Below are 288,358 nucleotides of genomic sequence, written 5' to 3' on the forward strand. Positions count from 1 at the left end.
ATAATTATTATGTCTTGCAATCTAGAGAGAAAACTTCATTGGTTTTTGCTATGTAGTACGTATCAAAGAGTAATATTTTCTGAAAAATATGTTTCAATGTCTAGGAACTTGCTATGTATTTGAATAAGATTGTGTATTCTTTCTCTTTTCAAGAGTTTGTAAATATTAAGTACATTTTTATTTTTAAGTATGTTGTCTCTTTCTTGAGGTTTGATCTATAGAAATACTTATTATGTCTTGCAATCTATAGAGAATAGTTCATTGATTTAAAAATCCTAACACTTTATAGTTTATTGCGCATTCATGTTGAAGAGTAATGTTTGGGTTTGAGTTATAGGTTGGGGGATCATGCGTCGGTTGTATATAGCTTTTTTTGTGTCTTTGGGTTAGATATATCTAATTGTATAGAATATATAAAAATATATGATGATTCTAATTTTGATTATCGTTGTTCCTTGCACGTAGGAGGATTGTGATGATTTAAATTGTCGTAGTATTTTTTGGATTATGTGATTCTAGATTGATTCTGCTTTTAAGTCTTTTTGAAAATATACTATTCCCAATCAAGTCTCTCCTTGAAATAATGCATGTTTTCTCTTGATGTGCAGGCTCTGTGAGAATCCAAACAATATGGGATTAAATAATCAGAGAACTAGTAGGGATTATGTGTTGCATATTCATAGGCATTGACTCAACTCTACACGATATAGACGACGACAAATTGCTAGGCTTAGGGCTCAGATGGCAAGACATGACCGGAGGGGGTATAAAGAGATGTGTTCTACTATAGTTGAGTGCCGGAACGTTTTGCAAGGAGGGGCTCTAAATCATGATAGCTTGATTCGTGAGAGACTTCACAGCTTGATTGAGCAGCAATTTGCTAATGATTATAATTGTGATGCTGAAAATCACCAAAACTTAGAAAATGCTGTGATTAATGAGTCATGTGTCAATAATGTACCAACCTTTAGTGCTCGAAATGGAGGTTTTTGCTCCATTTTACATGCTTTGCCAGCAATGGATATTCATCCTGCAACTACAATATTGCTATTTCAAGACTCGATTGTGCATTCCATGGGGAGTCTTTCTGAGATGTGTGAGCGATATTCGACTAAATTGTGGAGATGTGAGGCTCAAGTGCAGGGGTCAGTTTTGTTCGGTAAACATTGTTGTCGAAATGGAAAAGTAATGTTGCCACAGTTGCAATATCCAGCACAACTATTGCATGATTTGTTGCATGGTATGCATCCTCAAAGCAGAGTATTTAAAAATAATATACGAGCATATAATAGTACTCTTGCATTTGTATCACTCTAAAAATTCTTATACCTTTAGAGTGCATGGCTCCATTTATCATCGTATAGGCTCTTTGATTCCTAATGTGCAACAGCAGGAAAGGCCAAGATTTGCACAACTTTATATTTATGATACTGAACATGAGTTATCTAATCGGTTGGATGTTATGCCTAATTTATTGTCAAACTTGCTTGGGGAGGTTCAGTCAATGATGCATCAACACAATGCATATGCACAAGCTTTTAGATCCGTGGGTATGCAATTGCAAAACAATCCCTTGCATGATTTGAGAATGACTATTTTTGGGGTTCAACATGCTAATAGACAATACTCAGTTCCAGTGGCAACTGAAGTTGCGGCTATCATGCCAGGACAAGGCGATGAGAATACTCTTGATCGTCGAGACATACATGTTTATAGTTGGGATGGACGATGTATTGCTATTTCAAACTTGCATAGGGCATATATGCCAATGCTATACGTCCTTCTTTTTCCTATGGGTGATGATGGTTGGCATGTAAAGGCACCTTATAGTGGTGTTAATGTTTCAATTAATATACATGGATTATCTAATAAGGACTGTGTTACTCAGATGCAATTTTATGCATTTCTACTACAAGTGCGTGAGGACACTGAGGTGTGCATGTTGCGGGGTGGCCGATTGTTGCAATAATTTATTATTGATGCTTATTGTAGTATAGAGCAATGTAGGTTAGCTTGGTGTCTTCAAAATCAATCAGTTTTATGCTCAGAAGTTTATAAGGGCTTAGCAGATATGGTGGGAGTGATGGATGATGGGCCGATGGGGATTATTGGTGCCTCTATTGATAAAAGGGTGGTTTTGCCGTCTTCTTTTACTGGTAGGCCAAGACACATGTATCAGGATGCCATGGCTATAGTGCGAAGTAAGGGAAAACTTGATCTGTTTATAACGATGACATGCAATCCAAAGTGGTTAGAGATAACTAATGCTTTGTTGCCTGGACAGACTGCTTATGATCGTCCAGATTTGATTGCTCGGGTATTTCATAAAAAACATGCTGATATGATGCATACATTGTTGAAAAGGAATATGTTTGGAAACGTTGCAGGCTATGTTAGTGTGATTGAGTTTCAAAAGCGGGGGCTACCACATTCTCATACTTTGCTAATTTTGGAGCACCCTTTTAAACCCTCTGAAGCATGCCATTATGATAGATTTGTTTGTGCTGAGTTTCCTGATAGAGAAAAGTTTTCAGCTTTGTTTGAAACTATCTCAAAATGCAATGTCCATGGTCCTTGCGGTGTAATGAATCCCAAGAGCCCTTACATGCGCAATGGTCGATGCACTAAAAATTTCCCTCGGAGGTTTGTGAATGTAACAACTGTTGATAGCTCTGGCTATCCTGTTTATAGAAGATGAGATGATGGAAAGACAGTCACAATAAAGGGTAATACTATCGATAATCAATGGATTGTTCCATACAATCCGTACTTGAGTAAAAAATACAATGCACATATAAATGTTGAGGTATGCTCAACGGTGGCAGCTGTCAAGTATTTGTATAAGTATATATACAAGGGACATGATCGTGCAACGATTAAATTTTCTGTTGGAAACTCAAGGTTAAATGGTATGACCTTTCATGAAGTAGATGAGATCGAGAGTTATTTAGATGCACGGTATGTTTCTGCTTCGGAAGCGTGTTGGCAAATATATGACTATGCATTGCACAATGAGAAGCCTGATATACAACGGTTGCAGGTGCACTTGCCTGGTGAGAATTATGTGGTGTTTCAAGATACAGACAATATATCACACATTATGAAGAATGAAGATATCAGGAAAACTACTCTTACGGAATGGTTTGTGTGCAATCGTGTTCATCCAGAGGCTAGAGCTATACGGTATCAAGACTTCCCGATGTATTGGGTGTGGAATGCACAACGAAAGGTATGGACGAAGAGAAAGCGTGTAAATACTTGTGGTTGAATATACTTTGTGCCGCCCACATATGGTGAGCGTTATTACTTGCGAATGCTCTTGACAGTGTCTCGAGGATGTATGTCTTTTGATGATTTGTGTACTGTTGGCAACGTGGTGTACAATACCTTTAAGGAAGCCTGCATTGCAAAGGGCATGTTAGAGGGTGATGATGAGTGTGTTGTGTGCTTGGAAGAGGCTGCATCTGTACAAGTTGGTGCCCAGTTGCGTGCTTTGTTTGCTACAATTTTGGTCTTTTGTGAGCCTGCACAGCCTGGTCAGCTCTGGGATAGGTTTATGTCACCGATGGTGGAGGATATTTTGTATAAGTTATAGCTAGAGCATGTGCATATATCTTCTGCAGTTCTACAACAAGAGGCATCAAAGAGGGCTTTATTGCATCTTCAGGATCTTTTGTGACAGCATGGGTGAAGATTGTCTGACTTTGATGGATTGCCAGAACCTAATCAAACAGATTCTCAGTTGTGTGCTAACCCTCTTTTAGAAGATGAATATGCATATGATATACTGGAGCAACGTAGAGTTTGTGTTTGTATGGAGGCAATGTTGAATGATGGATAGAGGGTTGCATATAATGCAGTTATAGGTGCCATTGGTGGAAACTTTGGGGATGTTTTTTTTTTTGGATGGTCCTGGTGGGTCTGGAAAGACGTTTCTTTACAAGTGTTTGCTTGCTAGGTTGCGCAGTGATGGTCATATAGCATTGGCAACGGCATCATCTAGCATTGCTGCTTTGCTTCTGCAGGGCGGTCGTACTGCTCACTCGAGATTTAAAATTCCATTGAATCTATGTAATCGATCCACTTGTAATATTCCTGTTCAGAGCGATCTTGCTCAACTTTTCAGATAATCGAGCCTTATTTTATGGGATGAGGCTCCCATAATGCACAGGTTTGCATTTGAAGCTGTTGATAGAACTTTAAGAGATATTATGAGCTGTAATAAACCATTTGGTGGAAAGGTTACTTTGCTTGGGGGTGACTTTAGGCAAATCTTGCCCGTCGTGATGAAGGGGTCCCGTGAAGATATTGCTAATGCGGCACTATGTTGCTCTCATTTATGGCAGTATGTTAAGATGCTAAGGTTGTTTGAAAATATGAGGATGTCAACCGTTGGTGGTGTAATGGATAATGGATTTGTTAGTTGGATTCAAGGGATAGGGGATGGAGTGGGTATTATGTAGAATTGTGATAAGTTACATATTCCATCTAGCATGGTATTGAAAGGGTGCTCTATTGAAACCTTGGTTAATAGTGTGTACAGTGAAGTATCCGCGGTGAGAGACTTTGGGGCATATTTTAGTGAGCATGCTATACTTGCAGCACGGAATACAGAGGTGACTTCTTTGAATCATTGTGCATTGCAATCGATGCCAGGAGAAGTTATACAGTACTATAGTGCGGATTCAATTGCAGAGACAGGTGATAGCTCATTTTTATACTCTGTAGAGTATTTAAATACACTGGATCTTGGAGGTAGATTTCCTCTCCATCTATTGTTGCTAAAGATGAATGCATCTATTATTCTACTTAGGAACTTAAATCCAACAAAAGGTTTGTGTAATGGTACACGGTTGATGTGTAAGGCATTCAATAAAAAAGTGATAGATACTGAAATAATAGCAGGGACAAATGTAGGGGAACAAGTTTTTATTCCTAGGATCACTTTTATTCCTAGCACCTTGCAGTTTCCGTTTGCTATGAGGTGGAGGCAATTTTCTATTCGATTAGCCTTTGCTATGACAATCAATAAGTCGCAAGGCCAGACATTGTCTGTTGTTGGTCTTTACTTAAAGACACCAGTATTTACACATGGACAGTTGTATGTTGCATTTTCAAGGGTGAAATCCTCATGTGGTGTGAGGGTGTTATTAGATGAGGATGGAAGCACTGTGAATGTCACAACGAACATTGTGTACAAGGAGGTACTTCAAAAGATACAATGAGGTGCATTGCTTTTTTGCAAAGATGCATACGGAGATGAGTTTTTTGGAGAGTGGAAGATATGCTTGCATTTTTTTAGAGATGTATCTATTGAATTTTGATGGCTTCGTAGTCCTTGCTTGGTGTGTAGATGAGATAGCCTCAAAGTTGTATTCGGTTAGCATATACTCGATGGTAATTGAGTATATATTCCCTGCACTGTATATAAGTATTTGCTTGACTTTTTCAGATGCCTACTCCAAACTGGGGTTATTATCCAGCTTCTGAGTATCAGAAGAAATTGCAGTGTAACTTGCGTGCAGTGACAACGGATGATATTATAAGAAGAACGCTTGCAAGGGTCATTGAGCGTTTGTATGATGATGTCAACATAGAGATTTTACTTCCAGTCTTTATTGAGGTGGTGCATTGTGGGTATACTCAATGCTTTCGAGTGCATATGGGTGAAGCTGAGCTGGACAAGAGGTTTCGGCGATCTCACACTGATAGAATACCAAGGGGGTGGTCGACGTATGAATTTAAGGACCTCAGTTGTTTTGTGACGCTACATCAAGCTGTGACAATGCCTACCAAGGGGTTTGCAAGTGTTAAGCCAGGTATTGTTATTCCAATGTTAAGTGATCTTTGTCAATTGTTAGATATGTTCATATTTACGTTGTGAGCTTTTAAAATTTTAGGTGCAAGAAAGAGAGGAAAGACTATCATGTCCTCTGTACCATCACCGGGCCGAAGAGTGGCAATGGGACTTGCTTCTCCTGAGCATGCTGTGTTGGAGAATGTAAATTTTCCCAATGATTCCTCAAAGAAAAGAAAGCTTCATTTTGGTTAGGCCCGATGAAAAGTTTCAACATCTTTGTAGCGTTTGGATGTAGATATGTATCTATGTCTACTTATCATAGGTGTAATCAAGAAGTGGTACTTCGTGGTTTGTTGATACTTGGATTTATGGTACAAAGTTTTCGGCTCTGAAGCAAGGTTTGGTTTTGGGCTTTGCTTCACCTATCTGTATTTGATGCTTGGATATGCTTACACTTTGTGGTTCATTTCAGCGTAGCAATGCTATTTCCGATTGTAACGTCGAATGATCATGAAGAGCTACTTCTAGCTATTGCGCATAGTAGGTGTTGTTGTTTTAATGTTAAGTGGCGATTGGACTTGCTTCGCCTGGCCATACTATACTGGAGAGCGGAAATACTATTATGTCCCCTGTACCATCAACAAGACGAAGAGTGGCGATCTAACTTGCTTTGCCTGGCCATGCTATGTTGGAGAGTGGAAAATTTTCCAATTATTTCTCAAAGAAAGAAAAGCTTCGTTTTGGTTAGACCTATGGGAACTGTAAATTTTTTTGTAACATTTGGATGTAGATGCATAGGCACAATCAAGGAGTGACACTTTGTGGTTTGTTGATACTTGAAATTGTGGTGCAAGGTTATTGGTGCAGTCTCTAGAAGAAACTTTGGTTTTGGGCTTTGCTTCACCTATGTGGGTTATTAATACTAGGAGTTTGCATGCAATGCTTGGACAAACTTAAATTTGTGGTGTGGCTCATATATCTTTTATTTGTGGTTCGTTTCACCGTAGGAATGTTATTTCTCATTGTAACATCCAAGGATACAAGTTGTTTCTAATTGTTATGCAGAGCAAGTATAGATACAAGTCTATAAGTTTGGTGCATGGTTATTGCATGTATATATGAGTCTATGTACTCCTTGATGCAAATTGCATATTTGGCCTTTTATAAGAGAGAGAGAGAGAGAGAGAGAGAGAGAGAGAGAGAGAGAGAGGTTGGGAGTGATTGAGTGAGTGTGGATAGAGAGGGGAGGTGTAAATGGGATGAGAGATAGAGGGGTTGTGAGTAGAGGAGAGTAAAGCATGCCATGTTTTTGTGATAGCAGCTTCACTTCCCTCGCACCCTGAAGCTGCCGTGAAGCGGGATAGCATTCCTTGTGCGCGAAGCGCGCCAGAGCTTCACTTCCCTCGCACCCTGAAGCTGCCGTGAAGCGGGATAGCGTTCCTTGTGCGCGAAGCGCGCCAGACACGCTAGATGATGGTCTGACAAGCAGTATGGACGATAGCTATGACGACAACGACGATGACAACGACGAAGAAGGGATAGTGTAGATGACGATGAGTCAGCTGCACTTGTATTCGCAGTCGCCGTGATCGCCGTCCCGGCAGCAAATCTGGCCGAATCCGCAGTCGCCATCTGTCTCGCAGGCGTCCGCTTTCATCACCAGCTGTGCCATCAATATAATGATGAGCAGCCACGTGAGAGCTACGATCATAGCAGGGACGAGCTGGTGACGGAGGAAGCTCTTCGTCGACGTCCTGGAGCCCATTGAATGACGCGGATGTATCTCCTCGCTCGCTTGAAGGCGGCAGGCCGGGAGAGAGAGAGAGAGAGAGAGAGCGAGAGCTCAGAGCGCTCCCACAGAAGAAGCGACTGGCTATATTTATATATACCAATTGATACGTTCATGCTGCCGGCCTGCTGGCTAAGCTAATATTCTATGACACAAATATTAGATCCATACGTCGATAATACCTTTAGAAGATCCGCTTTCTAATACACAATAAAATTTCATATTCTTGAAGTGTTGGATATGATCCACATGTTTTTGGAAGATTGTGTTTGTGAATATGGGAGAAACTCTAAATTCAATGTTGTTGGCATGTATTGGAAGCATGTTTTTTCATCCTCTAGATTTGCCCTAGTAAAAGGCTCTGAAAACCAAAGCTTACCACCGCCTTGATAATCTAATAAAGGTTTCACATTCATTTTCTTCTTGTTCACTACAATATCTGGACTCCATAAACCCCAACATAACAAGTTTAAACTTGTTAATGGATTTCCATTGTCTTCATGGTTATTAAGAGAGTTCAATGGTGGGCTTCCCACCTTTGTAAAGAACACAAATTTGCTGAGAGATGTTTGCTTTGGATCATGTACTAGTCCCTTTCGAGGACGTCCATGTGAGCCTATAAGTAATGGCTTAGATTTTTCCACCTCCTTTGAAAATGCCTTTGTGTGTAAAATTGACTTTGTGTGTTCAGTAAAAATAATATATAAATTAGACCTTGGAGGGCATAGATGCAACCATGTATCATCATACTTGCACCTTACACAAGCAAAGCTTTTGTCTTTAAAGTCGTGCAATGTAGCTACAATCACCTCAAAATTCCAACCTTCATAAAAAACAAACTTATATTATGTAACAAGTCTAGTATTATAGAGCGTCATCTAGTCTACAACCCCATTCTTATAAGAGAAAATATTTCACATCTATAAACTCAAAGAAAGAAGATAAATAATATCTTCATGTTCTCCATGTAATCATGTAACTTGTCTATCGAAGCCTCTATCTCTTTCCTATCATCTGAATATTCTTGCTCGATCGTTGTAAATTCCATATTCACCTTTTTAAGCCCTCGAAACATAAGATAGTTTTTTTCATGCCATTTACCATCCAAAATGTGTGTTCTCATGAAGTTAGATAAACAAGTATATGCAACATTCTTCCCTCCTAGTGTGCCCTTTCCATAAAATGAGTTACACTCATTACACCATACATCTTCACAGTGTAATTCAAACCTATCATCCCTTGAGATTGTGGATTGTTTTAATTTTAGCTTTACTCTACTACATTCTTGTTTCCAAGTCTCAAGAATGCTTGGACTTAGCAATTTACTTCCTAGCTTTGATGTGAGTTTTGATGTGAGATGTCTTGGAGTGTCATTTTGTTCATCATCAACATGTTCTAAACATTGTCACTTATTTGAAGAAGGAAGTTCGTTTATGATAGTATTACTCCTCTTGATATGAACTTGATGATGGCCACCAAGAGTCCATCGCTCCTCTTGTCGTTTCTTAACTAGATAGTTATCCTCAAGGAAGTCAAAAGATCCATCTATAAGCTCATCACCCTCAATTTGTTCACGGATTTGAGCAAAGGTAGGTTTAGGTTTGTCTTTTCTTGGCCTCACAAGACCTAGATCTTCTTGACTTTCATCGAGGATCACTTGAATCTTGTGAAAAGACTCCATGAAGCCTAATTACCAAGTCTGTTATTCCTTAAGTAGGAACTGAATTCAACATTCACTGGATATTATAAAAAGAGGAGTTCATTAGATGAGAAAACTTGATATATTACACTAAGCACTCTTAAGTCTATGATGTAATATCATGACATGATTAGTAATGCACTAGGGTTGTCAATAGTGTTTTGAATTAGTAATACGCTTGTATATCATGACATGGAATCTCAAAGTGATTTCTCTTAAAAATTATAAACACACAACTAACTTAACCTTGAAGCACTAAAAGCACACTTGAGTACATAGTCTAATGATACTCAACCAAACAATCCATGATGATCAAAGTGAAATAAGAAATTCAAGATATCTACACAAATTCAAGTAAAGATAGTCCCGCTAAAGAAAAAATTGGTTTATAAGAGACATAATACCATCATTTCAAAATGATACATACAAAATAAAGAGCACACTTTCTAACATATGAAAATTTTCAAAAGGATCTCTATCTCTAGACAATAAAGTAAAACTAGTTACAAGTCATGCTATATGGTATTGATAATGTAAAACTATTATTAGATAAAGCTTGGCTCCATTTCTTCCAAGGGATGCATAGCCAATTCACCATTCATACCATGGCGCTTACAAATATTCTCATTTATGTTGTCAAATGAAACCCTTTTTGATGGATCTACATTCATCATTTTGTCTCCAAAAACATCAGATAAGTGTCTAATCATTATCAAGGATGGAGAGATAACTTTCATTACATCAAAGTAATCAGAAGCATCCTCATAGAAATAACAAAGCTCCCGTAGTATCCAACCAAGAGCATAAACATAAGTCTGTGGGTTATAACAATCCTTCAATGTGGTGTCTTTCAACTCAGGCGCTAACCATTTTCTCCATATATGGTCTGCTTTGCATTGCTCTAGTTTTTTTGCATACACTTTATCATCATTTGCACACCCTCGATGTGGCTTGGAAAATGCATTTCTCTTCTCTGAGAAATCCAAAGCTCTGCCCCAATCTATAATCCCCACACGACAAACATCACTAACAAAATCTAATACAATATTGCCAGGATGTAGATCTGTGTGTAACCACCTTGCTTTGTGCAAAGGACACATTGCCAAAATTAATGCATGCATAATAGATGTGATAAATTTGCAAAATATATTTATTTGCACTATTTTATCACTTTTCAATTGAGTTTCTTCATCACGCCTTCTTTTACCTGTACCCAAGCATGAAATAACCTTGTAAATCGACCACAAGATGTAGGTAGTTGAGTCATGAAACTTGAAATATTTCCACCATTAAAATATGGTGTTATGGTCCATAGAGGTTCTTCTGCAGTCATTGCAATCACATGTACTAACACTGGATGTCTGATCTGCATCACTATCTCTCTTTGTTGCTCTACTTGCCTTATATAGTCTTTTCCTCTATAACACTTTCCTACATAGATCTTGTTGTGATCAAATCTTGCTACTCCTACAACCTTTACTTTGAATACCACACCATAAGCACCCTTTCCTAGGTTTTTCCCTAGAACTATCTTATCTTCACTCAGATATGTCATAGAGTACACATGAGACATATGTGCATAGTTACTTTGAAGGACATGTACTTCAGATATTGCCATTGAAGTGGTAAAATTTTGTTCCATAGCAATATATGCAAACCGCATCTTTTTATCCCATGAAATTGACTTGTTTAAGCTTCGATTAGATTTTGATTCTGCAACTCGTGCTTCTGCATACAATGCATCCCATGCATCCCATGCATGTATTTTTCCAACATCAAAATCTTGTTGAAAGCTAGGCTTACTAGTGTTCCAAATTTCTAAAAGATTTCCAATCATGCTAGAGATCCATCTCGTGGCAACATCATCCAAATCCATACTTTCAACTGAACATGCAATCCTTGGGTTTTCTACATGTTTTTTATTTGTAAAATCACATTACATCTTAGTATGTCTATTTTTCTGATATTCCAACAATCATCTCTCATCTCTTCTTCTTTCATAGAGCATATTTCTCTAAATAGCATGTATCTACATTTTTCCAAAAGTATATTTTTATCTAGTTTACTCATATCACCTTGGACACTTGTTTTTCCCTCAACATCCATACCTAAAAGGTGAAACCAATAGAGCATATTGATAAGATCTCTCTCTCTCTCTCTCTCTCTCTCTCTCTCTCTCTCTCTCTCTCTCTCTCTCTCTCTCTCTCTCTCTCTCTCTCTCTCTCTCTCTCTTTGTGTTCCCATCTTATGTAGTTAAAAAATTACTCTTAAATTTTGAGCTTAAGATAGAAATAATGTGGATTATCAAGTACTTGCTTTGAAACGATTATATGAATAATTATGTAGTGTTAAGAAGCACAAATATAAAATCTACTAGCATTTTTTAACAGTAGTTATATTTTTCCATATATAAATTAACCACACTAGATATGATATCTGTTAGTGCCAAAATCATAAAGACATGGGACATAGATACCATATTTAGTACAAGTCATCACTAGCTATTCTTCCTAAACTCCATAAATTGATCAACCTCATGCTTTATCAATAATCTTTATATCTCTTTAGTAATATTCTCTGTTGGATCTTGCATTAGACTCCTATTAGATTATGAGTAGTTTATGTATAGTTAGTACATTGGGTAACATGTTGCATTGTAAGATTATGTAAAGTTTATGTCTCTTTACATGTGAAAATAATGACACTAAATATAGTATCCTGTAGTGCCAAGCCAAATGGACTTCAGACATGGATACCATGTTTAGTGTAATCCATTTGTAAAAGCCATAGTGTAAAGTACTCTCTAGCTATAGTGTAAAGGATACATTCTCTCTTGAATGAATGCAATTTGAAAGTTCCAAAAAGGTTTTGAACTATATACAAGGTCATGTCATATGTTAAACCTTGGTACTCCAATCAAGGATCATGTATGACTTAGACTATCATGATGGGTTATGTATTGGTTTAATTAACATTCAACAGTCTTATATACAATATTTTCAAAAGTTAAACACCTTCAAAATATAATTGAAGAGAAAGAGTCTCGCTAATGTGTGTGTGTGTGTGTGTGTGTGTGTGTGAGAGAGAGAGAGAGAGAGAGAGAGAGAGAGAGAGAGAGAGAGAGAGAGAGAGAGAGAGAAAGAGAGAGAGAGAGAGAGTTCTTCTAATGCTTGAAACACTCTCCTTATTGTGGATAAATCTACAAGTACACATACAAATCAAGTATACTAGACAATAACTAATGTTTAGATATAGGAAAAATGTGAGCTTTGTATGGGGGATAGAAAAGTACTCCTAAACAGTATGATGACCCATATTAAATGTTTCTAAGGTGTGCATGTGATCATTTGTGCATCGAAATGACGTTAACAATGGCATGCACAAACCAAGTACACTAGGTGAGAACTATAGTCTCTTAACTTGTGCTAAGTGCAATAATATAAACATGTATTAATCATATGAAAATAGTAGATTTACACATGCAATAAATCCTACAATGAAATTATTAACCTTAAAAATTATATTGATCAAACAATTTATTTAACATTACCTAAGCAAACTCTTGTAAAAGATATTATACCCTTGTAAATTTCCCTAGTATCCAGTAGTGCAAGGCTTTTAGTTTTTGTTCCTTTACTTTCACTCAACCATTTCACTTTGTAGGGTAGAGAGGCCAATCATATTACATGTAACTCTTTGTGTCTTGATGTTTATACGTCAAGGAAAATGCCCTAAGAACTTCATAATGTTGTTGATGGTGGGTGTTGTTGATGAAGGAGGTGGATGATTGATAAAATGATCTAGTAAACAAATGAAGCACAAGCACAGTCATTGATGGCAGCCATGAAGCTCAAGCACCACCATTGATGGAAATGCCCACTAGGAAGCCTGAGCGCACCACCACTATTGATGGCACCCAGGAAGCTCAAGCACCGACATTGATGGTAGCGCCTGCCAGGAAGCTCGCCAGCAAAAGACAGGAAGCTCAAGCACCACCGTTGGTGGCAACGCCCGCTAGGAAGCTCAAGCAAAGTCCTTGGCATCACCGAATGATGCCATGCCCACGTCCTTGGCACTGTTGTTGATGGCAGCGCCCGCCATGAAGCTTAAGCCACCTATCATCGTCTCGTGTCTCAGTGCTCACGAGTCAATGCGACATTGATGGTAGCGCCTGCCAGGAAGCTCGCCAGCAAAAGACAGGAAGGTCAAGCACCACCGTTGGTGGCAACGCCCGCTAGGAAGCTCAAGCAAAGTCCTTGGCATCACCGAATGATGCCATGGCCACGTCCTTGGCACTGTTGTTGATGGCAGCGCCCGCCATGAAGCTTAAGCCACCTATCATCGTCTCGTGTCTCAGTGCTCACGAGTCAATGCAACATGACAGATTGTGTAGAACTAGTACTCACCACCTCCTCCCATCAGCGTCTCACGTCTCAGTGCTCACGAGTCAAGGCGACATGGTGGCTTGCATAGAATTAGTACTCACAAGCTCCTCTTAAATTGCAGCACCCTTAGTAGGAAGCTTCAAGGAATCATCCATTCTAAACAGAAACTCCATTCTTAGAAATCTTTGCTCACTGCAGGTAATGGTGCATGGAGATAGCTTGCTCTCAAGAGAGTAACTAGTATTGCAGGCAATACGAAAATGGGAAAGAGAGAGAGAAAGATCTTTATTTTTCAAAATATGTTTTTAATAGGGAGAGGGAGTGTATGGGTCCATCACTCTAGATAGAGGGAGGGAGGGGGGTTTGGATTTGTCATAATGAAGGGGTGTTTTTCATAACGGGCATTAATCCCCTACCACGGCTAGCTAACATCATGCAATATGTTGGTATGTTGCCAATTTTTTAATTCTGTTGATAACTCCTCTCTCCCATGCCTAGACTCTAAAAGAATCTTTGTTAATTACAAACTCTCATAGTATGATACTTAATTTGAATGCAGAAGGCTTTATCAATATAATTGCAAGACAGTGGTCCTAGCATGAGTGATAAGCATGGTGGGTGTGTCACATGCATAATTGAGTTTCAAAGTGCATAGCAATGCAACCATAGCGCTAATAGTTTATGAGTTATTTCCCACTTATCCAAATAAGTTAGGCTTAGCTAGACGATCCAATTTGCTCAGTTGCCTCCAACATCCAGGCTTTGACTCAACTCCACTCCAATATCCCCCTTCTTGAAAGTCGATATCCAAATTTTTAGTGAGGACAATAAAATGATGCTTTTTAAAAAAAAGGTGTCATTGATTTTTTCTTGAAGCCCAATCTTAGGCATCAAATTTAAAGCTTGGAACAAATCCATTAGAACACATTACACTCACTTGCACCGATCACAATTTACACCCAATTGCAATAGCTTAGGAACTTGTCAATAAGTTATGGTCGGCAACATACACAAGTACACAATTCATGCATAGTAGCTACGGTTGAGGTACTCATGTACTTAGTCCTAGGTGATACTCATTCATAGAACTTAGAAACTCAAGCACATTACCCCTCAAGAAGTTGCACACATTAAGCGCTTAATCACATAAGGCACATAGGTGCCCTTGGCACATCTAGAAGCACCCAATCACATTGCCTTGATCCATTTAGGCACACTTAGACCAACTATCCTAGGACACATCTAGTTAGGGGCATTTTCACTTAGAAATCAACATATACTTGGGCACGAATTAGACATCCATCCACTCAAGAGCATTAGACACTTAAAATTAAGATAAACTTGTGCACTTGGTCTAGGGTGTACTATAGGAGTTTGCACTAAAGTGTACACCACCCTAGGTCATTTAGGACATATAGCTTAGGACACATAATTGATAGTCAGCACTTAGTTACACGATAGAAGGTAGAACCTAAGCACATAATATAGGGATATACCCTTGCACTACTTGTGTAGATTTAGGGTGGACACTCAAGCACATGAGTATCTAGGCACACAGCACTTAGTCTTAGGACATATTACCATTCCAAATATAGAACTAAAGCACATACCATCCATATATTGATGTAGGCACATTGCACATAGTCATTCTAGGGCACTCTAAGCATAATAGGGCACCACACACATACTAAACCTTGCACTCTTACATAGGCCTCTTTATCATGCAAAAGTCATGTAAAGCACTTAGGTGATTTGCACCATAGAAGAATACTTTAAGAACTTTATTCTCACAACCACTCCTTCCTAGATGTAGTAAGTCCTTTTTAGGACACATCCCAATTTCCTTGCCTCAGGTGCTTCTTTGATTAAGGCAAGCTGCACACACACCCCCCGTGCCCCCCCCCCCCCCCCCCCTACGTCCCTAAAAAAGTGTGCTTTTGAAATTTTTTGAATAAAAAGACCCTTAATGTTGAGGTTCATCATACCCTTTTGTTAAAGATCCAGGCCAATTTTATGATTTAATAATACCCTTTTGTAAAACCTTTATATGTTCAATATAAATACCCCTTTTGTGAATAGATTTATTGCTTTTAAAATATTTCATTCTGTAAATGCACATCTGTAAGCCTACATATTTTTATATTCCCTTTTTTGGAACTCACGTTACACACATTTTTATATATAGTGACCCCGCGCAGGATGAGTGGACCACCCAAACTTCATGGAGTTCTTAAATAAATACAATAATAACATAAAAGATTGGTACAATCACTATAAAGACAAATGAAGGTTTGCACCATGTGGAGATGTCACTAAGTATAGATGTGGTGTACATGGCATTGGACCTATCAAAATGCCTAGAAAAGGTCAATAGGCAAAAAGTGGATGTGGGCGTAAAGTTTAAACTCTCCAAGAAGAGAATGGAAAATAATAGCATAAAAATTGAGGCAATCCTTGATTTGACCTTGAAAATCTAAGAAAAGTTGGTACACACACTATTTTTCATCACAAAGCATAACTCCACCATGAACATAATCCACTTAGACTTGTTTGAAGATATTATGACTAGAAATATTAAGAAACAGGATTCAACACATACACTAGAGAAACCATATGTGAGATGGCTCCTCCAATAGACTCGGAGGAGTCCTCTTAGTAGTCGACTGAAATTCATATCCATGCAGATCACCATCCTGTCTCCCCATGGGAAACCTCAGACTTAGTTGAGCATGGAAATCTCAGTTCTACTTCAGGAAGCGTGGACAAGTCATCCTTAACAGCAATCTAATGCCCACCTAAGAAAGACCACTTTGTAATCAATCAAAGGTAGGAGTGAGGTTAACACCACACTTGGTTCAAATAGAGTGAGAGACGCGGGAGAGTGTAACTTGATCCCCCTATCCATAAGGTAAGATCTCAAGTTCGGCCCCCTAAAACGGTGTTAAATCTAGTAACTAATCCTATCGATATTGGGAGAGTCATGATTTGATTATCTCTATCTAGGGTCCACCCAATCATAGGTGTCCAATGGTCAGGATCGAATCCTCCCACGTTCTTTGATTAGGTTTGCTTAGTTTTCTAATTAGTAAAGCATACTACCACACTGTTTGGACATATAAAATCATCTTCCTTTTATTACTCCATTAAATTGGGTTCGTTAAACTCAATCTTTAGTACATAACAAACAATTCGGAAATCAGATACCTTATTTCATAGAAACATCCAAAACCATCACTTTACATAGTGGTACAAAACCGTAATTCCGCAGAAAGACACCATCCAGAACCTTGCAATCCCTCGGGATTGGGCAGTATGTGATCACACTCCGTCCACAGTCAATAGGAAATTTACTAGCTTAGAGTCTCTCTAAGCTTCCTTGAGCCGTAGGAGCCATCCTACATAACAAGGGCACTTATCACTGGGCCCTTTGCCCTCTCAGGTGCTCAAGTGATCAAAAACCAAAAACACCTACCTCCCTCAAGAGCGTAGGACCCCCACCCATAGGTGAGTTTTTTCACATTTCATAGAGTGTTAGGGAGAATTGGGTTGGGGACCCCAATGTCCTGAACCACCACAGTCCACAACTTGTCCATCTGTGCAAGCACGAAATCATAAGAGCCATAATTCATCATTCACAAATCCAAAAGTAGTCATAACCATAAGACATTTTCAACACACTTATCAATATATGTGATGCATAGAATCTATCCCTCCATCAATTCCAGTGTTCCTTCCTAAAAAGCAATTGATAATACTAACATGTTTTTGTAAGTTTAAGTGTGTTCTAACTTATTGTAATCTATGTAACGGACTGACTTATCCCTAATTAGGAAATTGTAGAGTTAATAACTTAAAGTAATCCTTTTCTTATGTACTAAACCTGATTATCTCATTTTGGCCATCCATCCTGATTATGATTTATGGCCGTAATCTCGATTTGTTGTGGAATAACTGGTTCTTCAAGTTGAATGGGTTTGGGGTTAATTCCGCTCACACATCAGCAACAACAACTACTTCCTCACGTTGGGGAGCTCTCTGAGCGTGACCTCACTCAGCATCTTGACATCTCTTTTGGGAGCCATGGAAGAAGCTTGATGGATTCAAGCAGTGCTCCCACGTAGGTGTGGAGAGAGAGAGAGAGAGAGAGAGAGAGAAAGAGAGGCTCGAGTGATTGCAGTAGAGCTTCGTCGCGTCAAAAGCAGAGAGACTTTTGCACGATCGTTGTGTGTATTTGATATGATGCTCTACCCTTGTTTATATAGTAATGGGGGGGGGGGGGTGGGTAAAGAAAGGACGCTTGCTTTTTAGCGTTTTTTATGACGTCATTGATGATAAAGAGAGAACACTCTTTTAGCGTCTTTGATGACGTCAGAGAAGGGCTCCAATTTTGTAGCACGAAGTTAAATATTTACGAATATATGGGCGAGCACCACACGTCACATCGTCAGGTGGGCATCACTCCAAGGCTCATGACAAAGCATAGACCTTGGGATCTTGGTCTTGGCATACTTGGCAATGGGCTACGAAGGCTTCGTTGGCACCATTGGCTGTGCATGAGAAGCTCCCACTAGCTTGTAGGAAAATCTTCTCGGGAGGTCACCCATCCCAATAGTGTCATCACCCAAGTGCACTTAACTGCCAAGTGACTATCCACTAGGCTAGTTCTTCTTGTTATTTTATACTACAAACATAGTTTTAATAAGCTAGTCTTGGGAGGGTTTTCCAATGTCTTTCTTCTATGAGCTAGCATATAATACCTCATTAATAATAATAATTTTATTCATATTTAGAGCTAGTTATACAATTTTGTTTTCAACATAAATCAATTTTTGGAATGTATACGCACTAAGTAATGGGAACATTAAATTCTTCCCTCCTTAGAGAAATCGAGATGTCCTCATCTCGAGAGAAACTGGGGGTATTCTTTCATAAGGGTTGCCTCATCAACCCAAGTGGCATCCTTCACGATAATCCTTCTATTGCACTAGGTGTTCTCTTAGGATTCGATTTCTTAGAGGTTTCTCCCTTGTATCTAGAATCTTCTCGAGTTACATTTCTAGAATTCCTTGGGCACACATGACTGTTTGTTCGTTACTAAGCACATGATCGGGGTTTGGTACATAAGGTTTCAGTAGGCTTACATGAAATACATTGTGAATCTTGAGATGGGGTGGCAATTTAAGCTTGTAGGCTTGCCTTCCCATTACTTTGATTACTTCATATGGTCCACAATACCTCGGACTAAGCTTTTTGTATTTCCCCAAGGATAATGAGCTCTTTTTTGGCCTTACACTTAGAAACATTATGTCACCTTCCTTGAATGTTCTTATGGATCTTTCAAGATCTGCATAGGACTTTTGTCGATCTTGAGCAGCTTGAATGTCATGTCCGATCAATTGGATTTGTTGGTCCATCTCTTCAAGCATAGCCTTAGAAGCCTCTACCTTGAGAGAGGGATCTAAGAAGTTTAGAGGTGTACAACATTCTTTCCCATACAAGGCTTGAAATGGCAACATCTTGATTATTTGTTGAAAGGCAGTGTTATAAGCAAACTCCACCAAGGGTAAATGTTCAATCCACCATTTCGGTTATTTGCCACAATAATACCTTAGATTATATTGTGAAAGATGCGGATCTAGGGCATGGTTATGGCGGATGGAAGATGAAGATTAAGTTCATCATGACATAGAAGACTGAAGACTTGACCAATTGTTACTCAAGTGAATTAGGTTCCAAGATGTAAGCTTGGACTCATAAACACAATCTTGATTTGATACTGACAATGACCAAGACACTAACTAAGATGGAAAATCATCATGCTATGGTATTCATCATATATGAAAAAGTGGTAGTTAAGTACAATGCTATATAGTTGTTGGATGGGTAGCAGTTTCCCTCTCTGTGCATATGGGATTCAGTCTTGGGGGGGGGGGGGGGTGGTTACTTATGAATATATGTATATATAATGTGAGTTCAAAATAAGAGATTTTTAAAATAGCATTTTTATACATTTTTTACATACAAAAGGGTGTCATATAAAGGGGTTACTTACAGATTGAATAGAAAAGGGTTGTGTTTTATTCAAGAAAAAATCACAGATTAGGATATTTATAAATAGGCCATGAACGCACATTATATAGAGACTCTATATATAGTGAACCCCCCGAGGATTTAGTTTGCTTGCATGTCCTAAGCCCAAACTACCTCATACAAAGAGGCTACATTAGGTGTGATTGCAAATATCTCAACACCCCTCCTCAATCACAACTACAAAGTACAAAGTGTGTAGAGGCTTTATGAGCGGTGGTTTTTGACTCCGTGAAGTGCTTAAAAATAGCCAAAAAATCAAAATTTCAAGAGAAAATAGACTTCGTCCAAGGCAGCAACTGCAATTAGTACGATTTTAAGTGGCAAGTAGCTGACAGGCTCCAAAAGTGCTTTAAAGACCCACCGAGCGATGGTTGGGAAATTTTAATAATTTCCCAGGATGTCGAATAAGACTTTAGGAAATTCCCAACAGTGTGGGACTTTGAGACAAGTGTGCAAAATTTTTCAGCTTTTGCGAAATGAACATTGGACGTACGAATGGGAGTACCCGAAGTGGAGGGCCAAAGAGGTCTAGTGTAAAAGGATTAGAGGGGGAAGGGGGGTGACCCTTGGGGTCTCCCAATCCCCCAATTTTTGATGAATGGAAGGAGGGGGGGTTTCCCATGATGGCTGAAGAAGGAAAAATGGCACCATTGAGACTGAGCGGCGAATTGCTTTTGGGGGCGGACACCTCCATACACCCCTATGATCTGTTATCACCAGCTTGATGCACTATTTATTTACCTTCCATCGATGTTCTTCATGCGTCTAATGACTGCTTGGATAAAGAGAACCCAATCTAGTCTTTCTCTCTCCTCCCTCTTGCTCCCCTCTATGGGATATTCATGCGCATGATCTTGAAGGAAGAATTGGAAAGGAGATTGAAGCAAATGATGATGGAAATTAATGGAGATGCTGAAGATTGATGTGTAGCATGGAATTGAGAGCAATGGAGGCTCCGTTTTCTAGACACGTAGTCATTTAATGCATCTTGAGTTTCTTAAAAACATGGTATAACTATTTTTCATGAAGGAAATGAGTTCTTTTTGGATATTTTATGATGGAAACGATGTTCTTATGCTATGAAAATTTGTTTGAGTGTTGTTTGCATTATTTTTAATTGTTGTACATTAAAAAATTATGATTTCATAATGATTTACATGTGCTATTTAAATCTCGCAAACCCGAAATGCGGTTTTTAAGGGTAAAATGATGGTTTTGTCATTTCGGGTGGGTGAAATGTATTCCCATGGGGAGAAATGGAAAATAAATCAAATTTTAGTATGCTAAAATGATTGGCATGAAAAAATTAGAAAATAATAGTAATTAATGTCAAATAAATGCTAAAAAATAAGAGAAAATAGAGAAAAAATAAAAATATGCTTCATAAAAATAAGAAAAAATATAATGAGTTTGTGAATGTATGGTAGTGGAAGAGCATGAGGTAGTTTGACCTATCTTTTTGTCAAAGTTTGTGATTTATCACTTTTCATATATCAAAACATGACAAAATGAACCCCTACACCTATGCAACGGAAGCACTACCTAAATGTAGGGGGTGGGGTGTTTGAATCTTGCGATTTTAGTACTGATTTTTACTGATTTTATTGATGCATAGCATGGTATAGGGTTAGCTGTATTTTAACTAAGAGGATAGTAGCATGAGTGTCATCTCGGTGCTATTCTTACATCGCCGCAACGAGATAGTGAATGAGCATTGGAAAGCCTAGTTGTGCACGACGTATTTCTGATTGAAAATTATATTTGAGCACATTAGGTTCATTAACTTTTTCATGTGCATATCAACCATGGTATCGGAATATGAAGAACTAGATACATAGCACCTGCTTTTCATTATGATGACCTACGCTTGAGAGTATGTGAGATAACCTAAGTTGTAGGCTAGTCGATGGGGTTTTTTTTGGGAATTATTTGGTAAGGACACATAGTATCTCCTAGAATACGTTCAAAATGAAAGAGTGGAGTTAATATCGTGTGTACTTTATATTGGAGCGACGCATCTTGGGGCCAACCCCCGAGGTGTAGGAGATTCACAGTGGAGCCACGGAAATCACCCGAGAGGTGCTTCCTTATGTTTGTGCTACGAGGCACTATGCCTATATGTTATGGAGTCTTCCTTTGAGGAGAAGGGAAGGTAAACGTTGGACTACATATAAGCTACAAATGCATAATTAAGTCTATCTACTGTACATCGATGTATTACAGACGCTCCTAGCCTGCGAGGCCGTGTGGTGGGGTTGTCTATTGTGTGCAGTGGAGCCACGGAAATCACCCGAGAGCTGCTTCCTTATGTTTATGCTACGAGGCATTATGCCTATATGTTATGGAGTCTTCCTTTGAGGAGAAGGGAAGGTAAACGTTGGACTACATATAAGCTACAAATGCATAATTAAGTCTATCTACTGTACATCGATGTATTACAGACGCTCCTAGCCCGCGAGGCCGTGTGGTGGGGTTGTCTATTGTGTGCATGAGGTACAGCTAGTGCCATAGCCAGTGGCAACCTATTTTAGGTCCCATCAGTGGTGCGTTTGCCAGGAGGCACCAATAAGTGGTGGTTCCGAATCTAGGGTTCTTAGGGACCCAATAGTTGATTTATGTCCTCTAATAAGAACCGTCAAGCCGAAATACAAAAAGCGGAATGTGCTAAGAGGACTAGATGGCAGTTGGAGATTTTAATGCGTTATTCTCCTCAAAGGAGCAGCCTGTTATACATAAGCGGTAGTGGTTCTAATAACCTAAGTGACATAAGTAGCCCTTTGAGTGTAAGTGGAAGTCTTAGTACTTCCCCACTTCGATCAATCAACCCACTTCAAGTGGGGGTGTAGTTTTACCTATACAAACTCCTGTTGTCAATCCGGTTGTAGCCATGGCACAACCCATTGCAATTCCAGTAGGGACACCGGATTTACCAGCATTAGGAGCACCTTTGCCCATCTTCCATGGGTTAGTAGAAGAAGATGGAGAACTCCATATTAAGGAGTTTTTACACTCATGTTCAACTATCGAATCCAAGATGAGGGACACCTAATGATATTCTTCAATATGATGTTAAAAGGAAGGACAACAGTATGGTATCATGGTCTAGAGGCCGGAACCATAACTAGCACTGACCAATTCTTCATGGCCTTCTGTAGAGAGTTTGCTCCTGAGAGGGGTGGATAGTATTGGTCGCGTGTCTTGAAAGTAACACACCAAGAGCCAAATGAGAATGTCTAGGCCTATGCCAAGAAGCTAAAGCAAGTTCTTCGCAAACTCAATACTTATATCCCCATTCCACTGGTTGCACAGTTGCAATATTTCCTACATGGATTAGATTTCAATATCTAGGTGCAGTTGAGTAGTGTCTCTTTGGCTGACATTGACATTGCTATTGCTATTACCCAAGAAAAAGGAGTAGATTCACACTTGCAAGCAGCTTACGCAGCAAGGGCAAATTGGAATGGTAATAATTTGGCACTGACCAATGGGAGTCAAGGGAACCCCATGTCAAATGCGAATGGTAGAGGGAGTATCATGCCAAATTTGCCTATGTTACTAGCTCCTCCCAGTAGTATGACTATGCCTATGGCTAGTTAGATGGCCCCACCAAATGGTGGAGGCCAAATAATGAATCCTATGTTATCCTAGTAGGTTAGCGGCCAATTCCTAATCAAGTGGCTAGGCTGATGGGATGACAGACAGATGATTGTAGCTATGAGTCGAGTGCTTCTAATGTGCTGGGCGAAGTTAAGGACCTGATGAAGCACTATAGCAATATGATTTTTGAACAATATAGACAAATAGCTGTGGATGTAAATTTTCTTAAGAAGCACCAGAATTTGATAGGGAGTCGATGCCCTGAAGTGGGTGCCCCCTCAAGATTCGACTGTAAGTGGTGTGGTGGTTAACATTTCCCTAGGAATTGTCCGAATGTCAAATGCGATATTTGAAAAAAGTATGGGCACGTAGCTACTACCTGTTGGAGTAAGATCAGTTCTCTCCAACAAGGAAGTAAACTAGATGTCCAGTTGATCATCATGCACAAGAGAATAATCTCCAGCAAGATGAGGGACCAAGAAAAATATTGCAACGAGGAAAGGCTAATTTAGGGCACTTGCCTCATGGCAATGGAGTCAGTCTTATTGAGGCTGTACGTGTCAATGATGCTAAAACTTCTAATCTACGAGCTGTAACAAGAGGTCATAGGATTAAAGAGGGTGATAAAGGAACTGTAAAACCTCTCGAGGGAAACCCTAAGAAAAATGCTAGGGGAAAGCAATTCCTGAATCTTGATATGGAAGGTGGACCTCTAAGGCCTATTGATAGTAAAGTTGATCCCGAGAAGGATAAAGGATTGCCAAGAAAGAAGGCAAAAGTGTAAAAAGAGGCACCAAAGCCAGTCCAGAGACCAAAGGAGAGAATGCTTTGGTACGAGAAGAGAACTTTGGCTAACTACCACAACTTTGACCTAGCAAGTTCTCTTTGCGAAGTCAAACCGGACGTGAATCTCCTGCAATTGATTAAACTGTGTCGAGGAGTATGCAACGAATTCAAGAAAATTCTACGTATTGGGTATATTTTAGAATCTTTGGGCATAGCACGAGTAGGAGAAGATTGGTTCGATCATGCTGAAAAGCATTGCCCTAGGGTTCCAGCGTACATGGATAGAATATTAGTAGAGCACGCTATCATGGACATTGGATCCTCCGTCAATATCATGAGTTCAAACTTAATGGAGAGGCTAGGTCTAGAAATTCAAAAAGGTGGCTCCACACTTCTTAGGATGGCTGATGATAGTCTAAGATAACCAAAAGGTTGCATCACTAAAGTCCATGTTACTGTTGCAAGCGTGGAATGCTATCTGGACTTTAGGGTGATAAGGTTTGCATGATGTCCTAGCTATCGAGTTTTGCTAGGCAGGCCATGGATTTTATGGACAGACTGTCAAGTCGATATACTCATTGGTCGAGTGATTCTAGGTAGAGGTGCCAATCATGTAATAGTGGATGCTTACCCTGAGTCTCCTTAGAGTGAGAGAGCTTCTTTATCCTCTACTGAACTAGAAATAGTAGATGATCCTTCTGGTAGTGAGGCGACATCGAGTGATGGATCTAAAGAAGGGTCCACTATAGAGGACATTTATAAGATAACTTTGAATGAGCCGATAGAGCCTCAAGATCGAATAAGAGATGCGAATGTTATTGAGTTGGACCTTGGTATGCCTAATTATTCGCGGCCAATAAAATTGGGTGTCATGCTTAGTTTGAAAGAGAGAGAGGACTATGTGTTCCTGATTCAGGAGTTTCGTGACATCTTCGCTTGGAGCTATGATGAACTTAGGGGCGTTCCCCCAAGTTTGGCTATGCATACTATTCCTATAAAGGAAGGTATTTGTCCCGTACGTCAAAAAGTAAGGCACATGCCTTTTGAATTAAGGGGCGGGCTGTTTGAGGAGCTTCAGAAGTTGCGAAAATCAAGTTTGATCTTCCCTATTCAGCATACTGAATGGTGTTCACCAATTGTGATTAAAAAGAAGAAGAATAATCAATTCCAGCTTTGTGTAGACTTTAGAGAGTTGAACAAGGAGATTGTTAAAGACTACTACATGTTGCCCTTTATTAACCAAAATTTGGATTAATTAGAGGGTAGGGAAATATATTCGTTCATGAATTTCTTTGTGAGGTATAACCAAATTGAGATTGCTGAGCAAGACAAGCGAAAATGACATTTATTACTGTCTTTGGTACCTTTGCAAACCACGTGATGGCATTTGTTTTATGTAATGCACCTGCTTCATGGCATAGAATAGCCGACAAGACCTTTGGTGACATCTCCCCATAAGAGTTGAAAGTATTCATTGATGACTTGGGGGCAGCCACCACCAGAGAAAGGTAGTTGATTATTTTGCGAAAGTGTTTGGAGCGTTGCAGACAATTTTGCATAGCTCTTAATCCACGGAAGTGCATCTTTGGAGTACCTTATGGGCTATTGTTAGGCCATGTGGCTAGTTCAGTAGTAGGGATCGTGACTAACCTTGAAAAGATCAAGGTCATAGTCACCATGAGTTCGCTGCATACTCCAAAGGAAGTACATAGCTTTTTTTCATCGGTAGGGTATTATTGGAGGTTTATCAATGGCATGGCAGAAAGAACGTTGCCATTGACAAACCTATTCACTACAAGATATAGACCTTATAGCGACGTTTAAAGCGACGAAAATACAAACAACAAAATTTGCCCCCGTCGTCGCAAAAAGCGTCGTTATTAACGACGCCATAGAATCGTCACTATAACCGTTGCTATATGCGTCGCTATATACGTCGCAAATGCGACGTATATAGCGACGCATATAGCGACGGTAACACTAAATTTGCGACGCTGATAGCGACGGCAATAGCGACGCCTGCAGTAAATTTGCGACGCAAATAGCGACGGTAACAGAGAAAAAAAAATTTTGTGGCAGGGCAGCAAACTGCCCTGCCACATATAGCACTGTGTGTTGTATGAGAGCCATACAAAATAGTTTCTGCACTGCTTCATACAAAGCATTTGCAAACAAAAAGAATGTATACTGAAATCATAAAACTGATGGATGAAATAAATACATGATATCGCATAAAATGCGATTGGTACAATCATAAAACAATATCACTAATACATAGAAAATGTCTACATAGATCGGGTGACTAAAAACTAAAGGTATGTGAGCTCTAAGGATCCAAGGGCGAGCTACAAATCGTCGTCCCCCGAAAGCTCTTCCCGCTGTAAAGGAGCATCAAACGGATTCTGCAGAAAAAGAAACAACATATCAATCCACCATACAATAATGCATTCAAATATCTCATGGTAACTACGGACAAGAAAGATGAGTGACTTACTGGGCCGCCGCGTCTATACAATCGGTCGATCAATGATGTGAGACCGTGCCTCTCCGCATATCGAGTCTCAAGGCCTTGCGGATAGCGATTTGTAATGGAGTGCTGCAAAGAAAACAAAATGCTAACTGTTAGAAACATGATTGTCAGTACAAAGAATATCTCAAAAAAACAAATAAGCAAAACAAAAGAGAATCTTACAAAGTCCTCCAAATATGTCCTGTGGCCGCCACTCCCAAGATGATGTACCAATCCGGCCTCGATTCGTGCCCTCGCCGCCTCCCGCTGCTGACTCCAACGTCCTGGCGAATTTGTAGCCTCCTCCCTCAGTCGGTGCCAATCGTCTGCATCTAACCACTCGGGCTTTGGAGCCCCACTCTTGACTGCCTTGCGTGCGTCGGATCGTCTATGTGACATGTATGCACGCATGCAATCCATCATCCAGCCCGTAGAGAATCTATCCACTGCGGCTGGCACCGGGAACTCCTCGTGCAAGGATGCTACTATGTACTCCTTGCTCCCCTCCGGTATGTTCCTCCAATGATCCAGGACGTTGTGCCGAAAAACTTGTTGGTACAACTCCCTCATGCGAGCCATCACCCTCCTCCCCTCATCATTCATGATAATGGCTCCTGACCTGCCATCCACTAGGTATCCATAATCCCTAGGAGTGTGCCGTGTATGGGCCCTCTCCCATCTCCGTCCACGCTCCTGGGCATATCCAGGAGATCCCTGAACATCCGGTGTACCGACGGGGGTATCCTCTCCCGGAGTGCCACACAAAGGGGTGCCGCCAGAGGGTGTGCCACCAAAAGGAGTGCCACCAGAGGGGGTGCCACCAAAAGGAGTGCCACCAAAAGGCGTGACATCTGCTGACGGCTGCGCAAAAGTCGGAGTAACTGGAGTGGACGTCCCCACAGGTGTGACAAATCCTAGCGGTGACCGAGCTCCAGCTGAACGACGAGACGGAGACACCGCGTCCGTGTCTCCACAGCAGCACCCCCCTGATCCTCCTGCAGTCGCAGTCCCTCCCTCTGGCCCAAGTCGCGAGCGTCGAGATCGTCTACTCGAAGCTGAAGCATCTGATCGCGCCGAAGCTGATCTAGCAGAGCGTCCTGATGAAGAATGAGACAGCTCCTGATCTGCTATCTCTCTGAATCTCGCGAGCTGATCTGGAGACATACGTGCCATCATCTCCTGAAACTCCTCATCGCTCATCCCTCGACTCATCTTGAAAATGTCGATACCTGCACAGATAAAAAATAATGTTAGAATAATCAATTTAAACTATACAAAGCACATTAATAAAATCATTTTTGAAAAATCCCTCTTAAAATGCATATCTTATCTACCTTTATGGAAGATCTAAACAACGAATTGAGTAATACAATTCTCCAAGAATGAAGTATTCTATGGTCCCATGTTAATCTCCTGACACAACTCTGCATACACTGGAAGGTCGATAGACATGTCACCACAAAACAACGAGTCTGTCTCGTTCTCAAAAAATTCTACGACTTCTGTATTTCCATCATTGTTAGCCGATGCAGGCTCCAAGCTTGCGGTGGCCTCCACCCCTTGTAATTTCGATCCCTCTATTTGCATATTTTCTTCATCTATGCCTGGAACATCGCTTTGATCGTATACTCTCGCACCTCGAGGAGTTGAAGGTATAACATACCACCATCAAGGTTGTCGGGGATTTGGATAGAAGATTACCTGTTCACAAACACTTACAAACCGTCTTCAAACCATTGTGACATAAACCATGTCGTATTACAATTAGCAAGCAAATGCCTAGTTGCACCTGTTCACAATGGGCCGGCAACACAAAGGTGTCGCGCAAATCCATCCATTTTTTTTCGAAATCTATTTCGAGAAATCCAGATGGACCTCGTCGAACTGTTGCGCCAGCTCCTCCAAGTACCACTTTGAACCACTGCACGTCGAATATTATCATGGAGAAGCTACGGTAATCCACCGTAATAATACTTTGCAAATTCCCAAAATACTCCATCTCATCCACAACCGTGTTCGGATCCGTTGCTCGTCGCCGGCTCTCTTTCTCAAACCTTGCCATGACACCACAGTCCATTGTGGAGCGCATTTTGTCAATACGCTCCACCCGAAAATGCCGTCCGCGCGACCACGCTGCACTATATATTTTGTACTGCACATTGAAACACTCAAATTAGATGTAGCAAGCAAATTTAGATACGACACATTCTAAACCCCTCATTACCTTTGGACTACATCCCCTCGAGAACTCCCACTCCTCCATTGAGACCTCTGTCCCTTCGCTGGATGCTGCGGTCAAGGCTCCATGCAACCATCGTGTTGACATAAACCGCGGCATCTCCTCCATGCCTTCGGGATATCGAATCGGTCAGTGACGCGTACTGCGTCGGAATTCGGCTCGTGCTTCCTCTCGATCTTGCCTTGCAATCTGGTACTTGGCGAGCCACGTCTCCATGGAGGCATGGTGCAACATACAAAAGCGATTCACCTTCTCTTCCATTAAGGCATCCATTCTTTTTTCTACCCCATTTCCAACCACCACATCTCCAGTCAGCCTGTCATCGTCCTTCAGCGTCCATAGCATTTCATTGTCTGGTTCCACCGTTGGTAGCCATTGTGAGATATGCACTAACGCCTCTGACACCAACTAACCTTCCGCCATGCTACCTTCCAAACGAGCTCGTTGTCGCACAAAGCCTTTCAGGGTTTTCATGAAGCGCTCCAGGAAGAACATCCATCGCGTATGGACAGGTCCAGCAATCTCCACTTCATCCACAAGATGCACAAGAAGGTGAACTTGTATCGTGAGCATGCTAGTGGGCAGGTATTTCTCAAAGAGACAGACCGTCTCAACTGCTCCCCGCCTTGCGGATTCAATAGAGGACGTCTTAATCTCTTTCTGTGAGATCCATTGCACCAAAGTCGACAGCTTGTAAATGGCCCTGCGAATTTCTGGAGTTAGGCATCCCGCGATCGTGATCGGTAGGACAAACTGCCAAAAATGAGAAAGCATTAAGAATAATGGTCACTTTTCAAATTTCAAAATGTCCACGCTAATTAAAATCCATTCTGTTCACAAACCTGACATATCTTATGCCAATCATGGGATTTTAGCCCAGAAATCTGGTCATCTTTAGAAAATGCGGACCTGAGAGAACGCATCATACCCGTCGGAGTGCGGATAGACTTGATTACTTGCTTCACAATGCGCTCTTCTTTGGTAGACAAAACCCAGGGAGCGCGAGGAAGCTGCACTCCCCCTTCAGCCCTCGACTGCGGCCAGAGCCCCTCCATCTTACCTACCTCCTTTAAATCCATTCGTGCCCCTATAGTGTCTCTCTTTCCTGTGATGTGGTCCCATAGCAAGCTGCCCACATTTTTGAAAATATGCATGGGATCCAACAAGTGGTTGACCTGTAAGTGGGTCCAATATGGCAACTCGTAGAAAACTGAGAACCGCCGCATTCCATTTGGATGTGAATCCGGGTTTACCATTTTCAGCTCGTACCAGCTTGCAGCGTTCATACGTGCTGGAGGTCGTCCAAGAAAACCTTCCCTGAGTTCATGATCTTCCGGCAAGAAAGCGGCGTGTCCTTGGTATACCATCTTCTTCATGGTTCGTGACCTTCGGGAGTCTAACTGTGGCCCACACAATGGACATGCATGATAACCTGAGGTAACGAGACCTGCAAGGCGATCCACGACCTAGTGAATACTTGATTGAATGAAATAAAATATAGATATTACCGGCGAGAACAAAGGTCTGCTCACCTGAGCACTCTCCCAATCTCGGAAAGTCATGCATTGTCCACATGAGAATGGCTCGAATGTTGGCTGACCGCCGACCATCGCGCCTGCTCATATCTTGCACCGTGATCCCCTCCTCCCACAAAATCTTAAGCTCATCGACTAATGGACGAAGATACACGTCCATATTTTTTACTTTGTAGCGGCCCGGGACGAGCAAGCTAAGGATGAGATGTCCTTTCTTCGTAGAAAGCCATGGAGGAATGTTGTAGTTGACAAGCACTATAGGCCACACACTGTAAGAAGTCGAGCGCAGACCGAATGGGTTCACACCATCCATGGCGAGACCGAGCCGAAGATTTTCCAATGTTATATCTCGGCCTTGTATCATGCTCAACGATTTGTTGGTCCCGGTAGATAATTTTTTGTTATATCTCGGCTTTGAGTATAAGTAATCCATTTTAAAATTAATGCGCGCCATCTATGAAATTTTATAACTATAGTAATAAAATTTATTTCAAACAATTCTACTCATAGTCATAAGACCTGAGAGAAACTATCCTATACTCAATTTAAGGGTTTCTTTTTCTATAACAATAATTTTGGGTTCATTTTGATGAAGTACGTGGCCGTATGCAAAGCACATTGCATACCATTATCAATACGTATATTATCTTAAATTTTCTTCCCTTCCCTCTCCCTTTCTTTCTCTCCCTCTCCCTCTCTTCCTCTCTTTCTCTCACCCTCACCCTCACCCTCTCCCTCTCGTTCTCTTTCTCTCCCTCTCTCATTTCCTCCCTCCCCCTCCCTCTCCCTCCCCCTCCCCCTCCCTCTCCCTCTCCCTCCCTCATTTCCTTCCCCTCCCCCTCCCCCTCCCCCTCCCTCTTCCTCTTCCTCTCCCTCTCTTTCTCTTTTTTTCCCTCTTCCTCTCTATCTCTCTTTCTCTCTCATTTCCTAAACAAGCAAAAAATAAAGTGATTTAAACATCCTCCAAGCAAAAGGGAGAGAGAGAGAGATACAATGCACTCTCCCTCTCTTTCTCTTTCTATCCCTCTCTCATTTCCTTTCCCTTCCTCTCCCTCTCACTCTCTTTCTCTCTCATTTCCTCTCCTAAACAAGTAAAAAATAAAGTGATTCAAACATTAAATAAGCAAAAGGGAGAGGGAGGGAGAGAAAGAATGCACTCTCCCTCCTTCTCCCTCTCTTTCTCTTTCTCTCCCTCTCCTATTTCCTCCCCCTCCCTCTCCCTCTCCCTCTATTTCTCTTTCTCTTTCTTTCCCTCTCCCTCTCCCTCTCTCTTACTCTCTCGTTTCCTCTCCTAAACAAGCAAAGAAGAAAGTAATTTAAACATTAAACAAGCAAAAGGGAGAGAGAGAATGCACTCTCCCTCTCTTTCTCTCCCTCTCTCTCCCTCTCCCTCTCCTTCTCTTTCATTTCCTCTCCTAAACAAACAAAAGAGAATGATTTAAACCTTCAACAAGTAAAAGAAAGAGAGAGGGAGACTCACCAATGAGATATGGCGAGCGTGGGCCGCTTCTCTTTGCAACGAGGGCTCCTCCTCTCCTTCACGAACAACGACGGTGGCGGTGGCGGCGGCGGCAAGTCTCTTCCTCCTCTTCTCCCACAAAGCCTTGGCTCTCTCCCTCGCTCTCTCCCTCGCTCTCGCTCTCAAAAGGCGAAGAAAACAAAATGAAAACGGCGCTCTGGTTTCGGCCGCGCTTTTTTTCCCTGCGGCGTCGCAATTGGCGTCGCTATTTGCGTCGCAAATGCGACGCAAATAGCGACGCATATAGCGACGCATATTGCGACGCATATAGCGACGCCTATAGCGACGCCGACATCCGCCGTCGCTAATCGGCGTCGCTATTGCCCCATTCCCTTGTAGTGATTGTCCTTTAACTGTCAGTTTGCATGGAGTGATGCTTACAAAGTATCTTTTGACGATGTGAAGTAGGAGCTTTCCAAAGTACCTGTTTTAAAAGCACCTAAAAGGGAAAAAATATTCTATATATTTTTAGCAGCCACCATGTATATTATCAACTGTTGACTATCCCAAATTTTGGAGGAAAAGTGGTACCATCTGATAGCCTTTTCTTGGGCTATCAGAAATTAACTATACCTATATGAAGAAGTTATGCATTGTGATGGTATTTGCGACCAAAAAGTTCAGACACTACATTCTCTATGAGAAGGTGGTTTTTTTTACGAAGGCGGAAGGGCTTCAATTGTTGCTGAACAAGTTACATCCACCGGATCATTTAGCAAAGTGGTTAATCACTTTGCAGGAGTTTGATTACGAGATCAAAAGCAAGCCACCAAAGCTATAAAGCATTGTCAAATGTCTTGTGGATTTCAGAGAGCCAAAAGAGGACTTGGTTGAAGGAAGTGACATGGAAACATTGTTTAAGATTGGTATGTCATCTATTCCCTCTTGGTATGCTGCTATAACACGCTATTTATCTATGGGAGAGACTGGAGATACTCTATCCAAATTCTAGAAGAGGAAAATTAAATAGCACGCATTGAAATTTTCATTGATCGCAGGAACACTATATCAACAGGGTGTTGATGATATCTATCGCGCCGATGAGTGATGCCTGATGAGGTTCCATTTATCTTGGAGGAGTGCCATGACTCCACTTGTGGAGGGCACTTTGTTGGGCAGTTGATGGCACAAAAGGATTTAAGAGCAGGATATTGGTGCATGTCCATCTTCCAGGATTCATTTGAGTATGTTAAGAGTTGCAATACATGTCAAAGACATGACAATCGAGAGAATAGAAAGCGACCACTTACACCTATTATGGCTATCCTTGTATTTGAGAAGTGGGGTATCGACTTTGTGGGTCCTATTACCCCGTCATCTACTACTCAAAAGAGATACATTATAGTAGCCAACTGATTACTTTACAAAGTGGTCAAAAGAATGGGTGACGAGGCATGACAATGCAAAAGAGACTACAAGTTTCCTACTTGAGTAGATTATCTGCCGTTTCGGTCCGCCCAAGGAAATAGTATCGGACCGTGGAACCCATTTTTTGAACAAGGTAATTAAAAGCCTGACTGAAGCATGGAAGATCAAGCATAACAAGATTACCCCCTATAATCCGTAAGCCAATGGACAAGTTGAAAGTACCAATAAGTAGCTTGCGGGTATCTTATCCAAGATAGTCTCCCATGATTGGGATAAAAAATTATATGTGGCGGTCTGGGCGTATAACACAATGTTTAAACGAGCCACTGGCCACACCCCATTTAAATTAGTTTATAGGGAGGAGTGTGTCTTACCCTTAGAAATTGAGTTTTCGACCATAAGATTCGCAATCAAGCATTTTTTGGGTGATGAAGATTCCCTATTCGAGCGGTTTACAACGATAACCCACAGATGGGCTTAAATTGAAAAGTTTGTTGCGCCAAGAGGTAGCTAAGTGTCGGATGAAGCGGTTGCATGATCTAAAAGAAATGAAGTATACCTTTAAAAAAGGATGGTTAGTTTTGTATTACGATGCGCGTAGAGAGCTATTTCTAGGGAAGTTGGAACCTAGATGGGATGGCCCTTACAATATAGTTAGGATAGGTAAAAATATGTCCACAACTTTATTAGCTGATCTACAAAGAGTGAAATTTAAAAATAAGGTCAATCTTAATAAGATTAAACATTATTATTTGTGAATATGATACGTGATAAATGCATTGCAGGTCCCTCCTGGGGTTGATCTAAGACCTGCAAGTGAGCTTAAATTGGTTGATGGGGCGGTTAATCCCTTATTTGGAGCACCCATATCTAGAGAAAAGGTATTATCAAGGGAAGCTTATTTGGTGGAGCAAAGGATACAAAGTGATTGAGCATGAAGATGGTATCTTTGTGTGAGAGATCAAAGTTTTTTGCCATCACCCTTTATAAATTTTGACCAGCATCCGTGTTCAGTTCAATGAAGAAGGAGGGTGGAGCCGTCAATTCATCCTCTAAATATGTTGAATTTTGATTATCATAATTACGAATAGGGGTCCTTGATGGCTGGCTGTGTAAACCCATTGTGGACGTACATGTTATACTATGATGGAGTGTCCACAGGCCCTAATAAAAAAGGGAGTGTTGGAGTAGTTATCCGAGATCCCCGACGTAGTGTCACAATGAACTAACAACATGGCAGAGTATAAAGCCTTGATTATGGGACTGAATATTGCCAAGAAAGGTGGTATTCGGTGGTTTTTAGTAAAAGGGGATTCCCAATTGATCTTAAATCAACTCAATGGGACATACACAATTCGGAATCCTATCCTTCGTATATATCATTGAACTACTATGACCCTACTTGATGAATTGGAGAACATATCTCTTCAGCTGATTCCATGTTCTTGGAATCAGTTTGCGGATTCGTTGGCAAATTTTGCTTATGAAGAGGACCTCTTCTTCAACTGTGATCCTAGTTCGGCTGTTGCTATTGATAATGAGACAGGATGTGGTCATTTGTGGGGAATTTTATCAGACCACGCATTATACAGTAGGTGATGGTTGGTATGGGTAATACAAAGAGTGGCTGAGACCCATCTACCACTATTATCTTAGACCCATAGATTGATTCGATGACATGTTATGCGTACCCCTCTTGCTATATATGCAGCAGGGATGGGTCATAGCTTGATGTATTTAGTTTAGGACAGAGATTCCTATTTTTTTCCATTGGAATGGAGCATATTTTTGTATATCTGCCTTCTTCCAAGGAGGGATCTATATGAGCTGGTTTTCTTGATTTCTTTAGGCTAAAAGGGCCAATTACTTTCATGTTTTAATGATTGATTTCTTTAGGCCAAGATGGCAAATTAGTTTGTAGTAAAATGTGCTATTTCTTTAGGCCAAGAGGGCCCTATGTCTGTTTGGTGCAGGTGCGTTTAATGGGTTGCTATTTTAGTAATTGCATCATATAGGTTGACGAAGTCATTGAAGGGAGTCTTTGTTGCGGAGGAGCTTCTTGTGGCCATTCTAGGTGGTTTCGTCCCCTTTTCGAGTCTTTTTCCCTTAAGCAAATAATGATACATGTGTAAGTAAGAGTGCTTTCTTTTTGTTTGTTGGGGACCGGCAAAATCAAGGCATGAAGTCCCAGGTTTAGATTCTATATGTCTGGGGGAGGTTTGAGTAGTCATTGCCTCCTGTACTGGCATTGTCAAGCACTGAAAGACCTATTTTAGACGGGAGTTCTAGTGACCCTGTTTTGCTGACCTACTAGGCGACTATTTTAGGAGGTCTTGTTAGTGTGGGGTAGTTAGAAAAGCCTACTAAAAATAACTAAAAGGAAAAAAACCCTAAATATCTGAAAGAAAATATATGAATATACAGAGGTGTGTAAAAAGGGGTTCTAACCTCTATAAAAATAGAAAAGAAAGAAAAATATTTGAGTAGTTATTTATCGCCTTCCGAAGGCCTGGTAGGTTCTTGGGGATGAGATAAGACCCGGGGCCAGACCCGGGGCTGATGCCTTGTCTTCCTAGGGGTGGCAACTAGCTGAAAAACAAAGCAAATAAAAGAAGGTTGGAGTGAAAATAAAAGTGAGTGTTAGAAAAGGATTAAGTGTCGCCTTGTGAGGGCTTGGTAGGTTCTTGGCTACTGAGATAGGACATGAGGCTGATGCCTTGTTCTCCTTGGGTCACTATGCTCAGCTCCCTCCTTTTTACACGCCCGAGTATGGAAAATAAAGGCCTAAAAGGCCAATGTGCTAAAAGACAACATTTCTTGATCAGGCTATAGGAGTCCTCGCCTCGTAAGAGCTCCTAGTTGTGTTGCCCTTAGTTAGGTAGGTAGTTAAGACCACCACTTAGAATGCCTCTTTGATAGTTCTTTTTAGCTTGATCGTGTTGGAGTAGTCAGTTAGTGACTAGTTTTCGGCTTTCTATCAGATTATGCTAGCCCTGCTCCTCGTGGATTTCCTGCCCTGGTTTTGTCAAGGGGTAGGGTGATAGCTGTGATGTGTTTTATTGTGTATCTATTTTGTATTAGCTTGATGCTCTTTGTGGTTGTGTTTATATGCAGATATGTTTGTGGGATTCGATGGGTTGAGTCGCCCTATCCTGTGGCTCGCCAATGAGCAATGATTTTTGACTCCGTGAAGTGCTTAAAAATAGCCAAAAAATCTGAATTTCAAGAGAAAAATAGACTTCATCGAAGGCGGCAGCTGCAATCAATACGATAAGCAGTAAGCAGCCGACGAGCTCCAAAAGTGCTTTAAAGACCCACCGAGTGATGGTTAGGGAATTTTCATAATTTCCCAATATGTTGGATAAGGCTTTAGGAAATGCCCGCAGTCCGGGACTTTGAGACGAGTGTGCAGAAATTTTCAGCTTTTGTGAAACAGACACCGAATGCGCGAATGGGAGTACCCGAAGTGGAGGGCCAAAGAGGTCTAGTGTAAAAGGATTAGAGGGGGAATGGGGGGGGGTGACCCTTGGGGTCTCCTAACCCCCCAATTTTTGACAAATGGGGGGGGGGGACGTTTTCCATGATGGCATGAAGAAGGCAAAATGGCACCATTGATAGAATGACGAATTTCTTGGAGGGAGGGGGGTTATGGCACCTCCATACACCCCTATGATCTGATATCACTAGCCTAATGCACTATTTCTTTGCCTTCCATCATTGTTCTTTGTGGGTCCAATGGCTGTTTGGATGAAGAGAACCAGACCTAGTCTTTCTCTCTCCTCCCTCTCTCTTTCCCCTCTATGGGCTGTTCATGCGCATGATCTTGAAGGAAGAATTGATTAGAAGGAGATTGAAGCAAATGATGATGGAAATTAATGGAGATGCTGAAGATTGATGTGCAGCATGGAATTGAGAGCAATGGAGGCTCTGTTCGCTGGTCACACAATCATTTAATGCATCTCGAGTTTCATAAAAACACGGTATAACTATTTTTCATGAAGAAAATGAGTTTTTTGGATATTTTATGATGGAAATGATGTTCTTATGCGATGAAACTTTTTTTGAGTGTTGTTTGCATTATGTTTAATTATTGTACATAAAAAAATTCTGATTTTATAATGATTTACATGCGCTATTTAAATCCCGCAAACTCGAAATGCGGTTTTTAAGGGTAAAATGATGGTTTTGTCATTTCAGGTGGGTGAAATGTGTTCCCATGGGAGGAAATGGAAAATAAAATAAATTTTAGTATGCTAGAATGGTTGGCATGAAAAAAATAGAAAAAAATAGTGATTATTGTCAAATAAATGCTAAAAGTAAGGAAAAATAAGGAAAAAATAGAAATACGCTTCATAAGAATAAGAAAAAATATAATGAGTGAATGTATGGTAGTGGAAGAGCATGACTTTTAGCCTCACTTTTTCCTATCTTTTTGTCAAAGTTCGTGATTTATCACTTTTCATACATCAAAACATGACAAAATGAACTCCTACACTTATGCAACGGAAGCACTACCTAAACGTAGGGGGTGGGGTGTTTGAATCTTGCGATTTGAGTGCTGATTATTGTTGATTTTGTTTATGCATAGCATGATATAGGGTTCATTGTATTTTAACTAAGAGGATAGTAGCATGAGTGTTGTCTTAGTGCTATCCTTACATCGTCGCAAAATGAGTTAGTGAATGAGCATTGGAAAGCGTGGTTGTGCACGACACATTTCTAATTAAAATTTATATTTGAGCACATTAGGATCATCCACTTTTGCATGTGCATATTAACCATGGTATCGGAATATGAAGAATTGGATGCATAGCACCTATTTTTTGTTATGATGACCTATGCTTAAGAGTGTGTGAGACAACCTAAGCTGTAGGCTAGTCGATGGGTTTTTTTTTTTGGGAATTATTTGGTAAGGACACATAGTATCTCTTGGAATACGTTCAAAATGGAAGAGTGGAGTTAATATCGTGTGTACTTTATATTGGAGTGACGTATCCTGGGGCCAATCCCCGAGGTGTAGGAGAGTTGCAGTGGAGCCGCGGCAATCAGCCGGGAGGTGCTTCCTTATGTTTGTGCTACAAGGCACTATGCCTATATGTTATGGAGTCTCCCTCTGAGGAGAAGGGAAGGTAAACATTGGACCACATATCAACTACAAACACATAATTAAGTCTATCTAGTATACATCAGTGTATTACAGTCACTCTTGGCCCGCGAGGCCATGCAGTGGGGTTATCTATTGTGTGCATGAAGTCTGGCTAGTGCCATAGCCCGTGGCGGCCCATTTTAGGTCCCATCACTTTAGTGAGAGCAACATCTACAAAGTGTGGGCACACCATAAACATGGCAAAACACTAGAGGCTGTCGCAAAAAAAGGCTAAGTGTGAGTATCACAAACATGATGGTCATCCAGATGCTGTAATAGGGGCCTCACAAAGTGTATAAAGGCTATAGTACAAGGCTACATGAGGAGTTTACAAGCTTATGACTGGAGCATTAGATCTAGGCAATACAAGGCTAAAAATTTCTAGTAAAAAATTGGGTCAAGGATCGGCAAGCCCTTGCAGTTTTCAACATTTCTTTTCGCATAGATCTTCAATTTATTGTAGGTCTTCTTGTTGGTGTTGTCCAGCTTGCTCTTTTTGATCTTGTACTTGTTCTTCACTTTGCTTATAGCTTTAGTGTCCACCGCTTTGATCTTTTGGTCCTCTTTTTCTAGGTTCTCCTAGTCTTCTTCTTTATTGACCAAGGTAGCTAGAGTGTCTTCAAAATCTTTAGATGGAATCATTGATTGCACTTGAGTGTGAGAAGCTCCATTTCCTCCTGTAGGTAGAGTAAAAACATATTCTATGTAATTGAAATGAGGAGCAAGAGTAATGCTACTCTTCATGAGAAGCATCCACTTAAAGACCTTCATGTTTGGCATTAGTATGACCAGGAATTAGCTTCTAATGACTAAGAATAACCAGCAATCTAGATGATCTTGAATGTGTTAAAAAACCATGAGTGCCAACAAGCACTAGACTAGTACTATCAAGAGATATTATGTAAGTCAAGCACTTGATGTTGATTCTTGAGCTTTGATTTCTCACTTCCCAGATTTGAATGAGGCAGCAAGTATATCAGAGTTGCAAATTGTTGGTTGAGCCCAAAGGAATGAGAAATTGAATAGGCTTATGGGATTTGAGCTAAAGGGCTATGGCTGCCCTTTAGGGTTTGTAGGGAGTAGCCTGGTTTTTCAGCTCGTGTAGTTCATGAACGTAACCATTTTGCACAAGACTTGATGGGAAGGAAGCTTGGGTAATGAGCTTCAGTTGCCCTATGGACACGACCAGGTCACAACACGTAGAGGTAGCACAAACTGTACGACTAGAATATGGCACAGAATGGGCAACGACTTTCAATTTGTGCAATACTAGAGCTAGGATTTACCAATTTTGGGCTCTAATGTGACAAGAAGTTGCACCAGAAGTAGAGGAAAGTTTCTCGAGAAGGAAGCGTGGGGAAATATGGGCTATAGGAGTAGATCAAGAAGCTCCAAATGAGTTGGGTACTTTCTGGCTATGGCAGACACGAGGGCAAAGTGAGGATGAAGTTGGAAATGGAGTCATACACCAATCCTGAGCTGTCCAAAGATGAAGAGGAGCTGAAAGAGCAAAGAGAAGACCTAAGACATGCTAAGCCATGCTCAGCTGTGCTCTAATACCATGTGAAAGATGCAAATCTAGAGCATGGCTATGGCGGATGGAAGATGAAGATTAAGTTCATGATGACATAGACTGAAGACTCGACTGTTACTCAAGTGAATTAGGTTCCAAGATGAAAGCTTGGACTCATAAACACAATCTTGAGTTGAGACTGACAATGACCAAGTCACTAACTGAGATGGAAAAGTGTCATGATATTGCATTCATATATGAAAAAGTGGTAGTCAAGTATAATGCTTTATAGTTGTTGGATGGGTAGCAGTTTCCATCTCTATGCATGCGGGATTTAGTCTACCTGCATGTCCTAAGCCCAAATTGCCTCATACAAAGAGGCTACATTAGGTGTGATTGCAAATATCTCAACATATCTTCAATGGTCTGGTTCACCCTCTCAGTTTGGCCATGAGTTTGAGGATGATAAGCAGTACTGAAGCATAGCTACATACCAATTGCTTGGAATAGGCAAGTCCAAAACTTAGAGGTGAACTTGGAGTCTCGGTCATTAATTATGCTCTTTGGCAATCCTTGTAACCTAAATACTTCTTTGATAAAGATTCGAGAAATGTCAAATGACTTATAGGTTTTCTTGATTGGGATCAGTGTGCAAATTTTGTCAATCTATCAACCACTACCATGATGGAATCATATCCAATAGCAGCAACATTATGTAATCAAATAACAAAGTCCATACTTATTGATGGGACCTAACATGGGCCGACACTGGCTATGGCACTAGTCAGACCTCATGCATACAATAGACAACCCCACCACATGGCCTCGCGGGCCAGGAGCATCTAAAAGTCACTTTGCACTAAATGCTTATGACGATTTTTCGTTTGTATCCAATATGTAGTCCAACGTTCACCTTCCCTTCTCCTCAGAAGGAGATCCCATAACATATAGGTATAGTGCCTCGTAATACACACATAGGGAAGCACCTCTCGGCTGATTGCCGTGGCTCCACTGTGACTCTCCTACACCTCGGGGATTGGCCCCAAGATGCGTCGCTCCAACATATAACATTTGCACAAACTCTACTCTTTCATAATTCAACGTTCCAGGAGATCTTGATTTACCTCACAAAACTTTCCCCAACGGAAGCACCTGTCTAAACCTATAGCTTGGTTTTTCTGTCCTCTTAGCGTTGGTCAAAGTTTATCAAACAAGTGCGATGCATTCCAGGAGATACCACATGGCATGCTTGATACAAGGTGTATGACAATCGTGCACAACCATTTTATGATCAAAAAAACCAGCCATGTGAGGTGCGAAAAACAGCCTTTTCATGAATTTTAACTCAGCGTTACGTGCTGTGCTGCTTTAGGGACTAGCATTGAAACTTCCGTGCTACTAGTCACCTATATTTAATTATGACACAATCCCTAAATGCTATGAAAAAAGAGAAAAATCATAATTTGTATCTTTTCAGCAATTGGATCGTCGCACAAACTTTATTCCTCTCTCACCGTTTAGGTGTTACTGCGGTGCATAGGTGTAAATGGTTGTTTTGTATCATTTTTGTATGTAAAAAGCAATAAACACGGGCTATAACACAAAATACGAGGCCAAACTGAGGCTTAACCTCAAGCTTTAACCTTGCCAAACATTCACACACATAAATCTTATTTTTTCATATTTTTTGAGTGCAAAAACCCCAATTTTCTCTATTTTTTGCCATTTTTCTCTATTTATTATTCATGAAAAATAGATATTTTTTTATTTATTTATATTGGCTTATTGTTTTGACTGAAACTTAACATTTTCTTTGATTTTATCCCATTTTCACCCCTTTTCTCCAACTCAAAATCGAAAAAAACCACTAATTTCCATTAAAAATGACATTTTATAGGTTTTAAATAATTAATAACGGTTCTAAATCATTACAGGTTCCACACTTCTGTAGTTATAGCCCTCAATGATGATGCAAATAAGGTTCAAACAAAAATTCATCACATATGAAAACACTTTGGACCATGAAACAACAAAAACAATCAAATTTCTTTGTAAAATTGAAGCATACCGTGTGTCTTGCGTATTGCGGGGTTTTTAATAATTATTCTAAGAAACCCACTGACTGACCAACAACCGTTCTTCAGTGTTGAACGTCTTTTCTCGGCCTCCTCTTCATCTTGAAGCAATCTGATCACAGCCGGATAAGCATTCTTCAGCCCCTCTTCTTCTTGATTTCTTGCACATGAATAGCCTCTATGCACGAGAGAGAGGGAGGAGAGAGGAAGACTGGTTTTTTATCTCCACAACCAAGCAACCAATTGAGGAGCATTTTGGAGCGATGGAGAGCAAAGGTTGAATGTAGATCAAGCATTCGGTCAATTCGTGATGATGGCACCCTCTTTCCTGATCAGTAAAAAAAAAAAACGCAACCCCCCTCCCACGTTTTTCAAAATTTTTGGGCTCCCACAGGGAGCCCCAAAGGGTCACACCCTTTGGGCTCTCCTAAAGTCCATTTCCACCTTTGGCATTTTGGGCTTGGCCTCCAGGGCACTCCCTTTTCCACGTCCGGTGTCTGATTCTTGGTTTGAAAAATCCTGGGCATCCGTTTTGAAGTCTTCCATTGTCAGGCATCTCCTAGGGTCTTGTCTCATATGCCAAAAAATTATGAAAATTCTCCGATCCCCATCTAGTGGCTCTTTTAAGCATATCTGGGGCATTTTTTCTTAAAATCATTCTAACTGCCACTGCCACCTTCGATGAAGTCTATTTTTTCCTAGATATTCGTAATTTTTGGCTATTTTAAGCACTTCACAGCATCAAAAATCATCACTCGACTCATCGCCATGATCGTCAGTCTGTTGTCCCATGGGTATAACCACTTGATTAGGAATTGCAGCCGCTGACCAACTGGGACAACATTAGGATTCATTGTTTGGTTTCCACCACTATTAAGTGAGGTTGCCTGACTAGCCATAGGCATAGTCATGCTAGGAGCAGCTGGTAACATAGGAAAATTTGACATAATACTCCCTCTGCCACTCGTATTTAACATGGGGTCCCCTTGACTCCCATTGGTCAAGGCCAAATTATTACCATTCCAATTTATCCTTGCTACATAAGCCGCTTGCAAGGGTGACTCTACTCCTTTTGCTTGGGTAATGGCAGTGTCGATATCGGCCAAACCAACACTACTCAGCTGCACCTAGATATTAAAATCCAATCCATGTAGGAAATATTACAATTGTGCAGCCGCTGGAATAGGAATATAAGCGTTAAGTTTGCGAAGAACTTGCTTTAGTTTCTTGGCATAGGCCTAGACATTCTCATTTGGCTCTTGGCGTGTTACATTCGTAACACGCCACCAATATTGCCCACCCTTCTTAGGGGCAAACTCTCTACAGAAAGCCGTAAAGAATTGGGCACTACTAGTTATGGTTCTGGCTTCTAGACTGTGATACCACACTGCCGCTCTTTCTTTTAACGTCATGTTGAAGAACATCATTAGGTGTCCTTCGTCTTGGATTCAATAGTTGAGGCTTTATACTTGGCCATGTTGTTAGTAAATCCTACCTTGAGGTAAGTAGCTAATTTCATTGTAGCTCTACGTCCGGGATCTCGGATAACTACTCCAACACTTCCTTTTCTATTAGGGCCCCTGGACGCTCCATTAAAGTAAAATGTATACGTCCATAATGGGTTTACACTGCCAGCCATCAAGAACTCCCCTATTCGTAATTGTGATAGTCAAAGTTCAACATATTTAGAGGATGAACTTATGGCTCCATCGTACCTTCTTCATTAAATTCAACAGGGATGCTTGTCAAGATTTGTAAGCAGTGATGGCAGAAAACTTTAATTTCCCACACAAAGGTACCGTCTTCTTGCTCAATCACTTTATATCCCTTGCTCCACTAGATAAGCCTCCCCTGATGATATCTTTGCTCGAGATATGGGTGCTCCAAATAAGGAATTAACCGCCCTATCAACCAATTTAAGCTCTCTTGCAGGTCTCCAATTAACCCCAACATGAACCTGCAATGCATTTAGCGCGTTAGCATATTTAGAAATAATAACGTTTAATCTTATTAAGATTAACCTTATTCTTAAATTCCACTCCTTGTAGATAAGCTAATAGAATTGTGGACTTATTTTTACCTATCTGAACTATCTTGTAAGGGCCATCCCATCGATGTTCCAACTTTCCTGGAAACAGCTCCCTACGTGCATCGTAATAGAGCACTAATTGTCCCTTTTTAAAAGTATATTTCTTCGCTTTCAGATCATGCAACTGTTTCATCCGACGTTTAGCTACCTCCTGGTGCAACACACTCTGCAATTTGAGCTTGTCTAAGTGGGCTATAGTCATAAACTGCTCAAATAGGGCATCTTCATCACCCAAAGAATGATTGATTGCGAATCTAATGGTTAGCAACTCAATTTCTAAGGGCAAGACACACTCCTCCCCATAAACTAATTTGAATGGGGTGTGGCCAGTGGCTTGTTTAAATGTTGTATTATACGCCCAAACTGCCACATATAATTTTGTATCCCAGTCCTGCTTCTTTTCGGAGACTATCTTGGATAGGATACCCACAAGCTGCTTATTGGTACTTTCGACTTGTCCATTTGCTTGTGGATTATAGGGGATCATCTTGTTATGCTTGATTTTCCAAGCTTCAGTTAGAATTTTAATCACTTTATTTAAAAAATGGGTTCCACGGTCCGATACTATTTCCTTTGGTGGACCAAAACGGCAGATAATTTTCTCAAGTAGGAAACTGGCAATCTCTTTTGCATTGTCCTACTTGTCGCTCGTGCTTCTGACCACTTTGTAAAATAATCAGTTGCTACTATAATGTACCTCTTCTGAGTAGTAGACGATGGGGTGATAGGACCCACAAAGTCAATGCCTCACTTCTCAAATGGAAGGATAGCCATGATAGGCATAAGTAGACGCTTCCTATTTTCTCGACTATCATGTCTTTGACATGTATCACATCTCTTGACATAGTCAAATGAATCTTGGAAGATGGATGGCCACCAATATCCAGCTCTTAAAGCCTTTTGTGCCGTTAATCGCCTAGCAAAGTGCCCTCCACAAGCGGAGTCACGGCACTCTTCCAAAATAAAGGGAACCTCGTCAGGCATCACACATTGGCGATAGATATCATCAACACCTTGCCGATATAATGTGCCTGCGATCAATGAAAATTTCAATGCTTGCTGTTTAATTTTCATCTTCTCCGATTTTGAAAAAGTAGCTCCAGTCTCTCCCGTAGAAAGAGAGTGTGTTATAGTAGCATACCAGGAGGGAATAGATGTCATATCAATCTTGAACAAAGTCTCCATGTCACTTCCTTCAGCCACGACCTCTTTTGGTCCTCCGAAATCCACAAGACACTCTACAATGCCCTGAAGCTTTGGCAGCTTGCTCTTAATCTCATAATCAAATTCCTGCAAAGTGATTAACCACTTTGCTAAGTGGTCAGGCGGCTGTAACTTATTCAACAACAATCGAAGCCCTTCCGCCTTCGTGTAAAAAGCCACCCTCTCATAAAGAATGTAGCGCCTGAACTTTTTGGTCGCAAATACCATCACAAGGCACAACTTCTCCATATAGGTGTGAGAGCGGAATTTTGGTGCCGAGAGGTGCTTAAAAATAGCTAAAAATTATGACTATCAAGGGAAAAATATTCAACGTCGAAGGCGGCGGCTCGATCTAGGACGGTTTTAAGCGCCAAAGTGCTTTAAAGGCACCCGAGCGGCACTTGTTGATTTTTCATAATTTTTCAGACTATCGTGCGGGTTTACAAGAGGTACTGGCCAATGCGGGATGCCGAGCCGGACGCCTAGGATTTTTCAGAGCTCAATTCGGAGTCCGGACGAGGAAATGGCCAAGAAATAGGTCAAGATGCGAAGAGGTGGACAAAATTTGGCCAAAATGGGAAAGTGACCTTTGGGAGCCCAAAAATTTAATGTCACATGAAAGTTTGGAGGAGGGAGCATGAAAAAAAACGTGGAGAGGGCGTGAGCAGGAGGGCGCCGAAATTTGCGCCTCTTGTTGATCATGCCATCTCCTGCCTGCAAACAACCATGTCAATTGATCATGGGGCCTCATTCCCCCCTGGATGCTGACTCTATCGCCATGCTTCGCTCCCCCAATGGCAGTCTCTATGAAGAATTCTGACTTCAGTCTTTCTCTCTCCTCCCTCTCTCTCCCCTAAGGGCAGATTCATGTGGTGAAGAAGAAGAAGAAGAATGGATGACGGATGCTTGTCCAATGAAGACCGGATTGCTCCGTGGTGCAAGAGGAAGGAAGATTGCTAATTGTGGACTGTCATGAGCATTAATGGTGGCTGGAAATTAGTCCCGAGTTATGGCAAATAAAAACTCGCAACCCGCAAAGAACGGTAATCTCATTTTTACAAAGGAAATTGATGTTTTATGCAAGTTGCTTCATGAATATTTGTTCCCATGGGATGATTATGCTTTATAGTGTTTTTTGCAATGTCTTCCAACTGTTTGAAATCAGAAAATCAGAAAATCATAAGTGTTGTGGATGAAATTAATAGTGTAAAACCCGTAAAACACGTGAAATATGGGAAAATTGGGTGTTTTCGAGATATAAATGGAAAATACAATAAGACACACCAACTAAATTTGTGTTTTTTCTACAAATGAACCTAAGGGCCACAACCCACAACTCATTTTTTATTTTCAGTCATTTAATATTGAGAAAAATACAAGAAAAATAGGGAACATGGGAAAAAATAGGAGAAAAATGGATTTTGAGTGTCGAAAATTAAGGAAAAATAAGATTTATATTTGTGGATGTATGGGGGGTCTAAAGTATGAGGTTTAGCCTCAGTTCAGCCCTATCTCTATGTTTTAGTGAGTTTCTATTGCTTTTCATACAATAAAAACATGAAAATGAACCCTAACCCTATGCACCATGCACAATCTAAACGGGTGAGGGGGTAGGGTGTATAAAAAGTGTTTAAATATTGAATGGAATGATGAAAAGCTTGCTGGTTTCTATGCATACCATTTAGGTTGGTCAATAATTAAAAATTAAGGACCTAGTAGCACGAGGGTTTCTCAGTGCTAGGTTCATGCAACGCGGCATACGAGCAATAGTCAAATTCACTGAAAGAAATGTTTTTCACATGTGCACCAATGCTGATTTTCTTAATTGCTTGAGCACGTGGACATTCACAATTTGTATAAATCATAAAGAAATGATAAAAGGTATCAGACAATACCTCCTAGATGCATGGCAATTGCTTTCTAGAGAATCGTGACCAACGTTGAGTGAGTAAGGTTGTTCTAAGTTATAGGCTAGGCGTTGGGTCTAGGGGAAAGAAAGTGAGGTAAGGTACATTCCTGGATACGATCAATTGGTACCTTGAGTGGAAATATGTGCGATATTGTGTTATATATGTTTAGCGACGCATTGAGGGGCCAATCCCCAAGATGTAGGAGAGTCGCAGTGAGGTAGCGGCAGTCAACCGTGGGAGGACCTCCTATGTTTGTACTTCGTGCTATTTGGCAATGTGCTGGGACTCCCTCTCAAGAGTGTTAATTGGGTTAGAGTTGGACTACGAGACGTGATACAAACACAAGATGTTTAGGAAGATGATGTGTGTGTCATCCACGCTCCTGGGCCGCGAGGCCGTGGGGTTGTTGAGCACATGATAGAGGTCCGGCTAGTGCATGAGCCAGTGCCGGCCCGTTTTAGGTCCCATCAAGGTGTAGTCAATTTTCGATATGCCCAACTTTCAACTTGCAAAAGCTATCGAATGGTACCACTTTTCCTCCCAAATTTGAGCCAAACAACAGCTAATGCTATACATGGTTGCTGCTGAAAATATATAGAACATTTCGCCCCTTTTTGGTGCTTTGGAAAGCTCCTGCTTTACATCATCAAAAGATACTTTGCAAGTATCACTCCATGTAAACTGACAATTAAAAGACAATAGGTTCATCAGCGGCAACGTTCTTTCTACCAAGGCATTGATAAACCTCTGATTATACCCTACCGATGACAGAAAGCTATGAACTTCCTTTGGAGTACGTGGTATACTCATGGCGACTATGACCTTGGTCATTTCAAGATTAGTCGCAATCCCTATGGAACTAACCACATGGCCTAACAAGAGCCCATAAGGGACTCCAAAAATGCACTTCTGTGGGTTAAGAGCTATGCAAAATCTTCTGCAATGCTCAAAACACTTCCGCAAAATGATCAATTGTCTATCCCTTACGGTGGCTACCCCCAGATCGTCAATGAATACTTTCATCTCCTCTAGGGAGATGTCACCAAAGATCTTGTCGGCTGCTCTTTGCCATGAACCAGGTACCGAAGACTATAATAAACATCATTTTTAGCTTGTCTTGCTCAGCGATTGCCATTTGGTTATACCCTGCAAAGCAGTCCATGAACGAATATATTTTCCTACCTACTAGTTGATCCAAAATTTGGTCACTAAACGGCAACGGGTAGTAATCTTTAATAGTCTACTTATTCAACTCTCTAAAGTCTACACAAAGCCAGATTTGATTATTATTCTTCTTCCTGATCACTACTAGTGAACACCATTCTGTATGCTGAACAGGGAAGATCAAACCTGCTTTACACAACTTCTGTAGTTCCTCATACAACCCATCCATTAATTCATAAGGCATACACCTTACTTTCTGACGTATAGGGCGGGTACCTTCCTTTACAGGAATAGTATGCACAGCTAGACTGGGAGGAATACCCCAAAGTTTGTCATAGCTCCAAGAAAAAATGTCGCCAAACTCTCGAATTAAGGACACATAATCCTCTCTTTCTTTCGAACTGAGCATGGACCCTAATTTAATTGGCCGTGAATCATTTAGCGTACCAAGATCCAGCTCAATAACATCTGCGTCTCTTATTCGATCATGAGGCTCTATCGGCTCATTCAAGGTTATCTGATAAATATCCTCTGTAGTGGACCCTTCCTTATATCCATTGCTCGATGACGTCTCACTACCAAATGGATCATCTACTATTTCTAGTTCAGTAGAGGATAGTGGAGGTCTCTCACTTTGAGGGACTCAGGGTAAGCATCCACTATTACACGATGGAGGCACCTCGCCCTAGAATTACTCGACCAATGGGTATATCGACTTGACAGTCTGTCCGTAGAATCCATGGCCGGCCTAGCAAAACTCGATAGCTAGGACGTCCTACAAACCTTATCACCCTAAAGTCCAGATAGCATTCCACGCTTGCAACAGTGACATGGACCTTAGTAATGCAACCTTCTGGTTGTCTTAGACTATCATCAGCCATCCTAAGAAGTGTGGAGCCGTCTTTTTGGATCTCTAGACCTAACCTCTCCATCAAGTCTGAACTAATGATATTGACGGAGGATCCAGTGTCCACGATAGCGTGCTCCACTAATATTCCATCCACATATGCTGGAACCCTAGGGCAATGCTTTTCAGCATGATCGAACCAATCTTCCCCCACTCTAGCTATGCCCAAAGGTTCTACTATATACCCTATACGCAATATTTTCTTGAATTCCTTGCGTACTCCTGGAGAAAGTTTAATCAATTACAGGAGATTCACGTCTGGTTTGACTTTGCAAAGGGAACGTGCTAGGTCAAAGTCGTGGTAATTAGCCTCAATAAGGCTGACTCCACTGCCATGAGGTAACTCCTCTACAATAGCCTTTCCTCTTTACAGTATTTGCCTTGGTCCATCGTCTTGTGGGAGATTATTCCCTTGTGTGCAATGGTTAATTGGACTTGGTTGTTTACTCCCTTGTTGGAGAGAACTGATCTTACTCCAATAGGTAGCAGCTAAGTGGCCAGACTTCCTGTAAATATCACATTTGACATTCAGGTAATTCCTAGGGAAATGTTGGCCCCCACACCACTTACAGCTAAATCTTAAGGGGCCACCCTCTTCAGGGCGTCGGCTCCCTATCAAATTATGTTGCTTCTTAAGGAAATTGACATCCATAGCTATTTGTCAATACTGCTCAGAGATCATATCGGTGTAGTGCTTCATCATGTCCTTAACTTCACCAAGGACATTAGAAGCACTCGACTCATAGCCACAATCATCAGTCTCTCCTCCCATGGGCCTAACCACTTGATTAGAAATTGGTCGCTGACCAACTGGGACAACATTAGGATTCATTGTTTGGTTTCCACCACTATTTAGTGAGGCTGCCTGACTAGCCATAGGCATAATCATGCTAGGAGCAGATGGTAACATAGGCAAATTTGACATAATACTCCCTTTGCTACTCGTATTTAACATGGGGTCCCCTTCACTCCCATTGGTCAAGGCCAAATTATTACCATTCCAATTTATCCTTGCTGCATAAGCCGCTTGCAAGTGCGACTCTACTCGTTCTGCTTGGGTAATGCCAGTGTGGATATCGGCCAAAGCAACACTACTCAGCTACATCTAGATATTAAAATCCAATCCATGTAGGAAATATTGCAACTGTGCAACCCCTGGAATAGGAATATAAGCATTAAGTTTGCGAAGAACTTGCTTTAGTTTCTTGGCATATGCCTGGACATTCTCATTTGGATCTTGGCGTGTTACGTTCAGAACACACAACCAATATTTTCCACCCTTCTCAGGGGCAAACTCTCTACGGAAAGCCATAAAGAATTGGGCACTACTAGTTATGGTTCCGGCTTCTAGACCGTGATACCACACTGTCGCTCTTCCTTTTAACGTCATGTTGAAGAACATCATTATAGGTTTCCTTCATCTTGGATTCGATAGTTGAACATGAGCGTTTGAAACTCCTTAATGTGGAGTTCTCCATCTTCTTCTGCTAACCCATGGAAAATGGGCAACGGTACTCCTAATGTCGCTAAATCTAATGTACAACCTTGTGGAATTGCGATAGGTTGTGCCATGGCTACAACCGGATTGACAACATGAGTTTGTGTAGGAAACACTACATCTCCACTTGTTGTGGGTTGATTAACTGGAAATACAGAAGTACCAAGACTTCCACTTTCACTCGAAGAGCTACTCATAACACCTAGGTTACTAGAACCACTGCCACTTATGCGTAATGGGCTGCTCCTTTGAGGAGAATAGCGTCTTACAATCTCCAACCATCGTCTAGCCCTCTCAACACATTCTGCTTTTTGTATTTCCGCTTGAAGGTCCTTGTCAGAGGACATAAACCAATTATTTGGCCCCTAAAAACCCTAGATTCGAGAACCACCACTTGTTGGCGGCTCTCCGCAGATGCACCACTGATGGGACCTAAAATGGGCCGGCACTGGTTATGGCACTAGCCGGACCTCATGCATAGGACAGACAGCCCCACCACACGGCCTCACGAGGAGCTAAGAGCATCTAAAACTTACTTTACACTAAATGCTTATGACAATTTTGCGTTTGTATCCAATATGTAGTCCAACGTTCACCTTCCCTTCTCTTCAGAGGAAGATCCCATAACATATAGACATAATGCCTTGTAATACGCACATAGGGAAGCACCTCTCGGCTGATTGTCGTGGCTCCACTGTGACTCTCCTATACCTCGGGGATTGACCCCAAGATGCGTTGCTCCAACATATAACATTTGCACAAACTCCACTCTTTCATAATTCAACATTCTAGGAGATCTTGATTTGCCTCACAAAACTTTCCCCAACGGAAGCACCCGTCTAAACCTACAGCTTGGGTTTCCTGTCCTCTTAGCTTTGGTCAAAGTTTATCAAACAAGTGCAATACATTCCAAGAGATATCACATGGCATGCTTGATGCAAGGTGTATGACAACTATGCACAACCATTTTATGATAAAAAACCAGCCATATGAGGTGCGAAAAACAGCCCTTTCACGAATTTTAACTAAGCGTTACGTGCTGCGCTGCTTTAGGGACTAGCAGCGGAACTTCCGTGCTACTAGTCACCTATATTTAATTATGACACGATCCCTAAATGCTACGCACAAAGAGGGAAATTAAAATTTGTATCTTTTCAGCAATTAGATTGTCGCACAAACTTTATCCCTCCCTCACCATTTAGGTGTTAGTGCGGTGCATAGGTGTAAATGGTTGTTTTGTATCATTTTTGTATGTAAAAAGCAATAAACACGGATAATAACACAAAAGATGAGGCCAAACTGAGGCTTAACCTCATGCTTTAACCTTGCCAAACATTCACACACATAAATCTTATTTTTCCATATTTTTTGAGTGCGACAACCCCAAATTTCTCTATTTTTTGCTATTTTTCTCTATTTATTATTCATGAAAAATAGGTATTTTATGATTTATCTGTATTGGCTTATTGTTTTACTGAAAATTAATATTTTCTTTGATTTTATCTCATTTTCACCCCTTTTCTCCAACTCAAAATGAGAAAAAACCACTAATTTCCATTAAAAATGACATTTTACGGGTTTTAAAGAATTAATAACGGCTCTAAATCATTATGGGTTTTGCATATTTGTAGTTGCAGCCCTCAATCATGATGCAAACAAGGTTCAAACAAAAATTCATCGCATATGAACAACATTTGGACCATGAAACAACAAAAACAAGAAAATTTCTTTGTAAAATTGAAGCATACCGTGTGTTTTGCGTGTTGCGGGTTTTTTAATAATTATTCTGAGTAGCCCACAAACCAATCAGCAACCATTTTTTAGTTCTAAACCTCTTTCCTTAGCCTCCTCTTCATCTTGAAGCAATCGGATCACAACCGGACAAGCATTCTTTAGCCCCTCTTCTTCTTGATTTCTTGCACATGAATAGCCTCTATGCAGAAGAGAGAGGGAGGAGAGAGAAAGACTGGTTTTTGATCTCCACAACCAGGCAACCAATTGAGGAGCGGTCTGGAGCGATGGAGAGCAAAGGTTGAATGTAGATCAATCATCCAGTCAGTTGGGGGGTTGTTCACAGCCCCCATCCACCATCTCTCCCTCAATTCATGATGATGGCACCCTCTTTCCTAATCAGTGAAAAAAAAATGCAATCCCCCCCCCCCCCCCCCCCCCACGTTTTTCAATCTTTTGGGTTGCCAAGGGGAGCCCCAAAGGGTCACACCCTTTGGGCTCTCCTAAAGTCCATTTCCACCTTTGGCATTTTGGGCTTGGCCTCCCGGGCACTCCTTTTCCACGTCCGGTGTCCGATTCTTGGTCTGAAAAATCCTGGGCATCCATCTTGAAGTCTTCCACTACCAAGCATCTCACAAGGTCTTGTCTCGCATGCCAAAAAATTATGAAAATTCTCCGACTGCCGTCTAGTGGCTCTTTTAAGCATTTTTGGGGCATTCGCTTAAAATTGTACTGATTGCCACCGCCGCCTTCAATGAAGTCTATTTTTCCTCGGATATTCATACTTTTTGGCTATTTTTAAGCACTTCTCAGCATAAAAATCATCTATCACTTATTGAATTTCATTTCATTTGTGGAATGCCCAAGGGTTGTAACTCTCCAGCCATCTTGATCCTTTCTGCCTTGACTCTTTGAGAAGTCAAGCACTGAGTTACATACTTTAATACATCCCTTTTCAATCTTGGCTAGTGATAGCTCTTAAGAATTGAATTGAGTGTCTTGGCATACCTCGAATGTCCTGCAATGGGGCTGTCATGTGCTTGCCATAAGATATTGGCCTTCACTTCTGGTCCTTTTGGGACACAAAGGCGATCATGGTAATATAGACAACCATTGCTAGCACGATAATCCTTAATCTTAGACCCATTCTTTGTCAGAGCTTCCTCCTTGAAGTACCTTAGCCATGAGTCCTTCATATTCCTTATCCTAGGAGATAACTTGGCATACAAGCTCAATTATAGGGTTATCAGATGTGGATACGGTTCTTAAGCTTCGAACTTCTACAATGCTGTTAAGAAAGGATTTTCGGCTTAAGGCATTTGTAACATCATTGTCCTTCCCTAGATGATATTTGATTTCCAAATCAAACTCTTGCAGTATCTCTATCCATCTTCTTTGCCTCATGTTTAGGTCAGCTTGGGTGAAGATCCGCTTAAGACTTTTATGATCTGTCACTAAAGTGAATTTCCTTCCCAATAGATAGTGTCTCCATAGTTTCAAGGCATGGATTACTGTGAGTAATTCAAGGTTATGAGTGGCATAGTTGGACTCATAGGGCTTCAATTTTCTGGAAGTATAGGCCATTGGTCTTCCTTCTTGTATTAGCACCCCATTGATTGCAAGTCCACTTGTATCAGTGATCACCTCAAATGGTTGACTGAAGTCAGGGAGTTATAGTACATGTGTAGTGGTTACATCTTATTTAAGCTTGTCAAGGCTTTCTTGATGCTCAATGGTCCAAATGATTACTATATTTTTCTTCAAAACATTTGTCAATGGTGCAGCAATGACGGAATAATCTTTGATGAAGATTCGGTACCATCTTGTCAGTCCCAAAAATCCTCGGATTTCTTTTACTATCTTAGGAATTGGCTATTTGAGGATATCTTTTACTTTGGTAGGGTCTACTGAGATTCCATTAGCGGAGACAATGTATCCAGGATATTTAATCCTGTCAATGAGAAATACACATTTACTCATCTTGGCATAGAGTTGATTTTCACGGAGTGTTACTAGGGCGATCTTTAAGTGACCTTCATGTTCCTCTATTGATTTAAAGTATACTAGTATATCATCAAAGAAACTAGCACAAAGTCATCTAGATATGGTCAAAAGATATCTTGCATTAGACGGTTGAATGTGGCTGGGGCATTAGTCAATCCGAATGGCATGACAAAAAATTCATAATTTTCATACCTAGTGTTAAAGGTAGTCTTTGGGATATCTTGTTCCTTGATTCAGATTTAATAGTATCTAGACCTTAGATCAATCTTGGAAAAAACCTTGGCTCCATGTAGGCGATCTAAAAGTTCATCTATCTTGGGTATGGGGTACTTATTTTTTACCATAACCTAGTTTAGTCCTCTGAAGTCAATGCAGATTCTAAGTGTTCCATCCTTCTTTTTCTGGAAGAGGATAGGTGCTCCCCAAGGTGAATTACTTGGGCGGATAATGCTAAGTCTTAAAGCTCTTTTATCTTTAGTACGTGTGTAATCGACACTCTGCTGTATTAGCAAGTATGGGACATTAAATAAGTCAGTGACTTTAAGCTATGGGTGAATGGTCTATATTCACTTCAGTTATGTGTTATGGAATAATGAAGGAAATGAGATGAGAGTACATTCCTCATCTCTGTTGCTCCAACCCTTCTCTCTATCTCTCTCAACATGGTATCAGAGCCATGAATGGGCTCTGTGGTGGATAGCATTTTGGAAGAAGACTTGAAGATTGAAGGCCAAGGGTCCTTGTGAATAGCAAGCTTCCTGCCATGTTGTTTTACAAGGTATGTGTTGAAGATATTCCATCTTGCTTGAAGGAGAGGTTGTTTGAGCCTGTTTGGAGCATTGTGGAGGCTTGTTTGAGCACTTTGAAGAAGGCATTGGGCATCATTGGTGTGAAGGATTGCTATTGAACCCCCAAGCTGCATCACATGATTACCCTTACTATCAAAATGGATCTCGATGGCTGCTAATCAAGACAATAATCACTACTCAAGTGATCTACAACTTGCATACATACTTTGGAAGGCATTTTGATGACCTGACATGCGAATGCTTGACTTGGAGATGAGATATGAACTAATCTACAAGTACACAGACCTGAAATAGAGTATGAACTACCGTAAACAATGAATATACAGCATACACTGGATGTTGGTTGAAGCATTAAATCTATCTGACATGCTTGGAAGGTCTCATTAGAGCATAGATATGCTCAGGAAGACATATGTATTGCATCGTATGCATTTGAGTTGCAATTTCTTGAAGAAAATACTCAGATCTGAAAGCATATGACATGCTAAAAACTATTATTAAACTGTCAACAATAAGCATTCATTGATCTTGAAGCATTACATAACATCAGTTAGCTTTTGTCAAATGTATGACATAGCATATGTCTGCTGAATGTCTGGAAGACTGAGATGAGCATTGAATGTTCATGAAAGCTAAAGTTTGGAGCTGAAAATAAATGCATTGACATTGTTTTGGCTGGTTACAAATAGGAAATTCATTCTATGACAATGTTCGTTGAAGACAGAGTGTCTATGGTTGTCTGTATGGTCACGTATTAACCCCTACATTTGATAACACATTTATGAAGTACTTTGAGGACATTTTGGAGCTGGATAAACCTAGTTTGACTGAGTATTGGCTAACTGCAACTTGCAAACAAGGTGTTTAACACTTGTACTTGATGTATATGCATTGAACTATGCCCGCGTGACTCCTACATTACTAGCAGATGTTTGAGAGTTTTTGGAGCATGTATGACTTGTATACATCTCAGTTTTGGCCTTGAAAGAGCTACTAGTCATTAACAATCTACAGATTTTAGACTGCATGTTTGGTTGACTACAATAAGGTTGCATGATATAGAGTCACATAAACTACATGGTCTATGTATTGACTGATGTATCTGCAGGTTATGCCACATGTTTGTGGATGGTTTTGAGATGTTAATGGGCTGAGATACCCTGATTACAACAGACAATTAATTGCAAAAAACTATCATAAATAGTCAAAGACTACATTAGGTCAGATAGACTTGTTGGCTTGTAGGAAGTCATGCATTGACTAGCCATTGTATGTTACAATATGGCAAATGCAGACAGGGCCGACAACATAACCCACATAGTGGGGGAAAATCTTGATAGCAATAATTATGCCATATAGAAGTTCCGCATGGAGAACTTCTTGATAGGTAAAGGATACTGGGACTTGGTGACAGGTGTTGAAGCTAAACCTAAAATCCCAGAGAGGAATCCTACAACTGATCAAAGATGAGTGCACTGAGCTTGGTTGGAAAAAGCTCGCAGGGTGCTACATTGGTTATCTTTGTGTATCTCGGATGCTATGGTAATGCAGATCATAAACTGAAAGTCACAAGCATATACATGTTGAACATATTGATCAAGTATTATGGCACAATTACCAGTGCCAGGAAGATACAGTTAAAGCAGAAATTCAACAACATGGAGAGAAAAGGCAGATCTATATAGGATTATGTCACAGAGATTAAGACTATTGCAGATCAGCTGGCATCCATAGGCACACAAGTTGAGGATGAAGACATGGTTGTAGTGACATTAAATGGCTTGGGATATGAATATAAGTCATTTGATACTTCCATATCCGTGTGGGCTGAAATGCTGGATTTCAATGAGCTAGATGCATTGCTTATTCACGAGGAACTTAAACTTGTCTTGGCTACAGGTTCTAGTAGTTCCAAGAGCAAGGATGTTTTTTATTCGCATCAATGTGGCCGTGGCAGCCATGGTAGATTTTATGGTTCTGGTAGAGGAGGCCAGCAAAATGTATCTCATGGCAATAATAACCAGCAAGGTTCAAATGCAAGAGGAGGTGGAAATTTCAGAGGCAGGGGGCTATGTAGCCCTAGAGGCAGAGACTCCTGGCAGCAACAAAATCCATCTGAAAATCCTAATAAGGATAAGGATTGTCACTACCGTGGAAAGTACGGTCATATTGCCAAGGGCTATTGGAAGAAGCAGGGAAATCAAAAAGGGCAAGTAGCATGGATATTATGCATCGTCCAGTCAGACAGATGATGCTTCAGGGGATAGATTGTTTGCCATGACATATGTTAAAGACAGGGTTGATGAGAAGTCTACTGAGGATGCTATTTGGTATATTGATTCGGGGGCATCAAATCATATGATGCCTCATGGTGAATGGCTTATTGACATGGTGCCTGAGAGGAATGGCTATGTATGCATAGGGGATGAAACACAACATAGCATTGAACATAAAGGCAAAGTTCCTTTGGTGATCCATGATGGCAAGAAGAAGAACTTACATGATGTACTGCATGTCCTATCAATTACTAAAAATCTACTGTCTGTGGGCCAGATGACTAAGCAAAATTTGCAAGTTAGGTTTAATAAGCATGGTGGCTTCATTGAGGAGTTTGGTAATGGCTGCAAATTGATTGCTCACGATCGTAGGAATGGCAATATATTTACTCTTGATGCCATGTTTCCACAGCTAAAATCAACCATGTTTGCCCATGGATCTGGCACTGTTAAAGATTTAGAAATATGGCATAAAAGAGTGGGGCATGTTAATCTTCAGCGGCTACAAATGATGCAAAAAACCCAACTTGTTACAGGTCTACTCAAGTTTGCCTACATGGATATTGGTCATGTTTGCGATGCTTGTCAGTTTGGTAAATAGTCAAGGTTGCCATTTGTCAAGCATGTAAGAAGTAGTAAGCAACCATTGCAGTTTGGTAAATAGTTAAGGACCATTGCAGTTTGTTCACTCTGATGTGTGGGGGCTAGCCCATAATGCATCTATGGGAGGCTCTAAGTATTATGTGACATTCATTGATGACTTTAGTCGCTATACTTGGGTTTATATATTGAAAACAAAGGATGATGTGTTTGTTGTTTTTCAGTAGTTTAAGCAACAAGTTGAAAAGGAATTTGATTGCTATATCTCTTGTTTGAGATCACACAATGGTGGGGAGTATGTGTCAAATGAGTTTGATAGTTTTTTTGGCTAAAAATGGCATACGTAGGCAGCTTACATACAACTACACTCCACAGTAGAATGGGGTAGCTAAACGGAAGAATAGGGTCTTAATGGAAGTTACTCGTGCAATGATGAATGAGAAGAAGATGCCACTCTATTATTGGGATGAGGCTATTATGATAGCCATGTATATTTTGAACATGACTCCCACTGCAAGTATTCATGACATGACACCATTTGAGAAGTTGTATGGCTACAAGCCTGATATTAGTCACATGAAAGTATTTGGATGTCTTGTTTATGTGCACATCCTTGATGAGAAGAGGAAGAAGTTCGATCTGAAAGCATATAAGTGTGTCTTTATTGGTTATTCGCAAGAGAAGAAGGCATATAAATGCTTTAATCCCTCTACTCAAGAGACACTAATCAACAGAACATTATCTTTGATGAGATGGCCTCTTGATATGCATCATCGATGACTACAGTGCCATCGGATATGTCTTCTACACAAGCTTCTATAGTTGATTCGTAGTAGAGTATTGCATTGATAGGCCCTAGTGGTACGATGGTATCTCCATGGACAGGGAGATTGCGGAGCTCTGGATCACCGTCCAACTGACACCAATATGTCAATGAGGGGAAGATATGATGTGGTGGACAGCAAAGGGAAAGAGCAAGCTTTGGATGATACATCTAGTGTGATGACACCTGGCAGGATGACTTTAAGGTATGACTCAATTGATAGTCTAGATAGTGAGCTTGGTATTCCAAATGTGTATACGCCTGGCATTAGGTAGAATAGGTATATTCCGCCTCATGAGAGAGGGGAATCGAGGAGTGCACCACAGCTTAGACACTCACAGAGAATCAAGTACCCTATGGATAGGCTGACTTATAGTGGTAACTCTACGAAGCATTATTCTTGCATGGCAAAAGTGACAGAGATCAAAGAACCTGCTACATATGATGAAGCAGTGATGGATAAAAATTGGTACACAGCTATGGATGAGGAAATATTTGCCTTAGCTGAAAATAGAACATGGGATCTTGTGCCACTGCCAGAAGGAAAGAAGACCATTGACTGCAAATGGGCCTACAAGATTAAATGCAAGTTGAAGGCAGTGTAGAGAGGTACAAAGCCAACAAGCTAGTCACTAAAGGATATACTCACCAATATAGGTTAGACTATGAGGAAACATTTAGCCCTGTTTTTCCAAGATGGAAACATACAAACAATGATCACAATGGCTGCTACTAAAGGCTGGAAATTGCAGCAGATGGATGTTAAGAATGTGTTTCTCAATGGTGATTTAGTAGAGGATGTTTATATGGATAATCCTAAAGGGTATGCACACCAAGCTGAAAAAAGCATTGTATGGGTTGAAGCAGGCTCTGAGAGCTTGGCATACAAGGATCAATAATTACTTGCAGAGTTTGGGATTCACTATTGGAAGGGCTAATCATAGTCTGTTTATGAAAAAGACGTTAAGTAGTGCTAGTTATCTATGTTGATGATTTGATAATCATAGGTGATAATGACTTAGGGATATAACATGTTATGCAGATTCTGAAATTTGAATTCGATATGAAAGACTAAGGTGAACAGAAGTATTTCTTGGGTATTGAGGTGATCAAGGTTGAAAATGGTTAATGGATGATGCAGAAACACTATGCCATGGAAATGCTAAAGAAATATGGCATGACTGAATGTAAACCACTAGATACACCTCTTGACCAGAATGTCAAGTTGGACATTAGCACTGGAGCTGAAATTGATGATGTGACTATGTGCAGGTAGATGGTTGGAAGTCTCATCTACTTGACCATCACGAAGCTTGACTTGAGGTATGTTGTAGGGCTCATAAGTTAGTTCATGCAGAAGCCCAAAAAGCCACACTTGGATGCTGTTAGGTGGATTATGAGATATCTAAAGTCCAGTGCAGATTATGGGCTATTTTATGTGAAAGATAAGCCCGTGACACTGGTTGGATACACGGAAGCAGATTGCGCAGGATGCTCATATGATCGCAGGTCTACAAGTGATTATGACTTCATCTTTGGAAGTGGAATGATCAGCTGGAGTAGCAAGAAGCAACCAACGGTTGGATTGTCTAGCACTAAGACAGAGTACAGGGGTGCTGCATTGGCAGCATGTGAGATTGCATGGCTGCTCAAGCTTATGGCTGATTTGGACATATAGGTGGATGATCCAATGACCTTTTTATACAACAATCTCAGTAGTGGACTACTGGTAACAAATCCAGTTTATCATGCCAAGACTAAACACATTGAGGTGGTACACTACCATTTATTAGAGAGATGGTTATTGTAGGGAGAGTAAATCTTTTGCATGTGAAGATTGATGAACAGGTTGCAGATATCTTTACCAAGTCTTTGGGTAAAGATAAGTTTAGTGTTTTCCAACAGCTACTTGGTGTATAGAGGATGTCTTGAGCTTGAGGGAGAGTGTTAAGACTTCAAGCTCTTTTATCTTTAGCATGTGTGTAACTGACACTCTGTTACCTGTCCAGCTATATTAGGAAGTGTGGGACATTAAATAAGTCGATGACTTTAGGTTGTGGGTGAATGGTCTGTAGACCTTAGAGTGTTGTATTCACTTCAGTTATGTGTTATGGAATAATGAAGGAAATGAGATGAGAGCACTCTACTCCTCTTTGTTGCTCCAACCCTTCTCTTTATCTCTCTCAATAGATAAATCCTTGCTCTATCAATTGCCTCAATTGCTCCTTAAGTTCAATAGCTTCAGGAATAGACATTTTGTAGGGTCGTTTTGATACTCGTTCGGTTTCACAAACCAATTCTATTTTATGATCAACCTCACGATTTGGAGGCAATTGAGTTAGTTCTTCTGGAAAGACATCCTTGAAGTCATTGATTTAGGAAGGTAGGATGCCTTTATTAGTCTTTTGGACCTTATTCAACTATATCATGTAGATTGGTTGACCTTTCTTCAATCCTTTCCTAAGTTGACTTGCCTTGGCTAGTTGGACTCTAGTTCTTCTAGCTTTCCCATATGCCTTTACATTTTCTCCTTCAAAGTCTTGAAAGATTATTTTCTTTTCAGCACAGAGAATCTGGGCTTTGTTCTTCTTGAGCCAATCCATTCGCAGAATGCAATCATAGAATCCGAGTGGTAGGATTCTGAATTCTGCTTCAATTGTATGACTGTCTAACTCAAATTGAAGTTCCCCTACAGTTTCAGTTGAGGCAATTTCCTTCCAAGTAGCCCATTCTACTATCATTTTCCTTGTTCCCTTGGACTCTAGATGCGATCTTTTAATTGTTTTGGGTACAAGAAAGGAATGCATGCTATAAAAAACAATCAAGATTATAAACGATGTACCCTTGTAAGTAGCTGGAGATTGAATTATTGAACATTGGAGGTCTACTCCTTTCCTTTCCATGGCAGCATGAATGGATCTTGTTTCAATTTCTTCACCTAATATGCACTCCTTGAGCTATCCAATCATGGTATTTACCCAGGCACTAGTTGCTCTTCCACATGTCCATGACATGTGTTGTTTTTTATGTTCCCTTGGCCTCTTCCACCAACCTGGTTTGGGCTAGGATTTTGAGGACAGTTAGGATAATTTTCCCTTAGGTGTCCAATCCTTCTGCACTGGTAGCATTGCCTGATTTCTATCCCATTTGGCCCTTGGATGATTGCATTAGCTCTACCATTCCCTCTAGCATTGGCCATGTCGACATCACCATTTGGGAAGCCCCTTCCATAGTTGTTTATTGGATGGTTCCTTTGGCCATTCTGAGCAATTTCCTTGGCCATAGACTTTGCTCGCATAAGAGCATCTTTGAGAGTCATTGGTCTCATTGATTCAAGGTGAGTGTCCAAAGGTGGATTTAATACTTTTGGTAGAACCTTGTAATCTGTTGAGACATTGTCATTGGGGGTGCATATTTGCGTAGACTCACAAACTTATAATAGTATCCTTCCAAGGTTAGGCTTGATTGTCGTAAGTTGTAGAATTCATTCATCTTGATTGATTCAAAACATGGGGGAAGATAACATCCTTTCACAGCTTCTTTGATCTTCTCCCGAGTTTGGGAAGCTTCTGTTACCCCTTTGTCTCAGCAAAACTGTTTCCACCAAATCTTAGCTTTGCTAGTAAGATGAAGACAAGCAATCATGAACTGATTTGCAGCAATAGTTTTAGCGGCTAGGAAATAGTCCTCAAAAGCCTCAATCCAATCTTTTGCATCTTGCTCCACCTTGGGTCCTTCGCCACTAAACCTAGTGTGGTGGTGTCTGCTTGAGAAGAAACTTATTCTCTTGGAGTTCCTTGTATGTTTCATCAATTCGCACTAGTTGGTGATTCTGATTAAAACACAAGATAAATGTTAGATTTGATTTTCCAAGGGTTAAAATACCTACTATCTCTTAGCCAACTTTAGAAAATAAGGTAATCTTTATTTATCAAAAGAAGAAATACAATGGAGATCAGTCATGGACTTCGTGTAATGGTACATTTACAAAGTAAGGGGGCTTCTTATCTATTTCTAAGGCTCTATAAATTGAGGGTAAATGAGGGTATCCTCTAATAGAGTAGCCATTTCAGGCATGTCTCCCGTGGACTAATATACGGTCAAGAGGTATAATTTGGATGACTTGTTCACACACTCAATGATGTAGGGTCACTATCTTCCCATTAATTGTCACAATATCATTAACCTTCTGGCCTTCAAATAAGAAGCATCGAACTAGTTTTAGTTCTTCAAGCCACCTAATTCTCTTGAGATCATTCTTGAGGTTCCTTATATGGTCAGGATTGACCGTGAATTCTCCATGGCATTCCTTGGATTCGAGTTTAATGAGGATCTGTCATATTCTCAAGAATTGTCATCATGGATTCTCAAAACTCAATGTTTGAGGATTGGCAAAAGCAATGGAATACATTATCTCAAAAATCAATCTCATAAAGTGTACTTCATCATTAATCTGTCAAAGCAACTCAACTATCATCATTAGCTCATAACTCACGCTCTTCAAAAATAATAACAAGACTTTATATTTATGAAAAGTATTTACAAAGATGTATTGTTCATACTATGACGGGAACTATTACTCCACTCAAAGTGAACGGACTGACTAGAAGGGAGGAAGCACTAGAACTTCCTCCTCCTAACAGACTATGCGTCAAGCTAGGGTTACTAAGACCCCTCCCTTGTAAGGATATTTTAACACTCCTTTGCAAAGAATATCTTCTAATTATTTTGACCCGCCGTCTAGCCCATTCAGCTCTTTCTTGCTTTTGAAGCTTGGCTCAATGGTCTTTTGAATCTATCTCACTGTCTTTTTACATACACTAATAAACTAGTCCTTATTGACCAAGATTCAAAAACTGCCACTTATTAGTACCTCACAGCAAACACACCACCTGTTGGGACCTAAAACGGGCCCCATAGTGGCTCTAAGGCACTTGCTAAGCATCTACCACTCACCCAAAACCACCCCACATGACCTCGCAGGTTAGGAGTGTCTAAGAACTTTGTGTTTGTTCAATTTTGTAGTCCAACAAATAATTCTCTCCACTCCTCGGAAGGAGTCCCTAAACATGTTAGTAATATACACCACATAGCACACACATAAGAAGCACTCCTCGGTTGATTACCGTGGCTCCACTACATCTCTCCTACACCTCGGGGATTGGCCCTAAGATATACCGTGAACATAAAACACACTTGAAACAAAGCCCACTCTTTCAATTAAACGATCCAGGAGATGATAGATAAACCTCACCAAATAACTCCCAAGGAACCAAATATCTAGCCCTATGGCTTGGGATACCCTACACTCTTAATGTCGGGTCATCACTCATATAAACAGGTGCTATGCATCCAAGATATGATACTATGTGGTGCATCAATGCAAGTGTATATATGACAATCGTGCTCAAATAAATATTCATTGAAAATTAGCAACCTGAAAGTGTGAATACAATTCTTTTCATGATTTTCCTTTCTTACAATAGTGCTTTGTTGCTTAGGGCTAGCACCGAGCTTCCTCATGCTACTAGTCCCTTTTAAAATTTTCAACAAATGCGAACTCTATATGATATGCACCATAAAACATCAACATGTAGTTTTCTTTATTGAAAGCGATAAAAACTTACTCTAACAAAAAGATAGGACTGATTTAAGTCTAAACCTCATGCTTCAGCTCTATTATACGTCCACAAACATAAATCTTATTTTTATGATGCGAAAAACCTAATTTTCTCCATTTTTCTTTATTTTTTCTATTTATTTATAGAAAATTACGAATAATTACTGATTTTCAGGTGTAGATTGTTTACTCTTATAGAAAATGATTTTCTTAGCATGTTTCATTCCATAGGAATGGTAAATGCACACCAAAAACCCAAAAACCACATATTTCCTCTTAAACCGCCTAGTCTCAGGTTTTGCATGTTTTGCATAGAATTATTATACAACTGATTTTTTACGATTCCTCAACATGACTGATCAAACAGAGTATGGGAAATCAAATGCAATCATTATTAACCATTTCAAACAACGATTGATCATAAAACGATAAAATCTACATTTTTCTCATAAAACAGCTCATTAATGACATGCGTTTTTCGACATTGGAGGCTTGCTAACACTCTTCAATGGCCGCTGACGATCTGTCGAACTCTGATTTATGTCTCTTTCCACTTGTGAATCATCATTTGACCAAAAACTTCTATCTTAGCCCATCCCCCTCTCTTTTACATTGATCCATGAGAACAAACCACAAGAGGAGAGAGGTGAGAGAGAGAGAGAGATTAAAATTAGATCTTTTTACTCAATGCATCATTTTCAATCATTTCTGTGGTGATGGAGGGTGAAGAATTGATGGAGCTTTCTGCCAGAGCACTCCTCGCATCATGCTAATCACCAAAAATCATTTTTTAATCATAGAAGGAGGCGTCGAAAAAAATGCCCCTCCTCCCCCCCAAAATGTTTCATAAATTGTGGCTTTTGAGATCTAAGCCACTAAACCAAGCTTAAAGTTTGGTTTTAAAAGAAAATGGTTCAAGTTTTGTGTTTACACTCTGATGAAAGTGGTCTTTTCACTTAACGAGCTCCGATTCAAGATCCATCCGGATGCCTGGATTCGTGACGCCAAAATCTACAAAGCTAGCCACCATCATACACTTTCCGATTTTTGGATCATATAGCTGCTTCATAATGCGAAACCTTGTAGAGATTAAATGAAGGGTCAAACGGACTCTAATCGATAAATCGAGACTTGCATTGGGTCATGGCATCGAACTCCATCTAGGAAAACTCTAGTTCATCGATTCGTAACCATTTCATTTTGCATGAAAATTTGGTCTTTTATATGGTCTTCCATGCTCTTTTTCGCTTCAAAAATAGCCTTTAAAATATGCTTTCACAACATCATCCAAAAGGATGTAAAACTCCCTTGCTCTATGGAAAAGCATTGTGCTAACACTGCAAGACACTTTCCCTTAAAATTTCTAGGCATGGTTATAGTCCAATAGTCCCTTCCCATGTTAAGCTTCATTCCTGGTGCAACAATCATGTCCTCTTTCTTATGAAGCTTCCTTGCTTCAAGAATTGAGTGCTTGAGAAAATCCCCCTTATTTGTTTTGAATTTAATCCATGCAATTCAAGGCTAGCTTCATGCAAATTTGGCCTATGTTACCAAGTAGAGTAGCTATGGCCTGATCCTCTAGATATGTTGCTCCACTTGCCTCACAATAGGTCTTGATTGTAGTAGACCGATGCAACTATGTAGTTGATTTCTCCAATGATCAGCAACCCCCACTATCAAAACATGAGGTGTGCCTTGTTGTTGTAGTGCCATATAGGAAATATTATTGGATAGTAGCACATCCTCTTCTTGAATAGGCCACCCCCCAAACTATTGATCATGCATTATGAATCCCCATTAAAGTAAACCACTAGTAGGCTTTCTTGAAGAAGAAAGTATCATGGCATATTGGGTTGATTTTTGCTTGATATTTTTAGTTCCTTCTTAGGACATGGACTAGAGTTGACAAAATCAATAGTTGTTTGCTCTTTGATTGTAGCAGCCTACCATTGAAACAAGTTGCACCTTGGATTTTGTTATTGCAAGCTCCCTTGAGAGCTCTTTTCAAACAAGATTTTAGTTCCACCATTAGCACAAAAAGCATCCCTTTCATCCAATAGGTCCTCTTCCTTGATGGAGCTCTTACTTTTCCTCAAAGTATTGAGCTTGCCAAAATGCAACTACCCTCTTCAAAACAAAGTTGTTGCAAATATTTGTGTGTCTAGCAAGTAGCATCACTTGTCAAATGTCTTGGCTTGCTGCACAATCATGTGGCTCTGTACTTTGTTTGCTTTAATTATAGGCCAATGCATAAAAGCTAGCCTCCCCTTTAAAGTCTGTCTTGATTCTTCAGATCACTTTGATTTTAAAAGGGTAGCCCTATTGTAGTTCTCCTTATCACCTTGCAAACTAATGGTAGATTTATCTCCCTTTCTCCTCGCATAGATCTTTGCATGCTATCCATAATGCCTTTGAGAAGCTCAGTTCATTAGTATCTTCCACTATTGACTTGTCATGAAACAAACTACTATTTTCCTATATCATGGAGTTGCCAATCTATCCCTGAAATTACCCACTTAGATAATTATAATTGTTTACATTGATTCAGAAAGCCATCATAGTGACTAAATAGAAAAACCCATTGAATTAGAACATTGATGATCTACACGGCTAGCACTTGCTTGTTGGTAAGAGGTTCTAATAAATAGTCAATTTGGTACATACCCCAATCAATGAGCTCCTTTGCTCTAGTTCTCTATTGCAGTTTCCATTTGAATGAGGTAGCGACTTGATTATGGAAGCCTTCCTAAATCTTCAATTTAGGAGTCCTCCATTTCCCTGATGAGACAAGCTCTAGTGATGTCTTCTGAAGCTATCTCAAAGGCATAGCAATCCTTCTCCAAGATTCCCTTGCAACTCAGCCTTGACATCTCGGTAAATCCCCCCTTCCTACATCTTTTTTCTTCTCTCTTTCTTTTATTTCCAAGCTCATTTTTTCACTTGATTTTTTCTTATATTCCTATTTAGGCCTCTTAAGGTCGGCCTTATTTCCCTTGTTCTTACACAATACCTAAAAAACACAATCACAACAAAGAATAACCATATGTATACAAAGAACATGTTTTTACATCTACACATTCCACAATACACTGGACTCTAGTGTAAGTAGAAATCATGTTAGAAAAATATACCCCCAAACCAAGAAAAAAACATTATCATATATCATGAATATAAATAAATCACAATACTTACCCTTTACACAACCAACATTCAAAGAATATCCACTTTACCCATCATAAGTAATAGGCCCAAAATATGCACTTGAGAGAAAATAAAACTTACATATACACTAAGCATGATGGGCCATACGTAAATAAGTATCCACACATACTCTTCTCTTTCTCACCTCTTACATCATTGAGAAGAATATACATTCAATCCAATACTCCTCTCAAGTCTCTCTGTATAATATCATAATAAAATAACCCAATTTTTGCTCCATGGTCCATTGCTAAGACACCTACACAACCCTTGTGCACCTATAAAACATTCTTGTTGATGAACCATGTGCTCCAAAACACATGAAGATGTGTAGAAAGGTTACATTTGAGAGAATGCCATGCATATCAAGTCACTTGATTCTTTCACATGGTGTATGTATGCATACATACACTTCAAGCCTCACCTCTTAGTGAAAAAGATAACTTCATTCCATCTCCCAACCTCACAAACTAGTGTGGATGAAATTGTGTGTCATTCAAAACCCTAATTGATATTGATGTGGTTCTTGATGGCCCTCAACTCACCAACCCACCTTACTTTCTACCCCCCAAGCTCCTATTGAGTGTTGCTGAGTATAACCTCAACAAGACTCATACTGTGCAATGCATAAAAAAGGTGCAATTAGCATGTCATCCCCCCTAGCATGGAAGTATTTTGAGAAGTAGATGTATAGGAAGCCCCAGTGCTGTGCATAAGAACAAGTGCAATGTTGTGTCCATGACCCTTTGTCCAATGATATGCAAGTATCAAAGTTCTAAAAATCTTACCTCTTCTTAGGGTTATTCATTGACTTTGTTGATCAAGCTCCTCCTTTCAACTCCACAACACATCCATTCTTGAATAAAATGTTATATGCATAAGGAAAATCAAATTACAAGTAAGATTCTCCTAGCCTATTGGATATCAAGTTTTACCCCTTACCTACTATAACTCCTAGGTCTTATCACATCTAAGTAGCTCTATTGGAGACCTAAAAACCCTCCCCTATGAAAGTGAAAGGTTTTATTCAAGACCTCTTTTTGTTGAGAGTGAAGCTTATCTACTATTATACTTATCCTAACAAGATAGATGTAGACCTTAGCTATCAATAGTCATGTGTGTGTGATCGAGCAAACTAGGATTAGTGAAATATGGTTAGTAAGGGAGACCTAGCTTCATCTTAGTCTCTTGTAGGAAATGAATGTGTTTAAGAATGACTAAAGAATAATGGAAGAAGAAAATAGTATACTGCTCCTAGTTCTTACTCCATCTCTTCCACTACATCTTTTCTCTTTTATCTTATCATAATATTAGAGCAAGTTTAGATTTTGATTAGTGGAAGGCAAGAGGAATGTGTAATGCCTCTTCTGATTAGCCATTTGGAGATCAGTAAAAGGAAGGAAAGAAATATTTTTGAATGTTGAATACTAATACATGACAGCAGGAACATCCACGTTAAGACATGTAGTGATTGCACCCTATCAACATCCACTTGGAAACCAGCATTAACTACTAGAAATGGTCTACTACTCCAACATCATTGTTTGACAAAGATTCTTCTTCTAACATTGAGCATAGATGGTGGGAAACCAATGCATTGTGCGATGTCTATAATAGCTACAACAAGCATTAAAAAATGATAGCAAGACCAAGTTTGGCTAGCGTGAATTTGCACCTTTTTTTCTTTTGTTTGAAGAGGTCATTTCATTTAGTAGTTGGATGCTTCATGTGGCACACTCAAACAACATGGAACGTTCAGCAATCTTGTGGCAAAATACTTACGTATCTGGGTAGCATTTGGGTGAACTGCTATCACCTATTCCCTGTATGTATCAGACTATATATATTTATACAAGTTGAAATCCTCACAACTCTTGAACTAAATGTTTTTTTAAAGCTCAACATGTTGGTTATTGATGCGGGTATGGTGTTAAGTTATCAATGGTAGGTCCATGGATATTCATGAGCATTGAAGGCTCATTCTTGGCTAATAAAAGGTTGGTTTGATAGGTTGTTGGCTAGCTACAACTTGTTTCAAGGTTGAAGAAGTACAAGTATTGACACATATATGTGTGTGTATTGAGTCTCAGTGGTTGTGGCACATGCTTGAGATGTCATTGAGCTATTTTTGAACTAAGAATGCCTCAGTTATGACAAAGAATTGACTATTGATATCGTTGAGATGGCAATATCAACACATGCGGACATTGATGATGGACTACCTAGTAGCTAGATGAATCCACATGTCTATACTTAGCACATTGCTGGTCATTATGATCCTCACATGGCCACTGAATTATTACTTATTATACTTAGTTTGTTACACCTACCTACAATAGGCATAGTTGTAGTGCCAAATGATTAGTATAGTCAGTTATGCACCATTTGACTTAGTAGGCCACTTTACTTTATGTTGTATCTTATCTATACTTTGTATACATTGTATTGTGTGAGAATAAAAAACCAACAAGAAATTATTTTGGCCTCCATCTCTCTTCTTGTGTTCTTGAGTGAGCTTCCTCTTGTGTGTAAGGTGTTAGAAGATGGGCATAGAAACCCACTGTAAGCATGGGAGTATAAGGGTAGATGGGTGTGAATAGCCCTAAGGGCAGGGGAAACCCTAACCCTAGCTGGCAAAGGGCTATATAAACAGCCTATGGGTCACTATCACTTGTGAGAGAGTGTACCCAAGTTGTACTCTAAGCAACTTAGTAAGCAAGATTTCATTCTTGTACTTTGAGCTCTTCTCTCCCTCTTGTGCACACATTCTACTGCTGCAAACTCTGATTCTCAACATGGTATCAGAGCCATCTCTGATCTCCTCAGCTTCCCTCAGCATCAGTCATCACTAAGTGCACATTAGCTGTCATTTTCTTCACTCTATCCTTCTTTCCTCCATAGCTGCCTGCAACCTACCTCCATTGGAGGACTTGAGGAGGACAAAGGAGGCCATATTAGCCTGAGATTTCTACTGGAGACTTTTTTCCCACATCAGGGCGCAGCTCCCTGTCAGCTCAAACACTGACATTGTCCACGCGTGAGGCCAGCATTGCCAACATTGAAAAAAACAGCGCAGTCTGGACAGGCGCGAATCTCGGGCTGAATCGTGGGCAGCAGACGGTGCAATCCCAGCGACTATCATAGGGGTTTGATAGCCCCCAAGTGGGCTATCCTCAGCCAAGAGGGGTCTGGGAAATTCCTCTTTTGCTGGCTGCTACAAGCCAAACCCTAACTGTGTTTTTTTGGGCAGCCATAGCCAACAAGCTCCAAGCTTGACATTTTGGGATTTTTACACTCTGAGCTTCATTAACAGTGATTCTAATCACTAAAACAGAGTCTCTGAATCCTATTCCAGAGTCTAAAGCTCTTGGGCATGATTAACGGACATCACCAAGCATCGGGAAGCCGACTTCCAACCGGGTTCCATTCAAGCACTTCACTAAGCTTGACAATAGTGTTCTCTTAACACTAATCATAAATCATCAGTTGAATAGCTTGTTGGTCACTAAAACCAGTGAGTTTTTTATTCCTCTTCATATATTGTTGTAAGGTTATGTGTAAAATGAACACATAGACCATTATGCACAAGAAGTGTATTGCATACCGTAAGTGACATTGTCTCAAGTACTTTGGTCAATAAAATCAATAGCATGAGTGTCATCATACTCTCCTCAGAGTCATCAGCAACAAGCATTGAGATCATAGACAAACCGTGTCCAACACAAGCCTCATCCACTAAGCCGTACCACAAGGAGGAGCCTAAAGTCCAGTCTAGGTTTACTTCATTAAAACCTAAAAAGACTATTAAACCACGGAAGAAGTTTGCACATAAGAAAGGACCACCAAAGTCATACCTGGAAATATTACACTTATATGATTTTCAGCCTTTCTCCTCATTACAACTTTGACTTCACTTTGTCTAAATTGCTTCCGCATTTAGTGAAAGGTTTGTAAGGGACTAGATACTGCCCTTGTCCTAACAAGTGGTAAGACCTTCCCAATGACCACAACATATGCTGATGTCCGTCCTCAAATTCGAAAGTTTGATGGTAAGGATTTCCATCCATGGCAGGTACTTATAAAATACAAAATGATGGAGAGAGGGTATTGGCCTCTTATTCAAGGCAATAGAGTTGTAAACTCTGCAAATATGATTGATATAGAGGATGACCAACGGGCTCAAGCAATCATAATGCTACACTTAGATGAATCCCTGATTCATCATGTTGATCAACTAAACACTGCTAAAGAAAAATGGGATGAGCTTGAAAAGCTCTATGCAGCCACTGGGAAGAATACTAAAATCTTTCTTAAAATTGAATTCTTCAGCTTGGAATATTGTTCAGGAGAAGATTTGGGAAAATTCATTTCTCATATGAAGGGACTTATGGCACAGCTTGCTTCTGTACAAGCTCCAATACTTGAAGAAGATGCTATTGCTATTCTCCTAAAAGCTGTAAAACAGGTGTTTCCTACTCTTGTAACCGCTCTCACCAACATTCCAGATCCTACTTTGGCAAGTACCATTCAATCCTATTTGGATGAAGAAAAGAGGAACCACAAAGAAAGCAGCAACAGTCACGCAACTTCAAATTCCCGTGAACAAGTATTGGTTCATATAGTTCTCACTAAATGTTCTTTCTGTAAGAAAAAATGACATCTTGTAAACAACTGCTGGAAGAAGTATCCCGAGAAGATGAAATGTAACAAATGCAAGAAGACAGGGCATATACCAAGTAAATGCCCCAACACTCCTGAAATACCCAAAGAATTGGTGGCCAACTATGTCTCCAATTCATCTGAAGATCAACTGTTTTGACTATTTAAATCATCTACCTAAAACAACCTTGTAAGCCTGATTTATAAAGGCATCCAAAAAGGGGGGGATCTTTTACATGTCTTGTAATCCAATGCCACCCTGGCATTAAGGGGGGGTGTTAGAAGATGGGCATAGAAACCCACTGTAAGCAAGGGAGTATAAGGGTAGATGGGTGTGAATAGCCCTAAGGGCAGGAGAAACCCTAACCCTGGCTGGCAAAGGGCTATATAAATAGCCTATGGGTCACTATCACTTGTGAGAGAGTGTACCCAAGTTGTACTCTAAGCAACTTAGTAAGCAAAATTTCATTCTTGTACTTTGAGCTCTTCTCTCCCTCTTGTGCACACATTCTACTGCTGCAAACTCTGATTCTCAACATAAGGTGTGTATTTGGCATAGCTGCTCAAGCAAGTCCCTCTGCCACACAATTCTTGACATGGTATCAAAGTAGTGCCACTGAGAGAGACTAGTCTTGAAGGCTGAAGTGAAGGAAAACAAGCAAGGATTCAAGGAAGCAAGCAACCGGTAAGAAGCTCTCCCATTCTTCCACTCTCTCTCTTGGGTAGTGGTTGTGGAGGCACTGGAAGCAGGGCAAAGTGAAAATCTCAAATGGTTGTGAGATTTGGTGTGTGAGTAGAGCACTATATATTTTGCAAATTAGCCCTTTAGGACTTGTCTACTGCTTTTTTGGACATTTAAGACCATTTCAGGCCCCATTTTAGAGCTACAAGGTTGAAAAGAGTAGTTTCAAGATATATTGTGATTTTGGTTGAATTGATTGAAAGTGGGTGCATAGGTTGCAGATTTCGAATCTGTAATTTTTAAGGTGTTGCTCAGTGTATTGATGTGCACTTGTTATGGAAGGTTGTAGAAGACTTGCTTGTTATTTTGTATCATTTTTGTGATAATGGAAAAGAATAATGGAAATCCCATTATTGAGAAGCTGGAAAAGAACAACTACCCTTCATGGAAGTTTCATGTGACAATCTTTCTCATTAGAAAGGGCCTTTATGAGTTCATTTTAGGTGAAGAAAAGGAGCCAGAGCTTAGTATCCTTGCGTGACTACAAATGAATTAAAGGTGTAGAAAGAATGGAATATAAAAGACAAAAAGGTGATGTATTGGCTATCTCGAAGCATTGATAATACTATGCTAGGGCATATCAGGAATGCAAAAATGTCACATGCAGCTTGGATTGAGAATATCTTTTCAGTAAATACAACGGCACAAAATATTCAACACAAGCAAGAGTTGAATACCTTGAAGAAAGAGAAAATGTATGCCAATGAGTATGTTTGTGAAGAGCATTGTAGATGCTTCAGCAGCAATTGATGCAATGCCTGATGATGATTTGATTTCATCTACTAATGAGAAGGCTTAAAAATCATTTGTCACTTCTATATATATACGAAAGCCATTTCCATATTTTGATGAGTTGGTCTCTCTCATGATTACCGAATATCAGTATGCATTGGTGACTCATCTGAAAGAAATGGTGAATAGGTCCAAGAATTTTACTGAAGTTCAGGAAGGGGACGTAGTAAATCCTCTTTGAGAGGCCATGGCATGGGATGTATTGATAACCAAAAAAATAGGTTAAATTAGCAATTTGATGAAATGTAGGTTTCACGAGGCTATGGAAACTTTAGAGGTAGGTAAAGGAGGTGAATGGCAAACTAGAGGTTCTAGAAATTATTCTATTGTTTTTCATTATTGTGTTAAAATAGGTCATATTGTAGCCCATAATTATGCTAAGAAGGATGATAGCTGCAACTGTGGTAAATTGTAGTAAGGAAACAATACATCCTCTTCACAACAGAATGAAGACAAAAATGAGTGTATGTTTGTTATGTAGCATACGATGAAGAAAGGGGACACATGATGATGTATTATATGTCGATTCAAGTGTATCTAATAATATGATCAATCATGTTAAATGGTTTGGAGAATGAAAAACTTACAAAATCTAGATTATGTGTAGATGGGTGATGATTCATGCCACCCAATTTCACACATTGAAAAGGTTTCCTTGTCCTTGCATGATGGCCAGACAAAAAGTCTAACAGATGTATTACATATGTCATCAATCACAAAGAATTTAGTGTTTGCTGGCCAAATGATAGGGCAAGGGTTGCACATTCGATTAATGCAAAAGGTTGTTTGGTAGAAGACTTTAATGGTAAGTACAAGTTGGTCACAAAAGGAAGTAGAGTTGGCCATATGTTTACTTTAGATGCTAGAATTCTTACAATGAATATTGTTATGTATGTTAAAGGAAAAGGAGTGGTTGCAAACATTGAAATATGACATAACTCTATTGGATATACAAATGTGCAAAGGCCAAAATCAATGTAGTCCAAAGGATTGGTTACAGGGTTGCCTGGTTTTAGAGTTGCAAAATTTTATAAAGTGTGTGAAGCATGCTAGTTTGGTAAGAAAGCAAGACAACCCTTTTCACATGATAGAGATGTGAGTAGAAATATACTTCATATTGTACACACAGACGTTTGGGGGCCTACACAGAATGTATCCCTTGGTGGCAGCAAATACTTTGTCACGTTTATTGATGATTGTTCAAAGAAGCTATGGGTATACTTTATGAAGGAAAATAGTGATGTATTTGAGCACTTAAAATCTTTTAAGGAGATAGCTGTTGAAATAGAAACAGGCTTGAAAGTTAAGTGCTTGAGATTAGATGATGGGGGAGAGTATCTCTTTGATGAGTTTAGTGACTTCTTGAGGTCTTATGGGATAAAGAGACAAATTACTTACATGTATACCCCACAACAAAATGGGGTTGCACAAAGAAAAAATAGGCATATTGCTGAAGTTGCATGGGCATTGATTGGCTGAAAAGAATATGCCAAAATCTTCTCATATTGCTGTCTATATTATGAATAGAACTCCCATAACTACAGTTTATGGGATGACCCTTGAAGAATGCTTTACAAGCAAGAAGCCTGATATGTCACACTTGAAAGTGTTTGGCTCTGTTGCATATGTTCATGTGCCAAATGAGTTGCAAAAGAAGTTTGATCTAAAGGATGAAAATGCATTTTTATTGGATACTCTTTAGAGAAAAAAGGGCATCGTTGTTATACCCCTGTCACAAGTGAGTTCATCGTTGGTATGCATCTAATGCTTATATATTAGATGATGATAATGATCATGATAGCAATGTGTAGAAAGAAAAGCAAGAATTAGGAAGCCTTAGTGGACCAGTGATGGGACCTAAAATGGGCTGGCATTGGCTATGGCACTAGCCAAACCTCATGCACAAAATAGACAACCCCACCACATGGTCTCGTGGGCCAGGAGTGTCTATAATACACCGATGAACACTAGATGGACTTAATTATGCATTTGTAGCTTATATGTAGTCCAACGTTTACCTTCCCTTCTCCTCAGAGGGAGATCCCATAATATATAGTCATAGTGCCTCATCACACAAACATGAGGAAGCTCCCCTCAGGGGCTGGTTGCCGCGGCTCCACTATGACTCTCCTACACCTCGGGGATTGGCCCCAAGATGCGTCGCTCCAGCATTTAAGACATAACACACAGACTCCACTCTTTTCTTGTTTTATATTATCCAAGAAGATGTAAATCCTTACCAAACAGTCCCAAGGAAAGCGTACAATTGACCTACAGCAAAGACTCCTTTCCACTCAGCATATAAGCCATGTCCTAGGAAGACAATTGCTATGCAATCCAGGACTGATAACATGTTATGTGTCATGAATAGTACATATGATCCTAGTGCACAAATAATATTTATCCCATCAACATTTCGTGATGTGGAAAAAACAACCCTTTCATGATTTTCACTAGACATATGCTTCCATGTATGGAGACTAGCATCGATTTCTTGTGCTACTAGCCCCTTAGACTCAATTATCACAATTCTAAATGGAATGCACAATCAAATGTTGCAGAAATTCAAACCCTCTCAGCCCTCTTTATCTCTTAACCTCACCCTTTCCCTCTAACTAACATTTAGGTTATGATGTGTTGCATAGGTGTAGGGTTTTGTTTTGTATGTATTTTCTCATAAAATGGAAAAAAAACATGAACTATGGCACATAAACAATGCCAAAATAAAGCCAAACTTCATGCCTCGGCTTTGTTATACAGCCACAACCACGAATCATATTTTTCTAAATTTTTATAACACAAAAATCCTATTTTTTCCTATTATTAACTATTTTTCTCTATTTATTTATGCATAAAAATAGATTATTTTCTAATTTATGACTACTGACCGATTATGACAGTTGAAAGATGTTTTTTCTCATAATTTTATCCCATGTGCATCTCTTTTCCCCACCCAAAACCAATAAAACCTTCATTTTTACTCTAAAAATACACTTTTCGAACAATAATTTAATTATTACTACTATTTATCATTACGAGTCTACAATTTTTTAATGCACAGCCCTCAATCATAATGCAAACAAGCTCTAAAATTTTTTTAATTCCATATGAATTCCATTTCAACCATCAAACATCAACAAGAAGCAAAATTCCTTTAAAAAAATGGCGCATATCGTCTACTTGCATGTTGTGGGTTTTTTCATTATTTTTCCGGGTTGCCAACGAACCGACCAGCAACAAATCTTTAATGTTGAACATCTCCCCTCAGCCTCCTCTTGATCTTGGAGCAATCCGATTCATGATGGGCAAGCACCCTTCAATCGGTATTCATTCTTCTTCATGTGCATGAATTGCCCCTTAAGGGGGGAGAGAGGGAGAAGAGACAAAGACTAAAAAATGAAAATTTTAAATCCTCATTAAAACGGGCAAGCTTGCAGCCATCTTGTTCATCTCTCTGCCCTGATCAAGAATCTTCCTCTCTCTCTCCAAATGGGTTTGAATCAAAGAGACATCGAGCAATAAATGAGGAGGTGCATTGACGCTTCCCTTTGTTTGATAGTTTTTGCATTAGTTTTAAGGCTTTTATTAAGCCAAAGGTTTAAAACACTAAAATAACCGGTTCATCTTTTTGTGCTCACACTGTCTTGCAAGTGGAATTTTCAAATTTGAAGGCCCAAACAAACTCCGATTTGCAATCCGACTGAATAGGCGGCTTCGTGGCGTTGAACTGCATCAAGTTGGCCTCTCCCACGCACTTTACGGCTTCCCAATCCGGTAGCTGCTTTGTAATGCCGAACCTTGCGGGGATTAAATGGGGGGTCAAACGACCTTTGGTTAACGAACCGAGACTTGTGTTCGATTCCTGATGTCAAAATGCATCTAGGAAAACTCTAGCTCGGCCATCTACCACCATTTGATTTTTCATGAAAATTGGCTCTTTAACCTCTCAAGCACTTTTCAGCTCCAAAACGGGCTCCAACGCTCCAAGAACGGGTCCAAATTGGGTCCTAAAACGGGTTCCAACGCTCCAAGAACGGGTCCAAAAATCTAACTCTCATTGGCGACCATGGGATAGGGCGACTCAGCCCATTGAATCCCACGAATAGATCTACACATAAACACAACCACAAAGAGTATCAAGTTGATACAAAATAGATACACAACAAAACACATCACAGCTCTCACCCTACCCCTTGACAAAACCAAGGCATGAAATCCACAAGGAGTAGGCCTAGCACAATCTGATAATAGGCCACAGTTAGTCACTAACCTACTGCTCCAACACGGCCAAGCTACAAAGAACTATCAAATAGCTCCTCCTAGGCGAGGACTCCTATAGCCTGAGCAAGAAATATTGTCTTTTAGCACATTGTCCTTTTAGGCTTTTATATTCCATACTCGGGCATGTAAAAAGGAGGGAGCTGAGTGTAATGACCCAAGGAGAACAAGGCATTGGCCTCAGGTCCTATCTCAGTATCCAAGAACCTACCAAGCCCTCAAGAGGCGACACTTAATCTGTTTCTAACGCTCACTTTTATTTTCACTCCAACCTTCTTTTATTTCCTTTGCTTTTCAGCTAGTTGCCACCCTTAGGAAGACAAGGCATCAGCACTGGGTCTTGTCTCGTCCCTAAGAACCTACCAGGCCTTCGCAAGGTGACGAACAATTGCTCAAGGATTTTTCTTTCTTTCCTCTTCTATTTTTATAGGGGTTAGAACCCCTTTTTACACACCTCTGTATATTTTTATTATCCAGATATTCAGGATTTTTCTTCTTTGCATCATCGTTTTTTCTAGTAGGCTTTTCTAACTGCCTCACACTAACAGGACCTCCTAGAATGGCCGTCTAGTAAGTCAGTAGAACAGGGTCACTAGGATTGCCTTCTAAAACAGGTCTTATAGTGCTTGACAATGCCTTTGCAGGAGGCAATGACTACTCAGACCTCCCTTAGACATTATGGCCTAAACCTAGGACTTCATGCCTTGATTGTTGATCCCCAACAAATGAAAAGAAAGTAACCCCTTACATACACATATATCATTAATGGCTTAAGAAAAAAGACTTAGGAAGGGGACGAAACCACCTGGAATGGCCATAAGAAGCTCCTCCACAGCAAAGGCTCCCTCCAGTGACTTCATCAACTTGTATGATGCAATCACTAAAATAGAAAACCATTAAACATACTTGCACCAAACAGACATATGATCCTCTTGGCCTAAAGAGTTCCAGCATTTTGATAGCAACCTAACTGGCCCCCTTGGCCTAACGTAGTCTGATCATAATATCCAAAGCAAATAGCCTTCCTAGCCTAAAATAGATAGGTCATTCTAATCCATGCAATACATGGTCTCCTTGGTATATACATCACATCCTATCAAACTAACCAGGATACCAAGGATAGCATACAATAGGATCGCTAGCCTCATGCTACTCACACCATACAGCTCAAGGCTTGATCTTGGGGCTTTTATAAATCCATTAGCCCAAGCCTTTCTACTGATATAACCTCGATATGGCCTATCCTTCCTTGGGTACCATTGGCTAGGTGAATGACATCATGGGACTCGCATGTCCCACATTTATTGTCATCCAAATGAACTGGTCATTCAAGCGGCTTAGAGGCTCCTTCAACAGAAAGAATCACAGCTTGGTGCTCATTCAAAACTTCCCTATTTGGGTTTTGACATAAGTCAGTGTTGCAACCCAAACTAGGTAGGGTTTCAATCCAAGATGCATCACATAACTGTCTCCTAGAGCGGTGTATAATGTCAGATGTATCATTATGGCCTTTTATCACACCTACATGGGAATTGATCACAATATATTTGCATGGTGTTATTGACCTTGTATCTAACGCACGAGCCACATTTTGAGAGATATTGGGTTTCCAAACCCATCTCATATCCCTTCTTACATTCTTAGGTTGCCTCAACTGCCCACATTGGTCCAATGGACTCACTATGGATTTGTCACCATTACCAGATGGCCTCACTGCCTTATGGCTTCTATTTAGTATAGGTGGATCTTTGGCATGCCGCGTCTTCTCTACACGAGATGTCTTTACTTGCCTTTGTCCACTCCGCAACTACCTATTTATAGGAACCATGCTCTTACTAATAGAAACAACATCTACTCGAAAGGATGACTCATTTAAAGATGGCAAAGGTCTCTTTAGAGCCTTTCCACTGGCAAAACGAAAACCACCCATAAGATACTTATCCACACTCACAAGCCCAATGGTTCTATCAATGTTACTATCACAACTACCTCTCATGGGAGCATTGCAAGCCTTGATGGGACTTACTGGGCTTGGAATCTTTTTATCCCTAGGGGGTATATTATCCCTACTATTGCCATTTTCTGCTCAGAGATTTTGGCTACCAAGGTTCCCCTCATAGGTTACCTTGGTATCAACAAGTGAACTTTCTCCTTGTAGAAATGGTTGGAAGCTAGGGTGCACTTGTACTGAGCGGGGAAAACTCCTAAAGTTTTCCCAACATCTCTGAATATGTCCCTCATAATCAATGCCACGTATCTTTGCTTCTCTTACCGACTTAGGATTCCGCATTCCCACTTGGATTTGCATGTTAATCTCTAAGCCACTCAAAAAGAGCTCACATAGCACATCACCTGGCAATGCAGTAGCTCTTCTTAGCCAAAGCCTCAGAATATCATCAAAGGCTCTAGTGTATTCTTTAACAGAAGGATAGGATTCTTACCTAATTTGCATCAGCTACCCTAAAACTTGGGTCATAGACACCTTCTTCTCATATTCATCTAAAAATCAATCACTCAACTCCTCAAATTATTTAATAGACCCCCTTGGGAGGCTCCAGTACCATTTTCTAGCCTCTTCCTTTAGGGTACTTGAGAATACGAGCATCGAATGAATATTATTAAACCCACTTGCAAAGCAGGTTAGGCCGTATTCTCGTAAATGCACCATCGGATCCTCATTAACTATCCCATGAAACACTGGGAGATCCCTATAAGGAGGAGGGCATTTAGTCCTTTCCTTTGGGATCATCAGTTGGTCATTAAAATTCTCATATTCCTCTTGATCTAGTACCAGCATGTTAGGGTCTTTAATTTCTTCCACTTCCACCTTTACTGGTGTTGAAAAGTCATTGGCTCCATGAACTTCCCTTTTCGCCAACTCATAAAGTGGTTTAGGGAGGCCAACACTATGCAATATGAAATCTACCCCATCATTTGCTAGTGGTGTTTTAGTGAGCCTATTCTCATCTGCCTCCACTTTGCTCAAACTTAGGATAGAACTTAGGATAGATCCTAAAAAAGTCTTCCGTGCTAACAGTGGTGTTCCACACACATAGACATTATCTAATGCTTTATGGATCTTAGCAATCACACTATGATACTCAACTGCGTCGGGCACTAACATCAGATGTTTCTTGAGATCATAGTCAGCCTATCCTCCTATGTGCATATTGACCATTTTTCTCACAGTCTTTTCTTCTATGACATTAGCATCATGAATTATCATAGATGATTGTGCCATCTTAGCATTACTTTCACTTTCGCGTTTCTCTAATCCCCATGGGCTATTAATCTTAGAGGTAGCTCCATGGATATTTTCCCATAGTGACCCAAACTCAAGCATGGTGTCACTTTCGTGGAAAAGGCTAAAATAGTCAATCACATGACACGTCCAAGATCCCACTAGACCATTCGGGATAGAAAAAGTATATTTTGGGTTCTAGGGATTTCTTGTATTAATCGTCATAATGGTGTCCAAAGTTTTAACCAATCTAACTTGACATCCACCACTTCAAGGCAGCTCTCAATTAAAGCATAAGGCTAACAGGTCCCGTATATGACCAAGATTCAAAAACCACCACTTTTAGGTAGCTCCGAGAAGACACACCATTGATGGGACCTAAAATGGGCCAGCATTGGCTATGGCACTAGCAGGACATCTGTTGGTTTAATTTTATTATTTTCTAGGAATTGTGAATGCTTTAGTTTGATGTGTAGAGCAGGCAAAGGTGGCGTTGGGAAGCACTGGGCGATGGCGTATATTCAAATTACCTAGAAAAAATTATTGTTTTTTATGGGTGCGCGCCTTATCATTAAAGGCGTGGCACAAATATTTTTTAGGCACGCTTATTTGTTAAAGTACTTGACAAACATTTATTATTTTGTATGCATATAGGCACTCGGTTTAAATATTTTATTATTGGACATTGTATTTGGACACAAGTCGACTTTTGGGGCGCCCAATTGCTTTATTTTTTATTTGGACAAAAGAAAACACAAAAGCCAAAGCATGCTAATTGTAAAATTGGGCTATTTTTGAGCTTGGAGTTTAATAAATTTATAAATACATGCCTTGTGGAGCACTCACACAAGGCATGGGGGAAGATTGTTCTCAATTTGTCTTTTTGCTTAATGTCATGCAAAACCTTCTTCTTACTTTATGAGTTTTAGTAGAATTCTTTGTTCTTGGGGACCTTTCAGTGTTCATTAAACGTGCATCCAGCATCCGTCTCTGGCGACGGAGGACCACTTTTCAAGCTCCTTTATCAACACGTTTTTTCTCAAAGAAGCACAGAAGAAGAAGATTAAGCTTGGAGCTTTAAAAAAAACCTTTATAAGCTTAAAAAGACTTAAGAGCTTTGAATTTCAATTGTCAGCAGTGGCAAAAGGACGTATTGACAGGCGGCGAATTCGGCATCAACATACCGTCATCCTACAAGTTGACTTGATGATTTGATTAAGCTTTTTATTAAAAAGCTTAAGCTTAAGGTTTTAAGATTAGACTAAAGCTTAAGGATTTTACTCTTAAATCTCTTGCATAGTGGAAGTTCACACAGAACCAACCCTGAACTCGTTTTGCACCTTCAGCAAGCCTCTATTCACACCTATATCGTGATAGAGTCGATTTCCAGCAAGCAAACTATCATACATAGTCTATTTCTCTCTTGGGTGACATCAATTATCGTAACTGCAAAAAAAAGCAAGATCGCAAAAAGCCATATTTTTTTAAAAAAGCAAGCCTTGTAAACCCAAACTTGAGCTACACTCATCCCTCTAACAAGATCTCGAGTGTGTGGGGTTGTTTGAGATTTTGCAAGATGTTTGATCAAACTATGTAAAATTTTATGATCAAAGGTGATTTACTGGGACCACCGATGGAGCAAAAATTGGACCTAATCATGATGCAACTTCAAGAGGAGTGAAGAGCATGTCAAACTTTGCAAGCACAACTTGCAACACTTCAACGATCCACTGTCGATCTAGATGGAGCGCAACTCAAAGATGTTATTTGATGTATGATCGATGCGACACTCAAAGCACAATCTCTTAGGAAAGAAGCCAAGATAAGTAAAAGAAATTTCAAATTCTGTACTTTTAATGGGCAACGTGACGAAAAAATTGTTCTCTCTTTTATCAATCAGTTTGATGATTATTTCCATGAAGAGCAGTATGCTGAAAAAGATAAACTCAAATATGTCACAAGCCATTTGGTGGATAGAGCATCATTATGATGGACAGTTGTCCACAAAAGTATTGATTGTCCTACTACCTGGGAGGCCTTTCAAAAGAAGTTTTTGCAGACTTTTTTCCCACCTCAATTCCATGAAAAAGCAATCAAACAGTGGGATCTTCTGCAACAAAGAGATCATGAATCCATACCGCAATACACTGAGCATTTTTGGAGTCCCTTACTGCAACTTTGAATGCTTGAAGATGTTCTTGAGGCGATCCACAAGTGCAAGTATATGTTTGGTTTACTTGGTCACTTCTATGCAGAAGTGAACATGTTCAAGCCAAAGACTTTGGAAGATGCGATTTCTTCAGCCCACGATGCTGAAGATAAAATTCGTGGACGAGAAAAGCAACCGCAACAATTTTCAACTAATGGTAACTTCAGTACAAAGCAATTCAATTCTAACTTTCAAAGATTCAATCAAAATCACTTTGTTCCTTCTTCTTTCTGTAAACCCTAGACACAACCTTGTCCTTTACCATCAAACACAAATTCAAACCCTAAGCCTTCTCTCCAACCAAATCCCAACATACCCAAAATTTTAACCATTACCAATAATATTTCCAAAGCAAAGTCTATAGTTTGCTACAAGTGTCAAAAACCTGGACACTTAGCAGAAAATTGTCAATCCAGGAAGCCAACTGTTTAAATCAACTACTTGGGAGTGAGACTGAAGATGAAGACCATGAAGAAATGTCAAATTTCATGGAAGATGATGATGATATCAGTACTACTTTCAGATATTTTGCCAACTGCATTCTTAGGTACTAGATACAATGATACATAAGAAATTCAAGATTTAGAAATTAAATTGGACATTATGTTGAGTGCATAAATTTCTTGGTTGTGCCTTTGCAAACTATTGATATTATTTTAGGAATGCCTTGGCATCACAAATATAATCCCGATATAGATTATTCCACACATTCCATGAAAATTCACTCTAACGGAAAACAAATCACATTACATGGAACACACACCTTTGATCATTTTACATTTCTTAGTCACACACAGGCTAAATGTGCATTGAGAAAATGTACCAAATCATACTTAGTATGGGTGAATGAAATTGAAGCCAAGGAAAATCAGATGCATCCTAGGCACACACAAAATTTTTCACAATTTAAATATTGTTTTGCTGCTGATTTACCCCCTAGTTTACCACCTACATGACCCGAAGATCATAAAATAGATTTAATCCCAGGTTCTCAACCACCATGTAAAGCACCTTATAGACACAATCAAATTGAACAAAAAGAAATCCAGGCCCAAGTTGAAGAATTGTTAACCCAAGGACTTATTAGGCCCAGTATTTTCCTTTTGGTGCACCTGTCCTATTAGTTAAGAAGAAAAATAAAACCTATAGGATGTGCATTGACATCGTTCCCTAAACAAGTTCACTGTTTAAGAATAGATATCCAATACCTAGGGTAGATGACCTCATGGATAAACTACAAGGAGCCACTATTTTTAGCAAGATAGATCTCAAATCTAGATATCATCAAGTACAATTGGATACACCTGATATTTTCAAAACTGCATTTAGAACTCAATTTGGTCATTATGAATTCCTTGTTATGCCTTTTGGTTTGACTAATGCACCAGCTACATTCAGTCGTATGATGAATCGTATATTTTTGAAGTATCAGCATTGTGTAATTGTTTTCTTTGATGACATATTGGTTTTTAGTAAAAATGAGAATGAATATTATGAACATTTATATTTGGTATTCAAATTATTGAAAGAGAATCAATTGTATGCTAACCTTGAAAAAAGTGAAATTTTCCAAACCCACATTGAATACTTAGGACATATTGTTTCTTTTGATGGTATTCAAGTTGATCCTAAAAAGATAGAAGCAATTTTGAAGGGTTTCCATGTTAGGCTCTAACATCAACAAGTTTGTGGTTTCCATGTTTGTCTACTGTATAAGTTCCAAAGTATGTGATTCCATAAGAGTACTAGGTTTCAAAGTATCAAGTTTCAAAGCACCTCTTTCATTGGCACCAAGATAATGATGTTAGATACTTGGGTCGAGACATCACAAAATGTCTCTCTTGCGTTGAAGTTTCTACTTGTCTTATTTTGTTGGTACCAAGCTAGTGAAGTTGGACATTTGGGTTGAGGCCTCACAAAATCCCTCTCTTGGGTTGAAGTTTGGCCAATCTCTAAAAATGTGCATGAGTTACGTTCTTTCTTAGGTCTTGCTAGCTTCTACATAAAATTTTTGAGAAATTTTTCATTGCTTGCATTGCCTTTGACGAAATTCTTAAAGAAAGGTATTGTATATCATTGGTATGATAATCAGCAAAAGTCTTTTGATTTATTAAAATGCTTTAACACATGCACGTGTTTTGCAATTACCTGATTTTAATCAACCATTCTTTCTAGTAGAGTCACTGATGCTAGCGGATCAGGAATAGCAATGTCCTTATGCAAGATTCACACCCCATAGCCTATTCTAGTTGTAAACTTAAACCCTCTGAACTGAAGTATTCTACCTATAATAAGAAATTGTTAGATGTAGTACAAGCCTTATGTCAATGGAAACACTATTTAATGGGATCTGAATTCATGATCAAAACTGACCAACAAAGTATCAAACATCTCCTTAGTCAACCATAAATCTCTAACCATCATATTAAATGGGCTGCTTTTATTCAAAGTTTTCATGCACTTATCCAATATCAACTTGGAAAAGAGAATGTTGTTGTCGATGCCTTAAGTAGAAGACCAAGCATCCATAATATCTCCATTATATTTTTTGATTCCCTTATCCCTATGAAGGATACCTATGACCAAGACCCCAGTTTTCAAGCTAATTGGAATAAATTGGTTGCTAATAACTGGATTCAAATTGATTCTTTGTCTTGTTTTGATGGATTTATGTTTTATGAGAAAAGATTGTGTGTCATTGTTCCATTTAGATCGTTTGTGTTGCACGAAATTCATTGTCCCCCATATCAAGGCCATAGAGGTATTATTTCTACTTTAAGAACATTGGTTGAAGATTTTTAGTGGCCACAAATGGAATCTGATGTTTCTAGCTTTGTTTCTGAGTGTTTAATTTATCAACAAGTCAAGTGACTCCATGGTAAGCAATATAGTTTCTTAATGCCTTTACCAATTCTTGAGCGACCATGGGAACATATTTCAATGGATTTTATAACTGGTTTGCCTAGCACCCAAGCTCATCATGATATGATTTGGACTATTGTAGATTGATTTAGCAAACATGCATATTCCCTACCATGCATGAAAACATTAACTGCATCTCAAGCTGCACAATTATTTTTGAAGACTGTTTTCACTAACCATGGTTTGCCAAAAGTTATTATTTTTTATCGTGATTCTAGATTTTTCAATAATTTTTGGACTACTTTGTTTGCTAATTTAGGTACTAAGATTGATTTCTCATCTGCATTTCATCTTGAAAACAATGGGCAAACAGAAGCTACTAACAGTACACTTCTAGATCTTTTGTGTGCATACACAATTTCAAAACCATAAACATGGGATACACACTTGTATTTACTTCAATTTGGATACAATAATACACCGCACATAGCTTCACAAAAAGCACCTTTTAAAATCATTTATGGACATAGATTGCCTACACCTGTTACATCATTGTCAAACAAAGTTAAAGCTACTGATGATATTGCCAATACTCATGCTACTATTTTTGCTGAAGTTAAAGATATAATTGTGAAAGCCTAGCAATCATATACTAAACAAGCTAATAAGAAAAGAAAAGCCACGAGTTTCAAAGTTGATGATTATGTTTGGTTACATATTGAAAAGAGAAGATTGCAAAGTGTTGAGAAACACCATGTTGTTAAATCAACACCTAGATTTTGTGGACCTTTCAAAATCATTCACAAAATCAATGACAATACATTTAAATTAGAACTACCTCCACACTGGAAAATCCATAATACTTTTCATATCAATTTGTTACGACCTTTTCGAGGTCAATTACTTGTTCACCCTATCTATGAAAACCCTCATTTGTTAGAAGAAGAAACTGAAATCCTTGAACTTGAAACTATTTTAGATACTGACTTTATGACCACCAGAACTAGCCGTAGATATTCTAGATATTTGGTTAAATTTAAAAATCATCTTGTTGAAGAGGCCCAATGGATGCACACCCGTGACCTAAGTGCTTACCCCTCACTACTCTCTCCACATTGAGCTAATAGCAATTAAGGACAATTGCTATTCTACCCCGAGGGTATGATGCTAGGAGGCATATTCCATGGTGGATTCCGTGAGACCACTGTGAATTCCGTGAGGTTTTGCGATGGATTTTGTAAAAATATATTTATTTTTCGGGGCTCATACATAAGGTGGATTCCTTGTGTGAGAAGTTGACGGGGACGCCTGTCCTTTTCGGGTGTCAAATTAATTTAATGTGCACGTGGGTGGTTCCATAACAGGTGATTCCGTAAAATACATATTTAAATTAATGGACGTTTATGAGTTTAGAAAGCACTCATACTAAATTAAGGTTAGGTCAGAGTTTCAACCTATTTATTTATTTTGTAGCTGAAGACTGCTAGTTATTCACTTTTGTCAGTTTAATTTTATTATTTTCTAAAGATTGTGAATACTTTAGTTGATGTGTAGAGCAGGGAGCAGTGGTGTTGGGAAGTACTAGGTGATGGCATGTATTCAAATTACCTAGAAGAAATTATCATTTTTGATGGGCGTGCGCCTTATCATTAAAGGCATGGCACTAATATTTACTTAGGCACGCTTATTTGTTAAAGCGCTTGATAGACATTTATTATTTTGTATGCGTATAGGTGCTCAATTTAAATATTTTATTATTGGACATTGTATTTGGGCACAACCCAACTTTTGGGGCACCCAACCGCTTTATTCTTTATTTGGACAAAAGAAAACACAAAAGCCAAAGTATGCTAATTGTAAAATTGGGCTATTTTTTAGCTTGGAGTTTAATAAATTTATAAATACATGCCTTGTGGAGTGCTCACACAAGGCATGGGGGAGGTTGTACCCAATTTGTCTTTTTGCTTCATGTCATGCAAAACCTTCTTCTTACTTTATGAGTTTTAGTAGAGTTCTTTGTTCTTGGGGACTTTCTGGCGTTCACTAAGCGTGCATCCAGCATCCGATTTGCGCACCAACTAGCTAGGCCTTGATGACCTCTTCCATGACTACATCTTGCTCCATTGGGAAGGCCACCCTTTGTAGCACTCCAGATAGAGTCTGATGATACTATGGCTACAAAAAGTAAGATGCTTCCAGCGATTCATCAAAAGATGCTCCAAAAATTCTCTTATACATAAAAGAGCCAACATTTCATCATACTAGGTCCAAGATGGATCAACACGAGTAGATTCATAGCTTTTTGCCACCACCACAAAGAGATGAGCATCCAAGAAGTCATCATGGACTCCAAAAGAACCTTCCCCAAAGTTAGGCAAGACAAGAGCACATGTTAAACAATGGGCCTATGAACCACTATAAAGTCAAATTCTTGAAGGAGCAAGATCCATCATGCCAACTGACCCAACAACATTCCTCCTTTGACTGTGAACATACATTTCATGGGATTCAGACTAAAATGAACATCTCAATAGTGCTAGAAATGCAACCTAAGGTGATGGAGATGAAAATCATCCAAGAAAACCCTCATGAAATCCATCAAATAGTGGCCAAATATCTCCTACACATCCTATTGGAAGGAGGTAGGAGCATTCTTTAAGAAAAACCACATCACTATAAATACTCCACAAGTTGTTACAAAAGTGGTCAAATAAGGGCCAAATATCTCCTCCATATCTTACTGAAAGGAGATAGGAGCATTCTTTAAGCCAAACTACACCAAATTATAAGGGAGTTGAGTGCTTCCTGGAACATGCAAGGTACTATCAATGCTTCTTTGTCTTGAACTATGCATTGATTGTTAGACCACCTTACAAGTTGTTGACCATATTCGAGTGGACCAAGGAGTGCCAATGTGCTTATGAGGAATTGAAAAGGGATCTCACTATCGCACCAATTCTACGAGCCCCAGATTGGAGCATAACATTCCACGTGCATATTTATGCATCAGAGTTTGCTATGTGAGTTGTTTTATGCCAACCTGGTGAACACAATCTTGACTATCTGGTGAGCTTTGCTAGCAGACAACTCACGGATATGGAGATGAACTACTCCACGACGGAGATGGAAGGCCTCTAGACATGGTATTTGCTATAAAGAAGTTTCGGCATTATCTTTTGGCTATGCCTTTCACCTTCTTTGTGGACCATCAAGCTTTGCTTTATCTTGTAAATAAACCATGTGCTACTAGAGGACGCACATCTAGATGGTTGCTTCTACTTTTATAGTTTGACTTCTCTATGGTTGTATGCAAGTGCAAGCAACATTACATGGCTGGATCACATGTCCCGCATACCCACAAGAGAAGTCGCTGGACAAGGGATTGTGGACTACCTACCCGATGCACACTTGTTTAGCATGTCCAACAAAAAAGACTTGTTTAGGGCAAACTTAATGCCATATTGGGAAGATGACATAGTCTAGATCTTAGAGCATGAATTACTTGAGGCCAGGCTAAAGCGCCTTACTCTTAAGATTCGATCCTATGAGCTAATTGTTGGTGAGCTCTATAGATTCAGACAGGATGGCTTATTGCGACGATGCGTATGTGAACATGAAATGCATGATGTGCTAATTGAAGCGCATGCTGGAATCACTGGAGGGCACTTCAGTGGAGATACCATGGCACCCAGTCAGGTGCTACAATCTCAGCTGTGGTGGCCTACCCTATTCTTTGATGCTATCAAATTTGTAAAGCATTGTGACAAGTGCCAAAGGACTAAGGTCCTTATTGATAAAGATAAGATGGAGTTGACCCAATCATAGCATGACAACCCTTTGAAAAATGGAAAATTGACTTCATTAGGATGATCAGTCCCGCGGCACAGTACTCCCAAGACAAGTACATCATAGTAGCCACTAACTATCTCACAAAATGGGCCGAAGCTCGAGCCACAAGGAAGAATGACACTAGGACTACTACTAAGATTCTTTAGGAGCAAGTGATCTCACGGTTCAGCTGCCCCATCAAGCTAGTTTAGCGATCAAGGCATGCATTTCATTAATGAAGTGATTGCTCATTTGCTATCTACATTTTTGAACATCCATAGGAAATCATCACCTTACTACCCTCAAGCCAACAGTTAGGAGGAATCCATGAACAAAATCCTAGTGAATGTCCTGACTAAAGTGGTCTGTGCCTCGCATAGTGACTAGGATAGCAAGCTCATTTGGCAATGCTATAAAAGATGGCAGTGGGGAAAACATCCTTCAAGCTAACCTACGGGAATGAAGCGATCCTACTAGTAGAGTTTTTCGTTCCAAGCTTGAGAGTAGCAGTACAAGAGAGATGGGATGGAAAGGGAGCATGGATAGAATGTCCACTAGAGCTAGAACATCTTTCTGAGACCCGGATCTTAGCTACCCATAAGCTAATCTGTTGTTGTACTCTGTGAAGGGCCATAAGTAGAAAATGAAGTTCAGGGGATTAGGACCTTTCAAATTCTGCAACATTAGTTGAACTAGCAATGTCGAGCTCAAGACCTTAGAGGGCTATGGCATAGGCTTCTTCAATGGTAGTCACCTCAAGAAGTACTACCCTCCAACCCATCCATTGCATGAACCACCAATGCTGCAACAACTGCCTGTTAATGTGAAAGTGGCCACTATCATAGAGATCGAGGACACAGTTGAGGAAGCAACAGAATCTACTTGCTTGTGAATAACAGTCACTACTAAAAAAATACACACCTTCGATGCACTTATCAATGTGAGGGAGCTAATTTCAACATCCTTGTCCATGAGCATTGGACTCTCATTGGTCAGCCCCAATTGCAGCCCATGAATGCTAAGCTCAACCTGTTTGGGGGGTAGTCCTACCCATTGCTGGAAAAGTGCAAAGTAGCAGTCTCCATCGAGACTAAAGGCCTCCCTATGATCTTCTATGTGTTACCTAACACTAAGGCCACTAGTAGGGAATCACTGCTAGGTCGCACATTCAAGAAGCAAGCCCATTGCAATGTTGGCTACGACTCACAGTGCATTCACCTTGCTATTGGAAGTGTTTTTATAGTTATGGCTTTTGGCAGCGTGCCTCCATCTAAGCCCACACAGACACTGGTAGGGGAACCTAGTGCAAAGTCTAAGGAGGGGGGTCGTGACTCCTCCCACCCCACTAGGACAAACCGACCACAACCCAAAGAAGACAGGGCCCAAAAACCATTGAGCCATAGCTCAAATGGGTATCCAAACGACAATCATGGCCACCTAGAACCCAACCTACTCGAACATCATGCCCTATGTCTAGGAGACAAAGCCAGTGTTATAGGACCAAACGAATGGCCAAGCCACGAAGGATGCCTAAAGCCCTGTTGCGTGCTCAAGGCTATTATGAAGGCAACAACTAGATTTTGTTACCTAAGATCATGAGTGACATGCACGTCCCTCAGCCGCCGTCAATTCCTAGCCCGTCTCCAAAACCTTCTAAGCTGCCTAGAACTGAGAAGCTACCTGAGCTAAAAGCCATCAAACCCATAGAGCCTCAACGGGTCTGTGGACCAAAATTGCAGCCTGCCCCTAAACCAGTGCAGCCTGACACTCCTAAGGTCCTTGCTATTCCACAAGCAAGAAGCAGTGCAACCTCAAAGCCCCAAGACAAGCCCCTCACACAGGTCATTGATGAGCACTCTACTAACCAATCCATGCACCATGCATCAATTGCTAAGTTATCTAGACTAGTCAAATCCTAACCTCCCATAGGCCTTGGACCTCTTTTGAGCGTCGATCTATTCTCACTTTGGCCTCAGATTTAACCAAGAAAATGGGGGATGACTTGGTCACTTACTTTACATGCTCATTACACGTTTGGATGCCACCTTCACTATGCTTGCTAAAAGTTGGACTTAGGTCTTCTAGAAGAGCCTTTAGCAATTGATGTACGCATGCTGCTATGCACTTGGGAAGATTTTGAATTCATGTTTATCAAAGTATCTGTGGTAGCCGAGAAAGTGATCACCAATGAGATTTCTCGAGAGCAAGCTCATAAATGGAGGCTAATCACCTCCTATAGCAAGAGCAAAGTCTTTGCCACAAGCCAAGAGCTAGAAGAACTTAAAAAGTTGGCCGACATTGACTCTTCCTTTCTACGCAAATGGTATACTCTTCATCTCCAATTCTTCATCTCCAATGGGAACAAGAGGGCTGCCCAATTATGACCAATGTCGAGCAGAGACGTGCCATCAAAACCTCTAAGTATGACCCCACTTATGTAACTCCTACCTCCTTAAAAATATTGGCCATCACTTGCAATAGACCCTTAGCAGATCATGTCATGTCCCACCCCTATTTAGATTGAATCCTTACTGAGGAAGAGCTACACATTGCCAATTGGATCAACTCTGATGACTTCCTAATTGATGCCCTGACCTACGTTGCACACGTAGGTATTCGACCTCACGACATGGACCCATATGCTCACTTGGAGTATAACCCATACTTCTATGCTTGACTCATGCAATTACAACATATGCTTAATGCCCTTAACCCTTCATCCTCCAATCCTAGGAAGGATTCACATCATTCCCGGGGGGAAAGGTGTAAGGTGGTAAAGAAGGCATGTCTTAAAATCTCAACCAAATTTTAACATCTAAAAATATAGATGAAGATCAACTTATGATCAAGGAAAAATTCAAGAATTTTTGTTGGAATGTGTGGACTGCTTGAAGCAAAAGTTTTCATTCTAGACTTAAGCATTTTACCTTTCCATAGATTGCATTCATTATCTACTTATCTTGTCGCAAAGAGTTGTCTTAAGAAAACTAATGGTGAAAACTAATGTGGTTAAGTTTTAGAAGGCTTTTCTAGCTTTCTTTATAAAAGCAACAAGATCGCATGCAAAATAGGAGAACAGGGTGAAAACTGAGTTTTTTTCATTTGTCCCTCGTCCGAGCTTCAAGAGTCGTTTTGGGGATTTTGGCACGCTCCGGACGTGATGGTGATGTCAAAACGTCAAGATTCAGAGCCAACAACTGGAGTATGTTACAAGATACCTCTTGACTCTTAAAACTCTGTATTTCAATTGATATTTGTAGTTTCTTTGTAATTATATGTAAGATATGAATGCAAATATCCATGTAAAGCTATAATATATAATTAAGGATGGAAAACCATGGCTTTTGCCATGGGGGAGATTGGGCCCAATCGTGTGTTTTTCTCTTGTCTTTCTCAATCTATTGAGTTATTCAAATCCTCTTATGTATTAGAATGTTGTTTGTATTTAATAGTTGAGATGTTTGATTTGGTAGATTTGCCACGTGTTCCGCTTTGTAACATCCACAACCTCAACCATTTTGATATGCTTCTTTTCCATGTCCAATCCCTGCAAGGTTCAATCATCGACCTCCATGACAACCCTTCAACCACGTGAGCCCTCATCAACAAAGCCCACAAGTGCCATGGGACTTGCACTCGACTAGGGGGGGGATAATGTTAACCCCAATGCAAGAAAGGAAAAAAAAGTTTTTAAAAAAAAGAAAATGAGGCTGAAGATTTTATGTAAGCCAATATGAGAGGATGCTTATGGTGATAGCCATGCATATCTCTTACAACTTCTAAGGTATGTAGAGCCTAGGTTGATGATCATGTTGAAGAGAGTAAAGTAGTTGATTCTAAATGATGAAATATTTTTTATGTTGATTTGGCTCCATGCTTTGCATTTTTTACAATATCTAAATGATAACGAAATCCTATGCTTTAAAAATTACTAGTTATTGTAGGTTAATTGGTAATTGATCATGAAATGACAGGCTAATAAGTTGAACTTGTTGAACTTGAACTTTTTTCCTTGATAGAGCATCAGTAATTGTGTTTGTTTTCCCTTTGTAGTATTTAAAGACGAAGTTATACTCTTGTAAAGCAAGAATCCAATGAATCAATCTTTGTAGTGGATGTGCCTTCTTAAAAGGTGGTATTAGAGGATTATGACTGGTCTCCGACAGAGCATAGGGAGGCACCTAGCACTCTAGTGCAAGGGTCCTGGACTCTCACTAGCTAAAACCACTAGTCTGGTTGGTTACTCATAGAGGGAGGCCATATCCCAAGGACGGGCATGGATCCAAGTTCTCCCGTAATTCAACTAATGTAAGAGACCGCTAAGAATGACATGTGGCTAGGTCATGTGGTATTCTCACAATACGATTGATATGGTTGGATTATTAAAAATTTTGAATGTAGCTCACTTGGAAACGAAAAGGATACAATGGGGGATCATTAGAGGACGGCTTTACCCTACGCTTTGCTGTACTGGGAAACGAAAAAGCCACAGTGCGGGATCATTAGACGACCCCTTCACCCTACACGCTGCCGAGAGGTGAAGAAGGGGACAAGCCCCACGCCTTGTATGAATCAATCTGGTTTCGATCCCTCACAGCCAAAGGTACATGAGCATCTCAGATTAACCCGAGCAAGTCTCAGCAGTCGGCAATCTGCTTCGGATGTCTCTTACAGGTGGAGCGCCCATGCTGGCAGTCACGACATCAAATTCTTCAACACACACACAGACACACATGTAAACTATATGGCAGAGGACTTTCCCACTATTATTCGAAGCTGGATCTTTACAATGCATTTGCATGAACGGCACAGAATACTACATAAACAGTATATAATGTCATAAACAATCCAATCTAAACTTCTAAGCTATTTGGATGTATGGTGAAGGGGCCCCTTTCCAACCCTCAATGCATTTGAGTAGTGGCTTGACAACCTTGCCTCTGACAATGGTGTCATAAACCTTGTCAATGTCTTGTCCAGGGGATCGCGGATTTGTTCCTGATAACAGTCCAGTGCCTAATTCTGATCTCACTAGCTCATACAATGGGTAGGTCCTGCAACCCAGTATCCTGTTAGGCACATTCACACCCTCCCCTTTATCATACTGCTGCCTTGCCACTGGCACCTCCATCTTCAGCTGAGCCTTCAGTTCATCTTCAAAAGTGGCCATTCTCTGCAACAATAAGGAGGAGCCATTCATGTCCTGATCTCCATCAATGCTGTGGTCACTCATTGCCCTCTCTACCACGACCTGCCGTAGCTTTTGAATCAGAGGATAGGATGTGTTTGTTGGGTCATCTATGTAAGAGAATACTGGCAGAACCTCTGCGACTTGTATGAGCTCCCTCTCACAAAATCTCGAAGCTAATAGCTCTCCATGACTGCCCAAGACAAGAGTCCTCTTAGCAGCTTGGCTTATGGCCTTCTTTACAACATCGAGAAATTGCTCCTCCAAATGCCTTAAATCCACAGCTTGGCAAAGGGCCACCAAATAAGTGGAGCTCATCAATCTGAGTATCTCAACTGCCTCCACAGTCTTCCTGGCTGATATCAATCCCAATGAATTCACATCCTGGTTATGTTGTTCTGCACTTTGCACATGATTCGTGACAGGATTAGCGAGGTATTGGAGCTCGGATGTGTAAGATGCCATCGCAATTTCTGCACCCTTGAAGCCATAATCCAAGCTAGGAATAGGACCCCCACTCAGATTGGATGGCAATCCATTGTTGTAGAAGTCATTGACTAGCTCAGAAAACTGAGCAAACATGAGCTTACCGACTGCAGCCAATGCTAGCCTCATGTTGTCCATGGATACTCCTATAGGAGTCCCTTGGAAATTTCCACCATGCAGAGCCTTGTCTCTGGCCACATCTATGAGAGGATTGTCGTTAACAGAGTTGATCTCTCTTTGAATGGAATGGGTAGATGATCTAATCACTTCGATTTGGGGCCCTAACCACTGCGGTGAAGTTCTCAGGGCATACCTGTCCTGTTTAGGTTTGGTCATAGGGTTCCTTTTGTGAAGCTCTGCAGCTGCTTGCATGTACGAGCTTCCATTGAGGATATGTTCCATGATGGCTGCTGCTTCTATCTGTCCAGGATGGTGCTTCAAGTGATGTGTTAACCCATCCGTGAACTCAGGCTTGCCATGCATCACCTCACAAAACAGAGCTGACAAGACTTCTGCCAGGAGAGCCAGAATGTTGGCATCATAGCATGCCATGCATGCCATGCCAGCACCCACTGCTGTCCCATTAACCAATGCCAGTCCCTCCTTTGGTTGAAGCTCGAATGGCTGGCTGACACCCACCATCTTAAGGGCCTCCTCTGCAGCAATTTCCTCCCCCTTGGCTGTCTGGACACGCGCATTCGGGCGGCCAGTAAGCATGCCTGCGATGTATGACAGTGGAACAAGGTCTCCAGAGGCAGTGATGGTGCCTCTGAGGGGCAATTTTGGGGTCAGGTTGGCATTCAAGAGCTTCTGCAGGGTCTCAAGGATCTCCCAACGGATGCCGGAATATCCCTGAAGGAGGGTGTTGGTCCTGACCACCATGGCTGCTCTAGTGGCAAAAGTGGGCAATGTGTTGTGGGTGAGGCTCTCTGTGTCAAACCCAAAGACACCTGCATTGAGGAACCGGATGAGCTCCTTTTGGAGCTCGATGCCTTGCGTGGTGCGGCGATGCGAGGTGGCTCCAAACCCGGTGGTAACCCCATAGGTGTCAGTGCCTTTCATCACATTGTGGAGAACCCATTGGGAGGAGGAATCCACCCGGGGTTTGGCAATGGCCTGGTGGAGCTCCACTCTCACAGAGGAGGGCCTCCTGGCCACATTGGCCACTTGGGCCACAGTGAGGTTGGCCCCTTCGATGGTGACCACCCCCTTCTCGAACTCCTCCACCATCTCCCTCACCTCCTGGACATGGCTCTTTGTGAGCTTGTGGGCAGCGTTGGCCCAATTCAAAGGATCTGCAGCCTCAGAGATTATGAAGCAGAGGCTGCTGGCCTCTCCTTCACGTACGTCCGGTCTGGCAGGGGTACTAATCAGCGATGGCGGATTGGTTTTAATGACACTGTCTTTCTGGTCTCCAAACGGCGCCATGTTCTGCATGCAAGCAAGCTATGTAATGAAAGGAAGAGAATGGCAAGCCACTGCACTCATGACGGTACTGATGCAACTTATGATTGATTACCTTAGAGATAGCGTGCATTATACAATAATATTAGGCCACAAGAATGCAGGAGACCCCCAATCAATAGACATTTTCTTACCCAAGTTTCTTTAAAAACACACGCACACGCACACTCTCTCTCTCCCCCTCCCTTTCTTCTTCTTCTCTCTCTCTCTCTCTGAGTATATTTTCTTACCTTCTATGCTAGGCTTGCTAGCTAGCTGAACAACAACAACAACAACAACAACAACTCCTCCTCCTCCTCCTCCTCCTCCTCCTCCTCCTCTCTCTCTCTCTCTCTCTCTCTCTCTCTCTCTCTCTCTGTCTGTGTCTTTGTGCTTCAAACCAATATCACTTGGAATACTGAAACGCAATGATTCGTGTCGGGCGAGAGAAGAGAGAAGAGAGGTTGGTGCGAGAGACGCTTGCCGTTTATTTGACAGCCAAAGCCTCCCTTATAAAGAGATCCTCTGTCGCATCTCAACCGTCCAACCCTTTCCACGACCGCACGGTCAGATTTCGTCATGGGTCCCGACAGGTCAACTACTTACTGGGTGACCGGTAACTCACAGCCTAGTTGGCAAGGCTCACAAAGTCCAAAATAAACCAAAAGCTTTCCCCATCTCTACACTAAACCTGGGGTTCTTATGGGAGCTAAATGCTACCACATCATAGTCTACAATTATTTGTAATTCAATGTTAATAGCAAATAGTTGCTTCCTCTAGGAGGTTTACTCCATCATGGACTGATCATAACACATACTCCCTTTGAGAACTTTGTGTTGTTCAAGTACTAGTAAAGAGCTAGAGCTTCTAGATATCATTTTTTAGTATAAGATAGAACGGATATGCCAATGACGATAGACACCAATGTCTCTTTTCGACTGATACTCTCCTACTTCGTGGTTCCCAATGTGATTTAATGTGACAAACTACATACAAGATGCTTTAATCAACCCCTTATTTATGTTTCTTTTGGGTTCTATGGGGATCTGAGAGCCATTCCACAAGCATCAACTTGCTTTGATTTAACAATGTCATTGCTCTTATGCACATGGTTAAGGGTTGTTGTGTGCCCCTATATGTTTGATAAGGAGAGACCTAATAGGAGCAAAATGTGTGCCATCTTCAAGAGTCCAAGCTAGTCAAGTTTGGTAGTCTTTTTTGCCATATAAGGACACACTACCCCTTCACATGCTTTGTTTGGATTCTTGGAGAATGGCTCCAAAACAAGCCTATCACCATCTAATTTTTCTATATGTGACAAATTTGATAGTTTAAACAAAGTGGATGTCCATTTGCCATGATCTACAAGTGATAATTTGTAGTATAAATAGAATGGAGATCCATTTATTATTTCTTAATAGCCATTCGCTTGTGTGAAAGTGTAAGAAATTGGCCAAGGGGACATACTTAAGGTGTTGCCATAAATATACGTCCATGTTAAAACTTTTATCTTACGTAAAGTACAACAATGCATATACTACTTAGATGCAAATAACAATTAACATTAAAAAAGGCGTTGGTATGAAACCCTTGTTATAAAGAAGGAATAACGTAGATGATGCAATGCCTACATATGCAACATGTCACAAGAGTGCCAATTTAACCACTTTGGTTTGCATACTAATGTGAAACCAACTTGTAAACCTACTCCTAATGGTGCCTTTTTGAAACTTACTTTTTGGCTTTGGAGACAAGCCATTATCTCTACCCACCCCAACCTGAGCCCATTCTCTTTTACTTCCCAATTTATAATCCACTTCTTACAATGTTGTCCTCTCATCATACCTTGGTCCTCTCATTACACCTTTATCTACATAAAATTTGCATTCCAAAAATGAAACTAAACCTATTTGACTTATGTTGTGTTTGGTAGAATATGACTTGAAGAGAACCAAAAAGAGAGATGAGTAGACAATTGATGCTTTCCACAACCTCACAACAAGAACACACATGTATATGCCCTTGAGAAGATGCACACATACATTTGTGTGTGTGTGTGTGTGGGGGGCATGGGGGGTTCGGTATTAAAGAACAGTTGTGATACAATGGTCACTTACATAATTTGGTATTTAAATGCCATAGATTGTTGGTGATCTCTATGTCATGAAACATAGATGTATGAAAATGTTGTTATTGCAATGAAGATGTGACACTACTTCATAGCAAGTAGCTATAATTGAGAAATAAAACTTTTGACATAGTGTATGCTCTTCAAAATCTTACATGTTGATGCTATCTCTCTCTTTGTTATATAAATTTTCCATAATTTTAATATTCATATTTTAAATAAATTTAACTAATGTTTGGTACCAAATGAATCATCATATTTTGGCATGTCAATTGCACTACTCATTTTTATACTTTTCCTAGCTCTTTCATGTTTATAATCACAAGATGGATTTTATACCTTTTCCAAATATCAAGAAAATTATAAGTTTAGCATGCTTGTGTGCAGCCATACACATTTTACATTCTACAAAGCACATAAGTACATATATGCACATGTGCACATATTCTCTCTCTCTCTCTCTCTCTCTCTCTCTCTCTCTCTCTCTCTCTCTCTCTCTCTCTCTCTCTCTCTCTCTCTCTCTCTCTCTCACTCCATGCACATCACTTATGAATCTAGATAGTTCTAACTATAGCTTTTGTACTCATTATGCAAATCTATACAAGTTTCAAAATGCATTCCACATTATTATGGCCTTAAGAATGTGTATGTCTTGTCATCTAAAAGCTCAATTAAAGGTTGATGCTTTAGCAATGTCAGTTATTCAACATATACATTCTTTTTTGTTATGCAACTTTAAAGAACATATGCTTTAGGTCCAACTTAGTAAATAAGTGATGGTAGATACAAATCATTATCATGACTATAAGAGTTTGCAAACGTTACACCAAGAAATGCTAAGGGAAACAAATCTTAATTCACTAGCTAGAGATAAACAAAAAATTCATCATTCATAATGCAAGAGAAAACCAAATATCTAGAAAGTGATGTGTTTCAAACAACTCAAAAATGTTTCCTTTAAGCAATGGATCTAATTGGAACAATGAAGGATTAGTAGCAATGCTCTTAATAGCAATTTTTCATAAGGACACCTAGTGCACAATATTGGAATATTTAGAAGAGATTGTATATATATAGGTCTAAAACTTGCTTTCAATACCCATAAAAGTTTACTACAAAAGCATAGTTCAAGCATTTGAGCATGTAAACCTTAGCATATAGTATTGATAGAACTATAGCAAGGAAAAAGGACTCAAGGCATTCCTAACATATTCTTTTCACTTGAATAGCCCAACTTCATGGCCTTATCTAAATGAACTAGCTCTAGAATAAGGTAGCCTAACAACCATTTGAAAAAGCTCTAACATAAACTTCACCTTTAGGCGATAGATAGTAGAGAAGGCCTAAGCCTAAGTATACCCCCCAAATGGATCCTTGGGAGTCATTACTACATATAGCTCCACATTTAGGTGTTCTATGTTAATGTGTCACATCCATCTTGTAGACCTTAGATCTTCTGACTCCTTCAAGGAATTAAGATGTTTTCATTCAAGTCTATGGAGGGTTTATGTAGGAGTTGGCTCACATCCCTAGTAGAATTGGCTATCCACCCCATGATAATCAATTACCATTTCATTCTATTTACTAATCCACCTATAATTTGGTTCTTTATAGTTGTTATCTAGTGCTTGGATGTTGAGCACTCCGATTTGACCGATTCTATATTGTTGGTCTATAGAGGAATTTTCTAAGCCTTCACAGAACTCTATTAACAATTTGCATTATCTAGCAAGTAAAATGGAACTTGTATGATGTTCTTGCATTATTTGTCTTGGGTTTGGGAATCTACTTGTCATCATCTAGCAGGTAAAATCGAAGTCTAATGAACCAGAGAATGAAGATGACTAAATCTCAAACTATTTGATGATTCTAGGAGGCTAGACACACTTGCCCAAAACAATCAAGTCTACTCAATGATTATTTCTCCATTTACCTTCTTGCTCTTCTACTATCTTACTCAACGAGGAGTGATTTTGCAAGCTTAAGTCTTCTAGTGCTACAATTTTGGAAGATCAAGCTATCCCTTAAAACTTAGAAGCTTACTCCCATCCAATTCATGCATTAGTATATGTCATGAGATGGGGATAATTTTTTCTCATAGGCAATCAAGCAACTATTTGCACGGCAAATCTCATAATGAAATTATTAATTAAAGGAATATGTTTGTTTGAATGACTTATGCCCCTCATGTGAGTCCACATTTATTGGGCCAAACTTGAATTGTAAGGAAACATCTTGCTACTCTTGATCTGTAGTGGCCCTTGTACATTTAGAACATTGCATCTACCTTTCTAGTATGGATTTGAACTTTAATTTTTGTCCTCCTAGTCTTTAGACACATTGTGTATTGCCCAAAGTCTTCTTGGCTTGTTTTGGTCCAAGCAAATTGGGAGTGGTGAAGGCATCTATAGTTCCTATCAATGAACATGATTTCTAGGTGCCATCTTTAATCTTATAGAGTACCTCAAAAGAGCCTTGTTTCTCAAAGGTGTGATCTAGCCAACTAGTGATGCTAAGCGCAATATCACCTTCAACAATATCCTTTACTTGCTCACTGTACTTTTCATGCTACTTAAAATATTGATTATAATACCACATGCATGTGTCTTATTGGCACAGTGTTTTGTGAAGCGATAGTTCATGTAAGTACCAAAACCTTTGTTAGAACCATAATCGTATACATCTTTAGTTATTCATTTAGCATTTTAATAGGTAGATTTTCACCTCAATTAAGCTTCTTTTCCAAACACAAGACAAAATGAAGAGAGCTTAGTTTTCTCTCTTTTGGAAATCCTAATAACTTGCATAAGAAAGAAATAATATATTAAACAAAAGAAATCAAAGAGATTACAATACAAGTTTGGTTATGATATCCCCCCAATGAGAGGTGCACACTACATATTGCTTGTATTTACATTGAAGAACTTCTACATAGAAGATAGTATATAAAGTCATCCCTTGTGTACCTATAGGTCACATACAGTAAAACTTTCACTAGCTAGCTTACATGATAGGATGTATTTACAAATTTTTATTATTATTTTGGGGTAATGCCAAACAAAATTACTTTAAAATGTAGAAATGAGTCATGTAAAATATTAGGAATAAATAAGATCTAACATGTCATCCAATGGCTGCCAAAACAAGAAGAAAGAAAGCATTAAAAAAATCCCTCAAAATTTTCCTATTTAATTATACAACATATGGCCTTATAAAATACCAACCCCGAGGGTGCACCTTATAGAACATGTAAGATACCATGTGAGTTCAAAAGAAAGGGTATTTTATTAGTAAAATTTACAAGATTATATTTATAAAAGGGTGTAGCAATCCTACCATGATTTGTTCACCTTGAATAGATGTAGGAGAAAAATGGAATTGAGTGCTTCTATCAAAAGGACAAATGTATCTAAATCTAGTGTTGTCTTGCAACCATGTAGAATTGGCAATTATGGCAATTAGCACTCTAATTTGTTTTCATCAGGCATGTATATGACAAAGAGGTTCCCATCCACAGCCAATGTGATAATCACTAAGGCCATTATGAGCTTAGAGGCCAACAAAAGATGGGATGACTTGTAGCATGTGTGTGAATCTACGATGGCACAAAGGGGTCACCATAACCAAACTAAATCATAGGCACATTTTGATGATCTGTCGGGGCAAGCTTCAGACTTTAGGGATACCCTTAGAATACGTTTATGCAAACACAGCTTGATGTGACAGGGGTTGCATTAGCTTGTGTGTTAGGCAATCCTCTCATAAATCAAATCATTCAGAGTAGGAGAAGCCTAAAGTTTAATCATGTAGCACCCCAACCAAATAAAAACCAATTGCCATGGCACAACCTCCTAACATACAAAGTTTCATGGCATAAAGAAGCAGGATCTTGATTGGCATGAAGACAAATTTGAAACCTGGTGGGTAGCTAGTGGTCATTTGTCATTGTATAATGATCAAATCAAGAAAGCTCTTTGCAAATACCTTGCATCACAAGGCAATGGATTGGTTTAGTGCATATGGGTTTGCCCAAATCGCCCCTTATGATGATTTGAAAAGGTAGCCTTTTTGTTTAGATTTCAAAAAGATAAAACCTCCAGAGATGTGTTGGGTAAATTTAAAAATGTAAAGTAGAAGGAGATGCTAGTGGAAGACTATGTTGAACAATTCTAAAATGTATTAAATAGGCTCGACCAAAAAAATCAATTATATTTGGACAAAAGAAAACTTAAGATGCTTGGTGCAACAACAAATGTGGACCTCACAACATAGCAAAAATTGGATACTTTAATTGAAGTAGTTGTATGGGTGGAAAAATAGCTTAATTTTTTCCTCAAAAGAGTAGAGATGTAGGATCAAGTTCCAACAATGACACCAAGAATGATTCTAAAAGACTATTCAAATGAAGAAAGTGATATTTCATATCCTCTTCTAAGAAGAAATATTCTAGTAACTTAGATTACAAGATACTGCATATGTTGAAAGGTTTAGGAGTTTTGGTGTTAGAAAGGCAAGAAAAGATGTGCTAGAGTTGTGATAATATTGGTCATGAAGCAATGACCCGGTCCATATAATCCAAATGTTAAGGATCCCTTACCACTTGTAAGAATACAACTAACAATGGTTCATCAAGTAGTTATAGATAATCAAATGCAAATAGGTTTTAGAGAACCTAGATAGTTTCCAAACATGTCAACATGGAATAGACCCCAAGAACAAATGGAGAGGCAGAAAGCAACTTGTCACTACTACCGAGGCCATGGACATTTCATGGGACCGCAATGTGAACTATGGACTAGGTATTGAGCTAATTGAGGAACATTGATAGCAAGGAATCACAATCAAATATGGCCCCGCAAAAGCACAACATCTACACTCACTAGCCCCAAGCATTGTTGTTATCACATATTTTCCCGAGGAGTAGGTGCACATACCATGCCTTACCTATTATGATTGTACTAAGTTATGGGAAGAGTTACTTGAAGTACATGTGGGTTAGCACCAAGTCAACAAGTGGATGGTATTCTAGAGTTATATGCTAGATGTGATTGTTCCAATTGCATGGTTGTGGAAGAGTCCAAGAGGATGCAAAAGCAATGACTATTACAAGAGCTCAAAGGAAGGGATTAGATTGGAAAACATAAAAGGAAATAAGAAATCAAGCATTACATCAAGTGTGACATTTTCAAGGTAGGACAAACCTATCCTAATAGAGGATTGTGATCAACAAGAGGGTTTTCATGAGAATCCTAAAGAAATGTAGTTCAAGAAAGCTATTATTTTAAAACTAACAAGTGGTGATGCAAGTGGATTTGAAGCCCTATTTTAGGCATTAGAGTCACTTCATCTCAGCAGCTAGCACTAGAGTAGGTACTAGATCTAATTCTAGGTTTTAAGAATATTCTATTGTAAAATATTAAATAACAATGCAAGGGATTGATTAGTTAAATGCAGTGTCTAGAACCCATTGTCGAGGGCCTTAATCACAAGGATTTGAAGAGAAGAGGTGCAAAGAATAGGGATATGGAAGATTAAGAAGAAAGAAAAGAGACTTAATTTTAGAACCAAGAATCACAACAAGAATTTGTAGAGAAACTTTAGGTTGAATCCTTAGTAAGTAAATGTGAATCAATACATACACTTGAGATAGTAGCTCAAACCCTATGTTTTGGGACAATAGTCCAATCTATTTGAGACAATGGCTCAAAAAAAACCCTGATGATGACAAAATCTCTATAATATATAATCTTTAATCCAATCCATAAGCTTCATGTGTCATGATAAAACCCAAGATGCATGTAACAACTATCAAATACTATCAATTGGGAAGGCTTCCCTACTAGTAGAATGCATAGGAATCAAGGAAAACCCTCTAATATCTTCAATATTTGATTTCAGCTATATTCTTTGTGTATTTATAGTAGTAAAAAAGAGTCTTATACTACTCAATATGCATTCAAAATCAATCATGTCCATGCCCTAAGCATATGCCCAAAGTATACATCGATATGGTTCTTATAAGTGGTTCAATACCTTACAGTAGAGATTGAGGGAAAATGATTAGAGCAATAATACGTTGTTTATAACACTATAAAACTCTATCTTAGACTAGTCCAAATTAGTCCTAGATTCACTTTGTTACTCCATTTGATAATCACAAAGCTTCTACCAAGTATATGCAAGAAGAGGCTTCATGTATCTGCCTCGATAGCACTCATAAAAAGCGAGCTAAAATTTATTATAGAAATTTTTCATTACTGTGGATAGTGCCCTATTCTCTCCTATTAAGATCAGACCATAAACTCTTCAAAAACCCTTTCTCTAATCTCCTCTTCCCATGTTCTCAATCTCCCTTGTGATTAGCTCCTCTCCTTCCCTTCTCCAAGCATATGACTTGCATGCATAAGCTTCCCTCTTTCCCTTCCAGTTTTGCATTGTCCTCCCCTTTGCCCCTTCATGTTTCTTTCCTCATGCCAACATCCCCCTTTACTTGGCAAAAGAAATTCACCCATAAGGCTCTTCCAAGCTTACTACAAGTTAGATACCAATTCTCCAACTCTAGGTCATAAGTAGGCTACACTTTCTCCAAGCTCTAGCATGACTTACCACTTTCCCTCTTCATGAGAAGCCAAACACTATCCATGCACATGTAAGTCACTATAGTAGGTAAACTTCTCATAAAAAATCCCATCATATGTGCCCATAGGCATGCCATTGAAGTGTTTGAGATACAATCTTTATTATGCTTTTATATTTTGGACATAGGGTCGTATGACATCCACCCCCTCTAAACTTACACATCCTCCAACATGTGCCACACTATGACTCTTCACAGCAGGTTCAAAACCCTCTTCATCATCCTCAATATCATCATCATCATCCTCAACATTGTCTTAGATAGTATCTGTAACAAGCTTCTCTTCCTCATATGCATCAAACTCTCTCCTTTTTAAGTCTTTGACCCATTTCCCTACAAGTGTGCCAACGAACTCACTAAGGGAATATGTAGCATTATCATGCATATGCTTAACCACATATGGACTAATGTACCAACATTTATAGTAGTTGTTAATGCATTTTCAGCAACTATATATGTATTGTTTGTTGTAAATTCACCCTTATCATCACTATAAATTCATCCTCATCATCTTTATCCATCATCTCATCTTCATCCTCAATGTTAACCCCAATGCAAGATGGGAAAAATAAAATTAAAGCATATAGAATAATGCAAAAAAAGGCAGCTAGGTAAAAGAATAAAGGAGGAAATGCCAAAAGCACAAGGGTGACTGCAAAGGTCAAGTTGAAGGCAAAGGCACATTTTATAATGCAAAGGTGCCACTAAAATTTTGTAAAAGAGCGCCAAGCTCCCTCCTATGTGAATTGTAAAACATAGATGACGGGCATATGTGAAGGGATAAGGTAACTAGGAGGGAATAGGCAAAGAGGACCTTGACAAGATGCCCGGTCATGTAAAAAAGGGGATGGATGCCCAAGGGATTTAGGGCTTGGATAAAAACTCAAAAAGTGAATGAGAAACTCATTCTTTGGTGTGCGGCTAAAGTGGTCTTCTTCTTCTTCTCTTCCTCTCTCCCTCTTGCTTGCTTGTGTGTGCCACCTGAGAGAGAGGGAGTGTGAGAGTGTGAGGGTGAGGGACCACGATGGAGAAGCTCTCTATCATCTCCTCTCTTCCTCTTCTCTTCTCTTCTCCTCTTATCTTGCGCATGGCTATGGAGGATGGAACTCAAAGGGCTTGAGGTTGCTTGAGCTCACATCTTGAATCGTGGAGCTATTCGCTTGCTTGAGGGAGGAGGCTACTCATTCGGGCATCAAGGTAAGCTCACTACACCCCTATGGAATCGAAAGCATATTGCCTAGGTAAGAGATAGCCATTTGTGCTCGCTTGAAATGCTTGAAGCAATAAGCAGTCCGTGGGTCTTGGTGGTTGAGCATGAGCTCCCACTATATTTTGGTTCTGTTGTTGGGACAATGGATTTAAGCTTGAGCACTTTCACGCTTCAAATCGAGTGTTGAAGTAGGGTTTCATCCCCAAACCGATGCTTGATATAGGTAGGAGATTTCAGAGTTTAATATTCAATGCAAGTAAGTATTTTGGGGTTTTGATGATCAGGAAAGTAGGATAAATCAATTAAGTACTTAAGTTGTGATTTTTGTTGCATTTAGAGTAGGATAGGATCGAGAGATCGAAGTGAATCGCTTTAGCGTTTCTGTTGTAAATAGGGAAAAAACAGGCTAAAACGGGGTTGAAATCCATTGACAAGGCATGAGTACTAATGGGGCAATGATCAAACATTAGAACAAAGGTTTAAGACCCAAGCAAGGGGGTGGAAGGCTCATTTTTAACTTCTATATATATATATATATATATATATATATATATATATATATATAAGAGAGAGAGAGAGAGAGAGAGAGAGAGCCCAGGGCCAAAGCACGAATTGATCGTCGCGTAGCACGGGTGTTTTCCAGCCGCACCAGGTATATGCAAACCTTGCCCCTTGTATATTCTTGCTTTCTGGAACTTGGTGTGGCCTAGCATCCCCAAAACTGTTTGCCATCATCAAGTCGATTTTTGTATTTGGTGGAGCCGCAACCATCGGGACCAGATGATGCGACTGATAGAGTCCAATTCCCAGAATCTAACTTGGACCATCGGATTCCAGATAATTGAACGATCTAATTTTGGAAATCCGACCACCCAAATACCACCCAACCCTCCGTGGCTCATTTAGTTTGGACAATCAGACAGTCGGGGACTCACGAGAATCAGATGCCCAAAATCGGAAGCCCAGAAGTCGGACACGTCGAAATCAAACATGGACACGTCTGGTCCTAGGAATTGAACACTGAGAATCGGCCCCTATCAAATTAGACCAAAGCTGGTTGGTGATAATTGACGGATCTAGTGCATCCCAAGTAACATAGAGCTCCTTTTGTAGCATGAAAACCTCTTGGTAATTTTCTAGACACATCGGATGGCTCGTGGAGCCCCCTAACTATGCGTAGTGAGACCTACAAACTTAGAAGCAACACTAATGGACTCACCAGCCTGCTTAGAGCCTCAAATAGACTCGTAGACCCTAACTAACATTTGACTGAGCTGAAAGATGTAGTACAGACCCTAGAGACCCCTAAGAGCAGCTAGTAAAGTTGAGCCTGGTAGAAGGATACATGGTTGAGAATGTACAAGGAAGTTCGCATCCCACAACTGTTTTCGACGCTTGTAGTGCAGTTAACAAATCTAAAAGCCTGATTTTGCGCAATGCACGAAAAGAAAACCATGCACACTCAAGGTGAACATATGTTTAGGGTTGTTTGTGACAAAGATAGGAGCACACCCAAAAATAATAAGCAGAATGAACCCACCAGCAGGAGACGACTCTCGGACCCAAACGGGCCATCAAGAATCCCGATTTGTAAGACCAAGAGAGAGACTCAACACAAAAAGGTAGACACATAGAAGGATTGACTCCATTGGAGGCACGACACTCCTCAGACCTAACCAACCATGACAACAATCCGATGGAGCAAGACGCCGCAGATATGGTAAGAACCAATGCAACTCACGGAAGTGATGAGCTCAACTTGGGAGATTTCCCAATGGAAATACAACAAATGGTGAGTGAATACAATCTCTAAACCCAGACGGACCACCATGGTAGACCATCAGAGGAAATCATTGCGGACCTCAAGGAGGAGAGGAAACTAGTGTGGAAAACCTTGCAAAGCATAGCGGCGTACAACTAGGAGCAGCAAGGTAGGAAATTGTGCTAGGACACATAGAGATGTGAGAAGTAGCCCTAGAAAATAGGAATGGAGCCCCAAGAGAGACACCATGCTTCATACAAAAGACAAGCAGAACAAAATAGAAGTTAAATAGAACCAATCAAAACCTCAATAGAACCTATCAAAACATCACAAAGCCTCATATCTCTACTGAAAATCATCATGATCTTCCAAAACATGATCAATCTCATCCAAAACACTCTCAAACACTTCCAAAAAAACTAGTCATCACTCAAAATCCATCAAAAATCAACCATTCAGGCCTTAGAAACAACAAAAAAAAAACAAGTCATTTCAGCATTCAACATATCCCCACACTTAATAAGGGAGCATTCTTGCGACCTAAGAACAAGGGAATATAATTCCATTAAAGAGCTCAACTCGATCTTCATTAGGATCTTCAATAATCCATCCAACCACGACCTCAACTTATAACCTGTAGTTAATAAAGGATACATCAAAAGGGAAACACCTTTATCTATTTAACATTGCTTATAAACAATAGCAAATTATAACAAATTCTTAAAGGATATAAAAGTTTGCTTCCATCCTTCAATGAAATAGAATCACAAACCACCATCCATCAACTTCTCAATCAGGTCCATCTTCATCTTCAACTCTACATAAGAGGATAATACACCACACCACATACAACACAGAATTTACACAACTCACACAGATACAATACTAGGTAGTCTGAATGGCACATGCCCCAAAAACTGGAGAGCACATAAAAAATTTTCATTAAGAAAAGAGGATACAACAAGGAAAAGGATTCACTTCGAAGTAGGACAAAGAGATTTCTTTTTAAACAGCATCCTAAGCTTGAGACGCTCGAGAGCTTTACTCTCATCTACAAAATATTGAGGTACATTCTGTAGAAACTCTAAAAAACACATGCTTTCCATCAAAATAAGGAACCTAGTAGGGAAAGCCTGTGCAAAGTAATATAAGACATCCATCTGAGCAACAGTCATGTCCACATTTGGATTTATGATCAGCGCGATGGGATACTCTTTCGAGTGTTCAGATGAGACTGATGTTGCATGAAAGCAAGATACCAACAAAAGTGAGCAGCAAGACGTGCAGAAGTATCCTCTGATTGAACATGCACCCGAGCACAATGAAGATAAGAAGTCGAACATGTAGCAGATGTCTCCCAGGACCTTGCAATAAGAGGCCAGTTAAACACCAGTCCTGTCAAAGAATCATGCAACGTCCATTACCTTCTACAAAGAATATCACTATCATATCTAGGTGCATTTAGCACTGATTGGGGACGAAGGGCAATAGAGTCATATGGGGATGGCAATGGAATGAGAGGGGAACATTGCAAAGGTGGATAAGACAAATCACGAAATGAAGGTAAGTGAAGGGATAAAGAAGATGGAAAAGATGGAGAATTCAACAAAAATATTTGAAGGGATTCTGCTAAGAAAATAGAAGGAATAGGAGGAACTATAGGAGGAAGTTCAGAAGGAATAGGAGATGATGTAGGATCAGCAAATAAAAGGACAGAGAGTGAAAATAGGAATATGAGGGAATCCAAAAGGAGTAAAGGATAAAAGAGGAATAGTATCAAGACTAGAAGAAAGAAGGGAAACATATAAAGGAAAACGATAGGACATGAGAGAATAGGAAAGAAGATCAGTAGGATCCAATGAATAAATGGAACAATGAAAATTAAGAGCCTAGAAAAAGGAATCAATAAACAATGGATGATTAGCAATATAGCTTAACAATTGAGTTTGCAATGACTGGATATCAGACTTATAAAAGACACTTTGTAAACGGCAAGGTTCGAAAGCATCATCCTCCAAAGGTAGATGCCAAGCATGCCCTCTACACCAAGACGTTTGCTGATGATAAGTCTTTAAGCTTTCCGCTAATAAGAGCTCCATTGAATGAACATACATGACTGCTTGCAAAATGGCATCCCCCACATAAGCATTCAGATCCTTCTCATCAAGAATTTGTAGATGTCCTATGAGATACATAAATGATAATAATTGGGCTTCATGTGAAACTAACTCATCCACAAATCTATCAAAGACAGCTCTCAGCAAATCTACAATCCATAGAGTTGACCACCCATCCTCTGGAGGTTCCAAATCCACATTCCTTCGAGAAATATATAAGGAAAACCTTTGTTGATTGTACTTAATCCATAAAGGGGGGGAGGTAACACCAATTCAGCATAGTGAGAAAAGTCATCCTGCACACAATTCATTCGTTGTTGAAGGCGTTCTACCTTAGCAGAAAACCCATCACACAGCTTAGCCTTCTGCTACAACTGATCAAGCTCCTCCGTAGAAGATAGACAGAAAAAACCATCGGGGCTAGAGAAGGACTAGAGAGAACAACAATTTGCTAGTTAGGCTCCTCAATAAGCTTCTTCTAGGATTCAATAGTGTCTTGGGAATGCAACAATTCACCCTCACAAGTACCCAACTTACGAGTTGATTCTATCATATCTTCAAGAGCTGCATTCTTTTCGTGAGTTAAAGTCACATTCACAGCCTCCAAAGTAGCTACTTTATTTTGTAACTCATTGATTTGGACTTGCTGGGAACCCATGAAAGCAATAGCATCAGTCATCTGTTTATGAATATCACTAAGAGTAGCTTTTTCAGATGCCAAGTCTTCCAAAGCTTTGATCAACTGATTATTCAGGGAGTCAACTTTGTCTTGCAATGAATTATAAACTCTTGTGTAGATATATTGAAGACATGAAGTAAGGGAAGTCTCTAATGTAGACTGGACACCAGAAATCAACTGGGAAAATAAAGATCCAGTCACCATCATCTCTAAAGCAGAGGGAATATGGTGATCTAGCTTTCCATCCCTTTGGGCAGCAAATAAGTTAGGACAAGACAGGAATGAAGGGAGGGAACTACTGGAAACAAGAGGAGTAGTGTCTTGCATAGGAGGATTGGCAATTGAAGTTGAAGAGGGACTACACAACCATGTGGTACATCTACGTTTAGTTCGAAAGAACCTAGGAGGGGGTTGTAATGGAGAAAGAGATGGAATAGCAGGTGGAGGCTGCTTTGGAAGAGGAGTAGGATTAGCCATTGGCACACCACCAGGAGGAGGGGCAAAGGTAATAATCTTTTGAAGGAAGACACCATAAGAGACGTTACTACCTTGACCTTTTTTGACTCTCTGAAAATGTTGATCCATCTTGGCCAACATGAATGCAAACCAATTAAAATTGGCTCCCTCAAGGATCCGAATAGACGCGGTAAAAAGCTCCTTGGAAAGACACTTGGAAGCAAGCTTTTCGGATATGAATCTGTCTTGTAGGAATTGGTAGAGTTGCTTCCACATAGGAGAGGAGATATGAGCAAAAGAAACCCCAGAACTAGTAATAATTTTGTTGGACACTAAAGGGGTAGATGACTCCTTCTGGAGAAGTGAAAGGATCTCCTTGACGGTCAATAATTGATTGCCACTAGGTACAAAGGAAGCAGAAAGAGGCAGACATAATGGTTCACTGATATTGGCAATGGAGAGATAGAAGCGTCGGTCATAGACCAAACCAGAATGTTTTTTGTATGATGCCAAGAAAGAGTAGCAAAGCTTGTTATCCACTGGCAGAAACTTAAGTACGACAAATGAACGGAGACCAGCACGACGAATACAATCCACTTCCAAGAGAAGGGAATAGTCATGCACCGGCAATGGCACATGCTGGATCACATTTGGGGAAGTAGAGGAAGATGCCATTCAGACTACATATGATATCCACACACACACCCAAGAATGGAAAAATTCTTACAAAACCCCAAACAGACCAACACTAAGAAAAATATTGAGACAAAGAATAGAAGAACAACCATGCCTCCCCAAGCAATCCGCAACCTACAAAAAAAATTCAACATGACCTACGCACTCATGCGACCAAAAGCTTCATGAAATGCAAATAGTCAGGTACCCGAAAACCCTGTAATCAAGCATTCCAAAACAACAAAAAGTCAAACACACCGCATCCCTGACATTGACAAGACACAAAAAAGAATCAAAGATTCGGACCATCAAAATAACTCAAACCTATACGACTGACACCTTTGAGTAAGAAATCCCAATCCCCATAAACGTTGGCATATACCTAAGGTGCGGTGAAGTGAGCATGTGATCGCTATCGAATTCATTGGTTAGATGATCAATTAAGCTCAGTTGATTATTAAATTAATCCGTTAATGCAAGGTGAGTCATTTGCATAGCCCATTCCCCACTCATTTTGACTTGATTGGATAAGAGTCTCTACTAATGCAATTCATTTTTAGAAATTACATGATCTTTGGTGCAAAGCGCATACATGCGTGACTTTGGGGGGGTTCATTTTTTATTACAAATATTAATGGTGTCTGAATAGTGCATGTGCGCATGCACTATGGATGAATGTTAAAAATTAGGTGGGTTATTGTGCTAAAGTGTGTGTGCAACGGTGGGGGTTCCTTTTATAATTAACGATCAGGTTCATTTTAACAACAAATTTAGGGAAGTGCATTGTGCTAATTGTGTGGGTGCAATGGTTGGATGAGTTTTATTTACAATTACTTGTGTGTTGATGTGCATGTGAAGGAGGGAAAGAGGAGAAGAAAAAAAAACGTGGCGGTGTGTGGGCACTTGCAAGGTCTGATACATAAAATCCTTCGTCCACTCAATGCCAAGAAACAGAAAGATCCACACATGACAATAGCAAGGCAACTACCAAATAGTCAACCTCCTGCCAAATACAAAAGAAACCAATACTAACACCACAGGGGAGAATAGAAAAATCGAACAAACAAGGAAATGGAAAAAAGAAAATTTGGTCTTAGAGATAAATCATATGTTTTTTAATTTTTTGTTTTATATTCATTGGTTTGTTTTTTTTGTTTTTTTTTTCATTGTTTTTAAATATGTTGGTGAGAAATTATTTTTTGGAGTTTGTGGATGTATTTAAATATTTATTGTTGAATTTTTATGTTGTTTTGATTTTGGTTTTTTTTTGTATTTGCTGTTATGTTTTTAAAAATTGGTCAATTTGTGATTGAAATAGCTTTAAAGATGGAAAATGTTAAAAAGAAGTTTGCTAGATTTTTTTTTGGAATTTGCCAGTCATTTTTCAAAATTTTTTGTAAATTTTTAAGCATTTTGGTATTTGAAAATGATTTTCAATAAACAAAAAAAAAACATTAAGTGATGAATTAAGGAATTGAATATCCATTTATCATTCACTAGCATGAGAAAAGGGTCAAAATTTTTCCAATATTTTTTTGAATTAATTATGGATTTTCAAATGAATTTTTTTTATTTTTTAATATATTTGAAATGAATTTTTGAGTTTTTGAATTTTTAGGAATTGGTTACCAGTGTTTCATTCTGGAAAAAGATTTCATAAAATTCTCAACGTGACAGAGAATTATGTTACTTTTTTAATGTAAAATTTTTAGATTTTTTCTAAATTTTAGGGATTTTTATAATGGGTTTTATGCATTTTTTAGGGTTTTGGATAGTTTTCTAATAAAAATGGGGATACTCGATTGCATGTGAACATCTGTGTGTGAACGGACGGTGGGCATGCACCACTACACAAATAAGATTGGATGAGTGTCCTCGCGCGTGAACACTCACGAGCAACTTTCAGACAGGACATGACAACTCCTGCTAGTGTGTACGAACACACGAACACCATCGTGGGCGGGAAATTGTCATAAGGGGGGTCAACTTTGAGGTGGGTGTGGATTGGGGGGGATGATAGGAAAGGGGGCTAGGGAAGAGGGGTGGTTTCTGCAGGGTCACAGGGGAAGGGTGGGAAAGGGGGTTTGAGTGGTGGGTGGGAAGGGAGACTTGGGGGGGGGGGGGGGGGGGGGGGTGGGAGGAATGATGGGCTTAAGGAGGGGGTGGGGTTAAGGGGTAAGGGGTAGTGGGGTTGGTGGGGGTGGCGTGGAGAGGAGGGGCGGTGTGGAGAGGAGGGGTGGGAAGGCAGTGCGAGCAACATAGGTGGCATCATAGACGGCGTAGGTGGCATACATGGGACTTGGCGAGCGGGAGAGCACCTGGCAGTGGTTGCGCATCCAAGCTCATTGAGCTCTTCATTCATCTCATGAATTTCACATCCTTTGATCGGTACATCATCAAGGAAAGGAAGAGTTAGTTGGGGAATATAATCTCTCAATACTTTATGCATGGCATTCATCATGTGAGCCACTGAATTTGTAGCTCCTTGAGATAGAGTACACATGCGGACTAAACCAAGAGGCATCTTCATTGTGGTAATGTCTCGGCTCTCCAAAGTAAGCTGAAATTGGTCATAGCCTGAATAAAAATCACCCATGGAATAAATTTATCTACCTGCAAAAGCCTCAACAAATTCATCAACAATTGGCCCTGAACCAACATTTCTAATAGTGACTTTATTGACAGGCTGTAAATCTTGAATGAATCGCAAAGATCCATTCTTCTTAGGCACAGTAAACCATCGGTTAGAATACGGAGTTGAAGATGACTCCAATATTCGCATCTTTATCTTTTCATTTAAAAGCTCCAGTAACTTAGGCAAATGAGCCCTTGGTACCGGAATTGGTTTAAGATTCCAAGGGATGTGTGGGACCGTGAAAATCACCATTGGTGCCACAACACTTGGATCTACACAGCCAATTTCATGAGGCTGAAATGAAAAAGCTTTTCCATGTTTCTTTAATATCTGCATAAAGGCTTGCTTTTCAGCTGGCAAGAGAAAAGAGTCTTCACCATTTTTTAGCTCCTGTAAGCTTTCAGCTGTAAATTGGTGACCAATATCTTTGGGGTCATGAAGACTTGGTTGTTTGGATGCCCTTTCAGTCAATCCCTCACTTTCGGGAGGTAGTGGAGTTGCCACCGGCTTGACCTTCTTGTCAACTATCTTGTACTTCGTTTCTACTCTTGCCTCATCCATGTTTGGCTATCCAAAAGCTTCATGATCAGCAAATTCTTGAATTATGCCATAAATATCAAATGTGCATACCTGTATGAACCGATTTTCAGCCTGATTTTTTGTATGAATAGCTGCATGTATTTCAGCCAATGTATCATTATAAATCAGCCCATAAAATAGTCCTAAAATTTCTTCATTTTTAGCCAAAACATCAACTTGCTTCAGCTCCCGTTCCACATGACATAAATGCTTTCTTTCAGCCCTATTCATGGCTGAAAACTGTTTATAACAGCCCACACTGTGGGCCATAAATACCTGCAAGTCAGCTTTTGGCATAGCCCCCTTTACATGTGGAGGCAAATTTTTATGACATGAAGCACAACCATAGCCTCCACTTACAGCAATGCAACCCGAAAACCCTTAAATTCTCAGGCATGAGGAGGCATAGGATGTCGATCTCCATTCCGGTGATGATTTACACATATAGTCAGAAATTGGATAGCTTTGTCATTATCCTTACTTCTTATTCGAGCATATGATGAACCATCATCAAGGGCCTTTGTCTCCAAACAAGACTCAGAAATAAAAGGTTGACCAAGAATGATAGGATAGCTACAGGAATCTTGAACAAAGAAATGAAATTTATCTTTTACATTATCAATAGTGACACGTACATAAGGACATGCCACATAGAGATCGCCAGAAGAATTATTGGCTGCTTTCATGCGCCATCCCAGGTCCACATCTATGGGCCATTCGCCATTTTCATAGAGACTTCTTGACATGACGTTGATCTCTGAGCCATGGTCTATAAGGGCAATGCATGGAGTCTTTCTTTCTCCAATCTTGACAACGGTTTCGGTGGTCACCCTTGCCCAATGGGTACGGGAGTAGTGACTACTTGGAATAAAATGAGCATCAATCTCTTCTTGCATGTTGTGAAGACGAGCTTCTTTCTTATGCATGGGCTACTCTTTGGATTGAGAAGACCCCACCATAACATTCTCTGCAATAGCTTCTTCAATTTCTGCTTCATAGATGTCTTCATCTTTGGCTTCTATGGCTACAATCAATTCTTTGATTGCCTCCAATCGAATCCCTCGAGTATTCAGCTTCTCTTCATCGTGCAAATACACATGAAGAGCTTGCAAAAAAGCATACACAGATTCTTCACTTTCTTCACCAACATATTGTCTTTTCCATTTAATTACATCAATTATTACTACCATCTGACCGCGACTGACACCAAGTTCTTTGTAATAGATGGCACATGTAATACATCTGAAAGACTCTTTGTCTTACCATCATGCAAGGACAAGGGAACTTTTCCAATGTGTGAGATTGGGTGGCATGAATCATCACCCATCTGCACATAACCTGTATTTTGCAACTCTTGCATCTCTCCAAACCATTCTGCATGGCTGGTCATATGATTGAATGCACTTGAATCAACGTACCAAACATCATCATGTGTTCCCTTTCCTATAACAACATTCAACATATACTGCATAACAAACATATGTTTATTTTTGTCTTCATTTTGTCATGAAGATGATGCATAGTTTCCTTACTGCAACTTACCAGTGCGAATATCATCTTTCTTAGCATAACATTGGGCTACAATATGACATGTTTTGCCACAGTAGTGATACACAATACCAGAGTTGTTAGAACCTCTGTTCTGCCATCCATCTCTTCCTCTAAAGCTCCCCATGCCTCTAAAGTTACCACGACCTCCTGAAACCTGCATATCGCCAAATTGCTAATTCAGTCTGTTTTGCTAGTTGTCACTACCACGTCCTATACCACGGCCTCTCTAAGAGGACTTGCCATGTCCCCTTCCTAAACTGGAGTAGAAAGCTTGTACCTGTTCACCACTTTTTTCGGATGTCTCACTCTGCATGTTGATCTCTTCAGTGATCATAAGGGAGATCAACTCATCGAAATCTGGAAATGGCTTTCTGACATATACGGAAGTTACAAAAGACTTCCAAGCCTTTTCATTGTTAAGTCCACCCAAGGTAGACGACACCAAATTATCATCATCGGGCATTGGATCAATCGCTGCCAAGGCATTTGCAACGCTCCTTACCTTCAGTGCATACTCATTGATAGACATCTTCCATTTCTTCAATGTATTCAACTCTTGCTTGAGTTGAATCTTCGTGCCCTTGTATTTACAGAAAACATACTTTCAAGTATGGTCCAAGGTGCATATGAATTCTTTGCATTTCTAATATGTCTCAGCATATTATTGTCAATTATTGCAGACAACCAATACGTGACCCTTTTGTCTTTTGCATTCCATTCCTTCCGTGCCTTTGTCTCTTCTGCAGTTGGAGGGTCACTCACCTCCAGCTCCTTTTCTTCACTTGAAACAAACTCGTAGAGGCCTTTTCCAATAAGGAAGTTCGTGACACGGAACTTCCATGAAGGGTAGTTGTTCTTGTCGATCTTCTTAATGATGGCATTTCCATGGTTCTCTACCATTATCACAAAACTAATACCAAACAACAAGCAAATCTTCTGCAACTCTCGACTTGTAGTGCCCAGCAATACACCAGACAGTCTTTTTCATTGTCTGCTCAACAATACATGCAATCTGTAACCAGTTTACAGATAAACCTTGTGTTTATTTGCTGGTAAACACCTTTGAACTTATAGATCTGAAATCTATAACCTGTGCACCTGTATACGGCAAACAGTTGAAATTATAGGATACCTCGAACTGCTGTACGCAACCTTGCGAGTCTAAAATGGGGCCTGAAATGACCTCGAATGGCCAAAATAGCAGCGAGAAAGTCCTAAAGGCCTTATCTGTGGAATACACAACGCTCTTCGTGCACACCAAATCTCACTGCAATCTGAGATTTTTGCTCTGCCCTACTTCCGGTGCCTCCACAAGCATTGTCCAAGAGAAGAAGTAGAGAATGGAAGAGCTTCTTACCAATTGCTTGCTTGCTCGAATCCTTGGCTCCTCTCCTTCACTTTAGCCTTCAAAACTAGCCTCAATCAGTGGTGCAGCTCTGATACCATGCTAAGAATCATGTGGTGGGGGGACTTGCTCAAGATACTGCGCCGAAAACACACAGAATGCACAAGGAGAAGCTCACTCAAGAGATAAGAAAAGAGATGGAGACCAAAACGTTTTCTTGCTGGTTTCTTATTCTTCTTCCACACACTTTACAATATACACAAAGTATAGATAAGATACAACATAAAGGAAAGTGGCTTACTAAGTCAAACAATGCATAACTGACTACACTAGTCGACTGGCGCTATAACTATGCCAGCTGTAAATAGATGTAACAACTTGAATATAATAAGTAATGAGTCAGTGGCCATTTGAGAGTCATAATGACCATGGACATGCTAAGTGTAGATGTGTGAACCCATCTAACCAGGCGGTCCATCATTAATGTCCGCATGTGTTAAGCTTGTCATCTCAACATATGGGGCTGTTTTGGACTGCTAAAACTTGTCATACATAGGGCAGCCCACTATTCTTGTCTTCTTGAAGAGAAATCAAGTTATCTATGTGGTTGCAAGTGATGGTATTGACCTCTAAATATCAGGGCTTCATTTGAGTGTGATTCGAGTGGCTTATTCTTGAGATTATGTGGTGCGCAGATCGGTCGCAGATAGCTCACGTGGTGAATCCCGGAAGGTCCCCAAGAACAAAGTACTCTACCTTTTTGCACAAAAACCCATGTAAAAGCATGCACGACAAGAGGCAAGAGACAAATTGGGTTCAATCTCCCCCATGCCTTGTGTGAGGCTTCACAAAGCATGTATTTTATGTATATTTCCAATCTTCATGCTCAATAATAGCCCAATTACAAAAATATGACAAGCTTTTTAGCTTTTGAGTTTGCTTTCTACAAAAATAGGAAAATAAAGCTAATGGACGGTGCCCATAGAGTCTGGCACGCCCAATCTCAATGTCCAAATAGAAATAACATATCCGGGCGCATAAGCGCATACAAAATAATAATCGATAATCAATGTCTCAATAGACATAACAAAATATAGGCGTGGCGCCTATCAAAATATAGTCCAAATGTCGAATACCCGCTAGACTCCAATGCTTTCCTCCGCCACTGCTGCTATCTCTACACATCAACTGAAGCATTCACAATCGTTAGTAAAATAATACAATTAAACCGACAAAAGTGAATACCTAGCAGTCTTTAGCTACATAAATAAATCAACTGGTTAGAAATAAATCCTAACCTTAATTTATTACGAGTGCGCACTCTAAACTCATAAACGTTTATTAATTTAATATGCATTTTGCAGAATCACCCGCTATGGAATCACCCATGTACACACTAAATTAATGAAATGCCCGAAAAGGACAGGCGTCCCCATCAACTTCTCGCACAAAGAATCCTCTTTTGTGTATGAGCCCCGGACATCTAAGTTTACGGAATCCACCTTAAAACCTCACGGAATCCACCGTGGAATATGCCTCCTGGCATCATACCCCCGGGGTGGGATAGCAATTGACCTCAATTGCTATTAGCTCAATGTGGAGCTAACGGAGTGGGGAAAGCATTTAAGTCTCTAGCGTGCATCCATTGTGCTTCCTCTATAGGATGGTTCTTAAATTTCACTAGATATCTAGAATACCTTCGGCCAGTTCTAGTGGTCATGTAGTTAGTGTCTATGATGGCTTCGGGTTCAAGTATTTCAGTCTCTTCTTCTAGTAAAGGTGGGTTTTCATAGACAGGGTGGATAGGTAATTGGCCTCTAAATGGTCTCAATAAACTAATATGAAATGTATTATGAATTTTCCAATGAGATGGCAGTTCTAACTTGAAAGCATTGTCATTAATCTTATGAATGATTCTAAATGGTCCGTAGAATCTAGGAGCTAATTTGACAACTGGATGTCTATCTACACTTTGCAGTCTACGCTTTTCTATTCTAAGCCAAACATAATCATCAACTTTGAAATTCATGGCTTGTCTTTTCTTGTTGGCTTGTTTGGTGTATGATTGTTGGGCTTTAGCAATCATATCCTTGACCTCATCAAAAATACTATTATGCATAACAGCAATATCATCGGCACTTTGTATTCTATTAGACAAAGATGCAACAGGTGTAGATAATCTATATCCATAAATAACTTCAAAAGGTGCTTTCTTTGTAGATGTGTGCGGTGTATTGTTATATGCAAACTGTAATAAATGTAAATGAGTATCCCATGTCTGAGGTTTAGAGATAGTGTATGCACGTAAAAGATCTAAAATAGTGCTATTTGTGGCTTCTGTTTGTCCATTTGTTTCTGGATGAAATGCAGATGAGAAATCAATCTTTGTGCCTAGATTTGCAAACAGTGTAATCCAAAAATTATTACAAAATCTAGAATCTCTATTTGAAATAATCACTTTCGGCAATCCATGGTTAGTAAAAACAGTTTTCAAAAATAACTGTGCTGCTTGTGATGCTGTTAAAGTTTTCTTACATGCAATGAAATATGCTTGCTTACTAAATCTATCTACAATTGTCCAAATCATGTCATGGTTAGATTTAGTATTTGGTAAGCCAGTAATGAAATCCATAGATATATGTTCCCAAGGTTTAGATGGAATAGATAAAGGCATTAATAACCCATACTGTTTACCATGATGTCTCTTTATTCTTTGACAAATCAGACATTCAGAAACGAAATTAGATACATCTGCATCCATATGCGGCCAATAAAAATCTTTAGTTAACATGCGTAATGTAGAAATGATACCTCTATGACCTTGATATGGGGGACAATGAATTTCATTCAAAACAAAAGATCGGAATGGAATAGTAACACACAGTCTCTTTTCAAAGAACATGAATCCATTATTATATGACAATGAATCAACAGGAATGAAATTATTTTGAACTAATTTTTGCCAATCAGAATGAAAAGTAATATCCTAGTGATATGTGTCTTTCATAGCAATCAAAGAATCAAAAGATATGATAGAAATGTTATGAATTGCAGGTCTTCTACTCAATGCATCGGCAACTACATTTTCTTTTCCAGGTTGGTATTGAATGATAGGATGGAAACTTTGAATGAATGAAGCCCATTTGATATGACGGTCAGAAATTTGGGGTTGGCTAAGTAGATGTCTAATGCTTTGCTGGTCGGTCTTTATCATGAATTCTGAACCCATTAAATAATGCTTCCATTGTTTTAATGCTTGTACAACTGCTAAGAGTTCCTTGTCATAAGTGGAATATTTAAGCTCAGAGGGTTTCAGCTTAGAACTAGAATATGCTATTGGATGGTTGTCTTGTATTAGCACGGCTCCTATTCCTGATCCGCTAGCATCGGTCACAACTAAAAAGAATGGTCTGTTAAAGTCAGGCAATTGTAGAACAGGGGCATTGGTTAATGCACGTTTGAGTAAGTCAAAGGATTTCTGCTGATTTTCAGTCCATTGATAAACAATGCCTTTCTTAAGAAGTTTGGTCAATGGTAAAGCAAGTAATGAGAAATTACGTACAAACTTCCTATAGAAACTAGCAAGACCAAGGAATGAGCGTAGTTCATGTACATTTTTAGGAACAGGCCAATGCAATATTGCGTCAATTTTCTTAGGATCAACTTTAATTCCTTCTTTTGATACAATATGACCTAGATATTCTATTTCTGTCTTAAAGAATTCACTCTTGTCAGGATTTGCAAACAATTGATTTTCTTTCAGTAACTGAAAAACTAATGATAAATGCTCATAATGCTCTTTTTCACTTTGACTGAACACTAAAATATCATCAAAGAAAACAATCACACAATACTGATATTTTAGAAAAATACGGTTCATCATTCTACTGAAAGTAGCAGGTGCATTAGTTAATCCGAATGGCATGACTAAGAATTCGTAATGGCCAAACTGTGTCCTGAATGCAGTCTTAAATATGTCGGATCTATCTAGCCTCACCTGATGATATCCAGACTTAAGGTCAATTTTACTAAATATAGAAGATCCTTGCAGTTTGTCCATAAGGTCATCAACTCTAGGTATAGGATACCTATTCTTTACAGTGATCTTATTTAATGCTCGGTAGTCAATACACATCCGATAAGTATTATTCTTTTTCTTGACTAAGAGCACAGGTGCACCGAATGGAGAACTGCTAGGTCGAATTAAGCCTCTATTTAGTAATTCTTCAACTTGACTCTGGATTTCTTTTTGCTCTATTTGATTGTGCCTATATGGGGCTTTGCAAGGTGGTTGTGTGCCAGGTATTAGGTCAATCTTATGGTCTTCAGGACATGATGGAGGTAAACCTGGTGGTAGGTCTTCTACAAAAGTACAGTCCTTAAAATATGCGAGAAATTCCTTATGCCTAGGGTGCATATGATTTTCCTTTGCATGCAATTCATTCACCCAAATGAGATATGATTTAGTATTCTTGCGTAGTGCACGTTTTGCTTGAGTATGCGAAAGCAGTGGAAAAATATGAGGTGCATGCATACCAAATAATGTAATAGATTTTCCTTGAAAATCAATATTCATTGTGTGTGTGGAATAATCTATATTGGGATTATGTTGGTGTCTCCATGGCATTCCTAGAATAATGTCGCTTGACTGTAATGGGACAACTAAGAAATTTCTTCTTTCAATATATGGACCAATTTGAATTTCTAAATCTTGATCTTCTTGTGTGCCATTGTACCTAGTGCCTAAAAATGCAGCTTTTATGCGATAGTGCGTAGGTACAGTATGCAATTTTAATTCCTTTACCAATTTTGCTGAAATAAAGTCATGGGTACTACCGTCATCATGCAATATAGTTCTTTCTTTTCCATGCACCATACATTTCATAGTCAACAATGAATGTGAAGTAGGCATACCTGGTAAAGTGTCGGAAGTAGTAGTAATATCATCCTCATCTTCAGTGAAATCTGGCATATCCTCATGCTCTTCTTCGTCCATGGCTCCAAGGTAGTTGATATGTGCTGATGGCTTCTTTGAATGACAATTTGCTGCGAGATGCCTGGCTGGTGACACTTGTAGCATACTATTGGCTTAGCTTTGGTCACATTATTTGCAATGGCTGGGAGTCTGGGTATATTTGGATTTGCTTGTGGAATAGGCTTAGAATTTGAATTGACAGTGGATGGTAATGCAGGTGGTTTAGGCCAATTCTTGCGGAAAGATGGTGATGAAAAACGACCTGGATTAAACCTTCTGAAATTGGAATTGAATTGTTTAGATCCATAATTACCGTTTGCTTGGAATGGTTGTGGTCGTCGATCGCTTCCGCGTAACTTATCTTCAGTGTCGTGAGCTAAGGAGATGGCATCTTCAAGGGTAGCAGGCTTGAACATGTTCACTTCAGCGTAGTAATGTCCAAGAAGTCCAGACATGTACTTTCGCTTATGTGTCGTCTCTGGTACGTCTTCAAGCATGCGTAGCTGTAGGAGTGCATTCCAAAAACGCTCTGTATACTGTGGAATAGGCTCACGATCTCGCTGTTGAAGTAAATCCCATTGCTTGATAGCCTTCTCATGAAATTGCGGTGGAAGGAAATTTTGCATGAACTTCTTCTTAAAATCTTCCCATGTAGCAGGACATTCTATGCTCTTGCGGACTACAGTCCACCAAAGTGATGCTCTGTCTATCAGATGATTAGTAACACACTTGATTTTATCTTTTTCGGGATAAGTTTCCTCATGGAAATAGTCATCAAACTGGCTAATGAATGATAAAACAGTCTTTCCTTCTCTTATGCCATTGAAAGTGCGAAACTTGAAACTTAGTTTACTTATCTTGGATTCCTTGCGAATGGTTTGTGCTTCAAGGGTGGCGTTGATGGTACGGCGAATCAAATCTTCAGCTTGAGGTTCTTCTTTATCGGTGGACGCTCTTTGTAGCTTTGTCAATTGCGCTTGCAAGGCTTGCCTAGCTCTTCGCTCTTCTTCCAATTGCAGCATGATAAGATCCAGCTTTTGTTCCATGGTAGGCTCGGGTAGATCGTCTTCAGCCATAGGATCATCCATATGTGGGGTAGTCATCCTGTAAAACTCCACAAACCTTTCTCACTCAAAATCAGTTAGCGGGATGAGCGTAGCTCAAATTTGGGGTTACAAGGCTATGTATTTTTGGGTATTTTCTTCTTCAATTTTCAGAAATTCTGCAATATTTCTGTCTCCGTTTGCTGAAAGTACTTCAACGAACTTGTAGATAGGTAGAACAGCTTGCTGCGAACAACTTTCCAGTTCAGAGTTTTTGCATACGAACAAGTCTTCTATGAGTTTTAAGCACTAGTCAGTTCTGATTTAGTCTGACTTGTAGAGTTGCAGACTTAGCAGACTTGCAGAGTTGTTGACTTGCTGGACTTAGGCCGACTTGCAGAACTTGCAGAACTTGATTAGAGTCGACTTATGGAACTTGACTTCAGAAGTGCGAGACCCAGAGTTGCGAACTTGTCAGATCTGTGTAACTTGCAGAGAGTTGTGTGACTTAGCTTAATTTGACTTGATAATTAAGCTTAGTAGCTTAATGGTGGACTAGCAGGCCGCCATTTTTTTTCGTGGGGGGGGCGTTTTTTTTTGGCCGCGCGTGAAATTCGGAGGGCCCTTCTTGCAGATCGACGTGAAATTTTGAAGCTTGATAAGCTTGTTAAGCTTTGTCTTAAGCTTAATTGAAAGAAATAATGATAAAAACAATGGAGCTTATCTCTGTAACTCCACGACTTGATGATGGAAGTGTATGAGTGGTCCTCTGCCTGCAGAGCTTGGTTCTTCGCGATCTGACAGTGGAAATAGGGGTTCTTGATCGCCAGAAGTCTGCCTGTATCGACGGTTCGCGACGAGATTGACTGTAGAGGCCGTTTGTTCCTAGAGCTCCGCCTTCGCCCGAGATTGGTAGCGATTGGAAGCTCTTGATCTCTGCTCCGCTCTGATACCACTGGTGCGCAGATCGGTCGCAGATAGCTCACGTGGTGAATCCCGGAAGGTCCCCAAGAACAAAGTACTCTACCTTTTTGCACAAAAACCCATGTAAAAGCATGCACGACAAGAGGCAAGAGACAAATTGGGTTCAATCTCCCCCATGCCTTGTGTGAGTGCTTCACAAAGCATGTATTTTATGTATATTTCCAATCTTCATGCTCAATAATAGCCCAATTACAAAAATATGACAAACTTTTAGCTTTTGAGTTTGCTTTCTACAAAAATAGGAAAATAAAGCTAATGGACGGTGCCCATAGAGTCTGGCACGCCCAATCTCAATGTCCAAATAGAAATAACATATCCGGGCGCATAAGCGCATACAAAATAATAATCGATAATCAATGTCTCAATAGACATAACAAAATATAGGCGTGGCGCCTATCAAAATATAGTCCAAATGTCGAATACCCGCTAGACTCCAATGCTTTCCTCCGCCACTGCTGCTATCTCTACACATCAACTGAAGCATTCACAATCGTTAGTAAAATAATACAATTAAACCGACAAAAGTGAATACCTAGCAGTCTTCAGCTACATAAATAAATCAACTGGTTAGAAATAAATCCTGACCTTAATTTATTACGAGTGCGCACTCTAAACTCATAAACGTTTATTAATTTAATATGCATTTTGCAGAATCACCCGCTATGGAATCACCCATGTACACACTAAATTAATGAAACGCCCGAAAAGGACAGACGTCCCCATCAACTTCTCGCACAAAGAATCCTCTTTGTGTATGAGCCCCGGACATCTAAGTTTACGGAATCCACCGTAAAACCTCACAGAATCCACCGTGGAATATGCCTCCTGGCATCATTATGTGCATTTCTGGAGCTTGTTTATGGGCTGGAAATTACTGATATAAAACATGACTGAAGTGAATTAAAAGCTTTGTCAGTGCATTTCAATAGTTTTTGGTCTATGTCTTGGAAGTAGTGGAGTCCACTCAATTACTTGTATCTTGGAGTTGTTGTCCATTGGCATTCATGAAATTGAAACCATTTGGGCTTGCATTTGAAATATGTATTTGGATTAAATCTAAGATAAAATCTCAAGATATATTGGTCTATTAACCTCATACGCATTTGATGTAATTGAGTCAAAGTCTTTAATTCCATTCATGTATGCTAAGTATATGAAAAAGCTTGAGGTCTTCTTCTCCAACTGAATCATCTCTAAAACCCAAGACTTATCAAACCCCATTCTTTTCTCCCTCTCCTAACCTTGAATTTCTCACTCCTCTTCTACTCTAAACCCCGGTGGTGGACCTTCGACCCCCAACACGACGACAACGTCCAGCGTGGTAGAGACCACGTAGAAGGACCCAAGGAGGAAACTTTATTGAGAAAATTGTGGAAAATTGCCAATGGCTAAGGATATTGCACTTAGCTCTCATAGTCACTAAAATGGAATGAAAGAATAGTCACTCGTCCCATTACGGATATCACTCGATTTGAATAATGAGGGAAACCCAATCTCACAACTAGTTTAGAAATCACAATGGAAATGGTTCAAGGGGAGTATCCCAATGCGCACAATTGATGGTGCATCAGTGGTCCAATCCCATCTGGCATAGGTGCAAGCAGGAAGGCTAGGGAGCCTTGTTCTACATTGTACAAAACAGGGTGATGTGTGTTGTGGTGATGGCAGAAACCCCTCCTATGTGTGCATAGGAAAACGGGAACATACCTGACTACAAGTGTCATAACATCCCTCAATCCTCACCTCTCAATAGTTGATTGAGGAAACACCAATCATGCTCAGCCCCCCCTTTGTCTCGAGCTTTGTTAATAGATACAAGAGGGTAGCCCATTCCTGAAACCCATTGATGTAATCATCATTGTCTCTTGTGCAGACGATGTATGCCTTATGTGCAATTGATGGTGCACTATGCATCTTGCCATGTGCTGGCATACAGTGCAAGAAGGAAGGCCCATCCTGTGCATGGAATGCTCCATTCACACATTTCACCTCTCTGTTGAATATCAAGGGCAAGGACTTGTCACTCACCCCACCCTCTGTCTCACACTCTGTTGATGAATACAGAGGGCAACCCATACTCACATCCCCATCCAGTTAGGATGAAAGCTCATGACACTCTAAGTTTGTCGCGATGAAGATCAACTTCGTCTAGTTGACAGTATCAATGTGGATTGGTTGATGAAGGGGCCTACCCACAGATGTAGCCAACAAGTTTGGTATTGGAATTGCATGTTGGAAACTTGGTCTATTGTAGGAACCATAAGCATTGGAGAGGTTATAGGATTTAATGCACCAAGGCAGGTGGCTCAAAAACTTTGTCTACAAAAGTTCAATCAGTGACTCAATGATCTAGAATTGTGGGGTGTTACCACCTTTTCCACATCCAGCTTCCCGTCCAAGGGTGTGTGCCACCTTGTCTTGGAATGAGGCCTGTTATGACAAGGAGTTGCTTCCTTTTCTCCCATAATAGTTTTATTTTATTTTATTATTTTTCTTCTTCTTTTTTCTTTTACCCTACTCTTGAGGGTGTTTCCACCTTTTCTCAAAGAATAGGTTGGCATGATAGGGGCCGAAGTCCTTTTCTCCCATGATCGATATATTTTTATTTTGTGTTTCTTTTTCTTTGTTTTTCTTTCTTTTTTTTTTCTCTCTTTTAGATTGTTGTTGCTGAAGAGTAGAATGGCAAGAATGCCATGTATTAGAACCATCCTCGCCAACTTTGTTGCATCAGATGGAAAGGAAGCCAAGGGGGAGGGAAAGGTGGCTACCAGGGGCTATCAAGACAAAACCATATCATCAGGATTAGCAAGAGGGTTATCAAGAGCATTAGGTAAAGCCGTCTTGACCATTGTGCAAAGAATCAGGAAGCTATTGATGGTGAATATGAGGATCCTCGGGGGGGGGGGGGGGGGGGAGGGAAGGTAATACTTCTTGAGGCAATAGCCATTAATAAGGAAGGGATCATCTAAAGCATCGATTGTCTGGACTTGGACTAAGCCATTTAGACTGACAGCAAGTACCTTATAAGCGAGGACCAAGATTGCTTAGAAACTTGCCTGAAACTTGCCAAATTGGGAATCATAAGCGAGGACCAAGTCGCCTTCCTTAAACTCTTTCTACTTGATGAAGTTGTCATGATAGACCTTTTTGCGAGCTTGTGTGGCTTCCATGCACTATAGGGCCATCCTACAGATCTCATCAAGACACTCCAAGTGCAAGAGATGGCATTGCAGGGACTCAACATCTCCCAAGCATTCATTAATGACCATGTGTAGAGAGGGTAGCTTGAGTTCAACAGGAAAGATACGGCTTCTGTTCCATACACCAACTAGAAAGGAGTTTTCTTGTAGCTTCCTTATCGGAGGTCTTGTATTCCCAGAGGGCCTCTATAAGTCGATCATCCCAATTATGACAATGTGCAGCTATCGTTCTTGTCAAAATCGAGTAGAGGATGCGATTGGTAACTTCGACTTGGCCATTGGCTTTGGGGTAATAGGGTGTGGACTTACAATGATGAATCTTGTACATTTATGTCAACTCTTCCATGATCTTGTTAGGAAAGTGGATACCTTGGTCGCTGATGAGCTCTAGGGGGACTACCAAAATGGGTGATGATGTTTTTGTATAGGAACAAGGCCACGCTATTACTATCGTCCTGCTTCAGAGCTAAATGGGGCCCACAAAATAATTCCCCACTTCTCGAATGGATTTAGGGGAAGAATAGGTTGAAGGGGCATGGCACTGGATTTGGTAGGCTTTCCCACAGCATTTAAAGTAATTGTAGGCATCCTTGTGGAGGGTTGGCCACCAATATCTTGCAAGTAAGGCCTTTCTGGCTATCGCTTCTCCTGCGAAGTGTTCGCCACAGGGCTCGTCATGGCATGATTTAAGAATAATTCCAATCTCTTCTCTTGCAACACACCTTCACAAGACTTCATCCTTGCCTTTCTTGTACAAAGCACCTCCTAATAGGGTGTAGGGGGATGATTCCAACACAATCTTCTTCTTCTCATAGCTCAAGATGCCAAGGGGATACTGTTGGTTTGTCGGGAGGTTGGCTATGTCTGTGTACCATGGGGTAACTGTTTCGACTAGAAACAAGGAAGCATCAGGAAGGTGTGGATCATCTTGCTCTTCTTTATCATCACTTTGAGGGATTTGCGATAGATAATCAGCCGAAACATGAGAGTGATTGGGTTTGGTAACCACTTCAAAGTCGAACTCTTGAAACAAAAGGAGCCATCTCATCATTCTTCCCTTCACATCAGCCTTGTTCATCAGGAAGGACAGGGCTTCATGGTCCATGTAGAATTTAAAATGCATCGACAATAGGTATTGTCGAAACTTCTCCAAAGCAAACACCATTGCTAGACACATTTAAAATGCATCGACAATAGGTATTGTCGAAACTTCTCCAAAGCAAACACCATAGACACTCAAGCTTCGTCACTATGTAGTTTCACTCTCTGTCGGTTACTTTCCAGCTTGAATAATAGATTGGTTGATCTAACTTAGAGGGGCCCTTTTGGCATAGGACTGCACCTAGGCCTTCAACTGACGAATCAGTGTGCACATGGAACTCCTTCATCCAATTAGGAGGTTGTAGGTGTCAAGATTTTGGGAGAGAAGGAAGGAGTCTCACTTGTAGCTTTCTTGCTTGCACAATGGGGGAATACACACACAGGTGGAGGCTAAAAAATAGTTTTCCTCTTCTTAGTTGTGTAAGCCAAAAAGAAGTCAAGTACAAAGAAATAGATGAACCCTATATATGGGTCTCAAACCAAACTCAACTAACTAAGGTGGCATACTAAACTGAGCCACGAACTAGAGTAGATAAGGATAGCTGTCATCTAGCTATTATTCATGGGTGGTGTACCAACCGCATCTGCAGCTAATAAGTCGGTGACATAAATGCACAATGGTCACCCTGGCATATCACGAGTGGAGCTCGATATCTCAACACTCCCCCTTGAGCTCAATCCCAATTCCTGCACACCAAGCAGGTTTCTGAACTTGCGCAGCTTCTCTATGCTCAATGCCTTCATAAATATGTCAGCTACCTGATCCTCTGTGTTGATATAAACTAGATCAATAAGACCTAGTAAAACCCTCTCTCGCACATAGTGATAATGCACCTCAATGTGCTTTGTTCTAGCATGATAGACTGGGTTATTTGCCAAGTGTATACTACTCATGTTGTCACAATAAATGACAACTGGCCCATCTGTAGGCTGATGCATATCATAAAGTAGCTTATGCAACCAAGCTACCTCACATGCTGCGCCCCTGTACTCAGCCTCTGTGCTGGATAAGGCAACTGCAGGCTGTTTCTTGCTGCTCCAAGTGACTGCAGCACTCCCAAAAGAGAACACATATCCACTGGTAGATCGTCTATCAGAAATGCTACCAGCCCAATCAGCATCAGTGTATCCATGCAACTGTATCTGAACCCGAGTCTCATAAAATAGTCCATACTGCAATGTGGACTTCACATACCTGAGTATGTGTCTAGCCGCATCCAAATGCGGTTTCCTTGGAGCCTGCATAAACTGACTTACCAATCCAACAGCATAGCTCAAATCTGGCCTGGTAATAGTCATATAAATCAAACTTCCTACTATGCGTCTGTACATAGTAGGGTCTTCCAGAAGCTCACCTACATTTGTGCTCAGCTTCACATTCTGCTCCAAAGGAACTGAAATAGGCTTACAGCCTGTCATCCCATATTTGGACAGCATGTCCAATCCATACTGCCTCTGCAGGAGTTGTATCCCACTTGGTGATCTAATCACCTCAATGCCCAAGAAATAACGCAGCTCTCCCAAATCCTTCATCTCAAACTTTTGCTTCAATAGCATTTTCACATGAAGGATATCTTCATCACTGTCACCTGTCATAATCAAATCATCAACATAAATGACAAATAGTATAATACATTTCTCTGTTTTTCTCACATAAAGTGAGAAATCTGCCTTGGAAATCTGAAAGCCAATAGTGACAAGATACTATCCTATCTTGTCAGACCATGCTCTAGGTGCTTGCTTCAAGCCATACAAGGCTTTCTTCAACCTGCAAACAAACTCAGGATGAACAGCATGCACATAACCTGGTGGCTGCTCCATATAGACCTCTTCTTGCAAATCACCATGCAAGAAGGCATTCTTTACATCCATCTGATGTAAAGACCATCCCTTTGATGTAGCCATAGCAATGACTGCTCTTACGGTTGCCATCCTTGCAACCGGACTGAATGTTTCTTCATAATCAATGCCATATGTTTGTGCATACCCCTTGACTACTAATCTTGCCTTGTATCTATTCACAGAACCATCTGCATTGTGTTTCACCTTATAAACCCACTTACAACCAATTGCATTCTTATCTTTAGGCAAAGGTACCAATTCCCATGTAGCATTTGCTCCCAAGGCATCCATTTCTTCATCCATGGCTTTCTCCATTTTTTCTTTTCCCATGGCTTGCTCAAAAGAAGTGGGTTCTGGTTCCTGTATCACTTTGACCATATAGGCATAGTGAATGGCTATAAATCCATCATATTTCAGCCTATCCACAGGATACCTAGCTCTGGTAGACCTGCCAAAGTAGGTTCACTCCCAGGTGCTCTCAAAACATCCGTGGTCTTCCTTACTCCAGGTGTAACAATAGAAGGAATACCCAACTCATCATCAATGCTCTGTTCTGAGCCACTGGATTCACCATCCACATAAGAGTGACCTGCATTCACATCAAACATGGGCTGATCTACCTTCTCTTTTCCTTTTCGTGAAACCTACATACCACTATCTGCATTGTTTTGAGCAGATTCTCTTGTTCTCAATCTACCTATCCATGGCGAAGAGATGCACTTCTCAGCTTTTGGATCCAACTTGGATCTCAACTCATCTGGCACATGATAATCACTTTTATTGATGACTATACCAATCACATTTATTGATGATCACATTGATGACTATACCAATAAAGATACACTTCTCAGCTTTTGGATCCAACTTGGATCTCAACTCATCTGGCACATGAACATAGGCAATGCAACCAAAAATCTTCAAATGAGAAATATCTGGTTTTCTACCAGTATACCTCTCCTCTGGAGTCATCCCATGTATTGCTGCAGTGGGAGTCCTGTTCATTATGTAGACTACTGTAGCAATTGCTTCAGTCTATTAAAAATCTGGCAAGTCTTTTTCATTGAGCATGGCACGAGATACCTCTCCAATATGCCTGTTTTTCCTTTCTACAATTCCATTTTTTTGTGGGGTATGACTGGATGAATATTGCTGCTTTATGCCATGCTCCTGCAAAAACCTTGCAAACTCATTTGAGAGGTACTCTCCCCCTCCATCTGACCTTAGGCATTTTATTTGCAGGCCTGTTTCTTTTTCAACCATAGCTTTAAGAGTTTTAAAATGCCCAAAAACTTCACTTTTCTTTTTCATAAAATACACCCAAACTTTTCTGCTATAGTCATCAATAAAAGTGACAAAACAATGACAGCCTCCAAGAGATGCAGCTTTAGTTGTCCACCCATCAGAGTGGATTAATTCCAATGGCTTCTTACTCTCTTGAACATGTCTAGGAAATGATTTCCTTGCCTGTTTTCCAAACTGACAGGCTTCACATACCTTATGTATTTCTGCAACCTTGAATTTAGGCAATCCTGCAACAATATTTTGGGCTTGCATTGATTTAAGTCACTGTACATTAACATGACCAATGCGTTTATGCCAAATATCAATATCTGCAAACTACACCGATCCCATGTGCAAACATTGCTGCACTCAATTTAGGCATGTCTGCATCCAACGTAAACATTCTGCCATTCTTCTTTCCTTTTGCTATCAAGTGACCTTTATTTTTTATATCCTCAACAAAATATCCATGAGAATTAAATCTGACATGCAAGCCCTACTCAACCATTTGACCAACAGAAACCAGGTTCTTGGTGATATTCGGGACATGAAATACATCCGACAGGTATTTCTTTTTCCCATCCTGCATAGACAAAGGAAAATTTCCAATCTGCACAATAGGATGTGCAGTATCATCACCAATCTCCACAAATCCTGGTTTTTCCATTTTCCTTGCATCCTGCATCCATTCTGCATGGCCTGTCATGTGGTTTGATGCACCTGAGTCAACATACCACACATCGTTGCTTTCTTCTGCACTTGTCACAGAATTGGTCATGTGCTGCACCATAAACAAATGCTCATTTCTGTTCATCACCCTATCTACTAGAAGATGCATAATTCCCTTGTTGCAATTTTCCATTCATGATGTCATTTTGCTTTTTATAGCAGTCTTTAGCCATATGACCCATTTTACCACAGTAGTAGCATTCAACATTGCTGTTTGCATTTTGGCCTCTTTGCCATCCGCCACGACCTCTTTGGCTCCCCCTGCCTCTAGAGTTACCACGTCCTCCTCCATAGGAATGGTTTTCTTGAGTTTGCTGCATATTTTGATTTCTACCACAGCCTCCAGATCGGCCTCCTCTACCTCTGCCTCTACCTCTTCCAGCATTTGAGTAGAAGACAGTTTCTTTTGAAGTTTCTCCTGAAGAAGATGCACCACCATTTCTCTGCTCCTCAAAAATTAAAAGAGAAATCAACTCCTCAAAATCAGGAAATCTTTCACGGACGGAAATGGATGTTCGGAACTATGCATAATCCTTTCCTAGACCATTCAAGGTCACAGAAACTAAGTCATCATCTTCCAGTGGCGACCCAATGGAAGCAACTACATCTGCAATCTTCTTCACCTTCATGTGGTAGTCATTGATGCTCATACTTTCTCTTTGCACATTGTGCAACTCTTGCTTGAGTTGCATTTTCCTGGCTTGCGTATTTGTGCTATACATTTTTGACAAAGTATCCCATGCCTCGTTTGGCGTACTTGCATCCTAAATATGCACAATCATAGAGTCTGAAATACTAATAGAGAGCCAGTACATAACTTTTCTGGCTCTCTCATGCCATCCTTTAAATGCCTGCATTTGCTGTTGATTAGAAACATCAGGAAGAACTAGTTCTTTTTCATTTCCTGCAACGAATTCCCAATATCCTTTTTCCATAAGGAAATTCGTCATTCTAAACTTCCATGCTTGGAAGTTGTTCTTGTCAAGCTTTTCAGTGACGATCTGTGAAAGAGAATCAGATGCCATTACAAAACACTGCAAAAAATTCTGTCACTACAAAAAACACAGCTTTAGCCTCACAAAGGCAAATCTGCAAAACTAATGAAAGTGGTATTTGACCACACAATCACTTCCTAGTGACAATTTTGCATCAATAGGCAACAAGGATGATTCTGTAACTCCCAATGTCTCTGTGCACAGGCATACGATGCAATTTATACAGCAACTTTTCACCGACCTGTAGAACAGTGGTCGCACATCATAAAATAGGGCCTTTTCCTGAGTGCGTGCGAAAAACTTATGCCTCCAAAACAGGCCCCGAAATGGCCTCCAATAAAAAAAACAGGGCAACCAAGGGCTAAAGGCCTTCCTCGCAGCATATACTGCCCTCTTGCTATACCACGAAGGGCGTCTCAATCTGAGACAATGCACTCTTGCACTTTTCGGCTGTGCTACCTGCAGAGACTTGCTCCCAAACTCGAAAAATGAAAGCAACACTGGTCCTCTTACCAGAACACCGCGAACTTGGTTTGCTTTCTTGAGCTCCTTACCACGAACAAGGCTCTGATACCATGTCAAGATTTTGGGAGAGAAGGAAGGAGTCTCACTTGTAGCTTTCTTGCTTACACAATGGGGGAATACACACATAGGTGGAGGCTGAAAAATAGTTTTCCTCTTCTTAGTTGTGTAAGCCAAAAAGAACTCAAGTACAAAGAAATAGAAGAATCCTATATATGGGTCTCAAACCAAACTCAACTAACTAAGGTAGCATACTAACTGAGCCACAAACTAGAGTAGATAAGGATAGCTGTCATCTAGCTATTATTCATGGGCGGTGTACCAACCGCATCTGCAGCTAACAAGTCGGTGACATAAATGCACAACGGTCACCCTGGCATATCACGAGTGGAGCTCGATATCTCAATAGCAGGATGGGTGCCTCAATCAAACACTGCTTCAAGGTGTTGAATGCTTCATCACAATAAGTGGTCCATGTAAACTCGGCATCTTTTCTCAAGAGTTTATGCAAAGGGACTGCCTTCATCACAAAGTGTGCAATGAATCTTCTGTAATAGCCAACATGGCCAAGGAATCCCCTCAATTGCTTAAGGTTAGTTAGGGCTGTTAAGGCAACAATCTTCTCAATCTTAGCAGGATTTTTTGCTATCCCTTGTACAGAGACAATATGGCCTATAAGTACTCCTGATGAGATGCGAAAAACACATTTATCAGGGTTAAGAGAGATCCCATACTCTCGACATCTGTCAAAGCACTGCCATAGGTGTCCCCAATGCTCACAGATTAGGCTATAGACACAAAATTCATTGAGATACACCTCAATGAAATCGCGTAAATGGTTCTGGAAGGCAGCCATCATCACTCATTGGAAGGTAGCAGAAGCGTTACAGAGCCCAAATGGCATCACTCTATAAGCATAGGTTCCTCATTCAGTTGTGAAGGTCGTTTTGGATTGGTCCTCTTCTGCAATTTGGACTTGATTGTATCTACTGAATCCATCCAAGAGGGAATAAAGCTCATGGCCTGCCATTGTGTCCAACAATTGGTATGTGAAAGAAGGGATAGGGAAATGATCCTTCTTTGTCTTGGAATTCAGCTTTTATCCACTAGATAAATGAACTCAGCTTCGAGAAGATTCAATAATTTGGCCTTCACCAAAGCAAAATAATTGAGATTCATGTGCCTCTATCTTTGCCTCACAAGTTTGGCATCAGGCTCTAGACCGATGTGGTGTTGGCATACTATGGGATCAATCCCCTTTTAGATCTTTACACGACCATGCAAACACGTCTAAGTTCTCTATTAGTAGGTCTTGCAAGACCACTAATTCCTCTTCTAGAAGATTTAGACCCACCTTCAGGTGACATTCAGTACCATCAGCATCCACAAACGTCAATTGCCTTTCACCTTTCACTTCACGAATAAATGTCCCATGGACTGCTTTTGGACAAAGATCCGACTCCTTCAAGGGAGTGGTCTCATCTTCTGATGATGCACTAGAACTACTCTTGTCTTTTAATGAAGGCTTAGCTCGCTCTTTGAGAGGCTGAAAGGGTATCATTGAGATTTTGGGTTTGGGTTGGGGATGAATTAATTCTTGGCTCGAGGATTCATCTTCTAAGGATGCATTCATGAATGTCACATAACAGGAGCTTTCTATGTTTAGTTTGAGCTGCAGGGCTGGGGGTTGTTGGAAAGGTGCATCGTCATCATCTTCTCTTAAGAATTGTAACTTTGGGTGACAAGAGCCACTACTGAAGGAAAGTCTATTCTTCTTAATCCATTTCTGATAAAGGTTTTTCCCATGACGTGACTCATTAATCAATCCAAAAGGTACCATAATCATTATGTCGATCAGAAAGGGATCTTTTGCTTTTGAGGCTTCATGAACTTCTTCCTCATCTCCTCGCCTTCTGTGAGTAGGATAGATCCTTCTAGCTTGCTTTCATAATCTTCTTCGGCATTATCACCTTCATCCACTTGAGGTTTTGTTTCTACATCAATGAGTGCTCTGTAAGAGAAGAACACTGTTTGGTATGTCCTCTACTTCTATCTCTGTCTTTGCTCATGTCCCTGTCTCTGGCTCTGTCTCTGCAACTGTCATGTAACAGGGAGAACAATACATCCATGCTTCTATCTCGCTGTCAAATGTGATATCAAAAGTCAATTCAGGTTCAGGAATGAGGTATTCTCCCATGGACAAGGACTTTTCTTATTTCGATAGTTGGCTTACAATGCCCATTGTTAGGGACTCTGCCTCTATTTTGTTGGGAAATATTTGTTTGATAGCCTCTTCGTCTCCTAATGTACCATATGTTCTTCATTCGAGGACTTTGATGGACATGGATCCATTGCCTTTTTGCAATCCATACAACTTCAACACCATTTTGTTGAGTCCTCTGCCTAGGGTTGGGGTTCCTTTGAACCAATCCGTCCTTGCCCTTGCTTCGAAAAGCCAAGCCAAGGACTTTCCAATAGCAGAGGGTATGAGGTCCTGTAGGAATTTGGTTTGACCACCAAATATGTCAACCAATAGTCTCTTTCAACAAGGGTTGTCTTTACAAATGGTAGAATGCCCAACGGTTTGATTCTGCTTTGATCTGCCAATCCGATAAGCCATTGTGTAGGTTGCATTCCTTGTTTGCAAGCCTAGATCCTTCATTGTCACGTCTATCATTATATTTATTGACGAGCCTCCATCAATCAATGCATCTTAAATAAAGCACCCTTCAATCCATATGTCAATCCATGGGGTTCCAGGATCTAGGAAGGCGTTAGCCACATCTACTTCCTTTACGGGTTCTGAGGCTCTGTTGGACTTGATTGCCACGGAGGGAACAATTCTTAGGCCTCTTCTTCTAGCCAATATGCTTTTGAATTTCTTTCCACAGCTGGGAGACAACATCAATAACTATCAGAATTTTAAGTTTGGTTTAAAAGTGTCTGGGTCTTTGACCAAATCATACTCTTTGATAGGATCCACATGCTTTTCCAATCGGCTGGGAAATGGGGCTATGCCCACTTTTATCTTACCTTTTTCTTCTAGGAGTGGCAACATTTGCACTTCTTCTTCATAAGGTACTTTCACATCCCCTATTTCCTGGACCTTTGGTCTTATCTCTGCAACTCTCTCTGTGGATCTGTAGTGCTCCGTACTTCATTGTTTTGGATTGCGTTTTTTTGCTTTTCCGGAGGAAGGTTGAACTTCATAGTCTTGATAGAGGGAACATTCTCTTTTGCAACTATGGGTTCCCCTTTCTTTGCATGCATTATTGTGGCCACTTCTAGTTTTGCTGGCCACCCCTAAGAGTGGCTAGCAAAATTGAGCTTGGTAGAAGCATACATGGCCGAGAATGTACAAGGGAGTGAGAGACTTGCATTTGTCATCCTATATCCGCACCCCACAATTGTTTTTGACACTTGTAGTGCACTTAACAAATTTGAAATTCTAATTTTTCACAATGCACGAAAAGAAAACCACACGCATTCAGAGTGAACATAAGTTGAGGGTTGTTTGTGATAAAGAAAGGAACACACCTGAAAATAATAAGCAGAATGAACTCACCAATACGAGACAACTCTCAAATCCAAACGAGCCATTAAGAATCTCGATCTATAAGACTAAGAGAGAGACTCGACAAAAAAATCCAGACACATAGAAGGATTGACTCCATTGGAGGCCGACCTAACTAACCATAGAAGGATTGACTCCATTGGAGGCCAACCTAACCAACCATAGCAACAATTCGGTGGAGCAAGAGGCCACAGATATGGCAAGAACCAGTGCAACTCTTGCAAGCGATGAGCTCGACTTGGGAGATTTCCAAGTGGAAATCCAACAAATGGTGAGTGAATACAATCTCCAAACCTGCATGAGACCACCATGGTAGGCCATAAGAGGAAATCATTGTTGTCCTCAAGGAGGAGAGGAAAATAATGTGGAAAGCCTTGCAAAGTATAGCGGTGTACAATTAGGAGCAGCAAACTAGGAAATTGTGCTAGGATACATAGAGATGTGGGAAGCCCTAGCAAATAGGAATGGAGCCCCAAGAGAGACACCAAGGAAAAGGGGTTTCTACTGCAAGAAAATCTATCTTGTAATATCAATAAGATTTTGTTTCATTCTTTAGAGAACCACAATAAGGAAAAGAACACCACTAGCAAGAAATCTTCATGCAGCATCATAGAAACAATTCTCCCACGATTTTATCTTCACCAAAATTCATCATTCTCTTCATATTCTTCATAGAATTCATCAATCAACAAAGATAACACAAAATAAACACCACTTTAAATGGAAAAATATCATATAGTATTCATCTTCATTGTCCTCATAGTTTTCTCTCACAGTCGCTCATAGATAGATACATTGTTTGGCATAGAATTGGTTCTCTCTGACTCTCTCTTTCTCTCTCTATCAATGGTACATTATCTCCTCACTACAATAATCAATAATCACTCATAATAATCCCTCTTTGGTCTCGTGGATGGCCCTTCCAAAAGGTATGTCTGATATGAAAGGTCACCAGAGCCATTACAGTGACTTCTCACAGGTCATCACTGTCACTTCACTTCAGATTTCTCTTGAGTCTTCATCAGCTGCTTTTTCCACTTCATTGAGCTCTTTTGAAATTACATTCACATGTTTCCAAGGCTAGAAAATTTTCCCAAAGTTGCACTCCACAGAATACTTACAGAAGCATACAAAACAGAACAGAACAGAAACATAGGCTTTACAAAAGCTCAACAATAGAAGGTCAACAAAAAGCATTAGAACCACATAACTCATACTAAAATCATCCCAAACTATCAAAAACCATTCAATGAGCTTTCAAAAGACCTCAACCTTCATCAATCATCAATCCATGCTTCATACAGAAGAAAAATAGAACAAAACCGAAGTTAAATAGAACCAATTAGAACCTCAACAGAACCTATCAAAACATCACAGAGCCTCATATCTCTACTAAAAATCATCATGAGCTTCCAAAATATAATCAATCTCATCCAAAACACTCTCAAACACTTCCAAAACAACTATTCATCACTCAAAATCTATTAAAAATCAACCATTCGGGCCTCAAAAATAACAAAAATCAACAAAAAAAAAGGTCATTTAAGCATTTAACAAGGAACCAAACAAGACCAAACACAGAGAGAGAGTGTGTGTGTGCTAGAGGCAGACCTAACACTGAGTAAGCTTCTCAGGAAGTAGTTCATAGACAATACGTCGGCAGAACAAAGTGCAACAGCACTAGCAACCTCATTTCTTGCAAGATTAGGAGTTACCCAGGGATCCAAGAGCCAATAAAAAATCCATGTAGTTGCAAAGCAATTAGATAAATACTTGTCAAACAACAACCCTTATAGCTTTGTAGAGCAAGTCAAGCAGGTTTGTGAGGCCAATGGCCTCACCAATGTCACTCAATGCTCACAAGCTTTTGGTCTATGCCTAGGCAATAAGGGTAGGACATGGTACACAAGCCTAGACGCTATGGAGCGCAACAACTTCAACAAACTCAAGAGTCTATTCATTAAGAGATTCTCAGAGGCTGGGTGCTCTGATAATCTCATAGTGTGACTGATGAACATTAAGCAAAAGGAAAAAGAAGACATCAGGGACTTCGTTACCCACATGCAGAGTCTCTTTAAGAGAATTTTGACTAACGAACAACCCACTGAGAGAGTGGTATCCCACAATCTTCATCAATGGAATTTGTAGCAAGGAACTCTACAAGGCCTTGGCTGGCAACTCAAGCCTGCAGAGAGATGCACTAACTAGGGTCTTCAAAGAGGCCATATGATTGGACAACTAGCTCAAGGAGAGGAGCTCTAGGAGCTCAAATTGAGACAAGGCCAACTCTAGAACCTCAGAGAGGGAAACTACATCTAGTGAATGATCACTTCCAAGCACTCAAGACAAGGAAAAAAGCATTGACCAAAGTCAAGAGCTAGCAAAGATGAAAATGGAGCTAGCTAGACTACAAGAGATGATGAGAAGACCTACACACCCATATGTCCAATGTGTGTATTGTGGCAAAAACAACCTTTCAGCTAAGTTCAGGACCCTAGGTCTCAACCTTGCACCAAAATTATGGTAGATTTGGTCATGATGTTGTGCATTGTAGACTACCAAGGAGACTTCCATACTCATAGCATTATAACTAGGCATACCTAAGGAATAGGCCTTCAAATTTCTTGGGGAGATCATGACAATGATGATGATTGTGGATGTGGCGATGATCGCGAAGCTTACAAGGGAGGATCATCACGTGTCAACGGCGGTGCCCCAATGGCTCTTCTAGCAAAGCTTACAAGGGAGGATCATCACGTGTCAACCGGTGCCCCAATGGCTCTTCTAGCACCAAATGATGATCAAATTTCTTGGAGAGATCATGACAATGATGATGATTGTGGACATGGCGATGATCACAAAGCTTACAAGGGAGGATCATCACCTGTCAACGGCGGCACCCCAATGGCTCTTCTAGCACCAAATGATGTGAAACTAGCCATTCCTAGGATGGAGATCAATCCCATAAGCATACCTAGGCCACCTGGACCTTTCTAACCCATCCACTAAGTGATACTTTGATCCGCTATACGTGGAGGAGCAGAATGATGAGGAGCCTTATTGTTAAGAATCGCGTGGTGGGGGGACTTGCTCAAGATGCTGCGCTGAACACACACAAAATGCACAAGGAGAAGCTCACTCAAGAGACAAGAAGAGAGATGGAGGCCAAAACGTTTTCTTGCTGGTTTTTTCTTCTTCTTCCACACACTTTACAATGTACACAAAGTATAGATAAGATACAATGTAAAGGAAAGTGGCCTACCAAGTCAAACAATGCATAACCGATTACACTAGTCGACTGGCGCTATAACTATGCCAGTTGTAAATAGGTGTAACAACCTGAATATAATAAGTAATGAGTCAGTGGCCATGTGAGAGTCATAATGACCACCGACATGCTAAGTGTAGACGTGTGGACCCATCTAACCAGGCGGTCCATCATCAATGTCCGCATGTGTTGAGCTTGTCATCTCAACACTCCCCCTCAAGCTCAACTGCATCTCTGCAACTCCAAGTAGGCTTCGAAACTTTTGAAGCTTCTCTGTACCCAATGCCTTCATGAAGATGTCAGTTATTTGATCCTGTGTGCTGACATACACCAAGTCAATCTCACTTGCTAGTACCTTCTCTCTCACAAAGTGGTAGTGTACCTCAATATGTTTTGTCCTGGCATGGAACACAGGGTTCCTAGCCAACTGTATACGGCTCATGTTGTCACAATAAATGACAATTGGACCTTCCACCTGCACATCTAAATCAGCCAATAACTTTTGTAGCCATACTATCTCACATGCTGCAACAACAGCACCTCTATACTCAGTCTCTGTACTTGACAAAGCAACTGTAGGTTGCTTTTTGCTACTCCAAGTAACTGTTGCACTACCAAGAGAGAACATGTATCCGCTGGTAGATCTTCTATCAGACATACTACCAGCCCAATCTGCATCTGTGTATCCAAACACCTGTACATTTATACTTGCCTCATAGAAAAGTCCATAATGTAATGTGGACTTCACATATCTCAATATGCGTCTTACTGCATCCAAATGTGGCTTTCTAGGTACTTGCATAAATTGACTCACAAGACCAACATCGTAGCTCAAGTCTAGCCTTGTAATGGTCATGTAGATCAAACTCCCCACTATCCTCCTGAACATAGTAGGGCCTTCTATCTCATCCCCAACATTAGCACTCAACTTTACATTCTGCTCCAAGGGGACTGTAAGTGGTTTGTATACTGTCGTACCATACTTGGACAACATATCCAAGCCATACTGTCTTTGGGACAACCATATACCATCATCACATCTGATCACCTCAATGCCAAGGAAGTACCTTATATCACCTAAATCCTTCATCTCAAACTTCTTCTTCAAAAAATCCTTGACTTCAGCAATCCACTATCACTATCACCTGTAATAATCAAGTCATCCACATAGATGACTATGATGACCAAACATGCATCTCCCTTTCTCACATAAAGTGAGTGATCAACATCAGAAACATAAAAGCCAATATTGACAAGATACTCTCTGATCTTGTCAGACCATGCTCTATGTGCTTGCTTGAGTCCATAGAGCGCCTTCTTCAACCTGCACACATACATGGGATGCTCTAAATCTTCATAACCTGCTGGCTGATCCATATACACTTCTTCCTGCAAATCACCATGCAAGAATGCATTCTTCACATCCATTTGCTGCAACCTCCAACCTTTGGCTGCTGCCAAAGGCATCACACATCTGACAGTTGCCATCCTAACAACTGGACTGAAGGTTTCATCATAATCTATGCCATATGTTTGGGCATAGCCTTTTGCAACAACCAACCTAGCTTTGTACCTACTAATAGAACCATGTGCATTGTGCTTAATCTTATAAACACACTTACATACAATAGCTTTCTTGCCCTTCGGCAATGATACTAGATCCCAAGTCTTATTGGCCTCTAATGCAGCCATCTCCTCATCCATTGCTGCATCCCAATGAGTATGATCAACAGCATCCTCAAAACAAGTGGGCTCAACATCCTCAACTAGTTTCACCATATAAGCATAATGGTGAGTTGCATAACCTTCAAAACCAAATCTTTTAATAGGGTATCTGACCCTACTAGATCTGTGTACCACCGGATCACTCAATGGAGCCTTTACATTACTATGAGCTCTCTGTACACTTGGTGTCCTGACAAAAGGAATGCCAAGCTCATCATCCAAGCTCTCTGAACTACTGGAGTCTCCATCAAGAACTGCACCAATGCCATCTGACACTTTATTCTTTCCTTTGTCTTTACCTGTATAGTGCTACTAGATGCACCTGAAGATGTAGAGCTACTCCTTAGTCTCCCAGACCAAGAACTACCAGATGATGTCTCTGGTCCACTAAGAGTCCGTGATTCTTGCTTTTCATCCTACGCATGAGTGTCATGATCATCATCATCATCATCCAATGCATCACCACTAGATGCATACCAACTACTCATTTCATCAAAGATGACATCCCTGCTCACTCTGAACTTACATGTGACAGGGTTATAACAGCGATACCCTTTTTGCTCTAAAGAGTATCCAATAAAGACACATTTTTTTTCATTTGGATCAAGCTTCTTCCATAGATCATCTGGCACATGAACATATGCAACACAACCAAATACCTTCAAGTGTGATACATCAGGCTTCTTGCCAGTAAAGCATTCTTCAGGAGTCATCCCATGAACTGGAGCTGTGGGAGTTCTGTTCATAATATAAACAGCAATATGAACAGCCTCAGACCAAAAATGCTTAGGCATATTCTTTTCAGCCACCATCAAGGCGCATGCAACTTCTTCAATATGCCTGTTTTTCCTTTCTGCAACCCCATTTTGCTGTGGGGTATACCTGCATGTGTATTGTCTCTTTATCCCATGAGACCTCAGAAAATCAATGAACTCATTCTAGAGGTACTCTCCCCCTCCATCTGACCTCAAGCACTTTACTTTCAAGCCTCTTTCTCTTTCAACTGCAACCTTGAAAGTTCTAAAGTGCTCAAACGCTTCACTCTTTTCCTTCCTAAAATATACCCACAACTTTCTAGATTAATCATCAATGAATGTGACAAAGTATGAACTGCCTCCAAGAGATACATTTTGTGTAGGCCCCCAAATATCTGTATGCACAACATCAAGGATATTTCTGCTTACATCTCTGTCATGTGAAAAGGGTTATCTTGCCTGCTTACCAAACTGACATGCTTCGCATACCTTATGAAATTCTGCAACTCTAAATGTAGGCAAACCTGTAACCAACCCTTTGGACTGCATTAATTTCAGCCTTTGTACATTTGCATGTCCAATGCGTTTGTGCCAAATTTCAATATCTGCAACAACACCTTTTCCTTTAGCATACATAACAGCATTCATAGTAGGAATTCTAGCATCCAGATAAACATACGTCCAACTCTACTTCCCTTTGTAACCAACCTGCACTTGTCATTGAAGTCTTCTACAAAGCAGACCTTTGCATTAAATCTGACTTGCAGCCGGTGCTCTACCATCTGGCCGACTGACACCAAGTTCTTTGTAATAGATGGCACATGTAATACATCTGAAAGACTCTTTGTCTTACCATCATGCAAGGATAAGGGAACTTTTTCAATGTGTGAAATTGGGTGGCATGAATCATCACCCGTTTGCACATAACCTGCATTTTGCAAATCCTGCATCTCTCCAAACCATTCTGGATGGCTGGTCATATGATTGGATGCACCTGAATCAACATACCAAACATCATCATGTGTTCCCTTTCCTGTAACAGCATTCAGCATCTGCTGCATAACAAACAGACGTTCATTTTTGTCTTCATTATGTCATGAAGATGATGCATAGTTTCCTTGCTGCAACTTACCACTGCGAATATAATCTTTCTTAACATAACATTGGGCTGCAATATGACCTGTTTTGCCACAGTAGTGACACACAATACCATAGTTGTTAGAACCTCTATTTTTCCATCCACCTCTTCCTCTAAAGCTTCCCCTGCCTCTCAAGTTACCAGGACCTCCTGAAACCTGCATATCGCCAAATTGCTGATTCAATCTGTTTTGCTGGTTGTCACTACAATGTTCTATACCATGACCTCTTGAAGAGAACCTGCCACATCCCCTTCTTGAACTAGAGTAGAAAGCTTGGACATGTTTACCACTTCTTTCAGATGTCTCACTTTGCATGTTGATCTCTTAAGTGATCATAAGGGAGACCAACTCATCGAAATCTGGAAATGGCTTTCTGACATATACGGAAGTTACAAAAGACTTCCAAGCCTTTTCATTGTTAAGTCCACCCAAGGTAGACGACACCAAATCATCATCATCGGGCATTGCATCGATCGATGCCAAGGCATGTGCAATGCTCCTTACCTTCAGTGCATACTCATTGATAGACATCTTCCCTTTCTTCAATGTATTCAACTCTTGCTTGAGTTGAATCTTTCGTGCCCTTGTATTTATAGAAAACATACTTTCAAGTATGGTCCAAGGTGCATATGAATTCTGTGCATTTCTAATATGTCCCAGCATATTATTGTCAATTACTGTAGACAACCAATACATGACATTTTTGTCTTTTGCATTCCATTCCTTCCGTGCCTTTGTCTCTTCTGCAGTTGGAGGATCACTCACCTCCGGCTCCTTTTCTTCACCTGAAACAAACTCGTAGAGGCCTTTTCCAATAAGGAAGTTCGTGACATGGAACTTCCATGAAGGGTAGTTGTTCTTGTCAAGCTTCTTAATGATGGCATTTTCACTATTCTCTACCATTATCACAAAACTAATACCAAACAATAAGCAAATCTTCTGCAACCCTCGACTTGTAGTGCACATCAATACACCAGATAGTCTTTTTCACTGTGTGCTCAACAATACATGCAATCTGTAACCAGTTTGCAGATAAACCTTGTGTTTATTTACTGGTAAACACCTTTGAACTTATAGATCTGAAATCTATAACTTGTGCACCTGTATACGGTAGATAGTTGAAATTGTAGGATACCTCGAACTGCTGTCCGCAACCTTGCGAGTCTAAAACAGGGCCCAAAATGACCTCGGATGGCCAAAATAGCAGTGAGAAAGTCCTAAAGGACCTATTTGCGGAATACACAACGCTCTTTGCGCACACCAAATCTCACTGCAATCTAAGATTTTTGCTCTGCCCTGCTTCGGGTGCCTCCACAGCATTGTCCAAGAGAAGAAGTAGAGAATGGAAGAGCTTCTTACCCGTTGCTTGATTGCTCGAATCCTTGGCTCCTCTCCTTCGCTTTAGTCTTCAAAACCAGCCTCAATCAGTGGTGCGGCTTTGATACCATGTCAAGAATCGCGTGGTGGGGGGACTTGCTCAAGATTGTGCACAAGCGAACACACACAGAATGCACAAGGAGAAGCTCACTCAAGAGACAAGAAGAGAGATGGAGGCCAAAACTTTTTCTTGCTGGTTTTTTCTTCTTCTTCCACACACTTTACAATGTACAAAAGTATAGATAAGATACAATATAAAGGAAAGTGGGCTACTAAGTCAAACAATGCATAATTGACTACACTAGTCGACTAGCGCTATAACTATGCCAGCTGTAAATAGGTGTAACAACCTGAATATAATAAGTAATGAGTCAATGGCCATGTGAGAGTCATAATGACCACCAACGTGCTAAGTGTAGACATGTGGATCCATCTAACCGGGCAGTCCATCATCAATGTCTGCATGTGTTGAGCTTGTCATCTCAACACTTATGTGAACCCTTACATCTCATGTATGATGAAGAGGGAAATTCAGTCCTCATGGACGATTGCTAGTACAAATGATGGTGTTAGGCAGAGGAAGAGGCAAAGCCTTAGGAGGGCTGACCTAAGAGTCAATTTGCGGTCAACTAGGACACATCTCTTTGTGCTGCCCCAAGAGGGAGCAAGCCAACCTGACCTCAGATGTGCAAAGTGTGGAACCCCTCACCTTTCTGTTGATTGCCCTAGACAGACACCACCTCTCTGTTGATTGCCCTAGACAAACACCTCTCTGTGCAAAGTGTGGAACCACTCACCTCTTTGTTGATTCCCCCAGACAGACACCACCCTCTAGTTTGACAATTGTACCTTCAGTACCATTGGGGTTGTTCTGATTCTAGACACTCGACAGAGAGGCCATGCCCATCCCATTGCATGTTATGACCCGAGCACAGACAAAGCGGACTGACATATCACTACTGCCAGGGCCCAATAACCTAGGTGTACCCTCAACAAGGAAGAAGAGCCATAAGAAAAGGAAGAAGAAAAGCAATGCAAAGGTCAGACTTAAAACTGAGAGCGCAATGACACTACCTATTGGAAAGAATCTTATCCAAAGATTACTAAGAAAGAGAGTGCTAAGGTAGGGAAGTATCCCAATTCGAAGCTCCAACTCAAAGCCCTAAAAAAGGTCAAGGAGTGGGTGAGAAAATCCCTGGAACACCTAAAGGATGCTAAGCCCATCTTGGAGGACGAGATCGGTGATCTCTCTAGCATAAGCATGCCAATCTCTCGTACACAACCGAGAGACGTATCTGCACCTCAAGTAGTGCCGCTAGATAGAGCTTGAATGCTACGGGCTAGAAAACTAGTCAAGGCCATTGGCCAAGAAGCATAGAATTAGGAGAGAAGCAAGCAACCAACATGACACACTAGTGGCCACCCCTGTAACTCTAAGCTTAGGAGACTTTCTTAGGCAGTATTTGATGATATGGAAAGAGTTAAAGCAGTGGGTAGAAGGGTTGCTAGAGCAAATGGAAATTGACTTGCAAGACCACAATGCGGTAAGACAAATATTGAGCCCAACACTGCACTCAATGCCCAAGTTCTTGCACATTAATGCTTTTTGGGGAGGCATAGAGATGTACACAGTCTTGCAGCTCTAGGTGATACCACGAGGAAAGGGATTGTAGACACGGGGGCAAGATTTAGTGTGCTTATCCATGCATTACTCTAGGCTTGGGGTAACCCACCTATTGAGAATACTAGGTTCAACGTCACAATGGCTAACAGAATGAAAGTAAAGCCATTCGGAGTGTTGAAAAATTGGCCATTAAAGATTACAGGAGTCCAGTTCTTTGTAGACTTCATAGTCATAAAATAAGTGGACTACAACATCCTGTTAGGCCGACCATGGATGCGCAATGCACGAGTCATAGAAGATTGGGGCAACGGTCCAATCTTCCTAGGCAATCGAATAGAAGCGGTGAGAGTGGAGATGGATACTTGGAAGACTACACCAGTCAACCTATACACCATCTTAACCATGTTGAAGGGCGACACTCAGATTAGAAAATCTTATGGGCCGTTGATCAAGTATATCCCTTGCCTTGAGGATGAGCGAGATTGGATGCATGAGTTAGTCACAATCGATTTGCCATTCTCAGACAATGAGGACTATGAACAAGCTGCCAAGGGAGTTGGTGAGCCCAAGAACAAACCCTCAATACCAATTTTTATGATGGCTAGAAGCTCTCATAGACGACCCACCCCCATTAACAAACAAGAGCTCCACGAGATCTTAGAGGACTTAATAGACAAATTAGTTGGTAACCTAGCCGCAAATCTTATGCAACTTAAGGATCTCTTGGACAAACCTATGGCAACACCAAGGTGCACGATCTAAACTTGATGTACAATTGGGCATTAGTCACCAATGACAAGAAAACGCAGTATCAAGACCTAAAGGATGGTGAGCAGTCAGATAATGATAACTCAGATGATGAGTACGAGGACTTTGTTCCTTCAGTAGTAAGATGGGAGTGAAGGAGAGATCAACACAATAGAGAATGACACTAAGGGATGTGTGATTGAACAAATATAGGCAAACTCCAAACCATAGAAGAAGAAGATCTTTAGAATCAAGAAAGGAGTCATGCGTAGGGATTGCGATCACACATGGCTGGAGCACATGGGAGCAATCAATTACAAACAAGCAGGCCTTTCCCAACCAAGTACCGCACCATTATTAAGAACAGAGTCACCATTTGAGCTATGACCAGTAGGAGAGACTCCCTCTTCTAGCCAAAGACAGAGAGTTTGATTCTGAGTCAGAAGTAAGCTTGGATAGGGATCCTGAGTCAGAAGTAAGCTTGGACAGTGATCCTGAGATACTCTGACCACCTAAGACCAAACGCACCAAGGGAGACCTACCAATCCACCTAAGGTGATGAAGGTTGAAGGAGGAAAGAGAAAGACAACCTAGAAACTGCAAGCTGAGGAAGAGTAGAGAAAGCTGCAAGACCTACTGAAATGATTCACAAAATTTAAGAAAGGTGATAGGGTAGTGATCTTGCTAGAAGCCAAACAACAAGGGCTAGCAAGTGAGCTGATAGAAGGACCTGCCAAAGTGAAGGAGGTCAATCTGGCTAAGGAAGGGGAAACGCCCCAATCTGTGCTTATAGCCAATGACTTGAGTGAGTAAGAAGAACTGAGTCTCATTTCTCTCTTATGAGAGTATATAGACGTATTCGCTTGGTCCCTCGATAAGTTGGTAGATCTGAGTGCAGTGACTCATAACATCCCCATGTCATCGATGCGACGCTGATCAAGTAGCGAGCATATCCTATGAATCCCAAACATGCTCGCACTATCAAAGAGAAAATCAACAAGCTGTTGAGAGTAGGATTCATTTATGAAATTGAGCACATGGACTAGGTTTTTCCCATCGTGATCATACTAAAGAATAATGGAAAGATCAGAGTGTGAGTCAATTATAAGAAAGTCAACACTACTACCAAGAGAGACAATTATCCGCTACCGAACACTGAGCATATGCTCAAGAGAGTAGCTAGTAGAGAGGCCTACAGTTCCTTGGATGGATTCTCATGGTACAATCAAGTGCAAGTACATCCTGATGATAGGTATAAGACCGCATTCGCTACTGAGTGGGATGTCTTTGCCTACATAGTCATGCCCTTTGGGCTAACAAATGCACCAATCATGTTTCAACAACTCATGTATGCTATATTCAAGGAAATGCTTAGATGAGAGTTAGAAGTGTTCATTGATGACCTGTGTGCTCACTCAAGTTGGAAAGAACACCTAGACAAACTTCGAGCAGTCTTTGAACAGTGCAGATTATATCATCTCTCATTAAACCCCTTGAAGTGTCAATTCTAGGTGAAGCATGGATGTATCCTATGACACATGGCATCCAAGAATGACATTGCCACATCAACTTCTCAAAAGTTAGGGTTATAGTCGACTTGCCACCACCAACCAATTACAAGGGAGTTCAGTGCTTCCTAGGCCATACAGGATACTATCGACGATTCGTGTTGAACTATGCATTAATTGCTAGATCTCTATACAAACTATTGATAATATTCAAATGGACAGAGGAATGCCAATGTGATATGAAGAATTGAAGAAGACTCTAACCACTGCACCAATCCTAACAGCCCTAGACTGGACCATAATCTTTCACGTTCACATTGAAGCCTCAAAGTTTGCTATGGGAGCTATGTTATGCTACCTCAAAGTTTGCTATGGGAGCTATGTTATGCTCCTGGTGAACACAATCTAGACTATCTAGTGAGTTTTGCTAGCAAACAACTCACGGATACGGAGATGAACTACTCTACGACAGAGAGAGAGGGTTTAATCATGGTGTTTGTTGTAAAGAAATTTTGGCACTATCTTTTAGCTACGCCTTTTACCACATCAAGCCTTGCTTTATCTCATTAACAAACCCTATACAATGGATGCATTGCTGGATGGTTACTTCTACTATTAGAATTTAACTTCTCTCTGGTTGTACGCAAAGAGAAGGAGCACTACATGGCTTATCATATGTGTCTTGCATACCCATAGGAGAAGCCATTGGACAGGGCATCATGAACGATATGCCCTATTTAACTTGTCTAGCGAGAGGGATTTTTTAGAGCCAATTTGATACCATATTGTGCAGATGACATAGTCCAAGTGCTGGAACACTGACTATACTTGAAAGACCTATCGAGAAGGCTTGACTAAGGAGGTGGCTCGTCCTCAAGATACAACCTTATCAATTGATAGCATGCCAGCTCTATAGGCTAGGGCAAGACAAATGTTTTTGTAGATGCATGTACGAACATTAGATGAATGATGTACTTGCAGAAGCACATGACGGAATTGCTAGAGGACACTTCAAAGGAGACACTACAACCCGCAAGGTGCTGTAGTCTCAACTATGGTGGCCTACACTTTTTCAAGATCCTGCATGATTCGTAAAGCACTGTGATGAGAGCCAATAGGCTAGGGTACCTATTTGCAAAGGCCAGATGGAGCTAAATCCAATCATTGCAAGACAACCTTTCAAAACATGGGGAATTGACTTCATTGGGCCAATCAATCCTATAGCACAATACTCACAGGCTAAGTACATTATAGTTGCCATGGATTATCTCACAAAATGGGCAAAAGTACAAGCCACCAGAAGAAACGATGCTAGAACCACTACTAAGTTCCTTTGGAAGCAGGTGATCTCATGATTCGGCTACCCCATTGAACTAGTTAGTGATCAAGGCACACACTTCATTAATGAAGTGATTGCTCATCTCCTATCAACCTTTTTGATCATCCATTGAAAATCCTCACCCTACTACCCTCAAGAAAATGGACAGGCTAAGTCTACTAATAAGATCTTAGTGAACGTCCTGACCAAAGTAGTCTCTACCTTGTGCGGTGACTAGGACAACAAATTGATGGCAACCTTATGGGCCTATCAAATAGCCTATAAAATGACTGTGGGGATAGACTCCCTTCAAGTTAACCTATGGGACTAAAGCTATTTTACATGTAGAGTTCTTCGTCCTGAGCTTGAAAGTAGCCATCCAAGAGAGATGGGATGGAAAGGAGGCATGGACAGAGTGCCTAATCAAGCTAGAACTCTTGTCAAAGACTCAACTCCTAGCCACCCATGTGCTGATTTGTGAAAAGGTGCGACACAAGAGCTAGTTTGACAAGCATGTCAAGAAGCAAGAATTCGAGTAGGGTTAGTTAATGTTGTTGTACTCAGTAAAAAAAGGCCATGAATAGAAGATGAAGTTTAGGGGATTAGGGTCTTTCCGAGTCCACACTATCAACCAAACTGGTAATGCAAAGCTCGAGACCCTAGATGGAGAGGGGACAGGCTTCTTCAATAGTAGCCACATAAAGAAGTACTACCCTTCCACACATCCAATGCACAAGGCTCCCATGCTGGAGTCCCTTCTGAAGGTCCAAGATGCCACAATAATGGAAATTAATGAGGAGGATGAAGAGGTAGTAGCACTTGCTTACCTGTGCATAATGGTCACTACCCAACAACCACATGCCTTTGATGCATTGATCATGATGAGGGAGTTAATTTTAATATCTTAATTCATGATCATTTGACTCAAATTGGCCAACCACAGCTACAACCCACCAATGCCAAACTTAGCCCATTTGGGGGTTGATCATATACTGTTTCAAGAAAGTGCAAGGTCGTAGTCTCTATCGAGTCTGAAAGCATACTTGCAATTTTTTATGTGTTGCTAAATACAAAAGATGCTTGTAAGAATTGCTATTAGGATGCTCATTTAAAGCACATTGTAATGTCAATTACGAGTCTCGGTGTATTCACCTTACTATTGGCAAGGTACAAATAGTCACAACTTTCAAAAAGGGTAGCACAACTCCATCAAAGCCTGCAAGGCCACCGATAGAGAAACCCACCACCAAGCCTAAGGAGGGGGATTGTGACTTGTCACAACCCGCCAAGCCTCACCACATGCAAACTGGTGAGATCAAAACTAAGGCCCCTAAACCATAGTTCAACTGGGTGCCTAAACATCAAGGACTATTGCTGCCTAGAAGCATATAAACATGACCTCTCAAACCTACAAACTCATACTCAAAACCTAGGAGGCAAGGATGAAACTATAGGCACTGACGACAAATGGTCAAAAGTTGCGATGGGTCCCCAAGACCTTATTGCAAGAACAAGGCTATTATGAGGGAAATGCTTGGATATGGGTGCCTAAAGCCACGATGGCTAGTGCCACTATTCACAGCCACCCTCAAACTTGACCATACATAGCCCCATGACAAATCAGGTAGCATTAAAGCCGCAAAAGACTCAAGCTGCAAAGCCCATAGAGCCCAACACCGTTAATCCTGCAAAGCCCCAATGAATCTACCCACCAAATCTACAGCTTGTCGACCCCAAACCGACTCAACCTAGCATTGCTAGTGCCCCTAAAGCCTCATAAACATCTGGCAGCACAATGTCATAATCAAAAACCACGCTTAGCGCACAAGATGCTAGACCACATGCTCAAGAGAGAAGTTGCAACCGCAGACATCAGCTACTACTACTGAGCTGTCGAATCACCTCCGGCCATGCCACCCTCCTACGAATGATGATAGATTCTTACCTTAGCCTCCAACTTAGCTAAAAGTATGGGGGATGACTTGTTTGTTTGCCTATGGTGCTTGGATGCAACATTGACTACACTTGCTAAAAGCTATGACCGATTAGACCTAGGTCTGTTAGACAAGCCTTTGGCAACAAAGGTATACAAACTGTCTTGCTCATGGGAAGAATCAAAACTTGTATTTGTTAAGGCTCCCCAGGAAACTAAGGAACTAATTGTTGTCGAGATTTCCCGCAAACAAGCACGCAAGCAATGCCTCATTATGCCTTATGATAAGGGCACGGTCAATGCCCACCAACCAAGAGATTGAGGAATTGAAATAGCTTGTTGACAATGACTCCTCTTTCTTGCAACAGTGGTATGATCTCCAACTTCAATGGGAACTCCAACCTCAAAATACAAACCAATCTACATAGCAACAACCTCCTATAGGGTGTTGACCACCATTCGCAACTGTTCCCTAGAAGAGGACATCATGAATCACCCCTACTTAGATAGCATTTTTGACATAGGAGGAGTTACACATTGCCAGCAAAATAGACTCCGATGATTTCCTAATGGATGTCCTCACCTACCTCACTCATATAAGCATCCAACCTTTCGACATGGACCACTATGCTAAATGGAGTACAACCCAAACTTCTACGCTTGGCTCATGCAAAAGTGAAGCACCATGAGCATGCACTAAATGCCCTTAACCCTTCAAATCCTAGGAAGGATTCTTCTCATCTCCCAAGGGGAAGGGGGTAAGTCTAGAACATAAAAATAGACTAGCAAAAAAGAATGCATAAAAAACAACTTGGGATTATGGAAAAGTGTCATAAATTTTTTTGGAATGCATGGATTGCCTGAAGGAAAAGTCTCTTTCTGTACTTAAGTATTTCAAAAACCATTTTCTACGTGTCTTTACACAAGAAATTGTTTCAAAGAACACTAATGGTGAGTTGTGGCTCCATGGCAGGCACCTACAATGGCCTGACAAGAAAAAACCAACAAGTTATCATTCTCGGAGGAAGAGCAAGAAAAGTATAACCACTTAGTGGAGACGAGAGCCTACAACCAATTCAAGTTAAGGCACATCTTGAATTGGGAGGATGTGGTCATGGAGAAGCATTCCATAAGGAAAATTGTGAGCCAATGTAAGTTGCAAAAGTACATGGAAAAGGTTGGCCAAGCTGTTGATTACGAAAAGTGTGCAGAGTTCCTCCAAACCTTAAATAGGAACTGCGGCACTGTAACACTGCACCAATGACAAGACACCCACCATGTGGAAGTTGAGCTAACCCCAGAGTTGGCGAAGAGGGTTTTGGGCCTAGCCAAAAAGGTGGAAAGGTGGCCAAAAAGGATGTATATAGCATGTTGGAATTTTGGTCCACACTAATGATGGCATCAACTTGGCAGATATCCTTAATATAGAGGTCCAGCTACAAGCGAAAATGGTGCATACACTATCTTCCAGCCAAAGGTACAATGCATTGATGAGTAGGATTAGTGTGCCAATGTTGGAAAGCATTACAGCTAAGGCTCTAGATGAAGTAAAAGTGAATGGCTTCGTGCAGGAGACCATTGAGACTTCAGCAAAGGCACTGGCCACATGAGGAAGACCTGCAGGTGGAGACTCCCCAACCTCCAGGATAAGAAATATGTCATCCTCCACCAAGGCCTCAACAATAGGATTCGGTGGGGTCTTATGATGGCCATCATCAGGGAGGCATTGGGGGAAGCCCAAGGTGGAGAAGAAGTTGATGAAATATCAAGACAGGTCACCACCTCACTATTAGCAAGAGTAATCTAGTGATGAGAACAGTGAGTGACAAAGAAGAAGAGTAGGAAGCACAATCTAGTCGTGGAGAGGCCAAGAAGTCAAGGAAAAAGACTCCACACGAGAAGGCCAAAGAAGAGAGTAGGAAGAAAGAGAGAGCAAGCCTACAAAGAGCCCAAAGAGAGTCCAAAAACATTGAAGAAAAAAGAAAGAGAAAAGAAAAGGAGGAGCCAAAGAGGATAAAAAAAGGAATCCAAGAGGGTTGAAGAGGAGAGAAAGAGAAAAGCAGATGAAGAAGTTTAAGAGCTTAGGAGGAGAGAAGAAGAAGACATAGCCATGGACATCCCCCTATCAGTGGAGCAACCCTCTAGAGAAGAGGAGCTAGCTATCATGAGTCCTCATGAAGAAGAACACCCGAGGACAAGCTCCCAGGTACCCAAAATCATGCCACCCCTACTAGCAGTGGGCAAGGGCAAGGGTTTAATTGACCCCATTTCACCCATCCTAGTGCCTACCACCCTAGTCTCTGCACCCACCCAAGGCACTTCTACCACAGTAGATGCTAGTAACCTTATGGTCTAGGTTTAGTTTTTGGTCAATAAAGAGATAACTCAAGCTGAAAGTGGAGGGACCCGAGTGAGACTGAGCAAAAAGATCGGCAAACAAGATCCCAAGAGATAGAAGATTGAAGCATCCACAACAACTACTCCTACAACATTGCCGTCATTTTCCAACTATGATGATTACGTCAAAGAACTCCTTTCACAACTGGAAAGAGTGGAGGAAAAGAAGTGGCCGTTTTGCTAAGCTAGAAGCTTAAAAGGATACGTTACTGGTCTTCTAGCTCGAGAAGAACCCGCCAAGTGGCCTTGTGTCCAAAAGAGTAAGTGAGCTTAAAGTCGAGCTCAAGGCCAAGGAAGGAGAAGAAGATAGATGGCAAGCAAGGCTCACCGAAGAGACACATAACCTCATGAGCCTATAGAATGACATTATGAAAATCTAGTAGCACTCCATAAAGACTTGCAAAAGGGGAGATTGAAAAAGTCCAAGATACCATGGTGGAGGAGTTAGCAAAGAATCAAAAGAAGAGAGGGTTAGAAGGTATCAAAAGTACATAGAAGATTTGGAGAAGAGGGTACTTATAGCTAGAAGAGCAGAAAATATTAGATAGAGAAATGGAGGAACGAGAGTAGAGACTAATGATCCTAGCTCAAAGGCAGGGTGAAGGCTTGGAAGATATGAACAAGAGGGCAGATGAATGGGTGGGCAGAAGTGAAAGAAGTGTCAAAGACCTAGCATGCCATCTAGCTCGTGCATAGAAGAAGGTGACAAGCTATTGGTGAGAGCATGTCAGAGGCCACACAAGTAAGCTTAGAATCCCAACAATGCACCTTCCTCAACACTTTCAAGGATGTCACCCAACCAAAGGAAGAGGAGGCCGTTGAGTCATTAAAAAGAAAGATGGGAGTTGCCTGCAAGGCTCTGAGAGACAGGGGTTGCATATGCCACTACAAGTAGCAGGAGTCAACCTAAGCCTATAGGATTAAAGGAGTTATTTGCTAGGGTCAGGCTTAATTGTACAAGAAGTGGATGCCCTAGGATTCACAAAAGGAGTACCACGGGAATACAAAGAAGATGAAGGAACAAGACCGAGCTATGAGATGGGACAACAAGATGATGAGCTAGTCCCACCGCCTCCCTCTCCACAGCCCGAAGTACAATAAAAGGTAGACACCTATGCTAAGAGGAAAGCAGAGCTAAAAAATAAGTGAATGAGAATGCTAGAACAAGCACAAAAAAGGTTGCAAGCTCAATCGGAAATGGTTCCAACAATGCTAATCCCGCCAAGAGAAGACTGCTTCCCAATGAACTGGAATGTAGAAATCATAGTCTGGGAGCAGTAGGAGAATGGCCGCGAACCATTTTACTTTAATTTCTGATTTCCTACCACATTGAGCAGAGTGTTATCAATCAAGGTGGTGGAAGAGGTGATTAATGTTGGAAGGAGGTTGGGAGACAGATGGACCTCTAAAAGAGAAAAGAATCCTACCCTATGGGGAGGAGAAGCTCTTGACTACTAGGAGAACAAGGTCCTAGAAGTGCCTAGAATAGTAAAAGGCTATGAGTGCCAAGATGAAGGAGGAGGATATGGGATGGCAACATGGACACCTGGAAGTCATTTTGCAACACCCTTACCTTCGAGAGAAATAACCCTACCTACATGCCATATCCTAGAAGGGTTGGGGATCGAGACATCCATGGTAGATATGATTTCCCAGAAATATACAACATGAATGCCACCAAGCCTGAGGACACCCTGACCTTCAACAAGAATGACTTATATGCTTCTATTGATCATTTCCCTAGCGAGTTTTCCTCTTGCGGAGACCTTGCATTCCTCACTACTTGTAATTATCTTAGACTCCTTAGGGTACTGCTAAAGCAAGATCCTGCCCTACCAGAGTACCACCTCCAGCCGCACTTTTTTAATCTTAATGCCAGCATAGATAGTTGTGCCATGTATAGATTGATGATGCGAGTTGCTCTCTTACCATCCTTTTGCATGGCCCTCTTAGAGGATATGAATGATAGCTAGTTCACTCAATGTAACCACCCATTCCTATCCACCATTCCTCTTAGCATTTGAATGGGCCTAAAAGGATACATCCAAAGTAGACAATTACTTAGCAAATCCATTAAGCCTCCAACTTCTCCCTTGCATGGCCATGATGACAAAGATTAGTTCTTTGTTATAATCCCAAAAAAATAATAAAAGAAAATAAAAGAAAAGACAAAGGAAAAAGAAATGAGAAAATAGAAGAAAAGGATAAGAGAACAAGAGAAGAAAATAACAAGAAAAATCAAATGACTCACCTTCCTACATGTAGGCCACAGTCACTGCACCTAGGGTCCCCAACTTAGGTGTGTTTATTAGTGGCCTCAATCAGCAAGATTTGCCCCTAACCCCCTAGCCCATTTTGATTTCCCACTTCACACCACTTAGGGCACATCAAGGGCAAGATACACCTAGGGAGGTCACCCTCACCTATGGTTAGACCTGACTCCATAAGCTACACCCACCGCACCTCCCTTATGCACAAAATGGGTCCTCAAGTGTGGGACAACACCCAAGAAGCTCCTAGTTCGACTAGCATGAGCATAATGCACCACACCATAAGGTAGCCACACTACCCAGTACACCTTCTTTCCTTTTCAGGTAAATACAAATGCTGTGAAAAACCACCAACTTTTGAGGCCCCGGCATCCATGCTATTGGCTCTCGGCCTCCACTGCCTCAATAATTTGAATAGCTTCTCCCCAAGACTAATCTGCACAAGGCCCCATCATCATCAATTCCCATGACCACCCTTTAGATCATGGAACCCTTATCAACCCAGACCCACAAGTGCCATGGGAGACTGGCACTCATCTAGGAGGGGGGTAATGTCAACCCCAATGCAAGATGGGAAAAAGAGAATTCAAAAAATAGAATAATGTGAAAAAGGCGGCGAGGCAAAGGAATAAAAGAGGAAATTCCAAAAGTGCAAGGGCAACTGCAAAGGTCAAGTTGAAGGAAAAGGCATATTTTATAATGCAAAGGTGCCACTAAAATTTTGTAAAAGAATGCTAGGCTCCCTCCTGGGTGAATTGTAAAACATAGATGGCGAGCATAGGTGAAGGGATAAGGTAACTAGGAGGGAATAGGCAAAGACGACCTTAGCAAGATGCCCGGTCATGTAAAAAAGGGGATGGGTGCCCAAGGGATTTAGGACTTGTATATAAAATCAAAAAGTGAATGAGAAGCTCATTCTTTGGTGTGTGGCTAAAGTGGTCTTCTTCTTCATCTCTTCTTCTCTCCCTCTTGCTTGCTTGCGTGTGCCTAAGAGAGGGACTGTGAGACTGTGAGAGAGTGAGTGTGTGAGGGTGAAGGGCCGTGGTGCAGAAGCTCTCCATCATCTCCTCTCTTCCTCTTCTCTTCTCTTGTCTCGTGTACGGTTATGGAGGATAGAGCTCAAAGGAGGGGGCTTGAGGTTGCTTGATCTTGCATCTCGAATCATGGAGCTATCAGCTTGCTTGAGGGAGGACGCTACTCATTTAGACATCAAGGTAAGCTCACTACACCCCCATGGGATCGAAAGTGCATCAGCTAGGTGAGAGATAGCCATTTGTACTTGCTTGAAATGCTTGAAGCAATAAGTGGTATGTGGGTCTTGGTGGTTGAGCATGAGCTCCCACTACACTCAAACCCTACCCTAGATAACATATCAACCATTAGATTTTTCTTCCTATAATATGCCGAAACTCAAGATTCAAATACTTTATGTATGCAATCCATCTCAACATGGCAATATCTAGAGTAGCACAACTTGCAGTCATCTTTAGGAATGGTAAACAATCTGTAACAATTACATGTGCACCAATTGAATACTCTTTGTCACATCTAAGGGGTGTAACATCACCCCATAACTCCCTCTTCACTTGGGGCATCTCCTATGTCTTTTATTTGAAACCTTTGCACTGAATCTGACCACTTATCTATTCCCTTCATTACCATCTTGCCTAATTGCTCATCCCATAGTAATCAAGCTAGTATCCATTTTAATGAGAATGGGCTTTCCCTTTGAATAGTTAGCATGTCTTAACATTGGTAAAGCCTTTAGCAACCTCTTTAGTTTCTTCATGGTCTTTGTGTGCTTTCTTTACCACTAGAATAACTGTCCTTTATGCTATTGTGAGGTAATAAGTAAATGGCCTTAACTACCACATCTAAGAGAGAAGGATACCAAGAGTAGGTTTAGGAAAGAATAAGAAAAACAAATATTAAATCACTTCAAGAATAGAGATGCATTGATTGAAGTTGTTACAAAGCCCTTTGATTCACATGGTGCTTAACAAAGTAAGTCCAATATCTTCACTCACTATATGAGCACAACACCCTATGTTGGGAAGATTACCCAAAAGCTCTGAGACAAGACCTTAGAGATAACGTTGATGTAGAACTACACCTTACTATACATATGCTTTATGCAACCACAAAAGCTTTAAAACTTATCTCTAATCCAAGAAAACATGTAGCAAATAGTTGGTACCAACAAGCAGACATGTTATCAAGCAACAATAACCCTCGAATCCTATTAAATTCCTATATGGATCTAATTACACAAATTTAGTCCTATTTATTGTTATATAAAATAGTGAAAAGCCTCTTTTATTCTATCCCAAAATCGTCCTAAAGAGGGTTCTTCATTTACTTCAAACATACACTTATTGTAGACAAGCATATGCATCCAATCTTGATCCCTTGTTCAAAGATTTATGGCAAAAATTCACGATAACAATTTGTAGCCTAAATACCCTATTTTTCGCTATCCCCCACAATTCAGACAAGCCACAAAATCACTCATTTTGTAGCGCCAAAAATTCCTTGAAGGTTAAGGAGTGTTTATCCATGTTCCTTAATTCCAAAAGGTTCAACTTTGCATGAGTTTTGCCATCCTTTCTCTCTCGATTTAGGCCAGTCTTGGACCATTTGCATCCCAAAAAATGGGCCAATTTGCTATCCTAATCTCCCACACTTTACTCTCATTTCCCTTGTCCATAGTAGTTCCTTTAAGCTCCCACTTATTCCTTACATGAAGTCACATGCATACAAACTCTTGGTCATTTACTTATTTGACTTCCCCTTCTCCTCTTGAGTTCAACATCAATGCTTGTGACTAAACCACTAAATAAAAACACCTCAATGTCTTCCAATATCCTAAAACTTGTCCTACCATGTCATATATACATACCCTTGAATGTATGAAGTTATGGGATTTCAACTATCTTCATAGTATGGACATAAAATCGTATGGCATCCACCCCCTCCAAACTTACACATCCTCCAACATGTGGCAAACTATCATTCTTTTTCAGAATCAAAGCCTTCTTCATCCACCCCCTCCAAACTTACACATCCTCCAACATGCGCCAAACTATCATTCTTTTTCAGAATCAAAGCCTTCTTCATCCACAATTTCATCCTCATCATCTTTTGCATCACTTTCTTGGGAAGTACTTGTATCCAACTCTTCTACTTCACATGGATCAGACTCCTATCTTTTGAAGATTTTGATTCACTTCCCTACAATTGGAATTCTCAATGTTGTCCCATTCAACTCATTGAGAGAATAAGTAGCATTATCATACACATGTCTCACCATGATTGGGCCAAACCATCATTTTAAGACCTTTCAAATAGTGCTATTCTGGTTACCTAATTTGTTGTCATAAATTAGCACCCGATCTCGTTCATATATCATCCTTAGCTTGAATTTGTGCTTCTTGTCAAATATTTTCTTGTTGTGAAGCCTTGATGCCCTCAATCTTGTAATTGCTATCTCAATGTCTCCTCTCTAATTCTTGAATACATTGTTTAGCAAGCAATGATCAAAGACAAGACTCACTCATAACCTGAAAACAAGATGTTAAGGAGTGCCGATTAGGGAGCTGACTTTGTTGAAGGATGACTCGCAACGAGAATTTTCAATGTTTCACAGACATAAAACAACCAACACATGAAACAAAACAACCAAATATGCCTCTTGTAGTCTCAAGTACTTCTAAAATAAAACTCAAGATAGAGCATCAATAAACATTAAAATAAGAAATCTTGAGTTCAGAAAAAAATAGTTACTTCATATATCTTTTGATATTTGATACATAATTGTGGCCCTTTAGCTTCAAAGTTTCCAAAGCTTTCGATCCACTCAACATCAAGCATCCACACTATTGAGTGTGACCCTCCTCTCACCTCTCACAAGACAAAAATTTTCATCCAAGGAGAAGGGCAGAGCCCCTTAGTCTTCTCATCACCCCTTTATATAGTATCTCTCCCAAACACACATTGTGTTTACAAAATCTTTAGGCTTTTTGATTGTATAATAAAGCTTAAGAGCTTTAAATGTTTTGCTTTACTATAAGGCATTTTACTTTGAGAATAACAAAAAGTTTAATAACCTCTTAAACTTGTCAGCTTTCCAAAACCTTGTTTTTTTTTAATCTTTTCATTTTTTCAATCATCACCCTTCGTCTATGTTTCTTCAAACATAATCTGATGTCACCATCTACTTTGGTCTTCTTCCCACCTTGATGTTGACTTCATGGTATCATAGTGCTCAATCTTCTTATCCTCTCTTTTCATTTCAATCATCGTTGTATCTCGGTTTCTTGTTGACTCTTCAATTGATTATTGTGGCCCGAGAGGATTGAAACCCACAACTTCACACATACATATTCTTCTTTTTTCTTTATTTGGAACATCAATCCTTTCATTCTCATTTAATTCTCTCTCCAAGCTTGTAATCCTATAGACCATAGTATCAATTACCAATGCCACTTCTTTTGCAAAGCCATACCGATGCATTGTGAACTAGGGATGCATGCAAAGTTGGGGAAGCTATCTTGCATTACTAAGCTTCAATGAAGTATCACATACAAAATCAAGCCTTTGTTGATGAACCATCATCCTGGGCTTGTCCTGCTCATAGCTAAGCTGGACACCAATAGCCAAAGATAAAACCATCTCCTCTATGTGTGGGGCTTTTGTTTCAGATAATCTTCCAAATTTTGCATAAGAAATACCCTAGAAGAGTAATCAAGGGAGTTCCTTTTGAGGTCCATTTTCCTTCTAAAATGCTCTTGTTGGCGAGCGAGTTTCCTTATTTGCTTGCATGTATGCTCACCCCTACTCCTTGGGACAAAATTCCCTCTAACTTTGTGCCACAACAAGAGATACCCACTTCCTGGTTTGCTAATCCCAAGCACCATAAGAAGGTTCTATTTCTTCTTCTATGGAAATGATCAAATACATGTGTTCCATGATTTTGATATTCATTCCAAAAAATAGATTTTCTAGCATGAAGAGCCTTTCCCATCATTACATATCACAACAATGCCAATCCTCTTGTCCTTCAAGGCAAGATATGTGATGAGACTAATAACGATACAAACTCCTGTGGTATTGATAGAATGTCCAAGAGATACTTCTCCACCACTAAGAAGACTTCATTTTCCAAAAAAACAGTGGCTAACCCATTGATTGTTGTTAGGATGTGAACACAATCTTAATTCTTTGCAAATTGTTTTCCACTCCTAGTTAATTGATTGCATTTACTTGTTGATGCAACTAGATTTCCATAATGCTCTCTTTCTCTTTCCACTTCTTGGTCATCACTTCCTGCTTTTGATTCATGCAATGTGACCTAGTAGAATTATGCTATTGAAAATGTACGCCATGCTCAACCATTGATGATTGGAGAAAAGATGCAATGTTGGATCCATGTTATGCAATCAAACAAGTGATGCTCCACATGAAAAGATGGATGCACTGGAAAAGAGAGTGCCTAGCCTATCTATATGTGCCTATGCATCATGAAAAATTCAAACACAATTACTTGATTAGATTAAATCCTTTACACCTCTCATCACTCAGCATGAAAAAAATATTCTACTCTGGTCCACCCACCCAAAATCTTACAGCTGCTCAAGAAAAGAACCCATCTCACAACTAGCAGCTCCCTACACGACCCTCAAACTCACCCAACCACCTTTCCCACTCAACCAGAGATTCCTAACTTGGTGATGAATATCCCAACTCTCATGCATGCAAGAAATAGTGCGTGCACAATGAAGGTGCTGTCTCTTGTGCGTGTGCAACTAAGATTTACTACATATAGTTGTAACAAGCCTCATGCCATGCTAGTGCTCAAGAATGGTGCAAAACATGCATTTATCCAACCCATGGCATGGAAGTAATTGATCAGATCAGTAGAAAATCCCCAAGTGTAGTGTAATCGACAAGTGCAACATGAAGTGTTCGTGAACCCACAATCCCTGTGATGTGCAAGAGTCTAGGCAAGAAAATATACATGTTTCAAAATTTTTGGCAACTATCAACAACAGACTCCAGCTCCAACCTGTCCAAAAAAACTCCAATCTCAACCAAAGCTATCAAGTTCCACACTCAAAAATCCAAAAAAAAAGAGAAAAAAAAATTCTAAGCTAGACAAACTCAAAAAATCTAGCTACAAAATACAAAACAATCTATCACACAAACAACTAACCTAACAAAAATCCTACCAAACTAAATTTTTACTAGGGATTTTCAATTTTTGAAAAAATGATTGATAACATAGAGCAAGTAGTTTTTCTCTGCTCAATCCTTCCTCCCAAGATAATTTTTGTCTCAATGTCTTCTAGTCTCCTCTCTAATTGTCAAATATGTAGAGCAAGCAATTCTTCTCTAGTTAGCCCTTTCCCCTCAGGTAACACACTCCATGTGGTAGCCACATCTTCAATAGGCATAATAGGGTTTTGTCCATACATCAATTCAGTAGGCACATATGCAATCATTGTACAATGTATTTTTAATCAACCCATAATGCATATGGTAATAACCATGGCCACTCTTTTACTTTGCCTTTACATGACTTTGCCAATGTCTTGATGATAGGTGGATGGCCCCTCTCATTCTTCCCATAACTCTATGTATTATATGTTGAAGTTAATGAGACCTTAATTCCCAACTAAGAGAAGAACATACGAGCCTCATCTACATCTAGTTTCCCTCTATCAATTGTAATCTTGCTTGCACAACCATAGTAGCAAAAGACCTCTTCCAATAGAAATTTACATATAGATTGCATTGTCTTAGTGCATAGAGCTCTCCCTTCTATTTTATTAGTTGAATCCTCACATGCAAGCAAGCACTAGATATCTCACCTACCAAAGTCCTATAGGCATGATGACCAAATCTACCACCCATTTATAATGAAGGGACAAAGGATAGGTTCATCTCTATGTTCCACACTTGAATGCATTTGATAGGTATTGCATGATTCCACAAAGTGTGAAACATCCATATACATTCCTTGCCACCAATACCTTTTCTTAATCTTCCCAAATGTTCTTCAAACACCTTTATGGCCAACCCACAAACTCACAGGAACTCCTTCATTACATGTAAATTGGGTAGCTCTATCAATGATGACTCGTAATAAAGCTCCTTTCTTCTTCTTCACATATTTGCAAATATATACATCTTTCAAAAAAAAAACCCATATGCCTTTCTTTTAATTCTTTTTTATTCCTCTTCAAACCAATCATCTCTCTTGGATAGTGTGTTGAGATACTGCCCTACTTTTAGCCATTCACCTGCATATAAGTCTTCCAAGAACACTTCTAAAGCTGAAACATAATACCTAAAGTTATTTTTTTTTCCAAGCTTTATCCATCATTGCACAAAATTTATGTAGTGATGTATTTGCAATAGTTATCCCTATCAATTCATATATTTTACTTGTTGTATTTAATGTTGTCCCTACATTACTGAGTATGGTACCTATAATTATAGCATCTACAAATACAGCCCCAATAGTATTCATGTGTTGTACTTGTATCTAATATTATCCATGTATTAATGAGTATTTTACCTACAATTACTGAAGCTACCAATGGAGCCCCATCAATAGTGCATATATTTTCAACAGTAAATTCACCATTTTCTTCATCATCCATCATCAACACAATATTAGTGAGTTTGGGAATCTCCCAATTTCCATTTTTTGAATACTAAAAAGGTGGCACTTGGATAACATGCCCATATGTTTCTCAAAACCATATGATGTGACCTATCATTGGAAAGTGCTTGAAAAATAGAATCTATTGAGCTATAGATTGCTCGATTTGGAGTTCTAGTGTTCAAGTTATGACAAATCCAAATATTTGACCACATGTCCCAAACTTGTGGGAAATTCCCATATTCCCCAATATAGTGTTCATCCCATCTTCATCTTCAAAGCATGCTCTAGATACGATGTCTACAACTGAATTTTTTCTCTCTGCATTACATTGAAATTGAGGATCTAATGACTTTATATATGCAATCCACCTCACCATGGTGATATCCGACAAGTGTTGAGATATCGAGCTCCACTCGTGATATGCCAGGGTGACCGTTGTGCATTTATGTCACCGACTTGTCAGTTGTTGCAGATGTGGTTGGTACATCGCCCATGAATAATAGCTAGATGATAGCTATCCTTATCTATTCTAGTTCGTGGCTCAGTTAGTATGCCACCTTAGTTAGTTGAGTTTGTTTTGAGACCCATATATAGGGTTCTTCTATTTCTATGTACTTGAGTTCTTTTTGGCTTACACAACTAAGAAGAGGAAAACTATTTTCAGCCTCCACCTTTGTGTGTATTCCCCCATTGTGCAAGCAAGAAAGCTACAAGTGAGACTCCTTCCTTCTCTCCCACAATCTTGACATGGTATCAGAGCCTTGTTCGTGGTAAGGAGCTCAAGAAAGCAAGCCAAGCTTGCGGTGTTCTGGTAATAGGAGCAGTGTTGCTTTCATTTTCTATTTTGGGAGCAGATCTCTGCAGGTAGCATAGCTGGAAATTGCAAGAGTGCATTGTCTCAGGTTGAGATGCCCTTCGCAGTGAAGCAAGAGGGCAATATATGCTGCGGGAAAGGCCTTTAGCCCTTGGTGACCCTGTTTTTTTGATTTGAGGCCATTTCAGGGCCTGTTTTGGAGGCAGAAGTTTTTTGCACGCACTCAAGAAAAAGCCCTGTTTTATGCTATGCGACCACTGTTCTACAGGTCGGTGAAAAGTTACCACAGAAATTGCATCGTATGCTTGTGTGCAGAGACATTGGGAGTTACAGAATCATCCTTGGTTCCTGTATATGCAAAATCGTCACTAGGAAGTGACTGTGTGGTCAAATACCACTTTCGCCAATTTTGTAGATTTGCCCTTGTGAGGGTGAAGCTGTGTTTTTTGCAGTGACAGAATTTTTTGCAGTGCTCTACAATGGCGTCTGATTCTCTTTCACAGATTGTAACTGAAAAGCTTGACAAGAACAACTTCCAAGCATGGAAGTTTAGAATGACGAATTTCCTTATGGGAAAAGGATATTGGGAATTTGTTGCAGGAAATGAAGAAGAACCAGTTCTTCCTGATGTTCCCAATCAACAGCAAATGCAGGCATTTAAAGCATGGCATGAGAGAGCCAGGAAAGTTATATATTGGCTGTCTATCAGCATTTCAGACTCTATGATTGTGCATATTCAGGATGCAAGTACGCCAAAGGAGGCATGGGATACTTTGTCAAAAATGTATAGCACAAATACGCAAGCCAGGAAAATGCAACTCAAGCAAGAGTTGCATAATGTGCAAAGAGAAAATATGAGCATTAATGACTACCACATGAAGGTGAAGAAGATTGCAAATGCACTTGCTTCCATTGGGTCACCAGTGGAAGATGATGATTTAGTTTCTGTGACCTTGAATGGTCTAGGAAAGGATTATGCACGGTTTCGGACATCCATTTCAGTTTGTGAAAGATTTCTTGATTTTGAGGAGTTGATTGCTCTTCTAATTTCTGAGGAGCAGAGAAATGGTGGTGCATCTTCTTCAGGAGGAACTTCAAAGAAAGCTGTCTTTTTCTCAAATGCTGGAAGAGGTAGAGGCAGAGGTAGAGGAGGCCGTGATAGAAATCAGAATATGTAGCAAACTCAAGAAAACCAGTCCTATGGAGGAGGACATGGTAAGTCTAGAGGCAGGGGGAGCCAAAGAGGTCGTGGTGGATGTCAAAGAGGCCAAAATGCAAACAGTAATGTTGAATGCTACTACTGTGGTAAAATGGGTCATATGGCTAAAGACTGCTATAAAAAGCAGAATGACATCATGAATGGAAAATTGCAACAAGGGAAATATGCATCTTCTAGTAGACAGGGTGATGACAGAAATGAGCATTTGTTTATGGTGCAGCACATGAACAATTCTGTGACAAGTGCAGAAGAAAGCAATGATGTATGGTATGTTGACTCAGGTGCATCAAACCACATGACAGGTCATGCAGAATGGATGGAGGATGCAAGGAAAATGGAAAAACCAGGATTTGTGGAGACTGGTGATGATACTGCACATCCTATTGTGCAGATTGGAAAAAATCATTTGTCTATGTAGGATGGGAAAAAGAAATACATGTTCGATGTATTTCATGTCCCGAATATCACCAAGAATCTGGTTTCTGTTGGTCAAATGGTTGAGCAGGGCTTGCAGGTCAGATTTAATCCTCATGGATGCTTTGTTGAGAATATGAAAAATAAAGGTCGCTTGATAGCAAAAGGAAAGAAGAAGGGCAGAATGTTTACGTTGGATGCAAACATGCCTGAATTGAGTGCAGCAATGTTTGTTGAGATATCGAGCTCCACTCGTGATACGCCAGGGTGACCGTTGTGTATTTATGTCATCGACTTGTCAGTTGCAGACGCGGTTGGTACACCGCCCATGAATAATAGCTACATGATAGCTATCCTTATCTACTCTAGTTCGTGGCTCAGTTAGTATGCCACCTTAGTTAGTTGAGTTTGGTTTGAGACCCATATAGAGGGTTCTTCTATTTCTTTGTACTTGAGTTCTTTTGGCTTACACAACTAAGAAGAGGAAAACTGTTTTCAGCCTCCACCCTTGTGTGTCTTCCCCCATTGTGCAAGCAAGAAAGCTTCAAGCGAGACTCCTTCCTTCTCTCCCACAATCTTGACATGGTATCAGAGCCTTGTTCGTGGTAAGGAGCTCAAGAAAGCAAGTGAAGCTCGCGGTGTTCTGGTAAGAGGAGCAGTGTTGCTTTCATTTTCTGTTTTGGGAGCAGATCTATGCAGGTAGCACAGTCAGAAAGTGCAGGAGTGCATTGTCTCAGGTTGAGACTCCCTTCGCGGTGAAGCAAGACCATGTTTTTTTAATTTGAGGCCATTTCGGGGCCTATTTTGGAGGCGGAAGTTTTCTGCACGCACTCAGAAAAAGGCCCAGTTTTATGCTGTGCAGCCACTATTCTACAGGTCGGTGAATAGTTACTGCAAAAATTGCATTGTATGCTTGTGCGCAGAGACATTGGGAGTTACAGAATCATCCCTGTTGCCTGTTGATGCAAAATCGTCACTAGGAAGTGACTGTGTGGTCAAATTCCACTTTCGCCAGTTTTGCAGATTTTCCCTTGTGAGGGTGAAGCTGTGGTTTTTGCAGTGACAGAATTTTTTGCGGTCTTCTGTAATGGCATCTAATTCTCTTTCACAGATTGTCACTGAAAAGCTTGACAAGAACAACTTCCAAGCATGGAAGTTTAGAATGACGAATTTCCTTATGGGAAAAGGATATTGGGAATTTGTTGCAGGAAATGAAGAAGAACCAGTTCTTCCTGATATTCCCAATTAACAGCAAATGCAGGCATTTAAAGCATGGCATGAGAGAGCCAGGAAAGTTATGTATTGGCTGTCTATCAGCATTTCAGACTCTATGATTGTGCATATTCAGGATGCAAGTACGCCAAAGGAGGCATGGGATACTTTGTCAAAAATGTATAGCACAAATACGCAAGCCAGGAAAATGCAGCTCAAGCAAGAGTTGCACAATGTGCAAAGAGAAAATATGAGCATCAACGACTACCACATGAAGGTGAAGAAGATTGCAGATGCACTTGCTTCCATTGGGTCACCAGTGGAAGATGATGATTTAGTTTCTGTGACCTTGAATGGTCTAGGAAAGGATTATGCACAGTTTCGGACATCCATTTCAGTTCGTGAAAGATTTCCTCATTTTGAGGAGCTGATTGCTCTTCTAATTTCTGAGGAGCAAAGAAATGGTGGTGCATCTTCTTCAGGAGGAACTTCAAAGGAAGCTGTCTTTTTCTCAAATGCTGGAAGAGGTAGAGGCAGAGGTAGAGGAGGCCGATCTGGAGGCCGTGATAGAAATCAGAATATGTAGCAAACTCAAGAAAACCAGTCCTATGGAGGAGGACATGGTAATTCTAGAGGCAGGGGGAGCCAAAGAGGTCGTGGTGGATGTCAAAGAGGCCAAAATGCAAACAGTAATGTTGAATGCTACTACTGTGGTAAAATGGGTCATATGGCTAAAGACTGCTATAAAAAGCAGAATGACATCATGAATGGAAAATTGCAACAAGGGAAATATGCATCTTCTAGTAGACAGGGTGATGACAGAAATGAGCATTTGTTTATGGTGCAGCACATGAACAATTCTGTGACAAGTGCAGAAGAAAGCAATGATGTATGGTATGTTGACTCAGGTGCATCAAACCACATGACAGGTCATGCAGAATGGATGGAGGATGCAAGGAAAATGGAAAAACCAGGATTTGTGGAGACTGGTGATGATACTGCACATCCTATTGTGCAGATTGGAAAAAATCATTTGTCTATGTAGGATGGGAAAAAGAAATACATGTTCGATGTATTTCATGTCCCGAATATCACCAAGAATCTGGTTTCTGTTGGTCAAATGGTTGAGCAGGGCTTGCAGGTCAGATTTAATCCTCATGGATGCTTTGTTGAGAATATGAAAAATAAAGGTCGCTTGATAGCAAAAGGAAAGAAGAAGGGCAGAATGTTTACGTTGGATGCAAACATGCCTGAATTGAGTGCAGCAATGTTTGTTGAGATATCGAGCTCCACTCGTGATACGCCAGGGTGACCGTTGTGTATTTATGTCATCGACTTGTCAGTTGCAGACGCGGTTGGTACACCACCCATGAATAATAGCTACATGATAGCTATCCTTATCTACTCTAGTTCGTGGCTCAGTTAGTATGCCACCTTAGTTAGTTGAGTTTGGTTTGAGACCCATATAGAGGGTTCTTCTATTTCTTTGTACTTGAGTTCTTTTGGCTTACACAACTAAGAAGAGGAAAACTGTTTTCAGCCTCCACCCTTGTGTGTCTTCCCCCATTGTGCAAGCAAGAAAGCTTCAAGCGAGACTCCTTCCTTCTCTCCCACAATCTTGACATGGTATCAGAGCCTTGTTCGTGGTAAGGAGCTCAAGAAAGCAAGTGAAGCTCGCGGTGTTCTGGTAAGAGGAGCAGTGTTGCTTTCATTTTCTGTTTTGGGAGCAGATCTCTGCAGGTAGCACAGTCGGAAAGTGCAGGAGTGCATTGTCTCAGGTTGAGACTCCCTTCGCGGTGAAGCAAGACCATGTTTTTTTAATTTGAGGCCATTTCGGGGCCTATTTTGGAGGCGGAAGTTTTCTGCACGCACTCAGAAAAAGGCCCAGTTTTATGCTGTGCAGCCACTGTTCTACAGGTCGGTGAATAGTTACTGTAAAAATTGCATTGTATGCTTGTGCGCAGAGACATTGGGAGTTACAGAATCATCCCTGTTGCCTGTTGATGCAAAATCGTCACTAGGAAGTGACTGTGTGGTCAAATTCCACTTTCGCCAGTTTTGCAGATTTTCCCTTGTGAGGGTGAAGCTGTGGTTTTTGCAGTGACAGAATTTTTTGCGGTCTTCTGTAATGGCATCTAATTCTCTTTCACAGATTGTCACTGAAAAGCTTGACAAGAACAACTTCCAAGCATGGAAGTTTAGAATGACGAATTTCCTTATGGGAAAAGGATATTGGGAATTTGTTGCAGGAAATGAAGAAGAACCAGTTCTTCCTGATATTCCCAATTAACAGCAAATGCAGGCATTTAAAGCATGGCATGAGAGAGCCAGGAAAGTTATGTATTGGCTGTCTATCAGCATTTCAGACTCTATGATTGTGCATATTCAGGATGTAAGTACGCCAAAGGAGGCATGGGATACTTTGTCAAAAATGTATAGCACAAATACGCAAGCCAGGAAAATGCAGCTCAAGCAAGAGTTGCACAATGTGCAAAGAGAAAATATGAGCATCAATGACTACCACATGAAGGTGAAGAAGATTGCAGATGCACTTGCTTCCATTGGGTCACCAGTGGAAGATGATGATTTAGTTTCTGTGACCTTGAATGGTCTAGGAAAGGATTATGCACAGTTTCGGACATCCATTTCAGTTCGTGAAAGATTTCCTCATTTTGAGGAGCTGATTGCTCTTCTAATTTCTGAGGAGCAAAGAAATGGTGGTGCATCTTCTTCAGGAGGAACTTCAAAAGAAGCTGTCTTCTACTCAAATGTTGGAAGAGGTAGAGGCAGAGGTAGAGGAGGCCGATTTGGAGGCCGTGGCAAAAATCAGAATATGCAGCAAACTCAAGAAAACCAGTCCTATGGAGGAGGACGTGGTAACTCTAGAGGCAGGGGGAGCGAAAGAGGTCGTGGTGGATGGCAAAGAGGTCAAAATGCAAACAGTAATGCTGAATGCTACTACTGTGGTAAAATGGGTCATATGGCTAAAGACTGCTATAAAAAGCAGAATGACATCATGAATGGAAAACTGCAACAAGGGAATTATGCAACTTCTAGCAGACAGGTGTTCAGATTCAAAGAGGCAGATAGATGACAGACAGAGTGAAGCAACTTGCTTCCTCTCTCACACTCTATTATTTATACCACACTCAATAGTGAAAGATACAACCTACGGTCATAAGACCATTCACACCAAAGGCACCGACTTATTTAATGTATCTAACTACTATGGCTAGACTAGCTGTGTCCAGCTCATGTCGGTCAACACACACTAAATGAGCTTGATATTCTAACACTCCCCCTCAAGCTCAAGACATCATATGTACTCCAAGTAGCTGTCTAAAACCACAGAACTTATATTTACCCAGAGACTTGGTAAAGATATCTGCTACCTGCTCATCAGTCCTCACATGCATAAGATCAACCTTTCCTACAAGGACCATCTCACGAATAAAGTGGTAGTGTACCTCTATGTGTTTTGTCCTAGCATGGTAAAATGGATTCATGGCCAGGAGTACACTACTCAGATTATCACATAACAGTTTCACTGGAGCATCAACCTGAATATCCAAGTCAGCCATAAGCTTGAGCAGCCAAGCAATCTCACATGCTGCCAATGCAGCCCCCCTGTACTCTGCCTCAGTACTAGATAAAGCAACCGTAGGCTGCTTCTTGCTGCTCCAACTGATCATGCCGCTACCAAAGCCAAAGGCATAGCCACTCGTAGATTGTCTGTCAGTTGAGCATTCTGCCCAATCTGCATCTGTGTATCCAATCAGTATCAAGGGCTTATCTCTGACATAGAACAGCCCATAGTCTACAGTGGACTTAACATACCTCATGATGCGTCTAACTGCATCCAAGTGCGGCTTTCTCGGCTTTTGCATAAACTGGCTTATCAGCCCTACTGCATAGCTCAAGTCAGGCCTAGTGATGGTCAAGTAAATCAGACTGCCGACCATCTGCCTGTACATAGTCACATCTTCTACTTCAGCCCCAGTGTTCATATCTAGCTTTACATTCTAGTCCAGAGGTGTATCCAGTGGTTTGCATTCAGCCATGCCATACTTCTTAAGCATTTCCATGGCATAGTGCTTCTGCATCAGCCATAAGCCATTTTCAGCTGGTACGACCTCAATACCCAAGAAATACTTCAGATCTCCCAGATCTTTCATGTCAAATTCAGATTTCAGCATCTTCATAGCATGCTGAATTCCCATGTCATCATTTCCAGTGATTATCAAGTCATCAACATATATGACCAGCACTACCAAGCCACTGTCAGTCTTCTTTGTAACCAGGCTGTGATCAGCCCTGCCAACAACAAATCCAAGACTCTGCAAGTAACTGCTGATCCTAGCATGCCAGGCTCTCGGAGCCTGCTTCAGCCCATACAGTGCCTTTTTCAGCCTGCACACATAATGCTAAAAATCAGGGTGCTCATACCCTTCCGGCTGAACCATGTATACATCCTCTGTTAAATCACCATTGAGGAATGCATTCTTAACATCCATCTGCTGCAATTTCCAGCCTTTTGCAGCAGCCAAGGCAATAACAGTTCGTATGGTTGCCATTTTTGCAACCGGGCTGAATGTTTCATCATAATCCAAGCCATACTGCTGAGCATATCCTTTAGCGACCAGCCTTGCTTTGTACCTTTCTACACTGCCATCAGACTTACATTTGATTTTATACACCCATTTGTAGCCAACAGGCTTTTTCCCTTCAGGCAGTGGTACCAAATCCCAAGTCTGATTTTCAGCCAAGGCTTTCATCTCTTCGTCCATAGCCATGCACCAGTTTTCATCCTTTGCAGCTTCAGCATAAGTACCTGGTTCTTTGATCTCCATCACTTTTGTCATGTATGCATAATGCTTTGTAGAATAACCAGAGTACGTCAACCTGTCAACAGGGTATCTGACCCTCTGCGATGGTCTAGGCTGTGGTGCACTACTCGATTCACCTCTCTCATGAGGCGGAATGTACCTGTTCTGCCTCGTGCCAGGCGTATAGACAGTCGGAATACCAAGTTCGCTGTCTAAAGTATCACTAGACTCATAGCCCGAAGTCATTCTGCCAGGTGTCATCATACCATCCTCACTAACTTTCTCTTTTCCTTTGCTGTCCAAGACATCATGTCTCCCCCTCACTGACATACCCGTGTCAGTGGACGGTGAGCTCCTCAATCTCCCTGTCCATGGGGATACTGTCTGACTGATAGGGCCTGTCATAGCAGTGCTCTGCTGCATATCAACTGTAGAGACATGAGTGGAAGACAGATCGGATAGCACTGCAACTGGTGAGACATACCAAGAGCCCAGCTCATCAAAGATGACATCCCTGCTTACCAAAGTCTCCCTGGTAGAGGGATCATAACATTTGTATGCCTTCTTCTCCTGCGAGTATCCAATGAACACACTATTATGCGCTTTGGGATCCAGCTTTTTCCTCTTCTCATCTGGAATGTGCACATAAGCAAGACAGCCAAAGACCTTCATGCGTCTTACATCCGGCTTATAGCCATAGAGCCTCTCAAACGGTGTCATGTCATGAATGCCTGCAGTGGGAGTCCTGTTCAGAATATATGCGGCTGTCACAACAGCCTCTGCCCAATAGTAAAGCGGCATATGCTTCTCATTCATCATGGCCCTGGCAGCTTCCATTAGAACCATGTTCTTCCTTTCAGCTACTCCGTTTTGCTGCGGAGTGTAGCTGCAGGTTAGCTGCCTACGAATGCCATTTTCAGCCAAAAAATCAGCAAATTCATTGGAGACATACTCCCCACCGCTATCAGATCTCAAGCAAGAGATGTAACACTCAAATTCCTTCTCCACATGTGCCTTAAATTTCTGAAAAACAGCAAAGACCTCATCTTTTGTTTTCAATATGTAAAGCCAGGTATATCGACTGTAGTCATCAATGAAGGATACATAGTATCTGGAACCCCCCATAGATGCATTATGAGCTGGTCCCCAAACATCAGAGTGCACTAACTGCAGTGGTCGTGTACTCTGTCTTACATGCCTGACAAACGGCAATCGTGACTGCTTACCAAACTGGCAAGCCTCGCAGACATGACCAATATCTGAATATTGAAATCTAGGTAGCCCTGTTACCAGCTGCTTCTTCTGCATGGTCTGCAGCCTCTGCAAATTGACATGCCCCACTCTCTTGTGCCAAATCTCTAAGTCCCTGATAGTGCCAGAACCCTGAGCAAACATAGCGGAATTCAGCTCTGGCAGTGTAGCATCAAGCGTGAACATTCTTCCATTTCTGTGGCCTTTCACGATCAACTTGCATCCATTGCCAAACTCTTCAATAAAGCAGCCATGCTTATTGAAGCGAACCTGCAAGTTCTGCTCTGTCATTTGACCCACAGACAATAGGTTCTTCGTAATCGAAGGAACATGCAAAACATCATGAAGATTCTTCTTCCTGCCATCATGTACAACCAGAGGCACTTTGCCTTTATGCTCAATGCTATGTTGCGTGTCATCACCTGTGCATACATAGCCATGCTTTTCAGCCACCATATCCGTGAACCAATCACCATGAGGGGTCATGTGATTCGACGCCCCCGAGTCAATGTACCACACTGCATCATCAGATGATTTTTCAGCAGCCTTATCTTTGACATATTGCATGGCAAACAGTCTATCACCAGAGTCATCTGTCTGACTGGACGTAGCATAATGTCCATGCTGCTTGCCCTTCTGATTTCCCTGCTTCTTCCAGCAATCCTTTGCAATATGCCCATACTTTCCACAGTAGTGACAATCCTTATCTTTATTTGGATTGTCTGACTGACGCTGCTGCTGCCATGAGCCTCTGCCACGGGAGTTAGATCTCCCCCTTCCTCGAAAGTTGCCACTACCTCTTGCATGTGATGACTGCTGATTGCTATTACTATAGGATGCATTCTGCTGGCCTCCTCTGCCAGATCCATAGCCTCTACCACGGCTACCACGACCACGCTGATTCGAATAAAAAACTGCATCCTTATTCTTAGAGCTGCTTGACCCTGTAGCTAAGCCAAGCTTCACCTCTTCATGAATCAATAATGCAACCAGCTCATTAAAATCAGGCATCTCAGCCCGCACAGATACTGAAGTGTCAAAAGACTTATACTCCGGACCCAAGCCATTTAAGGTCACTGCAACCATATCCTCATCTTCTACCTGTGAGCCAACAGATGCGAGCTGATCTACTAAGGTTTTAATCTCCGTGACATAGTCCTGTATGGATCTGTTCTTCCTCTCTATGTTGTTGAATTTTTGCTTCAGTTGTATCTTCCTGGCACTTGTAGTTGTGCCATAGTACCTGACCAATATGTTCCATGCATCTGCTGGGGATTTACAGTTCATGATCTGCATCACCATAGCATCCGATATACATAATGACAGCCAATGTAAAACTCTGCGAGCTCTTTCCGTCCAAGCTCGATGTGCTCGTCTTTGATCAGTTGTAGGATTCCTATCTGGAACTTCAGGTTCAGCCTCAACACCTGTCACTAAGTCCCAGTATCCTTTGCCTATCAGAAAGTTCTCCATGCGGAACTTCCATATTTCATAGTTGTTGCTATCAAGCTTTTCTCCCACAATCTGGGTTACATTATCAGGCTTATCAGCATTTGCCATGTTGCAGACCTTGCCTGACTACCTGCAAACCAAGATTTTCTTAACAGTTCAACTTCAGCCCGGAACTGTTTATGACAGTTTTCTGCAATTAATTGCAGTAAAAAAACCAGAGTATTTCAGCCCACTGACACCCCAAAACAACCCACAAACAAGTGGTCTCAACTGTAGATATAACTGTCAATACATAAGCTATGTGTTTGCTTCAGCTTAAGCTTATGTAACCTCACTGCCAGGGTACATACATGCAGTCTGAAAACTGTAAACTGTGAGTAACCAGCAGCAATTTCAAGTCCAAAACTGAGTATGTCAACAAATTCAGTTTCAGGTTGCAGTCAACCAGAATTCAGCATACCAAGCTCGAAGCAGCTCCAAAATTGTAATTAGCCAGGACAGTGTAACTGCATTTACTTCAGCTTCAAAATTCAGTTTTCAATGATGCTCATTGCTTGCTTCAATTCTCCATGCATTAGCATGTATAGGCCAGTTCATATAGATGATGGAACCCCCAAGATGACCTGTATTGCTTCAGTAATGCACAGTACTTGTCATTGACTGTGTATGACAGTTTTCAGCTTGTCATTGATTTTCAAATCTGAGTATTCTGTCATTGACTGTGTATGACAGTTTTCAGCCTATCATTGATTTTCAGATCTGAGTATTCTGTCATTGACTGTGTATGACAGTTTTCAGATTTTCAGATCTGAGTATTCTGTCATTGACTGTGTATGACAGTTTTCAGATTTTCAGATCTGAGTATTCTGAGCAAGAGATCTCAGCTCCAAGACATTTGATCCAATGTATACATGCTTTGACACATTCTTGTGCTCCAAAGATGCTTTCTGAGTGTAGTACAAGGCTCCTGTGTGTCAGTAATGACTGAATGCATGCTGTCCATTCATGTTTATAGCAGTTCAGAAATGATTACAGGTCTGTGTCTGTCACTCCAGCTCATAACAGAGCTCCCACACAAGCATTTACTCCTTGCACACTTCAAATACCTTCAATAGTGAGCATACATGCTCTATGAACCTTGTCCAGGTGCCCCACTGAAGATTGACAGGTTGCTATTCACTCAGATCAGCAAGCGCAGATTTTCAGATACAGGTTGCTATCCATTCAGATCAGCAGGTGCAGATTTTTAGATACAGGTTGCTGTCCATTCAGGAGGCAGTCCACGATTTTCAAACACAGGTTTCAGGAGTCAGTCCACGATTTTTCCTGATTCCTTACTTCCATCTCCTTTGCACTACAAGTTGTCATGCCCATTCTCCCACAGCCTCATGGATGAAGCTCTGATACCATGTTCAGATTCAAAGAGGCAGATAGATGACAGACAGAGTGAAGCAACTTGCTTCCTCTCTCACACTCTATTATTTATACCACACTCAATAGTGAAAGATACAACCTACGGTCATAAGACCATTCACACCAAAGGCGCCGACTTATTTAATGTATCTAACTACTATGGCTAGACTTGCTGTGTCCAGCTCATGTCGGTCAACACACACTAAATGAGCTTGATATTCTAACAACAGGGTGATGACAGAAATGAGCATCTGTTTATGGTGCAGCACATGAACAATTCTGTGACAAGTGCAGAAGAAAGCAATGATGTATGGTATGTTGACTCAGGTGCATCAAACCACATGACAGGTCATGCAGAATGGATGGAGGATGCAAGGAAAATGGAAAAACCAGGATTTGTGGAGACTGGTGATGATACTGCACATCCTATTGTGCAGATTGGAAAAATTCCCTTGTCTATGCAGGATGGGAAAAAGAAATACATGTCCGATGTATTTCATGTCCCGAATATCACCAAGAATCTGGTTTCTGTCGGTCAAATGGTTGAGCATGGCTTGTAGGTCAGATTTAATCCTCATGGATGCTTTGTTGAGGATATGAAAAATAAAGGTCGCCTGATAGCAAAAGGAAAGAAGAAGGGAAGAATGTTTACGTTGGATGCAGACATGTCTGAATTGAGTGCAGCAATGTTTGCACATGGGACCGATGAAGTTGCAGATATTGATATCTGGCATAAACACATTGGTCATGTTAATGTACAGCGACTTAAATCAATGCAGGCCCAAAATATTGTTGCAGGTTTGCCTAAATTCAAGGTTGCAGAAATGCATAAGGTATGTGAAGCCTGTCAGTTTGGAAAACAGGCAAGGAAACCATTTCCTAGACATGTTCAAGAGAGTGAGAAGCCATTGGAATTAATCCACTCTGATGTGTGGACAACTAAAGCTGCATCTCTTGGAGGCTGTCATTATTTTGTCAGTTTTATTGATGACTATAGCAGAAAAGTTTGGGTGTATTTTATGATAAAGAAAAGTGAAGTTTTTGGGCATTTCAAAACTCTTAAAGCGATGGTTGAAAAAGAAACAGGCCTGCAGATAAAATGCCTAAGGTCAGATGGAGGGGGAGAGTACCTCTCAAATGAGTTTGCAAGGTTTCTACAGGAGCATGGCATAAAGCAGCAATATTCATGCAGTCATACCCCACAACAAAATGGAATTGCAGAAAGGAAAAACAGGCATATTGGAGAGGTATCTCGTGCCATGCTCAATGAAAAAGACTTGCCAGATTTTTACTGGGCTGAAGTAGTTGCTACAGCAGTCTACATAATGAACAGGACTCCCACTGCAGCAATACATGGGATGACTCCAGAGGAGAGGTATACTAGTAGGAAACCAGATATTTCTCATTTGAAGATTTTTGGTTGCATTGCCTATGTTCATGTGCCAGATGAGTTGAGATCCAAGTTGGATCCAAAAGCTGAGAAGTGCATCTTTATTTGTTACTCTCTGCAGAGCAGAAAGGGTATAGATGCTATAACCCCTCTACTCGTAAGTTTACAGTGAGCAGAGATTTTTTTTTAATGAGATGAGTAGCTTGTATAAACTAGTAAATGTGATTGATAATGTAGATGCACAAAATGGTAATGCTGCACAGAATTCACAGCAGCAGTCACAAGATATTAGTGGACCTGGAGAGTCCTCTAGTAGTGGTTCACATTCTTCGCCATGGACAGGCAGATTGAGATCAGGAGAATCTTCTCAAAGCAATGCAGATAGTGGTATTCAGGTATCATGAAAAGGAAAAGAGAAGGTAGATCAGCCCATGTTTGATGTGAATGCAGGTCACTCTTATGTGGATAGTGAATCTAGTGGCTCAGAACAGAGCATTGATGATGAGTTGGGTATTCCTTCTAATGTTACACCTGGAGTAAGGAAGAGCAGGGATGTTTTGAGAGCACCTGGGAGTGAACCTACTTTACGCAGGTCTATCAGAGCTAGGTATCCTGTGGATAGGTTGAAATATGATGGATTTACAGCCATTCACTATGCATATATGGTCAAAGTGATACAGGAACCAGAACCCACTTCTTTTGAGCAAGCCATGGGAAAAGAAAAATGGGAGAAAGTCATGGATGAAGAAATGGATGCCTTGGAAGAAAATGCTACATGGGAATTGGTACCTTTGCCTAAAGGTAAGAATGCAATTGGCTATAAGTGGGTTTATAAGGTGAAGCACAATGCAGATGGTTGTGTGAACAGATACAAGGCAAGATTGGTAGTCAAGGTGTATGCACAAACATATGGCATTGATTATGAAGAAACATTCAGTCCGGTTGCAAGGATGGCAACCATAAGAGCAGTCATTGCTATGGCTGCATCAAAGGAATTGTCTTTACATCAGATGGATGTAAAGAATGCCTTCTTGCATGGTGATTTGCAAGAAGAGGTCTATATGGAGCAGCCACCAGGTTATGTGCATACTGTTCATCCTGAGTTTGTTTGCAGGTTGAAGAAAGCCTTGTATGGCTTGAAGCAAGCACCTAGAGCATGGTCTGACAAGATAGGACAGTATCTTGTCACTATTGGCTTTCAGATTTCCAAGGTAGATTTCTCACTTTATGTGAGAAAAATAGAGAAATGTATTATGCTACTTGTCATTTATGTTGATGATTTGATTATGACAAGTGACAGTGATGAAGATATCCTTCATGTGAAAATGCTATTGAAGCAGAAGTTTGAGATGAAGGATTTGGGAGAGCTGCATTATTTCTTGGGCATTGAGGTGATTAGATCACCAAGTGGGATACGGCTCTTGCAGAGGCAGTATGGATTGGACATGCTGTCCAAATATGGGATGATAGGCTGTAAGCCTATTTCAGTTCCTTTGGAGCAAAATGTAAAGCTGAGCGCGCAGATGGAGGTGAGCTTCTGGAAGACCCTACTATGTATAGACGCATAGTAGGAAGTTTGATTTATATGACTATTACCAGGCCAGATTTGAGCTATGCTGTTGGATTGGTAAGTCAGTTTATGCAGGCTCCAAGGAAACCGCATTTGGATGCGGCTAGACGCATACTCAGGTATGTGAAGTCCACATTCCAGTATGGAGTACTTTATGAGACTGGGGTTCAGATACAGTTGCATGGATACACTGATGTTGATTGGGCTGGTAGTATTTTTGATAGATGATCTACCAATGGATATGTGTTCTCTTTTGGGAGTGCTGCAGTCACTTGGAGCAGCAAGAAACAGCCTACAGTTGCCTTGTCGAGCACAGAGGCTGAGTATAGGGGTGCAGCAATGGTTGCATGTGAGGTAGCTTGGTTGCATAAGCTACTTTATGATATGCATCAGTCTATAGATGGGCCAATTGTCATTTATTGTGTCAACATGAGTAGTATACACTTGGCAAATAACCCAGTCTATCATGCTAGAACAAAGCACATTGAGGTGCATTATCACTATGTGCGGGAGAGGGTTTTACTAGATCTTATTGATCTAGTTTATGTCAGCACAGAGGATCAGGTAGCTGACATATTTACGAAGGCATTGGGCACAGAGAAGCTGCGCAAGTTCGGAGACCAGCTTGGTGTGCAGGAATTGGAATTGATCTCGAGGGGGAGTGTTGAGATATCGAGCTCCACTCGTGATATGCCAGGGTGACCGTTGTGCGTTTATGTCACCGACTTGTCAGTTGCAGATGCGGTTGGTACACCACCCATGAATAATAGCTAGATGATAGCTATCCTTATCTATTCTAGTTCGTGGCTCAGTTAGTATGCCACCTTAGTTAGTTGAGTTTGTTTTGAGACCCATATATAGGGTTCTTCTATTTCTATGTACTTGAGTTCTTTTTGGCTTACATAACTAAGAAGAGGAAAATTGTTTTCAACCTCCACCTTTGTGTGTATTCCCCCATTGTGCAAGCAAGAAAGCTACAAGTGAGACTCCTTCCTTCTCTCCCACAATCTTGACAACAAGTGGCACAGCTAGCAATCATCCCCAATAAGGGTAAACAATCTATTCAACAATCATATGTGCACCAATGAAATACTCTTTGTCACATTAAATGGCTATCACAGCTCCCCATAGCTCCCTCTTCATGTGGATACCTCCTATGCCTTTCATTTAACACTTTTGCTCCAAATTTGATTGCATATCTAGTTGCATCATCTTTCCCAATTGCCCATCCAAAACCAATCGGGCCAATATCCACTATAATGATAATAGGTTTTTCTTTTGAATAATTAGCCTTTCTCAATATCATTGCAAACGTCAACAATGTCTTTAGTTTCCTCATGGGTTTGATGCGATTTTTTCCTCATTGAAATTTCTATCTCTTCCATTATAACCAATACAAATCATCAACCACATGTGCAAAATAGTATTCATATGAGGTAAAAAACACATGCCCCTAAAAAGTGTCTAGCCTCTAAAATCTTGAAATAGGTATCCTACATCTTGTTAATTGCATCTGCCTTTGCTAATGAGGGCTTCATATCATAGGGCTCTCACATATGACCCACAATCAATACTTCTTCAACTCTAAACAAAGACCTTTGGCTCAAAAGAGTCAAATGCACTTCGTCTAAATGAACCAAAATATTTTCACAATCAACTATATGGCTGGCAACAAACTCTCTACAACCATGCTTACTAAGCTCTTCACTCTTATCATTCTTTGCACAACCCTTTATTGGCACATCATGTAAGAATGGCATAGTTAACTATGTATGTAATCCCTTAAGACCTTGTTCATCACATTCATAATTTGTGTCATAGAATTTTTTGCACCATGAGGAAGAGTACACATACTTACCAATCCCAATGATATCTTCATGTTAGTGGTATCCCAATGGTGCCTTCATGGTAGTGATATCCCTGCTCTTCAACTGCCAATTGGAACTAGTCATAGCCAGAGTATAAATCCCCCAAAGAATCAATCACTCTACTAGAGAAAATACCCCAACTGGAACTGGTCAATACTTTGAGTATAAACCCCCAAATAATAAATCACTCTACCAATGAATGCCTCAACAAACTCATCAACTATAGGACCTGCACCAACATTTCTAATCATCACTTTTTTGAGTGGCTGTATGTCTTGGATAAATCTCAATGCACCATTCTTCTTGGGCATATTAACCCATCTATTTGAGTATGGTACTGATGATGGCTCCAAAATCTTCATCCATATCTTATTATTTAGCAACTTCATTAGTTAAAGCAAATAAGCCCATGGCACAAGCAACGGCCTCAATTCCATGAAACATTTGAAATGGTAAATATCACCATTAGAGCCACTACATTTGAATCCACACAACCTATTTCAACTGGCTAAAATGCAAAAGTATTCCCATGTCTGGATAACATCTACTCAAAAAATTTCCTTTTTGGAGGCAAAAGAAATGCATTATAGCCAATTTTCAGCTGTTTTAGTGTTTCAACATAATTAACTTATGCAAAATATCCTTTGGATCTCCAAAACTTGGCTATTTAGACTCCAACCCATACATCCCATCAGTGTGAGGTTGTAGTAGCATGGGAATCTGCTTGACCCTTTTATCTACAATCTTGTATTTTGTTTCCATAATCACATCAACCAATTCTTTTAGCCATAGACCTTTTGGCTAAGCAAACTCTTCTATGACTTGGAATATATCCAAAGAACAAACCTATAGCGCATTGTTTTTAGCCATATTTTTAGAATTTATCACTATGGAAATTTCACCCAGTGTCCACAAAAACTAGCCCTTCATACAAGCCTAAGATGCCCTCATCTATAGCCAATAAACCATACTTTTTCAGATTTTTTTCAACTTTACATATGCACACTCTTTTAGCCTTGCACATGGAATCCATCCTCCTAAAACATCTAAACCTATTTGTTGTAAACTCAGTAAAACTAGCAAACAATACATATTTTTTAGATCTACATGGCAAGAGCTTTATCCATGCTACATTACTATAGTCCCACATTACATTAGTGCCTACTAAAAACCCAATTCGTTACATTCCTCTCCATTTGGAGGCAATGGATAATCCCTTAATATGTCTCTATTCCTTGGGTGATGGGTACATACAGTGAGAAATTGGACAACCCTTTTTCCATCTTTGCTTATGACTCTAGCATAGCCAATTCATCATCCAATGCTTTTGTCTCCACATAAAAACAACTGTCATATATGGCTATCCCAAAATCATTGGATAAGAAGGATTGTTCTTTTGTACAAAAAATTTTGGATCCTCTTGTACATCACCAATGGTTATTTTAACATTTGGACATGATTCACAAAGATCTCTCGATATGTTTTTTGTTGCCCGTATTTACCAACCATGATCAACATTAACCATTCATGCACCATTTTTATATAAATTCTTGAAAATTACTTTAATCTCTGATCCATATTCAAGCAATGCAATGCACAGAGCTCAAGCTTCCCAACCTTAACCATGGTTTCTCTTGTCTCTTGAGCCCAATGATGACTTCTAGTGATAAATCCTATAGTTGTATCATAAATATGTTGCATCTATCTAATTTTTGTATGTGTAATACTGCAAATAATTGAATTTTCTACCAATATATCATATTTCTACCCTCACCAACTCATTTATAGCATTATACATTTCCAAAATAGCACATATATTTTTCCCATAATCAATATGTATGCCTTGTAAACCATGCTCTTCTTCCATTTGCACCATAGCATTTGTTGGATCACTAAGACACTGTCATTTTCTCTTATAATGTCAATAATTTCATTATGAAATTCACATTTTGCAATACTGAGCACCTCCCCAAGAGTGCATTCTACCCTACTATTGGCAATATGTTCTTCAAGTACTTTCTTTATATCCATCATAGTCTTAATGTTAGACTATAGTTTGTAATCTGGTTGTTTGCCCTTTTTCTTACCATCTTGTCTCCCATTCTCTTTCTTTTCTTCAAATACATCCTCCATTACATGCCTAGGAGTAGGCTAAAACTGTAGCCTTATAGTGCTCAATATTTCTATATGTCACCCTTTTTGAAGCCCCTACAATATCTTCATCCTCTTTCATAATTACATATGTGTGTTTTTTAACTTAGCTAGATAAGGATACACTAAGAAGGAATCAATTGGTGCATCCCATACTCTCATGTCGCATGTAACATGCCCGCCCGAGCTACTTCTCGGTAGTACGCTCTTAGTAGCCCATCAAGAGATGTCCTAGAAAACGTTGTCTAGAATTTGATGAAAACCCTCGGGGTTTACTGACTAGGCTCGCTTGAGTCTACCCCACAGTAGAAGTTCCGACTGTTCTCACGAGGATCAACCTGAGTCTTTTTTGTCAAATCACTACTAACAATTGATTAGTGTTAGCAGTTCAAGTATCCACCCCTTATAGAATTTGTTGCCTGAAATGGGCTTACATTGTGCTAGATTAAAAGTGAATGGGAGACGAAGGGAAGTGTTGCACTCTTATCCCTTCTGCCCATGGTTCTAAAGTGATGCAAGTTAGGCTTTCTGATCTCTAATGGTCTATCAAAAAATGTGATCTTTATTCCTTCTTAGGAAAGCTATTGACTCATCGAGACCTTCCAACCATAGGTCTGGATCTGTCAGGGGTTCATCCTCCCCCTTCCCTCAAGAGAGTATTTTTAATTACCTAATTACCTACCACCTTAGATTCAACATATAAAAACAGCTTCTTTGATTATATCTTGATACAAATTCATTACATGCCTTTATTTCACGACAAAAAAACAGAGTAAAGCAATCCCTTCTCAATAGTTCCTTTAAGAAAATAAATTTTACAATGTTTTTTGTTCTAGCTAGAAATGATGTCAACCCAAAGGTATTATTCTCTCCAAGTTCAGTTCATAAACTAGTATTGGAACTTCTAGGATACTATCCAAAATTCAAAGGGTAGTTGGTAGTTTGTAAGAGCCTAAGGAGTTTATGACCAAAGCCCCTTGGTATCCTCACCTCCTCCTGCCGACTAGAGTTCCCTACAATGAGACCTTTCACATTATGATTATTCTATACTCTTTAACGCGAAAACAAAAAAATAAAACCCCTTGGAGTAGGTTTTATTCACACTAGTCTTCAAGAGGTCTAGCACCATCAAGAACACTACCTCGATTGGTGTTTTGTGCTCATTGAAATACTGCCTCAGTCGGCAATCTATACCCGATCATCCATCTTTTAGCCTGATGATTTTAGGAAAGATTAGTACCTAACTTACAACCACAAATGTCTTATGTCAAATTCATTATACATAAACTTTTAACAAATTTATTTCCAAGACAAATATTTTATTTCTAAAAATAATAATACCAAGGCAAAACTTAGCGTAAGTGGCAATACCTTCCAATAATCTTCTCAGATTTTTCCTTCCTCAAGATTTAGTTCGATTTGAATCTAAACAAGAATCCTATTTTTGAGAATAACTCCCGTGATGGACTTTTTGTCAATGGAGTTTTGTGGGTCCTTGATTGCGGTAAAAAAAAGATCTTGGTTGGTTTTATTATGAAAAGTATTCTTTTGACAATTTCATCTCAAGGTCTTTTATATACCAAGAATTAGCGTCCGTGCTTATGCATCAGAGGTTTCATTAGATCAATACAAATAAAAAGTATTAAGTCTTTTAGGAACATAGTACCTTCCTTCTACTCTCCTTAGTACATCTCGTACAAACCCAAATTACCCCTTGGAATTTGCGGTTAAGAATTCATTTAAAGATTATATGCAAGAAATAAATAAAATCCCATTTTACGAATGCAACTTTTTGTTGCCAATTCATGGGATGATGACATGATAGTTGCCTTTATTATCAAAATATAGTATATGGGGATCCATGACGAGTGATTGGTTGATGGTATTCGCAGCTTCATTTGTAATCCCAATACTCTTCATTCCATTTTTAGTGGTTGTGTCTACACCATTATTGGCAACTCCTACCTCCGCAACCTTCATAACTTTCTTCTTCAAGGCCATGGTCTTTAATCGTGAGATTGTAGAGGGATTTTTTGGCAAGAGAGCTTGGGGGTTTTATGCAATTGGATTGATGGGAATTTGATTGATGGGGGATGGCGACCACTAGGAATTTAGAAAAAAGAATCGAGTACAGTCTTGATTCCACAAGGAAGTGGAGGTAGAAGGGATAGGGGATTTGATTCCAAGAGCCTGCAGAGTATCCTCCTCCTCTTTGTGATGAGAATTCTCGCCCTTGCGCTTCTCTTCCCCATTCCAGGTCTTGCTCTATACTCTTGAGAAGAGCCTATCCTCTCTTGCTCAAGTGCCCTCCAATGGGTCCCTACCCTGTATTCATAGTTAAATTGAAGAAGAAGGGTTGTGGCCAAGAAGAGGAGCTCTTTGTGGAGGGTATCTTAGCAATCCAACAATCTAGAAGCTTTCAAGATGCAATCTGATGCTGGTGATCTGATCTTTGAGGTCTAGAGAGGCTGCTAGAGATGCCATGACTGATTTGCCTACTCTCGAATGATCTTGCTTCAATCTAAGCCTCTCGTCAAACTAAGAAGAGGGGGAGATTGTTGGAGTCTTCTACTGAGGAGGAGAATTCAAGCTTTTGCTCGTTCTTTCAAGATCTCCAAATTTAGGAGAAATTGTGTGCCGTTTTTTTTGACGAAAAAAAAGGAGGGGGAGGGAGGGCAACGACCTATTCGTCATCATCTTCCTCTTAATCTTCTTCTTTTTTCATAAATCTTTAAGCTTTAAAGCTTAAAGCTTCTAAAATTCCCTTACTTGCTAAGTTTTAAATGGGTTTAGTCAATTGTGACTTACAATCCATGACTTGCGTTTGTATGGTGACTTTCATGAAGGATGGCTCTACAGACCCTATCAATCCTAGAAAGTGTCGGGTTACGAACTTAGGACAATTTTATTTGAGACTTACTCTATTTAATGGTCTAGAATTCTCCAAATCTAATTGTGAGAAGTTGAGAAGATTGAAAATAAAGTCAGAATATCACATCCTCTTCCCCTTAGAGGAATTGAGATGTCCTCATGTTAGCATTCAGACAAACAAGGTGGAAAATCTAGACAATCTAAAGCAGAAGACAAGGCTAAGGCAAAAGTGGAACGAAAGACGAAGGCACACCAATAAAAATTGGGAAACACAAGAAGTGTAAAAAAGTCCTAAATCTAGGAGAGAGGTGCACAAGAAAAATCACAAGTCAATACTTTTGTAAAAGAGCACCGGGCTCACCCATGCAAATTGTAAGATAGATGGGCGGTAGGAAGGAAGCTAGGAAGACATGAGGACAATGGGAAAAAGGGTTTGGTAAGGCCACAATCGGCCATGTAAAAAAAAGGGATAAGGGGATGATCGCCCAAAAGGGATTTAGGGTTTTGTATATAAAGTTCAAAAAGTGAATGAGAGCTCATTCTTTGGTGTGTGTGGCAAAGTGGACTCTTCTTCTTCTCTTTCTTGCTTGTGAGTGCTTGAGGGAGGGAGTGTGAGTGAGTGAGGGATTGAGTGTGTGAGGGTGAGGGATCTTGGAGGTGAAGCCCTCCTCCTCCTCCTCCTTTCTTCTTCTTCTCTTCTCTTCTCTCGTATCACGCATGGCTATGGAGGATGGAGCTTGAAGGAAGAGGCTTGAGGATTCTTTAGCATGCATCATGAATTGTGGAGCTGTTGGAGTGCTTGAGAGAGGAAGCAACTCAATCGGTCATTAGGGTAAGCTCACTACACTTGTAGAGAGGGATAGCGTGTTGGCTATGTGAGAGGTAGCCATTAGTGCTCGCTTAAAACACTTGAACAATAAACAATCCGTGGGTCTTTGCGGTTGAGCGTGAGCTCGCCTCTACATTTTGGTTCCATTGTTGCCGGGACAACAAATTCAAGCTTGAGCTCTTGCGCACTTCAAATCGAGCATCCAAGTAAGGGTTTCATCCCCAAATTGGAGCTTGAAATATATAGGAGGTTTTGGGTTTTAATCTGTGCTACAAGTATTTTTGGTTTTTGATAATTGGTTGAGTAGGAGAAATCAATTTAGTACCTTACTTTTGATTTTTGTTGCATTTAGAGTAGGATAGGAAGGAGAAATCAGAGTGGGAAGCTTACAGTTCACTACTATAAAACAGTCCTACACATGGCAAAATGGGAAAAAGGGAGGGCTGAGATGTCTTGAAGTCATAGGTGGAGTGATTGGGAAGGCTGAGGTGCTGGGCAACAAGGGTTTAAGCAATAGAAAACTCTCCTCTGCTAAGAAAAAATATTCTATCACTGAATGAAAATACCTTAGAATATTTATTTCGTTAAGAAGGTCTTGGGTGACGAGGGAAAACCTCATTTGCAGTCATGGCCTTCTGTGTGTGTGTGTGTGTGATCTTGTAAGGCACAAGACTATGTCAAATTGATCGAAGCAAGTTGGAGCTTTCGATGAGATTCAGGTATAGAATGCCCTTGGCCTACACTCCTCCTTGATTTTTGGAAGTCCTGGTAGCTACTAGAAACATTCAATTGAAGATTTTTGGCAAAAATGTGATCGACACATACTTCAAACAGTGGAATCAGATGCTTTTCACAGTGTCTGATTCCCAAAATCAGACCCAGTGACCAATCGGACTTGTACAAGCCCATTTTGTCCAATCAGACGTACCCATCCAATTTGGAAAATCAAACCAACTCCAAATCGAACCAACTCTAGAATCGGACACACAACCACATCCTCCGATCGCCACAATCAAACACACTACTTCCGTCTGATTCCAAGAATTGGACAAGAAGGAATCAAGCACACCACTTCCATCCAATCTCGACATTCGGACCATAGAATCGGACCAAGTGACCTGTCCAATCAAACATACCTTTGAATTGGACCCGAACTTAATCAGACATATCCCAATTGGACCAACTCAGGATGTCCGATCGGATACACCTTGTCTTATTGTGACAAACCTAGTAAATTGAACACAACTTGAGGAAGAAAAAAATTAGAAACTTGACAAACCTCAGCTAACCAAAAGCATGAACCCCTCTAGAAGAACCCACCAAATGCCTCATAGGTGGTTATAAAACTAGAAATCGTGGCCGAACAATTTGGAATCGTGACTGGTGTTATGGGCTGATTGCAAGACCCCAACTTGACTCTGAACGAGTCGAACTAGAGATAGCACAGCAAACTATTAAGATTCAAAGACAGAGACAAGAGTGAAGATCTGAGTGCTCTATCCTTCTTCCATTATCTCATAGACCACACACATAACATAAAGTGTATACAATAGTACTAAGGTCCATAGGACCATTCACACTGGGTCTAAGACCATCGACTTATTTAATGTCCCACACTTGCTGATACAGCTAGACACAGCTAATGTCGGTCATACATACTGACATGAGAATAATGAGAGCTTGATATTCTAACACTCCCCCTCAAGCTCAAATCATCTGATGAACTCCAAGTAGCTATCCGAAACTTCTAAACTTATCTTTGCCCAAAGACTTGGTAAAGATATCTGCAACCTGTTCATCAGTCTTCACATGCATAAGATCTACTCTCCTTGCAAAAACCATCTCTCAGATAAAATGATAGTGTACCTCTACGTGTTTTGTCCTGGCATGGTATACTAGATTCATTGCTAGGAGTACACTACTGAGATTGTCGCATAATAAGGTCACTGGAGCATCCACTTGAATATCCAAATCAGCCATAAGCTTGAGCAGCCATGAAATTTCGCATGCTGCCAATGCAGGACCCCTGTACTCTGCCTCAATACTAGACAATGCAACTGTTCGTTGCTCTTTGCTGCTCCAGCTGATCATGCCACTTCCAAAGCCAAAAGCATAACCACTCTCGTAGATCTGCGATCATATGAGCATCCTGCCCAATGTTGAGATATCGAGCTCCACTCGTGATATGCCAGGGTGACCGTTGTGCATTTATGTCACCGACTTGTTAACTGCAGATGCGGTTGGTACACCACCTATGAATAATAGCTAGATGACAGCTATCCTTATCTACTCTAGTTCGTGGCTCAATTAGTATGCCACCTTAGTTAGTTGAGTTTGGTTTGAGACCCATATATAGGGTTCTTTTTGGCTTACACAACTAAGAAGAGAAAAACGGTTTTCAGCCTCCACCTTTGTGTGTATTCCCCCATTGTGTAAAAGAGAAAGCTACAAGTGAGACTCCTTCCTTCTCTCCCACAATCTTGACATGGTATTAGAGCGTGGTTCGTGGTAAGGAGCTCAAGAAAGAAAACCAAGTTCACGGTTTTCTTGTAAGAGGACTAGTGTTGGATTCATTTTTCGAGTTTGGGAGCAAGTCTCTGCAGGTAGCACAGCCGAAAAGTGCAAGAGTGCATTGTCTCAGATTGAGACACCTTTTGCGGTGTAGCAAGAGGGCAATATATGCTGCGGGAGGGGTTTTGCTCTCGGTTGCCTTGTTTTTTTTATTCGAGGCCATTTTAGGGCCTGTTTTGGAGGTGGAATTTTTTCGCACGCACTCAGGAAAAGGCCTTGTCTTTTGCTGTGCGATCATTGTTCTACAAGTCGGTGAAAAGTTACCACAGAAATTGCATCGTATGCTTGTGCGCAGAGACATTGGGAGTTACAGAATCATCATTGTTGCCTGTTGATGCAAAATCGTCACTAGGAAGTGACTGTGTGGTCAAATACCACTTTCATCAATTTTGCAGATTTGCCTTTGTGAGGCTGAAGTTGTGTTTTTTTGCAGTGATAGAATATTTTGCAGTGTACTCTAATGGCGTTTGATTCTCTTTCACAGATTGTCACTGAAAATCTTGACAAGAACAACTTCCAAGCATGGAAGTTTAGAATGACGAATTTCCTTATGGGAAAAGGATATTGGGAATTTGTTGCAGGAAATGAAGAAGAACCAGTTCTTCCTAATGTTCCCAATCAACAGCAAATGCAGGCATTTAAAGCATGGCATGAGAGAGCCAGGAAAGTTATGTATTGGCTGTCTATCAGCATTTCAGACTCTATGATTGTGCATATTCAGGATGCAAGTACGCCAAAGGAGGCATGGGATACTTTGTCAAAAATGTATAGCACAAATACGCAAGCCAGGAAAATGCAACTCAAGCAAGAGTTGCACAATGTGCAAAGAGAAAGTATGAGCATCAATGACTACAACATGAAGGTGAAGAAGATTGCAGATGCACTTGCTTCCATTGGGTCGCCAATGGAGGATGATGATTTAGTGTCTGTGACCTTGAATGGTCTAGGAAAGGATTATGTACAGTTCCGGACATCCATTTCCGTCCATGTGAAAGTTTTCCTAATTTTGAGGAGTTGATTGCTCTTCTAATTTTGGAGGAGCAGAGAAATGGTGGTGCATCTTCTTTAGGAGGAACTTCAAAAGAAAATGTCTTCTACTCAAATGCTGGAAGAGGTAGAGGCAGAGGTAGAGGAGGCCGATCTGGAGGCCGTGGTAGAAATCAGAATATGCAACAAACTCAAGAAAACCAGTCCTATGGAGGAGGACGTGGTAACTCTAGAGGCAAGGGAGCCAAAGAGGTCGTGGTGGATGGCAAAGAGGCCAAAATGCAAATAGCAATGTTGAATGCTACTACTGTGGTAAAATGGGTCATATGGCTAAAGACTGCTATAAAAAGCAAAATAACATCATGAATGAAAAATTGCAACAAGGGAATTATGCATCTTCTAGTAGACAAGGTGATGACAAAAATGAGCATTTGTTTATGGTGCAGCACATGAACAATTCTATGATGACAAGTGCAGAAGAAAGCAATGAAGTGTGGTATGTTGACTCAGGTGCGTCAAACCACATGATAGGTCATGCAGAATGGATGCAGGATGTAAGGAAAATGGAAAAACTAGGATTTGTGGATACTGGTAATGATACTGCACATCCTATTGTGCACATTGAAAAACTTCATTTGTCTATGCAGGATGGGAAAAAGAAATACCTGTCAAATGTATTTCATATCTCGAATATCACCAAGAATCTAGTTTATGTTGGTCAAATGGTTGAGCAAGGCTTGCAGGTCAGATTTAATCCTCATGGATGTTTTGTTGAGTATATGAAAAATAAAGGCTGCTTGATAGCAAAAGGAAAGAAGAAGGACAGAATGTTTACGTTGGATGCAGACATGCTTGAATTGAGTGCAGCAATGTTTGCACATGGGACCGGTGTAGTGCAAATATTGATATCTGGCATAAACGCATTCGTCATGTTAATGTACAGCGACTTAAATCAATGCAGGCCCAAAATATTGTTGCAGGATTGCCTAAATTCAAGGTTGCAGAAATGCATAAGGTATGTGAAGCCTCTCAATTTGGAAATCAGGCAAGGAAACCATTTCCTAGATATGGTCAAGAGAGTAAGAAGCCATTGGAATTAATCCACTCTGATGTGTGGACTACTAAAGCTGCATCTATTGGAGGCTATCATTATTTTGTCACTTTTATTGATGACTATAGTAGAAAAGTTTGGGTATATTTTATGAAAAAGAAAAGTGAAGTGTTTGGGCATTTCAAAACTCTTAAAGTTGTGGTTGAAAAAGAAACAGGCCTACAAATAAAATGCCTAAGGTCAGATGGAGGAGGAGAGTACCTCTCAAATGAGTTTGCAAGGTTCCTGTAGGAGCATGGCATAAAGCAGCAATATTCATGCAGTCATACCCCACAAAAAAATGGAATTGCAGAAAGGAAAAATAGGCATATTGGAGAGGTATCTTGTGCCATGCTCAACGAAAAAGACTTGCCAGATTTTTACTGGGCTGAAGCAGTTGCTATATTAGTCTACATAATGAACAGGACTCCCACTGCAGCAATACATGGGATGACTCCAGAGGAGAGGTATACTAGTAGGAAACTAGATATTTCTCATTTGAAAAATTTTGGTTGCATTGCCTATGTTCATGTGCCAGATGAGTTGAGATCCAAGTTGGATCCAAAAGCTGAGAAGTGCATCTTTATTGGTTGCTCTCTGCACAGCAGAAAGGGTATAGATGCTATAACCCTTCTACTCGTAAGTTTACAGTGAGCAGAGATGTTGTTTTTGATGAGATGAGTAGCTGGTATAAACCGATAAATGTGATTGATGATGTAGATGCACAAAATGGTAATGCTACACAGAATTCACAGCAACAGTCACAAAATATTAGTGGACATGTAGTGTCCTCTAGCAGTGGTTCACATTCTTCGCCATGGACAAGCAGATTGAGATCAGGAGAATCTCCTCAAAGCAATGCAGATAGTGGTATGCAGGTTTCACGAAAAGGAAAAGATAAGGTAGATCAGCCCATTTTTTATGTGAATGCATGTCACTCTTATGTGGATGGTGATTCCAGTGGCTTAGAACAGAGCATTGATGATGAGTTGGGTATTCCTTCTATTGTTACACCTGGAGTAAGGAAGACCAGGGATGTTTTGAGAGCAGCTGGGAGTGAACCTACTTTGCGCAAGTCTACCAGAGCTAGGTATCCTATGGATAGGCTAAAATATGATGGATTTACAGCCATTCACTATGCCTATATGGTCAAAGTGATACAAGAACCAGAACACACTTCTTTTGAGCAAGCCATGGGAAAAGAAAAATGGGAGAAAGCCATGGATGAAGAAATGGATGCCTTGGAAGAAAATTCTACATGGGAATTGGTACCTTTGCCTAAAGATAAGAATGCAATTGGTTGTAAGTGGGTTTATAAGGTGAAGCACAATGCAGATGGTTCTGTGAACAGATACAAGGCAAGATTAGTAGTCAAGGGGTATGCACAAACATATGGCATTGATTATGAAGAAACATTCATTTCGGTTGCAAGGATGGCAACCATAAGAGCAGTCATTGCTATGGCTACATCAAAGGGATGGTCTTTACATCAGATGGATGTAAAGAATGCCTTCTTGCATGGTAATTTGCAAGAAGAGGTCTATATGGAGCAGCCACCAGGTTATGTGCATGCTATTCATCCTGAGTTTGTTTGCAGGTTGAAGAAAGCCTTGTATGGCTTGAAGCAAGCACCTAGAGCATGGTCTGACAAGATAGGAAAGTATCTTGCACTATTGGCTTTCGGATTTCCAAGGCATATTTCTCACTTTATGTGAGAAAAACAGAGAAAGGTATTATGCTACTTGTCATTTATGTTGATGATTTGACTATGACAGGTGATAGTGGTGAAGATATCCTTCATGTGAAAATGCTATTAAAGCAAAAGTTTGAGATGAAGGATTTGGGAGAGCTGCGTTATTTCTTGGGCATTGAGGTGATTAGATCACCAAGTGGGATACGGCTCTTGCAGAGGCAGTATGGATTGGACATGCTGTCCAAATATGGGATGACAGGCTATAAGCCTATTTCAGTTCCTTTGGAGCAGAATGTGAAGTTGAGCGCAGATGCAAGTGAGCTTCTGGAAGACCCTACTATGTACAAATGTATAGTAGAAAGTTTGATTTATTTGACTATTACCAAGCCATATTTGAGCTATGGTGTTGGAATGGTAAGTCAGTTTATACAGGCTCCAAGGAAACCGCATTTGGATGCGGCTAGATGCATACTCAGGTATGTGAAGTCCACATTGCAGTATAGACTATTTTATGAGACTGGGGTTCAGATACAGTTGCATGGATACACTAATGCTGATTGGGCTGGTAGTATTTCTGATAGACGATCTACTAGTGGATATGTGTTCTCTTTTGGGAGTGCTGCAGTCACTTGGAGCAGCAAGAAACAGCCTACAGTTGCCTTTGTCGAGCACAGAGGCTGAGTACAGGGGTGCAGCAATGGCTACATGTGAGGTAGCTTGGTTGCATAAGCTACTTTATGATATGCATTAGCCTACAGATGGGCCAATTGTCATTTATTGTGACAACATGAGTAGTATACAGTTGACAAATAACTTAGTCTATCATGCTAGAACAAAGCACATTGAGGTGCATTATCACTATGTGCGGGAGAGGGTTTTGCTAGGTCTTATTGATCTAGTTTATGTTAGCACAGAGGATCAAATAGCTGACATATTTACGAAGGCATTGGACGCAAAGAAGCTGCGCAAGTTCAGAGACCTGCTTGGTGTGTAGGAATTGGGATTGAGCTCGAGGGGAAGTGTTGAGATATCGAGCTCCACTCGTGATATGCTAGGGTGATCGTTGTGCATTTATGTCACCAACTTGTTAGCTGCAGATGCGGTTGGTACACCACCCATGAATAATAGCTAGATGACAGCTATCCTTATCTACTCTAGTTCATGGCTCAGCTCTAGTATGCCACCTTAGTTAGTTGAGTTTGGTTTGAGACCCATATATAGGGTTCTTCTATTTCTCTGTACTAGAGTTCTTTTTGGCTTACACAACTAAGAAGAGGAAAACTATTTTCAACCTCCACCTTTGTGTGTATTCCCCCATTGTGTAAGTGAGAAAGCTACAAGTGAGACTCCTTCCTTCTCTCCCACAATCTTGACACCCAATCCGCATCTGTGTATCCAACCAGTTTCAAGGGCTTATCTCTCATATAGAACAACCCATAATCTACAGTGGACTTAACATATCTCATAATCCGCCTAACAACATCCAAATGTAGCTTCCTGGGCTTCTACATAAACTGACTTATGAGCCCAACTGCATAACTCAAATCTGGCCTAGTGATGGTCAAGTAGATCAGACTTCCAACCATCTATTGTACATAGTCACATCCTGAATTTCAACTCCAGGGCTAATGTCCAGCTTGATATTCTGATCAAGGGATGTATCCAATGGTTTGCATTCAGCCATGCCATACTTTTTCAGCATTTTCATGGCATAATGTTTCTGCATCAGCCATAAACCATTTTCAGTCTTGATTACCTCAATACCCAAAAATTACTTCAATTCACTAAGATATTTCATGTCAAATTCAGATTTCAGCATCTTCATTACATGTTGTATGCCCAAGTCATTATCACTAGTGATTATCAAATCATCAACATATATGACCAGCACTACCAGTCTTCTTTGTAAATAGGCTGTGATAAGCCCTACCAACATTAAATCCCAACCTCTGCAAGTAGTTACTGATCCTAGCATGCCAAGCTCTCGAAGCCTGCTTCAGCCCGTACAATGCCTTTTTAGCTTGCATACATAATGCTGAAAATCAGGGTGAACATACCCTTCTGGCTAAACCATATAGACATCCTTTGCTAAGTCACCATTAAGAAATGCATTCTTCACGTCCATCTGTTGTAATTTCCAGCCTCTAGCAATAGCCAAAGCAATCACAGTACATATGGTTGCCATTTTGGCAACAGGGCTGAATATTTCCTCATAATCAAGTCCATACTATTGAGCATACCCCTTAGTAACCAGCCTAGCTTTGTACGTTTCCACACTGCCATCTGACTTGCATTTGATTTTGTAGACCCATTTGCAGCCAATGGTTTTTTTTCCTTCAGGCAGTAGCACAAGATCCCACGTCTTATTTTCAGCCAAGGCATTCATTTCTTCATCCATAGCTACACACCAGTTCTCATCTTCCACTGCTTCAGCATATGTACCTGGTTCTTTGATCTCCATCACTTTTGTCATGTAGGCATAATGCTTTGCAGTATAGCCACTATATGTCAACCTGTCAATAGGGTATCTGACCCTCTGTGAGCGTCTAGGCTGTGGTGCACTGCTCGATTCCCCTCTCTCATGAGGCGGAATGTACCTGCTCTACCTTGCACCAGGCGTATAGACAGTCGGAATACCAAGTTCACTGTCTAAAGTGTCAGCAGACTCATATCCAGAAGTCATTCTACCAGGTGTCATCATACAGATGCATCCTTAGTAACTTTCTCTTTTCCTTTGCTGTCCAAGATATCATATCTCCCCCTCACTGACATACCGGTTTCAGTGGACGGTGAGCTTCTCAATCTCCTTGTCCAAGGGGACTCTGTCTGACTACTAGGTCCTATCATAGCAGTGCTCTACTGCAAATCAACTACAGATACATGAGTGGAAGGCATATCTGATGGCACTGTAGCCGGTGATACATACCAAGAACCCCTCTCATCAAAAATAACATCCTGCTGACCAAGGTCTCCCTAGTAGAGGGATCATAGCATTTGTATGCCTTCTTCTCCTGCGAATATCCAATGAAAACACACTTATGCACTTTTGGATCTAGCTTCTTCATTTTTTCATCTGGAATATGCACATAAGCAAGATAGCCAAAGACTTTCATGTGACTTACATCCGGCTTATAGCCATACAGCTTCTCAAATGGTGTCATCTCATGAATACCTGCAGTGGGAGTCCGATTCAAGATATACATGGCTGTCATAACAACCTCAGCCCAATAATAGAGCGGCATCTTCTTCTCATTCATCATGGCATGAGAAGCTTCCATCAAGACCCTATTCTTTCTTTCAGCTACCCCATTCTTTTGAGGAGTGTAGTTGCAAGTAAGCTGCATGCGTATGCTATTTTCAGCCAAAAAGTTGTCAAACTCATTTGACACATACTCCCCACTGCTATCTGATCTCAAGCAAGAGATATAGCAGTCAAATTCCTTTTCAACCTACTTTTTAAACTGCTGAAAAATAGCAAACACCTCATTCTTTGTCTTCAAAATGTAAACCCAATTATAGCGACTGTAATCATCAATGAATGTCACATAATACTTCGAGCCTCCCATGGATGCATTATGGGCTGGCCCCCAAACATCAGAGTGCACTAACTGCAATGGACGTGTACGCTACCTTACATGCCTGACAAATGGCAACCTTGATTGGTTACCAAACTGGCAAGCATCGCATACATGACCAATATCTGAATATTGGAACTTGGGTAAACCTATAACAAGCTACTTTTTCTGCATAATTTGCAGCCTTTGCAAGTTCATATGCCCCACTCTCTTGTGCCAAATTTCCAAATCTCTGATAGTGCCAGAACCATGGGCAAACATAGCTGAATTCAGCTCTAGCAATGTAGCATCAAGAGTAAACATTCTGCCATTCCTATGACCGCGAGCTATCAACTTGCATCCATTGCCAAACTCTTCAATAAAACAACCATGCTTATTGAATCTAACCTGGAAGTTCTGCTCCATCATCTGATCGACAGACAGTAAGTTTTTCATAATCGAAGGAACATGCAATACATCATGCAAATTTTTCTTTCTGCCATCATGAACCACAAGAGGCACTTTGCCTTTATGTTCAATGCTATGATGCGTGTCATCACCTATACAGACATAGCCATGTTTTTCAGCCACCATATTAGTGAACCAATCACCATGAGGGGTCATGTGGTTCGATGCCCCTGAATCAATGTACCAAACTACATTATCAGTGCATTTTTCAGCAACTCTGTCTTTTACATACTGCATGGCAAACAATCTATCTCCCAAAGCATCATCTGCCTGACTAGACGTAGCAAAATGTCCATGTTGTTTGCCTTTCTGATTGCCCTACTTCTTCCAGCAGTCCTTGGCAATATGCCCATACTTCTTGCAGTAATGACAATCCTTATCCTTGTTCGGATTGTCAGATGGACGCTGTTGTTTCCAGGAGCCTCTACCTCTAGGGCTACATCTCCCCTTGCCTCTAAAGTTTCCACCACCTCTTGCATTCGATACCTGCTGGTTGTTATTGCCATAGGATGCATTCTACTGGCCTCCTCTACCAGATCCATAGCCTCTACCATGGTTGCCATGGCCGCGCTGATTGGAATAGAAAAATTCATTCTTGTTTTTTGAACTGCTAAATCCTGTAGCCAAGCCAAGCTTAACCTCTTCATGGATAAGCAATGCAACCAGTTCATTAAAATCAGGCATTTCAGCCCTCACAGACACAGAAGTGTCAAAAGACTTGTACTCAGGCCCTAAGCCATTCAAAGTCATAGCAACCATGTCTTCATCTTCAACCTATGAACCAATAGATGCCAGTTGATCTGCAATGGTCTTAACCTCCGTGACATAATCCTATATAGATCTGCTCTTTCTCTCCATGTTGTTGAACTTCTCTTCAACTGTATCTTCCTGGCACTTGTAGTTGTGCCATAGTACTTGACCAAAATGTCCCATGCATTCTTAGGAGACCTGCAGTTCATTATTTGCATTACCATAGCATCTAAGATACATAAAGAGAGCTAGTGCAAGACTCTACGAACTCTTTCTATCCAAGCTTGGTGTAATCGTCTTTGATCAATCTAAGAGCTCAGGTTTAGCTTCCGCTCCAGTCACCAACTCCTAGTAGCCTTTCCCTATTAAGAAGTTCTCCATGCGAAACTTCCATATGGCATAATTGTTAATGTCAAGCTTTTCCCCCACTATCTGGGTTATGTTGTCAGTTCTCTATGCATTAGCCATATTGTACCAGACAATATTTTGTCACTGCTTGACTTCCGGCAACTTCTGGCAAGCCAACAAGTATGACTGACCAAGTTCAATCCTCAACTATTTATGATAGTTTTTTCAAGGCCAAAATCAATGTGTATACATGTCATACATGTTCCAAACCCTCCAAAATATCTGCTGGTACATGTGGCAGTCCAGTCATAAGCATACAGGTACAAAATAGTGCATATCCAGCAAGTACAAGTGACATAAATCTACTCACAGATTGTATACAGCCAATAAACTATCAAACCAAGACGTGTTTTAGCCCAAGAGATCCTCAAACCACTTCGTACATATGCCACTGTGTGTACATGTCAATACATGACCAAACAAGCATCCGCAGACACTCTATCTGTAAGAGGCAATGTCATATAATGCATTCACTGTTTATGACTAGCCAATACCCTGTGAATACATTTGTTTCCAAATTTAGAATTTAGTTTTTAAGAGCTTTCATTTCTCATATCAATGCTTATAGCATTCAATAGTCATATCCTGTACCATACAACTCCCTATAGGTAACGAAAGGCATGTACTTCTTCAAGGCAATGACTATATGATGATGACAGTTTTCAGCCTATCATAAAATTTCAGATCTGAATATTTTATCAGTAAAATGCAACCCAAATGCATCAACCTCGGTACATATGCTTTCTAAATGAACCCTCACTTCAGTAGAGCTCAAAATACTCATCAAGTGGCTTCAAATCTTCAGGAGGACTCTAGTGTATGTTGCCCTATTCAATGACAGTTTCCAACCAAGTAAATACTCCCAAATCTGTGTATTTTTGTAAACAACTTTCAGTTTTCAAGCATAATATACAATACATATATTTACATAGCATGTATGTGCTCCAATAGGTCCTTTTGAGCATGCCAAGGAGCTCAAAGCTCTTGCCAATGTGTTGCATATGCTATGTATACTCTGTATACAATAGTTCAGGCTTCTGTTCTAGGTTTGTAATTAGTTCTTAGAACTCCTAGATGAGCTCATGCTCATGTACCAGCATGCCATGGTGATGAAGTGCCTTCCAAAGAGTACAACCAAGTTGTAGATGCCTTTAGTATTGATCATTGCCTTCACAGGAAGCCATGGGGATCCATTATGTCAGCTGGCGCAATCACGCAGACTGCCCAGGAGTATACAACAGCAGTATTTGATTTTCATACTGATTAATGCCCTCTCTAATGTGATCAATGGCACCTCCGAATGCTCCAAACAAGAGCCAGACAATCCTCAACCAATACTTGAGCCAAATGGAGACCTGATAAAACAATGCATATCTTCAGAAAGACAGTGGTGGCAGACAACTCTATTTCTCTTTTCAACCTTGGCAGGTCAATCTTTAGGTCTTCTTCCCGCATGCACTCCATAGAGCCCAGTCATGGGTGCTCTGATACCATGTTAAGATTCAAAGACAGAGAGAGAGTGAAGAGATGAGTGCTCTCTCCTTCTTCCATTATCTCATAGACCACACACATAACATAAGTGTATACAATAGTACTAAGGTCCGTAGGACCATTCACACTGGGTCTAAGACCACCGACTTATTTAATGTCCCACACTTGTTGATATAGCTGGACACAGCTAATGTCGGTCATACATACTGATAGGAGAATAATCGGAGCTTGATATTCTAACACAAACAAACCCGAGAAGCCAGTGAGAACAGCTAGGAACCAAACACACGACCCTATCAAGCCAACCCATAGACAAGAGAGCCAAAGCTGCACACAGTTTATTTTCTCACTCACTCTGGTTTCCATCACTTGAAGCACACTTGAAAATAGCTAAAAGCCTAATTTCGCACATTGCATGGAAAGGAACACACACACGCATACACTCAAGAGTGAGGGTAAGTTGAGATTTGGTTGCAATTAACAAAAAACTCACTCAGACATAAAAATTTGAAGGAACCCACCAGTAAAGAGAAGAATCCCCAAAGGTAGGCCCAAGTGAAGAATACAGCCAAAAGGACACAACAAGGATAGGCACTATCATGGAAGTGGATCTACCCAACCTTATCGACTTGATCCACAACTTGGCAGAGCAAGAAGATTTGGACGTGGAAGAAGGCAGCTCAGGCCGTAGAAGCAACAAAGAGATGGACCTAGGCAATTTTTCAAAGGCCATCCAACAATGCACAAATACGATGTTCAAACCCGGCTAGAACACTGCAGTAGACCTATAGAGGATGTCATAGCAGACCTCAAGGAAGAGAGGAAGTTGTCTCACAAGGCTCTGCAAGGCCTAGCTATGTACAACAAGACCAACAAACTAGGAGCTTGTGTGTGCCAGAGTTTGAAAATGTGAGAGATCTAGAGACTGCTCGCCCTAGCAAGCAAAAATCAATCGGATAGCAAGAGGGCACTAGAGGGAGACCTCACACTGAGCGAGATTTTGAAGAAAGCGACTACTAGATAACATGGCAGCAAAGCAAAGAATTGTAGCATTAGAAACATCACTGCTAGTAGGGTTAGGGTTAACCAAGGCTGTAAGAGCCAATGGAAAATCCCTGTGGTGGTGAAGCATCTAGACAAATACCAAGAAAACAACGATTCGTATAGCTTTGTGAAATAGTTCGAGTAGGTCTGCAAGGCCAATAGCCTTACTGATCCTGCTCAATGCTTTCAAGCTTTCGGACTGTGCTTAGGTGACAAGGGCCGAACTTGGTACATGAGTTTGGATGCTGCAGAGCGTGCCAATTTCAATAGCTTGAAAAATCTCTTCATCAAGAGATTTTCCAAACCTGGGTACTCTGACAACCTACTAGTGTGACTCGTGAATGTCAAGCAGAGAGAGAAAGAGGATATTCGAGATTACGTGGCCTAGGTGAGGAGCCTCTTCAAGAGAATCCCAATGGGTGAGAGACCAACCGAAAGAGCGGTATGCACAATATTCATTAATGAAATACAAATTGAAGAGCTCTACAAATCCTTGGCAACAACTAGAGCCTGCAGGGAAATGCACTACCAAGGGTCTTTGAGGAAGCTATTAGAGTGGATGACTAGTTTAAGGAAAGAAGCTCCAGGTGCTCAAATCGAGAAGAGCCCAGTACCAGGAGTTTTGAGAGGGCCTCAATGCCGAGTGAGAGAGCAGGCCTAAGCATGAAAGATAAAGGAAAGAGCACTAACTTGGGACAAGAGCTAGCAAAGATTAGGATGGACATAACCATACTACACGAGATGATGAGATGACCAAGCCCACATGTCCAATGCATGCATTGTGGCGAGAACCACTTGCCAATCGAGTGCCAAGACCCTAGGTCACAACCTTATGCTAATTGTGGTAGGTTTGGCCATGACGCCATGCATTGTAGACTACCTCGGAGACTCCCATACCCACAGCCTTACGGTCAACCCTACCTTGCGAACAGGCCATCAAATTTCTTTGGAAGGGGTGCCCCATTGGCTCTCTCAGCACCTAATGATTCTAAGCCACCCAACCCTGGGATGGAAATAAATCCTACAGGTATCCCTAGGCCACTTGGACCCTACATGACCCACCCACCAAGTGATACTCTAGTCCACTATATGTGGACTAGCCTAGCAATGACAAAACCCATATGTATCATAAATGAGGAAGGAAACATAGTCCTTATGGACTACCGACCGGTGTCTGTGATGGCATTAGGTAGGGGGAGAGGCAAAGGCCTAGGAGCACAAATCCAAGAGCCAATCGTGTGTTGGACTTACGATCACCCAGGACACTTTTCTTCGTGTTGCCCCAAGAGGAAGCAAACAAATAGAGATAAGGCTGACCTAAGATGCGCTGAGCGTGGAATCACTCACCTCTTTGACAATTTCCCTGAGCGGAGGCCATCCTCTAGTTTGGCAAACAAGCCATCGGTTCCATTGGGGTTATTCAGTATCGAGACACTTGATGGGGAGGCCACACCTATCCCATTCCATGTCATGACCCATGCGCAGATCAAGCAGGCCGGCATATCATTGCTAAGGCCTAGCAACCTTGACGCAACCTCAGTTCGAAAGAAGAGCCGGAGATGAAGGAAGAAAAGATGAGATGCTAAGGTCACCCTCAAAATTAAAAGTGCCACAACACTACCGGTTGGAGGGAAAGTCATTGACGTAGAGGAAGAAACGTCGGCCCCACGAACGACTAAAAAGGGAAGTGCTAAGGTCAGGGAGTACCCCAACCCGAAGCTCCAACTCGAAGCCATCAAGAAGGTAAAAGAGTGGGTGAAAGAGGCCCAAGAGCACCTAAAGGATGCTGAGCCTATACTAGAAGGCAAGATTGATGATCTCTCAAGCATAAGCACGCCAATCTCTCTCCCACAACCAAGATGAGGGGAGGCGATGGCACCACAAGCTGGGCCACCTAGACAAAGGCTAAATGCTTCGAGCCAGCAAAACAATCAAGGACAATGGCCAAGAACTGTAGACTTAGGAGAGAGGCAAGTGACTAGTGTGAAAGATCAAAGTTGCAGCAAGAAAAGTGTGCACAAGAGGGAGATAGGAGCTCAAAGTATAAGAACAAAATCGTGTTTACTAAGTTGCTCAAGGTAAAACTTGAGCACACTCTATCTCACACTTGATAGTGACCCATAGGATATTTATATAGCCTCTACCTAGCTAGGGTTAGGGTTTTCCCTATCCCTTAAGGCCATTTATATCCATCAGCCCTCATACAAACTTGCTTAAGGTGAATTCCCATGCCCATATTGTAACACGCCCCCTCAATGCTAGGGTGGAATTGCATCACAAGAATATTAAAGTTCCCCCCAATCAAGTGGGATGCCTTTATAAATCTGGCTACAAGGATATTCAGAGGTAGAGGATGTTACAATACTCAAACGAGTCAATCATCTGTGGATTGGGAGGCAAAGTTGGCCTCCAATTCCTTAAATATCGGTGGAACATTGGGACACTTACTGGTGATATGCCCTATCTTTTTGCATTTGTTGCACTTCATTTTGTTAGGGTATTTCTTCTGGTATTTCTTCTAGAAATTGCTTATAATATGCCCTTTTTTGTGACAAAAGGAGCACTTCATAGAAGTGGTATGGACTAATACTTGCTCATGGGAAGTGACCCACTGATGTTCCTTCAGTATGGTTTATCTTCTCTTCATCCATGCAAGACTGCATGGTACTTGCCAAAGTCGGGTTCATGATATTAGTTAGGGTAGTCACAAGAAAGTGTCAGCTATCTCATCTTGTATGCTGACATATACCAAGTCAATCTCTCCTGCAAGTACCTTCTCTCTCACAAGGTGGTAGTGCACCTAAATGTGTTTTGTCCTAGCATGGAACATTGGATTCCTAGCTAATTGTATGCTAGTCATGCTCTCACAATGAATGACAACTGGACCATCTCCTTGCATATCCAAATCACCTGAAAACTTTTACAACCATACCACCTCACATGTTTCCATAGCAGCACCTCTATACTCAGCCTCTATACTCGATAGAGCAACTATAGGTTGCTTTTTGCTGCTCCATCTAACTGCTGCACTACCAAGGAAAAACATGAATCCACTAGTAGATCTTCTTTCTGACATGCTACCAGCCCAATCTGCATCTGTGTATCCAAAGACCTGTACATTCTTACCTGCCTCATAAAAAATTCCATAATGTAAAGTGGATTTCACATACCTCAATATATGTCTAACTACATCCAAATGAGGCTTTCTAGGCATCTGCATAAACCGACTGACAAGGTCAATAGCATAGCTCAAGTATGGCCTTGTGATAGTCATGTAAATCAAACTCCCTACTATCCTCCTAAACATAGTAGGGTCTTCTATCTCATCCCCAACATCAGCACTCAACTTCACATTTTGCTCCAATGGTACCGAAAGAGGCTTACATGCTATCATACCATACTTGGATAACATATCCAAGCCATACTACCTTTGTGATAGCCATATGCCATTATCACATCTGATCACCTCAATACCAAGAAAGTATCTCAGATCACCCAAATCCTTCATCTCAAACTTCTTCTTCAAGAAGTCCTTAACTTTAGCAATCCCATTGTCACTGTCACCTGCAATAATCAAGTCATCCACATAAATGACTATGATGACCAAGCCTACATCTCTCTTTCTCACATAAAGTGAGTGATCAACATCAAAAATACAAAATCCAACATTGATAAGATACTCTCCAATCTTGTCAGACCATGCTCTAGGTGCTTGCTTCAGCCCATAGAGAGTCTTCTTTAACTTGCACACATATGTGGGATACTCTAAATCTTCATAACCTGCTGGTTGCTCCATATACACTTCTTCTTGCAATTCACCATGCAAGAAGGTATTCTTAATGTCCATTTGCTGCAAACTCCAACCTTTGGTTTGCTGCCAAGGCCATCACACACCTAAAAATTGCCACTCTAGCAACTCGATTGAATGTCTCTTCATAATCTATACCATATGTTTGAGCATAGCCTTTTGCAACCAACCTAGCCTTATACCTACTAACTGAACCATCTACATTATGCTTGACTTTGTAAACCCACTTACAGCCAATAGTTTTCTTACCCTTAGGCAAGGGTACCAAATCCCAAGTCTTATTGGCTTCTAATGCAGCCATCTCCTCATCCATTGCTACATCCCAATGAGCATGACCAGCAGCATCCTCAAAACAAGTGGGCTCAACATGCTCAACTAGTTTTACCATATAAGCATAATGGTGAGCTGCATAACCTTCAAAGCCAAACCTTTTAACATGGTATCTAACCTTACTAGACTTGCGTACCACTGGATCACTCAATGGAGTCTATACATTACTATGAGCTCTCTGTACACCTGGTGTCCTAACTAAAGGAATACCAAGCTCATCATTCAAACTCTCTGAACTACTAGAATCTCCACCAAATCCCAAATGACTAGTAGATCCATCATTACCATACAACACTTTCTTCTTTCCTTTGTCTTTGCCTACAACACTTATAGATATACCTGAAGATGTAGGGCTACTCCTTGGTCTCCCAGACCAAGGGCTCACTATAGGTGTAGTACTAGATGATATTTTTGGTCCACTAAGACTCCATGATTCTTTCTTTTCTTTCTGCACATAGCTATCATGATCATTATCATCATCTAATACATCATGAGCAGGTGCATACCAACTATTCATCTCATAAAAAATAGCATCAACGCTCACTCTGAACTCACCTGTGATATAGGGTTATAACAACAATACCCTTTCTGCTCTAAAGAGTATCCAATAAAGATACATTTTTCAGCCTTTGGATCAAGCTTCTTCTGTAGCTCATCTAGCACATGAACATATCCAACACATCCAAACACCTTCAAGTGTGATACATCAGGCTTCTTGCCAGTAAAGAATTCTTCAGTCATCCCATGAACTGCAGCTATGGGGGTTCTATTCATAATATAGACAATAGTATGGATAGCTTTGGACCAAAAATGTTTTGGCATATTCTTTTCAACCATTAATACCCGTGTGCAACTTCTGCAATATGCCTATTTTTTCTTTCTGCAACCCCATTTTGTTGTGGGGTATACCCACAAGTAAATTGTCTTTTTATCCCATGAGTCCTCAAGAAGCCACTAAACTCATTAGAGAGGTACTCTCCCCCTCCATATGATCTCAAGCACTTCACTTTCAAACCTATTTCTGTTTCAACAGCTGCCTTGAAAGATTTGAAGTGCTCAAATACATCACTCTTTTTCTTCATAAAATATACCCATAGCTTCCTTGAACAGTCATCAATAAATGTGACAAAGTATTTACTTCCACCAAAAGATACATTCTGTGTAGGCCCCCAAACATCTCTATGCACTACATCAAGTATATTTCTGCTCACTTCTCTGTCATGCAAGAAGGGTTGTCTGGCCTGCTTACCAAACTGGCATGCTTCACAGACTTTATGAAATTCTGCAACTTTAAAAGAAGGCAAACCTGTAACCAATCCTCTGGACTGCATTGATTTTAGCCTTTGCACATTTGAATGTCGAATATATTTATGCCATATTTCAATGTCTGCAACCACTTATTTTCCTTTAGCATACATAGCAGCATCCATTGCAGGAATTCCAACATCTAAAGTGAACATACAGCCAACTCTATTTTCTTTTGTGACCAACCTACACTTATCATTAAAGTCTTCTACAAAACAACCTTATGCTTTGAATTGGACCTACAACCCTTGCTCTGCCATTTGGCCAATAGACACTAGGTTCTTTGTGAATGATGGCACATGTAATACATGTGTTAGACTCTTTGTCTAGCCATCATGCAAGGACAAGGGAACCTTTCCAATATGTAAAATTGGGTGGCATGAATCATCACCTCTGTACACATAACCTGGATTTTGTAAGTCCTGCATCTCTCCAAACCATTCAACATGACTGGTCATATGATTAGATGCATCTAAATTGACATATCATACATCATCATGTGTCCCCTTTCCTGTAACTGCATTCGTCATATGCTGCATATTAAACAAGCTCTCATTTTTTTTTTAATTCTGTTGTGAAGACAATGTATAGTTTCCTTGCTGCAATTTACCACTGCAAATATCATCCTTCTTAGCATAGCAATGAGCTGTAATATCACATGTTTTGCCACAATAATGGCAAACAATAATAGAATTTCCAGAATCTCTATTCAGCCATCCACCTCTTCCTTTAGAGCTCCCCCTACCTCTAAAGTTTCCTTAGTGTAATAAAGCATAAATGCCTAGCATAAATGCCTTAGTCTAGGGTAAGTATAAAAGGTGGAGGTGTAACATGTGTGGCATCTTTTTGCCATTTTACAAACATGACTTGTTTGAGGTCTCAACCTCCCACCATCTAAGAGGGTGAATACTCTTGGCCACCATAGCTTGGGGTGCATACCTTGCTGCAGCCTCTCATCATTTGATTCTCAACCAATATTGGTAATACCATTTCTTGCCAAGCCACCTTGGCTATGGCTTCCTGGCATTTTATGTCTATTTCTTGTATTTTCAATTTAAAAAATTATAGTGGAATTTAGCTTTATTATATTGGTATCAGAGCATGGATTTTGATCCATGGGAAGAGTCATTTTCATGGTAAATTTGGTTACAGTTTAGGCACAAAGTAATTGGTGGACAAGAATTAGTTACAGGATTTGATTCAATTAAAACCATGACTAGTCAAGGTCTCGGTAGTAAACCGTGACTAAATTTGATGATCTTGAAGAAAGTCTAAAGAAACAATGGCAGATTCATGGTCATTTTGGTGGTACGTGGTCAATTTTGGGCCATTTTCAAGGATCACGGACTTAACTAAAGCCTAAAGAGGGTTTGGAGAGGTTAAACCGTGGTCACTTTTTGGAACAAGCTTCTCTTTCCTCTTTCCAAGCTTCTTACTGAAAACTGTCATGGAGATCTTTGCTCATTTCTCTTTGCCATGATCATCTCTCTTCAAGCCACCTACTGGAGTCCATTTTTGAGGCCCTGAGAAACAAATGGACTACCTATTTTTAGGGATCTTGAGCAAGATAATGATCACATGGAGAAGAAGAGGCTCCTGGATAGTTTGCGTCATTTTTTTAGTGCTCCTTCTTGGTTGGTTATTCAGGAATCTCCTTCATCACTGAGCTTCTCCTTCATTTGATGGATCATTGGCATCACTGACATGAAGTACCTACACTCTATTTCTTGATCTTTCACTCTCCTTCAGCCCTGAAGCTTTCTTCACAACCCTAGCTATGGCAGATTTCAGGATAGCAGTGACTTTCTTGGAATTTCTTCAAAGAATCAAAGGGCTTTTACTCTAACAAGTATCCTTGAGCTTCCTCAACACTTAAGAGACTGACATTGAAGCCTTCTTGGACGTGAAGCTTCAAAATATGGTGGCTATGGAGTCAAAATAGGGCAGCAAGCTTCAAGAATCTAATTCTTGGATTATCTTCTTCAATTTCATGGGGCTTTTGTTGTCTACAACACTGGGAAGGTTCAATTGAAGGTATTCTTCAATGATTTGGTTTACATTGAAGGAATTCTTAAAGTTTGAAAGCATTTTCAGCCCTTGTACATGGCAATGTTTGAAAATTCATGGAATCCATGAATTTAATGAGAAATTACATGTATCAAAGCTCAAAGGATCTTCTCCAACAAGCTATTGTGGATTTCTATCAAGTCATTGACTTCTTTTGATTGCATTGGAGCAATCTTATTGATCGGGAGCTGAAGATTACTTGGGAGAAATCATATTGGACAAATCCTTCTTGAAGATTGGTCTTATTGATTTAAATCTTGGTCTATTGATGGGATCTTATAAGGTTGATTGATTGGATTCATCCACTACTTTCCATCAGCATTAAAGAGGTAATTCTATTAATTCTAGCTTAATCTCTCTTTTATCCAATTGTTGAACTAGTCCTATTGTTCATAAGAGAGATTAAGTGTAGTAGAATCTCTTAATTCCTATTGAAGGCATGTAGAATTCAGCCCCAGACTGATTATGATTGTTTGATGAGTTCTTTTCTACCCGTTCAAATGTTGAAGCTCAATTGATTGTATAAATGCTACTCACTGCCTACTTGACTTGGATTTTTTGTTGGATGGTTAAGCATTGATGCTATAGGACTGAAATAATGATGAAAATGGTAAGGGGGAACATTGTAAAAGCAGTGAGTCACCGCAAAAGGGTAATGCCCTATCCATAGCCTTTTCAATTCACCAATACCCACTTGCATTTCATTAAATGTTCAAAGGCTTTTTCAATCAATACATAACATCCTTGTTTGATTAGCCATTAGAATGTACTTGCCATGTTGGTTTCTGCGAGGAAAAGTGGATGTGAGGCTAGTCGGGAAGACAAAGGAGAGATGACCCTCCTTTCCCGATTAAGACCCTGAAGGGGTGCACAACCCGGCTTGAGGTGGAACTTTGCACACCTCTCTTGTCTTGGAGCCCATGCTGTTTTCAAATTTAGGTGAATATACATTTCCATTATCAGATTTTGGTCCAAGTACAGCATTGATCAGCAATAATCAGGGTTCCATAAGTGGTTGGTGAACCATTTGGAAGAAGGGCATAGTATTTTCTATTTTTTAGGACACCTACATGTGTTTGACAGATAAAAGAATAGGTAAATACCCATTTACAGGTTGTTCTTGAGCCCTACAGGTGCTTCATAACCCTCTCCTGGTTTCTATAGTGGTTTACAAGGGTTTCCTTCACTCAAGGTATTCCTACAGGGTCAAACAGGGTTTCCACAAGGTGTTAACAGGTTGCAGGAATTCTCTGGACATGTACACAGTTCCTATTACAGAAACTTCTCTTGTGATTTGATTTGGGATCTTTATAGCTTGATTTGAAGAGGGGATTCTAAGCTCCAATTTGAATCAAAATTTGTGTAAATCCGACATTGGGAGAAAAAGTTATGGCCAATTTACTGACAGGGGGTCTAGTGGACTGCACCTAAACAAGTTGTTTGGAATACACTGTTTGAGTTCGTTCTACCCATATACCTTATTGCAAGCTAAGATATTATTAAATCTCATATATCCCCATATAATAAGCTTTCCATAGAGCTATTAATCATTGGGATTGGTGCCATATTCAAAGAGAAACAAGGGGTTTAGTGAAAAACTATCTACTATTATAGCACTGTTTCCTAATGGCCAGGAATAAGAAGAAAGACCCTATTACTGAGGTATTGAATGATGGTGTTAGAGACTTCCAAGAGGATCAAAATTACACAACTGAAGCCTATAATGTTGATCAAGTAGATAAATATTTAAGTATTGGGATTGCTCATAGCACACATCAAGGACAGTAGTACATACATGAAGAGCATGCAAGGAATGATTATCTCCTGCTGTCAAAAGAGCTGGGACATGTCAATGAAGGACTTTCTAAGGATTTGAAGGCTTTGAATGAAGGTTTAACCCATATGAATCAATGTTTGTTGCAAGGAATGGCACAACTAAACTAAGGAATCTCTGAATTGCAGCAAATCAATAAATTCTTATTCCAAGAGCTCATCTAAGCCCATAAAGGAAATCGGAAGCAAACCACAAAGTGGACCTCAAAATATTGAAGACTCCCATGCGATTCATCCTTCCCATCCAAACAAAGAAAATTCTTAGCTAGTATTGCACACCTTTGAAAGGGCAGAGCCATCTAGAGTCAGGGGCAACCATCATCCTTTACAAATTCATGGTATTCATACCCCAAGGCCTCAATTTAGCATTCCAAAGGATAATCATAGACATAAAGGGGAATGAGAGAACACTTGATGGGATAGTGATTATCATGGATGTGACCCCTTCTCAATAATTTCTATCATAAGCCCTCAAATACACAAAAAGAAAATGCATTCAACAATCAAGTTCATGAAGGTGGAAGGTATGATGAGTGAAGATCAGCCCATGACATCCCAAACCAAGAGCGTGTTTCAAATGGACAACCCTCATCTCATGGTTTTGGGCCACCTATTTTTAGACAAAATTCATGGAATAAAGATTCATGGAGACAACAATCTCATGGGCAGCCATCTTACAATGAAAAAGAATATAAAGAGAATATCAATATCACTAATTTCAAAGGAGATAATGCACCACCTTCAAAATGGGAGGAGTAGATCAATAAGCTTGAATTGTACTTCACCCTTTACCCTAGAAGTGAAGAGGCCAAAATTTATTTTACGGCCCTTCATCTTAAAGGTTATTCCCATACTTGGTAGCGTTACATGCAAAAGATTGGGCAAAGTTTTGACTCTTGGGAGGAGTTCAAGCAAGCGATGATTGATGTCTTTGTATCTCCTTTGGAAAAAGAAAGGCTTCAAAGAAGATGGTATGTGTGCGCTCAAAGAGGAATGTCCATTAGAGACTATTCCAATTCCTACTTAAATCTTTCCATGTATGTTGAAGGTATTTCAGATTTTGCTAAGCTGAACAAATACATTTTTTGTCTTGACCCTGCCTTATCATCGGAGGTAGGAGCCCAACAACCAAAAACATTACGTGAGGCCATACAATTGGTTGAAAGGTACTCTTTGAAGTACAAAAGATATGTAGGAAATTTTCAGCAAAGAAGTATGGGCAATAATGTTTCCAATCAACCTACAAAGTATGGGCAAGTTTTCAGCCAATCAAGAGACTCTTTTAGATCAGAAAATATAGGTTATAACAGTCCAAATAATTATAACTACAAAGAGCCAACATTTCCCACTATCTATGCCTCTAAACAGAGTGGAAGTTTTGTACCAAAATAGGGGCAAATTTTCAAAAATGTGGCTAAACCAAGAAATACTTTTTCAAGAGTTGAAAATGCTCCTAAACTTCCCCAATATAGTTCTAACAGCAACTTCCTTCCTCACGACAAACTTTGGGAAATGTATGCAAAAGGATTATGCTTCAAGTGTGGGGAGAAGTGGTCACAAGATCTTAAGCTGAAGTGTAAAGCTAAGAACTCAAAAATCAACATGGTGATCACTCAGGAAGTGGAAGTTGAAGAAGAAGAAGATCAAGAGGGAAATTTACTGCATGTTGATGCATACCCAATGGTTGAAGAGATTCATGAAGAAGAGCATGCCACCAATGAAGAATTCTATGATCCCATGGACGGATTTCCTTTTGATCCAGGTGGTAATCATGATTCTCATGTTTCCTTGTATATCAACTCACATGATGCATGGACCGGTTGCAAAGGGAAAAATACACTTAGACTCAAAGGTCTCATTAATGACAATGTGCACATATTCTAGTGGATACGGGCAGCACTCATAGCTTCATCAACACCAAATCTTTGAATGGGCTGAAGTTGCTACCCATTGATATGTATTCTTCCTTGCAAATACAAGTTGCCAACGGTGCATATGAGTCTAGTAAAGAAGTGTGTCCATGTACCTCAATTGAGTTATCAACCTCTTGCACAATAAAAGTGGATTTGATCACTTTGGATATGGGGCCTATTGACATTGTCATTGGTTGTAATTGACTAAAAACACTTGACAATTTTACCTTGGACTTGGAGCAAATGCTAATGGAATTTAATTGGCAAGGACACCACATAGAGTTGAAAGGCATAGACCACAAACAAATAGAACTTATCTCCATGAAGAAATTGTGAAAAGAAATCAATGCAAAGTCATGCATCTTCACTCTTTTTCTTGCGAATGTAGATGAAGGACTTTCGATAGTATCACTCTTTTTCTTGCGAATGTAGATGAAGGACTTTCAATCGGGTTATCACTTCTTGTTTATGCCTTTTGGACTTTCGAATACACTTACTACTTTTCAAGCCCTCATGAGTAAAATATTGCAGCCCTTCTTGTTCAAAACAGTTCTTGTTTTCTTTGATGATATCCTAATCTATAGTAAATCCAAGGATGAAAATTTGAACCATATGAGAGAGGTCTTTGACACTTTATAAAGACACACACTCTTTGCCAAGATGACGAAGTGTTCTTTCATGGAAGATAAAGTTGAATACTTAGGTCATGTTGTGGGAGAACAAGGGATTAGAGTGGACCCCAATAAGGTAAAATGTGTCAAAGAATGGCCTACTCCTACAAATGCAACCTCTTTGAGAGGATTCCTTGGGTTGTCATCCTTCTATAGAAGGTTCATCAAGAATTATGCTCATGTGATGGCTCCATTGATGAATAAGCTCAAAAAGGAAGCTTTCTTTTGGGACTCCATCGCCGATCAAAGTTTCAATGAGCTGAAATCTCTTCTAATTTCAGCACCCATCCTTTTATGTCCCGATTTCTCTAAGGAGTTTATCATATGTGCGGATGCTAGTGGAAGAGGAATTGGGATTGTTTTATGTCAAGATCATGGAGTCATAGCTTATGAGAGCCGAAAGCTTGATGACAAGGAGCATCAATTACATGTTTATGAGCAAGAGATGTTAGCAATATCGCATGCTATCAAAAAGTGGCATCATTACATTTATGGTAGTCATTCAAGGCCAAAAGCGATCATCGTGTGCTGAAATATTTTCTTTCACAACCAAATTTATCTCCCAAGCAACGAAGATGGTTAGCTACTCTTCAAGTATATCACTTCGAAGTATCTTATATGGCTGGAAAAGACAATGTGGTAGCAGATGCCTTATCAAGAATGTGGGCATGTTCCATTTCTACCATTTCAACCGTGCATAAGGATTGGATCCATGATATCCAAGAGGAGTATTTTCTTGATAAGCAAGCATCAAAGATGATGAAGGAATTTCAGCAAGGCAAAGGAAAAGATTATCCAAATTTCAAATGGTACAACGGTCTTTTATGGTATCATGGTAAAGTATTCTTGACACCACAATCTTCTTTCAAAGACCATATCTTGCATGAGATGTACTCTTCACCCTTAGCGGGACACCATGGGTTGTTTAAAACATTTGACAATATCCATAATAATTTCTATTAGAAGGGCATTTGGAGGGATGTTAAGTATTATGTTATGCAATGTCTTCCATGTCAACAAAATAAAGATTCCTCTCTTCTACCTGGTGGTTTACTTCAGCCACTTCTTATTCCTCAAGGCAAGTGGACTAATATTACAATGGATTAGCCTATTTTGGAGAGTTTCCAACAGTATATTCAAATTTCATACCTATACTTCATTGATATATGATATCTTCTTCAGCTTGGAGTTTCATTCAACATGGACTCATCACTTACAAGCTATTCTTGTAATCTTTCTTCATCAATAGTCCCAAATCTAGCTTTGAGGACAAAGCTCTTTTAGGTCGGGATGGCTTGTAATAAAGCATAAATGACTTAGTCTAGGGTAAGTATAAAAGGTGGAGGTGTAACATGTGTAGCATCTTTTTGCCATTTTACAAACATTACTTGTTTGAGGTCTCAACCTCCCACCATCTAAGAGGGTTAATACTCTTGGCCACCATAGCTTGGGGTGCAGACCTTGCTGTAGCCTCTCATCATTTGATTCTCAACCAATATTGGTAATACCATTTCTTGCCAGGCCACCTTGGCTATGGCTTCTTGGCATTTTATGTCTATTTCTTGTATTTTCAGTTTAAAAGCTTGATGTGGAATTTAGTTTTATCACACTCGGCCTCCTGAAACCTGCATTTCACCAAATTGTTGATTGGACTTGTTTTGCTGGTTATCGCCAGCACGTCCCATACCACGGCCTCTCGAAGAGGATCTACCATGTCCCCTTCCTGAACTTGTAAAATGCTTGGACATATTCACCATTTCTTTCAAATGAGTCACCTTGCATATTGATCTCTTTCGTAATTATGAGAGAGACCAACTCATCAAAATCTGGAAATGGCTTCCATACATATACTAAAGTAACAAATGATTTCCATGCCTTCTCGTTATTGAGTCCACTCAAAGTGGATGAAACCAAATCATCATCATCAAGCATTGTATCAATCGCTACTAAAGCATCTGCAATGCTCCTCACCTTCAATACATACTCATTGACTGACATTTTCCATTTCTTCAATGTATTCAACTCTTGCTTGAGTTGAATCTTTCGTGCCTTTGTATTTACTGAAAACATGTTCTCAAAAATTGTCCAAGCTGCATGTGAAGTTTCTGCATTCCTGATATGTCCCTACATCGTATTATCAATGACTATAAATAACCAGTATATCACATTTTTGTCTTTTGCATTCCATTCTTTCCATGCTTTTAACTCATCTGTAGTCGGAGGAGTACCCAACTCTGGCTTCTTTCCTTCACCTGAAATAAACTCATAAATGCCATTTTCAATGAGGAAGTTCATCACATGGAACTTCCATGAAGGGTAGTTTTTCTTGTCGAGCTTCTCAATAATGGGATATCACAAAAAAGGATACAACACAACAAGCTAGTCTTTTGCAGCCTTTCACAACAAGTGCACAGCAATACACCAAGCAACCTTTTTCACTAATTGGTCAATAATACATGTAATCTGTAACATGTTTGCAGATAAACCTTATGTTTGCTTCTTGGAAAATACCTCAAGAATTACAGATTCAAAATATGTAACCTCTACACCCATTTTTGGTCAATACAGTCGAAATCAAAGTGTACCCTGAAACTGCTATCCGCAACTTTGCGGCTCTAAAAATGGGGCCTGAAACAGCCTCAGATGCTGAAAAAGATTGCGAAAAAGCCCTAAAGGATCTATTTGTAGAATATATATTGCTTTTCTCGCACACCAAATCTCACAGCAATCTGATATTTTCACTCTACCCTGCTTCCGGTGCCTCCACAAGCACTATCCAAGAGAGAGAGCGAAAGAATGGGAGAGCTTCTTACCCATTGCTTGCTTGCTCAATCCTTGCTTCTTCTCCTTCACTTCAACCTTCAAAATCAGCCTCTCTCAGTGGCGCGGCTCTAATACCATGTCAAGAATCATGTGCTGGGAGTACTTGCTTGAGCTGCTGCAACAAACACACACTATATACACAAGAGGAAACTCACTCAATAACAAAAGAAAAGAGATGTAGGCCAAAACTTTTTCTTGCTAATTTCTTATTTTTCTTCCACACACTATACAATGTATACAAAGTATAGATAAGATACTGTTAGAATATCAAGCTCTTGTTACTCTTTAGTCAGTGTATCTTTATGTGTGTGACCGACATTAGCTGAATATAATTGTATATGTGTGTCACATTCAATAAGTTGGTATAGTCAGTGACTTAATCACATTTATTCTTGGTTAGTCATACCTATGTGTGTAAGTCTCTTTCAGTTAGTATGATGGAAGAATAATGGAAGAAGAAAAACAATGAGCTGAGGCTCATCTTCGGCTCCACTCTGTCTCTCTCCCTCTCTTCCAACATGGTATCAAAGCTTGAATGCCTGAAGACTGAAGGCTTGGCAGTGGCCATTTGACATCAAGACGTCATCAAAGGAGACTGTGCCTGCAGCTCGTTTTTTTGCAAAAGCTATATCTTGCTACAGAAATGGTTTTTGGAGAAACGGCTTGCGCTTCCCGACCATTTCAATGTGGTCTACAACTTTGCAGGAAAAAAAAATTCAAATTCCTTACATATTTTGAGATATTCAGCACAGACTTGTACAAACTAGTTGTTTACTGTAGTAAATAGTAAGGTGATTCCAGGGCACCGATGACTTTCATCCTAACAATGTATATGCCCTTATTATCATGCATTTGAGCATGATATTGAAGTGTTAAGTGCTAAATTTTGGAGCTTATTTGCAGGCTGGAAACAATGAACTTATTGCTATCCTAAAATTGGAAACAATATACCTACAGGGTTGAAGTATCTGTGATGCTTATTTGCTAGTGACAAATGCTTGGATCATACCACTTGAGTGGTAGATGATTTTTGAGATATTGTGAGTGTTGAAAGTCCAAAGTTTGGACTAGTTTTTTGTTGCTTATACCATGGTATTGACTAGTTATTGTTTGCAAGAAGGATACATATCATCTTCACTTGACATACATGCAATATATTCTGACCAATTGGACATGTATCAACTCTTGCATAGAGTGGCAATTGAATGAGGTGTTTTGGGGCTGTTTTGAGGTCTAAATACTTTTTTTTAAACAGAGAAAATGTTGCTGGTTATAGTAGTGGGCTGGCTGTATTTGGTACTGCTACTTGCATACAATACAAACATTGATACTTGTATGGACATAGTTTGTTGCTCGGATGTTTTGCCACTACCATAGAATATTTTGAATTGATTTGAGCTTGGTTTATGCTCAGTTGACTGTGTTTTTTCATTGTTGAAATACAGTTTACAGCAAGCAAGTTGTCAGGAAAATTGTCCTAAATTGCAAGAAACTATTCTGCGTAGTAGGAAACTGTCCTGAATAGTAGGAAACTGGTCCTGAACTGTAGGAAAATGAGTCAGATACTTACAAGTTGTATACATCATTGAATACCTAAGCTGCAACTATGGCAAATGCTCAAGGCACTGACAATATCACTCAAATTATGGGAGAAAATCTAAACAACAAAAATTTTGCTTTATGGAAGTTCCGTATGAAGAATTTTTTGGTTGGCAAAGGTTACTACGACTTATGTACAAGTGATGAGGATGAACTTGAAATACATAAAAGGAATCCGACAAATGATCAGAAAAGGGCTCATAAGCTATGGACTGAGAGAGCATGCAAGGTATTACATTGATTTTCCTTATGTATACCAGATGCTATGGTTATACAGATTACTGGATGCAATTCCCCAAAGGATGTATGAGACATGCTCATGAAGAATTATGGAAATGTAACACATGCAAGAAAGATTCAACTAAAGCAACAGTTCAATAACATGTCTAGGAATGGCAGAAGCATTCAAATCTACACTACAAAGATCAAGAACATAGCGGATCAGCTTGCCACCCTTGGATCTTCAGTGTCTAAGGATGATATGATTGCAGTGACATTGAATGGACTTAACACCATATTGAGGAATATGGGAATTTTCCATAAGTTTGGGACACGTGGTCAAATCTTTGGATTTGTCATAACTTGAACACTATAACTCCAAATCGAGCGTTCTATAGCTCAATAGATTCCATTTTTCAAGTGCTTTCCAATGATAGGTCACATCATATGGTTTTGAGAAACTTATGGGTATGTTATTCGGGTGCCACCTTTTTAGTATTCAAAATTTGGGAATTGGGAGATTCCCAAACTCACTAATATTGTGTTACTTGGCAAAGAGTATACATCATTTGATACGTCTATTTCTATGAAAGCTAAATCCCCTGATAGGGATGAGCTGATTACTTTGCTACTGCATCAGGAAGTTAAGCTTGGCCTGAGTACAAGTTCTAGTACATCTCAAAGCAGAGACATTATTCTTTACTTTAGCCAGCGTAATAGAGGCGGCAGAGGCCGTGGCTCTTTTTGAGGTCATGGGGACACTCAAAACACTTATGGACAGCATCAATAGAATGCCTCGCATGGCACAAATACACAAAGCCAGCATGGATCTTGTGGCTTTAGAGGCAAGGGGAGATCACCCCATGGCAGAGGTGGTGGATCTGGTTAATGGCAGTCAAATGATCAGTCAAATAGAGATAAGGACTGTCATTACTACAGCAGATATGGACACATTGCAAAGGATTGTTACAAGAAGTAGGGAGATATGAAGGCAAAGGGAAAATAGCATGGGCACTATGCATCTTCTAGTGGTGCTCGTGATGAGCAGGTTGACAGATTGTTTGCCATGCAGTGGCTAAGAATGCATCTAGGTAGAACAAAGATGAGAGATGGTACATTGATTCAGGGGCTTCGAATCATATGACACCCCATGGAGAATGGTTTGATGAGATGGTTGCAGGTTCACATGGTTGTGTGTGTACTGGGGATGACACCCAACATGAGATTCACCAAACAAGAATTGTTCTGTTATTGATGCTTGATGGCAAGAAAAAGAGCTTGCATGATGTATTACATGTACCTACAATTGTCAAAATTGTGGGAGAGAAGGAAGGAGTCTCACTTGTAGCTTTCTTGATTGCACAATGGGGGAATACACACAAAGGTGGAGGCTGAAAACAGTTTTCCTCTTCTTAGTTGTGTAAGCCAAAAAAAAAACTATGGTACAAGGAAATAGAAGAACCCTATATATGGGTCTCAAACCAAACTCAACTAACTAGGGTGGCATACTAACTGAGCCACGAACTAGAGTAGATAAGGATAGCTATTATTCATGGGCGGTGTACTAACCGCATCTGCAACTGACACGTCGGTGACATAAATGCACAATGGTCACATAAAATAGTCCATACTACAATGTGGACTTCAGTGTATCCATGCAGCTATATCTGAACCCCAGTCTCATAAAATAGTCCATACTACAATGTGGACTTCACATACCTGAGTATGAGTCTAGCCGCATCCAAATGCGGTTTCCTTAGAGCCTGCATAAACTGACTTACCAATCCAATAGCATAGCTCAAATCTAGCATGGTAATAGTCATATAAATCAAACTTCCTACTATGCATCTGTACATAGTAGGGTCTTCTAGAAGCTCACCTGCATCTGCGCTCAGCTTCACATTCTGCTCCAAAGGAACTGAAATAGGCTTATAGCCTGTCATCCCATATTTGGACAGCATGTCCAATCCATACTGCCTTTGCAAGAGCTGTATCCCACTTGGTGATCTAATCACCTCAATGCCCAAGAAATAACGCAGCTCTCCCAAATCCTTCATCTCAAACTTCTGCTTCAATAGCATTTTCACATGAAGGATATCTTCATCACTGTCACCTGTCATAATCAAATCATCAACATAAATGACAAGTAGCATAATACCTTTCTCTGTTTTTCTCACATAAAGTGAGAAATCTGCCTTGGAAATCTGAAAGCCAATAGTGACAAGATACTGTCCTATCTTGTCAGACCATGCTCTAGGTGATTGCTTCAAGCCATACAAAGCTTTCTTCAACCTTCAAACAAACTCAGGATGAACAGCATGCACATAACCTGGTGGCTGCTCCATATAAACCTCTTCTTGCAAATCACCATGCAAGAAGGCATTCTTTACATCCATCTGATGTAAAGACCATTCCTTTGATGCAGCCATAGCAATGACTGCTCTTATGGTTGCCATCCTTGCAACCGAACTGAATGTTTCTTCATAGTCAATGCCATATGTTTGTGCATACCCCTTGACTACTAATCTTACCTTGTATCTGTTCACAGAACCATTTGTGTTGTGCTTCACCTTATAAATCCACTTACAGCCAATTGCATTTTTACGTTTAGGCAAAGGTACCAATTCCCATGTAGCATTTGCTTCCAAGGCATCCATTTCTTCATCCATGGCTTTCTCCCATTTTTCTTTTCCCATGGCTTGCTCAAAAGAAGTGGGTTCTGGTTCTTGTATCACTTTGACCATATATGCATAGTGGATGGCTGTAAATCCATCATATTTTAGCCTATCCACAGGATACCTAGCTCTCATAGACCTGCGCAAAGTAGGTTCACTCCCAGGTGCTCTCAAAACATCCGTGGTCTTCCTTACTCCAAGTGTAACAATAGAAGGAATACCCAACTCATCATCAATGCTCTGTTCTGAGCCACTGGATTCACCATCCACATAAGAGTGACCTGCATTCACATCAAACATGGGCTGATCAACCTTCTCTTTTCCTTTTCGTGATACCTCCATACCACTATCTGCATTGCTTTGAGAAGATTCTCCTGATCTCAATCTGCCTGTCCATGGCGAAGAATGTGAACCACTGCTAGAGGACGCTCCAGGTCCACTAATATTTTGTGATTGCTACTGTGAATTCTGTGCAGCATTACCATTTTGTGCATCTACATCATCAATCACATTTACTGGTTTATACCAGCTACTCATCTCATCAAAAACAACATCTTTGCTCACTGTAAACTTACGAGTAGAAGGGTTATAGCATCTATACCCTTTTTGCTGCAGAGAGTAACCAATAAAGATACACTTCTCAGCTTTTGGATCCAACTTGGATCTCAACTCATCTGGCACATGTACATAGGCAATGCAACCAAAAATTTTCAAATGAGAAATATCTGGTTTCCTACTAGTATACCTCTCCTCTGGAGTCATCCCATGTATTGCTGCAGTGGGAGTCTTGTTCATTATGTAGACTGCTGTAGCAACTGCCTCAGCCCAATAAAAATCTGGTAGGTCTTTTTCATTGAGCATGGCACGAGATACCTCTCCAATATGCCTATTTTTCCTTTCTGCAATTCCATTTTGTTGTGGGGTATGACTGCATGAATATTGTTGCTTTATGCCATGCTCCTGCAGGAACCTTACAAACTCATTTGAGAGGTACTCTCCCCCTCCATCTGACCTTAGGCATTTTATTTCCAGTCCTGTTTCTTTTTCAACCATAGCTTTAAGAGTTTTGAAATGCCCAAAAACTTCACTTTTCTTTTTCATAAAATACACCCAAACTTTTCTGCTATAGTCATCAAACACAATATTAGTGAGTTTGGGAATCTCCCAATTCCCATTTTTTGAATACTAAAAAGGTGGCACCTGGATAACATGCCCATAAGTTTCTCAAAACCATATGATGTGACCTATCATTGGAAAGCGCTTGAAAAATGGAATCTATTGAGCTATAGAGCGCTTGATTTGGAGTTATATTGTTCAAGTTATGACAAATCCAAAGATTTGACCACGTGTCCCAAACTTATGGGAAATTCCCATATTCCCCAATATAGTGTTATCAATAAAAGTGACAAAATAATGACAGCCTCCAAGAGATGCAGCTTTAGTAGTCCACACATCAGAGTGGATTAATTCTAGTGGCTTCTTACTCTCTTGAACATGTCTAGGAAATGGTTTCCTTGCCTATTTTCCAAACTGACTAGCTTCACATACCTTATGCATTTCTGCAACCTTGAATTTAGGCAATCCTGCAACAATATTTTGGGCCTGCATTGATTTAAGTCGCTGTACATTAACATGACTAATGCGTTTATGCCAGATATCAATATCTGCAACTACACCAGTCCCATGTGCAAACATTGCTGCACTCAATTCAGACATGTCTGCATCCAACGTAAACATTCTGCCCTTCTTCTTTCCTTTTGCTATCAAGCGACCTTTATTTTTCATATCCTCAACAAAGCATCCATGAAGATTAAATCTGACCTGCAAGCCCTGCTCAACCATTTGACCAATAGAAACCAGATTCTTGGTGATATTCGGGACATGAAATACATCGGACAAGTATTTCTTTTTCCCATCCTGCATAGACAAAGGAATTTTTCCAATCTGCACAATAGGATGTGCAGTATCATCACCAGTCTCCACAAATCCTGGTTTTTCCATTTTTCTTGCATCCTCCATCCATTCTGCATGACCTATCATGTGGTTTGATGCACCTGAGTCAACATACCATACATCATTGCTTTCTTGTGCACTTGTCACAGAATTGTTCATGTGCTGCACCATAAACAAATGCTCATTTCTGTCATCACCCTGTCTACTAGAAGATGCATAGTTCCCTTGTTGCAATTTTCCATTCATGATGTCATTCTGCTTTTTATAGCAGTCTTTAGCTATATGACCCATTTTACCATAGTAGTAGCATTCAACATTACTGTTTGCATTTTGGCCTCTTTGCCATCCACCACGACCTCTTTGGCTCCCCCTGCCTCTAGAGTTACCACGTCCTCCTCCATAGGATTGGTTTTCTTGAGCTTGTTGCATATTCTCATTTCTACCACGGCCTCCACATGGGCCTCCTCTACCTCTGCCTCTACCTCTTCCAGCATTTGAGTAGAAGACAGCTTCCTTTGAAGTTCCTCCTGAAGAAGATGCACCACCATTTCTCTGCTCCTCAGAAATTAGAAGAGTAATCAACTCCTCAAAATCAGGAAATCTTTCACGAACTGAAATGGATGTCCGAAACTATACATAATCCTTTCCTAGACCATTCAAGGTCACAGAAACTAAATCATCATCTTCCACTGGCGATCCAATGAAAGCAAGTGCATCTGCAATCTTCTTCACCTTCATGTGGTAGCCATTGATGCTCATATTTTCTATTTGCACATTATGCAACTCTTGCTTGAGCTGCATTTTCCTGCCTTGCGTATTTGTGCTATACATTTTTGACAAAGTATCCCATGCCTCCTTTGGCGTACTTGCATCCTGAATATGCACAATCATAGAGTCTGAAATGCTGATAGACAGTCAATACATAACTTTCCTGGCTCTCTCATGCCATGCTTTAAATGCCTGCATTTGCTGTTGATTGGGAACATCAGGAAGAACTGGTTCTTCTTCATTTCCTGCAACAAATTCCCAATATCCTTTTCCCATAAGGAAATTCGTCATTCTAAACTTCCATGCTTGGAAGTTGTTCTTGTCAAGCTTTTCAGTTACAATCTGTGAAAGAGAATCAGATGCCATTATAGAACACTGCAAAAACCACAGCTTCACCCTCACAAGGGCAAATCTGCAAAACTGGCGAAAGTGGTATTTGACCACACAGTCACTTCCTAGTGACGATTTTGCATATACAGGAACCAAGGATGATTCTGTAACTCCCAATGTCTCTGCACACCAGCATACGATGCAATTTCTGTGGTAACTTTTCACCGACCTGTAGAACAGTGGTCGCACAGCATAAAATAGGGCTTTTTCCTGTGTGCGTGCAGAAAACTTCCGCCTCCAAAACAGGCCCCGAAATGGCCTCAAATAAAAAAAACAGGGTCGCCAAGGGCTAAAGCCCTTTCCCCGCAGCATATACTTCCCTCTTGCTTCACCGCGAAGGGCGTCTCAACCTGAGACAATGCACTCTTGCAATTTCCGGTTGTGCTATGGGGGAATACACACAAAGGTGGAGGCTAAAAACAGTTTTCCTCTTCTTAGTTGTGTAAGCCAAAAAAAGAACTCTGGTACAAGGAAATAGAAGAACCCTATATATGGGTCTCAAACCAAACTCAACTAACTAGGGTGGCATACTAACTGGGCCACGAACTAGAGTAGATAAGGATAGCTATCATGTAGCTATTATTCATGGGCGGTGTACCAATCGCATCTGCAACTAACACGTCGGTGACATAAATGCACAACGGTCACCCTGGCATATCACGAGTGGAGCTCGATATCTCAACAACAATAACCAAGAATATTTTGTCAGTTGGATAGATGGCATAGCAAAATCTGTAGATGAGATTTAATAGAGATGGATGCTTTGTCGAAGAATATGGTAATGGCTACAAATTGATTGCTAGAGGTTGAAGAGATGGTAGAATGTTTACTCTTGATGCTCAGTTCTAGAATTGAAAGAAACCATGTTTGCACATGATGATGGTGCTATATGGGATGTTGAATATGGCATAAGTGGATTGGCCATGTAAATGTACAAAAGCTGAAATCTATACAACAGAAGGAGATTGTGCTTGGATTGCCTAAGTTCAAGTATCATGACTTTGGACATGCATGTGATGCATGTCAATTTGGAAAGCAGACAAGGTTTCCATTTATGAGACATGTATGGAATAGCTCATAACCCTTGCAGTTGGTACATTCAAATATATGGGGTCCGTCTCATAATGCTTCTTTTGGTGGCGCTCGTTACTATGTATCCTTCATTGATGATTTCAGCAGCAGGTATACTTGGCTTTACATACTGAAATATAAGGATGATGTGTTTGATGCATTCAAGGATTTCAAGAAGAACGCTGAAAATGAGTTGAGCTGTAAAATTTCATGTCTTAAATCAAATGGAGGTGGAGAATATGTCTCTAATTACTTTGACAGGTACCTTGCTAAACATGGGATCAGAAGACAGTTAACTTGCAGCTACACACCGCAGCAAAATGATGTAGCAGAAAGGAAAAATAGGGTACTAATAGAATCGGAAAGAGCTATGCTGAATGAGAAGAGTTTGCCAAATGGTTATTGGGTTGAAGGAGTAGTGATTGCTATCTATGTGCTGAATAGAACCCCTACAGCAAGGATTCATGATGTAACTCCATATGAGAGGTTGTATGGTCATAAGCCTGACATTTCACACTTGAATGCATTTGGCAGCATTGCATATGTACATGTTCCTAATGAAAAGAGGAAGAAATTGGATCCTAAAGCTATCAAGAGTGTGTTCCTTGGTTATGCACAAGGTTATGCATAAGACCGGAAATCTTACAAGTGTTATGTACCGTCTACGCATGAGACATTGATTAGTAGAGATGTTGTTTTTGATGAGCTAGCATCGTGGTATGGTAATCCTATTGCAGTGGCTACTAATGGATTAGCCAACACTAGTAACACTAAAAATACACCTACAGTGAGTACATCTATGAGTGGTCCTACAAGTGATGGGTCACCTACAATAAGTCCTTGGTCAGGACACTTGCCGAGTCGTACTCCTATGTCCACTAACATGGATATGTTAGTAAGGGGGAGATTGGATAAGGGAAAAGAAAAGATGCTTAAGGATGTGACAGGTTCACTTACAACAGGTTATGAGTCATCTAACAGCGATAGTTTGGATAGTGAGTTGGGCATTTCGTCTATTATGACGCCTAGAGCAGGCAAAGTCGTTATGTACCGCCTCATGAGAGGCAAGCTCAGAGTGAGCCAGAGTTACAGAGATCTGAGAGAGTCAGAAAACCAATTGATAAGTTTACATACACTGGTTATTCATCCCGCCATTATGCATATATGGCTTGTGTGACAGGTTACAAAGAACCTACAAAGTTTGATGATGCAGTTACAGATGATAATTGGTGTGCTGCCATGGATGAGGAGTATGTAGCCCTTGCTGAAAATGAGACATGGGAATTGGTTGAGTTGCCTGAAGGCAAAGTCCCCATTGACTGCAAATGGGTGTACAAGGTTAAGTGCAAGTCAGATGGTTTGTTAGAACACTATAAGGCTAGGCTGGTTGCAAAAGGGTATGCACAGCAATATGGCCTTGACTATGAGGAGACTTTCAATCCACTGGCTAAAATGGCAATAGTCAAAACTGTCATTGCTTTGGCAGCATGTAAAGGTTGAAAATTATGGCAAATGGACATCAAGAATGCTTTCTTGAATAGTGATTTGGTTGAGGAAGTATATATGGAGCAGCGTGAAGGCTATGTTCACCCGGACTTTAATACACATGTATGTAAGCTAAAAAAGGCTTTATATGGACTGAAATAGGCACATAGAGCATGGAGTACTTGGATCAGTAGTTATTTATAGCAACATGGATTTAGATTGGGTGATGCAGATCACAGTCTGTTCACGAAGAAGACAGATCATGGATATGTCTTTCTAGTGGTTTATGTAGATAATCTTATCATCATTAGAGATGATGAAGAGGTCATTGCTGAAATTAAATCATGTTTATAGACTGAGTTTAGAGTCAATGACCTTGGTGAACTAAATTATTTTCTTGGGATTGAGGTAGAGTCTACTCCTCAAGGTATATGGCTGCTACAGAAGCACTATGCTCATGACATGTTACAGAAGTATGGTATGGCTGAATCCAAGCCTATGGAGACACCTCTTGATCAAAATGTCAAGCTCCAAATTGACGTTGGAAATAACATAGAGAATGTGATGGACAGATGGTGGGAAGCTTGATATACTTGACTATTGTCAAGAATCACATGGTGGGGGGACTTGCTTGAGGTGATGCACCGAACACACACTGTATATACAAGAGGAAGCCCACTCAAGAACACAAGAAGAGATATGGAGGCCAAAACGTTTTCTTGCTGATTTCTTCTTCTTCTTCTACACACTATAAAATGCACACAAAGTATAGATAACATACAACATAAAGGAAAGTGGCCTTCTAAGTCAAACAGTGCATAACCGACTACACTAATTGACTGGCATTATATCTTTGCCAGCTGTAGGTAGGTGTAACAAACTAAATATAATAAGTGATAAGTCAGTGGCCATGTTAGTATCATAATGACCACCAACGTGCTAAGTGTAGACATGTGGACTCATCTAGCTAGGCGGTCCATCATCAATGTCCGCACATGTTGAGCTTGCCATCTTAACAACTATTACCCATCCTGACTTATGTTATGCAGTGGGGCTGATTAGTTAGTTCATGAAGAAGCCTTGCAAACCACATTTAGATGCAGTCAAGAGGATCATGAGATATGTAAAGGGTACTACAGGTTATGTGTTGTTTTATGCATATGGAAAATCTCTTGACTTGGCATGGTTTACTATTGTTGATTGGGCTAGTTGTGCCTATGACAGGAGGTCAACCAGTGGTTATCCATTTGGATTGGGTAGTAGTATAATCAGTTGGTAGAGTAAGAAACAGCCTACTATTGCATTGTCTAGTATAGAAGCTGAGTACAAAGGAGCTGCCTTAGCGGCTTGCGAAGCAGTTTTGTTGATGAAATTGTTGAAAGACTTGGGAATACAGCTGGAAAGCAAAGTGAGATTGCATTGTGATAACCTCAGTAATGTTATGTTGGCTAGCAATCCTGTCTACCATGCTAGGTCCAAACATATTGAGTTTCACTACCATTTCATCAAAGAAATGGTTCTTACATGGCAGATTGACTTGATTCATGTGAAGACTGAAGAACACGTAGTAGACATATTTACCAAGTCTCTTGGTAAAGAAAAGTTCATATACTTCAGACAGCTACTTGGAGTTTATCAGATGGTTTGAGCTTGAGGGGGAGTGTTAGAATATCAAGCTCCCATTACTCTTTAGTCAGTCTATCTTTATGTCTATGACCAACATTAGCTGGATACAGCTGTACATGTGTGTGGCATTCAATAAGTCGGTATAGTCAATGACTTAACCACAGTTAGTCTTGGTTAGTCATATCTATGTGTGTAAGTCTCTTTCTGTTAGTATGATGGAAGAATAATGGAAGATGAACAACAATGATCTAAGGCTTATCTTTCACTCTACTCTATCTCTCTCCCTCTCTTCCAACAGATACAACATAAAGGAAAGTGGCCTACTAAGTCAAACAGTGCATAACAGACTACACTAATTGACTAGCGCTATATCTTTGCCAGCTATAGATAGCTGTAACAAACTAAATGTAATAAGTGATGAGTCAATGTCCATGTGAGTATTATAATGACCACCAACGTGCTAAGTGTAGACGTGCAGACCCATCTAGCCAGGCAGTCCATCATCAATGTTCGCACGTGTTGAGCTTGCCATCTCAACATACAAGTCCCCCAAAGAGTAATCACTCTACCAACAAATGCTTCTGCAAATTCATCAACCATAAGCCATGCACCAATATTTCTAATTGCCACTTTGTTAACTGGCTACATGTTTTGGATAAATCTCAATGTTTTGTCCTTCTTTGGAATAGTAACCATCCATTTAAGTACAGGGATGATGAAGAATCCAAAGTATTTATTCATATCTTCTCATTAAGAAAATCCATAAGCTTAGGCCAGTAAGCTCTTGGCATAAGTATTAGTCATAGATTCAATGGTATATGCAAATTTGTAAAAGTCACCATAGGCATCACTACCTTTGGATCTGTGCAACCTATTTTGGGTTGGATCCCTTTGTACCTCCACTTTCTTGGGAGGTCACCCATCCTAGTATTATTCACATGAGTGTGTACTTAATCACAAGTTTCCCATAACTAAGTAGTCAACTAGCCCCCAAACTTTAAGGTAATGGATGTCCTTTGGTCTATTCAATTATGCAAACATTCCTCCATTTGGCCCAAGATTCAAACCTAGTCTTAACACATCATTGTTGTGCTGATAGTGAGCTAGTTTTCTCTAACAAATGTGGATTGCATTTCCAACACCCCCCCCCCTCAATCCACACCTTTGTTGAGGTCTTAGTGCCACTCAATCTTAGAAACTTGAGCTTTGATACCAAGTTAGAGACTAGGTTGGGGCCCTTTGTACCTCCCCTTCTCTCGAGAGGTCACCCATCCCAATATTGTTCACACCAATGTGTGCTTAATTGAAAGTTTCCCATAATTGGACTAGCCATCTAGGCCCCAAAGCCTTAAGGTGATGGATGTCTATTAACCTTCAAACAAACAAGGTGGAAAATTGGGAAAATCTAAAGTAGAAGACAGAGCCAAGGCAAAAATGGAATGGAAGATAAAGGTGCACCAAGAAGAATCTGGAAACACAAGAAGTGCACAAAAGTCCTAAATCAAGAAGAAATGTACACAAGAAAAAGTGCATGTCAACACTTTTGTAAAAGAGCGCAAGGTGCACTATGAGTTGTTTTAAGAGCATCGGGCTCTCACCCATGCAAATTGTAAAAGTAGATGGGCGGTGAAAGCTAAGAAGATAGGAGGACGATGGGAAAAAGGGCCTAGGCTATGACTGCCCATGTAAAAAAGGGAATAAGGGGATGACTGCCCAAATGGGATTCAGGGCTTTGTATATAAAGTTGAAAAGTGAATGAGAAGCTCATTCTTGTGTGTGGCCAAAAGTAGCTCTCTTCTTCTTCTTCTTCTTCTTCTTCTCATTCTTCTTCTTCTTCTTCTTCTTCTTCTTCTTCTTCTTCTTGCTTGCTTGAGTTTTTGCTTGAGAGAGGAAGTGTGAGAGTGTGAGGGAGTGAGTGTGTGAGGGTGAGGGACCGTGGTGGAGAAGCTCTCCATCTTCTCTTCTCTTGCTGGTGGCCATGGAGCTTGGAGCATAGAGCTTGAGGATGGAGCTTGCTTAAAGCTTGCACTTGGATCATGGAGCTACCGAAGTGCTCAAAAGACAGGAGGTAACTTGATTGGGCATGGAGGTAAGCTTACTACACCCATAGAGATGGATAGTGTGTCGGCTATGTGAGAGGTAGCCATGAGTGCTTGGCTATGTGAGAGGTAGCCATGAGTGCTCAGTTTGGAACACTTGAAGCAATAAGCGGTCCGTGGGTTTTCTCTTTTCTTTTCTTTTCTTCTCTTGCTCGTGGCCATGAAGCTTGGAGCATAGAGCTTGAGTATGGAGCTTTCTTGAAGCTTGCACTTGGATCATGGAGCTACCGAAGTGCTCAACAGACAGGAGGTAACTCGATCGGGCATGGAGGTAAGCTTACTACACCCATAGAGATGGATAGTGTGTCAGCTATGTGAGAGGTAGCCATGAGTACTCGGCTATGTGAGAGGTAGCCATGAGTGCTCGGCTTGGAATACTTGAAGCAATAAGTGGTCCGTGGGTCTTGGTGGTTGATCACCTCTACATTTTGGTTCCATTATTGGGACCAATGGATTCAAGCCTTAAGCGCTTGTGCGCTTCAAATCAAGCATTGAAGTAGGGTTCTCCTCAAATCGGTGCCTGAGGTAGATATGTAGGAAGGGAGGGAGTTTGAAGAGATATTTGATCTCCTTAGAAAGTAGGTTTTTGGTTTTTTGGATTTGGAAAAGTAGGTTGGAGTAGTGTAGGTATTTTCCTTATGATTTGTTACATTTAGGTAAGGTAAGAGCAAAACAATGTGAGCACATAGCAGGGATATTGTTGCTGTATAATAGGCAGAAATAGGAAAAAGAAGGGAAAAAAATGAAAATTTGGGTTAAATTTTGGTAACGGGAGCAAGACTAAGGTGAATGCATGCCTGGGCAAGTTAAGAAGAGGCCAGGAGTGGCAGGAGAGACCTCAGTTTGCATTTTAGGGATTTAGGAAGTTGGAGAGAGAGGGAGAGTTTCATTGCATGGACCTGCTTCGATTTTGCCATCGAGGAGTTCTTTACCCATTACAGGTAATCCCACATCTTCTCCTACACAAGTAGCTAGGATTTTGAGGTACTCGACTAGTAGGAAGGCCTCGATTGTTCGGTGCAACAAATTCTGTGCAAGTCCAATGAAAAACGCATTGCGTTCGGCTCTAACGACGATTCTGGGCTGAGTCCCAGAATCGGCCCTCGGCCCACCTGATTTGGACCACCTGACCACTTGGCTCAATTGATATTCGGCCCAACCATTTGGACCAACCCGATATTCGGTCCTTTACCTTGCTGACTCAGGCCTACACCACTCGGGCAAGCTAATATTCAGCCTATTCAAATTCATCATTCGGACCAACCGTTCGAACCAACTATCCAATCGGACAACCTTCTCCGACCAGACCACCCATCCAATCAGACACCTGTTTGTCCAGTCGGACACGCACAACTATCGGATCACCCTATAGTTGGACCCAACCAACTCCAATCAAACACAAACCATCCGATCGGATGACTCGAACCATCTGAGCACGACAATCGACCCTCATAATCTAACCACTTGGTGCAGTCAGTCCATCCGACTCTCAGAGTCAAACCACCCAAAATCAGACAGCCTAATTCTGGGAATCGGACCAACAAGCCAGAGTAAGAATACACAAACCCAAGACTAGTTCCACGGCTCAGAGCCAGCTAAGATCGAAACCAAAACACCCCTGGAAATACACCCTAGCTTGCCAAAGCTAATAACTAGAAGAAACCATGACTATGCAGCCTAGAGGCAAACTCTAGGAGTTTGGTCACATAGTCGACTTGACGTGTAGCCTAAAGGTTGGTCTCTATATTGTAACCCAGCCTTGATGGAATGTAGAGGGAGTAGCACCAATCCTTAGGAGCGACCCACACTTAGAGTCATATTAGGTTGTAGATAGGAAGGGGGGATGGCTATAATTGCATAATCACTTTGTAGGTGCACCCCACACAGTGATTTCTTTCACATAAATGCACTAGAAAATGACAAAAAGGTTTGATTGTGCACCATGCACAACAAATCACCCATCACTGAATGTACGTAAGTTGAGGAGTGTTTTCGATAATAAGGAACACATGCAAACTTAATAACTCGAAGGAACCCACCAGTAGTAGGAGGAGACCCCAAAACAAAGTCAGGTGCCTCAGAGCCCTATTAATAGGACACGCAAAGATGGCAGGGGGACTGAAAGGACAATAAGATTGAGGGCAGAGCGCTACCAAAGCTGCTCAGATTGGTTGACAACCTCATGGAGCAGGAAGCAAGAATGATGTTTGTCAGGAGCAAATGTCGACCTAGAAGATGACCAGCTGGACGTGGGTGAATTCCCAGCCACGGTCCAAGACATGGTCAATGAATATGACCTGCTAACGAGAACAGTAATCCATGGTAGACCAGTAGATGAGGTAGTGGCAAGCCTAGAGGAAGAGAGGAGAGCAGTTAGGAAAGCGATGTAGGGCGTAGGGACCTACAACCGCAAGCAGAGAGCTAGGAAGCCGCAACAGGACGTGGACATGCACAAAACTCAACGAGTGCTAGCCTTGGCTAATAAAAGAAAGGCAGGACCAAACGTGGAGAGAGAGAGCATGGCAGAGGCAGACCTCACATTGAACGAGCTTGTGACCACCCCAATGACCCTAAGTTTAGGGGACCCACTCAAACAGCACCCCATGCTATGGCAAGAATTGAAACGCTGGATAATAGAAGAACTGATGGAGCATACTTTTGCTGACTTGCAGGATCATGATGCAGTCACACAAATACCCAGCTCAACACTGCACTTAGTGCCAAAGTCACTACATGTTAATGCCTTCTGGGAAGGCACTGAGATGAAGTAATTTTTCCTATCCTAGCCCTAGGAGATGCCACACGAAAAGGAGTCATGGATATCGAGGCGGGAGTATGTGTGTTAAGCCACACTAGGCTCCAATCTTGGGAAAACCTACCCATTGAAACCACTAGGGTCAGTGGAACTTTAGCTAATTGAATGAAAGTAAGGCCATTTGGAGTCTCAAAAAATTGGCCAGTGAAGATTGTGGGTGTCCAATTCTATGTAAACTTGATTGTCATGAAGGGAGTGGACTACAACATTCTACTAAGGGACGACCTTGGATGAGGAACGCTCGAGTCATGGAAGACTAGGGCAATGGTCTAATGTTCCTAGAGAACCGAAGGAAAGCGGTAAAGGTTGACATGGACACTTGGGAGACAACCCCTATCAACTTGGGTGGCGTCCCTACCTTGCTCAAGGGTGACATACCAATATGGGAGTCTCACGGACCCCTAACCAAATGCATTCATTGCCCTTCGATGAGCGAGATCGAATGCATGCATTAGCAACCACCGATCTTCCATTCTTTGACAAAGAGGAGACATGAAAACACGCTACAAAACCACAAGTGTCTCAAGGAGGGAGCCTGTAGTGACCCTCTATACGATGGCCAGGAGCTCAAGCAGCTAACCTAGACCTATCCCTTCCCATGTTCCTAGCAAAAAGCTGGAACTGCATGAGACCCTTGAGTATCTGGCAAGCAAGTTGATTGGCAATCCAGCAGCTAATCTTAAGCCCCTCAGAAACCTCCTGAATGCTCCTAAGTGGAAATGGACTAAGGTGCATATCATGAACCTCATGTACAATTGGGTCTTAGTTACCGACTAAGGACATGCCAGAGATGAGATTCCAAGGGATAACGAGCCAAAAGGAGAAGCTAACTCTGATGATGAGTATGAGGACTACTACTCCAGTAATGAGGAGACTAAGGAGGAGGTAGACATTGTAGAATCTGACACTGAAGGTGAGGGCATAGGCTTCTTTAATGGCAATCGCATAAAGAAGTACTATCCTCCCACACACCCACAACATAAGCCCCCTATGCTGGAATCCCCTATCAATGTTTGAGTAGCCACTGTCACCAAACTAGAGGATGAGGATGAAGAGGTCGTAGCACCAACATACCTATGCATCACGGCCATCGCTCAGCACATGCATGCTTTTGATGTCTTTGATTGACGAGGGAGCTAACTTCAATCTCTTGACCTATGCTCATTGGACCCTCATTGGTCAACCACAGTTACAACCCACCAATGCTAAACTCAACCCATTTGGGGGCAAGACATATGCACTCCTAGGGAAGTGCAAGATTGCAGTCTCTATCGAGTCTAAGAGCCTAGTAGTCATCTTCTATGTATTGCCAAATACGAAGGATGCAGGTCAAGAAACTCTATTAGGATGCACTTTCAAGAAGCAAGCGCACTGCAACGTGGACTACAATTTGCATCGGATTCACTTTTCTATTGGCAACATTCAAATCATGATAGCTTCTAGTAAGGGTAGCAAGGCTCCACCAAAGCCTGCTATGCCGTAGATAGAGCCACATGGGACCAAGCCTAAGGGGGGGTCATGAGTTATCACAACCCACCCAGACCACAAAACCACCGCCAACTAAGGCCATTCCCAAGGCCATAGAGCCCACACTTAAATGGGTGCCAAGGCACCAAAAATGACCTATGCACAGCACAAGCAAACATTGCCCCATAGGGCCAACATCTATCATTCAAAACCTAAGTGACCAAGTTGATGCTATCGTCATAGATACACAATTAAGCCACGATGGATTCCCAAAGATATGTTGCGAGCCCAAGGATACTAGCAAGGCAAAGCCTAGATATGGGTACCCAAGATGAGAGATCCTAGAAGCATAGCCCAATCATGACCATCAACTGCCACCCCATCTCCAAGAAGCCCTGCTCTTGCTAAGGCAAGGAACACCCAGGAAACCTGAGCTGCAAAGCCCACAGAACCCATGACGGGTGCAGTCAAAAAGAACAAACCAATATATCAACCAAAACAGCAACTCAATATCCCAAAATCATCCAAGTCCAGAAAACTTGGCACCCCAGTGGCTGCACAAGAGGGAAGCAATGCATCGTCCATGCCATAAGAGCCACCCTCAATACCCCAAAGCATCACTGGACATGCGGATCAGACTACAGAGTTATCTTTAGATCCAGCACTGTGTAGTTCGCCAGCCCTCAAACCATTGTTGTCGAGCTCAATTCCACCCCAACCACCAACATGTCTGAGGTCTTTCTACGAGCGATGCTCAATTCTATCGGTCGCCAAGGACCTTTGTTCAGATTCAAAGAGGCAGATAGATGACAGACAGAGTGAAGCAACCTGCTTCCTCTCTCACACTCTATTATTTATACCACACTCAATAGTGAAAGATACAACCTACGGTCATAAGACCATTCACACCAAAGGCACCGACTTATTTAATGTATCTAACTACTATGGCTAGACTAGCTGTGTCCAGCTCATGTCGGTCAACACACACTAAATGAGCTTGATATTCTAACACTCCCCCTCAAGCTCAAGACAGCATATGTACTCCAAGTAGCTGTCTAAAACCACAGAACTTATCTTTACCCAGAGACTTGGTAAAGATATCTGCTACCTGCTCATCAGTCCTCACATGCATAAGATCAACCTTTCCTACAAGGACCATCTCACGAATAAAGTGGTAGTGTACCTCTATGTGTTTTGTCCTAGCATGGTAAACTGGATTCATGGCCAGGAGTACACTACTCAGATTATCACATAACAGTTTCACTGGAGCATCAACCTGAATATCCAAGTCAGCCATAAGCTTGAGCAGCCAAGCAATCTCACATGCTGCCAATGCAGCCCCCCTGTACTCTGCCTCAGTACTAGATAAAGCAACCGTAGGCTGCTTCTTGCTACTCCAACTGATCATGCCGCTACCAAAGCCAAAGGCATAGCCACTCGTAGATCGTCTGTCAGTTGAGCATCCTGCCCAATCTGCATCTGTGTATCCAATCAGTATCAAGGGCTTATCTCTGACATAGAACAGCCCATAGTCTACAGTGGACTTAACATACCTCATGATGCGTCTAACTGCATCCAAGTGCGGCTTTCTCGGCTTTTGCATAAACTGGCTTATCAGCCCTACTGCATAGCTCAAGTCAGGCCTAGTGATGGTCAAGTAAATCAGACTGCCGACCATCTGCCTGTACATAGTCAGATCTTCTACTTCAGCCCCAATGTTCATATCTAGCTTTACATTCTGGTCCAGAGGTGTATCCAGTGGTTTGCATTCAGCCATGCCATACTTCTTAAGCATTTCCATGGCATAGTGCTTCTGCATCAGCCATAAGCCATTTTCAGCTGGTACAACCTCAATACCCAAGAAATACTTCAGATCTCCCAGATCTTTCATGTCAAATTCAGATTTCAGCATCTTCATAGCATGCTGAATTCCCATGTCATCATTTCCAGTGATTATCAAGTCATCAACATATATGACCAGCACTACCAAGCCACTGTCAGTCTTCTTTGTAACCAGGCTGTGATCAGCCCTGCCAACAACAAATCCAAGACTCTGCAAGTAACTGCTGATCCTAGCATGCCAGGCTCTCGGAGCCTGCTTCAGCCCATACAGTGCCTTTTTCAGCCTGCACACATAATGCTGAAAATCAGGGTGCTCATACCCTTCCGGCTGAACCATGTATACATCCTCTGTTAAATCACCATTGAGGAATGCATTCTTAACATCCATCTGCTGCAATTTCCAGCCTTTTGCAGCAGCCAAGGCAATAACAGTTCGTATGGTTGCCATTTTTGCAACCGGGCTGAATGTTTCATCATAATCCAAGCCATACTGCTGAGCATATCCTTTAGCGACCAGCCTTGCTTTGTACCTTTCTACACTGCCATCAAACTTACATTTGATTTTATACACCCATTTGCAGCCAACAGGCTTTTTCCCTTCAGGCAGTGGTACCAAATCCCAAGTCTGATTTTCAGCCAAGGCTTTCATCTCTTCGTCCATAGCCATGCACCAGTTTTCATCCTTTGCAGCTTCAGCATAAGTACCTGGTTCTTTGATCTCCATCACTTTTGTCATGTATGCATAATGCTTTGCAGAATAACCAGAGTACGTCAACCTGTCAACAGGGTATCTGACCCTCTGCGATCGTCTAGGCTGTGGTGCACTACTCGATTCACCTCTCTCATGAGGCGGAATGTACCTGTTCTGCCTCGTGCCAGGCGTATAGACAGTTGGAATACCAAGTTCGATGTCTAAAGTATCACTAGACTCATAGCCCGAAGTCATTTTGCCAGGTGTCATCATACCATCCTCACTAACTTTCTCTTTTCCTTTGCTGTCCAAGACATCATGTCTCCCCCTCACTGACATACCCGTGTCAGTGGACGGTGAGCTCCTCAATCTCCCTGTCCATGGGGATACTGTCTGACTGATAGGGCCTGTCATAGCAGTGCTCTGCTGCATATCAACTGTAGAGACATGAGTGGAAGACAAATCGGATAGCACTGCAACTGGTGAGACATACCAAGAGCCCAGCTCATCAAAGATGACATCCCTGCTTACCAAAGCCTCCCTGGTAGAGGGATCATAACATTTGTATGCCTTCTTCTCCTGCGAGTATCCAATGAACACACTCTTATGCGCTTTGGGATCCAGCTTTTTCCTCTTCTCATCTGGAATGTGCACATAAGCAAGACAGCCAAAGACCTTCATGTGTCTTACATCCGGCTTATAGCCATAGAGCCTCTCAAACGGTGTCATGTCATGAATGCCTGCAGTGGGAGTCCTGTTCAGAATATATGCGGCTGTCACAACAGCCTCTGCCCAATAGTAAAGCGGCATATGCTTCTCATTCATCATGGCCCTGGCAGCTTCCATTAGAACCCTGTTCTTCCTTTCAGCTACTCCGTTTTGCTGCGGAGTGTAGCTGCAGGTTAGCTGCCTACGAATGCCATTTTCAGCCAAAAAATCAACAAATTCATTGGAGACATACTCCCCACCGCTATCAGATCTCAAGCAAGAGATGTAACACTCAAATTCCTTCTCAACCTGTGCCTTAAATTTCTGAAAAACAGCAAAGACCTCATCTTTTGTTTTCAATATGTAAAGCCAGGTATATCGACTGTAGTCATCAATGAAGGATACATAGTATCTGGAACCCCCCATAGATGCATTATGAGCTGGTCCCCAAACATCAGAGTGCACTAACTGCAGTGGTCGTGTACTCTGTCTTACATGCCTGACAAACGGCAATCGTGACTGCTTACCAAACTAGCAAGCCTCGCAGACATGACCAATATCTGAATATTGAAATCTAGGTAGCCCTGTTACCAGCTGCTTCTTCTGCATGGTCTGCAGCCTCTGCAAATTGACATGCCCCACTCTCTTGTGCCAAATCTCTAAGTCCCTGATAGTGCCAGAACCCTGAGCAAACATAGCGGAATTCAGCTTTGGCAGTGTAGCATCAAGAGTGAACATTCTTCCATTTCTGTGGCCTTTCGCGATCAACTTGCATCCATTGCCAAACTCTTCAATAAAGCAGCCATGCTTATTGAAGCGAACCTGCAAGTTCTGCTCTGTCATTTGACCCACAGACAATAGGTTCTTCGTAATCGAAGGAACATGCAAAACATCATGAAGATTCTTCTTCCTGCCATCATGTACAACCAGAGGCACTTTGCCTTTATGCTCAATGCTATGTTGCGTGTCATCACCTGTGCATACATAGCCATGCTTTTCAGCCACCATATCCGTGAACCAATCACCATGAGGGGTCATGTGATTCGACGCCCCCGAGTCAATGTACCACACTGCATCATCAGATGATTTTTCAGCAGCCTTATCTTTGACATATTGCATGGCAAACAGTCTATCACCAGAGTCATCTGTCTGACTGGACGTAGCATAATGTCCATGCTGCTTGCCCTTCTGATTTCCCTGCTTCTTCCAGCAATCCTTTGCAATATGCCCATACTTTCCACAGTAGTGACAATCCTTATCTTTATTTGGATTGTCTGACTGACGCTGCTGCTGCCATGAGCCTCTGCCAGGGGAGTTAGATCTCCCCCTTCCTCGAAAGTTGCCACTACCTCTTGCATGTGATGACTGCTGATTGCTATTACTATAGGATGCATTCTGCTGGCCTCCTCTGCCAGATCCATAGCCTCTACCACGGCTACCACGACCACGCTGATTCGAATAAAAAACTGCATCCTTATTCTTAGAGCTGCTTGACCCTGTAGCTAAGCCAAGCTTCACCTCTTCATGAATCAATAATGCAACCAGCTCATTAAAATCAGGCATCTCAGCCCGCATAGATACTGAAGTGTCAAAAGACTTATACTCCGGACCCAAGCCATTTAAGGTCACTGCAACCATATCCTCATCTTCTACCTGTGAGCCAACAGATGCGAGCTGATCAGCTAAGGTTTTAATCTCCGTGACATAGTCCTGTATGGATCTGTTCTTCCTCTCTATGTTGTTGAATTTTTGCTTCAGTTGTATCTTCCTGGCACTTGTAGTTGTACCATAGTACCTGACCAATATGTTCCATGCATCTGCTAGGGATTTACAGTTCATGATCTGCATCACCATAGCATCCGATATACATAATGACAGCCAATGTAAAACTCTGCAAGCTCTTTCCGTCCAAGCTCGATGTGCTCGTCTTTGATCAGCTGTAGGATTCCTATCTGGAACTTCAGGTTCAGCCTCAACACCTGTCACTAAGTCCCAGTATCCTTTGCCTATCAGAAAGTTCTCCATGCGGAACTTCCATATTGCATAGTTGTTGCTATCAAGCTTTTCTCCCACAATCTGGGTTACATTATCAGTTCTATCAGCATTTGCCATGTTGCAGACCTTGCCTGACTACCTGCAAACCAAGATTTTCTTAACAGTTCAACTTCAGCCCGGAACTGTTTATGACAGTTTTCTGCAATTAATTGCAGCAAAAAAACCAGAGTATTTCAGCCCACTGACACCCCAAAACAACCCACAAACAAGTGGTCTCAACTGTAGATATAACTGTCAATACATAAGCTATGTGTTTGCTTCAGCTTAAGCTTATGTAACCTCACTGCCAGGGTACATACATGCAGTCTGAAAACTGTAAACTGTGAGTAACCAGCAGCAATTTCAAGTCCAAAACTGAGTGTGTCAACAAATTCAGTTTCAGGTTGCAGTCAACCAGAATTCAGCATACCAAGCTCCAAGCAGCTCCAAAATTGTAATTAGCCAGGACAGCGTAACTGCATTTACTTCAGCTTCAAAATTCAGTTTTCAATGATGCTCATTGCTTGCTTCAATTCTCCATGCATTAGCATGTATAGGCCAGTTCATATAGATGATGGAACCCCCAAGATGACCTGTATTGCTTCAGTAATGCACAGTACTTGTCATTGACTGTGTATGACAGTTTTCAGCTTGTCATTGATTTTCAGATCTGAGTATTCTGTCATTGACTGTGTATGACAGTTTTCAGCCTATCATTGATTTTCAGATCTGAGTATTCTGTCATTGACTGTGTATGACAGTTTTCAGATTTTCAGATCTGAGTATTCTGTCATTGACTGTGTATGACAGTTTTCAGATTTTTAGATCTGAGTATTCTGAGCAAGAGATCTCAGCTCCAAGACATTTGATCCAATGTATACATGCTTTGACACATTCTTGTGCTCCAAAGATGCTTTCTGAGTGTAGTACAAGGCTCCTGTGTGTCAGTAATGACTGAATGCATGCTGTCCATTCATGTTTATAGCAGTTCAGAAATGATTACAGGTCTGTGTCTGTCACTCCAGCTCATAACAGAGCTCCCACACAAGCATTTACTCCTTGCACACTTCAAATACCTTCAATAGTGAGCATACATGCTCTATGAACCTTGTCCAGGTGCCCCACTGAAGATTGACAGGTTGCTATTCACTCAGATCAGCAAGCGCAGATTTTCAGATACAGGTTGCTATCCATTCAGATCAGCAGGCGCAGATTTTTAGATACAGGTTGCTGTCCATTCAGGAGGCAGTCCACGATTTTCAAACACAGGTTTCAGGAGGCAGTCCACGATTTTTCCTGATTCCTTACTTCCATCTCCTTTGCACTGCAAGTTGTCATGCCCATTCTCCCACAGCCTCATGGATGAAGCTCTGATACCATGTTCAGATTCAAAGAGGCAGATAGATGACAGACAGAGTGAAGCAACTTGCTTCCTCTCTCACACTCTATTATTTATACCACACTCAATAGTGAAAGATACAACCTACGGTCATAAGACCATTCACACCAAAGGCACCGACTTATTTAATGTATCTAACTACTATGGCTAGACTAGCTGTGTCCAGCTCATGTCGGTCAACACACACTAAATGAGCTTGATATTCTAACAACCTTGCTGAGAATACGGGAGATGACTTGGTGACTTGCATCAAGCTCTTAGATGACACCTTTACTAAGTTCTCTAGGAGCTACGAAAGACTTGACCTCAGCTTGCTTAATAAACCCCTTGCCTCTAAGGTTTGTTCCTTGTCCTGCACTTGGGAAGAATACGAGTTCATAAGCATAACATCCCCCAAAATCTCAAAGGAGTTTATCAATAATTGTGAAATCTCAAAAGAGCACGCATTCATCAGATGATTGATAACATCCTACCACAAGACCCAAAGGCCTGCAGCAATTGTTGAGATTGAGAAACTTACTTGCATCGCTGACTCTAACTCCTCATTCCTACAAAAATGGGGTAACCTACGTCTCCAATGGGAGAAGCAGGGTTGCCAAATAATGACTAATGTTGAGTAGCAACGCGCCATCAAGACAACTGAGTATGGCAACCTGACTTACATAGCACCAACCTCGTTTAGGTTATTGGCCACCACTCATGCCAAACACTAGACAACTAGGTCCTGGCCCATCCTTACATTGATCGTATCCTTATGGAATAAAAGCTACATGTGGCTAGCCGCATCAACTCGGGTGACTTTCTAACTGATGTCCTAGCTGACCTACATTACCCAAGTATGCATTATCCCTTGTAATCTCGATCATCATGCCCAATTGGAATACAAACCCAATTTTTATAATTGGTTAATGCCCAAGTAAATGGCACCCTACGATGCTCAAATGTCTTGGCTCTCCCATGTCCAATCTAGGAGGGTCCTTCTCAAGGGGGGAAGGGGTAAACATGATGAGAGGTGAAATCAAGGAAAAGTGTCATAAGATCTTGGAAATGAATAGAAATAATTAAGGGGAAATTCCTTTTTTTGCTTAAAGAATGTTCTTCTTGCCATAAAAGCATGATCTATTCCTCTTTATTTTCCAAGAGAATGTCTTAGGGATACTAATGGTAAACTATGATATGTGGCAGGAACCTAAAATGGCAAGGCAAGATAAAGGCAGCAAGCTTCCATTTATGGAGGAAGAGCAAGCTAAGTATGGCTTGACGATAGAAACGGGCCTATAGACAGTTCACATTCAAGCATGTCATGAACTTGGAATACGTCATCATAGAAGAGCCGCCCATAAAATGACTCTTGGACCAGTGCAGCCTGCAGAAGTATGTAGAAAAGTTTGGGCAGGTGGTCAACTATGAAAAATGTGCAGAGTTTGTGAGGAGCTTCAATGCTGAAAGGAATTGTGGCATGATGACAATTAGGAAAGGGGAAGAAGCCCACCAAGTGGAGGTGGAATTGACCCCTGAGGTGGTGGAGAGGGCTCTAGGCTTAACTAGCAGGACCAAGCGACACCCAAAAAGGGACGTGTACAGCATGCTAGGGATGAACATGGCTACCGTATGCACATTGGATGGGGTAAGTTTAGCAGATATTCCAGATCTTGAGATCAAGCTACAGGAAAAGATGGTCCATACTCTATTTCGAGTCAAAGGTACAATGCCCTTAGGAATAGAATCGGGATGCCATTGTTGGAGAGCATCGCAACAGGATCCCCAAAAAAAAAAGATTGGAATGCCTTCGTGCGTAAAACTATTGAAAGCTCAATGAAAGTTTTGACCACTAGTAGAAAGCTAGCATGAGGAGAATCCCAAACCTCCACAACAAGATCAGTTCAAAAGAAGTCCTCCTCCAAAGCATCCACCATCAGGTTTGGTGGGATCTTAATGGCCATCATCCAGCAGGCCTTAAAGGACACAGAGGAAGGTGGAGAGGGAGTAGGGGAAACCCCTAACTAGCTGCCTCACCATGAACAAGTGTAGTCAAGCGAAAGGACTATAAGTGATAAGGAAGAGCAGAAGACGTAGTCATGCCATGGAGAGCCGAAGGCATAGACGAAGGAAACCCCATCAAAGTGGAAGAAGGAGACAAAAGAAACGATGACAAGGGAAGAATGGGTAGAGTTGAGGAAGGCCCAAAAAGAGTCCAAGAGGGCCAAAGATGAGAGAAAGAGAAGAGCCGAGAGAGAGGCAAAAGAGCTAAAAAGGAAGGAAGATGAAGACATGGAAAAGGCCATGCACAGGTCTGTAGAGGAGGCCTATGATTCCAGAGAAATGGCCACCTTGAGTCCACAGCACAAAGGCGAACCAAGTGGCAGCGCTGAAGTAGCTCCAATCATCATGGAAAAGGGCATGGCCCCATTGCACCCCATCCGTCGAATCTCACGCCTGAAACTTCCACCACCACCTCCACCACATAGGAGCTAGCATCTGCCATGGATACCACTCAGCTCATGTCCATGATGCAGTTCCTGGTCGCAAAAGTACACGAGATGGCACCAAGGACAGGAGCCAAAAGGTTGCCTATGGCGAATGCCAAATCCAGGCACGCAAAGTGGCAAAAGCTGGAAGCATCCACCACACCACTACCAACAATGCCCCCGGTCGTGGACTATGACGCCTATGTGGCAGAGCTCCTAGCCCAACTAGAGAGGGCCAAGGAAGAGAAGAAGGTCATTGTTATGGAGCTAGAGGCCAAAAGAGAGGTTGCCGCAGCCCTACGACGACTAGTGATGACACTATAAGCCTCTAAGCATCAGAAAGAAATTCAGAGCCTAAAGGAGAAACTCAATGCCCAAGAAAATAAAACTCAAGAAAATGAAGATCTCCTAAGACGAAAACTAGAAGATGAGGCCCAAGATCTAGCGGGGTAGTAGCGAAACCACAAGTGGCTCATCCAACAATATGCTAAGCTCTAGCAATGGATGGCATGGGTGGAAGCTATGCATGCAAAACTACAAGGAAGCCTGCAAGGAGACCACGCACCAAAATAATGATGCCAAGAACAAGAGGATGCTCTAGTACTCCAACTGTGGATGGCAATGGAAGAGCAAGGATAGCTGGAGAGAGAAATAGAAGATGCATGTCAGAAATGAGGGATGAGGTCATCAACAAAGCCACAAAAGCCTACAGGGCGACCTGAAGAATGCCCGAGAGGAGGCGGAGGGACTAATGGCCATGGCCATAATGACTGAAAGGAAGCTGCATCGAGTAGAGCTTGAAACTTGTGCAAAAACCACTGAAGATCTATCAGAGCGGATTGCAGAAGCCTACCAACAATGCTTTGTGGGCTAAGCAAGGTAGAAGGATAGCCGAAGAGCAGCTAAACTGCCGAGATGAAGAGAAGACCCATATGTTGGAAATCTGGAGCGAGTAGTAACAAGTGGTAATGATGTTATCTTAGGAGATGGAGAGGGGTAAGGAAAACATGGAAGAAAATGCATAGAACGCAACATTGAAAGAGTGGGAGGACTGACAGAGCACTTGGCAGTATCAGAATATGAGAGGGTGCTTGAAAATCTAAAGCTGAGGCCACTGAAGCATGCTCCAACACACAATATCAAGATTTTTTTAGCACTGTGCTTCATCTCACACAAGTTGAAGGCAAGGACTCGGTGGAGAGAATGAGAACTGACAACAACTAGAGCTTTAAGATATGGTCTGCAAGAGTGCATGCTTCCAACCGGCATGGGAATAACCAAGGAGCAGCAACGTAGTTATTTGCAACAATTCGGCATCTCCACTGACAAGCTCAGGGAACTTGGATTCAAGGAACAAGAACAGCCCCACCCATCCCCAATCCATCTCTCTATGGAGCAAGACACCAAGGAAGGGCCTGACCTTGAGCAAGCATTCGAAGAAGAACTCCAAATGAGGGAGGCCAGTCCACCCTTATCTATCCTAGCACCAAAAGAGCCAGAGGGCACCCAAGTTCCAGAGCACATTATTGCTGCAAGAAGAAGAAGGCAGAAACTTGTGGAACAAGCCCAACAGAGGGTGCATGCACAACCACAGCAGCTTCCTGACAAGCCCATGCCACCACGCGAGGATCACCACCCCATCAACTGGCTGTAAGAGCTAACTATATGGCAACAACAAGAGCTCCAATCCCGACCCTTCAAGTTCTCCTTCCTCTATCCACAGCCCTTAAAACCGAGTCTTACCATTGGAAGTAGTGGAAGGAATCATTCGCTTGGGCAATACTCTAATGAACCGATGGGTCGAGGAGCAGAGCATCATCATCACCACACAATGGAGGCAAGAGCCCACGGACTACTGGTAGGACAAGGTCCATCAGGTTCCCAAAACTATCCAAGGCTACAAGGCACATCCAAAGTGGTGGAGGAGGATTTGGGACACCAATTTTGATGTGTGGATGGCTTTCTGGGGCACTCTATAGGAAGAACGGATTGATTCCGCCTACATGCCCTACCCTCACAGACTACGATAGGGGAGGTACATGGTAGGTATGAATTTTTGAATATCTACAATGTCAATGCGGAAACTCCCAAGGAATGCATGAATTTCAAAGTAGGGGACTTGTACCCTTTTACTAACCACATCCTCAAGGATTTCTCTTCCTACCCAAACCCACTAGCCTTCATAACCACTTGTAATTACCTGAGGATCATTAGGTTTCTGCTAAAACAAAAGCCAATGGATGAGGAAGCCCACCTTCCCCCACTCTTTTTTGACATTAACCTAGGAATAGATAGTTGTGCTATGGCTAGGCTCATGATGAGGGAAACCCTGCTTTCCTCATTTTGTGTGAGGATCCTTGAAGACATGAACGATAGCCACTTTACGAGGTGCAGCCACCTTTTTTTGTCAACCACACCTCTCAATGCGAGGGCTAACATCAAGGAATACCTGCAAAGCCACGCCTTCTTAACTAAATCCCTAAGACCACCTTGCAACTCGTCCGAGTAGGAACAGGGTATAGTCTACAAGCATCCCTATGGCAAAAAATAATAATAAATTGCCCATGCAAGTTGCACATCCACTACAGCCACCACACCTAGGGGTCCTCAAGATAAGCGCGTCCGGTGGCCTCGGTCAGTGTGGCTGACTCCATTCCTAACCCCCTAGCCTCATTTCGATCCCCCACTTCTTGCTTAGGGCACATCAAGGGCAGGACACACCCAAGAAGGTAGCAATCGCTTGTGGTTAGACCTGTCACCCTAAGCCCCATCCCACTAGTACCCGTGGAATCCACCACACAACAATGGACACACCCACACATAGTGCAGCTTTCTTTTCTTTTCAAGTACAACCAAAGGGCCCACTACCAGCTTCAATGACCCCATCATCCATGCAATGTGCTCCCCATCTTATGAAACATCCTACCATGCTGGCCCACCAAACTAAGGGGCAGTGCAACAATCCCAATTGACCAATGAATGAGGAAGCTCATTTTGACCAGTGCATAAGAAGGTCACCACAGAGGGCCAGGCGCCGGATCCATCCAACACAATCTTCAATTTCAATGCCAGATCTGCCTACCAGCCTCTCTCATGACCACAAGCTCAAGGGCCCTTCTCAGGTCCATAATTCCCTCCAAGACAAGGGATCATCTTCAACTCCAAGGCCTCGCAGTTCCATAAATCCCTCCAACACACCTTCCAACAACCTGACTCGTACACAAACCCAAAGAGCTACTTGGCAACTCTAGCAATCGAGTCCAACTCATCCCCCAACTAGTGCCATGGGACTCACACTCAACTAGGAGGGGGTAATGTTAACCCTCAAACAAACAAGGTGGAAAATCGGGAAAATCTAAAGCAAAAGATAGAGCCAATGCAAAAGTGGAACGGAAGATGAAGGCACGCCAAGAAGAATTTGGAAACACAAGAAGTGCAAAAAAGTCCTAAATCAAGGAGAAAGGTGCACAAGAAAAAGTCCATGTCAACACTTTTGTAAAAGAGCGCAAGGTGCACCATGATTTGTTTTAAGAGCACCGTTGTGCAAATTGTAAAAGTAGATGGGCGGTGGAAAGGAAGCTAAGAAGATAGGAGGACAATGGGAAAAAGGGCCTAGGCTATGGGTGGCCATGTAAAAAAGGGGATAAGGGGATGACCGTCCAAATGGGATTCAGGGCTTTGTATATAAAGTTAAAAAGTGAATGAGAAGCTCATTCTTGTGTGTGGCCAAAAGTAGCTCTCTTCTTCTTCTTCTTCTTCTTCTTCTTCTTGCTTGAGCTTGTTCTTGAGAGAGGGAGTGTGAGAGTGTGAGGGAATGTGTGTGAGGGTGAAGGACTGTGGTGGAAAAGCTCTCCATCTTCTCCTCTCTTATTCTCTTCTCTTGTCTTGCTCACGGCCATGGATCTTGGAGCATGGATCTTGAGGATGGAGCTTTCTTGAATCTTGCACTTGGATCATGGAGCTACCGGAGTGCTCGGGAGAGGAGGTGACTTGATCGGGCATGGAGGTAAGGTCACTACACCCATAGAGATGGATAGCGCATCAACTATGTGGGAGGTAGCCATTAGTGCTTGGCTTGAAATGCTTGAAGCAATAAGTGGTCCGTGGGTCTTGGTGGTTGATCGCCTCTACAATGACCTTCTGTCTATTTAATTATGGAAATCTTTCTTCATTTCGCTTAGGATTCAAACCTACTCTCAACACATTGTCGTTACATTAATACTGAGCTAGTTTTCTCTAGCAAGTGTAGACTGCATTTCCAATATTTTCATATATGGATAACATCTTCTTAAAGCATTCCCTTTCTACATGAAAAAGGTGTGCACTACAACCAATTTTTATCTCTTTCAATTGTTCTTTTGTAAATCTATGGCCAATGCCCTTTGGATCTCTTGAGCTTGACTATCTAGACACCAACTCATACATTTCATCAGTATCTGGTGGTACTGGCATAGCAAATGGCTTCACTTTCTTATCTACTACTTTGTACTTTATTTCCATGATAGCTTTTGTCTTTTTGTTTAGCCATAAGCCTTCCTTCTTAACAAACTCCTCTATTACTTAGTACTTTTTTTTCCATCCAAGTAGCAACGATATAAGACTATCCCAAAATAACTAGATAAGAAGAACTATCTTATATAAAAATTTGTTGAGCTTCTTGTACATCTCCAATTGTAATATCTCCCCCGACCACCGTACTTTCCCCCCCATGAGAACCCCCCCTTTTAATTGTATTAACTTTAATTCAAATTTTTTTATCCCTCCCTCTCTCCCCGCCAACAACACATTGGGGAGAGAGAGAGGGAGTGAAGTGTGTGTGATGGGGGGGCATGCAGTCCCCCCAGATGGCGGGGAGCCCTGACTCCTCCCCCCCTTACCACCTCCCCCTCCGCCATATAAGGTGACCCTCCCCCCCCCTTTGTGACACACTGCCCCCTCCAGCTCATCCGCAGGCAGGTTCTCCCACCCCCCCTCGTGCTTCGCCACCCCCTCAAACTCGCGGCGGCCAGCAGCGCCCCCCCTGGGCCTTCCATCAGGGATTCTCCCCCCCCCCCCCCCACCCCCTTGTGCGCAACAAAGGAGAAGAAGAAGAAGAAGAAGAAGAAGAAGAAGAAGAAGAAGAAGAAGAAGAAGAAGAAGAAGAAGAAGAAGAAGAAGAAGAAGAAGAAGAAGAGGGAGAGAGAGGAGAAGAGGGAGAAGGAGAAGAGGGAGAGAGAGAAGGAGAAGAAGAAGGAGAAGAAGAGGGAGAGGGAGGAGAAGAAGAAGAAGGAGAAGAAGAGGGAGAAGAAGAAGAAGAAGAAGAAGAAGAAGAAGAAGAAGAAGAAGAAGAAGAAGAAGAAGAAGAATAAGAAGAAGAAGAAGAAGAAGAAGAAGAAGAGAGAGAAGAGAAGAAGAAGGAGAAGAAGAGGGATAGAGAGGAGAAGAAGAAGAAGGAGAAGAAGAGGGAGAGAGAGGAGAAGAAGAAGAAGGAGAGAGAGAAGGAGAAGAAGAAGGAGAAGAAGAGGGAGAGGGAGAGGGAGAAGAAGAAGAAGGAGGAGAAGAAGAAGAAGGAGAAGAAGAGGGAGAGAGAGGAGAAGAAGGAGAACGAGAAGAAGAGAAGAAGAGAAGAAGAGAGAGAGAGAAGAAGAGAAGAAGGAGAAGAAGAAGAAGAGGAAGAGGGAGAGAGAGGAGAAGAAGAAGAAGGAGAAGAGGTAGAGAGAGAAGGAGAAGAAGAGTAGAGAGAAGAGAAGAAGAAGAAGAAGAGGAAGAGGAAGGGAGAGAAATAAGGAAAACAAATTGGGGAGAGGGTGAAAGAAGAAGAAGAGTTATGCATGTTGAAGTCACATTGTTTGGCCTTAGATTCCTTGTGAACCCGCGTACTACTTCCTTCCGCCAGGGCAAGAGCAATCGATTTACCTCAAGGGTTGCAAGACTAGGAACGCACAAGGATGGCACCCAAGAGAAAAGTTACAAGGAGCACAAGTGTTGAAGTTGCAAACGGGGCTAGGAACATATCCAATGCAAGCGGAGACATGAATACCACCAACCCTCCAGCAACTATAGCTCATATCCAGTTGTACCAAGATTTAGATTCTTCTCACGCATCTTGAATTCTTAAATAGAGGTAGAATTGCATGTATTTGCCATTAAAGGGCTTAGAATGGGTTGATCTTCTACTCTAAATAGGTAGCCATGATTAATAAAGGTCAAGGTGAAATCGCTTAGTTCATTTAAAGGATCTAGAAGGAATTTGTTAAATCGACCTTGCGAAGCCCTAACCCAAGGGGGAGAGCGAACTTTAGGGTAGTTGATTTATGATACACATGTTGCTTGGAACTTTTGAAATGGTTTTAACGAAGGTTGATCTTGTTAAAGATGGATTGTTGACCCAAGTTATGCTTGGTTGTTTGAAAAGGGTAACTCCAAGGTTAAAGATGGATTGTTGACCCAAGTTATGCTTGGTTGTTTGAAAAGGGTAACTCCAAGTGAATGTCGACTGGTTGTGTTGGTAAGAGGAGAGAATCTTACTAAGGATAGGTGGATCATAAGCAAGGTGATTGCTTGATGTGATTTTGGATGCTAATCCAAGTTATTTGTGATTGCTGATTGCATGGCTGGGTCTGAGATGACTGATTGCCATGGAAACAAAAGGGATGTTTTCCCTAGTAAATGTTATTAAGCTGGTTGCTTCAGCAGTGGTTGATTTCCTAAAGGGATAATTAAGGAAGGATGGCACTAGCTACCCCCCGCGAACCGCCAAACCCTAACCAAGGGGGTTATGAATCTATGCCGGGAATGTGGACTGAACCCGCCGCAAGAGGTCTCTCTGCGGAAATTACTTGGCGTAGGAGGACGCTTGGGTGCCAGGGGGGCTCTGGCCATAAATCCCAATGCCTCTGGACCCTACACAAGTGTTCTACGTGACTCGAGATGGGATCTCAAGGCCTTGATACTAGTTATAAGGCAGAATCTTGGTAGGATAAACCTTCGGGTTTTTATTTCCAGGATATGGAAGGATTATTTTTGTAGAGGCAGAAAGGGACACTTAATTCTCCTGTATGGGCGGGAGATAAACATTAATCTAAAGATAAGTTAAGGAAGTGTTTGATCTTGTTATCTTGTCTTCGTGTCTGTGCCCTAAATTACATAAGGGAACCTGTGATTAACGAGTTAATAAAGAAAGCTACTTTTATGTGTCAAACATAATGTGGTAGGTAATTAGATAACTAAAACAACCCCCGAGGGAAGCGTGGTGGATGTGACCGTCGGGTCCATCCTATGGCAGGGTGGTCTCGGTTAGTCGAGAGCTTTCCTCAATGGAATTTATTTGACACGAACGTTAGATAGACAAGGACCTCAGAACTTGTAAGTTAAAAACTTGATTCATATCGTTTTAGGGGACCGGAATGGGACTATGCCCTACGGGCAGAGAGGTCGAGCGATGCATCCCTCTCATTTCCCATTCTCTTTGAACCAAGTGCGGTATGAGCCTGCTTTGGTCTAGCTGCATCTACACAAAGTGGAACAGTTGTAGAACGATGCTAGAAGACTGTTAGGAAGACTCTACTATGAGGAACCGGGACTTCAAGTCAATCCTAGTGGGAACGGCCGGATAAGTTCCGTTGCGAGGCAAACTTGAGAGACCCTAGTTGGCAAACCCCCCTGTCATTCCTTGGGAGTGTCAAGTGGCATCTTCTAGATATATCTCTCGATGGACTGCTAAGACGTGTCCCACGATTTGAGGAGCAGTTACGTTACAGTTGGTATCAGAGCAAAAAATGTAAAAGGATTGAGTGCTGCATGATTAGAGTTGCGTAGTGGATGCATGATGGGTTCTAACCCATAGGTCGTAAGCCCATTAATGCTTGTCTTCTCTAGTTCTCTCAAGATGAGGACATCTCAATTCCTCTAAGAGGGAGATGATGTAATATCTCCCCCGACCCCCGTACTTTCCCCCCATGAGAACCCCCCCTTTTAATTTTATTAACTTTAATTCAAAAAATTTTATCCCTCCCTCTCTCCCCGCTAACGGCACATCAGGGAGAGAGAGAGGGAGTGAAGTGTGTGTGATGGGGGCATGCAGCCCCCCAGATGGCGGGGAGCACCAACTCCTTCCCCCCTTAGCCTCCCCCTCCGCCATATAAGGTGACCCTCCCCCCCTCGTGACACAGTGCCCCCTCTAGCTCTTCCACAAGCAGGTTCTCCAACCCCACCTCGTGCTTCGCCACCCCTTCCAATAGCTCGCGGCGGACAACAACGCCCCCCCTGGGCCTTCCGTCAGGGATTCTTCCCCCGCCCCCCTCGAACCGTGATCTGAGAAACCCACCCCCCCTCGTGCTTAGCAAAGGAAAAGACAGAGAGAGAGGAGAAGAAGAAGAAGGAGAAGAAGTGAGAGAGAGGAGGAGAAGAAGGAGAAGAAGAGGAAGAGAGATGAGAAGAGGAAGAAGGAGAAGAGGGAGACATAGAAGGAGAAGAAGAAGGAGAAGAAGAGGGAGAGGGAGGAGAAAAAGAAAAAGGAGAAGAAGAGGGAGAGAGAGGAGAAGAAGAAGAAGAAGAAGGAGAAGAAGAGAGAGAGAAGAGAAGAAGAAGGAGAAGAAGAGGGAGAGGGAGGAGAAGAAGAAGGAGAAGAAGAAGAGGGAGAGAGAGGAGAAGAAGAAAGAGAAGAAGAGAAGAAGAGAGAGAGAGAAGAAGAGAAGAAGGAGAAGAAGAAGAAGAGGAAGAGGGAGAGAGAGGAGAAGAAGAAGAAGGAGAAGAGGGAGAGAGAGAAGGAGAAGAAGAAGAAGAAGAAGAAGAAGAAGAAGAAGAAGAAGAAGAAGAAGAAGAAGAGGAAGGGAGAGAAAGAAGGAAAACAAATTGGGGAGAGGGTGAAAGAACAAGAAGAGTTATGCATGTTGAAGTCAAATTGTTTGGCCTTAGATTCCTTGTGAACCCACGTACCACTTCGTTCCGCCAGGGCAAGAGCGGTTGATTTACCTCAAGGGTTGCAAGACCAAGAACGCACAAGGATGGCACCCAAGAGACAAGTTACAAGGAGCACAATTGCTGAAGTTGCAAACGGAGCTAGGAACATTTCCAATGCAAGCGGAGACATGAATACCACCAACCCTCTAGCAACTATAGCTCATGAAGGTTGATCTTGTTAAAGATGGATTGTTGACCCAAGTTATGCTTGGTTGTTTGAAAAGGGTAACTCCAAGTGAATGCTGACTGGTTGTGTTGGTAAGAGGAGAGAATCTTACTAAGAATAGGTGGATCATAAGCAAGGTGATTGCTTGATGTGGTTTTGAATGCTAATCCAAGTTGTTTGTGATTGATGATTGCATGGCCGGGTCTGAGATGACTGATTGCCATGGAAACAAAAGGGATGTTTTCCATAGTAAATGTTATTAAGCTAGTTGCTTCAGCTGTGGTTGATTTCCTAAAGGGATAATTAAGGAAGGATGGCACTAGCTACCCCCCGCGAACCTCCAAACCCTAACCAAGTGCCAGGAATGTGGACCGAACCCTCCACGAGAGGTCTCTCCATGGAAATTCCTTGGCGTAGAAGGACGCTTGGGTGCTAGGGAGGCTTTGGCCGTAAATCCCAATGCCTCCAAACCCTACACAAGTGTTCTACGTGACTCAGATGGGATCTCGAGGCCTTGATGCTAGTTACAAGGTAGAACCTTGGTAGGATAAACCTTTGGGTTTTTATTTTTGAGATATGGAAGGATTATTTCTACGGAGGTTAAAAGGGACACTTAATTCTCCTATATGGGCGGGAGACAAACATTAATCTAAAGATAAGTTAAGCAAGTGTTTAACGTTGTTATCTTGTCTTTGTGTCTGTGCCCTAAATTATGTAAAGGAACTTGTGATTAACGGGTTAATTAAGGAAGCTGCTTTTGTGTGTCAAACATAATGTGGTAGGTAATTAGATGACTAAAACAACCCCCGAGGGAAGTGTGGTGGATGTGACCGTCGGGTCCATCCTACGGTAGGGTGGTCTTGGTTAGCCAAGGGCTTTCCTCAATGGAATTTATTTGATGCGAACGTTAGATAGACAAGGACCTTAGAACTTGTAAGTTAAAACCTGATTCATACCATTTTAGGGAACCAGAATGGGACTATGCCCTATGGGCAGAGAGGTGGAGCGATGCATCCCTCTCGTTTCCCATTCTCTTTGAACCAAGTGTGGTATGAGTCTGCTTTGGTCCACTTGCATCTGTGCAAAGTGGAACAGTTGTAGAACGATGCTAGAAGACTGTCAGGAAGACCTGACTAGGAGGAACCCGGACTTCAGGTCGATCATAGTGGGAACGGTTGGATAAGTTCCGTTGCAAGGTAGACTCGAGAGACCCTAGTTGGCAAACCCCCTATCATTCCTTGGGAGTGTCGGGTGGCGTCTTCTAGATATATCTCTCATTGGACTGCTAAGACGTATCCCGTGATTTGAGGAGCGGTTACGTTACAGTTGGTATCAGAGCGAAATACGTTAAAGGATTGACTGTTGTGATTAGAGGTGCAGCGGATGCATGGTGGGTCCTAACCCACATTTTGTAAGCCCATTAGTGCTTATCTTCCCCAGTTCTCTCGAGATGAGGACATCTCGATTCCTCTAAGGGGGAGAGGATGTAATATCTCCCCCGACCCCCATACTTTCCCCCCCATGAGAACCCCCCTTTTAATTTTATTAACTTTAATTCAAAATTTTTATCCCTCCCTCTCTCCCCACCAACAGCACATTGGGGAGAGAGAGAGGAAGTGAAGTGTGTGTGATGGGGGGGCATGCAGCCCCCCAGATGGCAGGGGGTGTTGACTCCTCCCCCCCTTACCACCTCCCCCTCTACCATATAAGGCGAACCTCCCCCCTCATGACACAACACCCCCTCCACTTCATCCGCACGCAGGTTCTCCCACCCCCCTCATGCTTCGCCACCCCCTCTAGCTTGTGGCGGCCAGCAACGCCCCCCCTGGGCCTTTCGTCAGGGATTCTTTTGCCCCCCTCCCCTCGGACCGTGATCTAAGATACCCACCCCCCCTCATGCTTAGCAAAGGAGAAGAGGGAGAGAGAGGAGAAGAAGAAGTAGGAGAAGAAGAGAGAGAGAGGAGAAGAAGAAGGAGAAGAAGAGGGAGAGAGAGGAGAAGAGGAAGAAGGAGAAGAGGGACAGAGAGAAGGAGAAGGAGAAGGAGAAGGAGAAGAAGAGGAAGAGGTGGGAGAAGAAGAAAAAGGAGAAGAAGAGGGAGAGAGAGGAGAGAGAGGAGAAGAAGAAGAAGGAGAAGAAGAGAGAGAGAAGTGAAGAAGAAGGAGAAGAAGAGGGAGAGAGAGGAGAAGAAGAAGGAGGAGAAGAAGGAGAGAGAGAGAAGGAGAAGAAGAAAGAGAAGAAGAGGGAGAGGGAGGAGAAGAAGAAGGAGAAGAAGAAGAGGGAGAGACAGGAGAAGAAGAAGAAGGAGAAGAAGAGAAGAAGAGAGAGAGAGAAGAAGAGAAGAAGGAGGAGAAGAAGAAGAGGAAGAGGGAGAGAGAGGAGAAGAAGAAGAAGGAGAAGAGGGAGAGAGAGAAGGAGAAGAAGAGTAGAGAGAAGAGAAGAAGAAGAAGAGGAGGAAGGGAGAGAAAGAAGGAAAACAAATTGGGGAGAGGGTGAAAGAAGAAGAAGAGTTATACATGTTGGTCACATTGTTTGGCCTTAGATTCCTTGTGAACCCACGTACCACTTCCTTCTGCCAGGGCAAGAGCAGTCGATTTACCTCAAGGGTTGCAAGACCACGAACGCACAAGGATGGCACCCGGGAGATGAGTTACAAGGAGCACAAGTGCTGAAGTTGCAAACGAGGCTAGGAACATATCCAATGCAAGCGGAGACATGAATACCACCAACCCTCTAGCAACTATAGCTAATATCCAGGTTGTACCAAGATTTAGATTCTTCTCACGCATCTTGAATTCTTAAATAGAGGTAGAATTGCATGTATTCACCATGAAAGGGCTTAGGATGGGTTGATCTTCTACCCTAAATAGGTAGCCATGATTAATAAAGGTCAATGTGAAATCATTTAGTTCATTTAAAGGATCTAGAAGGAATTTGTTAAATTGACCTTGCGAAGCCCTAACCCAAGGGGCAAAGTGAACTTTAGGGGTAGTTGATTTATGCTACGCATGTTGCTTGGAACTGTTGAAATGGTTTTAACGAAGGCTGATCTTGTTAAAGATGGATTGTTGACCCAAGTTATGCTTGGTTGTTTGAAAAGGGTAACTCCAAGTGAATGTCAACTAGTTGTGTTAGTAAGAGGAGAGAATCTTACTAAGGATAGGTGGATCATAAGCAAGGTGATTGCTTGATGTGGTTTTGGATGCTAATCCAAGTTGTTTGTGATTGATGATTGCATGGCCAGGTCTGAGATGACTGATTGCCGTGGAAACAAAAGGGATGTTTTCCCTAGTAAATGTTATTAAGCTGGTTGCTTCGGCTTGGTTGATTTCCTAAAGGGATAATTAAGGAAGGATGGCGCTAGCTATCCTCCGCGAACCACCAAACCCTAACAAAGGGGTAATTAAGGAAGGATGGTGCTAGCTACCCCTCGCGAACCACCAAACCCTAACCAAGGGGGTTATGAATCCGCACTGGGAATGTGGACTGAACCCGCCGCGAGAGGTCTCTCCATGGAAATTACTTGGCGTAGGAGGACGCTCGGGTGCCAGGGGGGCTCTGGCCGTAAATCCCAATGCCTCCGGACCCTACACGAGTATTCTATGTGACTCGAGATGGGATCTCGAGGCCTTGATACTAGTTACAAGGCAGAATCTTGGTAGGATAAACCTTCGGGTTTTAATTTTCGGGATACGGAAGGATTATTTCTGCGAAGGCTGAAAGGGATACTTAATTCTCATGTATGGGCGGGAGACAAACATTAATCTAAAGATAAGTTAAGGAAGTGTTTGATCTTGTTATCTTGTCTTCGTGTCTGTGCCCTAAAATATGTAAAGGAACCTGTGATTAACGGGTTAATAAAGAAAGCTACTTTTATGTGTCAAACATAATGTGGTAGGTAATTAGATAACTAAAACAACCCCCGAGGGAAGCGTGGTGGATGTGACCGTCAGGTCCATCCTATGGCAGGGTGGTCTCGGTTAGCCGAGAGCTTTCCTCAATGGAATTTATTTGATGTGAATGTTAGATAGACAAGGACCTTAGAACTTGTAAGTTAAAAACCTGATTCATACCGTTTTAGGGGACCGGAATGGGACAATGCCCTAAGGGGAGAGAGGTTGAGCGATGCATCTCTCTCGTTTCCCATTCTCTTTGAACCAAGTGCGGTATGAGTCTAATTTGGTCCAGCTGCATCTGTGCAAAGTGGTACAGTTGTAGAATGACGCTAGAAGACTGTTAGGAAGGCCCGACTATGAGGAACCTCCTAGTGGGAACAGTTGGATAAGTTCCGTTGCGAGGCAGACTCGAGAGACCCTAGTTGGCAAACCCACTATCATTCCTTGGGAGTGCCGAGTCGCGTCTTCTAGATATATCTCTCGATGGATTGCTAAGACGTGTCCCGCGATTTGAGGAGCGATTACATTACAGTTGGTATCAGAGCAAAAAATGTTAAAGGATTGAGTGCTGCATGATTAGAGTTGTGCAGCGGATGCATGGTTGGTCCTAACCCATAGGTCATAAGCCCATTAGTGTTTGTCTTCCCCAGTTCTCTCGAGATGAGGACATCTCAATTCTTCTAAGGGGGACACGATGTAATATCTCCCTCAACCCCCGTACTTTCCCTCCCATGAGAACCCCCCTTTTAATTTTATTAACTTTAATTCAAAACTTTTTATCCCTCCCTCTCTCCCCGCTGATAGCACGTCAGGGAGAGAGAGAGGGAGTGAAGTGTGTGTAATGGGGCATGCACCCCCCAGATGGCGGAGAGCGCCGACTGCTCCCCTCAAGCTCAAAAACAAAACTCAAATCATCTGCATCACTCCAAGTAGCTGTCTAAAGTGAATGAACTTATCTTTACCAAGTGATTTGGTAAAGATGTCTGCTACCTGGTCTTCAGTCTTCACATGCTCCAAGTCAATCTGATATGCTAAAACCATTTCCCTGATGAAATGGTAGTGAACCTCAATGTGTTTTGATCTTGTATGATAAACAGGATTGCTTTCTAACATAACACTGCTCAAATTGTCACAGTATAGCTTGACTTTGCTGTCCAAGTGTACTCCCAAGTCATTCAGTAACTTCTGTAACCACTTAGCTTCACATGCCGCTAAGGCCGCACCATGATACTCTGCTTCCGTACTGGACAATGCAACTATAGGCTGTTTCTTACTCTGCCAACTGATCATGCTACTACCCAATCCAAATGCATAGCCACTGGTTGACCTCCTGTCATATGTGCAACCAGCCCAGTCAGCATCAGTGTACACCATCAAGTCAAGGGTTTTCCCATATGCATAAAACAGCCCATGATCTATGGTACCCTTTACATATCTCAGAATTCTTCTGACTGCATCCAAGTGTGGTTTGCGAGGCTTCTGCATGAACTGACTGATCAGCCCCACAGCATAACTTAAGTCAGGTCTAGTGATCATGAGATAGATCAAGCTGCCTACCATCTATCTGTACATAGTAACATTCTCAATCTCTGTCCCAACATCAATCTGCAGCTTGACATTCTGCTCCAAAGGCGTATCCATAGGCTTTCAATCAGCCATACCATATTTCTGTAACATGTCATGAGCATACTGCTTCTGTAGCAGCCATATGCCTCGAGGTGTAGAGACAACCTCAATCCCCAAAAAATATTTCAGCTCTCCAAGATCCTTGACCTTAAACTCAGCTTGCAAACATGTCTTTATTTCTGCAATCCCATTTTCATCATCTCATGTAATGATTAAGTCATCAACATAGACAACTAGAAAAACATAGCCACTATCTGTCTTCTTCGCAAACAAACTATGATCAGCATCTCCCAATCGGAAACCATGTTGCTATAAATAACTGCTGATGCAAGCATTCCATGCTCTGGGTGCCTATTTCAACCCATATAATGCCTTTTTCAGCCGACATACATGTGCTAGAAATTCTGGATGTACATAGCCTTCAGGTTGTTCCATGTAAACCTCTTCCTGTAATTCTCCATTGAGAAATGCATTCTTTACATCCATCTGCCATGGTTTCCAGCCTCTAGCTGCTGCCAAAGCAATCACAGTTCTAACTGTAGCCATCTTTGCTACAGGGCTGAAAGTCTCCTCATAATCAAGACCATACTGATGCGCATACCCTTTTGCAACCAGCCTGGCCTTATATCTTTCCAATGATCCATCTGATTTACATTTTACCTTATACACCCACTTGCATCCAATAGGTGTTTTGCCCTCAGGCAACTATACCAAATCCCATGTACAATTTTCAGCCAAAGCTGAATATTCCTCATCCATAGCAGTACGCCAATTCTCATCTGAAACTGCCTCATCAAACTTACTTGGTTCTCTAAAACCTGTTACTTTCGTCATATAAGCATAATAACGGGCTGAATATCCAGTGTAAGTATACCTGTCAACAGGTCGTCTGACCCTCTCTGATCTCCTGAGCTGTGTCTCACTGTGAGCTTGCCTCTCATGAGGCAGCACATAACGGCTCTTGTCTAGCACCTGGCGTCATAACAGACGGAATCCCCAATTCACTATCTAAGCTGTCACTGCTAGATGAATCATAACCTACAGTGAGTGGACCTGTTACATCTTCAAAAACCTTTTCTTTTCCCTTATCTATTCTCCCCCTCACTGACATATCCGTGTCAGTGGATGCACTAGTGCGACTCCGTAATCGTCCTGTCCAAGGACTCACTGTAGATGATACATCACCTGTATGACCAGTCATGGAAGTACTCTCTGCAGGAGTATTTTCAGCATGACTCATACTGGGTGAGTCATCAGTAGGCACTATAACAGGATTCCCATACCAAGATGCTAACTCATCAAATACCACATCTCTGCTTATGAGTGTCTCATGCGTAGAAGGTACATAACACTTATAAGCTTTCCGTTCCTGTGCATATCCAATAAACACACTTTTCACTGCCTTAGGATCCAATTTCTTCCTCTTCTCATCCGGTATATGCACATATGCAATGCTGCCAAATACCTTCAAGTGTGAAATATCAGGTTTATGACCATACAGCCGTTCATACGGAGTGACATCATGAATCCCTGCTGTAGGGGTTCGATTCAGCACATATACAGCAGTCACCACTGCTTTAGCCCAATAACCATTTGGCAGACATTTTTCATTCAGCATAGCTCTAGCTGACTCCATCAAAACCCTGTTTTTCCTCTCTGCAACACCGTTTTGCTGCGGTGTATAACTGCATGTGAGCTGTCTTCTGATCCCATGTTTAGCAAGATACCTGTCAAAGTAGTTTGAGACATATTCACCTCCTCCATCTGATCTCAAACATGATATGTAACATCCCAATTCATTTTCAGCATGTTTCTTGAAGTCTTTGAATGCATCAAACACATCATCCTTATGTTTCAAGATATAAAGCCAAGTGTATCTGCTGAAATCATCAATAAATGAGACATAATATCGTGCACCGCCAAAGGAAGCATTATGTGAAGGACCCCAGACATCAGACTGTACCAACTGTAAAGGCCTAGTGCTGTTTTTTACATGTCTCATGAAAGGAAACCGTGCCTGCTTCCCAAACTGACATGCAAGGCATACATGACCAAAATCATTATACTTGAATTTAGGTAATCCAAGTACTACTTCTTTCTGCTGCATAGATTTCAGCTTTTGTACATTGACATGTCCGATTCTCTTGTGCTAGATCTTTACATCTCTGATGACACTCTCATCATGAGCAAACATAGCTGCTTTAAGTTCAGGAATGGTTGCTTCCAAAGTAAACATCCTGCCATCCCTTCTGCCCTTGGCAATTAGCTTGCAGCCATTTCCATACTCCTCAATGAAACATCCATCCTTGTTAAACCTCACTTGCAGATTCTGTTCTGCCATTTGACCCACAGACAAATTCTTTGTTATGGTCGATACATGTAAGACATCATGCAGGCCTTTCTTCTTGCCATCAGGCATCATCAATGGAACAATCCCTTTATGCTTTATGTCATGTTGGGTGTCATCCCCAGTACATACATGACCATGTGTACTTGCAACCATCTCATCAAACCACTCTCCATGCGGGGTCATGTGGTTTGACGCTCTAGAGTCAATGTACCATCTGTCATCTCTATCATGTCTCGATGCATTTTTAGATACATGCTGCATGGCAAAGAGTCTATCAACTGACTCATCATGAGCACCACTGGAAGATGCATAGTGCCCATGCTGTCTGCCCTTTTCCTTCATATCTCCTTGCTTCTTGTAACAATCCTTTGCAATATGTCCATACCGGCCACAATAATGGCAGACCTTGTCCCTATTGGACTGATCAGACGACTGCCATGAACCAGAACCACCACCTCTACCTCGGGGTGATCTCCCCCTACCTCTAAACCCACCAGATCCACACTGGCCTTGTGTATTTGCACCATTTGCACCATGCCAATTACTCTGCTACTGCTGCTGTCCATAAGTATTACGAGTGTCACCATGACCTCGAAATGAACCACGACTCTAGATCCTCTGCCACGCTGGCTAGAGTACAACATAGTGTCTCTACTCTGAGATGCACTAGAACCTATATTCAAACCAAGTTTGACTTCCTCATGCAGCAACAAAGCAACTAGCTCTTCCCAGCTAGGGGGCTCTTCTCTGACAGAAATGGAAGTGTCAAAAGCTTTGTACTCTTTGCCTAAGCCATTCAAAGCAACAGCAATCATATCATCTTCTGATACACTTGAGCCAATAGTAGCAAGTTGATCATCTATGGTCTTAATCTCCGTGGTATATGTCTGGATGCTCTTGCCATTCCTAGACATGTTGTTGAACTACTGTTTCAACTGGATCTTTCTTGCATGTGTCATGGTTCCATAATTTTTCATCAGTATGTCCCAAGCATCCTTCGAAGTCTCACATCCAGTGATTTGAATTACCATAGCATCAGATATACATAAGGAAAACCAATGCAACACCTTGCATGCTCTTTCATTCCATAGCATGTAGGCTCTTTTCTGTTCATTTGTTGAATTGTGTGTAGGCAACTCAAGAGCAACTTCATTTCCTGTACATAAATCCCAATAACCTCTGCCAACCAGAAAGTTTTTCATTCTGAATTTCCATAATGTAAAGTTCTTATTATCCAACTTCTCTCCAACTATCTGAGTGATATTGTCAGTCCCATGTGCATTAGCCATGATGCAATAGACTGTCTATCAAGTGCATGACTCCCTGCAGTCCAATAAGTATGGCTGACTAAGTTCAGTCCGTAACAGTTTATGACAATTTTCTGCACTAAATTGCAGAAAAAAACCAGGGTATTTCAGCCCATTGACACCCCAAAACAACCCTAAAACAAGTGGTCTCAACTGTAGATATAATTGTCAATACATAAGCTATGTGTTTGCTTCAGCTTAAGCTTATGTAACCTCACTGCCAGGGTACATGCATGCAGTCTGAAAACTGTAAACTGTGAGTAACCAGCAGCAATTTCAAGTCCAAAACTGAGTGTGTCAACAAATTCAGTTTCAGGTTGCAGTCAACCAGAATTCAGCATACCAAGCTCCAAGTAGCTCCAAAATGTCTTTTGACCATGTCATACATTTACTTTGTAGTGGCAAGTTCAATACATGAGCATCTGAGTAGGCATAGACAACCTGTCTTCATTGACCAATGGCATAAACCTCATGAGCTATTTGTAATTAACCAGGACAGTGTAACTGCATTTATTTCAGCTTCAAAATTCAGTTTTCAATGATGCTCATTGCTTGCTTCAAGTCTCCATGCATTCAGCATGTATAGGCCAGTTCATATAGATGATGGAACCCCCAAGATAACCTGTATTGCTTCAGTAATGCACAGTACTTGTCATTGACTGTGTATGACAGTTTTCAGCCTGTCATTGATTTTCAGATCTGAGTATTCTGTCATTGACTGTGTATGACAATTTTCAGCCTGTCATTGATTTTCAGATCTGAGTATTCTGTGCAAGAGATCTCAGCTCCAAGACATTTGATCCAATGTATACATGCTTTGACACATTCTTGTGCTCCAAAGATACTTTCTGAGTGTAGTACAAGGCTCCTGTGTGTCAGTAATGACTGAATGCATGCTGTCCATTCATGTTTACAGCAGTTCAGAAATGATTACAGGTCTGTGTCTGTCACTCCAGCTCATAACAGAGCTCCCTCACAAGCATTTACTTCTTGCACACTTCAAATGCCTTCAATAGTGAGCATACATGCTCTATGAACCTTGTCCAGGTGCCCCACTGAAGATTGACAGGTTCCTGTCCACTCAAATCACCAGGCACAGATTTTCAGATACTGGTTGCTATCCATTCAAATCAGCAGGCGCAGATTTTCAGATACAGGTTGTTGTCCATTCAGATCAGCAGCCGCAGATTTTCAGATACAGGCTGCTGATTTTCAGGAGGCAGTTCACGCTGATTTTCAGGAGGCAGTCCACGCTGATTCCTCATTCCTTACTTCCATCTCCTTTGCACTGCAGGTTGTCATGCCCATTCTCCCACAGCCTCATGGATGAAGCTCTGATACCATGTTCAAAGAGTAGAGAGAGAGAAAGGGAAAGACTCCATATCCATGAGCCTTCAATCTTTCAAGCTCATTCCTTCATTTCCACACACTAAAACTAAAAAGCACACACACTACAAGATAAAGTGACCTAGTGTAAATGTAGACTAAACTGACTAACTCTAGTCAGGTCACTGACTGACTACTAACTCGACTTATTTAATGTAGTCACATGTAGACAATTGTACACACTAGCTGTCATAGATGTCGGTCATAGATGAAGACACACTGACGGTGAGCTTGATTTCTAACACCCCCCCTTGCCTGCGCCTTCCGTCAAGGATCCCCCCCCCCCCACAGACCATGATTTGAGAAACCCACCCCTCCCCCCCCACGTGCTCAGCAAAGGAGAAGAGGGAGAGAGAGGAGAAGAAGAAGAAGAAGGAGAAGAAGAGAGAGAGAGGAGAAGGAGGAGAAGAAGAGGGAGAGAGAGGAGAAGAGGGAGAAGGGCAAGAGGGAGAGAGAGAAGGAGAAGAAGAAGGAGAAGAAGAGGGAGAGGGAGGAGAAGAAGATGGAGAGAGAGGAGAAGAAGAAGAAGGAGAAGAAGAGAGAGAGAGAGAAGAGAAGGATAAGGAGAAGAAGAGGGAGAGAGAGGAGAAGGAGAAGAAGGGGAAGAGAGAGGAGAAGAAGAAGAAGGAGAAGAAGGAGAGAGAGAGAAGGAGAAGAAGAAGGAGAAGAAGAAGAGGGAGAGAGAGGAGAAGAAGAAGAAGGAGAAGAAGAGAGAGAGAGAAGAAGAGAAGAAGGAGGAGAAGAAGAAGAGGGAGAGGGAGAGAGAGGAGAAGAAGAAGAAGAAGGAGAAGAGGGAGAGAGAGAAGGAGAAGAAGAGGAAGAGAGAAGAGAAGAAGAAGAAGAAGAAGAAAGAGAAAGAAGGAAAACAAATTGGGTAGAGGGTGAAAGAAGAAGAAGAGTTATGCATGTTGAAGTCACATTGTTTGGCCTTAGATTCCTTGTGAACCCGCGTACTACTTCCTTCCGCCAGGGCAAGAGCAATCGATTTACCTCAAGGGTTGCAAGACCAAGAACGCACAAGGATGGCACCCAAGAGACAAGTTACAAGGAGCACAAGTATTGAAGTTGCAAACGAGGCTAGGAACATATCCAATGCAAGCGGAGACATGAATACCACCAACCCTCAGCAACTATAGCTCATATCCAGGTTGTACCAAGATTTAGATTCTTCTCACGCATCTTGAATTCTTAAATAGAGGTAGAATTGCATGTATTTGCCATTAAAGGGCTTAAAATGGGTTGATCTTCTACTCCAAATAGGTAGCCATGATTAATAAAGGTCAAGGTGAAATCGCTTAGTTCATTTAAAGGATCTAGAAGGAATTTGTTAAATCGACCTTGCGAAGCCCTAACCCAAGGGGGAGAGCGAACTTTAGGGTAGTTGATTTATCCTACACATGTTGCTTGGAACTATTGAAATGGTTTTAACGAAGGTTGATCTTGTTAAAGATGGATTGTTGACCCAAGTTATGCTTGGTTGTTTGAAAAGGGTAACTCCAAGTGAATGTCGACTGGTTGTATTGGTAAGAGGAGAGAATCTTACTAAGGATAGGCGGATCATAAGCAAGGTGATTGCTTGATGTGGTTTTGGATGCTAATCCAAGTTGTTTGTGATTGATGATTGCATGGCTGGGTCTGAGATGACTGATTGCCATGGAAACAAAAGGGATGTTTTCCCTAGTAAATATTATTAAGCTGGTTGCTTCAGCAGTGGTTGATTTCCTAAAGGAATAATTAAGGAAGGATGGCGCTAGCTATCCCCCGCGAACTGCCAAACCAACCAAGGGGGTTATGAATCCGCGCCGGGAATGTGGACTGAACCTGGCGCGAGAGGTCCCTCCATGGAAATTACTTAGCTTAGGAGGACGCTTGGGTGTCAGGGGGGTCTAGCCGTAAATCCCAATGCCTTTGGACCCTACACAAGTGTTCTATGTGACTCGAGATGGGATCTCAAGGCCTTGATACTAGTTACAAGGCAGAATCTTGGTAGGATAAACTTTCTGATTTTTATTTCAGGGATACGGAAGGATTATTTCTGCGGAGGCAGAAAGGGACACTTGATTATCCTATATGGGCGGGAGACAAACATTAATCTAAAGATAAGTTAAGGAAGTGTTTGATCTTGTTATCTTGTCTTCGTGTCTGTGCCCTAAATTACGTAAAGGAACCTGTGATTAATGGGTTAATTAAGGAAGCTACTTTTATGTGTCAAACATAATGTGGTAGGTAATTAGATAACTAAAACAACCCCCGAGGGAAGCGTGGTGGATGTGATCCTCGGTCCATCCTACGGCAGGGTGGTCTCGATTAGCCGAGAGCTTTTCTCAATGGAATTTATTTGATGAAAACGTTAAATAGACAAGGACCTTAGAACTTGTAAGTTAAAAACTTGATTCATACCGTTTTAGGGGACTGGAATGGGACTATGCCCTACGGGCAGAGAGGTCGAGCGATGCATCCCTCTTGTTTCCCATTCTCTTTGAACCAAGTGCGGTATGAGTCTACTTTGGTCCAGTTGCATCTGCGCAAAGTGGAATAGTTGTAGATTGACGCTAGAAGACTGTTAGGAAGACTTGACTACGAGGAACCCGGACTTCAAGTCGATCCTAGTGGGAATGGCCAGATAACTTCCGTTGCAAGGTAGACTCGAGAGACCCTAGTTGGCAAACCTCGTGTCATTCCTTAGGAGTGCCGTGTAGCATCTTCTAGATATATCTCTTGATGGACTACTAAGACGTGTCCCGTGATTTGAGGAGTGGGCACATTATACCAATAGTTACCCTCACATTCATACAAGCTACATAAAGATCCCTTGAAGAGTTGTTTGCTACATGCATTCTCCATCCATGATCACAATCAACTAGCCATGCACCCTTTTCATATAAACTTTTGACTATCACATTAATCTCTAAACTATGGTCAATAAGCACAATACTTGGAATCTCAAGCTCTCCTATTTTCACAAATTGTTTCTATCATTGCTTAATCCCCATTGATTATGGGTGTAACAAATTTTAGGAATCAATCCTAATGTCCATCATTATAGCATATTGCATTTGGCTTACTCCCCTTTGTGTATTACTATAATTTACTACTTTTGAAGCCACACTATATCAACCTTAACACCATCAATAACTTTTTAAGAACCAAAAATTTCCAAAAAGAGCATGTGTATCATTCTCATAATCAACCTATATGCCTTGCAAACCACACTCTTCTTTCTTCTCCACCATAGCATCTATTGATTCACCAAGAAACTATCATTTTCTCTTTATAATATGGACAATTTCATGATGAAATACTCTTTTTGCAATGCCAAGTACATTCCCAAGAGTAAATTCAACCTTGCTATTTAGGATGCTCTTCAAGCGCTTTCTTCAAGTTGGTCGCGCTCTCAATATTATCTAATTGTAGTTTATGCCCTATTTATTTTTCCTTTTTGTTTCCCCTACTTTTTCTCTTAAGATATATCTTCCATCACATGTTCTGGGGTAGGCCTAGGAAGAGCCTTAGCATAATTTGTATTTCCTAAACTCACTCGCTTAGAAGTACCTACATATCCGCAACTTTGAGCCTCTAAAACGGGGCGTGAAAGGGCCTCAAATGCCAAAAAGAACTGCGGGAAAGTCCTAAAGGGCATATTTGCAGAATATACATTGCTCTGATCACATAGCAAATCTCACAGCAATCTAAGATTTTCATTCTACCCTGCTTCCGGTGCCTCCACAATTACTATACAAGAGAGAGAGTGGAAGCATGAGAGAGAGTGGAAGCATGAGAGAACTTCTTACCCGTTTCTTTCTTGCTCGAACCTTGCTTCTTCTCCTTCACTTCAGTCTTCAAAATCAGCCTTTCTTAGTGGCCCAAATTTGATTCCATGTCAAGAATTGTATGGTGGGAGGACTTGCTTGAGTTATTGCGCCAAACACACACTGTATACACAGGAGGAAGCTCACTTAAAAACACAAGAAGAGAGATGGAGGCCAAAACGTTTTCTTGCTGATTTCTTCTTCTTCTTCCACACACTATACAATGTGCACAAAGTATAGATAAGATACAACATAAAGGAAAGTGGCCTACTAAGTCAAACAATGCATAACAAACTACACCAATCGATTGGCGCTATATCTTTTGCGAGCTGTAGGTAGGTGTAACAAACTAAATATAATAAGTGATAAGTCAGTGGCCATGTGAGTATCATAATAACCACCAACATGCTGAGTGTAGACATGCGGACTCATCTAGCCAGGCGGTCCATCATCAATGTCCGCAACTGTTGAGCTTGCCATCTCAACATCTCAGAAGGTTGAGATGTTTTTGTAGCATGTAGATCCTACCTTGCGAGAGAGAGCTTGGAAGATCTTTTGGAAGATCAAATGACAAAATTGAAGTTAATATTAGATTGGAAAAATGTGAAAGAGGCTATTATAGGGCTTGTAAATAGGTACAAAAGAAGGCTAGATTGTGTGTTGATTCTATGTCCACTACCTGTAACAAGGTGTCAGAGCTTGTAGTTAAACAACCTATGTCTACAATTGTACCACCAGTGAGGGGTTGCTTCACCTCTTTCTATTTTGACTAGAGAGGGGCAAGATTGCTTCACCGATGCATATCGTACACCAACCATTTGCATGAACGGCGAGAGTGTGATTTGTATTTATATGCATTGAAAAGAAATCTCTCTTTTTTGGAAAGAGGGAAAAATTCAATCAAGGGAGACAGATCTTCCACTTAACCTAACATTTGGGAAAGGTGGGATGTAGAAAATACTTGAGGATATGGCTCGCAGGAATGCATGTGCAGTTATGGAAGCTACCACTTTTGGATTGCAAATTAAAAAGGCTCTTAGAAATGGTATTTCTTAATGCAAAGTAGAGATTTAGGCTCATGAAATGCACACAATTAAAAAGAATAAAGTATTTAAGCTTGAATTAAATGGTACAAGACAAAGCATTTGTGAAATGATAGGATGGGCCTCACAGTTGAATCCTTTTCAACATATGCTTATTTGGCTAAGGTGCAAAACACATATATGATTATGGAGGAGAAAAGGACTTTGTCACTTTTATTGATGACTGTTCAAGGAAGCTATGGGTATATTTCATGAAGGAAAAGAGTGATATATTTGAGCACTTCAAATCTTTCAAGGCAATTGTTGAAACAGAAACAAGCTTGAAAGTGAAGTGCTTGAGATCAGATGGAGGGGGAGAGTACCTCTCTAATGAGTTTACTGGATTCTTGAGGACTCATGGGATAAAGAGGCAATTTACTTACATGTATATCCCACAGCAAAATGGGGTTGCAGAAAGAAAAAATAGGCATATTGCAAAAGTTGCATGGGCATTAATGATTGAAAATAATATGCCAAACGTTTTTTTTCTGAAGCTATCCATACTATTACCTATATTATGAACAGAACCCCCACAGCTGCAGTTCATGGGATGACTCCTGAAGAAGGCTTTACTGGCAAGAAGCCTGATGTATCACATTGAAGGTATTTGGCTACGTTGCATATGTTCATGTGCCAAATGAGCTACAAAAGAAGCTTGATCCAAAGGCTGAAAATTTTATTTTTATTGGATACTCTTTATATCAGAAAGGGTATCATTGTTATAACTCTATCACAAGTGAGTTCAGAGTGAGTGGGGATGTTATTTTTTATGAGATGAATAGTTGGTATGCACATGCTAGTGATGTATTAGATGATGATAATGATCATGATAGCTATGTGCAGAAAGAAAAGCAAGAATCACGGAGTCTTAGTGGACCAGAAACATCATCTGGTACTACACCTATAGTGAGCCCTTGGTCTAGGAGACTAAGGAGTAGCCCCACATCTTTAGGTATATCTATAAGTGTTGCAGACAAAGACAAAGAAAAGAAGAAAGTGTTGGATGGTAATGATGCATCTACTAGTCATTTGGGATTTGATGGAGATTCTGGTGGTCAGAGAGTTTGGATGATGAGCTTGTTGTTCCTTCATACAGGACACCATGTGTACAGAGAGCTCATAGTAATGTAAAGGCTTCATTGAGTGATCCAGTGGTACGCATGTCTAATAGGGTCAGATACCCTATTAAAAGATTTGGCTTTGAAGGTTATGCAGCTCACCATTATGCTTATATGGTGAAACTAATTGAGGATGTTAAGCCCACTTGTTTTGAGGATGTTGTTGGCCATGCTCATTGGGATGCAGCAATGGATGAGGAGATGGCTGCACTAGAGGCCAATAAAACTTGGGATTTGGTACCCTTGTTTAAGGGTAAGAAAGCTATCGGTTGTAATTGGGTTTACAAAGTCAAGCATAATGCATATGGTTCAATTAGCAGGTATAAGGCTAGGCTGGTTGCAAAAGGCTATGCTCAAACATATGGCATAGATTATGAAGAGACATTTAGTCCAATTGCTAGAATGGCAATTGTTAGGTATGTGATTGCATTGGCAGTAGCCAAAGGTTGGAGTTTGCAACAAATGGATGTTAAGAATGCCTTATTGCATGGTGAATTACAAGAAGAAGTGTATATGGAGCAGCCAGCAGGTTATGAGGATTTAGAGCATCCCACATATGTAAGTTAAAGAAGGTGCTCTATGGGTTGAAGCAAGCACCTAGAATATGGTCTGACAAGATTGGAGAGTATCTTGTCAATATTGGATTTTGTATTTCTAATGTTGATCGCTCACTTTATGTGAGAAAAGGAGATGCAGGTTTGGTCATCATAGTCATCTATGTAGATGACTTGATTATTACAGGTGACAGTGACAATGGGATTGCTGAAGTTAATTACTTCTTGAAGAAGAAGTTTGAGATGAAGGATTTGGGTGAGCTGAGATATTTTCTTGGTATTGAGGTGATCAGATGTGATGATGGTATATGGCTATCTCAAAGGCAGTATGGCTTGGATATGTTATCCAAGTATGGTATAACTGCATGTAAGCCTCTTTCAGTACCATTGGAGAAAAATAAGAAGTTGAGTGCCGATGTTGGGGATAAGATAGAAGACCCTAATATGTTCATGAGGATAGTAAGGATTTTGATTTACATGACTATCACAATGCCAAACTTGAGCTATGTTGTTGGCCTTGTCAGTCAATTGATTCAGATGCCTAGAAAGCCTCCTTTGGATGCAATTAGATGTATATTAAGATATGTGAAGTCCACTTTACATTATGGACTTCTTTATGAGGTAGGTAAGGATGTACAAGTCTTTGGATACACAGATGCAGATTGGGTTGGTAGCATGTCAGACAGAAGATCTACTAGTGAATTCATGTTTTCCCTTAGTAGTGCAGCAGTTACATGGAGTGACAAAAAGCAACCTACAGTTGCTTTATCGAGTACGGAGGCTGCGTATAGAGGTGCTACTATGGCAACATGTGAGGTGGTATGGCTGCAAAAGTTATTAGGTGATTTGGATGTGTAGGGAGATGATCCAATTGTTATTCATTGTGACAACATGAGCAGCATACAATTAGCTAGGTTCCATGTAGGACAAAACACATTGAGGTGCACTACCACTTTGTGAGAGAGAAGGTACTTACAAGAGAGATTGACTTGGTATATGTCAGCACACAAGATCAGATTGCTTACATATTCACAAAGGCATTGGGTGCAGAGAAGTTTCGAAAGTTCCGAAGCTTACTTGGAGTTACAGAGATAGAGTTGAGCTTGAGGGGGAGTGTTGAGATGGCAAGCTCAACATGTGCAGACAATGATGATGGACTGCTTTGCTAGATGAGTCTGCACGTCTACACTTAGCATGTTGGTGGTCATTATGTTACTCACATGGCCATTGACTTATCACTTATTATATTTAATTTGTTACACCTACCTACAACTCGCAAAAGATATAGCGCCGGTCGATTGGTGTAGTCTCTTATGCATTGTTTGACTTAGTAGGCCACTTTCCTTTATGTTGTATCTTATCTATACTTTGTGTACATTGTATAGTGTATGGAAGAAAAAGAAGAAATCAACAAGAAAACGTTTTGGCCTCCATCTCTCTTCTTGTGTTCTTGAGTGAGCTTCCTATTGTGTATACAGTGTGTGTTTGGCACAGTAGCTCAAGCAAGTCCTCCCACCACACGATTCTTGACATGAGCCTCTAGAGCTTGCTATTCAATGGTGTTGAGAGCCTCTAGAGCATGCTACTCAATGGTGTCCAATTCATCATACGCGCTTTCCAATTCACATAACATCTCCATAGCTACAAGACCTTTGTTAGACTATCTTCCACTCTATAAATGTCTTTCAAGTAATCATACCAGCATCCTCAATGAAAAATTCTTCCCTTAAGGCCTTTTTGAACTCACTCCAATCTAGATCCTTCATATACAGTTCTATAATTCATGCTTTAATTCATGCACGTGAGACAAATGGATTCATGAAAGTTGTGCAACCCCATAAATTCCAACTTGACTACATGTAAATGTAAATAAACCAAAATATTGTGACCATTAAACAATTTCAATTCACTTTCAATAGCATGCAAAGCTTTTATTACTAAAGATTCCAAGTTTGCAAATGCTTGCAGCCATTGTTTGCTACTCCAACTACTTTGCTACTACTATGACTACAAATACATATTCAATGTCTATATCAATTGTCTCATCTCATCATATGCTCTTGTAAACAAGACCTAGGTATCATCCATCCTACAACCCTTCTAACGAACTTCATGTTGGGTTAACCAAATGTTAGGACATATTTAGCTGAAGGCCTTAATCATGGGGATTCAAAGAAAAGAGGTATATAGAATAGAGATGGGGAATATTAAGAAGAAAAGAGAGTTAATTTGAGAACCACGAATCACCACAAGAATATATAGAGAAGCTTTAGATTGAATCCTTAATCTCAGTGGGTAAGAATCGGTACATGCACTTGAGACAATATCTCAAATCTATGTTTCAAGACAATATCCCAATCTATCTTAGATGATGGTGTTGAAATATCAAGCTCTAAATGGGCCATCATCCACTATGTGCCTTGGTGATGTGGCACAATATTATTCACTCATGCATTAGGTGACAAACATGAGAATACGCCAATGATTCTACATTTGGACTACACCCACATAGTCCATCCTTAGTTATGGCACATTTATTGTGCCACCTCTTTCTTCCTAGCAAGTTCACACTTAGTGGCAACATGTACATATATGGTGGTACTTTCTTATCAGTATTTTATCATGTTCTAGACTTAGTTATTTGTGTGGAAGAAGAAGAAAGAAGAAGAAGAAGACCTTAGCCCTATCTCTATGTGTGGTCAAGTCTCCATCTCTTGCGTGTATGTGCTCTTGGCCACTTCACCTATCTTTCCTTTTGTCTATTTTCATGGTATCAAAGCCATCCCACAATTGTGTGGAGTTTGATTGAAGACTAAGGTGAATGTATTGGAGCACAAAAGCAAGCAAAAAAGCAAAAAATAAAAATCTCTTTCACCTTGTTTGAATTGCCTTAGATTATAGCCACAAGAGACTCCTAAGGCTAGCAGAGCTACAATCTCCAATTGCAATCCAAACTTAGTGAGCATGAAGAACATTCTACATACTATAGATCATCCCTTTAAGATTTTCTTACTGTGATTTTTAGAATTTGAGGTCATTTTAGCCTCCATTTTGGGCCTGCAAGTAGTCTCGATAGTAGTTTTTGAGTATATTACAGTTTTTGTTGTGTTCATTATTTATAGGTACACAAGTTACAAATTTTAAATCTATAAAGTTTCAGTGTTTGCTAGGTTGCAGACACAAAAGACATTATCGTGCCACTACACACGGACACATTGTGAAAAAACCTGGAGTGCATCATCATTCGTCTTTCTTATGAATCTAGAGAGTCAATGTCATCTTAGTCATTATTATTAGTGTCCATAGTATGGTTAGTTCCAAAATACGAGATTTTTGGACAAGTTTAGCTCATTTTTTATAGGATATTATTTATTGTAAGTATCCTAAAAAGCAATAGAAAACTTCTAGAATAGGGTGACATGCAAAAAGTAAGTTGTTTTTTCAATCAGTTTTGGAGATTTCAAGCAAAAAGAAGGGCTTCCAAAATTGTGTGGTGTGTTAAGGGTCAAAAATCTTCCCCATTAAAGATTACTTCAATGTACATACCAACTTTGCACTGAACAGAAGTCATTTCACAATTTAGACAATCGATTACTCAAAACAGTTAACAATTTTGAATACAGATAGAAACATAGGCAAAGAAATCTGTGTTGTTTCTTCATCACTTTTTGAATAACCACAACGATTACAGGTTCATTTATTCTCTTCACACAAAAAACAGGCAAAGAAATCTGTGTTGTTCCTTCATCACTTTTTGAATAACCACAACGATTACAGGTTCATTTATTCTCTTCACACAAAAAACAGGCACAAACAGATCTCATGAGTCCTCCTTCTAACTTCCCAAAAAGACTCATAATCTACTCGTGACTTTTCACATCTAATCAATTACAAAGGTTTAAATTGCTTAATAGACCCCTAGGTTATGCCTTAATCATGCCTTTAACACTGGCACACTCGGTTGTTACTATTTTCCCAAAATAGTAGATCTAAACCCACAAAATCCCTTAATTTCATTCCAATCCTAAGAATTTCATTCCTACATTCCTAACTGTCAATTCTACTTAAATAATCAGCAATCCAATGTTCTCTTCCAGGTCTATGAACAATGGAATAATCAAATTCCTGTAATAGCAGAATCCATCTAGCCAATCTTCCTGTTGGTTGTGGTTTATTCACCAAATAGATCAATGCCTGACGATTCACATGAATTGTGATTGAATTGCCCAACAAATAATGCCTGAACTTTTTCAGTGCAAAGATAACTCCTAGGACCTCCCTTTTAGTAACAGAATAATTTATTTTTTCTCGTGTCATCACCTTGCGTGCATAATAAACTGGTCTAAACCAGTCTTTTTGTTTTTCCTGCATTAACACAACTCCCACTGCAATATCAGAGGCATCTCCAAACACATGGAATGGTAAACTCCAATCAAGATGCTGCATTATCGGTGCTACTTGCAACATCTTCTTCAATAATATGAATGCTTTTTCCTATTCTTCTGTCCAGACATACTTCACATCCTTCTTGATCAACTTGGTCAATGAACACATACATGAGAAAAATATTTCAGAAATATGTTATGCCACTTGATCTGTCCAACAAATCTGCTCAATTTCTTCAAGTTTGCTAGTGCCTTGGCCTTTTGAATAACTGCCACTTTCCTAGGATCAACATGCATTCCTTCTTCTGAAATGATATGCCCCAGTAAAATCCCTCTTTTAATAGCAAAAGCACATTTGGCTAGATTAAGACTCAACCTAGCCATCTTTCAAAGCATAATCTGAGTTGATTAAGGTGATCCACAACCTTCCCAAACACACTAAAATCATCTAGAAAGACTCTCATGAATGTTGTCAAGTATGGAGCAAAGACTTCTTGTATCCATTTCTAAAATGTAGGTAGAGCATTTTTCAAGCCAAATACCATTACATTACTAGCATAGACTCCCCACTATAACAAAAGCAGTCTTCTCTCTATCTTCTTTTGCCATCAATATCTAATTGTAACCACTAAATCCATCCAAGAAACTATACATCTGATGACCTGCAACTGCATCCAACAGAGTATCCTGAAATGGTAGAAATGGTAATGGGAAAGGATCAATTATGGTGGCTGCATTTAGTTTCCTGTAGTCAACACAGATTCTAAGTTTTCCATTCTTCTTTGGCACCACCACTATAGGTGATAACCATGTCACCTTCTCCAAAGGATAAATGAATCCCACTTTCAGAAGTTTATCCAACTCCTCCTTAACAGCCTTTGCATAATTTGGATTCATCATGTATCTCTGTGAAATAACAGGAACTGCATCTTTTTTAAGCTTGATCCTGTGCATACAAAACCTAGGATCCACTCTCTTCATATCAGTGTAATTCCATGCATAAATATCTTTAAATTCTAGTAATAGCTGACTTAGATCTGTTTTGAACTAGCCTTCCACATGAACACTAACTTTGACCATCTGAGGATCCTTTGCAGAACCTAAATAAAGATCCTGTAAATCATCTTCTTGGACTCTTGTTGTTTTAGCCATCTGCTCCTCAAAAGCCTTTTCAACCTGAATAATTTGCTGAATATGCATATTTTCCTCATGTTTATGTCTTTCTCTTTTGAATCTTGTTGTTTACTTTCACTCTGTTGTTGTGAAGCTTCAGGTTTCTTTTGCCCCCCTATAATGTTCCAAAATTCTGACCACATCTATATCAAAAATAGGTACAACTGATTCATTGACTTTAAGGAAAGCATCTTCTTCATCATCATCAACTTCCTTCACCATATTAATACCCTATGCATACAAGGCTCTGGCTTCTATAGGTAAAGTTGCACTAGGTACCATATTCATATGCACTTTCTTCTTCCCTTTTCTAATTGTAATTTTAGCAACTCCCCAATCCTGTTTGACCTTTGCTTGTTTGAACCAAGGCCTTCCCAACAAAAGTGGATAAGGGATGTGTCCTTCATCCATTTTCATAACCACAAAATTCATTGGAAAGATAAGTCTTGAAACAGTAATCTACTGATTTCGGAGAATTCCTAGAGGTTGAATCCTCCTCTGATCTGCCATCTTCAGTTGAAAAGGAGCTTCTTCTAACTCAAGTAGCTTTAATCTAGTATACAGGAACTCAGGTAAAATATTCACACATGAACCTCCATCCAATAATGCTGCCTAAATCTCCTGTTCTTGAAAATTAATAGTGATTTTGGGTACTTTTTAATCCACATCTTCAGCTTCAATCTGACATGCTTCAAGTTCATCCACCTGTTCTTCCTCCTCACTCAACTTTCGAAGTACCTATCTTTTAAACTCATGGACCAAACTTAAAATTTGATCCATTGTAACAGTGGTATTTCTCAAAACTTCAACTGTCAACTGTGCCTCCCTTATCTCTTGATGTTGGATCTCCTCCTAAATACTTAACTGTATATCAAGTATTTGTTGCTGAAATTTCTATTGGCCATAGTCAGTTTTCTGACTCTTCTAGATTTCCTTCAAACATCCATATTGAAAGGTGAGAAGGATCAAAGCTTGCACGCGAGAGCTATGGTGGGAGAAAAAGAGCAAGAAAGAGAGAGACAAGAAATGGAAACTTCAACCACCACAATGTGTGGCTGGGCCTTCCTTTATTCAAACTATCACTAAAAGAATAAAGAATAAGTAACTGTGATGGGCGCCCGCCACCTGCAATGTGCAGTGGCAGGTACTGTCAATGTAGTAATACACAGGCGGCTAGGTGGAGGTGCCTTTACCCCCAACAACAGAGCAAGAGAAAGAAAGAGAGAGACAATAAATGGGAACTCCAACCACCACAATCTATGGCCAGGCCTTCCTTTATTCAAACTATCACTAAAAGAATAAAGAATAAGTGACTGTGATGGGCGCTTGCAGCCTGCAGTGTATAGTGGCGGGTACTGTCAGTGTAGTAATACACAGGCGGCTAGGCGAAGGTACCTTTACCCCCAACAACCTCCCACTTAAAGGCGAATCTGCTCTAGTGAGAGAGAAAAAAGAAAAGACAGTACAACATGTACACATGTACAGCAGGATGAGGAAAAAAACATCATCTCATCCAATGCCCATCAATCTCCTAAGGCAAAGTGCTCAGTAGTGCTGAGGCTCTTCGTGAGCAAGTCTGCAGGATTTTTCTCAGTCGGAATCTTGACAAGGTCAAGAGACCTATCCTCAATGACCTCGTGAATAAAGTGATACATTGCCTCAATATGTTTTGTCTTTGCGTGGAAGACCGGATTCTTGGACAACTAAATGGCATTCATAGAATCCGAATGCAGTGTAGGCATAGCATCTGTCATACCAAGGTCTACAATCAAAGGGCCTAACCAGTTAGCCTCTTTGCAAGCCTCTGTGGCTGCAATATACTCGGCCTCTATAGTAGAAAGGGTTGTATACTTCTGCGCCTGGGACATCCAAGAGATAGCCCCTCCAGCATAAGTGAACACATAGCCAGAAGTGGACTTCCTACTATCTACATGTCCTACATAATCAAAGTCAATGTACCCCACGACTCCTATATCATGGCTGCCATAACAAAGACACATATCTACTATGCCTCTCAGGTACCTCATGATACCCTTCACGGCATCCCAATGTTTCTTACCAGATGTAGCCATATAACGTGCCACAATCCCAACTGCAAAAGCAATATCCAGACGGGTGGCTATCATGGCATACATAAGACTGCCCACGGCTGATGCATAGGGAATCTTAGCCATCTCAGCCCTCTACTCATCTATCTATAGACAATCGTCCTATGAAACCTTCACATGAGAAGGTAATGGACAACCAATAAGCTTAACATCCTGCATGCAGAAGCGCTCAAGGACTTTATGTATGTACTCCCTCTGTGACAAATAGAGTCACTAAGATCTATCGCGCGTGATGCGCATACCAAGTATATGAAAGGCATGTCCCAGATCTTTCATCTCAAATCTCTTCTTGAGCTGAGTCTTAAGATCATTGAGCTCCTCATGAGTTGTCCTTGCTAAAAGCATGTCATCCACATAGAGTACCAAAATCAGTAAAGAACCATCACGGGCTTTCTTTGTGTACAAGCATGTATCCATAGCACTGCGATTATAGGCCTATGACTGCATGAATGCATCAAACTTATGGTATCATTGTCTAGGTGCCTACTTTAAGCCATATAGACTCTTCTTTAGCTTACACACTAGGTCTTCCCTGCCAGGGTCTGCAAAGCCCTTAGGCTGCTCCATGTAAATCTCATCATGCAAGTCCCCATGTAGAAAAGCCGTCTTGACATCCATCTGGTACAAGTCCAGGTCAAGCTGTGTAACCAAGGCCAATACTAAGAGTAGGGTAGTCATCTTGACCACAGGAGAAAAGACTTCATCAAAATCAACACCATGCTCCTGCTTAAAACCCTTAGCAACCAATCAAGCCTTGTATGTCGGCTTGGGACGTCCAAGGGTACTTTTCATCTTGTACACCCACTTGCATAGCAAATCCTTCTTACCTTAAGGCAAGGAAACCAAATCCCAAGTCTAATTCTTATGCAATGAGTCAAGCTCAAACTCCGCATAGCCCTCTCCCAAGAATGACAATCACCCCTATGCATAGCCTCATCATAAGTGAGAGGCTCTCCTACATATGTATCTAGTTCATAATCCATAGAGGGTGCAAAACGGTCAAGAGGTCGTCTATCTCTAGTAGAACACCTCAACCCAGGCTGCTCTACTGCCTGACCAACATCCTGTCTAGCATTTGGGCCATGAGCATCAAGTGATGCTACGTGCTGTCTGGCTGGCCATGGAGCGGCGGGCTGAACGGGAGCAAGTGGCTCATCCTGAAAGATATAGAGGCTGCCAGACTTGGCACCTCTTGCAAGTACAAGCCTGCCATGAGTAATCTTCCATGCAGAGTCTCCAAAAGACACAAAATACCCTGCATCATCAAGATGTCTAGCTGACATAAGGCTGTGAGTCAACGCAGGTACATGGCGCAAATCATGTAAAACAAAAGAGTTGCTAGTCTCCAATGCCCACAATATCAAGAGACTTGTCATCACCAAGACACACAGATTGAGACATGGTATGATAGGTATGAAACCAATTTCGACAGGGTGCCACATGAAAGGACGCACCCGAATCCAAGAGCCAGCACTATGCATACATAGAATGTATCTCAGAAGTCTATAAGGCATCGCATGAAGAAGCTGCAAGTATGTAATCATCATCTGAATCAGTGGCCTACATGACATTAACCTCTTCTATCTTCACACTGGACTTTGCAGGTACAATACTACTCTCAGAAGACTTTTCTTGCACTTTTTCTTTTCCCTTTTCCTTGATCTTATCATCGCGCATTTTATGGCACTGCGGCCTAATATGTCTTGCTTTCCCACAATAATGATAGGTAAGATCATACTTCCGTCCACGAAACTTACTGCAACCACAAGACTTGGACCTGGACTTCTAAGAGTCCCTGCCCTTATGATCATTATCATGCTTGCCAGGTCTGCCACCTCTAATGGTCAATGCATGTGAAGAGCGGGAATCATCATTGTTTCTACTATTGATTTCCTTAGTCAATAAAGCACTCTCAACATCTTTGATTTTCAGCCCATCAAGCTTGTTCGTGCATATGGCAGTACGGAAGACGTCCCATGATTCAGGCAAGGTGCCAAGCAAAAACAACGGGTGCAAGTTGTCTTTGAACTCAATACCCTGTGACAATAGACTCTTCATGATAGCATGAAACTGACTGAAATGAGATGAAAGGGAGATCCCCTCCTTCATGCAAAGGTCCATTAACTACTTCAGCCAATACATCTATGACAACGGACTCAATTGCGCATAGAGCTCTTGAATCTTCTCCCATAAATCCCATGCACTCTTATTCTCATCTTCAACAACATTATGATGGACCTCTTCTGAGAGTGACAAAATAATGGTAGACTTGCATAGCTCATCAACTTCCATCTAAATATCATCATCCATCCTCAAGTTTGACACCTTTGAAATGCAAGGGTTTAATCTGCAACTTTTGTACTAACACCTACCATATTTGGGACCTCCAATACCCATAGCTGGTACCATCCAACTTGCAATGTTAAAGAGAGCTGTGTCTTTTCATATGACCAGCCATACTATCCCAAATCAACGCAAAAAGGCAAAATTTCATGTTGTTGTAATTAGCAAAAAATGAACCACTGCTAAAACTGGCTGAAAGAGTGGACTTTACCAAGAGAAGCACCTGCCCACCAAATATGACCAAGATAATATGAAATAGTAAGTATTACCCTCAGAGAAGTGCTTAAAATCTGTAGATAATATGAAATAGTAAGTATTACCCTCAGAGAAGTGCTTAAAATCTGCAGATTTCAGCTTGTTGTAATAAATGATAGATTTCAATAAATGAGAGCTAACTATGTTAGAAGCAGATCCCAAGTCAATCATATACTGCCAAGACCATAAGTAGCATCATGCGGGCATAACATAGGCATATGACAGTTGATAAGCATGGATCCAACACCCAAATAGTCATGAAATATCTGCCAATGAGTAGGCACACCCCCCCAGTCAAGGGAGCAAAGTGTGTGTGTCACTACCAAGACTTGACACAAGTAGGTATCAGCTCACAAGGAAAGGGACCCAAGTCAAAGAGTCATCTCATAAGCATTGGAAGGAACCAAGACATATGAACCATGCATCATCCCAAAGGGTAAGAAATCCCAAATAGTCTCAAAATCTCAAATAGCATAAGATCCGCTTGCTCTATGTCTATCAAGCATCCAAAGATGCTCCCACTGGCACAAAAGTTGTATGTACAAGCTCAAAAGCTCAACCAAGATAAGTCAAAGTACCAATGATAGAAGACCAAGACAATACATCAATAGTACCCAATAAGCACGTCGGCTAGAGAGCATCTATATGTAGCATCCATAAGCATGTAAGACATCCCCAATGTAGATCTTTGGCAAATCAAGCAACATCCAAGACAAATTCTGAATGATCAAATGTGAAGTGAAGCCTAAGCTTTAGTGAGGACTCAAGCTCAACAAGTACATGGGATAATCACTATAACATGAGCATCAAGCCGTAGGGTGACGAGCAAGCATGTACCCAAAGAGCATCAACTATCAAAGCATATACCAATGTCAAGCATAAACCAAAGTCAATGAGTGCGGGCTGAAATAAGCTCGAGCTTTACCAAAAAAAAAAGTATCCAGAACCAAAGACAAGCTTGAAGTCGTATCCTAAAGCATCAATATCTCATTGGATAACCCAAGACATAAGGCCAGAAGCAATAGGCATAATCGAAAGCATGTAAGTAGCATCAGCCCACTATATTACAGCATACAACTACAGTCCAAAACTGTGTATTTGCAAGCCCAAATGATCATCAAACTGATGGAAAATCAATAGCATTACAACCACCAAGCATTTGGCATACATCCAATGGCATACGAGCATCAATATATTCAAATAGGAGCTCCAAGTGATGAAGAAATGATTGTCACATATCTGTAATAGATGTGTTGTTGTATACACAGCCAATAGGAGCTCAAGATCAAGATCCAAAGCCAAGTATAAGCATCAATACATTGCATTTGTCATTGCCAAGTGTGCCACAATGATGAGGAGGCTGAGCATAGCCATGATTGAATGCCACGAGAGCTATGGCAGGAGAGCAAGAGCAAGAAAGAGAGAGACAAGAAATGGCAACTCCAATCACCACAATGTGTGGCTGGGCCTTCCTTTATTCAAACTATCACTAAAAGAATAAAGAATAAGTGACTGTGACGGGTACCCACCACCTACAGTGTGTAGTGGCGGGTACTGTCAGTGTAGTAATACACAAGTGGCTAGGCGGAGGTGCCTTTACCCCCAACACCTATCTCACCTGTCTTTGATTCTTCCAATACTAAGGGTGTTTCATCTCCTTATGGGATATAGCAAGATCAGCCACCACAGACTTTCCACCTGATCTTGTAACAACCAAAACTGATGCTGATTTTTCAAGAATCTCCTCCACCTGTATGCAATTTGAATAATCACACTGGACATGCAACACATTGAGATAGTCCCCTTGTTGTTTCTACAACACAGGTCCATTAACTTGCATGGCTTCCTCCACAATGACTACATTAGCCTATGGTGGCCTATTCTATTGTGCATGTGCAGGTGGTCTCTGATTGTTATATTTGATAATAGGAATACCTCTCTCCTCTCTATGTTTACACCACAATGAACAATTGGGACCCTACATGTGATTCATTCATCCACAGTATGTGCATGGGTCATCATTTAGATTACCATTTCCTTGAGGATTAGGTGGTCCCCAATTATTTCTCCCCTGAAATCTGTGAGGTGGACCTTCCATTGCTCTTTTTGTGTCTGGTTCTACCACATTTGCAGTTGGTGCATTTACCCTTGGCACTTACTGTCTTGGGTTTTCCCTATTGTTAGGATTATACCAACAAGTAGCATCTATGTGCCCATGCTTTTGGCATGTACTACAATATGGTTTGTCCTTCTTCTGAGATGTTGAAATTCCCATACTCTTCAGAGTTGCAATAATTTGTTTATTCAGGTTCTGAGACTTGCTCTTTGTTTTTCCCTTTCCATTTTTGTCATTGTTTCCCTAGCTTTACTTCTCTGCTTCTCTTTCCTTTTCTTCTTCCTGGTTCTGGATTTCCTTTCCTCAACTTCTGAATCATCAGAATCTAAATCTGAACTGTCATCTTCTAAATCTAAACATGAGTCAAACTCTAAATCTGAGTCTGAATTCGAATCTATACCTGAATCTTAATCACTGCTATTCTTCTTCTTCTTCTTCTATTTGATGGTTCCCAACCTTTTCTTTGCTTTCCTAGTAGCTGCTATGACTAAAACCCCTCTGACATTGGTGAACCCGATGTGAAAGGTTGTTAGAAGGAAAGACAGGATGGGAGAACCTTCAAGCACAATTTTTAGTGATGTTTTGCAGCAGTTAGTGTAGAATATGAACATCCTTATGCAGATACAACAACAACAACAACAACAGGTGATGCAGGCTTCTTCTCAAACAGAAAATGTTGTGATAAATGCTTTGCTAGCAATAGAGCATGAGATGAAGTTGCTTAATGGCAGGAATGTGTCTGCATATTTGCATGTCTATGCTCAAAAGATGGAGTTCTTTGGGTGGCTCAACTTGCATGGAGCCAGTATTTTGTACAGGTCACTATACATGAATTGAAAGCCCAAGTTACTAAATTATACATGCAAGATGTTGACTGGGTAGCTTTCAAGGAGACACTCAAGGAAGAATTTTACATTAAAGACACCAGTTTGATTACCCGCAAGACTTTCCAGGAGTGGGTTCTACAATCCAATAAGGGTCTTGTGGCTACATTGTTATTAAGAAAATTTGAAAGTCAATTTGAGCAATTAGATCTTGCAAAACAGTAAGCTCTTGCAAGTCAGAAGATTGAATTGTTTCTACAAGTGGCAAATCCTGAGCTTCAAGAGAAGCTTGATGATTTGTTAGAGGATCAAACTTTAGAGACAGGGCTTAAAACAGAGTGGAGGCATGTTAAGAAAGTTTTTACTACACTAGTGAAAAAGCATAGAAGAAGAGAAAGATTGCATGTATCTATCTTTCCCACTATTATAGGCAAAACAATTGATGTATCCAATAAATCATCCACTTCTATGGCTAATCCTATGGTTGCACCTGTTGCTCCCAATGTTAGGGAGAAAGATGTATTAGATGAATTGGTCAAAGGCATGAGGGATCTTCAGTTGTTGAAGGTTGCAAAATTGGATGAGAAAGAACAATAAGGGGACGGCGGGCAGCAGTAGCCCCCTAAACCAGGGAAAACATGTATGTAGTGTGATAGTTTGCAGCATGAAAGGAAGGATTGTGTTTCTTATCGGGAAGCCTTGGCATGACAACTCATCTTTTGGAAAGATGGAAAGATCCATGCACAAGAAACGGGATTGCCTCTTGCTTTGAATTTTTGTACATGCTTATACTTTTGGTCTATAGTTGGACAGAATGCCTAGCCAAGTGATGGTTGTTTTGAAGGCTGCAATATGGACACATGCTTTGCATGCAATTGAAAAGAGGAAAGTTACTAATAATGAAATGTCTCATGCAAGGCAAGACATTTGTGACATAACTTGATGGGAATCGTTGGTAGATGCATATTTAACAAAAGTGCAAAACATAGATGTACTTGTGGAAGAGAAACAGAAAATATATGAAGATAATACAAGGACATCTAAGAGAGTGAGAAGAAGAAGTGTGGATCAGCCTAAAGCTACAAATTAGCCACCTCTCGAGCATGTTATGGAAGAGGTTTTGCAGGAGCAGAAACAAGATAGCAAGCAAGAGGGAATAGTGGAAGAGTCAACCATTGCATTTGTAGATTTTCTTAATGCATCTCAAGAATTTTATGAAGCTCATGTTTTACTTGATGCAAGGACTCAAAGGGAGATTGGTGAAGTGTTAGATGCACATGATTTGCAGGATACAGTTATCGTTTATGAGATAGTTCACGAGCTCGAGGATATGCCTTTAGAGGATGTTAGATGTAATGCTCCACAACTAGAAAATGTTTCAGATGCTTTGTTAGAAGCCTTGATAGGAAATTCTAAGATGCTTCAAGATATGGAGTGCTTTACTATTTTTGGTGATGGTGAGAATGTGTTGGATGAAAGTGAGGCTCATTGATGTGGTACACAATTGTTAGTATAAGAAGATTTCCATGAGTTGGACACTCTGAAAGAGCAAGCATGTTGCTATGTCTTTGTTGATGGGTAAATTGATAGCATGTATATGGAGATTCAACAGCCTCTAGTATATGATGCATACCCAAGGCCTTATGACCCTAGAGAGGGTACTAGGTGTGGTTTAAGAGTTATGGAAATACTGAGTATTTTGATCTATGATCTAGGGGGATGCCTTCTTATATGCATGATAAGAGAAAAGTTGACGCTATGGGTATTTGACCCAGGTGGTGCATTGGTGGCACATACTAGAGGATGTGTAGGTTCAAAGGGAGTGGATATTGTGCCATTACATGAACACAGTGTGAGAAAACCTGGAGTGCATCGTCATTCGTCTTTCTTATGAATCTAGAGATTCAATGTCATCTTAGTCATTAGTGCTAGTGTCCATAGTATGGTTAGTTCCAAAATATGGGATTTTTTGACAGGTTTAGCCCATTTTTTATATTTTGGATATTATTTATTGTAAATATCCCAAAAATCTGTAGAAAACTTCTAGAATAGGATAACATGCAACAAGCAAGTTGCTTTTTCAAGTAGTTTTGGGGATTTCAAGCAAAAAGAAGGGCTTCCAAAATCGCACGGCGCACAATTGCAGTTTTCAAGCTTCTAAAG

General features: G+C 41.0%; 1 protein-coding gene across 2 annotated transcripts; it reads right to left on the reverse strand.

Moving 5' to 3' along the window:
- Positions 1-94,479: 94,479 nt before the first annotated feature.
- Positions 94,480-98,088, reverse strand: LOC148012996 (phenylalanine ammonia-lyase 1-like). Of its 2 annotated transcripts, none has more exons than XM_087667620.1 (2): positions 97,865-98,088; positions 94,480-97,601 (listed from the first exon to the last, which is right to left on the reverse strand). In XM_087667620.1, the coding sequence occupies exon 2, from the start codon at positions 97,596-97,598 to the stop codon at positions 95,358-95,360; it is 2,241 nt and encodes a 746-aa protein (XP_087523746.1). In that variant the 5' UTR covers positions 97,599-97,601; positions 97,865-98,088; the 3' UTR covers positions 94,480-95,357. The 2 variants fall into 2 exon arrangements, with proteins under 2 accessions (XP_087523746.1, XP_087523745.1); XM_087667619.1 differs by lacking the exon at positions 97,865-98,088 and adding an exon at positions 97,690-97,855.
- Between the last annotated feature and the right edge of the window lie 190,270 nt (positions 98,089-288,358).

The sequence above is a fragment of the Lygodium microphyllum genome, chromosome 26 (genome assembly GCF_053477565.2).
Source record: "Lygodium microphyllum isolate KBCC chromosome 26, Lygodium_microphyllum_v1.1.10, whole genome shotgun sequence".
Classification (NCBI taxonomy): domain Eukaryota; kingdom Viridiplantae; phylum Streptophyta; class Polypodiopsida; order Schizaeales; family Lygodiaceae; genus Lygodium; species Lygodium microphyllum.